We start from the raw sequence: 243,793 nt of genomic DNA on the forward strand, positions 1-243,793 counted from the left end.
ACACTCCCCTTCTGTCTTAGAATCTGTATTAAGTTGCTACTGGGTCTATATTCCAAAGAGATAATTTTAAAAAATGGGGAAAGGACCCCATACTTGTTAAAAAATATTTGTAGCTGCTTTTTGTGGTGGCCAAGAATTGGAAATGGAGGGGATGCCCATCAATTTGGGAATGGCTAAACAAATTGTAGTACATGCTGGGGATGGTATACTATTGTGCTATAAGAAATGATAAGCAGGATAATTGCATAAAAACCTGGAGAAATCTGCAGGAACTGATGCAGAGCAACATAAACAACTGGGAGACCATTGTACACAATAACAGCAATAATGTACAATGATTATCTGTGAAAATGTGGGCTTCTCTCAGCAATGCACCTATCTGGAACAATCCTGAAAGATTTGTGGTGGGAAATGCTATCCACCTCCAGAGAAAGAATTGTTGGAATCATCTTTCACATCCGTCTATCTATGATGCTATTTTGAGGTTTTGATTATGTATGAGTTTGCCCATACAACACTGACCAATATGGAAGTAGTGTGTTTTGCAAGATAATACAAAATGAAAAGAAGAATCTGTATTAAGTAGCACTTCCAAAGCTACAGAGTTTTAAACAATTGGGGTTAAGTGACTTGCCTAGGGTTACACAGCTAGTAAGTGCCCAAGACCACATTTCAACCTAGAATCTCTATCCATAGAAACAACTAGCTTCCTCTCAACAAATATCTTTTAAGCACTTACTATGTGTCAGCATCAAGTATACAAAGATCAAGCAAAAACAGCGCCTGTTGCTCTTTTAAAAAGGAAGCGAACATATATGCATAAGGGAGATACTTTTTCTATATTGCCAACTATCTGAATTTATCATTGAATTGACTTAAATGACCAGTTTGTCTGGCATGGTATAGTGTAGACACAGCCTCAGGCTCTGCTGACTCACATAGTGCTGGCAAGGCACTAGAAAAAGATTCGGGATCATTTCTGAACTCTTTAGAGTACTTAGTCATACCTGTGATCCTGGAAACAGACCAATGAGCAGTTGGTTCACTGAACTTTTCATTTTTCAGCTGGTTATTTTGATTTTGCATAGATAGGATCCAAATGAAATCACCTTCCACGTCTAAATGTAGAAGTAGAGCCAGTTCTTGACCATCCATGACTGCCTGGTCCTCTTTGTAGTTCTTTATTCCCAAGTTGCTACATGGCAGCTTACAGGTCACTTGTTGCTGTCTCAGAGGATTCTGATGCCATCCTGCTCCTGTTCAGTCTTTTCCCCTTCCCAGTCCCTGGCCTTATGCACCTGGAGCTGAAGTTGAGGGGAAGCAAGAGTAAGGATGGCTAGCATTTCCCTGTGGCAGGTGTCCTGATGGAAGGGTTCAGGAAGGTATGTGCTTGAAAAGAGTGAGGTGCTAAGTGAGGGCCCTCTGCTCAGCAATCTGGGACATTCCTACACATTCACCCTTTTGTGCTAAGAATGGACACTCAATTAATATTAGTGGAATACATAAATAGCCTTGGTGTAAGAACCCATTCTACTATGAATAATGGGAAGAACTGATAAGAATATCTGAATCTTGTTTCTATGGCTCAGACTTGGGTCAATTTTCTGATGAATTATGGGGAAATGAAAATCCAAGCCTCCATTTTCCTAATCGCCAGCACCTACTGCCAAAGAGGAAACAAAAAATATAACCCAAAGGAAAATGATCCTTTCCCTAATCTTTGCATTCTGATGCTTATCTAATCTCTATTCCTTTATTCCAGCTTCTGCTTTTTTTCCTTTCTGTCTGTGAACCTTAAAAATTCCCAGACCCTACTTCATAAGATTGGATTAAGACCATTCCCCATTTGGGCAGTGAACTCTACTTAGATCAGAAATGTGAAGACCTCTACTCCACCCTACTTAAGCCTGCTATAGGGGAGAAAACTCCTTGCTGAACAATGAAAAGTACTTAAACCCATACTTAAACCATGCCTATTTTTAGAACTAATACAAAGGGGTGCTAAGTACCTATAAAGGTCAGGCAACTTGTGAACTTACAAGGAGCAAAGAGGTGGAAACTTACTCAGAGCTTTCCTGGTGTAAATTACTCAAAAGATTAGTCTACTCAGGTGTGAACTAAGAATGGTCTGTCCTTTGAAAAACGTCTACTGTGATTGGTAGATATAAGGACTTAGGGAAGGTGACATAGGAGAAAATGCCCTTTAAAAGGAGACGAAAAGCTCTCTCTAAAAACAGGCAGCTGGGAAAGGCTGCCTTGAAGGGTCTCTCTCGAGACTCCCTTGGGGACATTTCAGAGAGAGGATTGAGCTGGTGAAGTCAGCTGAGATGGAGCTGACTTGGTGTCACTAGAATCCTTGCTTGGACAGATCTTGTGGTGAGTGATTAAGGACTGACTGATCTTTTCTCTCAGGGCTTAAGCCTGGGTTGGCCAGGGCTGCCTGGGCTGGCCTATTCTTTTCTCATTTATTTCCTTTTTTTCTCTCTCTCTCTCTCTTTCTTTGATTCCTCATTGTATTATTAATTAAATTCTCTATAAAACCCAGTTGACTTGGGTATATTCATAATTGGTAATATTTCCCTGGTGACCACCTTATATTTGATTTTAAAACAAGACACTGTAGTGAAAACATATTTTCTGCAGTCACAATTTACTCACCCACTCTTATATCTATCACAATTTATATCTTCCACTATTTTACTCACTACAGTTTACAACCTCAACTATTTTAACTATTACAGTTTATGGCTCCCACTCTTTTAATTGCCACATGTCCTAGTTAGGTCTTTTTAAATTCTGTTTATCTCATGATCTAGTGCTTACATTGAAAACTCTAGCAGAATTCTGTATTGTGAGATTACCCACATAGGGCCACACAATGACCCTTCAATCTTTTAATAACTTTGGTTTGGTGACAAGGTTTCAGAGGGCCTCTAATTTATTCAAAATAACATTATGGGGGCTGCCAGGTGGCTCAGTGAATAGAGCATCAGGCCTAGAGTTGGAAGTATCTGTGTTAAAGCCCCCAAGGAAAGCCAGGCCTGGGACCAGAGTTCCACAGGTAAGGAATGGGAAAAATAATAAGAGGAAATACAAAGGCAGAAGTAAGAAGGGCCTCACCTGAAGATAAGAATGAGGAAAAAGATAAAAATCACAGTCATAGTGTAGGGTCAGAAGGGGCCCATGCTGATGACAGTGGGTTCAAGTTTATTGCAAACCAGAAGATCTTTTAAAGGTAAAAACCACAGGAATTACACACAATCACTGATGAGAAAGGTCCATGGGAAAGTTTAGCAAGAAGGTAGATAGTGCAGCTGGTAGAATAATGGTTGGGGCAAGATAATGGTTCCAGGAATCATCTAGAGTTCATGGAACAGTCAAATCTTATTATGGGAAACTAAAAGAAAGTGGAGGCAAGAGCACTCAAGAGTTCTCAGACAGACCATGAGAATTCGACCTCTGAGGAGGGCTCTCAGATCTTTATCTAAGATAGACCCAAAGTTATCAACCTCTGTCACATCTGGGTTCAAATCTAGCCCCAGACACTTTCTAGCTGTGTGACCCTGAGTAAGTTGCTTAATTAACCCCATTTACCTAGTCCTTGCCCGTCTGTCTTTGAGTTGTTACTAGGACAAAAATATATTTTGAAATCTTCAAATAAAAATTAATTTGGGTTCACTTTATTTTACATTTTGATTGCTATCTTTTGTTATTATACCACCTTAACTGCCAATATATATCTGCTAATGAGAACTAGCCAATGAAGCCAGTTTTTATGAGCAGGTAGGTATAGAATGCTCAAAGGGATAAAGCATTCCTAGGTAACTGGTTCTGGTCCACTAACCAGGTGAAGAGAAGCTTCTTGGATTGCCCATGGAGCCAGCCTCTAGGTAAGACACTAGTCAACTAGAATCTCTCCCCTTTTTGGTCTAATTCCTTCTGGCCTTGCATTGTTCTGGTGAGAGATAATGCTAAGGGGGCAGCAAGGTGGCTTGGTGGATTAAAAGTTAACCTTAAAAATGGGAAATCTCTTAGAGAGGAGGATTTGGGTTCAAATCTGGCCTCAGATACTTCCTAGCTTGGTGACCCTGGGCAAGTCACTCAAACTCCTTTATCTATCCCTTATTCCTCCTCTGCCTTGGAACCAATACACAGTATTTATTCTAAGATGGAAAGTAACAGTTCCAAAAATGAATTAATGTTAAGAGAGGAGAGACCCTGACCTCTCTCCAACAGAGGCTAACATGTGACCTAGGAATATTTTTACACCTTTGTGTTGATTGTCCTTGCTCCTATGTGAGGGAGCTTAAAGGTTTCAAAAGGTCAGAAGGTCTGGAAATGGAATCTGAGCTGGAATTTATAGCTAGACAGTATAGTTCTGAGGCATAGAGGAGCAAGGAATGACTTTTGGGACTTAGTCCAGCAGTAGCTTTGATGAGGACTTCCTGCATTGATGCTACATTTGGATATGAATTTGGTAGGATCAATGTTGTACAGAAACTTTAGTAAGCCTGAGCCCACTCTTCTCAAAAACCCAGAGGGCATAGGGGAGATTGTGTTCCACAATGTTGGGAGTAGAATGTTATTACTTCTATTCTTGCTCTATCTTCAAAGAAAATTTCCTCTTTTAAAGCTAATAGATGTTAATTGGCTAAATGAAACCAGGGTATTAGCCAATCAGTCAATAAACATTTTAAAAGACTTACTATGTGCAAGATGCTAAAGACAGGGGATACATAAAGAGGCAAAAGACAATTCCTGCTCTCAAGGAGTTTACAATCTAATAGGATTAATTACTGGCAGCAAACAGCAGAGCTGGAGGAAAACTATATCAGAATGGGGACTTTAGCTGATGCTACTACCCCTGGTTCCTGATCCCTAGATCCTAGGGGGCAAGGTGTCACCAGTTTCACTCTATGAGTCCAAGGGCAAAGTCAACCACTACACCTCCATCTTCTCCCTTCCTCAGAAAGCTATCCCTTATAACAAAGATTTTTTTTTTAAAAGAGATAAAAAGTTTAGTAAAACTAACCACACCAACTGTGTCTGACAGTAATATTGTGCACAAAGTCCTCCACTTTGCAAAGAATAGAATGAAATGCATTTTCTTACCATGTTTAGGGTTTAGTGCACTTTAAATAAGAACAAATAAATCAACAAGTTGACTGTAGATTATTAACTCATAAGAATCAGTTCTTCAAGCAGGTACAGCTCCCTATCTAGTTTCAGTTCAAGTGACCACATAGGGTGACTCAGGGATTTGTTCTATGTGTCTTCTAATTTGCTACAGAACTAAATAACTGACAACTCGATGAAGATAGCAGGTGGGGCTGCTTTGAGCTAGGCCACAGAGTTGGAAGGTGGAAGGGCAGTAGCCCTAGTGTCTGTGAACACATGACCACCCTGTTTTTGTAGCTATTCTTTCCCTCATCTTAAGCAAATCAATAGTCCAGAATGGAAGTATCTGAGTTTATTTTTTAAATTCAAAAAATCCCAAGGTCCCATCTGCTCCCAGAACTAAATGGTGGCAGTGGTAGTCCCTGTCAGGACAATAATCACTGAAAGCAGTGGGAATGGCTACAGAGAAAGATAGTTAACCAAAGACAACTTCAGGGTATATCAACCCTTAGGGTGAAGAAAAGTACTGATTAAACTCTAGAATGGTATAGACTATAGACTCTTGAAAGAAAAGGTGACAAACTCTAGAAAGGCATAGCTTATAGGTTCCAGAATGGCATTGGCCATAGACTCTAAAAAGAAAAGGCAACAGACTCCAGAAAGGCATAGATTCTAGAATGGCATAGACTGTTGAAGGTCAGCAGAGTTACACCTAAGGGGAACACATGACTTCACAAAGGGAAAAATAGTCTTCCAGTGCCCCACATATATACCTTGCATGTGTATCCTCTTTACATTATTTATTGGCATTTACTTGTGGGTTTCTTTGGTAGTAGGGCAACTATACTCTGACAAAAGGCTATGTTGGAAATACCTCCCTCCCTCAATTCCACTTGTATTTTTAACATATGGTGACCTCAAATAAACATAAATCAGGGAACTGTGTCTTTGTTTATTTGTTATAGGCAGGCAACTATGGCATTCAAATGACATCCTACATGTCTAAACTTATGTAAATTCGTTTTACATAAACTTACATAAATGTGAGTACTTCTGCATTAGACTTAACAGAACTTAGATGAATATCTTGGGTGGTGGTGGTGGTAATAGTAGTAGTAGTAGTAGTAGTAGTAGTAGTAGTAGTAGTAGTAGTAGTAGTAGTAGTAGTAGCCATTCTCTGAAGACCTGAACCTGCAAATGCCCCTTCTGGTGGCCCCAGAAGGTGTGATATATATATATATATATATATATGCAATATATCAGTTTTACTTTTGGAAGCAGCAGGGTGATCAAAACTATCTAGTCCTGGCTAAGAAATAGAAAGGTTGATCAGTGGAACAGAACAGACATATAACAAAAGTAATGAAAGACTATAGTAACCTTGTGCTTGACAAAAAAGGAAAGATCTAATCTTTTGGGGTAAAAATTCATTATTTGGTAAAAATTGTTGGGATAGCTGGAAAGCAATTAGGCCAAAACTAGGTATAAGCCAATATCTTTCATCATTTATCAAGATAAGATCAAAATGGATATAGGACTTAGAAATAAAAGGAGATATCCTAAGCAAATTAGAACATGGAACATATTAGATATCAGAACTATGAAATGGAGAATTTATGAAGAGAGAGTGTTTTAAGATATAAAATGGACATTTTTGATTATTAAAAAAGTTTATACAAATAAAGCTAATGTATCCAAGATTAGAAGGAAAGCAAAAAATTGGGGGGGGGGAGATTTTATAGACTGTTTCCCCGATAGATGTCTCCTATCTCAAATGTATAGAGAATTTTTTTATATCTATAAGAATAATAGCCATTCCCCAAATGACAAACAGCCAAAAGATATGAACTGTTATATACATCAAAGCTGTATATAGCCATATGAAAAAATATTCTAAATCATTAGTGATGAGAGAAATGCAAATCAAAACAACTCGGAGATATCATCTCATACCTTATCAGATTGGCTAAAATGATAAAAGGGCCAAAGGACAAATATTGAAGGGGATGTGGAAAAATGGGGACACTAATACACCCCTGGTGGTACTGTGACCTGATCCAACTATTTTGGAGAGCGATTTGGAATTATGCCCAAAGAGTTATGAAATGACCTGTTTCCCCAGATGATCAAGGAAAAAGGGAAAGAACATATATGTTCTAAAATATTTATACCAGTTCTTTGTGGTAACTTAGAACTGGACATTGAGAAGATGCCCATACATTGGTAGCTGAACAAGTCATGGTATATGATTGTGAAAGAATACGATTGCTCAGTAAGAAATACCTACATTCATATAGACATATATATGTCAAATGATACTTTCTTTACAATGGGGATCAGAGGGAGGGACATATTTGGGAACTTTATTATAACAAACAAAAAAAAATTTTTAAGGAAGTAATGTGGTGAAAATGGAAATGGCTTCTTAATCAAATAGACCTACAGAGGTTGCATAATACAGTAGAAAGAACAAGCACTCTGGAATCTAAGGACCTGAGTTCAAATCCCCTTCAGAAGCTTAATACCTGAGCTACCTTGGGCAAGTAAATTCCCTCCATTCTCATCTTCCAGAAAGATTGAGAATTAATTATTGCCATAGTGCTTAGTACATATTAAGCACTTTGAATGCTTATCTATTCCTTCATTCATTCACATAGTGTTTTGAAGATTATTAATCCCTTCTCTGTGAGCAGTGGGGTTTCAAAGTTCCCTAGGACTGGCAGTCCTATTTAGCTTCTCCTTCCCTCTCAAGCATACTTAGTACCCAGAGCAGAAGTCATCTTGCAGGATATGCATGAACTAAGCCTTGAGTTTGGGTTCTAACAAGGTTTTGAGTATGAAAGGCAGTGATTTACATAGCTGTTCTATACACAAATACATACTCTAAGGCACCTGCACTGGATGGCTGTAGGGATTGGTGTGACATTTCCCTAAAGGCAAACATTATTGCTAAGAGATAAGAAGGATGCCATTTAAAACAAACCAGACCTGATGGACCATTGACTGGTGTGGAGGCTGAGAGTGAACAAGAGTGGAAACTAGACAGACAGTCAGACAGACAGATAGACACACAGGGATAGACAGAGAGAGAGACAGACACAGAGAGACAGAAACAAAGAGAGACAGAGACAGAAAGATGAGAGAGAGAGAGAGAGAGAGAGAGAGAGAGAGAGAGAGAGAGAGAGAGAGAGAGAGAGAGACAGAGAGAGACAGAGACAGAGACAGAGACAGAGACAGAGACAGAGAGAAAGACAGAGACAGACAGAGACAGAGTGTAAAAGAATCACACCATTGCTTCCTCTGGTCACCATAGAGATAATTAACAAGACAGTAATTAGGAGTATCCACAGGATCAGACTGAGGTAAAGAATGTTCTTGTTCCTTGACAACCAGTTTTCATCACTTCAAAGAAAAGGGAGTATGTGGGGGAAGCTTTTGGATCCTTCACCACCAAAGTCAATGCACTGTGAGATGCTAATTATTGGAAGCTCTCTCAGTGCTTGAGGCCCAGTCAACTTGAGCCAATATTTATTTTCTAGTCAAAAATCCTTTCTGTGTGATTTTTTTTCTGTGCCATTGCTAAGTGTAGCCAGACATTTAAATATGTCCAGAGATATTTTTTTCTAGCAGCTTTAAAAACACACTCACATTTCCTTTTTAGCTGTCTTGGAAGGGACCCCAGTCTGCTTGGTTTGATAAAATTGGGGAAATCCTTTTTTACAGTTTGTTCTCATTTATCATCGGAGGATCCTTTAGCAAGACAGATGAGACCGAATGAATAAATTGCAACAGCTGGGGATGTGTACAGCTGCATCACCTCTCCTTTAACAGGGTGCTTCAGTGCTGGGTCCCATACAGATGGTACAGTCCTGTTGGTGATGGCATCTGTCTGGACCATGTTGGGTGAACATGGCACAGACAGTAGGAGAAGGGGACATGGACATGTATTTACCAAGTGCCAGGGTGTTCTTTCTAAAGGAAATCAGAGAAAGGGACCAGTTTTAAGGAAGCAATTTCTATTCTTTTAGTAATTATAATCCTTGATAATTCATCAAATTAACTCCCATTTACCAGCTTCAGTGTGCAAACCCAAGCTAGTAGTGAGGAGCTGATGTCTGGGAGTGTGGCCAAAGGGTCAGGCCATGAAACCCACAGCCAGGCTGTGGATGATGTACTGGCTCTGTTTCTCTCTGCCTCACTCTAACTGAGTGATCTGGTGCCCTCAGCCTTCTGGGCCTTATTATCCTTCTCCCTTACCCTTGGCTATAGTAACTACATAAAGAGATACCTCTCTTCCCTTAAATTTATTTTTAAGTTTTATTGATGCATTTGAGTCATTTACGAAAAATACATCCACCCTACAAACACTGAATCTTTCTTTGTAAGAAAGAAAAGATAATCAAGCAAAAATACTTGATACAATAGTTACTTCTGACAATGTACATTCTGCCCTAACAATTCCCTGACTCACTGCAGAGAGGAGAGAGGGATGTTTTCATCAGCATCCTCAAAATATGTGCCAAAACGGTCTTAATAGAGTAAATGCTACATCGATATAATTGGTAACAATAAAAAGTAATTTCAGTTTTGAGCCTCCTTTGTGTGTGTGTGATGGAATGAGGGAAGGTTATTTTCCTTTCATTATGATGCCGATATCTAGAAATGGTGACAATCTCACCTGGTTTCCTTGACTTCTTGAGTCAACTTGAGCCAGGCAGGTCTTCTTCAAAGAAGACTTTTAAAGACAGCATTATTATATTAAAAAGCAGTCATCATCAAAACAATCTGGTACCAGCTAAGAGAAAGAGTGGTGGAACAGTGGAATTGATTTGCTATACAGCATACATTAGTATATGGCAATTGTAATCTATTGTTTGACAAATGCATAGATCCAAGGTTTTGGAAAAAGAATTCATTATTTGACAAAAATTGCTGAAAAAACTGGAAAGCTGTTTGGCAGAAACTAGGTTCAGACCAATATCTCATACCATATACCAAGATAATATCAAAATGGGTACATGATTAAGACATCAAGGGTGATAACATCAGCAAATTAGGGGAGAATGGATTGACTTCCCTGAATAAGGGAAGAATTTATGATAAAATAGGATATAGAGAACATTATAGGCTAGGCACTCTCTCCACTGTACCATCTACCTGCTTATAAGGTTTCTATAGTCATATGGAAAAAAGCTCTAAATCTCTATTGATCAGAGCAATGTAAGTTAAAACAACTCTTAGGTACCACTTCATAGCAAAAAAATTGACTAACATGATAGAAAAGGAAAATGAAAAATATTGAAGAAGATGTGGAAAAATTGAGATACTAATGCACTGTTGGTGGAGTTGTAAACATATATAACCATTCTGGAGAGCAATTTGAAGCTATGCCCAAAGGACTGTAAAATTGTACATATCTTTTGACCCAGCAATACCACTATTGGGTTTGTATCCCAAAGAGATCAAAGGAAAAAGAAAAGGATCTATATATACAAAAATATTTATAGCAGCTCTTTTTGTGGTGGCAAAGAATTGGAAATAAAAGGGATGCCCATCACTTGGGGAATGACTAAACAATTTGTGGTATATGCTTATGTTGGAATACAATTGTGCTATAAGAAATGACAAACAGAATGTCTTTAGAAAAATCTGAAGAGATATATATGAACTGATTCAAAGTGAAGTAATCAGAGTCAGGAGAACATTGTACACACTAACACCAACATTGTAAGGATGAACAATTGTGAATTATAGCTATTCTTAGCAATACAATGATCCATGACCACTCCAAAGGACTTATAATGAAAAATGTTATCTGCTTCCATAGAAAGAATTGATGGAGTCTGAATACAAATCAAAGCATACTTTTAAATACCTTTTTTCTTGTTTTATTAAATTTTTGTCTGTTTTCTTTGTAACATGGCTAATATGAAAATAAGTTTTTCATGACTGCTCATAGATAATCTCTAGAAAATTGCTTGCCTTCTCAATGAGGGGAAAAGGGATAGAGAGAGGAAGAGAATTAGGAATTCACAATTTTTAAAATGAATGTTAAAGTTGGTTTTTTTGTATGTGTAATTGGAGGGGGGGAAACAGTTCCATGCCAGGTGGGCTCTTGAGTAAAGGTGTATCTCTGCTAAGCATTCCCTACATCTCTGAGAGAGGTCACTGATACTAGAACCCCTCTTTGGTCAAAAAACCCTGATCTATGAAGCTGATGCAAGGGCAGAACTCAAAGTCAAGGAAGGGATGTTGAACCTTTTAAAAATTTTAAAATTTTAAAAACAAATTTCCACATGAGTTTTCTGAAGTTACATAATCCATATTGTCTCCCTTCCTTCTTCCATCCCTTCTCCTGGAGCTGACAAGCAGTTCAGTCTGGGTTATACATGTATCATCACACAGAACATATTTCCACATTATTCATTTTTGAAAGCAAATAAACTTAAAAAAGCAAAACCCCCAAACATGTACCCAAATACAAGTACAAGTGATAAATCATATGTTTTCTTCTCTATTCCTACTCCCACAGTTTTCCCTCTGAATGTGGGTAGCATTCTTTCTCTTAAGTCTCTCAGAATTGTCCTGGATCATTCTATTGCTGTTAGTAGCAAAGTCAATCAAATTTGATTGTTCCACAATATTGTGTTACTGTGCACTGTTGAATCTATTCTGAGAGATGTCTCTTGATTTGCTTGCTGCCCCCAGAATGGGATACGCCTCTGTAAACACAATGGGGACCATTCTGTCCTTAGTACTCATGCTTACTGTGCCCGGTATCTAGACTAGCCACTGTGAAGATGCAATGACATCTACCATGCTTTTCACTTTCTCCACTCTCCCCAATTCCCTCCATCTCTAAAAAAAAGAAAGGAAATTATTTCTGTCTGTATACTTCCTTAGCCCTCGCCAAAGTTGTCAGATGAAGTCTACCTTTGGGGACTCCTTGATATCCTGCCCACCTCATGCAATCAGTCAATCAGTCCATTAACAAGTGACAATTAGCACTTACTATATACTTAGCCTAGACAGCTAAGTGGCACAATGGATAGAATGCCAGGTCTGGAGTCAGGAAGTCTCATCTTCCTCAGTTCAAATCGAGCCTCAGACACTGGCTCTGTGACCCTGGGCAAGTCACTTAAGTCTGTTTGCCTCAGTTTCCTTATTTATAAAATGAGCTGGAGAAGGAAATGCCAAATCACCCCAGGCTTTGCTAAGTGTGAACCTTAAAAAATTCTCAGATCCTACTTCATAAGGTTAGGATTGTGAACCTTAAAAATTCCCCATTGGGACCATTCCCCATTGGGACCATTCTCCATTTGGGCAGTGAAAGTAACTTAGATCAGGAATGTGAGAACTCTACTTAGATCAGGAATGTGAGAACTCTACTTCACCATACTTAAGCATGCCTTAGGGGAAGATAAAGTTGTAAACTCTTTGCTGAACAATGAAAAGTACTTAAACCCATACTTATAGTGGGACAAAAGTTCTTAAGCTATGCCTATTTTAGGACTAATACAAAGGGGTGCTAAGTACCTAGAAAGGTCAGGCAACTTGTGAATTTACAAGGAACAAAGAGGTGAGAAACTTACTCAGAGCTTTCCTGGTGTAAATTACTCAAAAGATTAGTCTACTCAGGTGTGAACTAAGAATGGTCTGTCCTTTGAAAAACGTCTACTGTGATTGGTAGATATAAGGACTTAGGGGAGGTGACATAGGAGAAAATGCCCTTTAAATAGGAGCTCAGATTCATTCAGAGAGGCATTCAGATTGAGGATTGAGCTGGTGGTGGCAGCTGAGATGATGCTGGCCTGGTGTCACTAGAATCCTTGCTTGGACAGATCTTGTGGTGAGTGAATAAGGACTGTCTGATCTTTCTCTTAAGGGCTTAGGCCTGGGTTGGCCAGGGCTGCCCTGGGCTGGCCTATCCTTTTCTCATTATTCCCCCTTTTCTCTCTTTCTCTCCTTTTCTTTAATTCCTCATTTATATTAATTAAAATCTCTATAAAACCCAGCTGACTTGGGTATATTTCATAGTTGGAAATATTTCCCTGGAGACCACCTTATATATATTTGATTTTAAAACAAGACACTGTAGTGAAAACATATTTTCTGCGGTCACAATTTACTCATCCATATCTACTACAATTTATATCTTCCACTATTTTAATTATTACATAAGAAAATCCCTAATAGAGTCACAAAGAGGTGGACATAACTGAAACAGCTGAACAACAACATATGCTAAGCCCTGGAGATACTTGCCCTCAAGGAGCTTAAATTCTAATGGGGACAAAAGCAGATGCTTTAATAACTATATGTAAAATACTGTACATACAAAATAGATCGCACACATGGTTCCCCAGTGTCCTCATTCTCTATTCCTATCAAAGCCTGCTGATACGAAGAGCTCTGAGCCAGGGATTGTTTTTTCTCCTTTTTTTTTTTTCAAACCTTCACCTTCTGTCTTAGAATCAATAGTGTATATTAGTTCCAAGGCAAAATAGTGGGAAAGGCTAGGCAATGGGGGTTAAGTGACTTGCCCAGGATCATACACTAAGGAAGTGTCTGAGGTCAGATTTGAACCCATGGCTTCCTATCTCTAAGTTTGGCTCTCAATCCACTGAGTCACCTACTTGCCATAACATGTTCCTAACATGGGGGCCTGTGAACTTGTTATTTTTTTTAAATTTTGATAACTGTATTTCATTAAAATTGGTTTCCCTTATAATACTATTTATTTTATTTTATTCATTTAAAAACATTATTCTGGGGGGCAGCTGGGTGGCTCAGTGGATTGAGAACCAGGCCCAGAGATGGGAGATCCTGGGTTCAAATCTGAACTCAGATATTTTCTAGCTGTGTGACCCTGGGCAAGTCACTTAACCCCCATTACCCATCCCTTAACTCTCTTCTGCCTTGGATTGATTCCAAGATGGAAGTAAGGGTTAAAAAAATATTATTCTGAGAGTTTCTCCATTTCATTGGACTGTTGAACAGATCACTACACAGAGAAGGTTAAGAACCCCCTGCTCTAAATTTATTCATACTCAAATTTATATGACTAGTAAAGAATAATTTCTCTCCACGTGAATTCTGAGAGGCATCAATGCTTTAAAACAAAAAATAAATCTATAAAAGTGCAATTTCAGGTTCAAGGATTAAGCAGAAAAATTATTTAGGGAGTCACAGAGCAGCATCCTTAGCTAGTGAAAATCACATCATGGAGGTAGGTCAGCCTTGATGGAGTTAAATGTTCTGCAAAGGTTTTTATGTGGGTGGGGCAAGATTCACTCTCACCTCCCAAGTCTAGCACATGGAATAGAGAGGTCCTGAATGTATGCCCTTTCCCCCCCTAAGCATTGCTTTGGTTTCTTCCACAGAAAAATGCAATGATCAAGATATGCCAGACTCAGCTAATGGCTATACATTGCCAGAGATTCTCCAGGTTGCATGGCCCTCTATAGCCCAATGAGAGTTCTCTGACCTCTCCATGCTCTGGAACCTATGAAGCTCCAGTGCACCTTTACTCATTGTCTCCTTCCTGGTGGAAATGAGCCTAGAACCCGAGGGGAGTTTGGGGATGTCCTTTATCCCTCCTCATTCTATGGCTATTAGCACAATTACTACGGACCTTGGATTGTAGACCAGCTGTGGTGGCAGCAGCCATATCCTGGTCTAAGTTCCTAATGAGATCTAATATTTCTAATGAGATATGGTAGTTTAGAAAACGAATACTATGATTATTTTTTGAGGGTGACCTTTTAAAATTATATGTACAAATTCACATAGCATGAACAGGATGAATCTTTAGGTGACTCAAATAGTTGTCCAGAGTCCAGTAAAATGGTTACTACTGATGGTCAGGGAAATCATTAAAGCAAGGTCTGTAAATATAATTTGGTTCAACTTGATGAAGCTGATGTCTTTCGCATATTGTCGGAAGCACTGGTGGCATGTGTTCAGACTGTTGTTGCAGATCAGGCCATGCCAGTTAGAACATACATAGCATGACTAAGATCCCTGGCTGAATTTCTGAGGATGGCTCCAGTAGAGCTGCTGGTGACCTCTGGCACCAGAAAATTGCAAGGCAAAAGGCAAGAGCAAAAAAAGGCTAGGCAATGGGGGTTAAGGGACTTGTCTAGGATCACACAGCCAGGAAATATTTGAAATCGGATTTGAACCCGGGACCTCCCATCTCCAGACCTGTCTCTCTAGCCTCTAAGCCACCTAGTTACCCCAATGCCTTAGATTCCTTTACTAAAGAGTTTATTGCTCAGCTTTACTCTTCTCTGGTCAAGCCATATTGAGTATACCCTGTGCTTTTCTGGTGTTCAGGTACAACACTGATAAGCTGGAGAGTGAAATGAAATGAATTGAGGAAAGTACATTTTTCAACTTTTCTCTGGGGGCAACTTGGTTATTATCATGACTGAGTGCTCAGGTTCCCTTTTGTCCTTTTTATTTTCATTGATGCAAACTGAGCTATACATTGTTTTATATCTGGCCTTCTTGGTTCTTCTTAATTCACTCTGCATCAATACCTAGTTTCTCTGAATTCTCCACATTCATTGTTTCTCACAGAGCAATAATTACATGAATATAAGTTGCTTAGTCATTCTCCAGTCAATGGGTATCTATTTTATTTTATTTCCAGTGCTTTCCTACTACAAAATTCCCATGATGAATATTATTAAGACACCTGCCCCAGTCACAGCAATCTTGTATGATGAACAATTGTGAATGACTTAGTTATTCTTAGCACTACAGTGATCCAACACAGTCCCCAAGGACTCATGATGAAAAATGCCTTCCGCCTCCAGAGAAAGAATTGATGGAGTCTGAATACAGAGTGAAACATACTCTATTTCACCCTCTTCATTTTTTTTTGTTCAAATTCTCTCCCACAAAATGACTATTATGGGAAAATGTTTTACATTATTAAGCATGTGAAATCTATATCTGATTGCTTGCTGTCTTAGCATGGGGTGGGGGAAATGGAGGGAGAGTGGGAAGAATTTGACTAAAAAAATGAAGGTTAATAGAAATACAGGCTTCTTCTTTTGAGCTCAAAGGGACTGGGGCATGTAAAAGTTCCCATATGCAATTTGGAATTATGCCCAAAGGGTGCTAAAAGACTGTCTGCCCTTTGATCCAGCCATAGCGCTGCTGAGTTTATACCCCAAAGACATAATAAGGAAAAAGACTTGTACAAGAATATTCATAGCTGCTCTCTTTGTGGTGGCCAAAAATTGGAAAATGAGGGGATACCCATCAATTGGGGAATGGTTGAACAAATTGTGGTATCTGTTGGTGATGGAATACTATTGTGCTAAAAGGAATAATAAAGTGGAGGAGTTCCATGGAGACTGGAATGACCTCCAGGAATTGATGCAGAGTGAGAGGAGCAGAACCAGGAGAACATTGTACACAGAGACTGACACACTGTGGTACAATCAATTGTAATGGACTTCTCCATTAGGTGCAATGTAGTGATCCTGAACAACCCCAAGGGATGAGAAAGAACACTATCCACATTCAGAGGAAAACCTGTAGGAGCAGAAACACAGAAGAAAACCAACTGCTTGATTACATGGATTGAGGGGATATAGCTGGAGATGTAGACTCTGAATGATCATTGTAGTGCAAACATCAACAACATGGAAATAGGTTGTGATCAAGGACACATGCAATACCCAGTGGAATTGCCCATCAGTTATGGGAAGGGCAGGGGAAGGGGAGGGAGGAATAGAATATGATTTTTGTAACCAAGGGATAATATTTGAAATTGACCAAATAAAAAAAATTTTTTAAAGTTCCCATACATAAGTTAAACTACCACTCAACTGATCCCACCAAGGCTGATATGTGTAAAAAGTAAGGTGCCTCTTAGATGTAAAAGCCCAAACAAAGGAAAATTGGTCAGAAGTTGAGTTAAAAGTTTTCCAGAACTATCCATAGTAACATAGATCCTCCCCTATGTCAGGGCCTTGGTTCAGCTATGCCTCAAGGACTTATTTCTACAATGTCTAGAGATGACGTCTTCATTTATGTCATTAGCCCATCTCTGCCTGAAAACTCTCTCCTGTTTATGAAACTTGAGCTGAATTTGGAATACCATCTAATGTACCTCCACTGTGTCTGTGACCTATTCAAGGAGTCAGCCATGTCTTCTACCTTCTTTCAATATATTTGCAGATGCAAGCTTTTCTCAAAATCTTTTTCTATGATAGCATTTATCACACAAGGATTTCTTTTCAGCAGGTTTTCTTAATAAATAATATATACATTTATAATATATAAATATATAATAAATAAATAAAATAAAGGGGAATAAAATGATAGCAAAAAGAACAATGGATAGCTAGGTGTATAGAGTCACAGGTCTGAAGTCAGGGTTTAAATCTAGCCTCAGACACTTACTAGCTGTGTAACCCTGGACAAGTCACTTCACCCTGTTGGCCTTGGTTTCCCCATGTGTAAAATAAGCTGGAGAAGGAAATAGCAAACCACTCCAGTATCTTTGCCAGGAAAAGTCCAAATGGAGTCATGAAGAATAGAATACAACTGAAAAAATGACTGAACAACAACAATGAAGAAAATCATAGGGGAGAGAAATAATTTAAAGAATTTAAATCATGCCAAATATTCAGTGCTAATTGTAGGAATAGAAATTCACTTTAAACTCCTCTCTCTTTGGAAAGAGAGATAAAATTTGGAGGATTTGGGCAATTAATGGGCATTGATTCCTTCCCCTGTGCAGATAGGAGAGAAGGAAGGGTTCAGTTCAGTCTAGGGTTCAGTTGCCTAGTTAGGACAACCATGCTGCTAAGTTCTTGGCAATTTCTTAGCTCCTTTAATTCTAACATAGCAATGACTTCAACAGCAGCAGTAGCAACTGCATAGAGGGAGTGTGTGTGTGTGTGTGTGTGGGGGTTTATTGGGAGGTGGAGAGGTGTGGGGAGGCCTGTCTCAGGTTCAGAAGGAAAGAGGAAGGTAGCAATTGTCTACATTGCCTGTTCAACTTTTGTCTACACCTATGGCCCTAAGATAGATAACAAATTCCATAAGTTCGCTCTGTCTCTCTGTCTCTCTCTGATCTTTCTGTCTCTGTCTCTGCAGAGTCTTTCTGTCTCTCTGTCTCTGTCTGTCTCTCTTTTAAACCTTAGTATCCAAATATTCCAAGGCAGAAGAGAAGTAAAGGCTAGGCAATTGGGGTTAATTAATTAGGAAGTGTCTGAAGTCACATTTGAACCCAGGACCTCCCATCTCCAGACCAGTTTCTATTCACTGAACCATCTTAGCTGCCCCAAATTCCATACTCATATTCTGAACTAAACTCAATTTTACTCCTTACTCCTCTTTTAAAAAAAATCACACCTCCTACCACTGTTCCCAGAATTTCAAGTTCAAAATACCACTAAGGAAAGAAATAAACACTTAAGTGCCTGCTATGTATGGGGCATTTGAAAACTACTTTTGAACCCTGGGAGATGGGTACAACTATTATCCCTACTTTGCAGTTGAAGAGACTGAGGTTAAAGGGCTTATACTAGAAAGTAATATGAGGGGCTGGATCTGAACTCAGGTCTCCCTGATGTCTAAGCCTAGCATTCTATGTACTTCACTACCCCCTTCCTAATGGTCTCTGGGATAGTATATGCTATCTTGTCACTAGAGCAATGTAGGCACTATACATTTTTTGTCAGTCTTACCACCTTTCTTTCTGACTTTGACCTCCTTCCCGGAGAACAATCCCAGGCACCCTGCTCCAATTATGATTCTGGTCTTAATTGAGTTCCTAAATATTTGGTTTGAAACATTTGCTCTCTCCCGATGAGGTAATAACCTCTATTTTCACTATGCACAGGCTGGTGCTGGGGTGCAGAAGGCAGCAAGTCATGGTCTTTCAGAAGATGAGTAGTTTGGGAGCTGAACTCCTCGACCTTTCTGTTAGGAGGCAAGCACAGAGTGTGATGGCCACAGCCACAAAGTACCTCTAGTATTCTTTCTTGTGTTAGAGGAGGGGACAGAGAGCCCAGAATGTTCTCCATTATCATCCCCATTGTTATCATTGAATCAAAAGGATGAGCCCTTTCTCCCAAAGGATGTGGGGACAGGAAGAGTCGAATGTAGACTGAAGTGTGACTACCTATTTCCTCCCAAGTAACTATATCTACAATGTCCGAAAGGAAGTAGAAGAATAAAAGGGGAATGAATAAAGTGAGCCTAATTGGCAGGTACTTATTTTCCTCCAAATAAGCTGTCTGACTTTATCTGTAGGAAGCAATTGGAATCATGTGACAATGGGTGAGACAGTCACTGATGACAAATAATGTGGCATGTGTTTGCTAGTTACCATTTCCCTAAGGTCTTTCAAGGGTAGAAGTTTGGATATGGTCCTGGGTTCAAATGTGGTTTCAGACATTTCCTAGCTATTAGGCATGTAACCCCAATTATCTTTATCTTACCACTCTTCTGCCTTGGAACCAATACTTGGTATTGATTCCAAGGTGGAAGGTAAAGGTTTTGTTTTTGTTTCTTTTTTAAGTGTAGACATGTATGGTTATCCATAGTGGCCAAATTATACTATATTACCACTGCCCTATACCACATGTTTCACATAGGCAAAATGAGCTTAAAATGAAAATGGGGCAGCATTGGAGGGGGAGAGGCAACCAAAAAGGCAGGTTGGAGGGAACGTAGAGGCAACTGTGTGATTAGGGTTGAAGGCAAAAGTAAGGAGAGATAGTAACACTAAATTTCCTTGAGGGTTTTGGTGGTTAAGGAAGGGGGAGTGAGAAAAGAAATGTATTTTATCATTTATGTTAATTATATTATTACATGTGTGATACATATAATATTATATGTTATTATAGTTTGGTATGTATAATAAACTTCAGAATTTTTTTAGTACTAGCTATATAGTCTCTTATTCCATGCCTGAATAATAGGTAATGCCACAACATTTTTTCTACTAAGAGACCAGTATTATCTGGATCCATGAGCACCCTCTCTCCCAATATTCCTTGCATGGTCACATGGGGTCACTACTCTCCTTCACCCATATGTTTAGTTCAATCTGGTCTCCACAGAGCATAATCAATCAATCAACATATATTTATTAAGTGCCCCCTAAGAGCCTAATTAGTCCTGTGCTAAGCTCTAGAAGGAAAAGCACACAAAATAAGACCTACCCTCAAGGAGCTTATATCCTAATGGAGGAGACAACATATACAAATCAGTATAAACACAAGGTAGCCTTGGAGGGGAAGATACTAGCAACTGTGGTGACTGGGAAAGGCTTCTTGGAGGAGGTGATGCTTCAGATGAGTCTTAAAGGAACTGAGAGATTCTAAAAGCTGGAAGCCAGAAGGGAGAGCAGTTCAGGCATGGGAGACAGGCATAGGGATAGTGCTCAGGTGATGTGTGTGAGGAGCATCTAAGAGGGAAGGAGAGCTTAGTGGGGCTATGTGCTTAAAAGCTAAGAGAGGCCAGCTGGTGAACAGTGAAATTCCTAACAGAGTAGCTTATATTTGACCTTAGAGGTGAAAGGAACCACAATTGTTTATTGCCTAGGAGTAGAATAATGTGGTCAGACCTGTTCTTTAGAAAATTCCCTTTGCCAGCTGCATGGAATTCTTTCACCTCAGCCACAAAAAAAAGCTAAGCTATGGTAACAGTTTATATAATATGACAATAATAATATGATATAACATAGCATAACATAATATAACATAGCATAGCACAACAACATAACATAACAATATAACATAATGTAATGAAATGAAATAGAATACAGCATAATAGAATAGAAAAGAACATAATATAATATATGACATGATATGATATGATATGAAATGATATAATGTAATATAATATAATATAATAATACAATACAATATAATATAACATAACAATATAACACAATGTAATATGATATCATGACATGACATAATATAATATAACATAATATAATATAATATGATATGATATAATATAATATTATGTGATGTGATGTGATGTGATGTGATATGATATAATATAATATAATATAATATAATATAATATAATATAATATAATATAATATAATATAATATAATATAATATAATATAATATAATACAATATAATATAATGAATGGCTAGCATTTACAAAGTGGCTTTTATGTGCCAGGCACCATGCTGAGTGCTTCATAAATATTATGTCACTTATCACAACAACCCTTGGAAGTAGGTCCTTATTATTATCATTATTAAAGTATTCCCATTTCATATTGAGGAAACTGAGGCAAATAGAGGTTCAATAATTTGCCCAGGGTCACATAGCGAATGTCTGAGGCTCAATTTGAACTTAGATTTTCCTGACTCAGACCCAGTGCTCTATCCACTATGCTCCTAGTTACCTCACATCCTACTAAGAGGAAGTGTGAACCTTGAGAAGAAACCCTGGATCCTAGGTAAAACTCTGGATCTCCACCAGGAATAAAAGTCACAAAGGGTGGAGATTAGGGTGCCAAAAGACCTGGAATAATCAACTAGTGATATGTGTCAGAAGATGCCAGAAGTTCAATTCTTTTGAAACTGGAAACAGATATTAATGGGGGTAACTTGTAGGTAGGGACAACTCTGATCCTAGGCAGAGCTGTGAGCAGGCAATTTGTCTTCAGCCCCTACCTAGCTGCTGAATCGCCCTGATTCAGGTTCCCAGTATCCCCTTCCCTATCAAAACCTGTTCCCTAGAAAGGATTGGAGTCACTCCTCCTCCCTTATATTACTCTCTTTCCCAGTATCACCCTTCTTTTTCCCGCCTACCTTTCTGTAGGGTCATTTAATCACATCCTGCCAACTTCCCTCTCCCTTATATTACACCTCTCCCTCCCCACCACCACCTTTCTTATTCCTCTTCTACTTCTCTATTGGGTATGACAGGACTCTATACCAAAATAAATCTAGCTGTTATTCCCTCTCTGAGCCAATTCTGATGAGAGTAAAATTTAAATATTACCCATCACCACCTTCATCCTTTCCTCCACTAATACTTTTCCCCATGCCTCTTTATGTGATGTAATTTACCCCATTATATGGCTGTCTTCCCATTTCTCTCAGTGCAATCATCTTTTTCACCCCTTGATTTTTTGCATATTATCCCAAACAGCTTACTACCACACTCTCTGTCTATATATAATTCTTCTAACTACTATGATAATGATAAAAATTTTAGTAGCTACAAACATCATCTTTTGGGGGTAGAAATATAATAATTCAACCTTATTGAGCCTCTTAAACTTTTTCTCCTTATTTACCTTTTTGTGCTTCTCTTGAATTTTGCATTTGGACATCAAACTTTCTGGTTAGGTCTTATCATCTTCAGGAATGCTAGGAAAGCTTCCATTTTATTAAGTGACTATTTTCCCCCTGAAAGAATATAGTCAGTTTTGATGTGAACTCCACTCAGGAGCTTTTGCATTTCATTCCTATCCTTTGGGGCATAAACAGTGATCTGTCCCTGTGAAAGGAACTTTCAATGTCATTTGAACAGGTGGAAGCAGGGCCCTTCCTGGAGTCCCTGAAACTACTTAACACTGGTGACTGCCTATTATTCTTAGGAGGGATCACATGTTGTGGTTGTTTGACCTTCAATTTTGAAGAGGATTAATGACATCTGGGAGTGATATCTTGACTTGCAAGAGAATTGGATTTAAGTGAGGCAGAGTTGAGCAAAGTCATCAGCTTCACTCTCTTCTAAAATTACTGAAGTCCAGTGGCAAATCAGGATGGTGGCTGACAATGAATGATCCAGGATCAAGTGGAGGACCTTGGAGTCTTCAATGTCTGACCAAGCCCTAAGCACTCCACAGCACCTGCTTCAGCTGTCTTCATGACTTCGGAACAAGTTGTTCTCATCCATCCATTCTGGCAAGGGAAGTCTTCCCATGCCTGGGATAGACATCTTCCTAACTCGATGATGGGTTTGAGATCTGTTGGTTACCCTCATCTGGTTTAGCCCATTTGCCCAGATGGTTGGTAATGATGAAGGCATGGCTGCTATCCATGGTATATAGCTTCTTGGAACCACAGGTGAGAGATGAATGCCAGGAAGACACCAAAGGTAGATGAGCAGTCCTGAAAAGGGCTCACACCAGAAGTGTGAGTCCTCCTTGAACACCATACAGAGGTTGGCATGAATCTTAAGGTTTATTGAATCCAACCTTCACCTTTTATAATATATTTATAGTATTTTACATTTATTTATATATTTATAATTATATAATATATTGAAAATAAAATATATTTATTTTATTATATTTTTATAATGTATATACACATAGTCATTTAAAATATATATTTTTATAAATTTATAATGTAATTTAGACATTGTTTATAATATGAAATGTTTCTAATACATTTATTTCATTTATTAAAATTATATTTATATATTATATTTATTATACTATAACATAGTTTATATATAGAAACCGAGGCTCAGGGAGATTAAAGGTGCCCAGAGTCACACAGGCAGCCAGCATGAGAGATGGGGGTCTAAATCTAGGTCCTCGGATTCCCATCAGTGATTTCCACTGTTACACTCTTCCTCTTCCAACCCCAGGCTAGTGGCTCTCTTAAGGCTGTCTTAATCTTTCCTGTGTACCTCCTCCTAGGTTTTTGTACGTGTGACCCACCAATATAAGAAACTCCAAAAATATTGTCAGCATTCATACTAAAAAAAGAAAGTGAGAAGTGATACTGAAGGGAAAGTCGCCACCAATGACAACACAACAGAGCAGCAGCAGAAGGTGAGGAGCCAAATGGAGCTTTTGTTTATAAAGTGGTTGATGGACAAGGACTTTTCACCCAACCAGGGAATCCAGTTGCCTCCCCCCATGAGGGGCAGAAAAGATTTTACTTCCCAACATGCTACTTACCTGCTATGTAGGAGATGGCAGGTGTTTCCAACCTGTTTTGGAGACCAATTAGCCCCGGAGCTATAACTAGGACTTTTCCCTAAGGGGCCAGATTGAGAGGCCATGGACAGCCCTTGCCATCCTTCAGCTGTGCAGAGTTTAGCACCTAATTAGCAAGAATAATTAGTGCAAATATGAAGCTACCAGATGGCGGGCTGGAGTGAACTCACTGGCCCCAGTCCCCCAACCTGAGCTTTACCCCACCTGCCCTGGCTGTGACTCAAGGTACCTTCCCTAGGGGTAGAAATTCCCAGTTCTGGCTCTACTTACCGTCTGTATCTTCAAGAGACCTGCATCTCTGCAGTGATCCATTAAGGTGCGTGCCTTGCAGGCACCTTCCTGATGAAAGCTCTGTTGGCAGAGACTGTCCCAGACATGGTACACTTCCTAGTGGCGCCCTCCCTTCTCAGTGATTCTGCAGCCAGTTCTGTCACAGAGACAGCGATCACAGATTGAGGGATAGAAACATTTCCAGCAAACGCTTTTGCCAGCCCATAATATTGTCCCTGATTCTTCACATTGTGACCAAGATCATGGTACTCATAGTCTTGGAGTCAAGAACCAGGAGTCTGTGTACAGTATGGCTTGACTGTCAACTATATTTTCAATTCCACTGAAAATTCTCCCCCACCCCACTTACTCACAACCTGATGCCCTTTTAGGGCTGCCCCAATTTCTTCCAGGCTCTAAGCCTGTGAGCTCCTGCTAATTTGTTAATTGAGTTAAAAGTGTTACCAGGCTACTGGCAGACCTTCTCATTAATTTCCAGTGTGTCTCACAATGAAACATTGGTTTAAACAGAATTATTTTGGATATAACAATGGGAGATGATGAATTGCAGCCTGGATGTGAAATCAATGGCAGTAAATCACCCAGAGCGGGGAATGTCCCTTCTCCCTGAAAGCTATAGGATCCCAAATGTCGGAGCTGCAAGGGAAGACGCTGGTCATTGGGAAATAGCATCAGCTCTCCCTGAACTTTCGAAATGCACTGAGCCCTGCTGAGAAGCATGACTCAGTAACTCTCCATCTCTAGCCTGATCTCTGCCCAGCCAGTCTATGCTCCACCTCCAAAACTCCTGCTGGACAATTTCTATCTTGATGCCCCAGCAGACACCTTTTCTAAAAATTCAGTTATTTTATTTTCTCAATTACATGTAATAAGAATTTCTAACATAGGTTTTCCAAAATTATAAGATCCAATTATCTGTCTCTTCTTTCCCTCTCAGAGATGGTACATAATTTGATCTGGGTTATATACATATTATCATGCAAAACATACTTCTATATTGGTCATTGTTGTGTTCATATAAAATCAGACCCCCCAAATAAAATCATAAATACACTAATGTAAAAGATTGCATGCTTTATCTGCATTCTGACTCCAACAGTTCTCTCTGGAGGTGGATAGCATTCTTTGTCATAAGTCTTTCAGAACTGTCCTGGATTATTGTTGTGCTGAGAGTAGCTAAGTTTTCACAGATAATCATCACACAATATTGCTGTAATTGTCTACACTCTTCTCGCAGTGATGCTTACTTCACTTTGCATCAGTTCATGCAGATCTTTCCAGTTTGTTCTGACTTATCTTGCTTATCATTTCTTATATTATTCCATCACCATCATATACACAATTTGTTCATCCACTCCCCAACTCATGTACTTCTCCTCAATTTCCAATTCTTTGCCACCATAAAAGAGCTGCTATAAATATTTAGTACTTGTAGGTCCTTCCCTCTTTTTAATGATTTTTTTGGGATACAGACCCAGGGGCACCAGCACCTTTCTTTACTGGTTCTCAACAAGTCCAAAATTCAACTCTTCAATTTTCCCTTTAAATCCTCCCCTTCAACTGACTTCTTTATTTTTGTTCAGAAAACCGCCATCTTCTGATCCTTGACCCTTTTTAATGCCTCACCCCCAGGTATAATCAGTTGCTGAGTAGCATTGATTCCAACCCCATACCATTTCTTACATTTGATCTCTCCACTCACACATAAAGTCATAACCCTTCTTATTTCTCACCTGAGTTATTGTAATAGCTTCACAGGGAAGCTAGGAGAAGCAGTAGATAGAGTATAGGGCCTGGAGTTAGGAAGACCTGAATTCAAATTCAGCCTCCCATGTTTACTAGCTGTGTGACCCTAAGCAAGTCACTTAATCCTATTTGCCTCAGTTTCCTCATCCATAAAATGAACCAGAGAAGGAAATGGTAAATCACTACAGTATCTTTGCCTAAAAAACCCCAAATGGAATCACAAAGAGTCAGATTGAAATAACTAACAACAATAATAGCTTAAAAATTAGTCTCTGCTTCTTGTCTGTACCCTCTGTAGTTGATCCTCCATAGAATTACCAAAAGAATCTTCCTAAGGCCTGGGCCTGACTGTGTGCCTCTTGCATAATATAGAAATTCTTTAGACTGATACTTAAAGTCCTTTATAATCTGACTCTATTCTTTTTTCCAGACTTATTCTATATTATTCCCTTTTTACTTGTTTATAAGTAAATTTTAATATATTATTTATTTATATTTTATATTATTTGTTTGTTTTTATTTATATATATTATTTATTCATTCATACAGTCAAACTGGATTACTAACTATTCCCCACACTTAACATGACATCTTCTATATATGTGCATTTGCATCTGCCCCACCATGTCTTCCTGGAATGCATATTTTCACCCATGCCTCATCTTCAAGTCTTAACTCAGCTGCTGCTTCTTCCATAGAGCCTGCCTGGACCTCCCTGGGACAGTCTTCTCTTCTTCCTTGAGTTTTCTTAGACTGCCTTGCCTGTACCTCTCCTTTGTCCTCATCAGTTTCTACCTTGCATTATACTCATCTGTGCTCATTAATAACTCCATCTTCAACTCCCTTTAGGACATAAGACAATTGGTCAATAAAAATTTAAGTGCCTACTATGTGTCAGGCACTGTAGACCAAGTTAGAGGAAGAAAAGACAAAAACAGAGTAATCCCTGCCCTCAAGGAACTTGCAGTCTATCAGAGGAAATGACATATAAATGTAAATGGGAAATAAATGCAATAGAGCCCCATATTCATTCTAAGTCTTACTGCAGAAACTTACTGCAGAAACACACAGAAGTGGAAGCAGAGGAGACCTCTCTAGACTTCTAGCACTTCCAGGTGATTGCTGATAACTGAAACCACAGAAAGCAAAACTTCAGATAAAGGGTCCTTGTTGGACTAGGTAAAAGTTTGGCTAAGTGGCACTTGAACTTGGTTTTGAGGGAAGTAAGAATTTCTGAGAGGTAGAGGCCAGAGGACTATGATTTTAATCCTTGAACCCTCATTGTCTGCCCAGTATCCAGTTTCTATCTTATTTTCTCTTACTGGCAGCTTTTTGTTGATATAATTTATGTTGTGTTTTTTTGTTTTGTTTTGTTTTGTTTTTTAATTAGCTGCTCTCTAGCTTTCAGGATGGTTTTATAAATAGGGCACAGTCCAAGGCAGGAGGTGAAAAGCTTACACTTGATCTTGGTTTGTGGATAATGGCAAAGTCACTTTTCTCTCCCCCAGAGTGAGATTTCCCATGTTTCCTCATGGATTTGGCAGTGCTTATTTTTTTATTCAAAGATATTTTATTTTCCCAATTGTATGTAATAATAATTTTCAACACATGTTTTCCAAAATTATAAGAACCAAACTGTCTCCTCTTTCTCCTCCCCCCACTCAGTTGTGGTGAACAATTTGATGTATTATCCTGCAAAACACACTTGTCAGCAACCAGTTTCTAAATACATTTTTGTTCATTGGGCATTTGAACTTCCCTGAGTCACAGCTCACACATCAGTTTTAAGGACTTCCATGGTGAAGTAAGTGTTAGCGTCCTTTCTAAGGGCTGGGCTTCCCATGCTACAGAAAACCTACAGAGGTCTTGGGAGCTGTGTGAGCATGAATGGGACCAACCCTTGGCATATCCCAAGGAAGTAAGGATTTCCCCCGGGGCCCTGGGGCAGCATTTCCTCCGAGGATATCATGTGTAAATTCCTTTGAAATGAAAGATGTTGTAAAGCTGTGAATTACCACCATGGAGCTCATCCCAGTTTCCCTGATTTGATATAAATAACTCTCAAGTGGCAGGAGATGGGAGGAGAGCCAAACAGCCCACTGGGACTCAGGCCCAACCACTCAAAAGCAAGGCTGGCAGCAGCCTTGGAAATGGTGGTAGGTGAACCTTCACCACTAGTATTATATTAACCATGTGTAGGTCAAAGGAAGGATTGGACGAAGAAAAGTAAGCAAGAATAATGAGGGAAAGGTCACAGAATCAGAGACCAAGTGCTATCTATCCTGGGAGAAGAAAGCCTCATAGGCTTGTAGGCTTTAGAGCTAAAAGGTTCCTAGAGATTATCCAGTCTAGCCCTTTCATTTTGCAGAACCTAAGCTACAGAAACAAATGAAGTAAAGCTCAATAAACTACATAAGAAAATAGTCACCATGGATTTCATCCCAGTCTGATTCGGTTAAAGAAAATTCTCTTCAGTTAATAAATATCATTTTACCAAGCACCTTCATTGTGCTAGGGATATTACTGGGTTCAGTGGATTGTTTGTAGGGGCAACTTGGTAGTACAGTGGATAGACCTTTGCATCTGGAGTCACAGAAGACCTGAGTTCAAAACCTTACTATCTCTGTGACCCTAAGCATTTAACTCAGTTTCCCCATCTATAAAATTAATTCGAGAAGGAAAGGCAAAATCAATCCAGTACTTTTGCAAAAACAAAACAAAACAAAACAAACAAAAAAAAAAACAAATGGGGCCACAAGGGAAATTGTCATCAACTAATAAACTATTATTTATTAACTGAGCACCTTCAATGTACAGGTACGGTACTGGAGTCAGTGGGTACCAAGATGTTTGAAATGGGGAGCTCAGAGTTAAAAGCTTGTAATCAATTGGCATTATGGAAAGAGAGCTGTCACAGGACTTTGAGTTCAAGTATCTCCTTTGATATATATTGATTATGTGAACCTGAACAAATCATTTAATTTCTCAGTGCTCTAAAAGATTATCAGTTGTGGAAACATGTTGATTTGTGTAATGGATGGGAAAATGGAGTCAGCCTACCAGGTTTACTTTGAGATTAGAGTGAGAGAGGTGGGATGGAATCAGAAGATGAAGAGGGGGGATAGATTGATCCTCTCCTCTCTTCCCCTAGTGAAGACAGCACCAATTGTCTTTTAGAGGGACAGAATATGTCCCTTCAGAGACTGAGTTAAATATAAATTCAATGACTGAAGTTGACTATCCCTCCTTGAGGGAAAAGAGTAACTTTCCTCCTGTTCTCTTTCTAGATGTTATGAAGCAGGAAACCTAATCTAAAAGGAATAATTATTTTATTCTAAAGGGACACACAAGAAAGGGAGAGTATGGTTGCTGAGTAAGGGAAGAGGGAAATGGGAAGTGAGAGACCCTAGGAACTAACAACTGACCCCCTTCCCAAATCCCAAGGGTGCAGGCTGTCTGCCTGATCCTCCTTGGTCAGTGGTGATCTCTGCCCTGATTTCTATCTACTGTAATTGTATCATGAAGTTCACAGGACAACTTTAGGGGATAGAGAGAGAAGTCTTCTTTGGGTGGATGGCTTTATAATAAAGTCCCATCTACTCCTTTTATCTTCAACTAGATCAAGGGGTTTGGGTTCATTGAGAGATGGCCACTGCTCAGAAGGTCTTCTGCCTCAGAGGTTTCTCTTAGACCAACCACTCTAGAGGAGTTCCCAAAGAAAAGTGAGTTGATCTGGCAGTTTCTCCTCAGCCCTGCTCTGTTCTTTTTTTGGAATCTTCTGTCCTCCTTGCCCTTTCACCACTTGAGTTGCTCTTTTTGCATGCTGAATATATTTTCCTCTCTTACACTTGTCTTGGTAGAACCTCACTCAGAAGTTCCCTATACCAATGAAATAATAGGTTTAAACATTCCTTATTTCAATAATAAATTTGAAAATCTATCAAAGAACCTCTTAAAATATAGTGGTATATAATCCTGTGGTAAAACCATTCTGGAGAGCAATTTGGAACTATGCCCCAAAGGCTATAAAACTGTACATACCCTTTGATTCTACTATTAGGTCTGTATCCCAAAGAGATCATAAAAAAGGGGAAAGGACCTACTTGTACAAAAATATTTATAAGCAGTTCTTTTGTGGTAGCAAAGAATTGGAATTGAAGAGATGTTTATTGGTTGGGACTGTGGTATATGTGATGATGATGGAATACTATTGTGCTAAGAAACGATGAGCAAGATGACTTCAGGAAAATATGGAAAGACTACATGAACTGAAGTAGAGTGAAATAAACAGAACCAGGAGAATAAATTGTACAGAGTAACAGCAAAATAGTAGGATGATCAACTGAAAGACCTACCTACTCTCAGCAATACAATGATTCAGGACAATTCTGAAGGATTTATGACAAAGAATGCTATCTGCCTCCAGGAAAAGAACTGTTGAAGTCAGAATGCAGATCAAAGCATGCTATTTTTAAAATTAGCTTGTTTATGTTTTTATTTTGGGGGTTTTGTTTGTTATTAGTATTCTCTTACTTATAACCAATATGGAAGAATGTTTTGCATGATAATACATGTATAACCCAGATCAAATTGCTTGCCATCTCTGGGAGAGAAGGGAAGGGAGAGAGAGAGACAATTGGGATCCTATAATTTTGGAAAATGCATGTTGAAAATTGATATTACACATAATTGGGAAAATAAAATATATTTAAAAATAATAATCCTGTGGTAAAAAAAAATAATTAAAGCCCAATTTGTCAGTATTGTGAACTTTTATTTTTTTCAGTGGAAGGCACCACTGTGAAATTCAGAAATATCCCTGGTTCCCCAAATCTCAGTTCCCCAAACAGTAATGTCCTCTAACCCAAGCCGAGCCACTTCCTAAATGCATATTGTTTAATCATAAAACAAAAATCCTTTTGAGAGTGTGCCTCTGGATGGACTATGAATCCTTATTACATTTTGCAAAAATCAAAGGGAAGTTTTCATGATAACAAAGATGGACATAGATTCTCTCTCTCCTTTGTGTTAGCTAAGCCTCTCCCAGCCTTTTTCAGGGAACCTAATTGAAAATGGATTTAGTCCAGCAAGGTCATGAGCTGTATGTTTCCTGATTTAAGTCTTGGAAATGTTGGAAGTGATGCAGCTATATGGCACAGAGGATAGAGTGCCAGCATTCCTGAAGATGGGAGGTCCTGGGTTCAAATTTGACCTTAGACACTGTGTGACCCTAGGCAAATCCCTAAATCCCAACTGCCTAGCCCTCACCACTCTTCTGCTTTGGAACTGATTCTTAGTGTCAACTCTAAGAAGGTAAGAGTTTTAAAAAGGGATAGGAAGAGAGAAAACTCAGAATAGAAAGCATGACAATAATCCTCAAAACCTTTGGAGGTTACCAAGGATTAATTGATTAATCCCCCTCTTTGAGGGAGAGGGAAGAAACCAAGCAAATGAACCAAAACCCCCTATTTACTATGTCGTGTTGGGGAGGGGGCTGTGGGAAGGAGAGGACCCGGTTTGCTATATGTCAGAAGATGATTATTAAAAATGTTATGGGCATGTAATCTGGAAAAACAATTTAAAATTAAAAGCATGAATTCAATACTTTCAGTGCTAAGCGGAAGGAGGCGGGTAAAAGGGGAGTAAAAGGGAGCAAAAGATTGGGAATCGAAAGTAAGAGAAGACTGGGAAGAACAAACTTTGCACCCTGCCCCCTCTTCACTGGAGTGAGTGAGTCCAGCAAAAGCTTCCTTCTCCACCTAAATAAGCAAAGTCCTGCTCCTTCCTTGTTTCCGCCTTCCCCCAGCAACCACGGACTGGCTGCACACGCCAAAAGTGACAGAAGCGAAATTTGTGCCCCAGCCAGACGGGCAGGTGGACAGAGAAACATTGAGTGTGAAGACAAGACATGTGTTGTCCCACACTGCCAGGAGCCACGGAGAAAATAATGTCTGGAACAATGATGGGGAGTCAAAATAAGAAGAGGGAACCCGGATGGGGTGGCGGGGTGAAGGAGACTTTGGACGGGCAAGGGGGGTCTTAGGGAGGAAAGAAGTTCATGAGGCTCCTGGAGCTTCCTCTTGTCTCCGGAATAACGTTACCAACGCCTCTGTTTTCCTTTTATTGTCGGGCTTTAGCCTACCTTTCCTGGCTAACTGCTTTCTTACCTTAAGTCAGGAATCCTACACTCCAGGCTGAAATAATTCATTTATCAAGTGCCTCGTATGTGCAGGGGACTATACACAGTGATTTTGAGGATAATCCCCCCCCCCCCCAAGGTAAAACACGGTCCCTGCACTCAAAGAGTTTATAATCTAATGGGAGAGACAAAACAGGCTATTTACGGAACAAATAGGAATAAGAGGGAAGGCACTGGAATTAAGGAGAGTTGGGGGAGGCTTGCTGTGGGACTTTGAAGGAAGCCAGAGAGGTCAGGAGGTAGAGCAGAGGAGAGAGAACGTTCCAGCATGAGGGGGAGCCCTAGAAATTTTCCTTGAGTTGAGGGATGGAGTGGCTTGTTTGTGGAAGGACCAGGGCAGGTGCCACTGGCTCACGTGGCTGGGAGAAAGGTAAAAAGGGTCATAGACTAGGTAACGTCTGTGTGGACCTACTCTTATATTCCTATCAATTTATCATTCTTGATAATGAATAAGAAAATAATGATTCCCAAATCAAATAATCTAACAATCATTTAGATTTGAATTTAGAATGCACAATATGTTTACTAAAACAGATTTATTTTCCTAGTTATTTTTGTTTGGCATCTTAGAATATACTCAATGTTACTAAGCAGAGCAGTGAATGGAGAGCTGGCAGGTAGACCTGGGTTCAAATTTTGCCTTTGATAGGGACAGCCTGGCTATATGAACCTATGCAGGTTACTTTACATTTCAATGTGCCTGGCCACTCTGACTATATGCTTCAGAGCAGGAGCTAATATACTTTGGCAGAGGTGATTTCCTCATTGCCAGCTCCCTAGACCTAATGACATCTCGGGTTCCAACCAAATCTTTTTAAAATTAGAATTAGCATCCACTGAGCACAGAGTGATTCTCTGGGGCGATGGAGAGGAGGCTAGGAAAAAATGTAGGGGGAAGAGGAAGCCTGAAAGCATTCTGGACCACCAAGGAAACAGCAGCCATAGGTGATGAGATTTTGCTGTGACATTATTCACTAATGCATGGAATTAAGTCTTTGTTCTCTGACCAAAGGGGACCAGAAGTCATTAGTCTGTCTGTCTCATCAGACTAGCTTACTGAGATCTCAGTCCCTTGGAAAGGACCCTCTAGGACAGTTCACACTGAGCCTCTACTGTGTTGCTATTTTCAAACTCAGAACACCCCTTTGACCAGTTCTAGGCCAACAAAGGGTGTATTTTTGTTTGTTTGTTTGTTTGTTTGTTTTTTTAGCATCTTCTATTTTCTGCTTATACTGCAAAGAGGAAAGTTGCTTTTTCCTTTGGTGTATTAGAAAGAGCTCTGTTTTTGGTCTCAGAGGACCTGGGTTAAAAATCCAGGCTTAAAACCCCCTTATTACCTGTGTGACCTTAGGCAAGTCACTTGACCCCATCTCAGTTTCTAACCTATGAAATGAAGTTGAAATAGATGACCTCTAAGTTCTGTTTCAATTTTAATTCCTAAAATTGTTTAAAATTTAATATATCATTCTCTTTTAATTTTTTCCCATAGGAGAATGAAAAAGAAAGGCAACAGAAAAGATGGAATATCCTTTTCCAGGGAACATATTTTGGGTTGGCTGTCCCTAAAATTGATCTTCTTTGGCCCCTACCTATTCCACTCACAGGTAAGGTCTATGTTGCTGATATATATGCATCTATATCTACAGGCATATATATGCACACATATATGTCTGTATTACTGACTCATCATCCACTTACGGGATTAAGAGCTAAAAATTACTTTAGAAATCATCCATTTCAATCCTTTCCATTTTTTAATTGCTTTCCAGTTATCCTCACTTGGAGTTTTCTTGGTAAAGATCCTCGAATGGCTTGCCATTTCCTTCTCCAGCTTGTTTGACAGATGAGGAAATTGAAGCAAACAGGGTTAAGTGACTTGCCCAACGTCACACAGCTAGAAAGGGTCTGAAGCCAGATTTGAACTCAAGAAGAAGAGGGACAACATTCTATCTACTGCATTACAATTTTTTTTCATAGGATCATAAATCAAGAATTGAAATGGACCTTGGAGGCTATAGGTTCCAACCCTCTCATTTTGCAGATGAGGAAAATGAAACCCAGACAAGGAAAGGGACTTGTCCATGATCATACTGGTAGGAAGTAGAAGAATTAACATTAAAATCTAGAACAAGTCAATAAAAATTTATTAAATACCTGTTGTGTGCCAGGCATTGTGCTAAGTATTTGGGGGATACAAAGACAGGCACAATAACTGCCCTCTTCTATCTTCTATACCATTCTAATGACTAAGGTCCTCTGACTCCAAAGCCTTTTATTTTTTTTCCCACTGTCCCTTTTTTGTGGGTGAAGATATTTTCTTTTGTTTCAGAATTTTAAATAGTTATAAATGGTAAATTTTTGCAATAATCTATACCATTGATAAAACAATCCATTTATCTTTATACCATCATTCATGCACTATGCTGAATGTAAATCAATATTTTATTTATTATGTAGAAATAGTATTAAGTCAAGGTGATTTTTTTCTCAAGATTTGCCAGTAGTGGTTTTTAAAAAACTCTTATCTTCTTTCTTAGTATCAATTCTGTAACAGTCTAGCCCATAGGTATTATAAAGAGACAAGGTTTGTGAATGGGCGCATGGCCATTCTGCGCATGCCAATGAACTCTGTTCCCAGCATGGCTGAACTTAGGGCTTGAAACCTTGCTTCCCTTTGTTTCACTCACCTGAGGATAAAGACTCCACCTTCACCTTGTCGTAATTTGCAATTATCCAATAGCAATATACTATGTAACTCATCTATATGTATTGAGGCATTATGTAACTTATCAATATGTATTGAGTTCATTTGCGTATCAAAGAGAATAAATTGGGAAGCCTTGGCCAGCTCCTCCTTCTTGGACGAGCTACAGGTTTGCTATCTCTACCTTTCTCTCTTCTCTCTATCTTCACCTGAGGCCTGGCTTTTGGCCAAGTCTCCCTCTCTTTCTTTTCCAATGCTAATACCTCGCATTCTCTAATTCTATTAGTCTCTAGTCATTCTCCCAGCTGAGCTATATCATCCTCTGACCAGTGCAGTGTTAAATTGGGATCTCTGGATAGAAATAGCCTTTCAGTAATGTCCACTGATCGGAGCGTGGCTGTGGCTCCCAAATAATAATAATAATAATTGATTACTGACTCATTATTCACATCTCAAAATCTTAGTTCCTTCACACCCTTTGCGGGATCAAAAACTTCTATCCTATTTCTATCTTCCTACCATAAAGCTTCTTGCTGGCGGGAGGCTTTAAATTCTAAGAAAGAAGAGTGGCAAGGACTAGGCAAATGAGGTTAAGTGACTTATCCAGGGTCACACAGTCAGGATGTCATATCTGTACTCAGGTCTTCCCAACACTGAGCTTGGTGCTCTATCCACTGTCCTATCTAGCTTCCCTGCCAGTGGTGTTTGCTGATATATCAAACCATTTATTGTTATAATGAATTTTCTTTTTCATGTCAGCTGTCTTGATTTGTAGGGGAGTGACTAGAAAAGAACATGGGAGCACTCAATGGGGAGTGAGAAGGTAGGGTAGTGGGGATAGTCTTGACTTTTACTGCTACTCACTGTGTGACCTTGGGCTAGTCTCTGAGCCTCAGCATGTGCATTTTAAAACACAGATAAAACTATCCCTGCCTCATTTGCCTCATGTGTTATTGGGGCAAATCAGGTGAGATGATGTATATAAAAGCATTTGAGAAATCAGTCAATTGACAAGCATTGAGTAAGTGCCTAGGTTGTGCCAGGCAGCCAAGCACTGGGAAAATAAAAATAAAAATGAAGAGTTCTTGCCTTCAGAGAGCTTACATTATAAAAAGGAAATACAAACTTTTCTTGGCTACTTTGAAAAATTATTAAACAACTTTGGGCCACAGATCCTCCTGTATAAAATGAGGGCATTGAACTAGATCAATGATGGCAAACCTTTTAAAGACCAAGAGCCCAAATTGCAACCCTCACACCACGTCTGAGCCCCCTGCCTCATCCCAGACAGGGGAGGGATGAAGCACTCCCATTGGGCTGCTGGACAGAAGGGAGGGTGATGAGAGAAATACCCTTAGGCATGTGTGGAAGGAAGGGAGCAGCCCCTTCCAGCACACTCCAGCATGTGTACCATAGGTTTGCCAGCACAGGACTAGATGATGTCTGAAGTTCCTTCCAGCTCTGAATTCGTGACCATATGAATCATTGCTTCTTGGTTTCCCAAGTCCAATGACAACTTAACACATCAGAGACCATGTCAAGGTCCAAAATCCAGGAACATATGGCAGGCAGGTACTGAGTTACAGGAGGGGAGGCTGCCAAAGTTCCAGTCATTCATCATCCTCATATCCCAGGTCAGCAGCCTAGGAGCAGGGTCCAGATGCCCCAATTATTCCCAGGTGCAGTCCACAGCCCCAACCCTGAAAGTCAATGGTACCTAGGAAGTGGCCATAAAGGATCCAGCAGTCATTTCCTCTTCCTCTGTACTACACTGCAGAGAAATGGGCTGAGCCAACTCCCTTCTCAAGTATTTGGACCACCTGGATTAACTACCTCCTCAATAGTCTACAGAAGTTGTGGGTTCTCCAAGGTCAGTGGGCTCTCCCTAGGAAGGATGTTCAGGAAACACTCTCCTCAACAGTCTTAGGATCTGTTTCCTCAGGGATAGTCCTCTAGTACTGACCACTACTGGGAGAGCTCCTGGAGTTTGCTGGATGACAGTTAGCTTAGGTCCCTGAGTATTGTTGATTCTTGGATATTTTTCAGTCAAACTCTCAGGGTCAGCAACATCTCTATAGCCAAGACCTGGAGTCTGAAAATGCCATTCTTCCAGGAGAAGCTCTAATGATTGATGCTTTAAAGGTGCTCCCTCTGGGATGTGAGAGAAGAGACTGCCAGGGATGGGCAGAAGACCATATAAATATATCATTTTATTATTATTATCATGGCATTATTCTTTGGCAAAATCCCACATATTCTGACTTTGGGCTAATACATTTATTCTCTACATTATTTCTGCGAAGGATGGAAGGGCACATCTTATACTTCCATTTTGTAGATAGAGAAACTGAGTGCAAATGACTGACTCATTCATATTGAAATTAGCACTTTCAGTGCAATGTGTTAGTCGGTTGCTGAGATGTAGCAAACAAGCCCAAGAGTCTTGGGCTCTAGTTCCAGCTTTGCAATCAGTTAATAAGAAAATATTGGGCAAGTCATTCCTTTTCTCTGGGCTTGTTTCCTTGTCTGTTAAACATGGGGTTGAACTCTTGTAGAGGATCTCAAAGGTTCCTTCTAATTTCAAAGATCTAAAATAAATGATATTATATTTTTTCTAGCTTATAAGAAATTATTGAACAAAATTTGACAATTGTAATTTTTAGTTTCTCTGTTAATGAAACAGATTTCCTGTAAGTTTAAGAGTATGATAATAATTATTTGGATTTTCTCCTAGTAAGGCAAACCTCATTTAATTGGGCTTTGCTTTATAGGTGTTATGTTTTTTTAGAAAATCTTTTTTTACTTTGAGTAAGTCCATCGGTGCCATTTTTCCAGCATAATGTGCTCACACTGTGTCTGAGTCACATTTTGATAATCCTTGCAATATTTCCATTTTTGCATTATTGTTATATCTGTTATAGTGATCTGCTATCAATGACCTTTGATGTGACCATGGAAATTGTTTTGGGGTTCCACAAATCCTGCCCATGTAAGAGAATGAACTTAATAAATATGCATGCTCTGACTGTCCCACCAACCTGTCATTCCTCCATCTCTCTCCCTTTCCTTAGAAGCCCCTATTCTCAGAGACACAACAACATTGAAATTAAGCCAATTAATAATCCTATGATGGCCTCTACAAATTCAAGTGAAAGGAAAAATCAGGCAAACTGTGTTGGTATCTTATTTTTTAAAATTGCTACAGCTACTCCAACCTTCAGCAACCACCAGCCTGATCAGACAGCAGTCATCAACATCAAAACAAGACCCTGCACTAGCAAAAAGATTATGATTTATCAAAGGAACAGGTGATAGTTAACATTTTAGCAATAAATTAATTAAGATGTATACATCATTTTTTTTAAACCTTACCTTTTATCTTATAATTGATAATAAATATTGATTCCAAGGCAGAAGAGAAGGGTTAGGCAGTTGGGGTTAAGTGACTTGTCCAGGGTCACATAGTTAAGAAGTGTCTGAGACCAGATTTAAACCCAGGTGCTTTCAACTGCCGGCCTGGAGTTCTGACCATTATGTTACCTAGCTGTCCCCTCTATCTATATCTCTCTATATATTAAGGCATAATACTATTGCACACTTAATAAACTACAGAAAAGTGTAAACACAACTTTTAAATGCCTTAGGAAACAAACAAAATTCATGTGACTCCCTTTATTGTGATAATGATACTTAAATTATTTCAGCTTTCTGGAACTGAACCCACAGTATTTCTGAGGCAGTCCTGTACAGCTAGTGGTAATTGTTTTTTGCCCTCCATTTTCAAAGAGAGCCATTGACATCAGGAAGGTGATATCTTGACTTGTTATTCCAATGGCTATAACTATTAATAGAAATATGACAGACAAATGGTAGAAACCAACAGGATGCTCCATAGGCAAATGGTTCACAAGTGAGACAAGGAACTTAAGATCTAACCTCCCAATTTCCAGACCAAATACCATTCTAGTACTCAATAATTTCCTACCTAGCTCTGAGCCTCTACTTCTCAATCTACATTATATAATAAGAAAAGATTACTAAGACGAAGGACATGGTTCGAATCCTGTTTTGGCAGAGGGAGTTTCCTCTCCTGGGAGTTTCCTATATCAGTGCAATCCCAGGTGCAGTCCCTGTCCCTGACCTAAGACAAGAGAAACATAGTCAGCGTATTTATGCATTTTCATAATACCCATTCTGTTCCCCCACAGGAAATTGGCCCAAAAAAGGAACAGAAATAATATACAATAGGATTCTTCAGGGATAGTGAGTCATACAACTGGTCTCATTTCCTATTAATGTAAATTGAGGGAATTCCACTGAGTTCCTACTTAGACATCCCAAGGGGTGCCTTTCCCACCTTCAGGTCAGACCCTCAGCTCAAACAGGTTCCTGCCTAAAGAGGAAATAGCTATCATTTCATATTTAGAGTCTGACTGAATCTCCATTCTCTTTCTATTGGATTCTGCTAAGAATTGTTCCCTTTAGCTATAGCCTTCTCACTCCTGCTGCTCCCCATCTCCCACATTTGCAGACATGTATTTGTAGACATCCTCTTGTTTAATAATATTGTATTTTCCCTAATTATATTTAAACTAGTTTTAATATTCATTTAACAAAATTTTAAGATCCAAATTCTTTCCCTCCCTCTCCTCTTTGTTTCCTGAGACAGAAAACAATTGGATATAGATTATACATGTGCAATTATGTAAAACATATATTTACATATTAGTCATTTTTGTGAAAGAAAACTTGAACAATGGAAAAGAAAGAAAGAAAGCAAAAAATAGTATTTTTAAACCAGCACTCAGAATCCATCAGTTCTTTCTTTGGAGGCAGATGAAATTTTTCATCATGAGTCCTTTGGAATTGTCTTGGGTCATTGTATTGCTAAGAATAGATGAGTCAGCCACAGTTGATTATTGTATGATATTGCTGTTACTGGTTCTGCTCACTTTACTATACATCAGTTCATGTAAGTCTTTTCAGGTTTTTCTGAAATCATCCTACTCATCAAGAATTATTCTTGTTTAGTCTGAAAGCACCCATCCACCTCAGACCAGGATGCTTTTAATGCCTAAAACCAACATATGAGGAAACTGGACACAGGCACAGGACAAAATGGAAAATTTTTTATGTCAGTTTTTGGTCCTCTAGGACATGGTCCTGTTCTTTTTCTTATTTAATTAGACAAATATTTAATCCTGTGCATGTGCTGAAATTGCAACAGATAACTCTCTCTCTCTCTCTCTCTCTCTCTCTCTCTCTCTCTCTCTCTCTCTCTTTCTCTCTCTCTCTCTCTCTCTCTCTCTCTCTCTCTTTCTCTCTCTCTCTCTCTCTCTCTCTCTCTCTCTCCCCCTTTGCCTTCCTCACTCCCTTCCCCCCTCACACACACAGACATAGGCATGAAATGGAAATGTAGCACTTTAAAAAAATGCAGGGTGTCTTTTATGCAGATTAAACAACAACATTACTTACTTTTTCCTCTTATCTTGAAGGCCTACCTTCTGGATCACATAGCGCCTTCACAGTTTCCCTTTTCATTCTGGTCCAAGACCTTATTAGTCTCCTTCTGAATGGTAGGAAAACAGATATGTCATCCAAAGAGCCACCTGTCTGCTTTCCTGTTTGTTCTGAGAAGCATCAGCATCTCTCTCCAGTTTTGTGGTTTCCTTTACCTATTGTCCTGTGTGCTCAATTCTTTTACACATCCCTGTGACAAACCTGAATGGACCTGTTCCCAAAACTTTTAGAAACTTTCATTTAGTTGGAAATATTATTATTATTGTAGAAGCCCTTTGCTAGCAGAATTGCATCTTCAGAAAAAATAAAGCCAGGAAATATAATATTTTTTAAAAAACACAACAAAAACAATAACAGAAACATACTATCTAGTAGGATGGAAAAACAAAAATACCAATTTGCTAAAAAAGAAGTCCCCACTTACCCTTTACAGAGATGTATTTACATTTTTGGTCCTAAATAGTTTCATAGGATAAAATCTCACATTCTAAATCTATATATGTCTTACCTCAGTTGCATGACTAATAGATATTATGGTTTGTTTTGTCTTTTTGTTAAGCCCACAGAGATAATTATTCACTAAAATTTAAAGAGTTATCAAGGCTTAATTAGAGTCTGCGGCTGCTGTTTTTCTCTACACACCCCTTCCCAGATGCAGTTGACACCATCATGCAGTACACTGCATGATTATGAGTCTGCTTTGGGTAGTTAAGGGATAGTTTATGGAGAAGAAATCAACAAGCCACCATCTTTTTTTTTCCTCCACTGGGTTATGCATATATTATCACTCAAATCCTATTTCCATATTATTCATTTTTGTAAAAGAGTAATCTTTTCAAACCAAAACCCTAAGTTCTATATCTATATAAATAAGTGATAAATCATATGTTTTCTTCTGTATTTCTATTCCAACAATTCTTTATCCAGATGTGGATAGCACTCTTTTTCATAAGTCCCTCAGCATTGTCCTGGATCATTGCATTGCTTTTAGTAGCAGTCAACCACATATAATCATTCCACAATGTTTCAGTTACTGTGTATAATGTTCTCCTGGTTCTACTTATTTCATTTCACATCAGTTCATGTAGGTCTTTCCAGTTTTTATAGAAATTAATCAGTTCATCATTCCTTATAGCACAATGCCACCATCATTTTTACTCACATCTCCAAACTTCTTACTCAAATATTCCTGAATATTTTCTGCAACATTCCAACTCTTGCCTTTGTCTTTGCATCAGCCATCCCCCCACTGCCTGGGATGCTCTATTTCCTTCCTTCTGCTTCCTAAAATGTCTATCACCCTTCAAGATTCAGCACAAGTGCCATCTCCTATAAGAGGTCCTTCCTGATTCTACCAATTATTAATATATCCTGCATCCTCATTCCACTGGGAAAGTCTTCACATGCTTAGAGTAGACACCCTATCAGTTACCCTCAACCTAGTTTAGCCTGTCAGCTTCTTGGAGCCACAGGTGAGAGTTGGATGAAAGGTAGATATCAAAAATGGATGAGCAGTCGTGAAAAGGGCTCAGCAAGCCCTCAGACCAGAGGTGCTAGTGCTCCCTGCACAATCTGTACAACCCATGCATCTTGTTTTGTCTCTCATCAGGCTAGGTAGTTTAACTCACACTCTGGTCTACTATAGACTCCCAGATCTAGATCAATCAATCTTTGGAACTTAACTGCTCTCAGCAAAGTTACCAGTGATGTCTTTGTCAAGTCATATGGCCTTTTCTCACTTCTACTTTTTGATTTTTCTCTAGCCTTTTGTTAGCTCTTCACTAAGCTTTCCTTCCTCCTGATTCACTTCTTTTCTATTGCTCCTTTTCAGGCTCCTTTGTTGCTTCATCATTCATGTCATGACTGCTAACTGTGACTCCGTAATGGGTTCTCTTCTCTTTTTACTCCTTTATCTCTTAATAATTTTGTTGTTCCCATGGCTTTAATGCTCAACTATACAGATGCTTTCCAGATATGTATTTCTAGACTTAATCTCTCTCCTGAGCTTCACTCCCACGATCATTAACTGCCTTCTTGACACCCCAAATTAAATGCTTTGTCAGAACTTCAAATTTTGCATGTCCAAATCTGGCCTCAGACACTTCCCAACTGTTTGATCCTGGGCAAATAACTTCAACCCCATTGTCTGCCCCTTACCACTAATCTGCCTTGGAACCAATACACGGTATTGATTCTAAGATGGAAAGTAAGGGTTTAAAAAAATCTTTATATGCCCAATACAGAGCTCATAATCTTTCCTCCAAAATTATCTCTTCTTCCAAACTTATCTATCCTAAAAGGCATACAAGTTTACAACCTCCATCATCCTCAGTAACTTACCTCATATATACAAACCATTGTCAGATGTGATCATTTCTACCTTCATAACATTTCCCATATACCCTTTTTTCTGCTAGCAAATTCATAATCTTAGCTTGAGCCCTTGCCACCTCTCATTTTGACTACCATAATAGCCTTCATCTGGCCATAAGTCTCTTCCCACTCTAATCCATTCTCCACTCAGCTGCCAAGGTGATTTTCCTAAAGCATGGGTCTGATGTGTTCCTCTCACCTTATCCCCTCCCCAAGAGGAATGAGCTTTAGTGGCTCCCTTTTATCTCCAGGATCAAATATAAATTCCTTTATTTGGCTTTCAAGGTTCTTCATAACCTGGTCCATTTCTCTCTTTCACATACTCTATGTTCTAGCTACTGTGGAAGAGGCATGAAGAAAGAGAGAACTTCATGCTTGCAAAACAAAGTGAGGGACCTCATCTTTCAATCAAGGTGAACATTCCAAAACAGAACATTCCCAGAAAAGTTAGTTGGAGCCTGGCCAGGAGATGAACGGGGTGACCTGGGGGGCTTCTGACAGAGTGGTGGAAATGAAACTGGGATTTCTAGCTTTAAACTATTTCACTTGGTTTTGGAGAGAGACTTCTGTTCCAGGCTGAAGGACGCTTGGGGGTCTTCTGGAGTTAGGCTGAGAAGAAATTAACTTTTGTTGGTGGCTTTGTGTAATTGGAAGAAGAAAGAAGATTTAACAGTTGTTCTCCATCTCCCTGACTGTCCATGAGTCACAGCTGTGATAGGATTGACATTTCCCATAATCCTCCTAATCCTCACAATAGATTGGGGAAACCCTCATCCCTCTCACCTCATCTTACCTCAGTTCTCCACCCTGGTGTTCCCAATAAACCCCCTTACTTGAGAAAAGAAGAGTAAAGAATATTTCTCTGAAATTTCATAGTTCCCCTGAGTTACTTAGAAGGTGGCTGACTAAGACCAGGGGAGGGGAAAGGGAGGCAGAAGGGTGTGGGTGGAAACTGAGAGGTGAAGGGAGGAGGAGGGTAGGAAATATCTTGATCTATTAGCCATCAATAGTGATCAATAGGCAATCCAAGAGTATCCCCTCTCTATCTCTAGAAGTACCATCTATCTCCATTATAACTAGGTACCCTCACGTTTCCCTAGCATCTCTCTAGTCTCAAGCCAGAATAGAAATATTCTCCACAGATTATCTTTTCTATTACACTGCACCGACTTTGTTATAGTTCCTCAGACATGACACTCCATCTCCCATCTTTATTCCTTTGCAAGGTTGTATCCCATTACCAGAATTCTTTGCCCCCCCTTCCCTCCACACTTTGGTTTCCCTAGATTCCTTAAAGACTTAGCTCAAATTCTACCTTCTGTAGGAGTCAAGACAGAAGAGGGGAGAAAGGAAGAGCCAAGGGGGAGAAATTACCTCTCTCCCCATAGCATAACCATGTGTCATGGGAAGAGCCTTCAAGATACCCCATATAATCCCATCAAGTTAATAGGCTGATTCATCAGTTCCCTAATATCTTTATTTTATTAATTTCTTAAGGGCAGAGTGCAAGTGTAGACCCACCAAAAAGAACAATTGGACTTTTGCTCTGTTGCCTATGCCAACTTTTGGGGGGTTTATAGATTATAAAATGTTAGAACTAAGGAGTTTTTTAACCTCACCTGACCAACCTTTATAGATAAGGAAATGAAATCATAGAAAGGCAAAGTTGCCCAGAGTCATAAAGCTAATTGGTGGAAGAACTGGGACCAGGACCCAGATTTCCTGACTTCCAGACAATGTTCTTCCCATTTTGCCATAATGGTTTGGGAGGAAGGGGGAGAAGAAGGGCAGAGATCAGTAATATGACCTGCAGGAATAACAAAATGGCATAGCATCATGGGAATTTTGCCAGTCCATCTTGGGGAGGTTGTATGATTGATTCCAGGCAGGGCCCATATGCCTGAAATTATTATACTGCTGTATAGTATTCAGGGGAAAGTAATACCTAGAAGGATGCTGAGCATGGGTAATTTAGAAATATTGAAGAACTCTAGTGAAAATAGAATATACATTGTGTACACATTTATCATATAACTAATTTTTGGGAAGTTAGATAATGTAGTAGATAAAGCACCAGGTCTGAAGTCAGGAAGACATGAGTTCAAATGTGGTCTTAGACATTTACTAGCTGGATGATCTTGGGCAAGTCACTTAACCCTGTGTGCCTCAGTTCCTTATCTATAAAATGAGCTGGAGGAGGAAATGGCAAACCACTCCATTATCTCTTCCAAGAAAATCTCCAAATGGGGTCATGAAGAGCTGGATACAACTAAAAAACAACAACAACAATAAAAAAGATCACTGCAAGTATAAATCCCTGACTACACCAAGCACACTTCTAGCCAGAATGGCTGGTATAGCTACTTACTTACTGATCTGTTCCCACTGCAGTCATTTTGAAAAATGCACCAGCAAAGAGACATCTATTCCTGCCAGGAAGATAACAGAGATTCCACAAGATAATGGAAAGAATCAAGGATGCCAATTTTAGACAATGACTCCATTTGTTTTTTGCTTTTGCTTTTATTAATTTCTTCCATGCTTGTCTAACACTGAACATTCTTGGTTGGAGAAATACAAATAGATAGTAAGGGATGGGTCTGTCCTAACTGCATTGGGAAAGCATCAATGGCAAAGGGCACAAAAGCTCCCTTTTTGTCACCCTAAAGAGGGAACAGTAGCATTTTGCAACTGAAATAATTATTAATGATGGCATGATTTTAATGGAGAAAGTCTTTTACTTCATGGTGTAAAGGGTTATTGACCAGCTGATTAAAGGAATTTTATGGAAACATATGGCTCCATTGGCTAATACTTCTTAATTCTAATTACACTTGTGCATTAAAAAAAGAATAATAATATGACAAACATTTTCTTCTCTCAGGAGTACCACAGATTACATTCAGGAGTCCTCAAAAATAAAATATTCATTTTTTCTAAATTATCTAAAGTATATAATGTAAGTATTAAATTAGGGGGTTGTTTGGGGGAATTTTCTGAACAATTGGATGAAGTTACAGTGAGGGGAGCCTTTGTTTGACTCTTCAATTATCAATCCCCATAGAGAGTTTAGAAATGTCTATTGGGGCTTGGGATTCATTCACTTTTCACTGGGTATAAGTGAATGAATCACAGTGATAGGAATAGAATTGGTTGACTCAGGATGTTGCAGGTCAGAGTCATCCCTTTGTGCTGGGCATATAAAGGATGATGACAGACCTGCAGAACTTCCTTTACTCTTGTGAAAGAGAACCCTTTTTCCTTGAAAGATTCTAAGAAAGTTGAGCACAGACCAAAGCGCACCAGAGAAAAGAATGGGTGTGTGTTCTGGGATGCAGATGTGGGGGAAAGCCAATGCAAGTACAGAGTTTCTCCTCTCAGATCTACTAGCTACTCAGGTAAAAATACATTTCACTTGTATTTTATGATAGAAACACCATATACCAATATAGTTCCCACATGATTAGGCTAATTTTTCCCCCTAAAAGGTAAAATCATCCCCAAGACTTAATTGAAGAACAGCTAGTTAGCACAGCGGATTGACAACCATGTTTGGGGTCAGGAGTTCCTGAGTTCAATTTTGACCTCAGATACTTCCTGGCTGTGTAACCCTGAGCAAGTCATTTAACCCCAATTGCCTAGCCCTCGTCTGCTTTTAGAATCAATATTAGTATCTATTCTAAAATAGAAGGTAAGAGTCTAAAAAAATAATTGAGCTGAGGGTTTGACACTTAAATGATTGAGTTAGCTTCCTGGTTTCCAAAGTCCAAAACCCAGTTCCAGGGGAGTCTGAGGTTTGTCAGCTTGACCCATGCTTGACCCATCAGGACATGTCACCATAGCACATGCTTACTTCACTTTGCATCAGTTCATATAAGTCTTTCCAGGTTTTTTCTGTCCATCATTTCTTATAGCACAATAGTTTTCCATTACAACCACATACCACAGCTTGTTTAGCCATTCCCCAATTGATGGACAGCTCCCCCCTCAGTTTCCCATTCTTTGCCACTATAAAAAGAGCTGCTAAAAATATTTTTGGGCCAGTAGGTCCGTTTCCTCTATCTCTAATCTTTTTGGGACATAAACTCAGAAGTGATATTGCTTGGTCAAAGAGAATGTACAGTTTTATGACCCTTTGAGAATGGTTCCATATGGCTCTCCAGAATGGTTATATCAGTTCACAGTTCCACCAACAAGGCATTAGTGTTCCCACACTGCCTTTAATTTTTATCATTTTCCTTTTTTGCTCATATTAGCCAATCTGATAGGTATGAAGTAGTATCTCAGAGTTTTTTTAATGAGCATTTCTCTAATAGTGATTTGGAGCATTTTTTCATATGACTATAGATAATTTTAATTTATTCATCTAAGAACTTCCTGTTCATAACCTTTGACCATTTATCAATTGGGAGTTGCTTTGTATTCTTGTAAATTTGACTCATTTCTCTACATATTTGAGATATATGTCAGAGACTTTGCTACAAAAATTTCCCTCTGATTTGTTGTTTCCCTTCCAAACTTGTTTCATTTGTTTGGTTTGTGCAGAAACTTCTTTATTTAATGTAATCAAAATTATCCATTTCTTTTTTTTTTTTTTTGGTAATATACTCTGTCTTATTGGTCTTAAATTTTTCCCTTATCCACAAGTCTGGCAGGTAAACTTTTCCATATTTCTCTAAATTGTTTATGGCATTCCCCCCCTTATTTCTAGATCAAGAATCCATTTTGACTTTATCCTAGTATATGGTATAAGATGTTGATCTATGCTTATTTCTGCCATGTTGCTTACCAGTTTTCCCAGAAGGTTTTTTTTTGTCAAATACTGAGTTCTTCCCCCCAATATTTTGGGTATTTGGGTTCATCAAACACTATATTACTATTATTATTAATATTAACCACTTTAACATTAATATGATTAATTATTATTAATGATTAAAATTAACTAAGCATTAACTATGTATTGATTTCCTAACCTATTCCATTGATCCATTACCCAATTTCTTAGCCAGCACCAAATTGTTTTGATGGTGCTTAATAGTATAGTTTGAGATCTGGTACAACTAGGCCTACTTCCTTCATATCTTTTCATTAAATTCCTTAATATTCTTGACCTTTTCTTTGTTTAGATCATGATTGCTACCCTTGCTTTTTTTAACTTTGGCTGATGTATATGCCCCCTTAATTTTACTTGGTGTGTGCCCTCCCCCTGCTTTAAATGTGTTTTTTGGAGACAAAATATTATGGTATTTTCGTTTTTAATATATCCCATTCACATTCACAGTTATGATTACTAATTGTGTTTTTCCTTTCATACTATTTTCCCCATTTATACTTTTCTCTTCTTTCAGTCTTGTCCTATTCACAAATATTTTGCTTCTAACCACTACCTGTCCCATTTCACCTCTGTTTTCTCTATCCATTCCTCTTTTATTCCCCTTTCTCTCCTACTTCTCTATAAAGTAAGGTAGGTTTCTGTAGCTGGCAGAGTACAGGTGTTAGTCCCTCTTTGAACAAATTCCATTGAAAGTATTCAAGCATTGTCCCCCATCTTCTTCTCTACTTTATTGACTTTGAGGTGCTGTTTCATGTGAAATAATTTACCCTTTCTTTATTTTTCTCTTCTTCCCATATGTCCCTCTTTCCCCTCCCTTGATTTTTTTGGGAAGATATCAACCCATCTTAATCCACTTAATCTTTTCCTTTTTTCTTTGTATACTCTATACTATCCTAATAAAGTTCTTACATATCATAAGTACTTTAAGTGTCTTAAATATCTTAATTATTACCTTCCCAGGTATGAATATACTCAATTTAATCTTATTGGAACCCTTAAATTTTCACTTTTCTGTTTACCTTTTTATGTTTCTCTTAAATGTCAAATTCGCTAATCGAATTTTTTTCCAGCTTTTTTTTTTTTTTAAATCAGGGATACCTGGAAATCCTCTATTTCAGTAAATATCACTCCCCCACCCCCTCTATGGAGGGTTATACTCAGTTTCACTGCATATATGATTCTTGGATTCTTGGTCTTTTGCCTTTCAGAATAACATATTCTATACTTTCTAGTCCTTTAATGTAGAAGCTACTAAATCTTGTGTGATCCTGATTGTGGCTCCAAGATATTTGAATTGTTTCCTTATGACTGCTTGCTGTAAGCATTATAATTTTGCTATATTAGTCCTGGGATATTTTTATATTAGAATCTCTTTCAGGAGATATTCAGCAAATTATTTTGATTTCTATCCCCCCCCCTCTTATTTGAGGATAAGGGCATTTTTCTCTGATTTCTTTTAATATAGTATCTAATCACTTTTTTTTAATCAAAGTTTTCTTATATTCTGAAGATTCTTAGATTGTCTCTCTTAAATATATTTTCCAGATCTCTTGTTTTTCATTAGATATTTCAGATTTTTTTCTATCTTTTCATTCTTTGATTTTGTCTTATTGTTTCCTAAATCAGTAAAAAAAAATTTTGGAAGTTCCATGGGTATGGCACTAAATAGATAGATGAGTTTGGGTAAGATAGTCATTTTTATTATATTGGCTCGTCCTACCCATGAGCAGTTAATGTTCTTCCAATTGCTCAAGTCTAGTTTTAGTTGTGTGGAGAGTGTTTTGTAGTTGTGTTCATATAGTTCCTCTGTTTGTCTTGGGAGATAGATTCCTAAGTATTTTATTTTGTCTAAGGTAATTTTGAATGGGATTTCTCTTTCTAGTTCTTGCTTCTGAGCTGTGTTGGAATTAAATAGAAATGCTGATGACTTATGTGGGTTTATTCTGTATCCTGCAACTTTGTTATAGTTGTTGATTATTTCGATTAGCTTTTTGGTTGAATCTCTAGAATTCTTTAAGTAGACCATCATATCATCTGCAAAGAGCAATAATTTGGTCTCCTCCTTGCCTATTTTAATACCTTCAATTTCTTTTTCTTCTCTAATTGCTACTGCTAGTGTTTCTAATACAATATCAAATAATAAAGGTGATAGTTGGCATCCTTGTTTTACTCCTGATCTTAATGGGAATGGATTTAGTTTATCCCCATTGCAGATGATATTAGCTGATGGTTTTAGATATATACTGTTTATTATTTTTAGGAATGACCCTTCTATTCCTATGCTTTCTAGTGTTTTTAATAGGAATGGGTGTTGTATTTTATCAAAGGCTTTTTCTGCATCTATTGAAATAATCATGTGATTTTTGTTGGTTTGCTTGTTGATGTGGTCAATGATGTGGATGGTTTTCCTAATATTGAACCAGCCCTATATCCCTGGTATGAATCCTACTTGATCATGGTGAATGATTCTTCTGATCACTTGCTGGAGTCTTTTTGCTATTATCCTATTTAAGATTTTTGCATCTATATTTATTAGAGAGATTGGTCTATAATTTTCTTTCTCTGTTTTTGGCCTGCCTGGTTTTGGAATTAGTACCATGTTTGTTTTATAAAAGGAGTTTGGTAGAACTCCCTCTTTGCTTATTATGTCAAATAGTTTGTATAGTATTGGAGTTAGCTGTTTTTTGAATGTTTGATAGAATTCACTGGTGAATCCATCAGGCCCTGGGGATTTTTTCTTAGGAAGTTCTTTGATGGCCTGTTGTATTTCTTTTTCTGATATGGGATTATTTAAGAAAACTATTTCTTCTTCTGTTAGTCTAGGCAATTTATATTTTTGTAAATATTCATTCATATCACCTAGGTTGGTATATTTATTGCCATATAGTTGGGCAAAGTAGTTTTTAATGATTGCCTTAATTTCCTCTTCATTGGAGGTGATGTCCCCCTTTTCATCCTTGATGCTGTTAATTTGCCTTTCTTCTTTCCTTTTTTAATTACATTGACCAGTACTTTGTCTATTTTGTTTGTTTTTTCAAAGTACCAGCTTCTAGTCTTGTTTATTAGCTCAATAGTTCTATCACTTTTGATTTTATTAATTTCTCCCTTAATTTTTAGGATCTCTAGTTTGGTTTTCTTCTGGGGGTTTTTAATTTGTTTGTTCTCAAGTTTTTTGATTTGCATTTCCAATTCCTTGATCTCTATCCTCCCTAATTTGTTAATATATGCACTCAGAGATATGAATTTTCCTCTAAGTACTGCCTTGGCTGCATCCCATAAGGTTTGAAAGGATGACTCGCCGTTGTCATTTTCCTCAATGAAATTATTAATTGTTTCTATGATTTCTTCTCTAACTAAGCGATTTTGGAGTATCATATTATTTAATTTCCAATTAATTTTTGATTTGGCTCTCCATGTACCCTTACCGATCAATATTTTTATTGCCTTGTGATCTGAAAAGGCTGCATTTATTGTTTCTGTTTTTCTGCATTTGAGTGCCATGTTTCTGTAACCTAGTGTATGATCTATTTTTGTGAATGTGCCATGTGGTGCTGAAAAGAAGGCATATTCCTTTTTGTCCCTATTTATTTTTCTCCATATGTCTATTAACTCTAATTTTTCTAAGATTTCATTCACCTCTTTTACCTCTTTCTTGTTTATTTTTAGGTTTGATTTATCTAAATTTGATAGTGGTTGGTTCAAGTCTCCCACTAATATGGTTTTACTGTCTATTTCCTCCTTCAATTCTCCTAGTTTCTCTATTAAAAATTTGGATGCTATACCATTTGGTGCATACATGTTGATTAGTGATATTTCCTCATTGTCTATACTCCCTCTTAACAGAATATATTTACCTTCCCTATCCCTTTTGATCAGGTCTATTTGTGCTTTGGCTTTGTCAGATATCATGATTGCAACTCCTGCCTTCTTTCTATCAGTTGAGGCCCAAAAGGTCTTACTCCAACCTTTAATTCTAACCTTGTGAGTATCTACCCGCCTCATATGTGTTTCTTGAAGACAACAGATGGTAGGGTTTGGAGTTCTAATCCAATCTGCTATTTGTCTTTGTTTTATGGGTGAGTTCATCCCATTCACATTCAAAGTTATGATTGTCACTTGTGGATTCGCTGGCATTTTGATATCTTCCCCTAGTTCTGACCTTTCTTTTTTAGCTATATCCTTTTGAACCAGTGGATTTACTTTCGGTCAGTCCCCCTAGTCCCCTCCTTTGATATGCTTCCCTTTCTAGCCCCCCCTTTTTATGCTCCCTTCATCTCCCCCCTTCTCCTTCCCTCCCTTTTTATACTCCCTCCCCTCTCCCCCTCCTTGATTTTCCTTTCTTTCTTGCCCTGTTGGATAAGATAGAATTCAGGATCCCACTGGATCTAGATGTTCTTCCCTTTCAGATTTGATTTCACTGAGAGTAAGGTTTAAGTAATTCCACTTCACGCTCTCTTCCTCTCCTTCTCATATGAGAGTTCTTCCCCACCCCTTCCCATGTGTATCTTTATATGGGAAAGATTATTCCATTAAGACCCCCCCCAATTTCTTGAAGTAAATCTTAGTATTATCAATGGTTCCCCCCTCCCTTTTCCTTTCTTTTCCCCCACTTTCACCAAATCTTCTTAATGCCCCAATCTTTCCCTATGCATGTTTCTTCTAACTACTCTTATGATGCATACAATTTTTGAGAGTTACACAAAACATTTTCCCCACATATTAATATATATAATTTGATGTAAATGTAGTCCTTATAGAAGAGAGTTTGACTTAAAGAAAAAGATAAGGTTTATCTCCTTTTCCCTTTCTTTCATATTTACCTTTTCATGTTTCTCTTGCTTTCTGTGCTTGGATATCAAATTTTCCACTAAGTTCTGGTCTTTTCTTAGCAAATGCTTGGAAATCTTCTATTTTGTTGAATGCCCATACATCCCCTGGAAGTATATAGTCAGTTTTGCTGGGTAGTTGATTCTTGGTTGGAGACCCAGCTCTCTTGCCTTTCTAAATATTGTGTTCCATGCTTTGCGGTCTCTTAGTGTGTTAGCCTCTAAGTCATGTGTGATCCTTATGGAAGCCCCCTATATCTGAAGCTCCTCTTCTTGGCTTCTTGTAGGATTTTCTCCTTTTCTTGGAAGCTCTTGAACTTGGCAATTACATTCCTGGGGGTTGTCTTTTGGGGATTCAGTATAGAGGGTATTCTATGAACCCTTTCTATTTCTATTTTGCCCCCTTGCTCCAGAATGTGTGGGCAATTTTCTTCAATAATCTCCTGTACAATAACATCAAGGTTATTGTTTATCTCTGGTTTTTCTGGGAGACCGATAATTCGGAGGTTATCTCTTCTTCCTCTGTTTTCCAAGTCTGTGACCTTTTCAGTGAGATATTTTATGTTTTCTTCTAATTCATTAATTTTTTGGCTTTGTTTTATTGATTCTTGCTGTTTTATGATCTCACTTTCTTCGAGTTGCTTAATTCTAGTCATTAGGGACCTGTTTTGCTTTTCAGCTTCGTCTGCCCTTCTATTGGATGCTTCCTGCTCTTTCTCCAATTGTGCAGTCTTATCTATCAGACTGCTGATCTCTTTCTCCCATTTTTCTTTCCAGAAGGTTTCCATCTTTTGGATAAGCTCCAGTTTGAGATCTTCCAGAGCTTGTTGATAGTTTCCTTTTTGGGAGGCGTGTTCTGACTTTTTTTGGATTTCATCCTCATTCTCTTCTTTTCCTTGGGCACTCCCACCATAAAAGTTTTCAATAGTCACCTTTTTCCCTTTCTTCCTGGAGGCTTGGATTTGGGCCATATGAGCCATCCCTTTGGTGGTTTTATTCCACTTTCTTTTTTGGTCTGGGGTCTGGGTGATGTGGGCAGGTTTTCTGTGAATTTAGGTTGCCTCAGACTAGTTCTTCCCAGCCTCCGAGGTTTCTTAGAGAGCTGGGGCCCTGATCACAGCCACACTGCCCAGGTGTTCAGCTCCACTCAGATAATCAGCATATGGTCCGCCCCTGGTGTTTAGCTCCACCCAGATACTCAGTGCAACCACCCCGAGTACAGCTCTGCGGCCCCAGTGCTCAGTGCAGGATTCTCCCGTGAAACCACTCTGAGATGTTGTTTCCTGGCAGCCCCCAGATCCCAAGGACCCTGGAGTGCCCCCCCCAGACAGACGTTTCCCACTCACTCGCTGTTCCAGTGAGCGCTCAGGTAGCTCACTCTGGTTTGGTGGGGGAGGTGTGTGTGTGGGGAAGGGCAGCTCATTTCACGTTTCTGTGCAAGCTTTTCCTCCTTCTTATTATAGTGTGGAAGTGTTCAAACCCCACGTACCTTCGCCTCTTTGGGGTACTGGGGAGTCCTTCTGTTCCTCCAAAGGTGATTTTTATGCTCCTTTGATGTAGTCTATTTCATTCGGTGCTGGGGAGAGGAAGCGTGTGGCATCTAGGTTGCGGCCATGTTTACCTGGAAGTCCCTTTCTCATTTTTCTTTGAGACTTTACATGTTTCTTTTTTTTTTTTGACATTTTTGTCCTCTTTAGAGTTTATATTTTGAACTTCCCTGTTATTTAAGTCACTTCCTAAGGTTAGATTTTTCCTTTGTCTTTTGCTCATTCTTCTAGTTACTTTTTTTCTTCCTTATTACCTTGTCTATCAGTTGAAGTTCTACTTTACTCCTGGGGTGGAGGGAGTACTATTCCAAACTTGCAGTGTAGCCTTCTTTGGTGCTTGGGGTCAGCCTACCTTCCTTTGAGTTAATCAGAGTGTACTTCCATGGGTTAGACTAGCTGACTTCTTATGGGGAAACTTGCATTAGTTTTTTTCCAGCTGGATCCTGTTCCCCTTAACTTTTGGTTTCCCTGTTGTCTTCCCTGTTGAGCTATTCCCCACTTCTTGACTCAGACCATGTGGAAAAATATAGAGCTGACTGGTCTGGCCCCATTCTGCCCTTTTGTTACCTCTGATCCCATGGTTTCAGGTAATGAAAATTTGGAGTGGGGAATAGTTCTAGGAGCTGCCCAACAACCTGAGGCTACAAAATGGCAGTAGGGATGGTGCTGCCAAGTGGCCTGAGGTAATGAAGCAGCAGCAGGTCTGGGGCAGCAGTACTGAATAGCCTGAGGCAATGAGATGACAGTGTGGAGGAGCAGCTGCCCTGATCCTTTATAATTCCAATAATATTCTCTTGGTTCTATTCATTTTGCTTTTCATAATTTCATGTAGGTCTCTCTATGTGTTTTTGAAAATGATCTGCTCCTCACTTCTTATGGTTTAGTAGTATTCCCTCACAATCATATATGCCACACCTTGTTTAGCCATTCTCCAATGGATGGGCATCCCTTTAATTTCCAGGTCTTTGCCTCCACAAAGAGAGCTGCTATAATTGAGATGAGTCTAGAAGGAAACAATGGATTCCATGAGGCAGAGGTAAGATTCAACTTAGCAACATCTGAAGTCTCTCAATGGAGTTTCTCCGTTGATTTAAAAAAAGTGTCTTGATCGTGGCAGTATTGGGCATCCATAACTTGGAAATAAACTCTAGGAGATAGAAAATGGCATAACTAAGGTCCTATAATTGGGACTAGAACATAGATTTCTTGACTCTGACTCTTGACCAGTTTTTAGAGCTGGAACCAAGCAATCGAACAATCAATTAACAAGGATATAAACACCTACTGTGTGCCATGCATTGTGTTAGATGCTGGAAATACAAAGAAAAGAAAGATCACCTATCTGTACCCTCAAAAACTTTAAAGCTGGGAATATAATAGTTTCACAAACAAGTACAGGATATGTCTAAAATAAATTCATGAGGGGAGAGGAATTCTAAAACCTGGAAGAATCAGAAAAGGCCTCTTAAAAGAGGTGACTTATAAGCTGAAGGGATCCTCCAAGATCCAGGAGGGTGGAAGTAAGGAAGAAAAACATTCTGGGTATAGGAGGTAGCCTGTGTAAAGTCACAGGAGCAAGTGAGAGAATGCCATGCATGGGGAAATGCAAGTCAGACAATTTGCCAGGGGCATGGAGTGAATGGACAAAGAATAATGTGGAATCATCTGGAAATATAGTCTGGAACCAAATTATCAAGGACTCTAAATACCAAATAGGAGCTATATTTTATTTTCAAGGCTCTGATGAGCTGCTAGTGCCTTTTGAGCAACTCTGGAGGTGACCTCATAACTCATATAGTCCAACCCATCCATTCCTTAGATGGGGAAACTGAGGTCCCAAAAGGTAAAATCACCTTATTGTGGTTACATAGGTAATATTACATGATTTATGTAGGGAGCACAATGGATAGGGCATTGGGTCTGGAGTTAGGAACACCTGAGTTCAAATCCAGCCTCAGGCATTTACTAGTTATATGTGATCCTGGACAAGTCACTTAATCTATTTGCCTCAGTTTCCTCATCTGTAAAATAGAGAATATAATAGCCCATATTTCCCAGGGTGGTTGTGAGGATCAAATGTGATAATTGTAAAGTGCTTAGCACAGAGCCTGACATATAGTAAATGATATTTAAATGTGAGGTGCTGGTGCTGCTGCTACTTGGTACATCCCCTTCAGCCAGGTGTGGGCATAAGAGCTCCTCTGCAAACTGTAAGAACCATTCACCTCTGGCAGCAATCGAAGGTGCTGACTGATCCAGGGGACAGGCATCATTTTTGGATCTTTCCAAGATTGTCTCTGGCTACTGGGCATCCAGATCCTTGCATTTTCTCCTTTTGCACATAATGGTGTGCAGGATGCTAGCCAGGTTGGGTGTAGAGGTTGAGGGAAAAGTCCTGTTTTCTCTATCCTCCCGCCCCAGCCATGATCTCCCATTCTCTTCCCCTCAGGGAGTTAAATCATTAGTCCTTGGAAGTTCATGGAAAGGAATCACATATGGACATTCTCTTCTCAACATCACTGACTCTTCCCAGTCATTCTCTCCTCCTACAAAAAAGGAACCCTTCTGTGTAACAAGTAGAGTTAAGCAAAAAAAAAAATACCTAGAAAAAAAAATATATATATAAATTTTAAACCTCCTATCTTAGAGTCAATATTGTGTATTGGTTCCAAGGCAGAAGAGAAGTAAGGGTTAGACAATGGGGGTTAAGTGACTTGCCTAGGGTCACACAGCTACAAAGTATCTAAGGCCACATATGAACCCAGTTTTGGCTCCAACTCTGGATCTCTATCCACTGAGCCACCTAGCTATGCATGCCCCTCAATATATTTCTGATTGATTGTATTCCTTTCTGTCACTTTTTCTTAGCCCTCTCCCTCTCATCTCTCTGCACCATTCATTTTCCCTACAAGATCTCTTCAGTCCTACATAGGTTCAATCAGTCAGAATACATACCTGCCTTACAATAGCATGTAGGCAATAAAAATAAATAAATAATTTTTATAATAAAAAAATTAATTCAAAAATTAATTTGTTCTTCTCAAGGTAGACAAATCCTATACTCTCCATTAGGAATAAAAGTCTGTTTAGGGTTACAAAATAAGACCTCAAGGCCCTTTCATTATTGCTACAGACCCAGTGAGTTGGGAGACCTCTTATCACAAGGAAGAAAACCATTAGGATACCCTACCTGCTTATCTCTTCAGACCTTTAGGAGCCACTCTTGAGGACATGACTCTCCCTCCCTAACCTTTCCCCTCCCTAGTGGAAGCTTGGGATGACCTCATGCTATGTATCTTGCTGTTTTCTGATTGGATAGACTTTCGCTCCTAGATTGTATGTTTGGCCCCCCAGATAATGGGGTATCAGACAGAGGGGGTGGGGGTCTTGTGTCGGGAATTGATATAATGTTTGTATCTGGACTCAGGCATTGGCATTGCCATTAGGGCAATCGCCCCTTTCTCATGAGAAAGAATAAAGACTGTTTCTTATACTATCCACTTTCTGACTCCAGGTTTGTCATTGTATTTCAGCGGGTGGTCATTTTATTTTATCCCACTTGTAAAATGGAGATTTGAACCCCAGACTTCAGTCCCCAGAAGTCCTTGGTACTTCCCAGAATTCCCTATTATCTCACCTGAGATCCCCACCTGGGTGAGATCACAATTTGTATTTAAACTGACTGTAACACCTACTTGGCTCTCTTCTTCCATTTCTAAGCACACAGTCTCTCTCTCTTCCTCAACTTGAAACATTGCGACATTTAGTAATTAGGCTGTGAATGGGCTAACCAGCCCTAGGCACGTGACTTATTAATTTGTATCCTTGATTTCTAATAATCTTTAATAAACCTCATAAAATATAATATTTTATCAGTAGAGACTAAATTTAACTTTTACACACTCAAGGATGTGGAGATCCCAGGTTACAAATTTGATTCATAGTAGACAGGTGGTCTCATTACTTAAAGAGTTCTAAAGAGGATCTTAAATATATATTTATTTTTCCCTCCCAGGCTGGCTTACCCTTTTGGTGGGAACGGGGGGTTCCAGAGTGTAATTCTCTAGTCTCAAAAAACCTGAGTTCAAATCCCACCTCAGCTGTTTATTGCCTGTGTGACTGGGCAAGTCGCTTGAGATCTCTAAGAGCTCAGATGGTGCAGTTTTATTAGATGTCCTCTGAGATATCTTTTAGCTCCATAGAGAAGATTCTAAGTGGACAGTGCATGTTTAAAAATTCTCTCTTGCCTGTCCTTAAGCCCACCACTCAAGCTCAAGTCAAGGCTGGTTTTCCCCTACCCATATGAACTCTCAACTCCCACCACCTTTTGATTGAGTTTCTCTTCTTCCCTTCTTCTCCAAGTCTTTCTGATTTGTTGTCATTTAGTCATTCATTCAACAAACATTTCCAGGGCTCTTCTGCTCTTCCTCCCTCTCTCCCTCCCTCCCTCCCTCCCTCCCTCCCTTCCTTCCTTCCTTCCTTCCTTCCTTCCTTTCTTTCTTCCTTCCTTCCTTCCTTCCTTCCTTCCTTCCTTCCCTCCCTCCCTCCCTCCCTCCCTCCCTCCCTCCCTCCTTTCTTTCTTTCTTTCTTTCTTTCTTTCTTTCTTTCTTTCTTTCTTTCTTTCTTTCTTTCTTTCTTTCTTTCTTTCTTTCTTTCTTTCTTTCTTTCTTTCTTTCTTTCTTTCTTTCTTTCTTTCTTTCTTTCTTTCTTTCTTTCTTTTCTCCATCCCTTCTTTCTCTCCCTCTCTTTCTTTCTCTCGCTCCTTACCTTCTGTCTTAGTATCAGTTCTAAGAAAGAAGAGTGGTAAGGGCTAGACAATTGGGATTAAGAGACCTGCCCCAGGTCACATAGCTAGGAAGCATATAAGGCCATATTTGAACCCTGGTCATTTCAACTCCAGGCCTGAAGCTGTATCCACTGTGCTACCTAGCTGCCCCTACACTGTGTACTTAAAAATTAAGAGAGGCTGGGCAGGTCCATAAGAGATAATAGAAAGTACTAGGTCAGGAAAAAAGGAGGGAGAGGCCCCTTTGGGGTCAAGGAAAGGCTTCATGGAGCCAGCACAATTGAAGCTTGGCTAGGAAAGTCTGGTGTAAATAGAACTGGGAGGGGTAGGCTGGGGATAGAAAGGAGAGCTTTCTAAGAGAAAGAAATATTGCAATTAGGTCTTAGTGTCCCTGCTGGAAAACCCACATATATATTTTAATGTTATTATTTACAGAAATAAGATCAAATCAGTCCTTCAATATCAAACATTTGGCCTGTGATGGTGTCAGTCCCCTTCAGGGCAGCTGCCTATTCTTTTTCATCAAATACCTGTTTGGCCAAGTATTCAGCAGGGTGTTCCGTGCACTGAGCGTTCTCCTCAGCCTGACCATATCCTGATTTTATCTGCTGATGAGATTCTCACAAGACTTCCTCTGCCTGAGCACAATGGCAGGACATGGTCAGGTCATTGGCTGGTTCAAACTTTGGGGTTTTTCCTATATTAAGCACATGAGTCCCGGCACTCCTGAATAATGACTCCATTTCTAATGGATTTCTCCATTCAGTTGTTTACAACATGCTTTTGACCCAACTTATCCGTAGACTAAGGGAAGTCACCCTGAGCTCATTGATGCAGCTTTGTGAAATAATTAATGAGTGAAGTAGTAGAAACAGGCTTCAACTGAAGCAAAAAGTCAGGTAGCAAAGAGTAGAAGCCACATTCTCTATAATTTTCCAGTATTCTCTTCTGTGTTTCAGGTAGTGACTTTTCTTGTACCTACACTTTTATTTTAATTTTTAAAAATTATTGATGTTTTTTGGTTTTTAAGGTTTTTATATCATGCTCCCTGGAATATTTCCCTTGTTAAAAATAAGTACAAACAAAACTGACCATCACAGCAACTGTGTCTATGTCTGCCACATTAGGCATCCACAGTCATCTTACTTTTGGATCCAATAGTGGTCATTAGCACTCATTATGAATCCTTACGATGTTTTTACTTACGTTATTATTGCCAATCAGCAATTAAACTTTAAAAATGTTTAACTTCATTTAAAAAAAACTTATCTTTAATTTTAGTACCAATTCTAAGACAGAAGGGTGGTAAGGGCTGGATAATTGGAGTTAAGTGACTTGCCCAGATCACATATCTAGGAACTGTATGATGTCAGATTGGAACCCAGGTTCTCTCAATTCCAGGTCTGGTTCTCTATCCACTAAGTCACCTTGCTGCCCCCAACAGACTTTTACCAAAAGCTTAGTATGAACCAGGGTAGCTAGGTGGCACAGTGGATAGAGTGCCAGCCTAGAGTCAGAAAGACTCTCCTTTGTGAGTTTAAAACTGGCCCCAGAAACTTACTGGTTATATGACCATGAGAAAGTCACTTAACCTTGTTTGCCTCAGTTTTATCATATGTAAAATGATCTGGAAAAGGAAATGATAAACTACTCTAATATCTTTGCCAAGAAAACCCCAAACAGGGTCTTGGAGAGTCAGATGTTTTTTAATAACATTATTTTTTTTATTTGGTCAATTTCAAACATTATTCCTTGGATACAAAAATCATTTTCTATTCCTCCCTCCCCTTCTGCCACCCCTCCCATAGCTAATGCACAATTCCACTGGGTATTACATGTGTCCTTGATCCGAACCCATTTCCATGTTGTTGGTATTTGCACTAGGATGTTCATTTAGAGTCTACATCCCCAACCATATCCCCTCGACCCCTGTAGTCAAGCAGTTGTTTTTCTTCTGTGTTTCTACTCCCACAGTTTTTCCTCTACATGTGGATAGTGTTCTTTCTCATAGATCCCTCCGAGTTGTTCAGGATCACTGCATTGCCACTAATGGAGAAGTCCATTACATTCGATTGTACCACAGTGTATCAGTCTCTGTGTATAATGTTCTCCTGGTTCTGGTCCTTTTGCTCTGCATCACTTCCTGGAGGTTGTTCCAGTTCCCATGGAATTCCTCCACTTTATTATTCCTTTTAGCACAATAGTATTCCATCACAAACAAATACCACAATTTGTTCAGCTATTCCCCAATTGAAGGGCATTCCCTCATTTTCTAATTTTTGGCCACCACAAAGAGCGCAGCTATGAATATTCTTGTACAAGGCTTTTTCCTTATTATCTCTTTGGGGTACAAACCCAGCAGTGCTATGGCTGGATCAAAGGACAGACAGTCTTTTAGTGCCCTTTGGGCATAGTTCCAAATTGCCCTCCAGAATGGTTGGATAAATTCACAACTCCACCAGCAATGAATTAATGTTCTGACTTTGCCACATGGAGAGTCAGATATGACTGAAACAAGTGAACAAAAACAACAGCAATGCATCAGTACCTGTACTGAGCACTGAGAATATAAGGAAATTGAGGGGGGGGGGTTCCTGGTCCTCAAAGTACTCACATTCAAATGGTGGAGGTAACATACAAACAACAAGGTGTGTGCTAGAAGGAATTTATAGAAAATAATGTCATGGGGAAAATACCAAGATTTAGGGGGGCCAGGATAGGCTTCTTGCAGAAAGCAGGCTTTTCGAGGAAATCAGGAGGGGAAAAGGGAGGAAGGAGAATATTCCAGGCTAGGAGAACAACCAATGAAAAAGTATGGCAAGAGCACCTAGGTGGTTCAGTGGATTGAGAGCCAGACCTAGAGATGGAAGGTCCTGGCTTCATGTCTGGCTTCGGACACTTCCTAACTGTGTGACCCTGGACAAGTCACTTATAACACCCCCCTTCCCCATTCCATTGCCTATCCCTTACTACTCTTCTGCCTTGGAACCACTACAGAATAATAAGAACCACTATAGAAGGTAAGGGTTTAACAAAAGTATGGCATTAGGAGATGGAATAGCTTATTCAAGGAACATCGAACAGGATAGTTTCCCTGGGTCACAGAGTATATGGAAGGCAAAAAGTGTGAGGAGACTGGAAATGTAGGAAGAGAATTTCCTATTTGATCCCAGAGGTAATAGGGAGTCACTGAAGTTTAAAGAATAATGGGATAACACAGTCAGTCCTATGCTTTAGGAAGATAATTTTAGTAGCTAAACAGAGGATGACTTTAGGATACCAGAATGGTACACGGGAACACCCATGCAGTGTTCAAAGAGGATGAGCACCTCTGATGTGAGCCCACAAGTCCAAGAGAAGGGGTTATGTACAAGAGCTGTTATGAAGGCAGAATGAAAGGAACTTGGCAACAGATTAGATAAGGAAAATGAGGAATTAAGACTGACACCTACATTGGGACCTTGGATGACTAGAAAAATGGTGAAGGGGAAGTTTGGACATGAGGAGGGTTTGAGGGGAAAGATGAGTTCAGTTTTTGAGCAGATATTTTAAGATATCTCTAGGGCATCCAGGTTCAGGACAGATATGAGAATCATTTTCCTACATGAGTCCATGGAAGTTGATGAGTTCACCAAGTGAAACAATATAGAAGGAAAAGGAAAGAGGACCTTGAGGTACTCCTATAGTTCATGGACTTGACCTAGATGAAGATTCAGCAAAGAAGACTGAGAAGACATCAGAAATCAGTGTCACAAAAACCTAGAGAGAAGACAACATCAAGGAAAAGAGAGTGATTAACAATGTCAAAGGCTTCAGAGAGGTCAAGACACAATACTTTAGAAAGGGCCATTGAACTGAGTAATTAAAAGATCATTGGCAACTTTTCAGAGGACCTGCTTCAGTGGAGTGATGACCCTTATGGTAGTTCCATTGATTTTGTTGTTTTCTTTGTTCAGCCTTTTTTACTCTGTAACAGTTCATACAAATCATCCCATGTTTCTCTGAATTCCTCACAACCCTCATTTCTAATAGCTCATAGTATTCCATAACATTCCTGGTACCCCAATTTGCTTCCTCACTTCCCAGTCACTTAGCATCCACTTTGTTTCCAGTTCTGTGTGCCCCAAAGTGTTGTGGTGAATATGGTAATTTGCACAGACCTTTCCTTTTGCCTTTACTTTCCTTAGGGGATGACTAGTTTAGTCACTTTTTGTGCAGAATTCCAAACTGTTTTTCAGAGCTGTCACAACAATCCACAGCTCTGCCAAGAGCACATTAGCATACCTTTCTTCCCACAGCCCTTCCTGTACGAACTATCTACATAATTAATCATCTATGCCAACTTCATGTGTGGGAAATTGTTTTATTTTTAATTTCTCTGATTGATGTTTTATGACATTTCCCCATAAAATCCCTGATAGTTTGCATTAAAAAAAAAGGTTCAAAACCCTTGTCTGCTCAGATTAGAAAATGGGTCTTCTTATGTATTTTTGTCAGTTTCCAATGCCCCTTCGAAATCAGACATTTACCAGATTTGCATAATGCACCTGTCCCAACCCCCACCTTCATCTTGATTTTCTTGCTCAAATAGAAATTCCCAAAGTCAAGAGATCCTTGTCTTGCTTAGCGTCCTGGTACACCTTTCGATTAGCCCCATCTAGTGGACATGGCGTTTCAACTCAGGAACTGAGGAGCTGAAATGATGTCTAGCCAAGAACACTTTTTCCCCCTTCTTTTTTGTTTCCTGAACATTCATTGACACCAGCTGTGTCAACATGGGGCCTAGGAATGCCCAAACCCCAGACATATCATGGGCTGTGGCTTGAATAGGGTCTAGCTCCTTGGGATCCATTCACACCCTGCCAACAGGAGAAGAGCTCTGTGTGTGATGATGGGAAGCAGAGTATGTGGGCTGTAATCAGGCTCCTCACTCCTCAGAGTTGGACTAGATCATTTTTAAGGACCCTTTCAGTTCTAACACCCTAGGAAATATTCCTTTACTCCTAGGAGGGCAAATCTATTGACTTCTCAGAAAGCCACGCCTTATAAGTGTTATAGTAGCTGTAGTAGATTTACACTGATCCCCAAACCCAATTAGCAGAAAACAGAAAGCATTTGTAGGAGCCTGTCTGGGTTACAGATTGAAGTTAGCTCTCTCTAAGCATCAAGCCTAATAGTTTAATTTTCCTACATTTTTATTTAGCCTAAAGGTGGAAACAAGTCTATTTTTCTCCATACAGAAAGACTTTGAGACTGCACAAATTCACCAGACTTCACATTTCCCTGTATGAATCCCCATAAACTTAAAAGGCTAAAGATGGAGAATATGATTTCTACAAAATTAAATTGTAGGCCAGATTGCTTATCATGTCATGCTTCTCTGTTTTCTCTTAAAAGGAAAAGTAGCACGGCAATCTACTCTTTAGTGGTGCAGGAGTCATCTGAAAAGAATGATGTGGTTGCAAAGGAACTCACTGACCAGCTTAGATTTTACACATTTATATGCATGTGTACACACGATGGTAGCAAAGCAGGTAGCAAAGGAGGACAGATATGGAATAATGGCATAGGACAACAAGAATTGTGTTAGAAATGCTGTAGGTCAGAATGAGCTAAAGCTGGTCATGAATGCTAAGAAGAGCAAGAAGTATTTTTAGCTATTCTGGAAGTGAGAGCAGTGGGATAATGATACTAGATGATGGAGAGAAGGCTTCTATTTTCTCAACAAAGAAAATGATCTTTGAATTGAGGATAGATTAAAATTATAAACAAAGAGTTGAAACTCAATAAAGGTGAGGTGATAGTGGGCATCCCGCTGCCCACAATAAGTTCAGATCACCAGACCTGGATGAATTATATCCTAGGGCATTGAAAGACCTGGAAAAATTGATTGCTAAGCTACTGTCAGTGAGCTCAGAAAAATTATAGAGAATGGAAAAGGATGTTTCAGGCAGGTCTAGATACTGGCAAATGTCCAAGTTTTTCAAAAAGCAGATAGGATGACATTTTCAAACATTAGGTCAGTGAATTTGAATTTGATTACTGGTGAAATTCTAGATTGCTTTATTAGAACAATTAGAAGAATATTTTGGGAGTACTTATAAAGGAAAAGGGGACTCATTAAGAGCCAAGACAGTCTCATCAAGAGTAAGATATTTCAATTTCTATAAGGTTACTAGAAGGATAAATCAGAAGTATGAAATAAACACAGTATACCTATATTTCAGCAAAGAATTTAACCAAGTCTCTCATGTCATGAGTATGGCCAAGCTGGAAAGATGTAGACTAGATGCAGAGTTAAATAAATGTGGAAATGACTCATTGACATAAGAATATCCTTGAGGGCCAGGACTATATTTTTGCCTTCCTCATATCCCTAGAATTTATCACAGTGCCTCGGAACATAGTAATCTCTAAATAAATGTTTAAGTAAAAGGACCCAATGACTAGACTAGTGACATTAAATTGACAGAATTCTAGTAGACTTAGCAAGTGATTTACAGAGACACCAAGACTAATACTGTTTATAACAGGAAAAGATGGCATGCTTATCTAATTGACAAATGACACAAGCTCAGTGGAAGAGCTCACACATTAGTTGGGTCCATAATTAGAATTCCAAATCATTTCAATATGGGCCAAATCAATCAGATGAAATCTGAATAAATGCCATTCCCTATAATGGATTTCAAAAAATCAACTTTACAAGTTCAGGAAGGGGAGGTATAACTAGGGAGTAGTACATGTGAAGAAGATATCAGGCTTTTAGATGACTCCAGTCTAAATAAGGATCAATATTATATAAGAGTAGCCCAATAGTCAAACAGAATCCAAAGCAGAATTAACAGTGACAGCAATCAGAACAAGAAGGGCAACAGTCAGACTTCCAGTCAAGATGGCAGCTTACAGAAAGCTAAAGTTCAGATCTCCGGAAACCCTTCCCTACCGAACTCAAACTATATGCTCCTAGGGCACTGAAATTCAAAACAAACAACAGCATAGACCCCGGGAATCCTCCTCCTGGACCTGGATCAAAAGGTAACGCCCCCCCCCCAAAGCCAGAACCTGAGAACACTCAGACCTAAGGGGTAGGCAGAAGGAAGATCCCAGGACCCATCACCCCCCCAACCCAGCAGAGGGAACTTCAGAGCCTCAGGGTTGGCTATTCTGAAGGCTGCTTCCTGAAAACAACTTGACTCAGACAAGGGGGAACCCAACACAGACAGCAGGGAAACAGAGAGAGATGGGGGGAGCTTGTCACCCCCTGGCTGAATCCTTCCATCCGAGTCTCACGGAAGGTCCCTGCCTCAGGGCATACTCAGTTCAATCCAGGGAAAGCTAATCCTATCAGGAGCCCTCAGAGCTCCGGGAAGCTGTGGCCCCTCCCCCCTCAGAGTGCTGGCTCTTCTGGCCAGCTAAGGCACAAAAACAAACACCCTGCGGAAAGGGCCAAGCCAGGCTCAGAATGTGGAAGTAAGACAAAGGAGAAGCATCGGGAGGGAATTGAGGAGGGCAGTAACATGGAAACACCAGCAATTCCTGGCTTCCCCGGGAAGACAGAACAACAACTGCATAGAATAGACAATCTGCCTAGGGCTAAAACCTCTGAACACCAGACAGAAATAAGAAAAGCTAGTCCTCCCCACTCAGATAGAGATGGCAAACTCCACAGAAGCACAAAAGCCTCAAAATTCCAAGAAAAACAAGAAGAAGGGGGCGAATTTGGACACATTTTATGGAGCAAAAATACAAAATACAGAGGAGATAGAAGAGGAAACACAAGCAAATGCTCCGAAACCTTCCAAAGGAAAAGGAAACTCTCCACAAACCCATGAAGAATTTGAATTGGAAAGGATCAAAAAGATGGAAGACTTCTGGGAGGAAAAGTGGGAAATAATGCAAAAGAAATTCACGCATCTACAAAACCAGTTTGACCAAAGTGAAAAGGAAAACCAGGCTCTAAAGGTCAGAATTAGGCAACTCAAAGACAAAGAGCAAGAATTAATAAAGCAAAGCCAAAAGACCAAGAAATTAGAAGAGAACATAAAATATCTCACTGACAAGGTCATAGACTTGGAAAATAGTGGGAGAAGAGACAATTTAAGAATAATTGGACTACCAGAAAAGCCAGAAATAAACAGCAAACTCGACATCCTAATACAAGATATAATCAAAGAAAATTGCCCAGAGATCCTATAACAAGAGGCAATACAAGCACTGAAAGAGTTCACAGAACACCCTCTACACTAAATCCCCAAAAGACAACTCCCAGGAGTGTAATTGCCAAATTCCAAAGCTTTCAAGCGAAAGAAAAAACCTTACAAGAAGCCAGAAAAAGACAATTTAGATATAAAGGAATGACAATCAGGTTCACACAAGATCTTGCAAGTTCCACTCTGAATGACCGTAAGGCATGGAACATGATTTTCAGAAAGTCAAGAGAGCTGGGCCTTCAACCAAGAATCAGCTATCCAGCAAAACTGACTATATACTTCCAAGGGAAAGTATGGGCATTAAACAAAATAGAAGATTTCTAAGTTTTTGCAAAAAAAGTTCAGAGCTCTGTGGAAAGTTCGATATCGAAAAACAAAGAGCATGGAATACCTGAAAAGGTAAATATGAAGGAAAAGGAAAAGGAGAAAAATGTTATCTTTTTCTTTTACTCAAACTCTCTTCTATAAGGACTACATTTATATCAATCTATGTATACTAACATGTGGGGAAAATGTAATGTGTAAATAGGGGGAAAAGAAAGACCAAATAGAATAATCTTTCTCACACAAAGATTCACACGGGAAGGAGAGGGAAAGAAAACTCCTATAAGAAGGAGAGGAAGAGAGTTTTTACTTAAACCTTACTCTCAGGGAAATCAACTCTGAGAGGGAAGAACATCCAGATCCATTGGAATCTTGAATTCTATCTTACCCAACAAGGGAAGGGAGAAGAGAAAACCAAGGGGGGAGAGAGGGGAGGGAACACAAAAAAAGGAGGGAAGAAGAGGGGGTAGGGAGAGGGAACAAAAAGGGAGGGACTAGAAAGGGAAACATATCAAGGGAGGAGAAAAGGGGGACTGATTTAAAGTAAATCACTGGACTAAAAGGTAGAGCTGAAGAAGAAAGGTTAGAATTAGGGAAGGATATCAAAATGCCAGGGAGTCCACAAATGACAGTCATAACTTTGAATGTGAATGGGATGAACTCACCCATAAAACGTAGATGAATAGCAGAATGGATTAGAATCCAAAACCCTACCATATGTTGTCCTCAAGAAACACACATGAGATGGGTAGACACGCACAAGGTCAGAATTAAAGGATGGAGTAAGACCTTTTGGGCCTCAACTGACAGAAAGAAGGCAGGAGTGGCAATCATGATATCTGAAAAAGCCAAAGCAAAAATAGACCTGATCAAAAGGGATAGGGAAGGTAATTATATTTTGTTAAAAGGAACTTTAGATAATGAGGAAATATCACTAATCAACATGTATGCACCAAATAATATATCACCCAAATTTCTAATGGAGAAACTAGGAGAATTGAAGGAAGAAATAGACAGTAAAACAATATTAGTGGGAGACTTAAACCAACCATTATCAAATTTAGATAAATCAAATAAAAACATAAATAAGAAAGAGGTAAAAGAAGTGAATGAAATCTGAGAAAAATTAGAATTAATTTGATTATGGAGACATATGGAGAAAAATAAATAGGGATAAAAAGGAATACACCTTCTTCTAAGCACCACATGGCACATTCACAAAGATTGACCATTCATTAGGTCACAGAAACATGGCACACAAATGCAGAAAAGCAGAAATAATAAATGCAGCCTTTTCAGATCACAAGGCAATAAAAATAATGATCAGTAATGGTACATGGAAAACCAAATCAAGAACTAATTGGAAATTAAACAATATGATACTCCAAAATTGTTTAGTTAGAGAAGAAATCATAGAAACAATTAATAATTTCATCGAGGAAAATGACAATGGCGAAACATCCTTTCAAACCTTTTGGGATGCAGCCAAAGCGGTAATCAGAGGTAAATTCATATCCCTGAGTGGATATATTAACAAACTAGGGAGAGCAGAGATCAATCAATTGGAAATGCAAATAGAAAAACCTGAAAGCGATCAAATTAAAAACCCCCAGCAGAAAACCAAACTAGAAATCCTAAAAATTAAGGGAGAAATTAATAAAATCGAAAGTGATAGAACTATTGATTTAATAAATAAGACAAGAAGCTGGTACTTTGAAAAAACAAACAAAATAGACAAAGTACTGGTCAATCTAATTAAAAAAAGGAAGGAAGAAAAGCAAATTAACAGCATCAAAGGGGGACATCATCTCCGATGAAGAGGAAATTAAGGCAATCATTAAAAATTACTTTGCCCAATTATATGGCAATAAATACACCAATTGAGGTGATATGGATGAATATATACAAAAATACAAACTGCCTAGACTAACAGAAGAAGAAATAGAATTCTTAAATAACCCCATATCAGAAAATGAAATCCAACAAGCCATCAAAGAACTTCCTAAGAAAAAATCCCCAGGGCCTGATGGATTCACCAGTGAATTCTATCAAACATTCAGAGAACAGTTAATCCCAATACTATACAAACTATTTGACATAATAAGCAAAGAGGGAGTTCTACCAAACTCCTTTTATGACACAAACATGGTACTGATTCCAAAACCAGGCAGGTCAAAAACAGAGAAAGAAAACTATAAACCAATCTCCCTAATGAATATAGATGCAAAAATCTTAAATAGGATACTAGCAAAAAGACTCCAGCAAGTGATCAGAAGGGTCATCCACCATGATCAATTAGGATTTATACCAGGGATATAGGGCTGGTTCAATATTAGGAAAACCATCCACATAATCGAACATATCAACAAGCAAACCAACAAAAACCACATTATTATCTCACTAGATGCAGAAAAAGCCTTTGATAAAATACAACACCCATTCCTATTAAAAACACTAGAAAGCATAGGAATAGAAGGGTCGTTCCTAAAAATAATAAATAGTATATATCTAAAACCATCAGCTAATATCATCTGCAATGGGGATAAACTAGATGCATTCCCAATAAGATCAGGAGTGAAACAAGGACACCCATTATCACCTCTACTATTTGACATTGTACTACAAACACTAGCAGTAGCAATGAGAAGAAAAAGAAATTGAAGGCATTAAAATAGGCAAGGAGGAGACCAAGTTATCACTCTTTGCAGATGACATGATGGTCTACTTAAAGAATCCTAGAGATTCAACCAAAAAGCTAATTGAAATAATCAACAACTTTAGCAAATTTGCAGGATACAAAATAAACCCACATAAGTCATCAGCATTTCTATATAATTCCAACACAGCTCAGAAGCAAGAACTAGAAAGAGAAATCCCATTCAAAATCACCTTAGACAAAATAAAATACCTAGGAATCTATCTCCCGAAACAGACACAGGAACTATATGAACACAACTACAAAACACTCTCCACACAACTAAAACTAGACTTGAGCAATTGGAAGAACATTAACTGCTCATGGGTAGGACGAGCCAATATAATAAAAATGACCATCCTACCCAAACTCATCTATCTATTTAGTGCCATACCCATAGAATTCCCAAAATTTTTCTTTACTGACTTAGAAAAAACCATAACAAAGTTCATTTGGAATAACAAAAGATCAAGGATATCCAGGGAAATAATGAAAAAAAAAACACAAATGATAGGGGCCTTGCAGTCCCAGACCTTACACTATATTACAAAGCAGCATTCATCAAAACAATTTGGTACTAGCTAAGAGACAGAAAGGAGGATCAGTGGAATAGACTGGGGACAAGTGACCTCAGCAAGACAGTATACGATAAACCCAAAGATCCCAGCTTTTGGGACAAAAATCCACTATTCGATAAAAACTGCTGGGAAAATTGGAAGACAGTGTGGGAGAGATTAGGAATTGATCAACACCTCACACCCTACACCAAGATAAATTCAAAATGGGTGAATGACTTAAACATAAAGAAGGAAACCATAAGTAAATTGGGTAAACACGGAATAGTATACATGTCAGACCTTTGGGATGGGAAAGACTTTAAAACCAAGCAAGACAGAAAGAATCACAAAATGTAAAATAAATAACTTTGACTACATCAAATTAAAAAGCTTTTGTACAAACAAAACCAATGTAACTAAAATCAGAAGGGAAACAACAAATTGGGAAAAAATCTTCATAGAAACCTCTGACAAAGGTTTAATTACTCAAATTTATAAAGAGCTAAATCAATTATACAAAAAACCAAGCCATTCTCCAATAGATAAATGGGCAAGGGACATGGATAGGCAGTTTTCAGATAAAGAAATCAAAACTATTAATAAGCACATGAAGAAGTGTTCTAAATCCCTTATAATCAGAGAGATGCAAATCAAAACAACTCTGAGATGCAAATCAAAACAACACACCTAGCAGATTGGCTAATATGATAGCAAAGGAAAGTAATGAATGCTGGAGGGGATGTGGCAAAGTAGGGACATTAATCATTGCTGGTGGAGTTGTGAACTGATCCAACCATTCTGGAGGGCAATTTGGAACTATGCCCAAAGGGTGACAAAAGAATGTCTACCCTTTGATCCAGCCATAGCACTGCTGGGTCTGTACCCCAAAGAGATAATGGAGAAAAAGACTTGTACAAGAATATTCATAGCTGCATTCTTTGTGGTGGCCAAAAATTGGAAAATGAGGGGATGCCCATCAATTGGGGAATGGCTGAACAAATTGTGGTATATGTTGGTGATGGAATACTATTATGCAAAAAGGAATAATAAAGTGGAGGAATTCCATGGAGACTGGAACGACCTCCAGGAAGTGATGCAGAGCGAGAGGAGCAGAACCAGGAGAACATTGTACACAGAGACTAATACACTGTGGTATAATCGAACGTAATGGACTTCTCCATTAGTGGCGGTGTAATGTCCCTGAACAATCTGCAGGGATCTAGGAGAAAAACCACTATTCATAAGCAGAGGATAAACTGTGGGAATAGAAACACCGAGGAAAAACAACTGCCTGACTACAGCGGTTGAGGGGAAATGACAGAGGAGAGACTCTAAACGAACATTCTAATGCAAATATTAACAACATGGCAATGGGTTCAAATCAGGAACACATGTGATACCCAGTGGAAACACACGTTGACTATGGGGGGGGGGGAGGAAAAGAAAATGATCTTTGTCTTTAATGAATAATGCTTGGAAATGATCAAATAAAATATTATAAAATTAAAAAAAAAGAAAGTAATATACAGTATTGATTCCAAGATGGAAGGCAAGGGTTTAAAAAAATAAAAGATTTTAAAATTCATTAAAAGTTGCTGCCCTTTTAACATCAAAAAAAAAAGAAGAAGAAGAAGAAGAAGGACAACAGTCCTATTGTATGCTGTTGTGGTATGACCACAACTAGGGTATTCTGCTTAATTCAATCCCTCATTTTAGGAAAGGTATTGAAAAGTGTCCTGAGGAGAGCAAATAAGATAGGGAAGAGCTGAGAACAAGGGCATGTGAAGCAAGCAAGACCACTGAGTTTAGAGAGGAAAAGACCCTAAAAAGAATTGTCTTCAAATATTTGAGGGGCTATCATATGGAAGAAGAAACATTATTCTTCCATGTGACTTCAGAGACCAAGAACTAGGAGCAATGGTGGAAATTAAAGTGAAGCATATTCAAGCTTGACTTGGGTAAAAATTTCCCAGTATTAGGGCTATCCAAAAATGGAATGGAGAGGCTCCAGAGTGAATAAATTTCCCTGTGCAGGAAGACTTCAAGCAGAAGTTTGAAAAAGGAATTACCATTCAGGCATGGGCTGAATTAGATGGTTTCTGTGATCCCTTAGATCTCTGACATCTTGAGAAATAGGAGTACCATTCCCTTGAACTTAATTAGACTAGGTCTAAGCTCATAGACTTCACTGAGACCCTTTCTGCCTAGTTTCCAATTGTTACTGCTTTTACCTTCCAAAGATGATCTTGTATTAAATTGTTTATTTTTCACTTTAATTCTATTTAACAAATATTTCCTAAATATCTATCATGGGCCAGGACTCGTGCAGGGGAAACAGTCTCCAACCTCTTGGAGTGTACATTCTATTGGGAAGGAGCAACAGATACACAGATAAATAGATATACTTTGCAATGCCTATGCTAGAGTATAAATTCCTGGAAGGCAGGCACCATTTGTTTTTTCATTTTTACTTTCATATTCTGGATGCCTATTTTACTGTCTTATATGCCATAGTCATTTAGTATAATCTGGTTGAGTTTAATCGTTCAATTGAAGGAATTTTAGAGATCATCTAGTCCAACCCCCTAATTTTACACATGAACACGGGATCAAGCTGACCTAAATTGGGGGGTGGAGCCAAGATGGTGGAGTAGAAGCAGGGAAAGCTTGAGCTACCATGAGAATCCTCCCCAACCAACCTTAAAATAATACTTCAGAATGAATAGTGGAGTGACAGAACCAACAAGTGAATGGAGTGAAGCAACTTTCATACAGAGGACAACTTGAAAGGTAGGCAGAAAGGATCTGGTATATTTATCTCCCATAAAGAGGCATGAAAAATTACTACCTTTGAGAGGAAAATGAGGGTGGTGATGGGCAATGCTTAAACTTTACTCTCGTTATAACTGGCTCAGAGAAAGAATAACAACCATAGACTCATCTGGGTATAGAATCCTATCTTACCGTATAGAGAACTAGGAGGGGAATAAGACGAGTGAGGTAGCTAATAGAAGAGTAAGGGAAGTAGGGGGATGGTGATTAAAAGCAAAACATGTGTGAGGAGGGAGAGAATGAAAGTAGAGATCAAGAGCAGGATCAAAAGAGAGAAATAAAATGGAAGGGAATACATAGCTTATAATCCTAACTGTGTATATGAATGGGATGAACTTACCCATAAAATGGGAGTGAATCAAAAACCAGAATCCTACAAAATGTTTTCTATAAGAAACACATTTTAGTCAGGTAGTCAGTCACACACAGAGTTTCGAAAGGTAAGGGGGTAGAACAGAATTTATTTTGTATCATCTGTAGTAAAAGAAGCAGCAATCATATCTCAGACAGAGTTAAAGCAAAAAATAGATCTAATTAAAAGAGATAAGAAAGGAAATTACATCTTGATAAAAGTATTATAAACAATGAAGTAATATCAGAACTAAACATATCTGCACCAAATGGTATAGCCTCAAAATTTTTAAAGAAATTTTAAACGAGCTTCAGAAGGAAATAGACAACAAAATTATTCTAGTGGGGGATCTCAATTTCCCCCTTTCAACTCTAGATAAATTAAACCAAAAAATAAACAAGAAAGAAGTAAAGGAAGTGAATGAAATTTTAGAAAAGTTAGAACTAATAGGTCTTCTAGCAAAAAAATTGAATGGGAATAGAAATTAATATATCTTCTTTTCAGCAGTACATTGAACTAACAAAAATTGACCACAAATTAGGGCTAAAAACTTTACAACTAAATTTTGAGAAGATTAATAATAAATGCAGACCATAACACAATAAAATATCAATAAGGGTTCATGGAAAGACAAATTAAAAAATTAATTGGAAACTAAATAACCTGATGCTAAAAAGGAGATTGAATCAAAAAACAAATTAGAGAAACAATTAATAATTTCATTAAAGAGAATGATGATGAGATGACAAATTATCAAAATGTATGGGATACTGCCAAAACAGTATTTTGGGGGAAATTTATATCTCTAAATGCTTACATCAATAAAAGAGAAAAAGCTAATCAATGAATCTGGTATGCAATTAAAATAACTAGAAAAAGAAGAAATTAAAAATCCCCAATTAAAGACTATTAGAAATTATAAAAATTAAAGGAAAATTAGTAAAATTGAAAGTAAGAGAATCATTTAACTAATAAATAAGACTAGGAATTGGTTCTATTAAAAACAAATTAAATAACATAAAATATCGATTGATTTAAAAAAGGAAAGAAGAAAATCAAATAACCAGTCTTAAAAATAAAAGGATGAACTCACCACCAATTAAGAGAAAATTAAAGCAATCATTAGGAGCTACTTTGCCTAATTATATGCCAATAAATTTGACAACCTAAGCAAAATGGATGAATATTTACAAAAAATATAAATTGCCAAGATTTTTAAAAAGAGGAAATAAAATACTTAAATTACCCTGTCTTATAAAAAAAATTGCATCAATGAACTCTCTAAGGAAAAGTCCCCAGGGCCAAATGGATTCACAATTGAATTCCATCAAACATTTAAAGAACAATTAATCCCAATGCTATATAAAGTTTTGGAAAAATAGGCAGAGAAGGAATTCTACCAAATTCTTCTTATGACACAAATATGGTACTGTTACCTAAGCCAAGAAGGGTAAAGACAGAGAATAAAAATTATAGGCCAATTTCATTAATGAATATAAATTCAATTTTTAAAAATAAAATACTAGCAAGGAGACTTATAGCAATATATCACAAGGATCATTCACTATGACCAAGTAGAATTTATATCAGGAATGCAAGGTTGGTTTAATATTAGGAAAACCATCAGCATAATTGACCATCTCAACAATCAAACTAACAGAAATCACATGATTATCTCAATAGATGCAAAAAAAAGCCTTTGACAAAATATTACACCCATTTCTATTGAAAATACTAGAAAGCATAGGAATAAATGGGCCATTCCTTAAAATGATACGTAGTATATACCTAAAACCATCATCAAGTATCATCTGTAATGGAGATAACTTAGAAGCCTTCCCATTAAGATCTGAGGTGAAGCAAAGATGTCCATTATCATCACTATTATTTAATATTGTCCTAGAAATGCTATTTTAGCAATAAGAAAAATAACTTGAGGGAATTAAAGTAGGCAATGAGGAAATTAAACTATCACTCTTTACAGATATGATAATATACTTAAGAGAGTCCTAGAAAACTCACTAAAAAACTAGTTGAAAAAATTAACAACTTTAGCAAAGTTTCAGGATACAAAATAAACCCACATAAATAATCAGCATTTCTATATATTTCCAACAAAGTTCAGCAGTAAGAGACAGAGAAATTCCATTTAAAAGCATTCTAGATGATATAAAATACTTGGGAATCTACTTGCAAAGACAAACACAGGAATTATATCAGTACAATTACAAAACACTTTTCGCACAAATAAAGTCAGATCTAAACAAATGGAAAAATATGAATTGTTCTTGAGTAGTCTGAACTAGTATAATAATTTCTATGTGAATTAATTTACTTATTCAGTGCCCTACCAATCAAACTACCAAATAAATATTTTATAGAACTAGGAAAAATGACAAAATTCAACTTGAAAAACAAAAGATCAAGAATATCAAGAAAATTAATGAAAAAAAATATGAAGGAAGATGGCCTAACAGTACCAGATCTCAAACTGTACTATAAAGCTGTATTCATCAAAACAGTTACTACTGGCTAAGAAATAGAATGGTAGATCAATGGACTAGATTAGAAACATAATATACAGGGGTAAATTACCTTAGCAACCTAAAGACCCCAGTTTTGGGGATAAGAACTCACTATTTAACAAAAACTGCTGGGAAAATTGGGAAACAGTATGGAAGAAACTAGGTATAGACCCGTATCTCACAGTCTATACCAAGGGCAGAGGAAAGGAGGGAGAAGAGAAGCAGAGAGGAAAATGGATGACTGGTAGGTATGTGATACTCAATTGTAGATGGATTTAAGGTAGAAGGGGAGCTCATCATGATTGTGGACCTGAATTCTGACTCTGTGTGTGTGTGTGTGTGTGTGTGTGTGTGTGTGTGTGTGTGTGTGTGTGTGTGAAGGAGCTGGGATTCTGCAATATGACTTTCACTTGTGGACTCACAGAGAGAACACCTCATTGTGTTTTAGAACTTCAACAACTACTTCTGATTGAGGCAGAAGACCAATATTTGTTGGGCAAAATGTTTGAAGACCTGAAATTAGATGGGAAAGCTTTTTGAATAAAGAACTAATAACCATAATAATCATACTTGTAGGTATTTGTGTAGGACTTTAAGGTTTTCAAAGCCTTTTATATCATCTCTTTGGGTCTTTGCAACAACCCTGTAAGATTGGCAGTGCAAATATTGCTTATCCCCATTGACAATGAGACATCTGAGGCTTGGAGAGACTCACTAACTTGCCCAAAATGACATAGAGTCCAAGAAGGTGATAATAAAGAAATTGCTAGGAAGGGTGATTGATTGTGTTGAAATGTTTCCTTAAGGCATTAATAAAATTGCCCCTTGATCAAATTGCCTTCTGATCAGAGAAGGCAGAGTCCTTTATGTATTCTACCCAACAAACTTTGGCAAAAATTAATAAAACTATTTTATTAATCTCCTTATCCAGGCATTTAAGGCCCTCTACCATCTGGCTCCAACCTACCTTTCCTGTCTTTTCCCCTAATACTTCCTTTGCAGCACTTTATGTTCCAGTCAAATGGGGCAATTCACTTTTCCCCAGTCATACCCTGTCCCTCCTGCCTTTGTGTGTTGACTCAGACCATCTTCCACATGTGGAATACACTCCCTCCTCAGACCTCATCTCAAGTTCTGGTTGGGACATTCTTTTCTTCAGAAAGGCCTTGATCAGGTACCACTCCTTCCAGGAAACCATCTCTGACCTCTCTCCTCCTCTTCAACTTTTATTAGAGCAGTCTGAGTGTCCCCTTTGCCCTTATTCAAGCCTTACACAAGTCAGCCAAGAGACCAAAGGACAATAGAGTCAGAAGGGATCCTGGATTTTTTATACCACATCAGAATAAATGAGACATCTGTAGCATTCACATTTAATCAGAGGAAGTTCATAGAGTTTATATAGGAATGTCATCCTAGTGCTTTTCTGTTGGTAGCCCAATAGAAGTTACAAAAGCTTATTTTTGATCATTATTGAGAAGCAGCCATGGTCCTGTGTGGAGACAGGTGGTTTCAGAGTTAGGAAGACTTGCTTAAAGTCTGACATATAACATATGGCCCTAAGCAAGTCACAACCCTTCTCAGTGCTCCAGGCAAATGGAAGGCTATAACTTGCAGAGCAGGCACCAGTCTGCATGAGAAGAGGGAGAGTTCCTCAGCCAGAGTTCCCCAAACTGATGAAATCATAGATTCAGTCAAAATTTTACTAATTCTTAATCAGATATATCTTCTTTGAACCCCAAACATTTTTATTCTATAACTCAAAGTTTGAAACTCTGGCACTCAGACCAGGCAGAATCCTGCTTCAGTGGTCTGGGTGCCCAGGAGGATGTCATTAGGCAATGTTGGCTCCTAAGTCAATTGAGAAAAGCAAGTCACAGTTGGTCCTCTCCAGCTACAGGCTGGAGTCTGACCCAGAACTGTACCCATCTGGAAAATACAATTCTGGGAAAACTCTTAGGAGAACATGAAACCTATCTTGGAGAAGAAGAATTCCATTATTCTAATAAGTATAATAAAAAAAAAAGCTTTTGGTGTTAAGAACAATATTCTAACTCCCATCCCAATGAAAGTTAAGCTAGTTTTTCCTTTAAGATGTATTGATAAGTAAAGGAAAATGATAAATGTTGGAGGGGATGTGGCAAAATTGGAACACTAATGCATTGCTGGTGGACTTGTGAATTGATCCAACCATTCTGGAAGGCAATTTGGAATTATGCCCAAAGGGTGCTAAACGACTGTCTCCCCTTTGACCCAGCAATACCACTACCAAGTTTGTAACCCAAAGGGATTTTTTTTAATGGGAAATGTTCTTTTTGTATAAAAAGATTTATAGCTGCACTTTTTGTGGTGGCAAAAATATTGGAAAACAATGAGATGTCCCTTAATTGAGGAATGGTTGAACAAATTGTGGTATATGATGCTGATGGAATACTATTGTGCTATAAGAAATGATGAACTGCTTGATTTCTATAAGAACTGGAAAGACCTCCCTGAAGTGACGTGGAGCGAAATGAACAGAACCAGGAGAACATTATACTCAGTAATTAAAATATTGTGGGACAATCAAATGTGCTTGACTCTGTTACTGAAAACAATGCAATGATCTAGAATAACGCTGAGGGATTTATGAGAAAGAATGCTATCCACATCTAGGGAAAGAATGGTGGGAGTAATGAAACGCAGGAGAAAACATATGATTTATCACTTGTTTATTTGGGTAGGTGATTTGGGGTTTTGGTTTAAAAAGATTACTCTATTAAAAATGAGTACTATGGAAATAGGATTTCAGAGATAATATATGTATAAGCCAGTGAAATTGCTTGTCAATTCTGTTTCAGTAAGTGGGGGAAGAGGGGAGGGAGACAATAAAAATCCTGTAACCATGGGAAAAAATTTTTTTAATGTATTGAGATCGATGTGGTCAGCTCAGAGCATTAAAGGTTGAATTGTTGACATTCCTTCCTAGTTCCCTGAGTCTAAACCAGCCTAGAGAAGCTTCAGGCACTCAGTGATGCTTGGCTGGTTATGGGTCATGATGGGCAACTCAAGCAAGGTAGCTTCAAGCAGCTGAATTAACTGAAGATGTTTTCAATATGTCATCTTGTTGAATATCCTTCTCCCACTACAGCAACTCTTTGTTAACTGTTGAATGGTCCATACATGTCTCATTTTGTTCCAGTACTGAACATAAACTACCAGGGGACTAACCTAAGTCAGGCCCAGCCCAGAATACTCAGATGTATATAATACTTTATGGTTTATAATGCATTTCTCTTATAAAACCTCTGTGAGGAAGGGGTTTTTATATGATTATAAGTATACAGTTTGGGGTTTAGAGAAAGGAAACTAATTCAAGAGCTTGGAATGAAGTGAAGTACAAGCTGATTAGAGAGAAATTCTGCAAAATTAATTACTTCTCAGATAGCCAACCCACTAGACTTTTTAGAAACCAGAGACAGATTCAATAAGGAAATAAATCAGGAACAATGAGAGATGGAGGTTAATGTGTATGTTCTCCTGGTTCTACGAGTTTCTGGGGATTTTGACCCTAGAGGGAACTTCCCTTTCATTCAGAAGTCATACCATGGAGGAGTGACCCCCAGACTTCTCTTGCAGAGTCATCCAGGAATGAGGTAGAGGAGGGAGAGGAGAGAAGACTGGATACTTCCCTTATTACAGAAAACAAGATTAGAAAGTAGATCTGAGATCTCATGGCATATCAGAGTATGCAAGGAAGATAGGGAAAGATGCAAGCAAATGGGCCAGTAGACCAGAGTTGATAAAACTACCAGAATCTAGTGCATGGTTTACAAATGGAAACCAAATTCTATAATGCTTATTTATGTTTCTGTTACTTGAAATTATATTTAAAGTGTATGGCTGTTTTAAATAATGATTTATGTCCCAGACTAAAGTGTATGGTTGCAAATTTATGGAGATCAAGTTAAAACAAATGCTCAGGTTGAAGGAGGGTACGAGCTAATTTGAGAGAATTTCATTACCTTCGAGATAACCATACTCACTAGATTTCTTAGACCCCAGAGATATACTTAATGAGGAAGTGATCCAGGAGCACTGAGAGGTAGAAGTTGGTGTGTAAATTCGAGTAACTGCAAATACTGCATAGAACACCCAACACATTTCTATGATAAATAACATCCAGATAGCTAGAGAACCTGAGGCTCAAAGTGGCACAAAATCACACCACCAGTAAATGGCAGAGCCAAAATATCTTATAATTCTAGATCACTTGCTCTTACCACTAAAAGACATTTGTGGTTGCATGGCAGGGCATCATGAGGTGTGGGGGCTCAAGGCTATTTCATAAAAAAAAGTCCTCGTACACCAGTCTTGATATCAGTCATAGTTTCTAAGTATGGCAAGTCACTGCTCTTCTCAGAATGAAAAAAATCTTAGAGATGGAAGGAATTTTAGAGGTTATTGAGTCCAATCTCTACCTGGACAGGAATGCCTTCTTCAGCATCCCTTACAAGTGGTCATTGGCCACTGCTTGAAGACCTCAAGTGAGGGAGAATCCCAATGGATGGGCTGCCCATTCCATATTTGGATGACAAGTCAAAATGTTTTTCTTCCACTTCCATGTATTACTCCTAGTTTTGCCCTCTGGGTCAAGCAGAACAATTCTAATCCCTCTTCCACATGATGGACCCTCAGATACCTGAATCAAGCACAATTCTGGAGGGACTTACAAAGAAAGCTTTCCACCTCTAGAAAAAGAACCACTGGAGTCAGAATGCAGATGAAAGCATATATTTTTTCACTTGTTTGTTTGGGTTTTTGTGTTGGGGTTTTGGTTTTATTTTATTATTCACTTGCAAAAATGAACATTATGGAAATATGTTTTGTATGATAATACATGTATAACCCATTAAAGTGCTTGTCAATTCCAAGAATGGGGAGGGAAGGGAAGGAAGGTGACAATTTGGATGATATATCTTCAGAAAATTTATGTGGAAATTTATTATATGTAATTGGTAAAAAATGATAATAATAATAATAAAAATCTTTAAAAAGAAAGAAAGACAAAACAAATACCTTAATCAAGCTTTCACATATCCCCTAAGCATTCTTCAGTCTAAATATTCCTAGTTCCTTCAAAGTAGGCATGGTCATCAACAACTTCCCCATCCTCATTGTCTTCTTGACATGTCATTTTTGGAACTGAATATAATGTTTTAGATATGATCTTACCAGCATAGAGCACAAAGTATCACTTCACTCATTGTGTATAACATTCCTCTCTTAATGAAGCCTGGTATAGTATTAACTTTTTTTGTCTGCCATGTTGTTGACTGATATTATTTGCTATTTTCTAAAACTCCCAAATATTTTTCACCCACCCATTGTCTAATTACTTCCATCTCCCTGGTTTTCTATCTCTTTACTCCTATCCTCTATTACTGAGCTTTGTGTGCACAAAATGCAAAATGTCCAGGCAATCCAACAGACCACTAGGGATGCCTACTTCAACTATTTGTTGAACCCAGATGCTTAATTCCAGTCAAGGTCAGGGATGTTATTTTGGGTAATCAATAAGAAGGCAAAGGAGCACAGAATGAGGAACTATCTTGAGAGTATTTATTTTACTTTTCTTGTTCTAAGTCTATTAAGATATTACCAGCAGTGGATATTAGATTACATAACTCACAATGCTAATATTCCCATTGTAGACTTCAACTCCTTGGAAATGTCCTGTTAGGGAGATAGATTTAAGTGAGATCAAAGTTTTTCACATTACCCATTGTGCTTACACTATGAATCAGAGAATTTTCAGATAGATGGGGAATATGAGGCTAGAGATGTGAGATGGCATGTCCCAAATCACCCAGCAATTAGTGGTAGGGTTCAGTTGGTTAGTTGTTGTCCTTTTTTGCTGGAAGAAGACCAAAATGACATCACTGGTGATGGGTTTTGGCTTACGTATAAACTGGATTTAAGTGAGGTAGCATTATACAAAATTGTTGGCCTTACTCTCTCTTCAAGTCAGCCAAGTCCAGTTGGCAGAACAAAAGTCAAGACGACTGGCCATGACTCAGAATACAGTGGATTAACTTGGCATCTTTGGAGTCAGACCAAACTCTAAGCACTCCATGATGTCTGCTTTAGCCACCTTCATGGCTGTTGGAACAAATTGTTCTCATCTTCCCTTTCCACTGGGAGGAATCTTTGCATGCAAAGTGGTAGGGTTCAGGTACAGCTAGATCTCCCGATTCCTAGGTCAAAGCTTCATCTGTCACACTGCTTGGGGCTTCTTTGTGCTGACTCCTACTATATATGAGAATAAGTCATTACATAGGTATCCATATCATCTAAGACTCAGAAAAAATCAGAGCAGACGGCTCCATTTCCTAGCTCTCTCTGAGCATTTCATGCTAATGACACCTTCAAGGTTCCTGGGGTTCACTTGCAGCAATTCTTTGCTTGGCAGCATTTTTCCCTTGCCCTGGGTTCTGGCCAGCTAAGTCTGCTCTGAATTTGATATATTGAGGAACATCCCCATTTCTTCCTTTTGGCAGAATTCTACACATGATAAATTGCAAGAGGGGAAAAAAAGAATCTATTTAAACTGCAGAGATCATAAAACTTTCTCTTCCTCTGCCTACAAAGTGCTTGGCTTGTATGTTCCCAGTGCACAGGAAAAGAAATGACTTCTTGGGGTGAGATGGAGGGGTTTCTTTTTCACTAAATCTTAAGGCCTCTTTATCAATAACAGAGTTCACCAACAACTTGATTTCAGTGATATTCAGGCATGTTTCCCATTAAAAATTAAATGTCTTCCTGAAGCCAGCATTGACCAGTCTGCATGATGTTAGGAAAGTCATTCTGAGCCTTTCTGAGCTTCAGCTATTTCACTGTAAGATGAGGAAGTTGAGCCATGAAATCTTATCTGTCTCTAAGATTCCATGATTGCACAATCCCTGAAAATTTCCATGTCCACGAATCAACTCAAAATTCCACTGTTCAGTGACTTTGCTTCTTAAAAATCTATATCAATATTCCAAGAGTTCCAGGATCTCACTGATGTGGACATTCCCTTCCTTGGTACAGATTATTGCTCGGAAATGCCTTCTCATCCTGTGATTCTATTCCTCCAAAGATCTTCCACAAAAGAGATATTTTTAAATATTCTATGCCAAAAATATATTTGAAAAGTCAAGATTCTATTTATATGGTTGCATTTCTAGCATATAGAGATCAAATTTTCTTATAGTAGTAGGGATATTATGAGTAGGATAAATTCCCAAATTATTGATATCTGCTAGATGATGGTCACCCTTTGCCCTCTATCAGTAAAATAACAACATCCCAATCATGAGGAATAAAATGTATCCTATTCTAAATCCAAAACTTGATTAACGTTATTCTTGTCCCAAAATGCTTAATATTCCCCATAACTAATAATGCATTTTGGGACTCTACAAAAAAAAAGCAATTAAGAGACCCATAAATAAATATTGCCATTTGTTGTTGAGTCATTCAGTTGTGTCCAACTATTTATGACCCTTGGAACCATAGCACAGTGATGCCATCCATGGTTTTTCTTGGTGGGGGGCAAAGAATGGTTTGCTATTTCCTTCTCTAGTTGAGAGTAGCACCTAACTGTGGGTCTTCCCATTAGGGGACCATAAATATTTAAGTCGTCTTTAAATCTTTGGAAGGTGAAGTCATCTGTATTGAAGCAGGCCAAGAGAAATAGCTATGAATTTTTATTATAGAGTAGCCACAGAACGATGAATATTCACCAGTTTCCATAAGGGACAGAGTTATCTATTATGGATTATTGAATCATGAGGATTAACGAGTGAACCTAACAACAACAACAAGAAAACGTAATCCTTAATTAAAAAATGTTTGTATCCCTCATAGTCTCCAAGCATATGGAAAAATAGAATCATAGAATGATTGAGCCTGGAGGACCCTTTTGAGATCATTTAGTCTCATTCTCTCTGTCTTCCGGATCTATCTGCTCTGATGCATTTCTAACAAAGTGGTCATCCAACTCCTTCTAGAATATTCTTAGTCCCAGGAAAGACAAGTCTATCAGACAGTTCTCACTGTTAGGAAGTTTCTGTTACATCTCAATAACACTGGTTGATGAATGAGTGAAAAACAAAACCCCTCCACTAGAAAACCATTCTTTGATTATTTGGAGCACTAAGTAGTGGTTTTGATGCTTTAGCATCCTTACCTCCTAATGCAATTGGTAATTGATGGAGCCATGCTTATTCAAGACTGATAAATTTAGGACCCTAGTAAAAATGAGATCAAAACCAACATTCCTCTCCACTTACCATTCTATTGATAGATGTTGAATAAAAGACCTACAGGTGCAGAAATAGCTCTTTCAGAGTCAAGAGCCCCACTGAAGTGTCCTGCAGGATAGATTACATTAAATCCTGATAGAAATGTCTAGGATATCACCAAGGTTTGAGGTCTCCAACTTAGGTCCAGCTACTGCCTGAGTTCCCTGGTGAACAGAGAACACACAGAAGAAGATGGGAGGGCATGTGGCTTGGGGTATTTCTGCAGGTGGAAGGCTATGTATTTTAAAGAATATTTTACAATGTTTTGCTTGGGGACCTGATGAATTTACATTAGAACAAAGGGTTTGCTGATTTCAAAAAACAAATTTTCTTTACTCCAGGATGTACCCGTATAAATATAGAGGCCCTTAAAAGCCTTATGGAAGTCAAATCTTTCATCTTAACTTTTGCTACCTAAAAGGGCTTTAAATTCACCTGAATTATTTACTAATTTCTTTCTTAAACTTTTACCTTCTATCTTCAAATTATTCTGAGTTTTGGTTCCAAGTCAGGAGAATGGTAAGGGCTAGGCAATTAGGATTAAGTGATTTATCCAAGGTCACCCAGCTAGGAAGCCAAACCCAATGTTCCTTATGAATATGCCTAATATTGTAGCCAATCATCTTTACCTATGGCAGATAACTGACTTCATTCAGGAAGCTAATCAAGTGCTTTATGCATCTGAGTTGGTGGTAAGAAAGATGGCTGATGGAGTAATGAAGAGATTTTCCAACCAGCCTAGGTGACATAATATGGCCACCTCAGGGAGAACATTAAAGATAACATGTTCCAAGTGAATTAAACTACCATTACCTCTACTCCAATCCATGGAGACCCACAAGGCCCCTGGGCCCAAGAGGTCTCGGAATAGTGGCATTCCTCAGACCACTGGCCTGGCTTCTAGCCAGTTTCCATATTTATGATCCAAAGCATCAATACTTTTTGAAACTGGAACAGGCAATTGCTTCTTTAGATGCATAGACTTTGCCTCTTAAAACTTAAAACCAGAAAAGTCTCATCAACATGGATTTAGTAAGAATTTAATTCATATATTTTAAATTAATATGTTCTAGGCACTGCTAAGCTCTGGAGATATAAATATAAACAAAAAAAGAAGAAGACAATCTCTGCCCTCAAGGACCCAATATTCTTGTAGGAAAAGACAACATATAAAAGAGCTGAAAGGTAAATCTAATAGTCTTGGAGATGTCCCTGTGGGTTTCCCTCCTTTCCCCAAAATAACTTCCTTTGGAAGCTCTTCATTTGCTAATTCATTCAGCAAGCTGGACTTGAGGCTTATTATGTATACTGCATTGTGTGGGCAACTGAAGGGAATAAAAAGATAAATAGGAAATAGATTCTACTCTCAAGGAGCTTATAATCTAGGAAGGAATAACAGGCATGCTTCCAAGTAACTGTAGTACAAGTCAGGATGTGTTGGGTTATGATAAAGGTAGAAAAAAGCCATCATGGGAACTCAGAGAAGGGAGCAATAGTTTAGAGTTCCAGGACTCAAGGTAGGCTTCACAGAGACGACATTTGAGTTAGGTCTTGAAAGATTTTGATAGGTGTGGATAGTTAAGGGGAACATTCTATATTCAGAGACAAGAATGAGTAAAGGCATGGAGGTGGGAAGTCATAGAATACATTAAGAGGATGTTGAGTGGTCCCATGTGATTAAAGGATAGAGTAAATATAGTTGAGAGATGGGAGATAGTGTTAGAAGAATCAAGAGGGTTCAGATTATGGAAGGCCTTGAATGCTAGGTTAATGCGTTTAAGACTTTATTCAGTAGGCAATGGGGAACCACTGAAGGGCTTCCCACCTTTAAAAAAAAAACAATGGAGTGATACACTGTAGAATATTAATTCAACAGGAGTGTAAAGAATAGATGGAAGAAAGGAGACTGGATATAGGAAAATAAAATAAAAGATTGTTTCAGGAGTCTGGGTGAAAGAGAGTGAAGGACTGAAGAATTTGGACAAGGATGGTTGCAAGAGATATTTTGGAGTTTGAAAAGATAGAAATTGGTGAGTAACTTGGAGAAGGGGTCAAGGCAAGAGAATAATCAAAGATACAGTGTCTCCAAGGTTTTAAGCCTATGTATTAAGAATGGAAAGAAGGAAATTAGGAGGGGGATGTTTGTGTGCATTGTCATAGGAGAAAAAATGATTAGCTCACTTTTGGACATCTTCAATTTGAGGTATCAGAGGGATACACAGAGGACAAGATCCAACAAATAAATTTGAAATTTGGGACTAGATTTTGGGAGAGAGGGTCAGGAATAGGGAAAAAGTTTTGTTTACATAAAGATGAGAGCAGAAACTGTAAAAGCAGAAAAGATAGACAGCAGTCAAATAGGGGACACAGCACGGTTGCTTTTGGTAAAAGCATATTTTAAGAATTATTATTTTATTAAATTTAAATGTTTTGATACTTTTTGTTTTAATATCACTTTATATCCTTCCATCTCCTCCTTTTAGGGAATATAATCCCTTATAATAAAGAATAAAAAAGAGGAAAAGAAAAAATAATTCAGCAAGACCAACCAAAACATTGACCAAATCCAACATTAAATGTAGCGGTTCTATTAGGGAATATAATCCCTTATAATAAAGAATAAAAAAGAGGAAAAGAAAAAATAATTCAGCAAGACCAACCAAAACACTGACCAAATCCAACATTAAATGTAGCGGTTCTAAACCTATGATTCCCCCATCTCTGAAACAAAGAAAAGAAGATTGAACTTATATTTTAAAAATAGAATATGCTATTCTCTGCAGCATAAAGTTATTTATTTTGTAGCAGTTTTAGAGCTTATGCTAAAGATGAGGTTCAGAGCTTCAGGTGGACAGTAACAAGAGACACAATTTAAAATATTTTTTGTGTAGCAAACACAAATATCTCAACTTCTCTCTGGAAAGAATAGGAAGAGACAAAAGAGGGGGAGGGAGAGAGAAAGAGACAGAGAGACATAGAGAGACCCAGACAGAGAGAGACAGAGACTTTCCTTTGGTCTGGCAGGAAAGAGAAGAAGAAAGAAGAAAAACTGGGGGGTTAGGTGAAGAAGCTTGGGAGAAACTTTTTAATTTCCCCAAAATGCACCCCATACTTTCTCATGCCTTGCCCCCAGTATGCAGTGAATAATTTCTTATTTGTAAGCACTAAAAAAAGAGAAAGGGAAGACAGAGAGATTGAAGAGAAAGGAGAGAAGAGAAGAGGATGATCGAGGGTCCAAAGTCCTGGAAGAGGCAGGAGATGGGATCAAGAACAAAAATGGGAGAGTTGGCCTTGGCAAAGAGTGGGGCATGATTAAATGCACCAAAGGCATTTACTAGAGAAGAAATATTGTATGAGAAACATGGGAAGTAAATATAGTACAGTGAGACACTTATAAAGGCCATTCTATTCCATAAATTCTGCTATATTGCAGGTCAAACCTATTCCTCGGTTGCCTGAACATATCCAGTGGGTGCTATCCTATTCACTTGACACCAGCATCGTAATTAATTTTTCATAACTACTTGATGGAGAACAGTTTCCTTCTCTGTTCCATGTTTTATAAGTAAGTGGGTCAGGCTAGAACAGATTCACATTTTTATGCCGTGAATTACTGTAAAGGGAGCAGCATGGAGTAATGGGAAGACAGCTGAATCTGGGTCCCAAATACAGATCCTCTCTACTTTTGTGACCTCAGACAAGTCATTTAATTACTTTAGACCTCACTTTCTTTGTCTGTGAAATGAAGAGCTTGTGTTAGATGAACCCTAATTTCTCTTCTAGTTTCTAATCCCATAATTTCCACAATAGACCCAGAATTATGAATATCTAGAATCAAAGGACTTGCCCAGAATTGCAGAACTAATTGAATATAGAGGGCAGGATTTGAACTCCTTCTCCAGGCTGTACTTCTGCTTTGTGAATATCACTACCATGACTCAGCTTCCTTCTGTTAAATGAAGTAACCGACCATCTGGTTGCCCTGACTGCAGCTGACCATTAGCTAATTTTGCTCAGTCTAAAAACACAAATTGCCTGAGGTCAGAATGATTCCACTCTCCCACCTTGCCAGCCTCTGACTATTGCCACTCCCCAATCCATGGACTTTTGGTTGTTACATAAAACAACTTATGTAACCCCTTCTTGAGGACATGCCTCCCAAATGTGTTTAAACCTGGATCACCTTGTCCCTCATGGGTAGTCCAGTGCTCTGGGGCTGTGAAGGACCTCAGATTAGAATGTTCTTGTCCCAATTAAAGACCCTAATTTAGTAGCTTTTTTTGTTTTCAGGTTGATACTTCTTTGGAACTTGCCTCAGAGCCCAGGGCTTTCTCCCTCTGGCATTCTTCTGCCATGATGGTCCCCTTTTCTCATTGGGGAGTTCTTTCTGAGGCTTCCCTTTTAGGGACAGAACAGACTTTACTTCACTCCCTTCCCAGCTGTCCTGATTGTCTGGATTTCCCCATTCCTTTTTCAACTCCCTTTATGTGTTATTTTACTCTACTAGAATATAAGCTCCTTGAGGGAAAGGCTATCTTTTTGCTTGTATTTATATTGCCAGCCTTTAGTACAGTGCCTCCTGTATAGTATGCTTGTTGCTTGCCTGCCCAACTACTCATGAGCTAGATAAGCACATGGAGAGTTTCTAGAGCACCCTGCAACCTTATATTCAAGGAACTGGAACAGATATGTCTTCTAGGAGCAGATAATAATGTACACATCAGGTGGGAAGAGAATCATCTCACCTCTTATGGAGGAGACATCTTGGAAAAAATAAAACTATATCTCTTTCAGGGCACACTGCAATACCACCCAAAAGGTGGTGGCTATAGAGATTGGACAGGGCAAAATTTCACTCTTTAAAAAGCTTGGGGGACCTTCCACATGCAATTCCCATCACTCCCTGGCAGTGAGTGGCAAAGATCACAACAAATTAGAAAGCTCTCATGAGCTCCTTTAAGCACAAGACTCATCCTCAGAGTGCTAACATTATTCTCTACTAGTAAGAGATCACAGCAATTTGAATACACAGCAGAACCCTGAATAGGAGCCAACTCTTTATTTTGGGTTCAGTTCCTGATGCCACAGCTTAGAAAACAATGAGATGGAAACCACCCCAGGGAGGATGACCAGAAGGGTGAAGGGTCCACATATCTTGTCATCTGTGGAGAAGTTTAAGGAAGCCAATGGAAGATTTAGGAGGGTAGACTGATGGATGGGAGAGAAATATGACAGCTATCTGGAGGTATTTTAAGGATCATCAGGTGGAAGGTTAGACTTGTTTTGCTTTGGCTCATGGGATGGAACAAGTAGAAACTAGTAGAAACTACAAAGAGGCAGACTGAGACGAGGTATGGGGAAAGTACCTAACAATTAGAGTTGTTCTAAGGTGGGTGAATATTTCACAAGGTGATGAGTCTCCCATCACTGGAGGTCTTCACTGGAGGTCTTCAAATGGAGGCCAGATGACCACTTGCTGGGGATCTTCGGGATTAATCTTTTGCTTAGGCTTGGGCTAGATGACTTCTGATGCCCTTCCTCTTTTTTGGAATCTGTGATTCTATGATCTCTTGACTTGATCATGACTAATGAATGAATAAACATTCATGAGACATTTATTACGTGCCAAGTACTGTGCTAAGCACCAGGAAACAAATGCAAACAAGCCAGACAGACCCTGACTGTGTTGTGCCAGTAAATATTTAACAATTGGCTCTCCGAAAGTATTATTAACTTTTCTCCATTTTGCATTATCAGCATTTTGTCCTTCATTTCCCTAAGTCTAAGCAATCATCAGTACAATAAAGTAGTCCCTGATTTGTAATATTGGATAATTTCTGAGATGTACACTGAAAACTTAAAAACTGGTTGCTATAGTATACCACTGGTTCCTGCCCTCGAGGAGCTTATATCGTAAAGGGGGGAGACAGAGGATAATCAGGAACTAGAAAGAGAGTGTATGTGTGTACAGTTTGGAAGTGGGTGGGAAATGCATAGTGGCCAGGATGGCCAGCCAAGAAAAAGTAAATCATCTCTCAGAATCCAGGGTATGGGAAGGGGCACAGTATGGGCTGGGAGGTGCATAAGGAACATAACCAGAGGTTAGGTTGCATGGTCTGGAAATGACCAAGATGTGTTTTTTTTTTTTTTTTTTGGACACATTTGTCAGGGCTGCTAAGGTGGGGCAGTGGAGTCTGGAAGACAAAAGTTCAAATCTGGCCTCTGGGCAAGTCATTTAAACTCTGTGTGTTTCAGTTTCTTCAGCTGTAAAATGGGAATAATAATAGCATCTAGGATAGGATTGGTGTGAGAATTAAATGAGATAATCATTGTAAAGCACTTAGAACAGTCTTGGCAAAATGAAGGCAAATTCAAGTTGTCTGTGAGCCTCTTCCCCACCCTCTCCTCTCCCATTACCTGAGAGAGTGGAGAGAGGAAGTGCTTTCTTTGGGTGGCTAGACAGAGGGGCAGGGCATGCCAAAAATGTCCTCAGGTGCTGGGCAGAGGGAGAACAGAGCAGCTCCCCCATGCTGGGGCTGGCATGTATGCCAATACTTCACCAAAGCTGACTTAGAACATAGTAGGCACTATGTAAACTTGTGCTATTATTATTTTATGTGGTTCAATGATGATTTGGGACTGGAATATCATGAAGTATAAAGGGCATCTCCTAAAGACAAAATGCAAACCATGGACTCCTGGATGGCCATAGACTGACCCTAGGAGTGTGTGATTAACCAATCAGAGGGTGGGAATATGGGTAGTCTTCTAAACTCCTTGGAATAGCTAATCATGGGACTTGTCTCCATTACAGGCACACTGACCCTTGTCCTCTCCACTCCTTTAATTTTTTGTTCAGGCTCACAATTTCTTCCCCTCTCAGCAAACTCTTCAAGGGAGTTATAACCTTACCACTATCAGGCACCATGTAAGTGCCACTGGGAAAATTCCACATACCAGCCCAACCTGCCCAGACCTATTCCCCTCCCCCCAAAATACCTCTTGGCTTGGCAGAAGCTGCCCAAGCTGGGAGGGTGAACTCTGCATTCCTGGGCTGTGACTAATGAGGAAGAGCCTCATCCCCTCACTTTCCATTCCGAGTAGAACAGTGATTTACACAGAATGAAAGGAAATAGATGTGTTGTACCTTGCAGATGTCAAGACATTCTCTACATGGCTGGGTAGATATTGGAGGTCCTAGGTTCAAATCTGGGCTCAGATACCTCCCAGCAGTGTGACCCTGGGCAAGTCACTTAACCCCCATTACCTAGCCCTTACCTCTCTTCTGCCTTGGAACCAATACACAGTAATGATTCTAAGATGGAAGGTAAGGGTTTTTGTTTTTTTAAAGGCATCATTTTCCCCAATCCCACCCCCACCACTCATTTTCCCTCCTCAAACCCACTCATTTCCCAAACTTTCCTATTACTATTGAGGGTATCATAATCCTTCTAGCTACCCACATCTAGAATCTCGATGTTATCTCTGACTCCTCACTACACACATCCCATCAGTCATCAAGTCTTATCATTTCCGGGCCCTCCTCCCACTCTCACCACCCCCTACCCTAGTTAGGACTCTGATACCTCTCACCTGGACCTTATTAATACCTCTGGAGGTAATTGGCCTGACTCCAGAGCCTCTCCACTTCAATTTATCCTCCAATCATCTGCCAAAGTAATTATCTTAAAGAGCAGGTATTCATTTCCCTATATAATAAACTCTAGCAGTTTCTTATTAACTTTAGGACAAAATATGATTTTATCTTTATCTATCTTGATATAAAACATAAAAGGTGATTTTATTTTTATCTCTATATTTTATCTATATTTATTTTAAATATTTTATCTTAAACATCATATCTAATTTGCATGTATTTACTTAATTTATGCCCAGGGTGTATGGGGTGCTCAGGGAGAAGTAGTATCTCTGGTATGGAGGGCTTGTCGTGCCCTCCTAGGGCAGCTCTCCAGCCTCTGACCCTCACCTGACACCCAGCTCTCACTTGTGACTCCCAGTAGCTGCTAGCATGCGGCAGCAGCCACACGCCGGCTAAACCTTGTGAGGGTAGCCATCGGGTTGTAGACCCCTGATGAACCAGGGCTTTGCTCACCCAGCATGTGAAGACTGCTTTGGCTGAACAGACAGAGGAAACCAACAAGAAGGTTCAACGGCTGAGAGGGCGATGCAGCAAAGCACTGTGGAGTGCTTAGGGCGTGTTGGAGCACAAAGGACAACACGGCCATCCAATGCAGCTGAGGAAGTCTCCAGGTGTAATGACTTTTTGTGCCACTGGACCCAGGCTTCCAACGCTGAGAGAATGGGACTGCCTCTGTGCATCGACTTTTCCACTTAAATCTCCTTCACACACAAGTGACTTTGTGCACACTCATCTATACACCATAGATGAAAACGCACAAAGACAATCATCATCCTCAGTTACCGAGAGACTACTACTACTACTACTACTACTACTACTACTACTACTACTACTACTTAATTTATTATTAAATACATTTATTTAATGGGAACATTTGACTATTTTAAGTATCTTTATTTTAAATATCTTTTTTGTTTTATAATGTACATTATTAGTAATACTGTAATGCAAGTATATTATCATAAATAAGTAAATATTCAATACCAGGGATACATGCTCAAATAAAATTTTCTACTGATGGAGGCATGCAATGAACAAAGTTTGGGAACCTACTACTGTAGTTTGGGAACTACTACAATTTATATATTGACAGATTGGGTACCACTAACTCTCTAGTCCCTTAAACAAATTCATTTCACCTTTCTCCATTCTTTCTAAGATAACGAAATACATTGTGGCATGCATTTTGGTCATGCTGTTAAAATGTAACTTCTTTACATTATATTTAACTACATTATATTTAACTGATGCTGCAGAGTTTTTACACTTTCCCCCATTTGTATTGATTTATACATTTTTATTAATTTATACAAGTTAATACAATACCTTGGAAAGGGCAGAATAATCATTACCATTTGTCTTCAAAAATGCCTCTGCTATAATTCACCTGTGTAGAATCAGACAAGGAGGCCCTGAGGGGTAGCTGTAGACCTCCATTAATTCACTGAGTTCATCACTTTGTAAAGCAGAAAGAGCCTGGCTTTGAGGTATAGCCTAAGAGGAAGATGAGGGTTGGAGGAAGAAGGAGGATAACTATCAGCTCAGGTCCCTGGACCCCCCCTCTCCCCAGCAAACTCCAGTGGCTCCCTATTACTCCAGGAACAAATGCAGGATGCTCTATTTGTCATTCAAAGCCTTCAAAACATAGTCCCTCCTACCTTTCCAGTCTTATTAAATCTTATTCCCTGACATGCACTCTTTGGTCCAGTGACACTGGCCTCCAGGCTGTGCCATGCACCAGACACTCCATCTCTATGCTCTGGGAATCCTCTCTGGCTGTCTTCCATCCCTTCTCCACTCCAACTACTGATTTCCTTAGCTTCCTTTAAGTTCCATCTAAAATTCCATCTTCTTCAGGAAGTCTTCCCCAACCTCTCTTAATTCCAGTGCTTTCTCTCCTTTAATCATTTCCTATTTATCCTGTGCATTGCTTGCTTTGTACAGGACAGGGATGGCAGCCCTTCAATAAAGGGCTATTTAGAGAAACTTGGTACATAGTTACTGTCTCTATGACCCTGGGCAAGTTATTTAACCTCCTTGGAACTCAGTTTTTTTACCTGAAAAATTAGAGAATTGGACTATTGGATCTCAGAGGTTTCTTCTAGCTAAAGAGCAATTCCCCTTCGACTGACATCTACATATACTTTCAAGTTTGCAAAGCATTTCCCATTCATTGTCTGATTTACACCTCATCCATGCCTTGGGAATTAAGTCCTCCAGGCATTATGGTCCTCATTGCACATGGCCATTCAGCCTATAAGCTTCAGAGGCTGGATTCAAAGTTAGGTCTTCTGGATTCCAGGTTGAATATTCACTCCACCATGCAGAGTTCTTGGCTCCTAAACTACCAATTCTTTGTTCATGAATGTAAAGGTTTTGCATTTTATTTTGATGAATTAACAAAGGTTAATTGTGTGTCATCACAGGCATTAGAGGGCTAGCTGTCAGGAAGCAGCATGGTACAGTATTGAGAACACTGGCACTGAATCAGAGGACCTGAGTTCAAAACCCACCACACCACTAACACTCATTTGTTAACCTTGAACCTCACAACTTTTCTATGTTTTATTTCCTCATATATAAAAATGAAGGGTTGGAAAGGTTGAACAAATTGTGGTACATGTGGGTGATGGAATACTATTGTGCTATAAGAAATGATAAGCAAGATGATTTCAGAAAAAGCTGGAAAGAACTGCATGAACCAATGCAGAGCAAAATAAGCAGAACTGGGAGAACATTGTACACAGTAACATCGATAATGCACGATGATTATCTGTGAAACCTTGGCTACTCTGAGCAATGCACTGATCTGGGACAATCCTGAAAGACTTAATGCTATCTACCTCTAGGGAAAGAACTGTTGGAGTCGTCTTTTCACATCAGTGTATCTTTGGTGTTATTTGGGGGTTTTGCTTCTGTATAACTTTGCTTTTACAACAATGACTAATATGAAAGTGTGTTTTGCATGACAAAAATATTTTAAATGAAGGCTTGCACTAAACAGCCTCTAAGGCCTGTTCTTGCCCATATCTATAACGCTGAGCCTGATTACTGGCACACTTGGGCTGTGTGATCATAGATAAGTCAATTAACATCCAAGGACCTTAGGTAACTCTTCAGGACTGTGACAGTGCAGGTGCTTTTCTGCATTGAGAAAAGGAGTTTTCCTTTCACCAGGAAGGTTCCCTGCATCAGCGAGATCACAGGTCTCAAAACTAGTGATAGGACTTTTTTTTTTTTTTGCTGGATGGTTTGTTGGCCTTCATGAGCAGGGTAATTTCCTAACCTGGGAGTTCAGCCTACCAATGATTTCATTAGCTGGAACCAAAAGGATACAAGTATAGATTCATTCCTTTATTTTTTTAATCTTTATTTTCCATGCTAGTAACAACTTTAAGACTGAAGGGCAAGGGCTAGGCAAGTAAAATTAAGTGGTTTGCCCAGACCCCACAACTAGGAAGTGTCTAAGGCCAGATTGGAACCTCCCAACTCCAAGCCTGGCACTCTATCCACTGTCCAACCTAGTTGCTTCCCATTCTTTTATTTAAACAAACAAAAAACCCACAAAAATATATTTAAAGAACTATGCTAGGTGAAGTAACATTCATTTAGGACTGTGAGGGTAATTACTATGGTCCCTTGCAGCTCAAAGAAACTGTGACATCATGACTATGACGTTTATCATGGTCTGCTCTTTCTCTGGGCACTTTGACACTCAATAGAAACCCAACAAAGGGTCACCCAAAAAGGGAAGAAAATGTAGAATGGCAGAGAGAGTCGTTAAAATGGAGATCCACATGGCACCAGAGAAATCATCAAGGGACCAGATTCTAGCTCAGTTCTCTCATTTTACAGAGGGGAGAAACGAGAAGTTAAAGTTGACTAGTCAGGTCAAGGCAGGATGAGGAAAATGGGGACTTGCAGCCATATGTATGGATGAATGCGTGTGTGTGTGTGTGTGTGTGTGTGTGTGTGTGTGTGTGTGTGTGTGTATAAAGGGATGAATGAGTTGGCATGAACGAGAAGAAAATGGAAGCAATTGTCACAGGAGGAAACTCTTTTCTGAGTCAAGATTCTTGCTCTTTTTGGAATGTGAACAAAATGGTCCACAAAACTGTTAAATTGATTCACTTCTGCCCTATTCTGAATACTTCACAAATTCAGTAAGTGGTAATTCTTTTCTTTCACTTAGCATTCCCTTTAACATGGCATTTAAATGAGCACATTTCCGCAAATCCACAGTATTTCTAAGTAATACATTTAATGGGCTTCTATTATTTGTAGATACAGTGTTGTAGCTAGGCTAGAGCAACTGGAGTTTTATAACAGAGCACCAATGCCAGAGGCCATTGTAGTTGACCTCTTCCACTCACAATCCCTATTCTTGTTGGTTCTGTTCGTCTTATAACACATGAGTAGCTATGCAGACACTTCTGCTCATTCACTTGGCCCTGGGGTCTCCATCTTCAGGTCCTATCTGATCTCCAGGCACACTTTTCCCATGTGTCACCTGCCACCTCTCTTCCCCATTCTTCCAAAGGCTGGAAGGGGAGCAATGGTGGAGTGTGTTCACTGGACCTTTGGATGTGGGGCCGGACTCTCTGGAGAAGACACCATCTTTCTTAGCAAGTGACTAAACTGGACTCATTCCTTTTACTGGGTCATACCATGCTTTTCACAAGGGGTGCCTGGCATCAGCGGTGCTGTGAAAGCATGTTGGTTGAAGTAAACCATAAAGCCTTCTTGTTTCCCTGTCTTGCTCTTTGCCCCACAACTAAATTTGCCCCAGACACCAGATTTCCTAGATGAAGATCTTCTTTTTTAAAAAAATAATAAATTAAGAATATTTTTCCTTGGTTACATGATTCATTTTCTCTCCCTCTCCTTTTCCCTCCCTGCTCCCGGAGCTGACAAGCAATTCTACTGGATTATACATGTAAAAACAGATCATCTTAAGGCACTTTGCTGGATTAGTACTACATTAAAGGTGATGTGTATGCCTGGGTGGAAGGAATGGTAGACTTGGAGGCAGAAGAAACTGGAGCTCAGCCCTAGCTCTGACATTTACTTCTTGTATGAACTTGGTCAAGTTATTTAACCTTCGTTTTTATACCTGTAAAATGCAAATGACTGCTGTATCATCTTCCGGAGCTGTTGAGGTGAGATAATGTATGTAAAATATTTTGTAAAATTTAAACATTTTATCAGTTCTGACTATATCAATTATGTCTTTCTGAACTGAGACCTTAGTTACAGGCTTCAATGGCATAAACTCAGGTAAAAGGGGGGTTTGAAGTGAAAAATTCATACTCTAAATTCAGGAATGAAATTCAGAAATAATACTAATGTGCAAGTAGGACAGCTAAGTGGCACAGGAGATAGAGTGCTGGATTTGGAGTCAGGAAGACTCATCTTCTTGAGTTCAAATCTGGCCTCAGACACTTACTGGCTGTCTTACCCTGAGGAAGTCACTTAACCCTGTTTGTCTCAGTTTCCTTATCTGTCAAATGAAAAAGAAATGGTGAACCTCTCCCGTATCTTTGCCAAGAAAATCCTAAAATGGTCTCAAAGAGTTGAATGTGACTACAACGACTAGACAATAAATATAACAACAACATTTATATCCAGATAATTTAATGATGAAGCCATAGGAAACTCCCTTTGCAATGCAGACTGCAACCTAACTATAACTTTAATTAAGTACCAGTGAATTGTGTGAGGCCAAGGGAGGCTTCAGTAAATTACCCGAAGTCACAATACTCATATATGGCAGAAGCAGGATTTAAATCCAGGTCTTTTAGACTTCAAATACAGCTCTCTAGCCAATATAACATGTGGCTTCTATTTTAGTCTTTAAAAATTCAAATGAATGCTATAGAGGTTCACTGATTTAATGATTTTCACTCCTATGTTGGCCAAAATCTACTTTCTAGAACTGAAAATATATTTTTTAATACTCTCTATCTTAGAATCAATACTGTGTATTGGTTTCAAGGCAGAAAAGTGATAAGAGCTAGGCAATGGGATTTAAATGACTTGCCCAGGATTGCAAAGCAAGGAAGTCTCTGAGTCCAGATTTGAATCCAAGACCACTTATCTTTGGCCTGACTCTCAATCCACTGAGCCACTTAGCTTCCCCATGAACTATCTTTTTTCTACTGGTATCTATTGACACCAGTAAGGAAAATTGTAGAATTGGGGGAGGGGACCCAAACCTCACCTTATTCTTATTTAGAAAAGGAGATAGAGAAAAACAAGTCTATTGATGACTAACTTGCCTAAAGGAGGTCAATTTATTCTTCTTTGGGGCCTCCCTTACCAGAAGAGTTAAAGAGGAGCCACTATGGGATGGGAATGAAGGGACAAGACAGATCAAGGGATCCCTGAATCAGGTGCACCTTGACCAGTGGGCCCCATTCCTTTGCTTACTTAGCTCCTCAAGAGTTAATGAACTGGCCTGCAATAGGTAGAGGAGCAGGGAATTACTTGAAAATTAAAGCGATTTCCTTGTTCTGTTTCTAATCACTATGGAATGTCTGGTGGATCAACACTTCTCAATATTCATGGCCCTAAGGAAATCCCCAACTGAGAAAAAGGGCAATGTTCGCTTTTCATGTATGCTTCTGGTTTCAATTCTGTGATCCCATGTGAAAGAGGTTGGGTCTGCACTCACAGAATCACCTTGAAGAAAAGACTCAGTTCCCCTTTTAAGTACATGGTCAGTCCATTTTGGCAGGACAAAAGACTCCCCATAGACTGTCGCTATTGAACGCATTTTTTTCCTACTTAACCTGGCAGAAATTTCCCTTTGCAGAACGATTGGGGAAAATGACATTATTTGTGATGAACCACCAAATGAGGAATATCTAAAGAAAATTATTAATTGATGCCAGAAAATGTCCTTTTTTATGTCTTTTGGTTTCTTATCAAATTTATTTCCAAACATCCTTTTTCTGCACATTCTGTCCTGTGAGCCATACCATTTTTTAAACTTTTTTTTCCTTTAGTAATATTTTGGTTTTTTTCACCAATTCCCATTCTCTACCCTAATTTTTCCTAATTTCCCAATTATCTTCTAATCAAGTTTAAATAAGGGGGGAAATTCAGGGAAACCAACCAATACATTGAACTAATATAACCAGATATGTAACATTCCATTCCTTACTTACCCATGTCTTCAAAAAAGGGAGTGAAGGCCACTGTCCTAATTAATGGTGTAAGAGAGAAGTCCATGGACCTGGTAGGCCTTTGTGGAACATAATTTGAGAACTGCTGCCTTCATGGGATCCTTTCATGATTTGCTCCTTCTAGTTTTTAGGAACAAGTCATAGATTCCTTTGCTGACTGTGGCTTGTTTTCCCTGGGACAATGATTACTGTGTGCACCAGATGGCATTCTTTTGGAAAATGAATAAAATATCTTATTTGTGCTGCTAATGTATTTGTATGGATTGTTCTTCCTTTTTAATAAAAGAGAAAAAATCAGGGAACATTAGTTCCAAGACACAATTAGATGTATACATGATCATAAAATATGAACTAGATCATTTTAATTACATGATATTGAAGAGTTTTACACTAGTAAAATCAATACAACTGAACTAAAGAGGGAAATAGTCATCTGGAGAAAAATTATTTTGCACCAAAGATGTGAGGAAGACCTAATATACAAGATACATAGAGAATTTAAACAAGTAAGAACCAAAAGCCATTTCCCAATGGAGAAATGGTCAGAAAAATGTAATCTAGCTTCCCAAAAGGATTAGAAACTATTAATAGTCACATGAATTACTATTAATAAAATTACTACTAATAAATTAGCAAATAAATCTGAATTACTACCAATAAGACATACAAATGAAAACAACTTTGAAATTTCATCTGACAAACAGGCAAAGAAGCAACTTGGTCCAGTTTTGGAGAGGTTGTAGAAATATGGGCACAATCCTGGTGGAGCCATGAATTGATCCAAACATTCTGGAAAGCAATTTGGTATTAGAATTAAATTGGAATTAGAAAGTGATTAAGATGTCCAAACTCTTAGACCCAGGACCCTACTGCTGGACACACACTGGAGAGGTTAAGGGCAGAAAGCAAAAGTCCCAATATACACAAAAAATATATAGTAGCAATTTTTCTAATGAATAACTAGAAAGTAGATGCTCACCTGTTAGGGGATAGTTAAACAATTTGTGGCTCTCGGACAATAAATATAAAGAATATGGGGAGGCATGGACAGATTTATATGAAATGATGCAAAACAAAGTAAGCAGAACCAGGAAAATGGTTTACAAAATGATCACAGCAGGGAAGAGCACAACTAAAAGCAAAATTGAATGCTACATAATTATGATGACTGAATGTAATCCTAATGATGGAACAACCCGGAAGAAGAAATATATATTCACCACCCTCCTTTCTTTGCAGAAGTGGCAGACTATGGATATGGTAGAGTGTATGTATTGTCAAACTTGATGGGAGTTTTAGTTGGTTTTGCTGAATTGAATTTTTTCCTCTTTCTTTTTATTTGTTAATAAGGAATGGTTCTTTGGTGGGGGAATAGAGATGGATATATTAGGTAATGAAGATGATGTACAAATAAGAAATGTCAGCACAAATAATGAGAAAAAGGAGTAGGCATTTATTCTAGTCCCTAAGAAGTTTTAGGGCCAGGTCTAATGAGGAATCTGTTACATCTATGCCTGGTGGCACAAAGGAGAGAGTTCTGGATTTGGAAGTAGGCAAATCTGTTTTGAATCCTGCTTCTAATACCTACTAATTATGTGACTTAGGGCAAATTCTTTTACCCACGTCTCAATTTCCTTTATTCTAAAATGAGGCTTGCCTTGAAATATCTGTAGAAACTGATGCAGAGCGAAATAAGCAGAACCAGAAAAACATTGTACACAGTAACAAAAATATTGTAGGATGATTAACTGTGAAAACTTGGCTGTTCTCAGCAATTCAATGATCTGGGACAATTCTGAAAGGCTATCAAAGGGAAATGCTATCCACATGATATCCACCAGAGAAAGAACTGGTGGAGTTGGATGGATGTGGATCAAAGCAGTGCATTTACAGTTTTATTTGGGTGTTTTAGTTGTGTATGCATGTGCTCTTACAACAATGACCAATATGGAAGTGTGTTTTGAATGACAATAAAAATAAAATTAAAAAAATAAGACAAAAAGACAAAAGTAGAAACACTTTAAAAACAAATAAAAGGAAATAAAATGGGGCCTGTCTCATAAGACAATTGTAAGGAACAAAAAAAAAAAAAGTTTAAACTCTGCTGAATTCTTGGTGGAAGTGGTCAACAAAAATTTTTTTGAAAAAAAAAATCTTCCCAAACTATACCTGGGATTTTAGTTTCACAGGACAGGACCCATACAAGCAAATCCTACCTTCTTTCAGATTGTTGTGGTTGATGTTGTTCAGGTGTTTCCATCATGTCTGACTCTTTGGGACCCTATTTTCTTGGCAAAGATACTAGAATGGCTTGCCATTTCCATCTCTAGTTCATTTTACAGATGAGAAACTGAGGCAAACAGGGTTCACTGATTTACCCAGTGACTTAATGGCAACTAATTATCTGAGGCTGGATTTGAACTCAGGTCTTCCTGATTCCAGGTCTGGCACTCTAACCATTATACTCTCAACTGCCACTGATATGTAACCAGCCTACTTACTAAGGATGATTTTTTCCTACCCTTAGGGGTTAATTTTTCACATAAACTTCATCAGCTTATAGAAAGTATCAGGTTTTGGGGTTTTTTCTCTCTCTCAGGGGTGTAAAAAACCGGTTAGATAGGCCAAACCACAACCCAAATCTAATTCCTTTTTGCAGTGCAAGGAACCTGGGAATAGGCTCGTTTTGCCACTAGAACAGGCTAAGGCTAAGGAGGTCTTCTCTGAAACTTTTGCTTAGGGGAACCATGATTTCTAAACAGACTACTGCTGTTATGAGAGGAGAACGTACAGGTAAGCTATAACTCCCTACCAGAAATAAAGGGGTCAATCTCTTTGGGAAAAATTCAAAGGAGTGTCAGCTGCTCTTATCCACAGGAAATGGAGCAGCTTTAAAAAAGCAAGTTCTACAACTCTCATTTCAATCAGTTCCATTCAGCAAATCTTTCTTAAGCACTGAACTGTGTTCAGAGAACAGTCTCTCCCCCATAGAGTTTTTGGTTTATTAAGAGGTTAGACAGAGCTGGATCCTAGGTTCTACTCCAGAAGTGGGAATTTCCATCAAGGTAGAAGATTTAAAGGATCTCTGCCAAGGGATTGTATTCTTTTCTTTAAAATTAATCCTTTCCCCATTAACAAGCATTTATTTTTTCTCTCATCTCCTCTATCCATTAAAAAAACTCTAAACCCTTGTAAAAATATGTAAAGTTAAATAAAATAGATTCCCATTCTGTTTATGACTCCAAAATGTAAGTCTTATCCTTTGTTTCTGTTCATCACCTCTCATTCTCTGGAATCATGGTTGGTCATGATATTGATCAGACTCTTAAGTCTTTCAAAGCTTCTAGCCTTTACAGTTGTTATTGTATAAATTGCTCTGGTTCTTCTTGCTTCACTCTTCATCAGTTCATAAAAGTCTTCCTAGGCTTACAAAGGCAGGCTTAAGGTTCGAAGGCTGGGAAGAGGGTGGAGATATGGCATCAGAGAAGAGGTCTTTTTCCTAACCCAGGTAGGGCTAAGGGTAGAAATTTAAAAAGAGGAATGGGGGAAGAAGTGCTCAGTGCCCCATTGGGTCTGTGCCTTCTTGTACCAGAATGTAACCTTCTTCTGAGGCTATTTCCTCTGAATTCCCACTTCAATTAGGGGGCAAGTCCTGGAGGCCAGCTAATTACTTCTACCTTCAAGATTCTAAGAGTAACCCTGAGAGGTTGGAGAAGGTTTTTAGTCCAATTGTTCACAAGCCCCAACTTCTTCTGTATTCCATTGATTACTAATGAATTAACCATAGTTAATTAGCTTTTGCAAGCAAGTATTTATTAAGGTAGTAATAAGAACAATTAGCATAAAATGTCCTTTAAACGAAGGCATATTATCCTACAAGTACATACAGAGTCCAGGGAAAGCAAGCCCAATCTTAGAGAGCTAATGTGGTCAAGGGGCAATTCATGTCTCCTGATTAATTGGAAGTCCTTTTACCCACTGTGTCCTTGTGGTGTCCCCAAAGTATGGTTCTCTACATGGCCCCAAGGGTCTGTGACTTCAAAGAGACCATAGCTTAATTTCTTTCTAGTCCAGGAAGGTATGCTCCCTGCAAATGACTTTTCCAGGTCTATTTCGTTTGCCCTCTCTCAGCTCCCAACTGAAAGCATTGTTTGCTACTGGTGTAGTCTCTTAGATGGAATTATCACTGAGGGGGAAAGGGTAAGAATGTGACTGTGTGACAATCCCTCTGGATTTACACTCCTTCCCCTTGCCTTCCTCTGGTTATATAGGCCCAGGAGTATGTTTACTTCTTTCAACCAATCCCAATTCATTTTCTCTGTGTCTTCATTTGGTTTAGATAAAATGGTCTAAAAGCTCTTCAGTCTTCCCAAATTAATTAAGAATAAAGAATTTATTAAGAACTTGTTCACACTTAGTTTACATCTTTCACTGATTTACCTACAAAGGTGATGGGACATACAACATCTTATTAATTAATACTAATTAGTGTTGAGGAATATATAGAATGCACCTCTTACAATAGGATCATAGATTTTAAGCTGGAAGAAAACATTTTGTTGTTCAGTCATGTTCAGCTCTGCCACCCCACAGACTTTTGTCCATAGGGTTTTCTTGGCAAAGATACTGGAGTGGTCGGCCATTTCTTTCTCCAATGTGTCCCCATTTTACAGATGAGGGACTGAGGCAAATAAGGGATAAGTGACTTGCCCAGAGTCACACAGCTAGTAAGTGTTTCAGGCCATATTTAAATTCATATCTTCTTGTCTCCAGGCCCAGTGCTCTATCCATTCTACTACCTAACTGCCCCCAAAAGAGAACAAAGAGATTCATTAATCTAACCCTTTCATTTTGTAGATAAGAAAATCAAGGTGCAGAGTTAGTGACTTGTCCAAAGTTGCAGAGCTTGTATTCAGTTACAGGATCTCATTGTTCTATGCTGCCCAACTTTCAAAACACCGGAACCTTTCCACCCCTCCAAGTTTTGTCCTCCCTGGCTTCTCAGACTTTTTTGAGATCTAGAGCTTGGAATCTGCACAGTGGAAAGTATGGCAGGATCCCTGGGAAGGTGAGGAGTCACTTTAGAAATCCTGGGTCCCTGTATAGGGTGAATGACAGAAGTTCCACATTCAGGGATCAGAAGAATGTTAATTGCTAGAAGAATGATGAATAATGAAGATATTCACTTAAAAGCCTACTTACCTAGAAAATAACTTCCTTTTATATATATAGTGCAGAACATTATAATCCTATGAACTAATCCCCAAGGGTGGCAGAAACTCACATTTTCTAAAAATAAACAGAAACTATTCTATCATTAGCAGCTACTTCAAAAAAAAAAAGCCGACCCCTTTCTTTCCTCAACAGTCAAGGTAATTTTTTTGAGCATCATCTGGGTTCCCAGTAAGCCTTTTGGAAAACGCTATGTATACAAGAGCTGTAGAGGTGGGAAGACAGAGGAAAGAGGGATTTCGTTATTTCCTGTCCCCTTTAAACAATCATCACAGATGCTGTTTCCTAGCTACCTTTCTCCTATGTCTGTACAGGGGACAGATGCGATCAATTGTTGCAGCCCATAACTTACTATAGAGCTGACTGAGAATAATGGTGGCCATCTGTCCCAGTTAGAGAAGATAACCTATCCCAGGGCAGGCTGCTCATTGTCTATATAATCCAAGGCTGCCTGAACATAAACCAGAGATTAACTGCCTGGACTGAACATGTTTGGTGAGCCTGAAGGGTCTATCAAGGCTTATTGTGAACGCTGTTTTATTTATAATGAATATACCAGTACTAGTACAGAAATTATTATGCATGTACATTCTGATATATGATATATGGTATAAATTTGTGGTGCATCTTTAAGAAAGGAGCAGATATTATGACTCTTCGTGATGTGTGGGATGCAGAACTGAGCCTTTTCTAGAAGTTAAATTAATGTGAAACACAACCATGTAATCAGAGCAGAATCCCATTCTGTTGATAGTATTCAAGTGTTGGACAAATGCCCACAATAAAGGCGAATTCTGTCCTGAGCATCATTTTATTGCATGGAGTTGTCACATTTTGCGAAAGTGTCTGACTTGCTCTGTCTCTGAACCTTTGTAGTGAACAATGTCCTGACACGCTGCTATTGTATTTGTTAAATGGCCTCAGCAATGAGATAGTTTATCCTAGACTAGGGGTTCTTAACAATTTTTGTGCTGTGGATCTCTTTGGCAATTAGGTGATGCCTGCAGACTCCTTCTCAAAACAATGTTTCTGAGGGCATATAATAAGTAGGATTACCAAGGAAATGAAAAGCTAATGAAAACAACCATGTAATTTCCCCCCCCCCCCAGTACGAATCCACAGCCCCCTTAGGAGTCTATTGACCTCAAGTTAAAAACAACTGTCCTAGGTCAACTCTACTCGAGTTTTATTGTTTTTTTGCTGACAACAGAATCCCTCCAAATGGAATCACAATGGATGGATCACAAATGACCATCACTGAAAAGGTTTAGGGAGCTTAATTATTTCCAAGTGTAAAGTGTACAACTCAATTGTGCAGTATGAAATTAGAATTGCCTGTCAGACTCCTTGTACTTTTTACAAATACCTTGGTGGAGCTATATTTGGGCACCTTTTCCACTGTTAGAGCTCACAACCTTCATCCTTCTGTGAGATTCTCATCCTGTGGGTTTGAAGAGCTTCTTCCATTCATCTCCCACAGAGAAGCCACCTAATCAGATAATGCATTTCTCTGCTATGTTTAGCACTTCTTATATTAAAAGATACTATATAACCTGTGACTAAGAACTGAAGTTCTGGATTTACCTAATAAAGGTCCAGACCATAGGAATATTTCCAATGGGAAAGTGGTACCCTTTGGCTCATGTCTGCAGCCAGGGTTCCCCTTGGGAACATGAGAATCCAAATTTAGGTCTTTATTAAAAAGGAAAAGGAGGAGCATCTTCAGTCCCTACATAAACATTCAAGCTAAGACACTGAATACAAACAAGCTTTATTTAACCCAAATACCCACAAAGATTCATCCATGAACCTATAAAGAGTCAGTATAATTTTCTTTCCTTCTTCTAGTGGACCCCTCCCTCCTTGGAACCTATACAGCTTTCCAGGCTCATTGTACTGCCCAGGAACTAAGACTTTCCCCTTTTCCATATGTTCCTCCAAACCCATATGAGGAAGGACCAACAGGTAATGATTGGTGCTTAGGGAGAGATGGGAGGAAAACATTCCCATAAGGTTGACTGCATTGTATCCCACTGTTAGCTTTTTGTTTGTACTTCTCAAATTTGCCTCTCTTTCTTTTTTGAAAAACCCTTACCTTCTGTCTTAGAATCAGTGCTGTAAATTGGTTCCAAGTCCAAGACAACAAAATCCAAGGCAGAAGAGTGGTAAGGACTAGGCAATGAGGGTTAAGTTTTGCCCAGGGTCACACAGTTAAGAAGTGTCTGCAGTCAGATTTGAACTCAGGACATCCCATCTCTCTGCCTCTCTTTCTTGATAAGCCTAGAAGTAACCATTCCAATTATTTTGTTTTGCCCCTGAATTAATGCCTCCTTATTTAATTTTTTAAAAGTAAAGTAACCAGATTTATGGCCAATGACACAAAAATTTCATATACATTTATATAGGGATCCTACTCTTAACTTGTGAAATATAAAACAATGAGCACTTTTGTAATTTTGTATTTATGTTTTATTCATATTCAATACCCAAGGAATAAACACCTGAAACATATATGTGCATATGTATCTGTGTGTATGTGTATTTGTGTGTGTGTGTGTGTGTATGTGTGTATATGTAGGTCAAGACTTGAAAACTCATTGGTAATCATCAAAGAAGATGCGCAACTTCTGAAAATTATAACCTTAAAGAGTTTTTTGGAACACTAAGAAGTTAAGTGTCTTGCCAAGACCAAAAAAGGCAATATATATAACAAAGAATATATATAACAAAGAAGATTTGAACTAGAGTCTTCTTGAGTCTGAGACCAGATGATTCAAGACATCGACATCTCTTCTGCCATGCTATTCTCATAAAATAAATACTCAAATGGATCTGTGATCTCCTCAGTTTGAGAGTTGTTTCCACCAGTGGAGATTATAACCCATCTATACCTGTCTTTCCTATGTGATTCTTGCCTATGCCCTACTTATCACTGGGAGACCATCCAGTGAGCTTTCATTTGTATGCCTACCACTTAATCTAGTGCTTGGCACAAAAAGTAAGTGCTTAATGAATGTTAGCTAGCTAGCCCCTATCTTCCATCTTGTTTATCTGTCTTTCTAGCTATCCATCACCTACCATCTAATTATCTATCCATCTATCTATTTCTCACCTTCTCTCTCTGACCCCAGAGCTAGAGCTCATCAATAATTATTTACTAAGTACCTACTTTTGCACTGAACTATCTCTGAAAGAGATATAGAAGATGAAATCTCTGCCTTTAAGGAGCTTACACTCTAGTAGGTCTGGTTGCTCTGAGGCCTCATTGGTGGAGGCTGGAGACAACTTGTTGGGGAGGTTGTAGACAGTATTCTTGATGGTCTGAGATACTTTCCAACTTGGTTATTCCATGATTGAATTGGTCTCCATATGGAAATAAGAAACTAGAAGCTGAGTAAGAAAACAACCACTGTTCAATTCTGTGCCAATTCTGAAGCCTGGCAGATGTGACTGCTTGGGTTGTCATGCCTTAAAGATTAGTTGGGGGGGGGAGGTGGAGTGGGCAGGTAGGGGCCTTAGTGAATAGAGCACCTGGCCTAGAGAAAGGAAGTCCTGGGTTCAAATTTGGCTTCATACACTTCCTAGCTGTGTGATCTTGGGCAAATTACTTAACCCCAATTGCCTAGCCTTTAGCACTCTTCTGCCTTGGAACTGACAGGCTTTTTTTTTTTTATTGATTGATTCTAAATTGATTCTAAATCAAAACATGAGAGTTAAAAAAAAAAAAGATTAGTTGCCATGATTTACCTTCACTCTGTGATAGTCTTCCTCTTCAACATACTGCATATCAGCCATTTATGTTAGCTTTCTCCTTCTTTCCTCTTTCACTCTTTACCATTATCATTCACCTCTCTTCTGGATTAGGTAACCCTAATACAATTCAGTAATTCTCCAAAGACTGCCTCCAGGCAAAAAAAGGGGCATGAGATGCTCTGATGAACCATGGGTAGACTTTTGTTGCTGGTGAGAATTCAGTCACTGGATCGCACACTGAACAAAAATTACATCTTCTGCAAGTCATTTCTGAATAGCCACAAACTACAAAATCTTATGCTGCTATTTGTCACTGGAAGAAAGAAAAATATTTCCAATTTTCCTTCCATAATGCATTGATAGTAGAAATCTCAAAATACCAATTGTTTTCATTTTACAGAACAAAATCCTGTTAAACAGTGGATCCAACCCCCAGGGTACAAGACCAAGGAAAACATTTGCTTTCTAGGTCCATGGGGCCGTGCAAACTTGGATTGCATGTATTTGTCATGTTTGGCTACATCATTCATTGGTGGCTAGAGCAAGGCATTATTGGGGATTTTCATTCTAAGAAATATTACTTGTGGCTTTTAAGGTTGAGTTGTGCTTTCATTGTGTTGATGTTGTTTTTTGTGTTTGTCTCGCGTTTGTGTTGTTTTTCCCCATACACAAAATCAAAACTAAGCACAAATGCAACAGATGGCAAAGTGGGAAAGAGAATTTAGAAACAAGGATATGATAGTGGCTTTTGTGCTTATAACTTCCTCCTCCTCCCCATTAGACCCTCTAACAACAAGGATAGCAGGTGCTTTAAAAAAATTTGCCAAATTGAGTTAAAGCTGAGATTTTAAGCCCATTTCGCAGTAAGTTCTCTGTCCTAGCCCACAGGAATCAATCTGGAGAGGTATGTTGAGCCTATTCACCTAGAAAATGGGAGCCCCTTTCACTGATAAAACTCATGAGCTGACAAAAAAAAGTCTGGGAATAAACACAGAAGAGAAAGATGAAAAGGGCAGAATGATCTGGCAAGCTGAAGGAGATGGCAGCAGGAAACAGAAATGGAGATGAGATTTAATACAGATAAGCCTAAGGTAACAGCACCCCAAAGAAACAATAACAGGCACTGAGGAGATATAAAAGCAGAGCCAATTTAGAAAGTCCTCCAGGAAAAGGCAAAGTCAGAGCTGATGGAGCCAAATTTGAAGGGAGCTCCCCCACCCAGGGCTGCTATGGGCTGAGCCATCCAGACACTATATATCAAGGAGACAGCAATGCTGTGGAATTTTAACTTGGTTCTCATCAGGCAACTCTGGGAATGAAGGTTTGGCAGGAAATGTTCATTCATAGTAATAAGATGACCAAAGCTAGAAAGAATATAAAAATAATAACTATTGAAATAACCCAGAGTCTAGGAAATATCAAAATGAAATCCTTGGGCCACATTCTCATCTCCTAAGCATCATCCCAGACATATAGGAGCAATTGTCATGACCTCTGGGTAGTTAGTTGCCACCAGGATCTAAGTAAGCCAGGTTTTAACTTAGCAAGCTACGACCACTTCTCTGCTTCTTTAGAGGTCCACTCGAGTTAATATAATTCAATTCTCTCATTTTATAGATTAGGAATTGAGATCTGAATGGTTAAGCAGTTGGCCAAGCTCACCCAGGGAGTAAGTGGAAGAGATGGAATCCATTCTGGAAAATAGCATCTATCCTTGACTCAGTTCCAGCCTTTCCCCTGGTATAGTGTAAAAAAAAGTCTGGATTTAAAATTTGGCTTTGAAACCCATCTCTCCCTCTGACTATCTATCTGTACAACCTTAGGCAAGCCTCTTGACTCCTGTAGGGCTCAATTTCCTCATCTATAAAAAGTGACGGATGGACTATTTGACTCCCCAAACTCTTTGGCTCTAAATCTACCACCTTAAGGTCCTATTTCATGATTAAAATTCCTATTCTCTTAATGGGTAAAGTATAAATCTGGTTAAAGGGATCACATTATGTTGTGAATATCCCAGCGAACACTACCATTAAAAAAGAGGAGCTTATTTACTCAAAGGATTCCCTCATTGGTAGAAAATATAAGGGAGATGATTTGGGGGAACAGCCACAATATTGAGGAAAGAGGACTGGTTTTGGAGATAGAAGGCAAGAGTTAGGCTGCCCACTCTGGCAATGACCAGCCCTAAGCCAAGGGAGTGAGATGGTGCAGTGGATGGAGCATTGGGCCAATAGTCAGGAAGACTTAAATTTCAATCTAGCCTCAGACACTTACTAGCTATGTGACCATGAGCAAGTCATTTAACTTCTGTCTGCCTCATTTTCCTCAGCTATAGAATGGGTATAATAATAATTTCTACCTCCCAGGATTGTTGTGAGGATCAATTGAGATAATATTTGTAATGTCTTATTCCTTTCTCTCCTCTTCCTCCATTTAACCTCACTTAACTTTTCTTTCCTCACTTGTAAAATGTGAATAAAAATACCCATATGTGTATTAAGATAATCCATAAAGTGCCTTATAATATACAATACTATTAAGCAAAGGATCCTACTTGCCTGGGGCCACCCACCTTGAGCCTGTACACACTAGAACTGGGGTTGGCAACTCCATCAATCAAATAGTCCGTGGGGCTTTGGATAATTCTCTCAAGCTTTTGGAAAGGTTGACAACAATATTTTTGTTTTCCAGAAGGTCTTTCTTCTTCCCTTCCCTTGCTTTATCTGTGTATGTGAGTCCATTTGTTTAGTCTTCAAACTTCTGTCCTTTGAGCTGTCACAAATACCAGCCAGTATTCCTAAGAAACTGTTATTAATTTGACAATATAATTGGATAATTAATAAACATGACTGGTTGACAGCCAAAAGAGGCTCCCTTCATAAAAAGCAAGTGCTGTTATTGGACTTAATCCTACTATGAGGTAAAACAATGGCTACCCTATCTAAGCAAACTCACTTTCCCCCTTTCCTCCTAATGAAATATATAGTCCCGCTCTCTTCCCTGCCCCCTTTTTCATCTTGGAAGTCAGTTGGATTTGATTCCATGGTAAATTAACCCAGAGAGAATAGGCTTTCTTTGTCCTGGAGTTCATCAAAAGGAAAGTGCGATTTTCCTCTATGGGATAGATCCTCCAGATGTTGACTATTTACTTGCTGAGTGAGAAAGTCATTCCAGGTAAACCCAAGAATCTTTGGTGTGCTGGTAGGTTGTACTTACAGGTAGGTACGGATGATCTTTGCAGCCATTTGTCTCTAAGCATGGAGAGCAGTGGCATTTATATGTCCAGGCCATGGATAACTCAACTAAAATCTTCAAACACATTAACTGGGTCTACATTCCCTGTTGGAATGCAGTTCTTCAGATACTCTGATTTAGTTTTCATTGCCCCTTCATGTAGTAGAAGGGAAGATTGAAGACTCAAAGAAATTCTAGTTTCCAGTAGCCTTATTAAAGATCAAATTTTGAAAGAGAGTGTCATACAGAAGTGATTTTTGACACTCTCCAGTTGCCATTTTTATCAATCTAAAATAGCTTTGATGACTGCTGTCATTCTAGCAACACTATTCTCCTGGGCTCAGTGCCCATGTCCACAGCCTCAGGGAACAATGCTGTTACTGTGGAGAAAGTTCATGTGGCAGCAGGAAGCATTTTTTTAAGCCTGTACTTGCTGGCCCATTGGAAACCAAAACTCCCCCACTCTACCTTGGCCTCAGGAATCTTTTTCTAAGAGAGATGGGTTTTTGTAAGTTTCAGAGTATAAAATAGCTGAAGGAGGCTTGGAATGAAAACTCCTTCAGAGAAGGCAAGTGGGCTGGAGGCAGGGCTCAACTCATCAACGGATAGACATTTGTAAGCCAGTTATTTGAAATTCAGAACCCTTTTCCACAGGTATAATGATGTTATTAGTAGAAGCCTGGGTCCGAGACTGTCCACAAAAGCATATTAACCTATAATATGGTGGAAGCAGAGTTCCACCATATTGTAGAATTTTAGAATTTAGAATATGATTTCTAAGGGGAAATGTATTGAGTTCCCATGAAAGAAGCCAAGAATATATCTTCCTTGATCTGCTTCTATGTGGGCCAGGGATTTGGAAGAAGTCTGTGGAGGGAAATGGAGGAAAAATGGGAGAAAAGAAGAAAAGCACCCAGGAACACTGTTATTATCTTTTACATCCACAGAAGGGAAAATATTTCTCTGTACCTTTCTATATATAGATGAGAAAGCATCTGTCTAGATCAGTCCCTGCTTAGGTGTTCTGACTTGGGGGGAACAAACAGCAGCTGCTCTCATGGTGGGCATGAGCCAGACTTGGACTCTCATCCTGCCCATTTGTGTATATAGGCTATTGGTAACTCAGACTCCCCTATTGCTTATGTGTGCCTATGGATTCTTTATATGTCATGTTCAAAAATTCTGGACCGTCTATAATTAGGGAAATTAAAGGCAGTTGGCAGAACATGCCAAAAGAAAGAGAAGGGAAAAAAGAAATTTGAACTTGTGAAGAACACAAGACCAAATCAGAACTAAATCAGTGACTGAAAAACTGCATTCCAACAAGAAATTTAGATCCAGGTAATGTGTTGGAAGACTTTAGTTGAGTTATCCGTGACCTGGACATATAAATGCCACTGTTTTCCAAGTCAGGTTCTATCTGAAAGTTCAGTCTGGAGGGTTTTCTTACAGCCATGATATCAAATAGGTTTACCCAGGAGGACAAAATTATATGACTTCACAAAACAGAACCATTACATTATAGCTGTTTTTAATGAGACATCATCAGGTTCTAAAGATCTGCCTAGTAGAAAGCTTATGTTTATGTACATTTTAACTTTTACCTTCTGTCTTGAAAACAGTCCTAAGTATCTGTTCCAAGGCAAAGGAAGAATAGAAGCTAGGCAATGGGGATTAAGTGACTTGACTAGGGTCACACAGCTAGGAAATGTCTGAAGTCAGATTTGAACCCAGGTCCTCTCATTCCTCTATGCTACCCTAGCTGCCCCCATGTAGTCTTATATAAAGAGTAAGTTTATATAAACATATATGTTTGACATATTTGACTTATGGAAATGGTTTCAGTGTGGCTCATTATTATGTGAGGATCCAGCCTTCTGGCTTTCATGGATTGGAAATAACGACTAATGGAGCCATCCCTCCAGTTTCTATAGGGATAGAAGTTTCTCAGATTTTGCTGTGAAAATGTCTCTTGCTTCTTTTTCCCTTAGAAAATGGTACATCGGGGAGAAGTGGAATTCAAGTTAAAGTGGGAATGATAACAATAATTCACATTTTTAAAGCAATATATAACTTGGCTTGAGATGTACTTTTCTCATAACTCTGGTAGGTGGTACAAACAGCATTCCCACTTTACAGATGGAGATTTATATCAGTCACACAACTAACAACTGAAGTGGGAACTTCAGCTTATGCCTTCTGACACCAAGCCCCTGGAAGCCTAGGGAAAGAAACCAGGGAGAATTAGAGTCAGAGTCTGATTAAAACTATCGATAGTGCTTACTTTATACCCATTCCAGGGTAGTCTATTCTATATGGTTTTATTAAGCACCTACTATATCCAGCATGCTGGGGATGCAAATATCAGTCATCTGGTGTAGTCTGTTCCATTACACCAGATCCTGGGGATCTGTGAATGTGCCACACGTTTAAGCTAATTTTCAAGAAGAATAAGACACTATGCAAGGGGGTACAAGGATATGAGCACTGGCCGTGAAATGAGAAGGTCTGGGCTCAAACCCTGGCTCTGACACCACTGGGTGACCTTGGCCAAGTCATTTAAATCCTATGAACTTGAGTTTCCTCATCTGTAAAATGAGGACATCAACACTTAACCTGCTTCATTCAGTAAATATCTGGTAACCCTAAGCATGTGGCATAGTAGGTGATTTCTCTTCCTCTTGCTTCCCATATCAGGAGGGTAGAACATGATGCTCAGAGACAGGAGAGATGGGTTTTAATGTGACCTAGTTTCTGCTCCCATGAAGAAAGGGGAAGGGATACAAACAATCATATATTGTTGGGTGCTGGGATTTAATACACTAGAAAGGTATGAAACAAAGTACTTTTCAAGGTCTGAGTAAAATCTTTGCTGACCTTTTAGTCAGGGGAGGCTTCTAGCATTTGAGTTGGCCTTTAAGGCAGTTAGGCAGTATAGTAGAGTGCTCAGTCTCAAACACTTAACTAGGTGACCCTGGACAAGTCATTTAACACTGTTTGCCTCAATTTATTCAACTATAAAATGGGATGCAGAAGGAAATGGTTAAACTCATCCAGTAGCCTTGCCAAGAAAACCCCAAGTAGGAGGTGTGAAGAGTTGGACATGACTGAAAAAAAAGTTGAACAACAAAAAATTAAAAGAAGAGAAGATAGAACATTCTAGACACAGGCAAGAAAGTGAGTGAAGGCAAAGAGGTAGAAAAGCACAGGATACATTTGGAGAACTGAGAGTCCTCCAGTTTAGTGAACAAGTATGGAACAGAATAATAAAAAGATGGAAATGCAGGATGGTGCCAGGTGGTGGAGGCTTTGAATGCCAAGCAGTGGAGTTAGAATTTTACTCCAGGGGCAAAAGGAAATCAATGAAATTTTTTTTTAGTCAAACGGGTGGTATGACCAGATCTATGCACATGAGAGAAAATTCTGGCAAAGATGGATTAGAGGCAGAGAGAGAATGGCAATAGAAATTTAAAAACCAATGAGAAAGGAGAACTTTAGAGGTATGCTCTGTGAGAGGAGGGATTATTTCATTTTCTAGTATGCAATCATTAAAAAATACTTATTTGATTTATTCCAAGTACAATATTCAATTCAGAATGAATAAAAGTAGGGCACTGGGGATTGAGGCATATTTGGGGAACAGTTGAATAGTTCAGATAGAGTAGAGTGAAAAGAAGATTGTGAGGGCACAGTTGGGTGACTCAGTGAATTGAGAGCCAGGCCTAGAGATGGGAGATGCTAGGTTCAAATCTGGTCTCAAACATTTCCCAGCTGTGTGACTCTGGACAAGTCACTTAACCCCCATTGCCTAGCCCTTACTGCTCTTCTGCTTTGGAACCAATACACAATATTGATTCTAAGATGAAAGGGAAGGGAGAAGGAGGAGGACAAGGATGAGGAGAAAAAAGAAGATTGTGAGATATGGCTGGAAAGAGGGAGTAAGGCCAAATTAAAAGAACTTTGAATGCTAAGGAGTTTGGGCTTTACTCGGGAGATAATCAGGAATCCTTAAAGATTTCTGATCAGTACCAAGGAATAACTGTATCTTAGAAGAAAATAAGCTCTCACAAATCCTAAGATGAAAAGACTGAATTTTGACCTGGTGGCAGATTCTGTGTGTTATTTAAGGTCCAAGTTCATTAAATTTAAAGAAGCAATCCCTAGATGGTTCAGTTATCTGGCAATGAATATTATTGGCTGTAGCATCTCATGTAATTGTCGACTAAGGTGTGGGGCGATGAGGTGAATGCCCTCACCAATAAAATCAAGGTCTTTAGATTGATTTCTTGAAGAATGTGACACATACATATTTCCTGAATCTTTGTACACTCAGGTCCCTAGGATATTAGTGGAAAGGGATGAATACCAAAGTTGCAATTTAAGCTTTGGGCTGTGATAGAGACTAATGCATTGCAAATTTTAATTCTGCCTTCCCTGGCACTTTCAGTTACTCCCTAAGTTTCAGTTACCCATGTTGTAAAATCATGCTGCCTACATCGAGCCCAGACTAATTATCATTACTTTGCAGCTCGATAAAGCTTTATGTTTGCAAACTACTTCAATGCTGTTTTTATTGATTATTCCTCTCAGCAGTCTGAGAAAGAGGTTTCAAAAGGCTGATTCACCAAGAAAATGAAGTAAACTCTATTGCCCTGTTTTCTTGCCCCTGTGATTGTACAAAGCCCGAAGAGAAAAATAGTTGCTGCAGAGTCTCATTTCCTTCAAGTATTTTGGCCCTTCCCTCTCTGCTTGGGGTCTCCAATAGAAGCACTTTTCTTGGTTTCTCTGCCATCAAAATAGAATGCACATGCAAATTAAAGTGAATTTGCTCAATGATTTATTGGTACTTGTGTGATTTTTTTCCTTCCCCTCCCCACTTCCACCAGAATTTAGGACAGCATTCCATGATTATCTCCATTCTAAGTATAGAATTTCTTGCCACATTAATCAGAGGGGGTATGGTGTAGAGAATGGAGAGCCTGCTGCAGAGACCAGAAGACTTAGATTCTAGTCCACTTCTGATACACATTAACTTTGTGACACTGGGTAAGTCCTTTAATCTATCAATATTCTAGGAACTTCTTTTAGACCCTAACTTGCAGAGAAGGTGCTAGAGGTGCTAGCCTATGTTGGAGGAGGGAGTCTCTTCATTTGAGAACTTCCTGTATCAATAAAATCTCAGACTTAGGTCCTATCCTATCATCATAATTTCTCACAGAGCGAAAATATCTCAAAATAGTCATATTTCTTCTTTGAGGTCGAATGAACTTGTTGAAGGCTATTACTCTCTCCTAACATTGTAAATGCCAACAAACTAATTTGTTGAATTAGTCAGCTGGTAAATACTAAATCTCTAATGCAGTCATGCAAAAAAAGACAAACCCTTTCTTCCCTCTGCCCAAATATAATACAATTCCATTAGTCTTGTAGATTTTATATAAACACAAGCAATTTTTGATTATCTATCCAAATGGAAAGAATCGACTAATATAGATTATATGATCCTAGACTTCAGAAGGACTTTACAAGGCATTGCCTTTGATACCATGCCCTGTGGATTAAGCCCAACAAGTAGTCCTTTAACTTCTTGGAACACAAGGAATCTAAGGATCATTTGTATTTCAAAACATTATTTGTACTTGGCTTTAGAACAAAATGTGTTTACATAAATAATTTCACTTAAGTTCTAGGAATTCACAATGTTTACCACATTGGTCAGTGTTACTGCAACACCCTAACTCATGAGACCTGGAAATTGTTTCCCCTCCAAGATCCTTCTTAGTTCTTAAGAATTCCTAAGATTCAGGGTAGCTTAGTGTCTCAGTGGGTTGAAAGCCAAGTCCAGAGATGTCCAAGGTTCAAATCTGGCCTCAGATACTTCCTAGATGTGTGATCCTGGGCAAGTCACTTGACCCCCATTGCCTAGCCCTCACCACTCTTCTGCCTTGGAACCAATACACAGTATTAATTCTAAGATGGAAGGTAAGGTTTAAAAAAAAAAGAATTCCTAAGATCCCACTGTCTATTGGTCCCCTATACCCCCCACCCGCATCAGCTTCCTGCACCTTCCTAAGCTAGATCAAATAGTCTCAGCTTCTGATCACAGACTGCACAATGGCCTCTCCCATTGGATGCTAGGGAGTAGATGCACATTTTATAATGATTTTTATTAAATGTTTTATTGTGGGGGCATTATTATTGAACTCATTGTGTAAAAGTCCAAGGGAGGAGGAGTGGAGTTGCCTACTCAGAGTCTGAATTCTGGCTAGATCATACTTTTCCTTTGGGTTAAGAAAGAAAACAAAATCTTGCATTTCCTAGTATCAGAGTCGAGTGTGGAGAAGAAACTTCTTCCTTTCCAGAATTTGAGAAGATGAACTTTGAGGACTTCTCTGTTAAGGTCAAGAAAGAGTTAGTTAAGTAGTAGAGGCGATCACGTCACCACAGCAGCATTTTCTATCCAGTTTCTCTGGTCAGAGGACCATGGGTGAACCACTGAGGATAATGGAGACAGGACTATGTGGTGAAGAAGAAAATGCTTTATGTGAAAATATATAAAAAATGCAAATAACTTTATAAAGATTCACATTTCATCAAGCTATAAAAAAGCAACAAATTGGGGTCAAATGTCATTTTAATATTAAGTTTACCTTAACAATCTTTCACTGATTCCTATTGTCATTTGGAATACATCAGTGGTATACAGCGGAGTCAAGTATAGACTTACCTCTCTCAAATGATTGATTCCTTATTTCTTTTTAGCAACAAAATGAAGAACAAATGGGAGTCAAGAAGGAAAATCCTATCTTTTTTTTCCCTCCTCTAGTCCATTAAGGATCTCAAAGTGATTTCCTAACATCTCTCTCACATCCTCATGATAATTCTGTGTAGGAACATTTCAGAAGTATCATTATTCTCATATGGGGGGGATTTGTGGGAAAGGGGTGCAGACTTATGGTTTCAATTACATAAGGAATTCCCAGTGGGAAAATTCCCTCTACCAATACAGATTAGCACATGCTTTGCGAAGGGGGCTGAGAAATTAAGGGACTTTCCCAGAATGCCACAGCCAGTAATGTTCCAGAAACACAGCTTGATCATAGGACTTTTTGACTCCAAGGGGACTAACTTTCTGTACATTCTGCCACACATGCCTCTATCTTGCCTTTAAAGTTAGAAAAAGGAGGCATAGGATTACAGTTCACACTAATTTGATGAAATAACATAAAAAAAACAAAAACAAAAACAAAAAAAACCTGAGATGATTTAGCACAGAACTCTAGGATTATATTATCCCAGAGTATTAGTGTATAGGGAAGTGTAAGGGATGATTCAGCCTATGTTCATCATTACATGGCTCTTGTGTGTTTTTCTAAAAACAAGACATTCAGGAGTCATAATTCATGGTGACTTGGATTTTTTCTTGCCATTTAACTGCTAAAAAAACAAATAAAAGAAACAACAAAATCTCCACCTAAAAGTGTCAAACAATGTTCAACAATCCAATTATATTTTAGGATGTCTCTGTGTTAGTTTTGTCTGGAGATATGAAAGCTTGGCTTAGAGTGAGGAAGAGCAAAAAATTTCAGAGGAAGAAATTTTCCCTCTTATTCTCCTGCTTTAAAAAAATGGGAAAAAGTAAAAAGCCCATATGGGGAATTTTTTGTTCTCAATTTTCCCAGTGTTTTCCTAAAGTTTCTTTTTTCACATTTCTGTCCCCAGAGAATTTACCACAGACAAGATACACAAGATCATAAATCTTGATCAGATTTAGAGATCTAAGATTATAATGGACCTCATAAAGCCTCTAGTCCAACTACATTTTACAGATGAGGAAACTGAGGCCATGGAGGTTAAGTTATTTGCCCAGGGTCACATAGGTAGGAAGTATCAGAGGTGGGATTTGAACATAGGCCCTCTGATTTTGCAGAAAATTATTTTTCCACTCAACCACTTTGTCTTATATGAGTTACCCCTCAAAATAAAAACTATTTCCAAGAGGCAGCTGGGTAGCACAGTAGATTGAGAGCCAGGCCTAGAGATAGGAAGTCCTTGGTCTAAAACTGGCCTCAGACACTTCCTAGCTATGTGACCCTAGGCAAGTCACTTAACTCCCTTTGCCTAGAACTTACTGTTCTTCTATCTTGGAACCAATAAAAAATATTGATTCCAAGACAGAAGGTAAGAATTTTTATTAAATTGTTTCTAAAACATGAGAATCCCCTTTCTATGAAAAGTAGAAAATAAGAGCAGAAAGAAGGCACCACTTAGAATTATTGAGAAAAAGTCACTAAACAGTAAAAACATGGAGAACAGCTGAAACAGAAAGCGTACAAATGCATACCCAGAAGAAGGCATTTGGTCACAAAGAGAAACAATAGGAGAAATGGTGGGTAAAACAATAAAAGGGAAATACAGGCAGATGAAGATGGAGATGGCTGTGGATGAAGAAGTGGCATGTGCCCATATCATTAACCATTATGAAAACTGTAAATTCAATTGTCATTGCTACAGTTATCAGAAATACAAAAATAACTTTAAAAATTAACCATGTCTATGATCAGGAAGGTAAAAAGAGTGCCATATATTTTAAAATAAAAGAGGATAGATCAAAAGGACACAAAAGATGATACAGATTAGGGATGAGCCAAATGGCAAATTATCAAATTATAGGAGAATTTCTGGATGATAACCCATAAATCTATTCGTCATAAGGGGATCAACCCTCACTTATTTCCCTTTCTCAAGATTCCAAATTTTGACCTTCCTTGTGAATTAGTATCTGTTCAGTGCACAGTAGTTTCCAAAGGTGAAAACCTGTCCTTTTGTAGATTTGAATTTGACATTCTCAGGTAATGTTTATTCCATTCTATGTGTGGGAATATGCCTGACTGAGGATAACATAGGGAGAATGATTAGAATCACTGAACCTTGGAGCTGAATGAGACTTTAGTCCAAACCACTCACTCCATCAAAGAAGAAAATGAGACCCAGAAAAGTGAAATTCCTGTCTGAAGTCATAAGGATAGCTCAAAGCAGATACAAGCCTAGACCCCAAGTCTCCTGACTGAGGCTGGTGTTTTTTGAAGTTCTGACACCCTTTGGGAAGGGACAGGGGCAGTGTTAAGTTCCCATCACTGCCAAGCTTTCTGGGAACAAGATTTGTGATTTCCTTCCTCCTGTACAGGTTGAGAGGCTGGGATCCGGCTGTTCTCTCTCTCAGGGCCATGTTGGGTTTCCTCTTGAATCCCTGGCCCTGGTCTTCGTGTATGATCTCTTAAGCACTTTTGTGCTTTATCCTCAGAAAAGATCCCCAGAGAACTCTCAGCACATTTCTCTTTGAAATGGAGATCATTCCCTGCAAAAGTGTCACAGCGGTTCAGGTTCTCCTCTTGCACCGGGCTGCCAACGGTTTCGCCTGCAGTTCCTGGGATGGTAGGGCCCTCCTGGGAGTTTTGACTAACGTAGACTACAATGATATCTCCCTTGAAATTCATTACTTGCCCACTTGAAATAAATGTAGAGTTACTATTTCCAGTCACATTTCCTAGGACGGAGAGGAAGGAAAAAAAAAACATGCATGGGTATGATTAATATTTTCTCAGTGAGAATCCTGTCTTGTGAGAGGAATATTTCCAAGCTGAATCCTGTGGTGGTGGCTTGCCATTCCTCTGGCAGGCTGCAGAAGCAATTTCATGATGGATGCTTCCTATCAAGCCCCTTAATTAACGCCCAATATTTCCTATCTAAGAACTGAATTTGTCATCTTAATGGGACTGGCTAGAGGGAGGTGGCAAAGAAATATGTCTCTCTACCAATGAGGTCCTGAAAGCCAGAGGCAAACTTGGAGAATATAAGTTCTTGCGTGTAACCACCTCTGGGAATGGAAAATGCTCTAAGTGAATAAATCCACAAGGAACTAGAGAGGGTCCCTGCATGCTTACTATTTTTGACCCAAGAGAAAAAGGCCAAATGATCAATACAGGTACAGGGGCATAGAGAAGATTCAGAAGTCATGAAAGAAGAAAGGATGATCATCATTGATTAGCTGTGCTCTGATCCTTTAATAAGTAATCCCTGGTAAAAGAATTATTCCACTCTACAAACATTTACTAATTACTCACTATGTTTCAGACATTGTGCAAAGTGATGGGATAAAGACAAAAACAGAAGTCTTTGTCCTCACTAAGTTTATATTCAGTTGTTATACAACCCTACTGCCAAGGGAATACAAGCTCCTTGAGAGCACAAACTTTTTTTTTGTCTTTATATCTCCCTATACCTAGCATCAGGCATTGCACATAGTAGGCATTCAATAAGAGTCTGTGAGGTTGGATTGAGAAAAATTTTAAAAATAGAAGAGAGAGGGAAATGAAATAACAACGGTTTATAGAACTGAGGGAAAGAGTGATTCTTCCTTTTATTTTTTCTTAAATCCTTACCTTTTGTCCTAGAATCAATTCTAAGTACTGAGTTCAAAGGCAGAAGAGTGATAAGGGCTAGGCAATTGGAGTTAAGTGACTTGCCTAGGATAACACAACTGTGATGAATCTGAGGCCATATTTGAAACCAGGATCCCTCATCTCCAGGCCTGACTCTCTATAGTGGTTATTTCTTTTCCCATACATCCTATATATTCAGACCTTTCTATGACCCTGAGTATGATCACATCATATCACATTCCAGGAAAATATCATGGGCTGAGATGACAGAATCAAGAAACAGGGATTGTAAAGAGTTCAGACGCACAAGGGCTAGAAGAACGGCTCAGAAAAATGAATGAATTTCACAGAAGTTACAGAAGATTCCAGGGGAAAGGGATCAGTTCAGAAAACATGTATAAATTATATTCTAAAATGCTTTACTTTTAGCACATTTGAATTGAACCAAGTGATTATCTGCAAAGGAATTGGAAAGACTGGATTGGGTCACCCCTAAAGTCCCTTCCTATGCTAAGATTCACTGACATGGATTTCAGTACAGGTGTATCTTCAATAATACAGAAAATTGAAAGGTAAATGATACTTGTATGACTCTTGGATCTTGTGTCCATCTCCTTCTCTCCCTTCATATGACCACTATCCTCATTCAGATCCTAGTCCTCTTGCAGTCATCAATCCATCATCTGCATAGATACCAAATTGATATTCTTAAAGCAGGGTCTTACTAAGTTCTTCCCCTGCTCAAAAAGCTTCAGCGATTCATTAGATATGTGCACACATACATATGTTGTGTCCTACAATAGAATCTTTGTATGTGGCAACCTGGTCACATGATAGCTGGTATACAATAGGCACTTATATTAATGCTTGTGGGTTGATTAATTATATTATGGTTTCTGGGATGAAACACAAATTCTTCCTCTTAGTATTTAATGCCCTTCATACTCTGGTTCCAACCCAGCTTGCTGGTCCCATTTCATATTCCTTTCCCTCAAACAGTTCCCATTCCAAACATCCTGTATGTCCTACTAGCTATTCCCTAAGCGCAACATGTCATTCCTGTGCCTTTAAGTCTCTGCCTCATGCATGGCACACTCTCCCTTCATGCTGCTGCCTCTTACAATCCAGAACGTCATTTAAATTTCAGCTCCAGCGCCACCTCATACACTAAGCCTTCTGTGATCTGTCAGGCACCAGCACTTCCAATCTGAAATTATGTTGCATTTATTTAACTGCATGGATACTGTTTTTACCCAGCAGAATCACAGTTCTTTGAGGGTAGAGATTGTTTTGGCTTTATCCTTTTAACCTCCAACATAGTAGCCAGCATATTTTTGTGTTATTTTCTTCATGACCCCATTTGGGGTCATTCTTGGCAAAGACGAGGAAAGTGAGGCAAATAGGCTTAAGCAATTTGCTAGTCACACAGCTAGCTAAGTTGAGTGTCTGAGGCCAGATTTGAACTTAGGAATAAGAGTCTTTCTGATTCCAGGCCTGGAGTTCTATCCACTGTGCCACCTAACTGTCCAGTTAGTATATAGTAAATGCTTGTCAAATTGAACTACCATTACCTTGTAGTACAAGGTCTAGAAACAGAACATTATCTGCAGTCTCCTGTTTTAAGGCAAAGATGATACCATTCCTAGTCATATTATTGCATTAAAGAATTAGCACTATGCCTGAACTGTAATAAATGAGCCATTTTAGTTCAGGAAAGACGATGACAAAAAAAATTGTCAGTAGATATTGAAAAGAATTTTTTTATGTATTCAATAACATCTAGATACTGAATGCATCAACAAAATTTATAGCATATCATTTTTTCATCCAAAGGATAACAGCGATCTTTAATTTTTGTCAGACAAGTTGGCTGTTATAAATGGGAGTTAGATAGCAGAATGAAGGATATGAACATGAATGAGGCTCTTTGCAGAAGAAGCCCTGAAGCAAAGCTATTGAAAAGAGAAGGAGATAAGATCTGATATGGCAGGGAGGGGGAACAGAAAGACCAGGGGAGACTTTTTTACCAATCTGGCTACCTCTGCATGCCATCATTTAGCCTCCTTTTTGCCACGCAGGTGGGGAGGAGTAACAGCTTCACCCAATCCTATGGCTAATCAACTTTCACTGGTCAATGTACTTGAGGCTAAAACTGCCACTCCCGGGCTCATAAAGCTGACAAAAGAGATGAGGAGGCAAGGAGAAAGGAGAGAGCAATGCAGTTATCTATTTTTTTTTTCCCATGAAAACTAGCTCATGCAACCTAAAGCAGAGAAGCTAAGAAACAGACTAGTAGTCAACAGTAGTTGATGACAAGAAAATAAGGCGAATAAGTTTAACATTTTTTGTTAGAGTCACATCATAAAACCTTTCTGATATCCAACCTCATTCCTTTCTATGTTCTGCTCATCTTTGTCAAAGATTTTTCACTGGAATGGATTGTTTAAAGGTCACCTAGTTCAAGGAAATAAGTAGTGGAGTGGGGATTTGAACCCCTAGATTTAAGTCTACCATATCATGATCTGGTGGTGTTACTCAGGCAACACACACACTTGTGCCTCCAAAAATATCTGGAGATGGGAGGTCCATGTTCGAATCTGAACTCAGACACTTCTTAGTTGTGTGAGCCTGGGCAAGTCACTTAACCTGCATTGCCTAGCCCTTATCACTCTTCTGTCTTGGAACAGATACTTAGTTTCAACTCTAAAACAGAAGGCAAGGGTTTAAAAAAAAAGAAACAAATGATCAAACAAGATCAACTCATTAAAAGGAAACAATACAATATTAGATAATCTGATTTCCACTAACATCTGTCTCTAATGCCTCAACGTGGCATTGAAGTGATTTTCTTTCTGGGTTATAGAGGAAGACAATAGCAAGGTTCTAGTCTCTGCAAGACCTCTTGAGCTGGAGAATCCAGTACATAGTATGATGCTGTGCATGTGACATATGAAGTCAAGATTTACTTCACTTTGGAAAGGCTTATCACCAGAAGATCAGCCACCAGGTGATAATCACAGCAGCTCACAAAGGCTATTTACTAAGTGTTAGAGGGGCTGCAATCTGGAGAGATGGAATGAGTACCCACCTCAACAGATTCATGGGACCTAGGAGTAAAGTCTACAATTGACACAGAAATTTCCTTTTGACTGACAGATTCAGAAGTGATTTATTGACCTCAAATAGACACCAGAGTCCTTGATAACTAACTACTCACTAGATGGCACTGTGTGAATTCTCCCAAAATTTAGTTTAAGGAAAACCACCAAAAGCAATTGTTGTTAATATTAACAATGACTGTGCTTTGGCATCCGATTTCATTAAAAAATTGTCAGGGCATATATTATTACATGTCCAATTTTCCTATACATTTTTTTGTTTTATTTTGTAAAATGAAGGTGATTCACAGTCCTTCAAAGAATTATAAATTCAGGATCATCCAATGTATCATCATCATCACATTACATCACAATTGTGAGAAAATTGAAGGAATTAGGGGGTTTTGGGTAGCAAGTGGTTAATTGTAGGAACCAAGTGAATTACACTGATCCATCTTGTGACTCAGTTCTGAAGTTAGCTCAGTTCACTTTCTGTTCAGTTATGGGTCAACTCCAAATTCTATCTTGTGAGAAAATTTTATTTAACTGGGAATTAGGAACAGTTCTGCCCAAGTCCCTCTGCCTTTCTAGTAACCAACTTTGTAAAGGGAGCGGCTACCTGCCCAGAGAACACTTGCCATCTTTGGCACCTGTGTGATAGGTTTGCCATCATTAGACTAGGCAATGGGGGTTAAATGACTTGTCCAGGATTTCATAGCTAGGAAGTATCTGAGTTGTTTTGAACCCAAGGCCTCCCTTCTCCAGGTCTGGCTCGCTATCCACTGAGCAATCCAGCTGTGCTAATTAATTGTTTTTAATGTATAAGAGTCTATTTTTCACTGTATATGGGGTCCAGCCCCAAACTGAAGAAGGGTCTCAGTCCCAATTTTTTAGGTTTAGGCATTGTTAGTAAATCAGTATGCTCAGATCATACTTTTGTGTCAGTCATTTCATCTCTTGCTCATTACACTGTTCCTCCACCAAACTCTTACTCTAATGTCCAATTTTGGCATGGAGATGATCGTGGATTCTTGATGGCTGGGCCAGAATATCAGCTCTGATAGATAATAGCAAGCTGAAAAGCTTTGCAATACAAGCCCAGGAGTCTATTCCCTTCTTTCCAAGGACCAGACTACCTAAGCTCAGAAAAGCTCATCACCAAATGGTAGGAGGTTAATGAATTTATTGGCCATAGAAAACTCTCAAAGACCATCTTCTTAGTTATAAAAGGGTTGCTCTCTGTCCTGGCAAAACATTTCTGAAAGTACTGTAATATGATGATTATCTAGTGCTGCCATATGAATCCTGTATTTAAAGAGTTAAATAAGGAGAAAATGAGAATTACTTTAACAGCAGGAGTTATTTAAAGAATTTTTTCCAAAAGAAGTGACTGTTGTAAGACAAAAATGTCTAAAAATAATTGCCAGAAAAACATTTTCTCTGGGTCCCCACTGGCTGGTCATGAGTCCAAATTTAGGCCACCTCACTGAGAGGCCTGAAATTAGCTTTTAGGAAATCCAATGAGATCAAATTCCATTATTGTTTTCCTCCCCTCCTAACTCTATCCCCTTTCATCACATTTTATAGAACATGAATTATAACAATTAAAGAAAGTAGTCATGCGAAAATGTTGTTTTGCACAGCCAGGAAAAAAAACTGGGTCTATTCATGTAGAAGTAATTGTGGAAAGAGCCGCACTGCTTCAAAAATCCATCTGGCCTGTCCTTTCTTCTCGTCAGGCAAAAATTAATTTCGCCAATGTGTCAGCTTCCTCATCCACACAATCTATCCATAGATGTTTTGTGCTGTCAAGCAGTAGGAGAACCAAAGCAGGCAGAATGTTGTAAAACTTTTAAAAATTAAAAATGTTATTGTTTTATTTGGTTGCCCCCCCCCTTTATTCTGTTAGTTTGATTTGGAAGTTCACTGCCGAGAGGTAATCATTCATTCAGCAATTATAAGCACCTTTTGGATGCAAGGCAAAAAGGTGTGGGGAATGTGAAAACAAAATGAAAAAAACAAACAAAAACTAGTTCTTGTCCTCAACATGCTTACTGGGTTAGGAGAGGGAAAAGCTCAATAAATAATAGATATAATCCTTTGCTAAAGAAAAGTGGATAAGCAGATAGTAAGACAATACTCATTCTTTTTTTAAATAAACCCTTATCTTCCATCTTAGAATCAATACAGTATACTGGTTCCAAGGGTTATACACTGGGGATTAAGTAACTTGTCTAGGGTCACCATGCTAGAAAGTGCCTGAGGCCAGATTTGAATCTAGAATTCCTATCTCTAGGCCTCACTCAAACTACTGAGCTGCCTAGCTGCCCCTATTTAATTAAATCTTTTTTTAACTTACTTTTGTCTTAAAATCAATACAGAGTATTGGTCCCAAGGCAGAAGGGCAGTAAGGGATAGGAGAAGGGTAAGGGGTGGAGGTGGGGGCAGGGTTGTAAGTGACTTGCCCAGGGTCACACAGCAAGGAAGTATCTAAGGTCAGATTTGAACTCATGACCTCCTGTCTTCAGGCCTGGCTCTCTATCCACTGAGACACCTGAGTGTCCTAAAAGCACTCATTCTTAATGAGTTTAAGTCACCAGGTCCAAATGAACTATACTTCCAAGTACTGAAAGAATTGGCAAGATACAGTTGTTGAGGTGCTACCACCAAAAAAATGCTGCTATGAAATATTGAGGGGAGCAGGTATGCAAGTCACTGACCCCTCATTGCATAACCCTTACTTGTCTTCTGCCTTGGAACCAAGACACAGTATTGATTCTAAGAAAGAAGGGTTGAAAAAATATTGGAGAGGGGAACATACCCCAAAGAGGTCAAAGACAAAAAAAAAGAGTCTCACACTAAAATATTCATTATACTTTTTGTGGGAGCAAAGGACTTCAAACAGTAGATGCCCAACAACCGGGAACAGTGCATCATGGTACAAAAATGTAATGACATAGTATTATGCCATAAGAAACAATGAACAAGAAGAATTCAGAGAAGCAGGAGAAACTTAGAAGAATGGTCACAGAGAGAAGTAAGCAGAAGCAAGAAAGCAACATAGACAATGACTAAAACAATATAAATGAAAAGAGCAACAGCTTCCATAAGTCATGACCAGAAGCTTGACCCTGGAGAAGAGCTGAGAACGAGCACCTCCCGACCCTCTGTCCAGAAGTGGGGCTGATTGTTATGAGTTAGAAAAGAGATGAGTGTGAGGAATAGAGTCAGGGGTATGTGCTCTGTCTGACTGGGTTGATGTGTTGTTTGGTTTTGCTGAACTGGTCTTTTGTCTCTTTCTTTTTAATATCTGTTTTCAGAGATGATTTGTTGGGTTATAGAGAGTATTTGAAAAGGGAGATAATGTAAAAATAAAAGCTACCAGTAAAAAGCTGAAATAAAGTTTGTTCAAGGAACTGCAAACAGACAGGTGTCACTGGATCCTAGATTGTAGGAAAGGGGATATGTGTAAGAAGGCAGTGAGGTGGCACAGTGGGTAGGTAGAGTGCCAAGCCTGAAATTGGGAATAATTTGCAAAGATCATAGATGATAGAAAAGGAACTACAGAAATGAAGAAAAGTAAATATTTGCATTTTCCAAATATGGTAGAGAGTAGGATCTTCAAACTCAAAGGGCTAACTTAGCTCTTTCCTGCCTTTCCATCTTTCTAACATGTTTGTTGTTGTTCAATCATGTCAATTGTGTCTGACTCTTTGTGACCCCATTTGGGGTTTTCTTTGCAGACACTATCCTGGCTCTTTCCTTCTCCAGTTCATTTTACAGGTGAGGAAACTGAGGCAAATAGGGTTAAATGACTTGCCCAGAGACACACAGCTAGTAAATATCTGAAGACACATTTGAACTCAAGATGAGTCTTCCTGATTCCAGGCTCAGCACTCTCTCCACTGTACCACCTAGCTGCCTTCTTATACATATTCCCCTTCCTACAGTCTAGGATCCAGTGACACTTGTCTGCTTGCAGATCCTTGAACAAAACATTTCATCTGCCTTCTCTATACCTTTGGACTGGGTGTCCTCTATATCTGGAGAATTCTGCTGCCTCATTGAAACCTCTTGGTTTCCCTGGCTTCCTCTGGGATTCAGCTCAAGTCTCACCATCTGAAGAAGTTTTTCCTAGTCCCTATAGCTATTAATGCTATCTCCTCTCAGAGTACCCTCCCCATCTATTCTACATCTATCTTGTTTGTACCTATGTTGTTTCCTCCATTCGATTTTGTGCTCAAAGTCAGGGATAGTTCCTACCTTTATCTGTATCTCCAGCATGTAGTGTAGTACCTGGCATTTATTAAATGTTTAATAAAAAATGCTAGTTGACTGAATGAATGAATGGCAATCACAACAAGCTAGAATAGCTTTATTAAGACTGGGTTAAAGTGACTCAATGAATTGAGAGCCAGGCCTAGAGATGGAGGGTCCTGGTTTGGTCTATGACAGTGTGATCCTGAGCCAGTCACTTAATCACCATTGTTTATCCCTTACTGCTCTTCTACCTTGGAACCAATACATAGTATTGATCCTAACCCTGAAGGTAAGGGTTAAAAAAAAAAAGAATGGGTCAAGGCATTTAGATGAATGAAGCACTTTAGCTAGAATTTTAGCAAAAAACAAAAAGACAAAAACAAAAACCTGGCATGGTCTCATGTTATTCTTGGAGAAAAGAAAGAATTTTAGGGTAGCCCCCAAATGAAATATTTAAAATTTTTAAATGTATAAACCATTCTTAGCTCAAAAGTCATTCAAAAAGAGATGACCCCTGGGCAAGAGGATAGTACATTTATATGGCTTTGAATTGGCTCAATGGTCAGACTAATGAGTTGTCCTTAATGGTAGAATACCAAGTTGGAAGGCTGATAAAAATCACGTCATCAGATGATGAGCTAAAGAAACCTGAGTTGTTTTGAGAAGACTTGATAATTCTCTTCATGTATTTGATGGGCTATCCCTTGGAGAGGGGCTTACACTCATTCTGCTCAGAGCTAAGGGCAGCGGCAGAACTTGCAGAGATTTAGGCTTATGTAAGGAAGAACTTCCTAAATAATTAGCATTGCCCAAAGTGGAACAGAATACACTGCCTGAGCAAGTATTCTGATTGTTCAGTCATTTCAGATTCTCCCATATGGGATTTTCAAAGATACTAAAGTGGATTGCCATTTCCTTTTCCAGTGGAGTAAGGCAAATGGAAATTAAATGGCTTGCTCAGGGTCACAGAGCTAGTAAACATCTGACACCAGATTTGAACTCATGAACATGAGTCTTCCTAACTCCAAGACCAGTACTCTATCCACAACACCACCTAGTTGCCCACTGAGGAAGTTTTTTGCTTCTCCATACGAGAGGTCTTTTTCAATTAAAAGCTGGATGGCCACTTGTTGGCAATGTTACAGACTGGGTTCTTGTTTAGATACAGGTTTGATTAGATGGCCACTATACTGTCTTCCTAGTCTAAGATTCTGTGATTTGGAGAAAGCTAATTTTGTTTTTAAACATATGATTTGAAAGCAAATTCAATGTTGCACTTACCAGCCATTTTTATTCCATGAATCTCAATCCATTATAACTTCATTGCAAATATCTCCTTGCCCATTTCACAGAATGAAATATTGATTTGCTTTAGGTAATGCTATTAGTCACTTGTAGAGTCAGGAATTAAATTCAGATCTCTTAGCTCCATTGATCTATTATTTAATGGAAGAAAGTTTTTGCTAATCTCTCCCAACAGAAAAAAATATTAGAATTTAGGAGAAAAAAAGGAACCTTGTTAAGCAACAAAGACAAGGGGTTTTCAGTGAGAGAAGTTCTCTAAAAAAATGTAAAAATGGTTTTTGGAAGCTACATTTTATAAAATAAATGAAAAAAAAACACAATTGCTATTTTCAGGAGAGTTTCTTTTTTATTTGTTTTAAGCCCTTAACTTCTGTCTTAGAATCAATACAATATATTAGTTCCAACGCAGAATTGTTATGGGTTAGGTAGCCTGCCCAGGGCCACACAGCTAAGAAGGATCTGAGGCGACATTTGAACCTGGGACCTCTTGTCTTCAGACCTGGCTCTCAATCCATTGAGTCACTCAGCTGCCTTGGGGATAGTTTCTAGAGAGGCAAAATGACATAGTGAAAAGAGAGAGCATTGGACTGGGAGTAAGGGAGACCTAGGTTCAAATATTGCCCCACACCTATACTTACTAACTCTGTGATTCTTGGTTAATTTCACAACTTCTCTGTTTCTGTTTGCTCATCTGTAACATGAGAGGATTGGACTTGATGACTTCTAAGTTCCTTTCCAGATCTTTATCTATGATTTAGTAAGATGTAATGAAGGCAAACATGACAACATACATAGAGACCATCATGCTGCCTTGGATATCAGATTCTCTGATACCAGTTAAACTGAAATTATGAATTATACTTCAGTAAAGCTATAAATTCACCATAAACTAGAAATGATTTTATATTTATTTATCTGTATGCTTGCATTACCAAAGAATGGAAACTTTTTGAGGACAGGGGACTAAAGTCAAAGCTTTAGGAAACTGATTAGTTTGGTTTTCCTTTGTTGAGATATCCTCACAATATTATTATTATTTAAAAACATTTCCTGCATCAAGGAGCTTCAAAATGAAATTAAAATTAAATAGAAATAAATAAATAAAAATTTAAAGTTCTATTTTTTATCCCGAATGAGCTTGAAATATAAACAAACAAATAAATAATGGATTAAGAAACAGGAAAGGAAATTCCAACCTGATAATGCTGAAGAAGACTTGTGAGAGTCCCTTGGACTGCCAGGAGATCAAATCAGTCAATACTTAAAGAAATTAATTCAGGCTGCTTATCAGAAGGGCAAATACTGCTTTGGCCACTTAAGGAGAAGACAGAACTCCTTGGAAAAGACCTTGATGTTGGGAAAGATTGAAGGCAAAAGGAGAAGGGGACAACAGGGAATGAGATGGATCAACAGTATCCCAGAAACAATGAACGTGATTTTGGACTGATTTCTAGAGATAGAATAGCCTGGAATGCTTTGGTCCATGGGATCACGAAGGGCAGGACATAACTGAATAACACTTGTTTTTCAATGAGGTGGCAAGATGAGTCCTGGAGTCTGTAAGGTCCAAATTCAAATTTGGCCTTGGGTGCTAATAGCCATGTGACTCTGGGCAAGTTCCATAACCTCTTTCTGACTCAATTCCCTCAACTTTAATGGGGATACCAATGGCCCCTATCTCCCTGGGATGTTGTGAAGATCAAATGAGATATTTGAAAAATATAGTGCCTTAGCACACAGTAGGAGCATAATAAATGTTTGTTTCCTTCCCTTAGTTTTTCTTTCCTTTTCCTCTTCTCTTTTCCCCCTTCTACACCCAAAGCTTTCTACCATATCCAGTGCTTTCCTGAGAAACTATTTTATAAAACAGACCTCTGTAAAGGACAAACAATGTTGTAATTGTAATTTGTGTATCTGGCAAGAGTCAGCATCAAATAAACCATAGATTAAGCAACCAGAAGTAAAAAAATTAAAAATATAAGAGTATAATTAGTTAAAGAAGTAAAATAATCGAAATCCTATAAATTGGATATAGAATACTATGTGTATAAAATACATAAAGGGACCCTGGAAATGAAGAAAAAATTAAAAGGCACTTTTAATGTCTTAAAATTTTAATAATTAACTTAAACTAAAATTAAGGTAATTAATTTAGTAATATTTTAAAATTTTAAAGATTTTAAAAATAAACTTAAAATATGTATTATGAAATTAATGTCACATAAAATTATATAATAGACAATAAACATTTAATTAATTATAGTTTTTTTATATTTTTAGAATCTAAAAGGACTTTTATGGAATAATTTGAATGACCTGATTAAAAAAAATACCCTGAAAGCCTATGAAAATCTAAGCTATGACCTTTTTCATCTTCTCCAAATTTCCCTACTGAAAGTTCAGACATTAAAAATCATTTTATTAAGCATTCAGAGATGCTCAGTGTAGACCCTCACCATTAATCGTTAATCATCAAACACTCATAAGGCATCTATTATATGCCAAGTACAGTGGTGGGCTTTGGGGGTACAAATATAAAGGTAAGATAATCTTTGACTTCATGGAACTTACACTTTATAGAGGGAATACAGCATGGAAACAGATAGGTAAATATAAGATATATATAGTGGAAATCACTAAAAATGGACTGAAGAGGAGGAGCTAGATGACTCTGTGGATAGAGAGCTAGGCTAGGGAGATGGGAGGTTCTGGGTTCAAATTTGAACCTCAAATACTTCCTAGCTTTGTGACTCTGGACAAGTCACTTAACCTCAGTTTCCTACCCCTTACAGGGCTTCTACTTTGGAACCAGTACTTGGTATCAATTCTAAAGTAGAAGGTAAGGGTTTGTTTTTTTTTAATGGATTGAAGGCATGAGAGAAGGCATGAGAGGAAGGGGTGTTGTTAACTTGACATCCATCCCACTGAAGAGCATTTAAAAAATAACAGGTGATCCCCAATTTCCCTTTTTTCTCCTTTTATACCCTGTGCTTAAAAACCAAAAAATTCAAAAAATCTTTCAAACTTACTTATACTCCCATTGCAGTGAAAGCAGGCCCTCAGGAAATAGCATATGCTAGCTGATCCTTCTTTGTCAGCCCCACTCCCAAAAGTATCTTAAGGAGACCTCAGAGCCCATAACAATTCATTTAAATGTCATAAAAACAAATACTAGTCAATTAGCACCAACTTTAAAAGAAATTCCAAGCTATCAGGCTTATTACATTATACTATAATAAAGTAGAGCTGAAAAGAATCTTAAATCCAATCTGCCCCCCCCCCCTCAGTGTATGGATGAAGAAACTCAGACGTAGGGGAATTAAGAGACTTGCCCAGTCTACCAGAGATAGTAAATGACAGAGCTGGGATTGGGCTGCATCATTTAATTCCAAATCCATTACATGTTCCCCTGTACCGCACTGCCTCTAAGATGTGGGGAGAGGTGAACTGACTTCTGGCTGAATAATAGAATGAATAATAAATAATAAAGATAAAGTCAGAGAGAATTGAAGTATGGGATTTCATTAGGAAGAAGCCCAAGATAATATAATTTATGCAAATATGGCTATATTGTCACAAGTAGACCAAACTATAACTTCAGGGGTATAGGAAAGACTACCAACAGAATTTCACCTTGAAAGATACATGTCACACTTGTTAAAATGTTAACAAGCCTGCCATCTTATGCTGTTAGCAGTTGTTTAGATGAAAGTATGAAAGAAGGCTCTGAGGAGAGCTTTTGAGTGAAGAGAGAACAAAGGACCAGGAGAGTACCAGGTGCCTGAGGGCACTAGTAGGGATGCCACAGACTGGGGAGATTGGGAGTAGTGAACTCTGCTGCTGGCACAATTTTGCTGAAGGCTACCAGGAACACAAAAATGTACATACACACACACACATATGCACACATATGCACAGAAATGACAATAAGAGCAGGGGGAAGCCATCCATGAGAAAGATGCTAAAGAACTAACAGGTACCATTTTATAGAGGCCAATAAAAATTTAATTTACCTTACTTCATCGCCCTTCTTCCCTAAAGCTTTGTGAACTTAAAAAAAGAAAAATGTATAGTCCTTTTCTGTAAAAAAGTGAGTAGGGTTTAAAGTGACTTACCAGATGCAAGAGGCGAGTCACCAGAAACACCACCTGACCCAGAACTGCCTCTCTTTGTGCTAGGGAACTTCACTTCAGTCCCATCGAAGGACAAGTCTTCACCCTCAGCATCATTTGCAAGGATATTCTGACTTTCTGGAGCAAGGTCTAAGCCACAGGTACACTGTGGGAAAGTTCCATTCTCAAAGGCTTCTGTGATGTGGTCAGCTTTCTTCTCAGAAGTTTCAGTGTACTTCCTGAGAGGCTCCCTGCACCCCCCATAGCCATTTGTTAAGTCAGGGTTGGCTGCCCAATGATTCCTGTCACTGTTCTCCACCTCCTTTGCAAGGAGGCTGTCATGGCAGTGGAAAAATTTCTGCAAATATGATTCAGAGGAAATAGGGATGGAGTCAGTCCTGCATGAGGATTTAGTGCAATAGGAGCCCTCAGAGTCCATCGTACTTTCAGTACCAGTAAAACAATGACTTAAGCTGTCATTCTCCCCAACCTCTAAGGGCTCTGGAAAAGGTGAAGCTGGTTTGCTTCCAGGCCGACTCAATAGCAACAAACAATCAGAACCATGGAGAGCTCGGTCCACATATTCATCTTCTGTGGGAATCTGCCTAAAGTTATCTTCCTCAGTCTCAATGACCAAGGACAACATGGCAGTTTCTTCTACTTTACATCGACCTGCTTCCCCACACATAATATGTCCCTGAGGATAACATGAATCTTCAGATATCGTCTTTTCTTCTCGGGTCAGTAAAAAAACATCTTCATAAGCCTGGCTAGCACTAGATGTTGTCACGTGTACATTGATAAAATTATCTCCAGAGGAGTCCTGCCAATTTAATCCCAGAAGGTAAAAAAATAATATTATCCAAAGTTCTTAGAACACTAATGTCTTTTAAGCAAACATTGGAAATAACATTAACTGTAATTTTGGTCATCATAAATATACACATACACACACAGAAGACTCCTATGAGTGCATGGTATTGTTTTTTTTTCTTACCTACCATAGTAATTTATTTTATAAATTTATCTAATATATTATACAAAACATAGACTTCCTGACACCATGGAGTTTATGATCTAAATGGCACAAAGCAGAGAATTGACAAAGTACAAACAGCCTATAGCCGAAGTAGATAGGTAGTAAAGAGTGAATAGATTTTTTTTTTTACATGATGGACTTTAGGTCATTCTCTACTGAGTAATACTAAACTCTTCAGGATTTGAGGTCCACTGATATTGGGAGATACTCCCTTAAACAGTGGAATTCACATTTTGATCAAGCTTTAACCGATTAAAACTACACTAAGACTTTGAGAAAAACTTGTATTAGTGCAAAAATACCTATGTGTACCAAATCAAACAATTCAAATGTTTCCCCATAAAGATAAAAAAAATGAGTCATGGCTATAATGCCACCAGAAATATGCTCTCTTCTTCCTATATGAGGGGTAGAGTTGTAGAGTAGATAGTGTTGGGCTTTGAGTCAGAATCATCCCTCTAATGCCTATTAGCCATGTGAAAATGGGTAAGTCATGAAGTCTCTGAGCTACAGATTCCACCTTTATAAAAGAAATATTATTGTAATTTTGGAAAACATGTGTTTTGTTGAAAATTGTTATTACATATGATTGGGAAAATAAAATATCCTTGAATAAAAAATTCAAGAAAAAATAAAATTACTCTTATAATAGTGCCTACAGGGCTTATCTAACCTATTTGACCTCAGGCTCAAGTAAGATATTGCTAAGTGCTGGGGATAAAAATAAAGGACAAGTACAGTCCATGATCTTATCCCCAAGAAGCTTACATTCTAACAGAGGGAGACAACATCCATAAGGAAGATGTAAAGGGGGGAAGGGAGAATAGAAGGTTACAAACATGATGGAGAATCTAGAGTGATGTAGCTGGGTAGGAAATGATGAAAAGGCTGGTTTGGGTGCTTTCTTTAAATAGAAGCTCTAGGAGGAGCTCCTGATCCTCCTATCACAGGGTGAAGCCCCACAGGAAGAGGATAGTGATGAGCTTAGAGCTCAGGGTGATACAACCTTCAGCCACTATTATACAGACATTATTATTATATGAAATGTAACAGTGAACTAAGGGGTTTAACATAGCACTATTCAACCAAGCTCTTTTCCTTCCAGTTCAAAATAAAAAAATTTAAATAAATTTTTAACTTAACACTTTTTTTTTCACTTAACTTCACTTAACAAAGTGAAGACAAAAATAACTTAAAGCCAAAAATCTTTAGAAAAGAAACTTGTTATGTTATAAGGCTATACCAAAAGTCCAGAAATAAATAATAACTCAGATGATAAAATTCATGTGTGTACACTAAAACCAATGTGGATTTATATAAAGTTGTATGACTTATGGAGCACTTTTTTTTTCACAGTGATTCATGTAGTGTGTAATAGTATTCTTAATTTACAAGGGAGGAAACTGAGCTTTAGGGGGGTTAAGTCAATTGTCCATGGTCATAAATCTAGGAAGGGCTAGAGCCAAGAGCTGAATGTAGGTCTTTTGGCTTCCAATTCGTTCTTCTTCCTTCTACTAGTACTGGCCTTACAAAAAAATAAAAGTTGTTATTTTGCTAAAAATATTCATCATGTTTAATTAAGAATAGGAAACATTTCATTGTGAGAAAGAGCCATCTGTTCATAATGATGATGATTTTATAATTTCAGATGCAATTGAAATCCTTTTTCCATAATTCTTTTGGTATACAGCAAATTATAGAGCTCAAAAAAAGCTTTGATTCTTGGGAAAGTATGTGTGTGTGTATGTGTGTGTGTGTGTGTTAATGTTTATGTCACAGATAAAAAGCACAGATGGTTAGAACTCAAGACAAACAGTCTTTAGAGAAATTTGATGCTATATCTGCAGTACCAAGTATGTTTCTTATTTATAGATATTTCAGAAATATTAAACATGAATTTTGAAAGCTGAGACAGAAATTTTGTATTCGAAAAGATATGGTTACTACATTTAAGTAGCAATGTTCTTTAATATTTTGTACCCCTCTCTAACCCCCTAAAGTTAACTCAATGACAAGACTTCATTATAGAAGCATTCTTCTAATAAAGTCACAAATTTAAGCAAATGAATGGGGTAGAATCTGGCCCATGGAGTGATATGGAAATGTTCTTAATTTAACAGGTTCTAGAAAGCTCTTTCTTAGTGAAAATAAAAATTTAGCCATTCATGTTCCCTCTCACTCAAAAAACAGAAAAGAAGAGTTACTTCAATGGAAGAATATGGAAGAAAATGTCATTCTTTGTTCTCTTTAGTAGAACATTTAAAGAGAATATTCTAGTAATAATAATCATTATAATTAAATGACACTTAGCACATTAAAGTTTATCAACTGCATTATATATGTAACCACATTTAAGCCTCATAATAAAACCAGTGAGATATGTATTAAAGGCATTATTATTGCCATTTCGGAGAGGAGGAATATACAAACACACTTGGGTTTTACCTTATTTCGTCTCAGGATGCTGCACATGTCATTGACCCAGAGCCACATACTGGCTGGAATAATAAACAAAAGGAAAAATACTGTTATTACATCAGGATTGCCAAAAAAAAAATGGAGAAAAAGAGAAGGTCCAGAAAAAAGTCTTTAGGGATGTCACAGTTAGGGATAGGACATGGATGGTGAGCCAGTAAAGGAGACTGAGGCAGATTATTGAGATAAGTAGGAGATGAGAGAGCAAGATATACACACACACACACATGAGAGAGAGAGAGAGAGAGAGAGAGAGAGAGAGAGAGAGAGAGAGAGAGAGAGAGATCAAGCAAGTATACACAAGATGACTCAAAAATACTAAAGCTTTAAACTGAACTAAGACCTTTGGGACACCTTAAATATGTAGATACCAAATAGATAAAAGGTAATAGGGAATCCTAGGGGAAGAAGAATACCACTGGAATTTATTGAGTAGAGAAGCAACATAGTCAGGTCCATAGTTTGTGAAACTTCTTTTGGCAGCCGTGTGGAGGATGGATTGGAAGGGAGAAAGAATTGAGGCAAAGTCAGCAATTAAGAGGTTAGTACAATAGTCCAGGAAGGGGTAATGAGCACCTTAGCACTGGGAAGAGAAGAGAGATGTGAATGGATATGAGAGGTATTATTGAGGTAGAAATGACAAGCTCTGACAAATGAATGTGAAATAACTTGAAAATGAAGGGGTGAAAATAACAGAGAAATTGAGACCTAAAATGACTGGAAAGATGGTGATTCTCTTGACAGAAACATGAAAGTTTGGAAGATAGTTGGATATGAGAGGAAAGATAATGAACTGTATTTTAGACATTTTAATAAGTTCAATATGCCTACATGACATCGTTTGAAATTCTAACAGGCAGTTGAAAATGTAGAACTGAAGGGTCAGAAGAGACTAGGGCTGGAATTCTGGAATCTGGAGAATAAGATTTGCAAAAAAACTAATAGTTAAGCTGTATGAGGTGATGAAGTCACCAAGTAAGAAAGTAAAGTTAGTGCAGATAAAAAAATAAGTATGTTTTTGTAAGAAGAAAAAGATTTAAATCAACTGTCAAAGGATGTACTATATTTTAATGCCTGAAAAGAGTAGGAAAAAAACTTAAATTTAATAAAAACTGCTAAAGTATGTGTATAAAGAAACATGGTTGTCATATGGGATTTGAGCAACAGGAAATTGATTTTTTTAAAAATATGAAGCATTAAATCACCTTGTGAAAATTGTAAGGTAGATGCCTCATTTCTATGTGAACAATTGATACTTTAAGAAGGGGCAGAAAAGGAACTTGTGTTTATTAAAATGAGTAAATGTGAGGATGAAGTAGCATAATTTGTAGTACACAAAATCAGATGTTGAGAATACAGTGCTGCAGGGCATTGCGATGCCTCTGCTTCTCTTCATTCAACTATTTTAGGTTTTAAGAGGGCAAAAAATTAAAATGCATAATTATTTGAAGACCGAGGTAGGTTTAAATAAAACTTGCAATTTCACACTGGAAATTTGGCTACTTGTTGCCAATGAATGCCAACAGGTTCTGATTTAAGTCATTAAAATATATAGGATTTAGAGGTCTGGGACTTGGACCAAAGATGAAACTGAAGGGAAAAGTGCCTGACAAGTGGAGACTGAAGGAACAGCAAGGGATGAAAAGCAACTCTATTGGAACTGTGTGTGAAGAGGAAACTGGAGTAGTCAGTGCACTGAAAGCATCATGATTCCCAATTATTTAGAGAAGCACAATGTCAATGGACAGGAGTTTCAATTCCAGATATTGTTCTTTAGTGCCCTCTAGAGCTTAAGATAAGTAAAGCCTCTCTGAAGCACCTGTTGCCCTCTTCTGTCCTTAGTTTGTGCAGAAAAAACTGAAAGGGGAAAGATGCTATGAAATTTTTGTTGTTGTATAGAAAGAGATGTTGAGACATAACTGGAGGATGTAGAGTACTAACTAGAGAAGGGCTGGTGAGACTGGTTTTCCTTGCCCAAAGAGTCAACCTCAGTCTTTTGTTATAAGCTGTTTACTGGAATTTGCCTGAACAACAAGCATCTAGATATGTGAATAGCTAGATAGACTGAAGTACCCAGCTTTAGCCAGACTAATGGTCTATACAGTTCTATGGCTTAAAGGAAACTAATCATTATCCAAATTAATACCATAAGACTATTCAAATGCCCTTTTAAGGTTATTGAAAGCACTTGTAAACCCTATGTCAATTAGAAAATAGAAAAGAAAAAGATTTGCCAAGGCTCAAGCAGTGAGGATAAGCAGTTAATGGAAAAGTGGTTTTGTGTGGCACAAATGATCCTAAAGGACTTAAGCCCAGAGTTGTGAGTCTGTGGATTTTACTCTCTTATTTATTTCCCGACTAGGTTCTTATATATGCCATTTTTCCATATATACTGAAAACATTTTTGGGAGTATGCTTATGCACAGAATATGATGTGTTTTATTATTCACACATTTGCTTTAATATATGAATACTTGTGAAAGTATTATTTCATTGGTCTCATTGCTAAGTAAGCAATTAAGACTACTATATAAAATCATTAATTTGGCTGATTTATATAAATGGAAACACATCAGTGGGGGCTTGAGAGATGATGTGATGAGTATATTTCCCCCTATACTCTTAGAACCTGATAAAATTTGAGTGTAACAATGGTAGTGTTCCTTCTCTGGGAATCTAGAAGTGTACTGTAAGGGCATGTTGGAGTAAGATAACCAGCTCAGCCCAGAAATTAAATTGTTGTTTACACACCATTGTGGAAAGAATAAGGCTCCACAGTGTGTGTGTAAATACATAATGGATGCGATCATTATAGTGCAAAGGGAAAAGAAAGGATGCAAAACAGTACCATGGGGTATTTTTGTTATTTTTGAGTTGTTTCAGCCATGTTTGACTCTTTTAGGAGCCCATTTAGGGTTTTCTTGGCAAAGATATTATAGTGTTTTGCCATTTCCTTCTCCATTTCATTTTATAGATAAGGAAACTGAGGTAAACAGGGTTAAGTGACTTGCCCAGTGTCACACAGCTAAGTAAGTGTCTGAGGTTGCATTGGAACTCAGGTCCTCTTGACTGCAGGTCTGGTGCTCCATCCACTGAGCATACAGATGATGATTCCATAAAGGAGACTGAGAAGGGAAGAATAGGCAAGGTGGAGAATCATGAAAACCCAGAAAGGAAAAAAACAGTGAGGAAGAGACATTGGCCGATAGTGTCAAATGCTGCAGAAGACTGACTAGTTTTCAGATTATCAGATTTGGTCACTAAGAAACCACTGATAACTTTGGAAAAGAAGTTTCAGTTATGTGATGAAATTGGAAGACAAACTACAAAAGGCCAAGAAGTGAGTGAGAAGAGAGGAGAGTTAGGCAGCAAATATAAACAGCTTTTTTCTATGAGTTTGTCTGGGAGAGAGAGAGAAAAGATATAATATGATTGTTTGAAGGATGATAAGAATTAGTGAGAATTTTTGTAAGGCTGGAGGAGACAGGAATGTTTACAGCCAGCAGGAAAGGGACCAATAAACAGGGAGAAGTTAAAGATGTGAAGATTAAAGACAGACAGACAAACAGACAGATAGATAGTAGATAGATAGGTAGATAAGTAGGTAGGTAGATAAAAAAATAGAGATAGATATAGATATAAGGACTATTCTTCTAAGACTAAAAATGTTTTTTTTAATCCAAAAGACTATAAAGCAGCAATCACCAAAACAATATGGTACTAGCAATCACCAAAACAATATGGTACTAAAAAATAGAATGGTAGATCAATGGAGTACATTAGATACACAATATAAAGGGGGTAAATGATCTTAGCAACCTAGTGTTTGATAAACCCAAACATCCCAGCTTTTGGAATAAGAACTTGCTATTTAATGAAAACTACTGGGAAAATTGGAAAATAGTATGGTAGAAGCTAGGTATAGACCAGTATCTCACACCCTTTACCAAGATAAGTTTAAAATGTATATATGATTTAATTATAAAGAGTGATACCATAACCAAATTAGGAGAACACAGAATAGTTTACCTGGAAGATCTTTGGAGAAGGGAAGAATTTATGGCCAAACAAGAGATGGAGAATATTATAAGATATAAAATGAATAATTTTAATTATATTAAATTAAACAGCTTTTGGGCAAACAAAACTAATGCAACCAAGATTAGAAGGGAAACAACAAACTGTGAAGAATTTATAACAAATATCTCTGATAAGGCCTAATTTCTCAAATTTATAGAGAACTGATTCAAATTTATAAGAATACGAGTCCTCCAATTGAGAAATGGTCAAAGGATATGAACAAGCAATTTTCAGATGGAGAAATCAAGGTTATCAACAATCATGAAAAAATGTTCTACATCACTCCTGATTAGAGAAATGCAAATTAAAACAACAATGAGGTACCATCACACACCTATAAGATTGGCCAATATGGCAGGAAAGGAAAGTAATAAATGTTGGAGGGGAAAAGACAAAATTGGCACACTAATGCATTGTTGATGGAGTTATGAATTGATCCAACCATTCTGGAAAGCAATTTGAAATGATGCCCAAAGGACCATAAAACTGTACATACCCTTTGATCTGGTAATGCCACTACTGGGCCTGTATCCCAAAGAGATAATAAAAAAGGGGGAAAGGACTTACTTTTACAAAAATATTTATATTAGTTCTTTTTGTAGTGGCAAAAACTTGGAAATTAACAAGATATCTATCAATTGGGGAATGGCTAGACAAATCATGGCACATGTTGGTGATAGAATACTATTTTGCTCTAAGAAAATGACAAGCAAGATGATTTCAGAAAAAGCCAGATAGACATGCAGGAACTGATGCAGAGCAAAATAAAGAGAACTAGAAGAACATTGTGCACAATAATAGCAATATTGGATGATGATTATCTGTGAAAATTCAACTGCTCTGAGCAATGCACTGATCTGGGACAATCATGAAAGACTTATGATGGGAAATGGTTTCCACCTCTGGAGAAAGAACTGCTGGAGTCATCTTTCACAGCAGTGTATCTTTGGTCTTATTTTGGGGTTTTGGTTATGTATGGCTTTGCTCTTACAAGAATGACCAATATGGAAGTGTGTTTTGCATGATAATAGAAATAAAATTTAAAAAAATAATAATCCAAGAGACCACTGAACATATTTCTGTTGCTGTCACCAGATTACTTCCCAAAAGTCTTAAAATTCCAGTATCTATTAAATAGTGAGAGCCAACGAAGAACATTTTGGTTCCTTCCTCAGAAAAACATTTCTTAATTTCTTGGGTTTTTTAAATCAAAATGTGATCCACTCACAAAAATGGCCAATGGTGAATATAGATATAACAATTCATTCAATGAATATTTGTCGAGTCTCTAATAAGTGCAAGGTACTAACTATGCTGGGTGCAATTATAAAGCTACATAAGACAGACATCAAGGAGTTTACAATGTTGCTGAAGAGATAAGATATGGTTACAAAACAGGACTGTGCCTCTAGCACCAGGAATAGCACCTTGAATATGCAATATTCTAAGTAAAAGTATTCCTTAATTAAGTGCAATAGTCCCCAGGCAATAAATATAATGAAAGTGGCAGAGCTAGCATATAATTAGTACCATGTAAAGTGATGAAGCCATAAGCACCACAGCAGAAGAGAGTAAGAGACCACATTTAGTCAACAGATGCAAACACAGGTAGCTCTCTAAACATTTTTAGCCCTTATTTTCTGTCATAGAATCAATACTGTGTATTGGTTCTAAGTCAGAAGACCAGTAAGCGCTAGGCAATTGGGGCTAAGTGACTTGCTTAGGGTCACACAACTAGGTAGCGTCTGAGGGCAGATATGAAACCAGAACCTCCTTTCTCTAGGCCTGGCTTTCAATCCACTGAGCCAGCTAGCTGACCCTAATACATTAGCTTTTCAAATAAAAGTAAGGGAGCTTTTTGAGAATAGCATTACTATGGAAAAAAGAGAGGGGAGAAGGAGAAAGAGGGCAAAAGAGGAAGAGAAAGGAGAAGTATGGGTGAAAGAGAAAAGAGGGGAAAGAAAAGAAAAGAGGAAGAGACAGAAAATAAGAGGGAAAGAATGAGAAATAAAAAGTGAGCAAAGAATTGAAAGAGTGGAAGAGAAAGAGAGGGAGGGAGGAGAAGAGATAAAAGGAGAAGTAAAGAACAAGAGAGAGAAGACAGAGAGAGAGAGAAGGAAAGAAGAAAATAGAGAGAGAATGCAAATAAATAGATGCTAAAAAGAAAAAAAAGATTTTTAATGAGGCAAGTAACTAAAAGTGGCCTTTAATAAAATTCTTGAGAATTTAAGGTGGTGATAAGGAGGAGTGGAAAGGACAATGTGGGAATAACTGCTCATTTCTTTTGGACTCACATTTTTTTTCCATCATTAACATGTGATAATAAAATAGCCACAAATAAAAAATGAAAACCTTGGGATGTTTTGGATTGCTTGTTTGTGTATGTGTCTGTATATAGATTATATATACAAATATGTAATATATATATAAGCACATCTGTTTATTTCAGATATTGTCTGGAGTTTGTGTTTAGCAAATGTTCATTGAACAAATAAATGAGATGCAGAGCCTCCTCCTATATGAACATGGGCTGCTCTCTAAACCCTCCAATCTCTCTGAAGACCAGAAGACTTTCATATGTTTGGAAATCTATGTGTTCAACAAATGACATGCTCTTTGCACTTAAAGAAACATCAGTCAAATATAACTGGCCGCTTGGGTTGGTTTAAACAAAATATTTCAACATGAGAGTGTTCAGCATAGTGCCTGACACAGAGTTGGTGCTTAACAAAGGTTTACTGACTTGACTTCAAAAAGTAAGAAAACAAATATCCAGAAATACACATTTTTTCAGGAGATGACATCTAAACAACTGCCAGAGACACACTACCTGTCAGTGCTTTCCCTTCCTTCCTATAGTAGATGCCAAAGATGATGACTGTAATGACTGCCAAACATGCCAGGAGGAGTGGAAAGATTATACTTTGTAAGTATTTTGGTGATCCTGTAAGGAGAGAAGAAAATGTGCATTAGTGTAATACTTAGTTCTATTTTATCAGTTTCAAAAAAAAATCCTCTTAACAATGTCCCTAAATCATATAATTAAATATTTCTAGAATAACAACCTTTATTAAAGACCTTATCATTTTAGCAGTGTGGTACAAAATAAAACCTCTCCATACTTTAGCAAGTGATTTAATTAGTTGGGACAAAAAAAAATTCATTATCACATAATGGTCTGTGAATGTTTCCAAATTTAGCTAGGCTGGAAGTTGGGTGACAGGGCTGGGACCAATGATACCACCAAAAAGGAATCCAGAGAACTTTGCCAGGAGATTATAAAGTCCTGAGCAAGAAACTGAAAACCTTTGAGGGTAAAGGAGATAGTATCATAACTTCTTACAAGATATGATACAGGCTTCAGAAGAAAAAGGCATATTTGGGGAATAAATGGGTCTTCAAAAATTTTAATTTCTTCAACTCTTTTTTATTTTTAAAATTTAAATTCTTTCTAGTTTGTTTAATATTAAAATTAGTTGGTCCTTAAATTTTTGGTGGAATTCACTTATAAATCCATCTGGTCCTGATGCTTTTTTCTTATGAAGTTCATTCATGGCTTGTATGATTTCTTTTTCTAACTTGCTTTGATAATGTAGGTAGTTTATTTTTTGTATTATTCTACCTTTCTTTAATTGTTAAATTTGTTTTCATGTAATTGAGCAAAATAACTCATAATGGTTTACTTTAACTCCATCTTCATTGGTGGTATATTCACCCTTTTCCTCTTTAATACACATGATTTGGTTTTCCTCTGCCAACTCCTAGATTTAGTTATTAATTCAGTGGTTTTCTTACATTCAGTTTTGTTGATCTCACCTTTAATCTTTAGGATTTCTAATTTGGGAATTTTAAATCTGTTCTCTAGAAAGTTTTTTTTTAATTGCATTCCCAATTCATTCATCTTTTCTCTCCCCATTTTATTAAAGTACGCATTTAGAGGGGGCAGCTAGGTAGCTCAGTGGATTGAGAGACAGGCCTAGAGACAAGAGGTCCTAGGTTCAAATCTGGCCTCAGACACTTCCAGTTGTGTGACCCTGGGCAAGTCATTTAACCCCCATTGCCTAGCCCTTACCACTCTTTTGCCTTGGAGCCAATACACAGCATTGACTCCAAGACATAAGGTAAGGTTGTTGTTGTTTTTTTAAAGCATTTAGAGACATAGAATTTTGTATAATTACTGCATTTTCAGTTTCCCATAGGTTTTGGCATATTTGTTGTTTTAATAATTTGTTCTTTAACTTACTCATTCTTTAAGATTAAGTTATTTAGACTCCAATTAATTTTTGCTTTTTTGTTTCCATGGTCCCTTATTAGATACAATTTTTTTTTGTTTGTTTGTTTCCATGGTCCTTTATTAGATACAATTTTTATTACATTATTGTCTGAGAAGGCTGCATTTAATATTTCTGCTTTTCTACATTTAGCAATAATATTTTTTGTGGCCTAATATGTGGTCAATTTTTGTGAAGGTAACATGCACCACTGAGAAGATATATTCTTTTCTGTTCCCATTCAATTCTCTCCAAATACATTGTTGGTAGAGTTGTGAACTAATCCAACCATTATGGATGGCAATTTGGAACTATGCCCAAGGGGATATAAAACTGCATATTCTTGATCCAGTAATACCAATACTGGATCTGTAACCCAAAGAGATAATAAAAAGGGTGAAAGGACCTACTTGTACAAAAATATTTATAACAGTTCTTTTTGTGGTGGCAAAGAATTGGAAATTGAGGGGTTGTCTATCAATTGGGAAGTGGTTAAACAAATTGGGGTACATGTTGGTAATGGAATACTATTGTGTTATAAGAAATGATAAGCAAGATAATTTCAGAAAAAGCTGGAAAGCTCTGTGGGAAATGATGAAGAGTGAAATAAGCAGAACTGGGAGAACATTGTACATAATAACAGCAATATTAGATGATTATTATCTGTGAAAACTTAGCTACTCTCACCAGTGCAGTGATCTGGGACAATCCAGAAAGACAGGAAATGCTATCTACCTCTAGAGAAAAAAACTATTGGAATCATCTTTCACATCAATGTATCTTTAGTTTTTCTTTGGGGTTTTGGTTATGTAGGAGTGTGTTCTTATAACAATGACCAATATGGAAGTGTGTTTTTCATGAAAATCAAAGAATTAATTAATTTTTTAAAAAACTAAAAAAATTAAAAAGAAATTGGTAGATGAATAAATTTTTTAAATGGTGATTAAATAAACAAATAAAATTGATGGATACTATAGCATTTGGTGCATTTAGCTTTAAATTTTATAATGCTTATTTATGATACCTTTTGACATAATATAGTTCTCATGTTTATTTCTTTTGATTATATCTATTTTAGCTTTAACTTTGTCAAAGGTCATGAGTGCTACCCCTGCTTTCTTTGTATCAGCCGAGACATAGTATATTCTGCTCCAGCCCTTTATTTTTACTCTAGATGTATCTATTTTAAAATGTTTCTTGTAAAAAACAAATCATCTGGTTTTGATTTTGGTTCCATTCTGCTATCTTTCTTTTTTTATGGTTGAATTTATCCCATTCATATTCAAATTCATAATTACTAGTGGTGTGTTTCCCTCCATTCTGTTTTTCCTCACTGTTTGATCTTCTATTTCTTTCTTTTTTTGCTGTATCCCTCTTAAGATTTAGCCTTTCCCTAGTCCCTTCCTTATCCCCTCATCTTATCCTCTATGTCTTGATATGTACTCCCTTCTCAATAGCCTTCCCTTTTCTTAATCCCTTGCCGTCTTTTTCTCTTAATCTATTCTTAGTCCCTTAAGAGGATTTCCTTTCCTTAGTCCCTCCTTCATCCTATCCCAGTTCCTCCCTTTTCTCCTTGCTCTACCTCCTGTTTTTTATCCTTCTTATTGTGTATGTTGTTCTTTCTTTATTCCAGATCTAATGAGAGCAGAGTTCTAGCTCTTCTCCTCCCCTTCTCCTCCCCCTTTCCATGTCAGTTCCTCTACTCATTCCTCCTCCATGAGATAGTCATTCTACCTTACATCATCCATATGTGGCTCATTCCATTGCATTCACCTTGACCTCAAGTTTTCCATATATACATACCCCTTCACAATGTCCAGGCAATAATACCATTAACAGGAGTCCTAAATAAAAATTTCCCATATAAGAATCAAAATATGATTAGTCTTTCTTCATTACCTTTACATGTAGACCAAATTTTCTTGATTTCCCCCCAGGAATAGTTGAGACACCTTTAGTTCACTAAATATTCATTTTTTGCCTCATAATTATATTCAGTTTTGCTAGATATATAATTCTTGGTTGTTCTTTTGTTCTACAAAATGCTGTATTCTGTGTTCTGCATTCTTTTAATGTTACAGTTGCTAAGTCTTATGTTATACTGACTAGAGCTCCACAGTAATAAAAATTTTTTTTCTTTGTTGCTTGTGGTATTTTTCCCCCTTAACCTTGGAGCTATGAAACTTAGCAAAAATATTCCTATACATTTTCATTTTGGGGGCTCTTAGAAGTGGTAATCAGTGGAATTTTCCATTTCTATTTTATTCTCTGATTCTAGACTTTCTGGGCCATTTTCCTTCATGATTTCTTGGAGTATGGTGTGTAAACTCTTTTTTTGATTGAAGCTTTCCAAGAGTCCAACTATTACTATATTGTCTCTTTTCAATCCATTTGTAAAATTTTAGCAGAAAAGTCAATAGACAATTATTGCCTTTTCGTTGGGCTTTTAGGATTCCTACAGTTTTGGAGTATGTTATCTGAGGTTTAAATATTTGAGGAGGTATTGTATTTTCCAGGGCCTATTTAGTTATTCCAATTTTTATAGCCCAGGGTCTAATGTATTGCCGGGGTCTCTTGTTCCAGCCTCAATCTGTGATTGATCTCAGGTGCTCCAATGAGAAGTGGAGGGCAGTTCAACCCTTGCAGTTGCAAACAGACACACCACTTTCCAAGGTGGCAACAACTCAGGAGAGTATCACAGCTGACAGGACTCTAGTCCCTCAGCAATCACTTCCTCCTCACTCTTCCTCTCCCATCTTGGCAGCCCAGGACAGAGCAGGTGTCCAATCAGGATATTCTGGTCCTCCAACATCCCTCACCTGTCTCAGCCAGGCTTGATGTCCTGCCCTCATGGTCCATAGTATTTTAATTTAAAATCCAAGAATTTTGATTTTTTTGCTTGAGATTGTATTTTTACATAAAAACCAAGATTTTGATTTTGTTCGAGAAAATATCTTCAAGAAAGAAGCTTGAAACTCCTAAATCCAGAGAATGAATTGTTGCAGAAAGATACCGGAAAACCTACACTTCATCAAGAAGATCAAGAATGAACTTTGGATATGATTGATTGAACTGAACTTTGATTGAACATTTATTGTAAATGTACACATTTATGCCAAAAGGGACTGCCCCTGATTTGGCTTTCTGTCAATGAGCCCAGCAAAACATTGGTTTTGCTTTCTTTTCTTTTCTATTTCCTCCCTCACTATTCTAATTTCTCCTTTAAAAATTGAATATTGTGTATATCTATAGTTAGAAGTGCATTTAGAACTACAAAATGATTATGTTAAATGATCAATGGGGAGACTAGTCTCCTAATGATCATCAGGGGGGATTGTAAACCTTAAAATTTCCCAGACCCTACTTTATAAGATAGGATTAAGACCATTCCCCATTTGGGCAGTGAACTCTACTTAAAGCAGGAATGTGAGAATTCTACTTTACCTACTTGGGTCTGCCCTAGGGGAAGATAAAGTTGTAAACTCTTTTCTGAACAATGAAAAGTACTTAAACCCATACTTTTCTTAAGCTAAGTACCTATAAAGGTCAAGCAACTTGTGAATTTACAAGGAACAAAGAACTGGAAAACTTACTCAGAGCTTTCCTGGTGTGAATTACTCAAAAATCCACACCTTCTTAGGTGTGGCCTAAGAATGGGCTGTCCTTTAGAAACATCTACAGTGATTGGTAGATGTAAGGACTTAGGGGAGGTGACAGAGGAAATTTTGCCCTTAAAAATAAGAGCTTGGATCTCATTCAGGACTCTCAATTTCTGACTCTCATTCTGAAGGAGAGTTCCTTGAGGAGCTCCTCTGAGAGGCTCTGTCCCTCTGGGGTAGGAGCTCTGGAGACTCTTGAGAGAGGCCCTTTGAAACAATCTCTGGCTGGAAGACTCTTTGAGGAAGGACACTGGCCTGGTGTTACTAGAATCCTTGTTTAGTCAGACCTTGTGGTGAGTGTTAAAAAACTGACTGATTTCTCTTTTAAGACTCAGGTCTAGGCCATATTGGCTTGAGGCGCTTCATACTTATTCCTTTCTTACTCTCTCTCTCTCTCTTTCTTTGATTACTCATTGTATTGTTAATTAAAATATCTATAAAACCCAATTGACTTGGGTATTTGAATAATTGGGAATATTTCCCTGGCGACCACCTTATATTTGATTTTAAAACCCAAGACACTGTAGTGAAACATATTTCTGCAGTCAAATTTACTCACCCTCTCTTATATCTATCACAATTCATATCTTCCACTATTTTAATCACTACAGTTTAAGACCTCAACCATTTTAAATCTCACAGTTTATAGCTCCCACTCTTTTATCTACAACAATTTAAGCACCTCAACTAATTTAAATCTTACAACAGTATCCACTCCCTTAGTCACCAGCTATGAGCTAGAAGAGGTCCTTGTACAGATGCTTCTGCAGTCAAGGTAGCCTCTGCTGTTGCATCAGCTGTGGTCACTGACACAGCTGTTCCAAGATGGATGTGGATTCCAGAGGTGTCCTCCTGGATTTCTGCAGCTCAGCAAACAAGGAGAGGTTGATAATCCTGTCCTTAGGGGCAGTATTGCTGATTCCAAGCTGTTTGCTCTATGGACTGATTTTGTGAATTGATTTTTGACTGTTTGTGAGAGGTGTTAGGAGGGCAAGGAAGTTTCATAGCTTATTCCATCATCTTCTCCCAATGAATCTCCCAAATCCTTACTTTCTGTCTTACTAACAACTCTAAAACAAAAGGACAAAAACTGGCAGTTAGGGTTAAGTGATTTGCTCATGGTCACATCGCTAGGAAATGTTTGAGGTCAAATTTGAACCAAGGTTCTCCCAAATTCCTGGTCTGGTATTCCATCCACTGAGCCATCAGGCTGCTCCAGTGAATGGGTCCTTAAGAAGATGGTATTTGCCAGATCCCTATTGACAATGGGCAAATTACCTAACTTCACAAGGCCGCAGGCAACTCTCTTATGTTGCAAAGAAGGTTTCAATGTTCCTTAGTAGAGGAAATTCCTCTCCAAGAGATCTATACATTGATTAAATAGGGTCACAGGTCTGGTTCCCACACTACCTCACCACAAGACAATATCTGAAAACAGGGTTTGAATTTCTTTTAGTCATTTCTTACGGGTATCCAACTCTTCATGACCCCATCTGGGATTTTCTTGGCAAAGCCAATGAGGTAGTTTGCCATTTCCTTCTACTGCTCATTTTACAGACAAGGAACTGAGGCAAACAGGGTTAAGTGACTTGCCTGGAGTAACACAGCTAGCAGTGTCTGAGATCAGATTTGAAGGCAGGAAGATGAGTCAATCTTCCTTGACTGCAAATTAGGCACTCTATCCACTGCATCACCTACTTACCCTTTGGATTTCTAGATGTTTAAAATAGTTTAAAATACAGGAGTAGGTTTAATAAAGAATGTAGTTCCCTAGAATCTTACAAAATAGAACTTTAAGGCTTTAAAGTTTAAAAGGCTTTAAAACAAATATAATAAAATGATGAAGAAAACTGTTTACTGATATCCTCCAAGTCAGTTGCTATAGAAACTAGCAGCAGTGAGACAGGAAGAACATCAGTGGAATCCCAGGAATTCACAGGGGACAAAATCCAAAAAGAGCACCAGAGATGATACTCATAGCATCAAATGTCTTTGCTCAATTAATAATAGCTAGGTGGATTTGGAAGTGGTTGAATGATTAAGTCCAAAGAATAGTCATTAATCAGCTAAGTGGATAGAATGATGAGCTTGGAGTGAAAAAGGTTCATTGTCCTAAGTTTAAATCTGACTTCAGACATTTATTATCTGTGTGATCCTGGGCAAGTCACTGAACCTTTTTTGCCTCAGGTTCCTCACCTGCCAAATGAGCTGAAGAAGGAAATGGCAAACCACTCCAGTATCTTTGCCAAGAAAATCCAGTGTAGGGTATTAAGAGTTAAATATGACTGATACAACTAAACAACAATAACATTCAATGTGATTTTGGAAGGGTATCTCTTATTAGGAAAAAAAGATAAAGAAAGGGGAAGGATGTAAGTACCAATGTACATTAATATGTATTTCATTAAGGAAATGCAAGAACCAAAGTATAGAAGCATGATAGAGTGCATTTGGATGAAAAAAATCAGTGGAGGCAGAAACAGAAGCAATATTGTCATCAGAATATCCTACAGGCCACTTGGACAGAAGGAGAAAATAGTTAAGTACAAGAAGCAGAACACAAGACTGTTGTCTTGTGATAAGCATAACAGTTGTAATGTGGTGAGATTTCAGTCATTCAGACCTCTGACAAGGTACTCTCTCTGGCCCCTAAAAAAAAGAAACCAGCTAATAATGTCTTGTATTTCCTAAAAGACAGTTTTATTCCTCAAAAAAGGTGGGAACCAATGAGAGGTCTATCTCTTCTGGATTCAATGCTTACTAACAAAGAGAAGCAAGTTGCTGAGTGTGGAAATGATAGGAACTTCAGGAAGAAATGATCACTCTGTCTTAAAATTTTGAGAGAAGAGAGAAAAGTTGGGCATGGAGTTTGACATACATCCCAAATTTTAAAGAGATCAGATTTTAAAGCATTAAGAGAAAGGATGGGCAAGATTCACAGAGGAAGTTGGCTCAGAAATGACAAGTTCTTAAGAAGGAAATTCTGAATGCACAAACTGAAACTACTTCGATGAAAAAGAAAAGGGAGAGAACTGCCTGAAGAGTCTAATTTAAATTACATTTTATACAGGATTTTCTAGATGAGTTGAATGCTGTAAATACAGCATACCTAGATTTTAGCAAAGCATTTGATAAAACATCTCATGCCATTCTTGTAGACAGATGTGGGCTAGTTGACAGTGGAACTGGGTGACTTGTAACTGGTTTGTGTGATTTGTAATAGTCTAATGTCACCTTGAAAAGGATTCCCTAAAGGAGTGCCTAAAGCATCTGTGTGTGGTCCTGATAATATTTTTTAAATCAATTACTTTAATAAATGATTAGGAATAAAAGATGAGTATAATTATCAGACTGAAGTGACCCAAGAATGGGAAAGATAGCCAATATGTTTGGGACAGCACTAGGATTTTATAGGATCTTGACTAGCCAGAATCATTTGCTGGATCCAATAAGATGAAACAAAGAGATAAGTGTATCTTCCTCCGTTTGGATTCAAACAACCAAAGTTATATGGCCTGAACTGGGGAGGCATGCCTAACCAATAGTTCATATGAAAAAATCAGTCTGCAAGTTGAATGAGTCATCAATCTAACATGTTAGTCAAAAAAATCCAATATTATCTCAAAATGAATAACAGAAGCATAAATGTTTAGGATAAATGAGGAGCCTGGCATATAGTGGACACTTCACAAGGGCCTGTTGACAAATTGTTGACCATCACTCCTGCCCCCACTTTACTCTAGTCAGACTACATCTGAGATATTCAGTTTGGGGTACCACCTTTTAGAAAAGACATTGACAAACTGAAATATATCCAGGAGGACAGTTAGATTATTGAGGGATGATTGAATCCTAGATTTAGCTAGAAGGGACCTTAAAAATAAATTGAGTCCAATTTTTTCATTTTACAGATGAGAAAACTAAAGCCTCAATAGAGGCAGAAACAGAAGCAACATAATCATCAGAATATTCTACAGACTGGCACAATAAATGTAATGGACTTCTCTACTAGCAGCAATGCAATGATCCAGGACAATTCTGAGGGACTTATGAGAAAGAACTTTATCCATGTCTGGAGAAAGAACTTGGGAATAGAAACACAGAAGAAAAACACCTCCTTGATCATAGGGGTTGATAGGGATATAATTGGGGATATAGACTCTAAGCAATCACCCTAATGCAAATATTAATAATATGGAAATAGCTCTTGATCAATGACACATGCAATTGTGGAATTGCTTTTTGGCTATGGGGGATGGGGGAAGGAGGGGAGGGAAAGAATATGAATCATATAAGCATGGAAAAATATTCTAACTTAATTAAATAAAATGTTTTTATTTAAAAAAAAGAATATCCTACAGATCAGTTGGACAGAAGGAGGAAATAGGTAAGTACAAGAAACAGATCACAAGTCTAAGTACAGAAGCATAATATGGCATGTAGTTAAATGAGTTGTTCAAAAGACACATGCCTATTTAGTGTCTGAGGCTAAATTTGAACTCAGATCTTCCAAACTCCAAAGTCCCCAATCAAATCACTGTTACTTCATTGCCTGATTAGACCATAGAAGATTGGAGATGTGTCAAAGGACTATGTGTATGAAAAGAGTAAAATTTAAGTTAAGGAAGAAAAAATGTAAGGAAAAGTATTCAAAGGGCTGTCATTTATTGGAAGGATAAAACTTCTGTTGAGCCTGAGAACTGAATTAAGAAGAGAATCACTGATACAGACTTAGGTTTGATAGAAAGAAAATATTTCTAATAATCATTTCATCCAAAAAGTAGAATACTCTGCCTCTAGGAAAGGAGTATCCTCCTGCATGGTAGATGTTCAAGGAAAGGCTAGATGACTCCTGATTAGGATTTTAAAGAGAAGGCCTTCTCAGGTAGGGTTTAGATTCACTTGCCTTTCAGGTTTCTTCCCATGCTGAAATTCTGTGATTCCATGAAAATTAAAAGCCTTTTGAGCTTTATAGGCTCTGCTAGAGTATGTGTCCCACTGAAATAGCAGCAGGCTTACCTCCACACCAAGATAAGGCTTTAGAACAGACCGCACTTGAACAGTCTAAAGAAAACCTCCATAATTTCTACTACCTTCTTCAAGCCTTTTATTCCTTAAGAATTACAAAATAAAGGATAGTTAATGTCATAATGAAAAATAGTATTGGACTTGGGGTCAGAAAGATGTCAATTCAAATCTAATTTCAAATGCTTAGTAGCTATGTAGCCCTACACTAGACTCAATCTTTCTCAGCCTTATTTTCCCCATCTATAAGATGGAGATGTTAACAGCATTTACTTTACAGGGTTGTTGAAAGGATAAAATGAGATGACATATTTAAGTGCTTTACAAGCCTTAAAGCACTACATTAAGTGCTTTTTTGTTGTTACTCTTATTCAGTCATTTCAATCATGTCTGACTCTTCATGACCCGTTTTGAGGTTCTCTTGGCGTAGATACCAGAGTGGTTTGCCATTTTCCTGTCCAGTTCATTTTAGAAACAAGGAAATTGAGGCAAACAGGGTTAAGTGACTTGCCCAGGGACACACAGCTAGTAAGTGTCTGAGGTCAAATATGAACCTAAGATATCCCATCTCTGGGTCTGACTCTTAATCCACTGAGTCACCATGATATTAAAGTTATCTGTACCTATTTACATACCTAGATCTTTTTCTTTTCCTGTCTAATAATTACAACATTATCTCTTAGGCACCAACCTAGAAAATTCTGAGATGATACATTCCAAATGACTCATACCTTATAACTACTGATGGAAACTTAATTACTGTGCATGTTGTTTAAACAGAAAATGAAAAGTAAACAGTTCTACTCAAGACATAGCACCTTATTTAGTAGGAATATGAAATAGTTTATTGTGTTGGAGCATGTCTTCTAACCACCATGTAATTCTATAAATCATATACCATGTCCTAGGTTTTCAGATGGCAAAGGAGCACAGTCCACATCAGATTTATCAGTCCCAGGAGCTTTTTCTACCATTCCAAGATTGGTGCAGCTACAAAACAAAAAAATTAAAGAGATATGTAAATTAACGCTTTGACATTATGCTCTCAAATGAGAAAAGAACAAATACAATGATATTATTAAGCGGCTGAGGCCAATCAATGTTCCCTAGGAAATATATGAAAATATAGTCATTTATAGCTCAATTTCATATTTTTAGCAAAGGAAATACTGACTATCCCTTCCTGAATCAAGGTGCATCAGTGACAAATCCCAATGTTTATGAAGAGATGGTAAATTGAAAACTGAGGAAGCTTTTACAAAAATGGTTAAGTGGAATAGGAAAAAAAAGTTAAATGGAAATGAGTACCCAGGGAACACAAATAATCATGATATAATTAGTATTGACTCCTCATGAAATCTCCTTCTGAAAAAAAGTATAAAGATCACAAATAAAAATGAGATTTGTAACTACTTAAAAGACTTATTTAGATTTTATATCAATTTATTTAAAATAGATAAAATTAAAATATTTTCAAAATATATTTGCAAAATGCAAATTCATTTATCATTCATATTTTTCTTCCACAAAATCTTCTCCAAATGTTGACCCTAGATTCCCCAAAGCTCTGCCGGTAAAGCTCAAGTTCAGGCTGGTCCCCTCTTCTTGGAAAAGCTTCAAGAACAGTCATGACAGCAGCCTCCAGCTGCTATCTGGGGATCATTCTGGCTAAATGCTGCGGGGTTCATCAGTACTCTGTCTTGTAGGTGATGGCCAACCTTCTATATTGGTTTTTAAACTCTTATTTTTTCAAACTTCCTATTACTTCTAAGTGGCACATGATAAACTTAAGACAAGGAAAGAAGGGAAAATAATACATCAAGGAAAAACTGAGAAATAGTTTAAAGGGAAATAGATAAATTAAGTAAGGACAAATATAGACATGAGTTCAATAAGAAGAAGGAATGAAGCTGTGAAGATGAAATTCTAAGAAATTTTCCCTGTTGACTCATGATGAAAAATGCTATCCCTCTCCAGAGAAAGAATTGATGAAATCTGAATGCAAATTGAAGCATACTGCTTTTCACTTTTTTTCAAAGCTTTTTTTTGGGTCTGTGTTTTTCTTTCACAACATGACTAATGTGGAAATATGTTTTACGTGATTGCACATGTATAACCTATATCAAATTTCTTACTGTCTCAGGGAAAGGGGAGGGAAAAGAGGAGAGAGAACTTAGAACTCAACTTTTTTAAAAGTGTAAAAATCATTTTTACATGCAACTGAAAAAATAATAAAATGTTATTTTTTAAAAAGTAATGTTCCCTATTAGGGTAAAGGTAAAGTGATAGAAAGTTCCTGTTTTAAAGTAAAAAAAAAAAGTGGTTCACGTGATTCTTTTCCAATTAGTTGAGCGAATTAACCCTTTGTCTTGATATCATATGATTACAGCCTGAATATGATACATGTCAATAATAGGGAAGATCTGAGTTTAAATTCACCTTCAGACCCTGACTAGCTGTTTGATCCTGGGCAAGTTACTTAATGCATGTTTCAGGCTCTTCAACCATAAAATGGGGATAATAATAGCCCCCTTGGGAAGATCAAATGAAAAAATATTTATACAACACTTAGAACTAGGTGTATATAAAAGGCACTTAACAAGACCTTCCCTCTCTTCCTCCCTCTTCTCCCTCCATTCTTCCTTCCTCCCTTCCATTTTTCCTTCTTTCTCTCCCTTCTTCCTTCCCTCACACCTTCCCTTCCTTCCTTCCATTCTTCTTTCCCTCCTTCCTTTCTTCCTTCCTTTGTTTCTTCTTTCTCTCGTTCCTTTCTTCCTTCACTTCCTTCCTCCCCTCCCTCTCTCCCTTCTTCCATTTCTTCCTCCCTCCTGCCCTTCTTCCTTTTCTTCCTTCTTTCCTTTCATCAAGTTATTTAATTCAGTAGCACTCTCTTTTAACTCTTTAACTCTTGCCATCTCTTTTCTCTTTTCATTTCTATTTCATTTCATTCAATTGCTATGATGTGTGTAATTTCACTGTGAAGTTCACTTACTTGGTCCAGGATTTACACTTGTTGTAAGAATTAGCATTGGAGAAGTATCCCATTAGACATGGCTTACATCCTGGATCCTTGTTTGGCTGTACTGCAGCATAAAAAACAACACAATGAAAACTTTTCAGGTGACACATCCAAGTGCTTCAGTGGGTGCTGTTCCCCCCTGCCTTCTCCCCCTCCCTCCAGCCAGGTGTGTCTAATTCTCTCCACCTGAGGGCTTAGCACTGTTGCCACCTTGGTTCTGGCTCTGGGCAGGAACAATAAGACAAAATCCACCACTCATGCTTCAGAACACCTTTGGCTTGATACCAAACTCTCTTCTGACTGCTGTTGCTCCATGCCCGACAGATTTCCTTGTACAGTCTTGCTTTCTTTGGTTCAATGATCCTTCTCTGCCCTAGCTTTCTATGAGGGCCCCTGATCTCCCAACTACAATGTCCCAAACTGCTATATAGCAGTTGAAAACAGGAAAAGACATATACAAAAATATCCATAGCTGCACTCTTTGTGGTGGCCAAAAATTGGAAACTGAGGGGATGCCCTTCGATTGGGGAATGGCTGAACAAATTGTGGTATCTGTTCGTGATGGAATACTATTGTGCTCAAAGGAATAATTAACTGGAGGAATTCCATGTGAACTGGAATGACCTCCAGGAATTGATGTAGAGTAAGAGGAGCAGAATCAGGAGAACACTGTACACAGAGACTGACACACTGTGGTAAAATCAAATGTAAGGGGCTTCTCTACTAGCAGCAATGCAATGATCCAGGACAATTCTGAGGGTCTTATGAGAAGGAACACTCCACATCCAGAGAAAGAATTGTGGGAGTATAAACACAGAAGAAAAACAACTGCTTGATCATGTGGTTTGATGGGGACATGATTGGGGATGTAGGCTCTAAATGATCACCCTAATGCAAATATCAATAATATGGAAATAGGGTTTGACCAATGACAAATGTAAAACCCAGTGGAATTATGCATTGGCTACAGGAGGGGGTTGGGGAGAGGAGAGGAAAAGAAAATGATTTTTGTAATCCTGGAAAAATACTCTAAATTAATCAAGTAAATAAGTATTTTTTTTAAATAGAATACAATTCAGGGAAAATATATTTTAAAAAAGAAGTTGAAAACAATGACTTTGGAGTAGGGGATAACTGGGTATCCCAGTGGAGAGAGAGCCAGGCCCAGAGACAGGAGGTTTTGTGTTCAAATGTAACCTCAGACACTCCTTATTTGTGTGAGCCTGGCCAAGCAACTTAACTCCAATTGCCTACTTATCAATTCTAAGTAATTATAGTATCAATTTTAAGATAGAAAGTATAGGTTTAAATGAAAAAAAAAACCAATGGATTGAGAATCAGAAGACATGGCTTTGAATCCTGGTTCTGCTATTTATCTCCTATTTTCCTCTGCTACTTAATTCCATATAGTGTAACAGTTAAATTTTAGGGAAACTGAGGCAGGTAGAAATTAGTTTCTCTCTGCAAGGAGTATTATTTTTATGAGGTTTATTAAAGGTCAAGGGTTAAAGAAAATACAAGCAAGAGAAGTACATGCTAGGTGGGCCATGAGGCCCACCCAAATTTCACTCACATCATGAGACGAGTCTGTTTGCCATCGGAGCCAGGAAGAGAAGAGCCTGCCATGGACGGAGACCCTCTAAATAATGATTTTGCTGGCCCAGGTGAGAACCCAGTGAGATTACAAAGCACTCTGGGCAAGTGAAGCAAGGATTTCTGGGGATTGAAGTCCTGGATTCAAGTCTATTTTTACATTTCTCCATTTGATGGTTATTGGGGAAAGGTTTTCCCAAAAAGGATCATGAAAACATAATCAACTTGAAGATTACAATAATTTGAGGATGAGGAGAAGAACAGTATAGCAACTTCCTGTAGCCTTGGCTGCAAATGGGTAAGTGAAATTTGCTGCATTCTGTCCTACAGACTTGTGGGATTAGAAATTACTTAACTAGACCCTAATACAGGAGCCTGTGAGAAAATTTATTCTTGCTTTCTCAAAATTTTGTATATTTAGATTTTTGATATTTTGATACTAATTTTGAATTCTTCTTTAATATAAATATATGTATGTATATATATATACATATATATATATAAAGGGTTTCTATTTTTCCCTTAATTTTTTTCCTTTTTCCTTTTCTTTTTTTTCTCTTTCTTTTGTTTTCATTTTTGTTTTTTGTTTTCCTTTTGAATTAACTCACACACCCCCACATCCTCAGCTGGACTTGGTGTTTCTTTTTTTTCCTTTTTGTAACACTTTCTTCAGGGGGGATTGTATTTCATAAAATCCAAGATTTAAATTTTGTTCGAGATAGATCTTCAGAGAAGATCTAACTAACTGAATCAAGAGAATGAACTGTTTGCAGAAAGAAATCTAAACCTTTTCACTACAGGAAGATCCAGAATGAACCTTGGGATGCAGTTGATTGAACATTTTTTTGAATGTACACTCTTATGCCAAAGGGGACTGCCCCCTAATTGGCTTTTGTCAATGTGCCCAGCAAAACATTGGTTTGCTGTCTTTCTTTTTCCTCTATTTCCCCTAATCTACAACTATTATAGTTTTCCTCTTAGTGGGTAAATTTTGTATACACTTGCAGTTAGAATTTTTTGGGGTGCAGTACGCTTATGTTTAGTGATCAATTGGGGAGACTAGTCCCCCAATCATTATCAGGGGGTATTGTGAATTTTAAAATCTCCATCTTGCTTGGTCTAGCACCCAAAATGGTGCACACCCACACTACACGGGTATGTGCTAGTCAATGACAAATCAGAAATAACTAACTGCCCACCTGGGCTGTCCTAAGCCAAGCTTGAGCCACCATTGGCACTTGTGAGGCACAGGAAGTGAGATAGGGAACAGCCTCTGGAATTCACTCACTTCCTGTGGACAGAGCTAGACACCAGTTCGTGCTAGGAACTGGAGGAGAGAGGAGGCCCGCAGACAGCTTTCCTTCAGATCGGTCACATGAGTCAAAGACTGATTTTCCTTTCTACCTTGGCCTTGGGGCCTAATCTCCCTCTGGCTCGGCCAGAAGGTTGAGTTAACCTTTTTCCTTTTCCTCCTCTCTCCTTTACTCCCTGTCCTGTTTCCTTACTCCCAATGTGATTAAACCACCATAAACTCCATTCTGACTTGAGTATTTCATTTTAGGAATTTCAGAAGTAAATTCCTTGGCGACCATAAATTAATATTATAACAATCTTTAAAAGTGATTTTTCACCACAACAATAGTATATGCGTAATATTGGGTAAGGGGCAGCTATGTAGATATAGTGGATAGATCCCTGGACCTGGAGTCAAGAAGACCTGAGTTCAAATCCATTCTCTGACACTTACTAGCTGTGGGACTCTGGGCAAGTCACTTAACCCTGTTTGCTCATCTATAAATTGAAATGGAAAAGGAAATGGCAAACCACTCCAGGATCTTTGCCAAATGGGGTCACAAAGAGTCAGTCAGACATTATTGAAATAATTGAACAACAATAAATATTGAGCAAATTGCTCAATCTATTTGGGTCTATTTCCTTGTTTGCAATAGGAGGTTAGATCAAATGATCTCCATGTAAAATTGTAGGTGTGTGTAGTAACTGAAAATAATATCAAGTGTGATATTGATGTCATTTCAATGAACTAATTTTTCAATTCTAAAAGGTATGTTATGCATAATTGAAATATTGCCTGCCTTATCAGCAGGTTCAGGTGGGAGGGAGGGAGAGAATTTGAAACTTAAAGCTTAAAAAGAAAGATAAAAATAAATAATTTTTAAAGACATGTTAAGGGTTAAAAGGAATCTCAGAGCTCACTTATCCAAACTCTTTTCTTTTTAGATAAGCAAACTGAGCCCCAGAGAAGGGGTAACAATTTGATTAAGGCCACACAACCCTGACTGTTAGTAACTATATAGTAACAGCTATAACAGTAACAGAAGCAGGATAAGAAGCTAAGCAACCTCCTAATTCTCAATACTCTGCTCATTCCCCTGCCACACATCTACCTTATGACACTGTCCAATGTAGAGGCTTGTCCTGAATGGCTTATTGAAAAAGAAGTGCTTTCCCCCCTTAAAACTAAGAGACTAGAGTATGGGGAATTAATCTGCTATGGGATGGAATATCAACCAAAAGTAAATTAAACAAACTCTTGTGTCTTTTATTGGAATCAATCTAAAAAATGAAAATTTGTATCACTACCTTTTCAAAAGCCCTTTTTATAATTTTCCCAGAAATGTGCTATTAGGTTAAGAAACTAAATCTAGTATCTCTTAGGGTAAAGAAAGAGATAGATTTAAGAAGCTTTACGAAAGGACAAAATAGGAATTCAAAAGAGAAATTATGATTTCTTTAGGCCAGCTGGGGTTCTTTTAGAACCAAATGTGCCTCTACTACAAGGAGGCTGTTGACCTGGGCAACAAATTTATAGCAATTTTATTTGTAATAGGAAAATACTGAAAATAATCCATGATTGGCTAGAGAATGACTGGATGATTATACTATGCTATATGTATACAACAAAATATTATTGTACCATAAGAAAATATAAATAAAAAGAACACAAATAAATCTGGGAAAAGGTAAAGTAATAGAATGAGAGCAGAAGCAATAGAACCATAAGGATCTGAATAAAACCATGTAAAATAAAAGGAATAATGATGATGATGGTGATGATAACACAGCAACAAAATATGAAAGAAAAAGATCAGGAGGGGAAAATCTATCAGGCTATTGTCATTATTTTAGGAAAGTTAATACACACATTTAAAAACAAATGCTAAATAATTGGAGTCTACAGTTTTCTGTAAATCAATTTTTTATTTGCTTCTATAAATTAGTCATTTTTGTTGAATGACCAAGTTAAGAGTAGATGGTTGTAACATTTATGCTCCATTTCTCCCAACAGTATAAAAGTAAAATTGCATAAATCATCCACAAAAACCTTCATATAATACTTCTTCAGTAGTTCAAGGATCTTGAATTTTGTTCATGGGTACTAACTCCAGCAAAGCAGAGCCCAGACTCTCTAGCTTTGGTAGATAGTTTTGGAGAATTATTATGGCCAAAAAATTCATCTCATTGGGACCAAACCTGTGCTAAACCTATATGACTTAGACTGGTCCTCAGATGATGCACAATCCATCACAAAGCCCATTTCTGAAGCATTCATTGATGTAGTCTGGGATCTCTCAAGATCATCATTACAGCATGATTAAAAGCAGTGCCAGAGAAGCAGTTAGGTAGCTCAGGAGATGAAGAGTCTGAAGACAGAAGGTCTTGGGTTCATACATGGCATCAGACACTTCCTGTGACCCTGGGCAGGTTATTTAATCCCAGTTATCTAGTCCTTACCACTCTTATGCCTTTGAACCAATAATTAGTTTTTATTCTAAGATGGATGGTAAGGGCTTAAAAAATAAAATAAAAAGCAGTGCCAGGATTCTAATCCAGGTTCTTTGACTTCTAATTCATTATTAAAGTCAGATATTAGCAAAGGTAACCTTTTAATACCTTAAAATATTAAGGCTTTTTTAAAACATGAATGGTGTCATGACCCTTTATAATAATCAAATAACTAGATGCTAGGCTTCCTGCCATATGGCTTTGACCCCTGTGGCTTCTCACTGATTTGAAAATCGAATCTATATAGAAGCTAGGGCCTGGGATGGAACCGACCTTGATTATGATGAGAGGGCAAATAAATAAACCAGCTTCAACTCTCTATAACCACTAAGACTCTGGATGCCAGGGTGCTTGCCATTTGGCTTCCTGCCACCACCCCTTAATCCCAGACTTGGCCCAGGACCAAAGACTCCCACTCCCAACCTTCTGTATTTTGCTCATGGCATGATAATCAAATCAGCTCTGAGCTGAGGCCTGGGCACAGATACCATTGCTAATGGGAAGGGTGTGACAATTGATCTATTGTCCTATAACCCCCCTCTGCTCTGAAGTCTTGTGATTCAGAGCTGAAAGATGCCTACACAAAAATTTGGTTCCCTTGCTACTATCTCATACCTTATTCCCCATCTATAGCAATCATACCCTACCCCCCCCCAACCATCTCTCTCCCCAACTATCTCTATGGAAACCCACTCAATTGATATGAAATTATCATTTACCTTAAGCACCTTGCTCTTACAGTGATGGAAGCAGGATCTTTCTCAGCCCTAGAAGACACTGTAACTCTGGTTACCCTCTCCATTAAGTAGAGATTCTGAAGGTATTTATTGTATCTTCTTTCAGGGCTTCTGATACAATGGGGCCAGCATCCCCATTGCTCCTAGAGGAAGTCACACAACTGTGCTAATGAGGTCCACTCCGAATTTGTCATCTACTCTCAGCTGGGTCCTTTGAATGCCAGTTCTTTGGCTTTCTTTGATTTACTATCTATCAAATTCCCCATGGCATCTGTTCTAAACCCTTTCTTCTCCTTTCGAAATTACTGACAATAGCCTTTTGACAAAGAATCTTTCTGAAGAAACTGAGGCCATCCATTGAGAGTTCCATCTTCTTCCTAATTCTAAATTTTCAATATTCTTTGACCCATTTTCTCTCATCTTAGATAGAAATACAGGCTTTCTTCTTGCCAGCAACATTCCTTCTGCTTGTACCCTTTATCGCATCTTTCCTGTCTCATCTAGGGAGATTGTCTCTGATCATTTTCTTTAATTTATGATCTCTACTTCACCCCTAGTTACTCCCCTGTTGTCTACAAACATACTCGTATATGCTCTCTCCTTAAAATTCCTTCACTTAACTATCTCCTCACTATCTGATACCTAGCCTTCCTTTCACAGTCATATTCCTAGAAAAGGCAATTAATATTTGTTGCTCTATTTCCTTACTTCTTACTTCTTTGCAAATTGGCCTCCCTCACCATCATTCCTCCCTCACCATCATTCAACTGAAACTACTTACTGCAAGCTCATCAGTGACCTCTTCTTTTTTAAAAACGTTACTTTCCATCTTCGAATCAATATTGTGTATTGGTTCCAAGGCAGAAGAGTAGTAAGGGCTAGGAAATGGGGGTCAATTGACTTGCCCAGGGTCATACAGTTGGGAAGTATCTGAGGTCAAATTTGAATTCAGGACCCTCTATCCCCAGGCCTGGCTCTTTATCCACCGAGTCACCTAGATGCCCCTACCAATGACCTCTTAATTGCTAATTCTAAAGGTCTCTTCTCAGGCATCATCCTTCCTGATCCCTTTGTAGGTTATGACCTTGTTGACCTCTCTCCTCTCCTCCTTGATGCTTCTTCTCTCTCCTGCTTCTTCTCCTGGCTATCTGATTACTTCAATCTCTGCAGGACCATCACTTGTCTTTTATTTTTTATATGGTGGTCTGTTGGGACTCCATTCTGGGTCCTGTTCCCCTTTTACTTCTACCTCATTGGGCTCAACTCTGCTGTTAACTCCCCAATCTACATATCCTGCCCTCAGCTCTCTCCTGACCTCCAATACCTAGGAATTGTTTGCCCAAAGAAGAAAAAACTCAGGGAATGGGGTAAGGGGAAAGGAGGAGGGGCAAGATAGTTGTTTTCAGATATCTGAAGGATTTCCATGTTGTGGAGAGATTGGATCTTTGCCTAGTCTTGGTGGTTAGACCTGGCGCCAATGGGTAGTAGCTTAAAAAGGCAAATTTAGATGAATACGAACAAAAAATCTCTTCGATAATGAGAATTGTTCAAAAGTAGAATGAACTGCCCAAGTAGGCAGTGAGTTTCAAGTCAATCAGAAGTTCTCAAACAAAGGCAAGATAACCACTTTTGAGAGATGTCATAAGAGGGATTCATATTTTGGGTAGGGGGTAGATGAAATGACACCTGAGGTACTGTTTAATTCTAAGATTCTCTAACTCTGAACCAAGTCTTATCTGCTATATTGTAGTAGATACCTATTTCTCATTGCTACCTATTTCACATTGCCTATGGTAACTTCTACTGAACTCTTCTAACTCTTGAATTCTTCTACTTCTATTTAATTATTCTATTGAATTATATGAAGTTCTATTGATTTCTGGCCCGTGTATATTACCTAACTGGTATGTATCCTTCTGCTGATCCAAATTCCTAGTCTTGTAAAATGTCTAGCACAATGCTTGACACATAAAACTCCTATTCCCTCCATCCCTTTTGTCCGTCCCCACCACCACTCAAATATTAGCACAATAACACATTTTTCTCCTAAATAGTTACACATCACTTTTTTAAAAAATCACCCTAGAGAACAGTATTATATTGTAGAAAGGGTCCTAGATTTGGAGTCAACTCTGAGTTCAAATCCTGGCTCTACTATTTACTGTCTGTGGGATCTCAGACAAGTCTCTTCACTTCATCCTCAGTAGAGCTTGCCAAAGTTGAAAGATCTATAGACATAGAGTGAGGTGATGGGTTCATACTAATTTTATGGATAAGGGCAAATCACAACATCTCAAAACTTCAGGTTCTTTATCTATAACATGGGGTCCACAATCTTTGTATGATCTACCTCACAGAGTTGTCATTTGCATATTCCAGAGCACTAAGATTTTTAGGACATCATTTTCTACTATTTCTCAGAAGCAGGAATGCTCAAATGAAAATTTCTAGGATTACAAGTTAATGAAAAGGTTTTTTGCAAGCAACACCTGTTACATGTGAGCTCTATGTAATTTTGCTAGAAGAAAAATCACAGGCTAGCATAATTCCAATAATAATATGTGATAATGCAACCAGGCAATCATCTGGTGCTAAAATCATAAAAAGAGCCACTAGTTTCATGAATGAAGCATTAAAATAAGAAATTAATTATTAGCATTTTTTGGCCTCTATTTCTAACTGGGTCTCAGATTATTTTAGATAGGCACTCCTGATTTCTCTGTTTATTTTCTCAGTTATATCTACAATATAATTTTAACTTTTAAATGTGCTATTTGCCAAAAAACAGAGGGGTATCATAGAATCTACAAGAAGGAAGAGTCTTTAGGGACTGCCTACTCCAATCCATCCTATCCCTGAATAGAAATCCCCTCCGTAGAATATATGGTCATCCATCTCTGTTTAAAGAGCTGTACCAAGGGGAACTCTTTCAGTCCCAAGGTAGCCTATTTCACTTTTTATAGTTCTAAAAGGTAGGAGGTCAGAAGTTCTGTATACTAAATGAGACCAAAAGAGATCATGTACATAAAATACTTTTGCCAACCTGAAATGCTAGCTAGAGTTATGCCAAATTTCTAAATGTGTCCCTTTACAACTTCCTGCCACATTTCTCTTTCTGCTCTGTGGGATCAATAGAATCAGGGTAATCTCTCATGAAATATTTAAAGAAGGCTTCCCTGGTAGAGCCTCAATTGACAATTGCAGTCCTACAAGTGGTTCTCTTTTGTCCCATATCACCCACACGAAAAATCAAAAGTAGTGGTCACTCATGTGGGAGTCATTTCTGAATCAGCCATCTGTGTACAGTCAGATCATCAACTACTTAGAGCAAAGATAAGTACTGATGCCAAATTAAAATCACAGATCTTGGGCAAAAAGACTTCTGAAGCCATTTATTCCAAATCCTCCAAAGTTACAAAAGAAATTCAAGCCTTGAAAGGTAAATTAATTTGTCTAAGAACACTCAGCATGGCCATCAGGATTTGAATCCAGTCCTCTGACTGCTAAGAAGACATCATATAAAATCACAAAAGTTATTCCTTGATCCATTTAAACAGGCTATTCACTAAAAAATGGGAACTTGGTAAAGACAATCTCTTACAATACATTGATAAGTTAAACATTTGGATTTCAACTCTAACTCTAATTTGGGTAAATGGAAACAGCTGAGAATAGCAACTGGCCCAGACCAAGAAATCTGTTATGAATGCAAGTTTTGTTCTTTTTTTTAGGCCCTTACCTTCTGTCTTAGTATCAATGCTAAGAAAAAAGAACAGCAAGGACTAGACAATTGTGGGTAAATGGCTTGCTCAGGATTGCACAGTGAGGAAGTATCTCAGGCCAGATTTGAACCCAGGTCCTTGCAACTCCAGACCTGCTACCCTATCCACTGTGCTGCCTAGCTGCTTCTGCAATGCAATTTTGAAAGCAGAAAAGAATCATTTTTTTTAAATATCTGAGAGGGGAAAGGATACCTATAGAAAAGAAAAAAATCATAAATGGTATGAATATCTCCAAAAAATGACTGAGAAAGCACTATCAGCCACCATGGTGCCAAGAACAAAATACCTGAGTTTGAAATCAAAGGATTTAAGTTCAAATCTTGTTTTTATCATTGGTTGGTCAGCTATCTGACCTTTGATAAGAAGTGGGGCATCTCTGGGCTTCAGGTAGAACAGATAAAGTCTAAGAACTTTTCTTTTCCAAATCTATAATACAATAAATCTGTTTCACATGAGACTTACTTTCTTTCTTCTATAAAGTATTTATGAGAAGGGTCCATGCATCTATCAGTGAAAATATGAGGCTCATGAATATTGGGATGAGCAAGTTTTCACAGACTATTATCTACAACAAAATGCATCTCCTCAGTAAGATGACTGAAAAATGTAGAGAATACAAGCTACCACTTTTATTGTTTGTAAATTAAAAAAAAAAGATTTAGTAACTGAATCAAACATGCTTTTAAAGCAATGACTCTTAACCTGAAGGTCATAGAAGCCTCACGGTCCATGGATAGATTTCAGGGGAAGCAAGAATTTGAATGGGAAAAAAAATTATCTTTATTTTCACTAATGTCTAAATGAAATGGATCATTTTCTTCAATTATTTAAAAAATGTTTTTCTAAGAAGGGGCCCATAGGTTGCTAAAGAATTCTATGAAACAAAAAGTTTAAAACATCAGTTTTAAAGATTCCCCTCCAACAGTGGGTCTCTGGTATGATTTACTATTGTGTGAAACTTCTTTATAGTTGAAACTAGAGAAAATTTTGTTCCATGGTGCTCTGATCTCAACACCAAACAACCCAAATCTAGAAACATGCTCACTGAACATATTTTCTATTGTCAAGTAGAATATTCTGCAAAGAAAAGATGTTTTCTGGAGATGGAGAGGTTCTCCACATGGTTCTGTTTTGGGATGGTATTAATGAATAATTTCATTAAGCCCCATAATGCAACAGGACTTCCTCAACAAATGAGTATCCACAAGAAATTAGCCTAGCAACACATGCAAGAAAAAAAAAGTCAATTAAGAACGTATATTATCTAGATCATGATATGTGATTGGTAATGCAATTAAGTTATTTCATATATCACATATTTCATATATCATATTCATATATATATGCATATATATCATGGGCAGGCACTGAAAACAGTCATAAATTGTACCAGGTATGTGCTAGAGTCAGCTCAAACCAACCCATGAGACTCAGGTACTTACTGTTGTTCAATTTTTATTGTGAGCATTTAGACTTGGGGAATCAAGAAACCTATAATCAAGGATTTATTATTGTTTTGCTGATTATTTAGACTTTTAAAAGTGTTAATGGTGCTTCCCTAGGAGATGCTCATTAAACATCTACCAGCAGACCCTTCAACTGTACCTAGGCAGAATAGGAAATTGGTGGTCTGGTTTCAATTGTGTCCAATTCTTCTAGAACCACTTTGGAGTTTTCTGGCAAAGATACTGGAATGATTTGTCATTTTCTTCTCTAATTCATTTTATAGATGAAGAAAAACCAAGGCAAACAGGGTTACATGACTTGTCCAGGATCACACTGCTAGTAAGTGTCCGAGGTCAGATTTTATTTTGAGACTCCCTGACTCCAAGCCCAGGGTCCTATCCACCAAGCCATCTAGCTGTCCATGAATAGGAAATAAGAGAGGAAAAAGAGGGTTGAATGACAGTTGAGAAAATGTAGAATGGTTTCAATGAAAAGCAGGCTGCTCCCCGACAGGAAAAAATAAAAAACAAACCACTTCGTCTCTTTCATACTAATAGATTCCCAGTGATGCAATGTGACTACAAATCATTGAGCATCAAAATATTAGAAAAAATTACAACTGCAGATGGCCCAGGGGAAAAGGAGAAATGCAAAGTGGTTATAAATGTACCAAGAAAGAACTAGCATGAAAGATACCTGCAGGGAAGAAAAATGGCAGAAATAGCAATGGTCCATAAGCTTTGAGACTAGAGATCCCACTGCCAGGCACACAGCTTAATAAGCCAAAGACAAAAAATGTTCCCATATGCTCCGCAATAAACATAGCAGCACATTTTGTGGGAGTGAATATTTGGAAATAAAGCAAAGGAGGTTCCAATCAATTGGGGAATGGTTAAATAAATGATGGCACATGAAAGCAATGAAAGATCATTTATTACTGTGCCATGAGAAATTATGGCAATATAGAATCCCATAGAAATGCTACATAGAATCGAGAAGCATGGGAAGATGCTTTGGCTTCTATAATCATAAATTTATAGCTGTGAGGAATCTCAAAGACCAATCACCTTATTAAAGATGGGGAAACTGAAGCCTACTGGCCCTTATCCAGGTTGTAAGCATATGAACTAATGCAAAGTAAACAGAAAAACAATAAACACAACTCTAATGATTTAAATTGAAAGAAGAAAAAGACTGAACAGTAATTATTGTGACCCTAAGAAAGAGATGGGAAAATGCACCTCCCTTTATTTTTTGCAGAAGTGGGAGATTATGGATCAATTAATAAGCTCTTGGTGGCATGATCCCTGCCTACGAGGAATTTACAATCCAAGCAAGGAGACAATATGTATATAATTTAGGCATATACAACATAAAAAATAGCTCAGGATAACTTTGGATGGAAGGCAGTAACACCCTGGGGGGACTCAGGAAAGGTTTTATAAAGAAGATGGTCCTTGAGGTAAGCCTCAAAGAAAGAAAATTAGGAATTCGAAGGAAGAGAGAAAGAATGCTAGGTATGAGATACTGATAGGGATCTTGTGGAGTTCAAAGAGATAATGGATATAAAGCAATTTGTAAACCTTAAAGTGATAAGCAATGCTGCCACCATCATCACCATCATCATCATCATCATCATCATCATCATCATCATCATCATCATCACTAGCATCCAATCACCTGGCCTCAGTCTGGGAATGACTTCATTGCCTGAACCTTCTACTGAACTCATGCTATGCTCAAGCAGTGTTTTTAGGATAATACAAGGATTTGCTAGTAAATGTTTAATAACAAGGCTGGGATGAGGTAGAGGGTGGAATATGTACATACTCTTTTTAAAAATTTTATCTGCATTAACATTTTCTTAAGTCTAAATAATAAAAAAAAAAATCCCAATAAATCAAGTCCTAATTTGTAGCCCAATTTCTGACTTTCAAAGACACTGAAGAAAATTTAATGAATAGCTCTTGGAAGTGGAGAGAGCTGGAACCAGCACACCCATGGGAATTAGCAATGCAAAAGCATAAACATGGAAAATAAAGTGCCATGTATGAGGCAAAGTAAGAAGGCCAATTTGACTGGCTCTTGGTATGTGTAGGGAAATATTGTATAATGAGTCTGGCAAGGGAGAACAAGGCCAGATTGTGAAGCCTAAATACTAGAGGAATTTATATTTGATTCTAGAGATAATAGGGAGTCATTGAAGTTTATTGAGCAGGGAAGTAACATAGACTTGTAGTTTAGAAAAACAAATATAGAACATCGAATACAATGTTAATGTATTGGTTAATTTTGCTAAATTCCTTTTTTCTTTTCTATTCTAAAGGATATTTGATGAATACAGAAGAGGATATACTCAGAAATAAAGATGGTACAAAAATAAAAGATATCAATTTTAAAATTTTTAACAAAAAACATCAGAAAGATATGAATGGTTGAAATAGGTGATAGGCCTTTCATGTAGTAACAGTAAAGGCTAGCAGAACAGTATTGGAAGGACTAATACCTACAACATAATAATGATGATGATGATGATGATGAGTAGTAGTAATAGTAGTAGGCACCTTGCTAAGCTCTTTACAATTATTATCTCATTTGAGTCTTACAACAACTGAATGAGTGAGGGGCTCTTATTACCCTCATTTTACAGATAAAGTAACTGAGGCTGAGAGCTTGAATGACTTACCCAGGGTTATCTCTCTAACAAATGACTGAGGCAGAATTGGAATTCAGGTTTTCCTGATTCCAAGTCCAGCATTGTCTCTCCTCCCAAACCTAGATGTCTCTAAAAAAGCTTCAGAAGACCTATAGTGCTTAGGATCATCCTCCTGGGGAGGAAATAGACAACAATTGCAAAAGATGAGCATGTGTGAATGACTTGTTCTCTGCCCATTGGAGAAAATACTCCCATGGTGAGATCACAGGTCTCTGAAGTCCAGAAGAGCTTACTAGTGTGAAGACTGAATTTACCTCTCCCCTGATTGTAACAATGAAGGTACTTAGCTCTTCCTTGATTGTGAAGATTGAATTGTAATTCTCTATTTGTTGATTTAATCCCCAGAAATGTAAGCACAGTACTTGAAGTTGAGTGGGAAGATCTGCCCATGTTAGATCTGATCACCAAGGGTCTAAATCTCCCACTTAATCATGATGTGGGAGGTCTGTGACCCATGTGTGCAATAGTGGGTAACAAATTAGAATCAACTAATTACCTTCTGGGCAGTCCTAGAGCAGAGCATCTGCTGTGATTGGAAGATGTGAAATTTAGGTAAGGTGACACAAGAGAAAAAGATCTTTAAAAAGAGGACCACGGAAGGGATTCAGGATGGAAGAACTCTGACTTGGAGTAAAGACTAGAGGACAGACACTTGAGGAGAGACTGGAAGAAGAACTCAACCCTGGAAGAACTCGTGCAGGAGACCTCAGACTGCTTTCCTTTTAGAAGGTCACCATTGGTGAGTAAAAGGCTGACTTATTGACCCTGCCTATGGGAAAGGCCCATAGTCTTGAGACTCTTTTCCCCTGGCTGGGGCTTAGAATTTCTAACTGGTATCATTAGAAGCCAGAGCATGCATTCTCTCACTCTTTCTCTTTTCCTCTCTCCCCTTCTCTCTCTCCCCCTCTCCCTCCAACCCCCCCCCCCCTCTCTCTCTCTCTCTCTCTCTCTCTCTCTCTCTCTCTCTCTCTCTCTCTCTCTCTCTCTCTCTCTCTCTCTCTCTCTCTCTCTCTCTCTCTCTCTCTCTCTCTCTCTCTCTCTCTCTCTCTCTCTCTCTCTCTCTCTCTCTCTCTCTCTCTCTCTCTCTCTCTCTCTCTCTCTCTCTCTCTCTCTCTCTCTCTCTCTCTCTCTCTCTCTCTCTCTCTCTCTTCCTTAATATCTTCCCTCTATTGTAAATAAACTACCATAAATTCCATTTACTTTAGTAATTCATTTTGGGATTTAGAAATTAAATCCCTGGCAACCACCTATAAAAATACTCAGAGTACAACCACAATTAAATTTAACACTAGGATATTTTCAGGTAACACAGTTAAGTAATGAGTACCTGAGCTAGTACTAGAACCCATGTTCCTTTACATCCTGTGGTACCTGATACAGTGCCTTCAACTTCAAAAGTACACAACTGAAGTTTGCTAAATTTAACTGAATTAATGTAGAACCAGATTTAGAGAAGTAAGGGAAAACATTCAAGGAGTTTTGAGAAAAGATATTTTCCAAGGCTTAATTAGCATGTCTGTTTGTGAGCCTCTTATTATATTTTGCAGGCCAGATCTGTGCTTCATTCTTTCTATAGAGCCAGAGGTGCTGCAGGGAAGATTCCTATAGCTGTGGAGTAAAGGACTTATGGATAATGGACTTATGAATATTCAACAGATCAGCAAATATTTATTCAATATTGACCTATGCTTGGTATATGTGCTGCTGAAGCAAGCATGCAACTTTGTGCTTAGGACCCAAAATATGAAGACAAAAACCAGTGTCTGCCCTCAAGGAGCTTACAACCTAGTAGAGTAAGTCTGCTTTCTTTTATACAGCCTGCAAATTGTTACTAATTATTTTTTTACATTTTAAAATACAATAAAACAATTTAAAGTATAAAAATCATTCCTAACTAGAAGCTGTACATAAGCAGGTGGCAGCAAGATTTGGCCCATGAGCCATAGTTTGCCAGTCCTTGTACTAAAGGAAAACAACATATGCACAGATGAGTAAATGCTAAATGCATTCCTATTTGTATTTGGAGAGGAGAACAATAGGAAAAAGGAGGATCAGGAGGAGAGACTTGAACTGAGCCTTGATAAAAGATTCCCAGACCATCTGCTTAAATGGATCTTGTCTCACTTGACTAGACTTGGAGAGTGGAGGATATTCTCTGAGGTCTGTCCATTGCTCCAATCTATTCCACTACTACCCCAAGGAATATACTTGGTGGTCTCCAACTCCTACCGGCCACCTCTAGGTATCATTACCACTATGACTCAAGTTTACCCCCGTTTCCTTTTACAAATCTCTAAGTTTCTTTAAGATGTAATAACAAGAACAGACAATTCCATAAAATAAAATGATCTTACAAGGATTTTCAGCTTCAAAGCCTGGGTCACATTTTCCATTGCGTTGACAGCTCTCAGAGTCTCCATTCCAGTGGTACCCAGGGATACAGGCACATTGCCGTGGGAAGGTTTGATTGCCAGGGTGAACTACTGTCAGACCTTTTCCTGAGAGGGAGAAAAAGATTTAAAGACAAGATTCCAATATTTTCAGACTCAATTATTTGCAGAGGGGAGAGGAGACAGGAGGATTCTTGCTATATCTTTACTGTTACTGCAAATCCCAAACTCAAAACCATCAAAACAAAGCAGGATGCCCTAGCCCCTAGTAGAAGATGGTATGCATGAAGAGTTCAAGATATTTGTATTTAAGATATTCAAAGTCTCTTGATCTTGTCACACTTTTGATGTTGAGTAGAGAAGTCTCCAGAAAGGTTTTCCCAAACTTTCAAAGCTTAATTTTTTTTTTAATTTTAGTATCTGCACTGCCAAAGTGAGCACTTAAGTTTTTTAAACAACATTACCACTACTACTACCACCACTACTACCACTATTACTACTACCACCAACACCACCATCTTTACTACTACTACTTACTCTATTACCTCTTTTTATTTACTTTACTGCTATCTCTTATTTATATAAAACTTTAAGATTTCCAGGTGCTTTTCTTACAAATGAAAAATAAGAAAGGGTAAACATTATAGTCCAATTTTACAGATGAAGATACTAAACTCAGAGATATTGAGTGACTAGCTCAGGGACATACAGATAGTAGGTAACAGTACTGAAATTCAAACTTAGTTTTCTTTAGTCCATGAATATTGGAACACCAGTGCACTTTCCACTACAGTACATCACAATATAATTCAATACAACAATCATTTATTAAGTGCTTACTATGAACAGAGTTTATCATTTTAGGCAAATGAAGAGGCAATAGGTTTAGACAACGTGATCTTTGCACATCATGGGCTACGACACATATATAAATAACTAGAACAGAGAATAGAACATAGTAAGCACATAAAGAAGGAACAAAGTACTGAGTGAGCTCCAAGTAGGACAAAGTCTTTCATAATAGGAAACTTTTATAGAAGTAGTGACATTTGAATTGTACTTTTGAGAGATGGATTCAACAAGTGAAGGGATCACAAGGGAAGGCATTTGAGAAATAGAGAATTCTGTGAGTTGGGGGTTAAAGGGAGGGTGCAGTGAGGAGTCTAGTTTGGCTTGGAAAAAAAGAAGACAGAGAAGGGAACAAATGAAATAAGAGTAGAGAAGAGGGTAGGGCAACAGATAATGCCAGGCAAAGTAGCTTGAACTTGACCTGGTAGGTGTAAAGAATTTTGAGCAGAAGAGTGACAGAATATACATTAGGAAGACGATTGACCTGGCAGTGGTATAAAGCATAGATGGTAGCAGTGAGAAAAGAGAGAAGGGGGCAAATGTAAGAGATATATTGGCAGTAGAATCTGTGGGACCTAGCACCTCATGGAAATAAGAAGTAAAGGAGAAGAAAGGGTTCAAGATAATGCCAAGGTTTTGAACAAAGGAGACTGGATATGAATAGTAGTGCCCCTCACAGAAATAGCAAAGAAGGGAAGAGGGGCTAGAATTTAGGGTAAGGCAATATGCTTGGTTTGTGCCAAGTCTTTTTTAATTACTCTTGGGACATTCAAGTAGACAATTTATTGTGGCAAGTTGGAGGGGTGGACTGATTATGGGAGACAAGTCAAATTTGGCTATCAATTGTATAGCCTTCCTAGTTGATGCCTTAGGAGCAAACAAGATTTCAATGAGGGATAGAGATAAGGGGAAAGGAGTAGAGGGAAAAGGGAGAGAATCAGAGACACAGGCACAGACACAGACATAGACACAGATACAGAAAGAGATAGAAGAGTTCCGGAGAGTATGACAGAGACAGAGACTGATCTATATAGAGAGAAGCATAGAGTCAAGAGCATAACCTCATAATTTTATGATATTCCCATCTTGATGGGTTGGAAAAAGGACAAAGATATTTCCCAAAGGAGACAGTGAACAAGTAGTTAAAGAGGTAGGAGGAGAACAAGGAGAGGTGTTTTGGAAGAAAGGGACCACCAGGTCAAATTAACAAAAAACACTTGACACTAAGGTGATTCATTCTTTGGTCATGACCACCTATAAGACAAAGAAAATTATAAAATGTGTCTCAGTCTTTGTACCCCCCTCTTATTCCTGCAATAATGATGACAGAATGACAGAAAAAGAATAGAAGGTACACAAAGTTATAAGACCATCTATAAAAAATAACATAGGAGGCAGCTGGGCAGCTTAGTGGATTGAGAGCCAGGTCTAGAGACAGGGGAGGTCTTGGGTTCCAATATGGCCTCAGACACTTCCTCACTATGTGACCCTAGGCAAGTGACTTAATCCCCATTGCCTAGTTCTTACCACTCTTCTACCTTCAATCCAATACACAGTATTGATTCTAAGAGAGAAGTTAAGGGTTTAAAAACATTTGAAAAAATAACTTAATTATTGGTACTACATGCAATGTACACATTTTAGAACCTAAAGACCTAAAGAATCTTGGCTCTGATACTTAAATGTGTATTCCTGGACAAATTTGTGGCACTGTGTCAAAAGACTGAGTGAAAAGCCTTATAACTACTTGGATAGATCTCCATCAAAGATCTAGGGGAGAAGATAGACAAGAATCACATGACCTGTCACAGTGGACATGGTATCTACTTCAATGAGATCACAAGTCAGCTGATGATGAAGCGTGGCTATGAGGGAGAGAAGCAAGAGGGATGGGATAATCAATGGATGGAGTAGAAGAGTCAGTCCTATTTTTTTTTTTTTGGTTTCTACAAATGGAGAAATGAGCCAGTTTATGGGTGTATGGAAAGAAATCAGTGTAGAAGATATAAAAGATGCATGAAAAATAGCATAGTAATGGAAGGGGTGGGAGATAATGGAATCAAAGACACAGGAGGAGGGATTAGGAGATATAATTTTTCTTCTCTGACTTCTGGGGGGATAAAAAGAATGGATTATAATGCTGGGAACTTTTGATGTATAAAGGAGAAGAGGTGTATAAGTTTGATGTATAAAGGATAAGTTTCCATCAGAGACTAAGTGGAGGCTGCTGGAAGAATTAGGGCTGAGAATGGCATTTAGGTATTTGAGAAGACAGTCACTAACAGAAATAAAATATGGAGTCAGTCAGGGTAGTGTAAAAGGATTGGCAAGATGTGGCAAAGGCTTTGCTAAGGTTTCACTTGTTCAAACTAGTTAGAGAATATGATGTTACACTTACATTTTGATTAATGGCAGATGGGCAGATCCTGGCTGACCAGTTTTGGCTAAATTTCAGTATAAACCCCTAGAAGGCAGGGATTGTTTTATTTTTGCATTTGTATCATTATCCTCGCTCTCTTGCATGTAGTAATCACTTAATATTTATTTCTTGAATTGAAATTAATAAATATATTTAATATTCAAATAAGATGGAAAAAATACATCAGACCTTTGGTATCATACAACTACCTCAGGCACTAATCATCACCTGGCTATGTAGATATAAAATGTGGCAGCATTAGAGAAATGAAAGCTGGAAGGGATCGGAGAGATCATCTGGATTAGACAGATGAGGAAACAGGCTCAAGTGATTTGTCCCAAAGATTAAATATTACGTTAAGGGAATCTCCCAAGGGTGGTAAGAAAGAGAGCAAAGACAGGATCCCAATCCTCTGCCTCCTAAGTCATCCACGTGGAGTTAAAGCTTCACTGACACTAGGACATATACCTGAGTTACAGTTTTTGCATCAATTCTTGATATCCACTTTCCATTGGATTTTTTTCATCAAATCGTAGTATAAAATGCTTTTTAAAAATCTGTGAAATTTTAGTTTTTACTTTATATTCTGAATAAATAGAAGTTCACAATAAAAAGAAGTTCACTTCATGGGGGTGGGGCTTTGGTATTTATATAAAGGCATAAGACAATTCAGTGATTCAATTCAATAAATATTGATTAAGCTCTTACCGTGCACAAGGCCACAGGGAGAGAAAAGCCAAAAATGAAATAACTCCCACCTTGGCAAAGTTGAGTTTGGAGACAAATGACCACAAACAAAATTAATCCTTGAGAGAAGGCTGAAGGCAGTGTGGCACAGTGGGAAAAACAACAGATTTTGAATCTGAGAACTTGACTTCAAATCTTTGCTCCAATTCTATCTATTTGCTCATGAACAAGGCACTTAATCTCTCCTGGACAGTTTGCTTATCTGTAAGGGGGCTGGGTTTGAGGACCAGAGTCAGCTAGGTGGAGCCACAGTGCCCAGAACTCTGGACCTGGAGTCAGAAAGACCTTAACTCAAATCTGTCCTCAGACACTTACCAGCTGTGTGACCTTGGGTAAGTCACTTAGCCTCTGTTTCTCTGTTTCCTCATCTGTAAAATAGGGATAATAATAGCACCTTTCTTAGAGTTGTGGAACCAAACGAGCACCTAGTAGAAGCTATGTAAATTGCTTACTCCCTTCCCATCTCCTCTAAGGTCCACTCCATCTCTGCCTGGGAGCATCTCTCCTACCCAGAAGGGTCCTGCCTGCCTTACATTCCCCACTGAAAGCCAAATTACTCTTGTGCCTCAAGTTCCTAAAGTGTTCATTGTAGCTGCAAAGAGAAGCCTGCCCCACAATATCACACTCTTAAAGTTACATTTGCTGTGGCTGGGGAATCCCTGCTTCTATTCATGGCCCTAATTCAGATTAGATCTGTGGGGAAATTCCCAGTTTTTTCTCTGTTCCCACATTATAGAATCTAGTTCGGCCCTGCTGCTTCCTACTGGCATCAAAGCAAATTCACGACATATGTTGTAAGGGGCCTGAATTCTTCTCCAGAGGGGAAGCCAATAAAACACTCACAGAGTTTTGGGATGGAACACTTTTCAATCTACACTTATAGACAAGAAGAAAGCCAGCCTCTTCTGAAGTATAATGGTATTCTAAAAAAGTCTAGTGTAGGCTTCAGCTTCAATAGCTTCAAATCATACCAAGACTTTGGGACAACCTATATATATATATTCTCATTGATACTTTCTTCTCTCTAGCTGAAGTATTAAAGATGGCTTTCCCAGTTTTCACCAGCTTTTTAGAATAAGGAAAAAAAGGAGAGTGGAATGGAGAGAGAAAAGAAAGGAAGAAATGAGAAAGGGAAGGAGGAAGGGAAGGAAGGAAGGAAGGAAGGAAGGAAGGAAGGAAGGAAGGAAGGAAGGAAGGAAGGAAGGAAGGGAGGGAGGGAGGGAGGGAGGGAGGGAGGGAGGGAGGGAGGGAGGGAGGGAGGGAGGAAGGAAGGGAGGGAGGAAGGAAGGGAGGGAGGAAGGAAGGAAGGGAGGAAGGAAGGAAGGAAGGAAGGAAGGAAGGAAGGAAGGAAGGAAGGAAGGAAGGAAGGAAGGAAGGAAGGGAGGGAGGGAGGGAGGGAGGGAGGGAGGGAGGGAGGGAGGGAGGGAGGGAGGGAGGAAGGAAGGAAGGGAGGAAGGGAGGAAGGGAGGAAGGGAGGAAGGAAGGAAGGGAGGAAGGAAGGAAGGAAGGAAGGAAGGAAGGAAGGAAGGAAGGAAGGAAGGAAGGAAGGAAGGAAGGAAGGAAGGAAGGAAGGAAGGAAGGAAGGAAGGAAGGAAGGAAGGAAGGAAGGAAGGAAGGAAGGGAGGGAGGAAGGGAAAGGAAGGAAGGAAGGAAGGAAGGAAGGAAGGAAGGAAGGAAGGAAGGAAGGAAGGAAGGAAGGAAGGAAGGAAGGAAGGAAGGAAGGAAGGAAGGAAGGAAGGAAGGAAGGAAGGAAGGGAGGAAGGAAGGAAGGAAGGGAGGGAGGAAGGGAAAGGAAGGAAGGAAGGAAGGAAGGACAGGGGAAAGAAAGATACCCACCCAGAGTCAGAGAAATGGAGTGTCTTGTTTGTGGAACATCCAAGAGGCCAATATTATTGGATGGAAGAGTATGTGTTAGGAAGTAAGATTGTAAAAAGACTGGAAAGGTTGGAGGTGGCTAGGTTACAAAGGCCTTTGAATACCTAACACAAATTTTGTATTTGTTCCTGAAAGCAATAGGAAGCCACTGGAGTTTATTGGCATATTGAATTTAAGATGTCTACTGGAGGGGGCAGCTAGGTGACTCAGTGGTTTGAGAGCCAGATTTAGAGACGAGAGGTCCTAGGTTCAAGTCTGGCCTCAGACACTTCCTATCTGGGTGACCCTTGGCAAATTATTTAAACTCCATTGCCTATGCCTTACCACTCTTCTGCCTTGGAACCAATACACAATATTGATTCTAAGACAGAAAGTTAAGGGTTTTTAAAAAAAAAAGGACATCTATTGGAAATGCAGTTTGAGATGTCCGAAAGGGAATTGGAGAGGTAAAATTGAAGGTAAGCAGAGAGATTGCACAGGAAAGGTAGATTTGAAAATCATTAGCATAGAGATGGAAATTAAATTCATGGGAGCTGATGATCAACAAATGAAATAGTATAAAGGGAGAAGAGAAGAGGACCCAGGGCAAGACACTAAGCAACACATGTGGTTTAAGGGTGTAATCTGGAGGATCCAGCAGAGGCAAAATAGGAATGGTCAGATTGGTGAGAGGAAAACCAGGAGAGAATGAAGTCCTGAAACCAAGGAGAAAGAAAACAATAAGGAAAAGGGACCAATCAACAGTGTCAGAGGCTGGAGAAAACTCAAGGAGAATGAGGACTGAAAAAAAAAAGCCACTGGATTTGGTAACTAAGAGGTCATTAGTAAATTTAAAGAGGGCTGTTTTGGTGGAGTGATAGGGTCAGACCCAGATCATAAGGGGTCAAGAAGAGAGTTAGAGGAGAGAAAATGGAAGCACCTATTGGGGATGAACTTTTTGAGTTTAGCTACAAAGAACTGAAGAGAAAAAGGATGCTAGCAAGTATGGAAGAATCAAGAGAAGGTGGAGACATGGGCATGTTTGTAGGCTGTAAGAGATGAGATGGGAGAGAGGGGAAGATTGAAAATAAGTGAAAGAGAGGAGGTAACAGAAGGGGCTCTCTTGAAGGAGATGGGACAGAATGGGATCACTTGAGCAGACAGAGGGGTTAGCCTTGGTAAGGAGAAAGGGCACTTCATTGTGTGAGAGTAGTGAAAGAGAAGATAGTGGAAAAAGGCTTCTGTGGGATAGGAAATGAGGAAAAGGAGAGAAGAGGGAGTTCAAAGCAAATAGTCTCAATAATTTTCTGTAAAACATGAGGCAAAAGTTTCAGTTTAGTAGGTCGGGGATGAAGAAGCCAGGGATAAAAAAGTTTGGAAGAGCCTCTGGAGAATGGGATAGTAAGTTAATAAGAGAAGTATAGCAAAATTGCCTAGCAACAGTGAGAGCCCAAGTGAGGGTATATAACATAAATTTCTAGTGGACACAGTCACTTAACTTCTATGGCTCCAGTTCCCTCATCTGCATAGTGAGGAAGGTGGATTACATGACCTATAAGATCCTCTCCAACTTAAAAAAAATTCATGATCTTTGATTTGATCCAGTTTATAATTGGACAAGAATGATCTCTTCAACACACTGGTTACATCTGATCATTACCTGAAGACCTTCAGAGGAGCCTAGCTCTGATTATAAGGAAGGGATTTTTTTTTTCTTACATCAAATGCTTAAGTTTGCTCACTTGAAAGTTTTACCCATTGCTTTTAGTTCTTTCCTTTAGGGCTAAGTAGAACAATTCATATCTTTCCATACTAGGATCATCAAATACTTAGAAAACGATTGTGTCTGTCCTGTCTTCTCTAGGTTAAATTATTCTATTTTCTTCAAAGAATCCTCACAAGGTTAACCCTGTTTCACCTTGGTGGCTCTTTACTGGACACTCTCCAGTTAATCAATATCCTTTCTAGAATGTGGATGCAGAACCAAAGACATATTCCAGTTATCGTCTTACCAGGACAGAGGACAGAGGTCTGAGGGTATTTTTGTTTACCTATTTATTACTAGATATTCTGTTTCCGTTAATGTGGTCTAAATTTTGTCCCAGTGTTTTTTGTGGCCATGTCACAGAATTGACTTCTTGGCTCTTGAAGATCTTGCAGACTGATACCAGTGTCAATCCTCAAATCAGGGCTACTGCATTATACTCTTCAATTCCTGACTGTCAACATTGTCCCATTCAGTTTTCTCCCCCAACATAATCACAGTTTTATTTGATTCAGTCCAGACATATACTTCCAAGCTTCTCCTCTTCAATGTCCCACCAGTACTTTAAACATGGCTTGCTCAAAAATTAGCTTATGTTCCTTCCTAAATTTGCCTCTCAGGAGCAATTAGGTAGATCAGTGTATAGAGTGCTGGAGTCAGGAAAATCTGAGTTCAAATATGGCCTCAGACACTTTAGCTGTGTGACTCTAGAAAGTCATTTAAGTTTTGTTTCTTTCAGTTTCCTCATCTATAAAATGGGGATTATAATAGTATCTGATTCTCATGGATATTGTGAATTTCAAATGAGATACCATTTTTAAAGATGCCAGCCTGGAATATAGCAAGCACTTAAAAAATGTTTATCTTCTTCATTCCTTATCCTCTTGACTCCATTATCTAGATCTGTTGCATTACCATACTCAATACATTGGTATTATCTTTGACTTTCATCTAACACTGCTAATTCAACTCTGCTCACATCCATACTTCCCCATCTGTGGAAATAGGAAAGTATTATGGGTACTACCACCCTAGTTTAAGCCCTGAATAACATCAGACTGATTTTTAACAATATCATAGTAATAGGTCTTCCTATCTCTAATTTCCAATCAATCCTCTTACCATTGTCAAAATATTTTCTATCATTTATAGATCTGGTCATGTTACCTCTCTGCTCCAAATCTTTAGTGGCTCCACTTCCTTTTAAATACAGTTCAAACTCTTTTCCCTGATATTCAAGGTCCTCTACAAAATCTGGCACCACCCTACTTTCTAGCTTATTCTCATATTCTCCTCCCAAACTGGACTATTCTCTGCCCTCAACTATGCCCTCTTATTTCCCACTTTTTTGCCTTTGCTCAAGCTGTACCCAGTATTTAGAATGCCCTCCCTCCTACTAACCTTTACCTATCTTTTAAAGCCCAAGGCAAATGCTATATCCCTCTCTGTCCAATTCCTCTGATCTTCTTTAAGAATTTTGCATAGATTTTTTTCAGCTTTTCTTTAATGCACATTTCATGTGTAATTGTGTCATGATACCCTAGTAGGCTGTAAATTCCATGGGAACAGGGATTGTGTGTTATATAAACTTTGTATTTCCCTCAAGGCATGACATAGCCATGTGTATTTAGTAAGTGCTATTATTTTATTCACTCAGCAAGCAAACGTTTACTAAATTCCTAAATGCTTTGATGGGTACTCAGGATACAAAGACAAAATGAAACATTCCCTGTCTCTTAGGATTTTGTTGAAATGAACTAGTGGTGAATTGTCTTGATATTTGTAAGCTTGAAAACTGTAAAGCACTATATAAATGGTAGCTATGATTATGATTTACTTAAATTAATTTTGGTGAACTGAATGAATCTTTATTTTCCAGAAGACAGCAGTGAGTCAGGGTCATTACTAGACAGTGAGGAATAAAAAAAACTTTGTCAGATGCTTTCACATGAGGTGGAGTTTTCCATGTTCATATTTTCTCAGCCAAAATCTATAAGCTCTTTCTAATCCTTAAGAGAGGTGCTTTTTGTAACATTAAAAAAAGTCCTTCTATGCCTTTCCTATACAGGGTTTTTAGTATAAATAAGTGGTGTACTTGGTCAAAGGCTTTTCTGCATCTCTTGAGGTAGTCATATGTCCTGGGATATTTGGATTTTTAATGATCTCTAATCCTTTAAAAGAATCTGAGAGACAGGTAAAGCTATAACCTTGCTTTTAGAATCAATATGTCAGTATAATCTAAGCACTTTCCAGAGCTAAATTTTCCCATCACAAGAAGCAAGTACAATATAAGTTTTAGCTCATGTCTCCAAATGAGAGTCAATAATAGTCACAATTCATTAACGCTTAAAAATAGCAATATATCTATAACAATTGGAAGAGGTTAATCTGATAGATTCTAGGAATAAAGTATGTCCCAAAAAGATCATTCTGGGGACAAAAGTGGAATGTCGAGTGGATTGCTCTACTTCGGAAGATGTGCAAATTGACTTACCACTATCACAAACTTTATGCAGCAAACACTTATCTTCTTCATTCCAGGTATGTAAGTATTCATCTGGGCCACAAGGCAAACATATGCTTTCAGAGGTGGAAGTGCATTTTGCTGACATATACTTTCCTTAAAAAGAAAAAAAAAAAAGATCTAAAACCCAAGATCATCAACAAAGCCCCAAGGAAAGGTTTTTCTTCAAGCCTGATAAAGACTTCTGAGCTGGAACAACAGAACAGGAGAACTAAGAAATACGTGACAAGAGACTATAACTACTGGCTCTATCACCCTGACTGTGTAATGGGTGAAGCTGCAGTCATATGTCACTGAACATGTGATTGTTATCTCAGTCCAGCTGCCTGGTTCTGATCTCAATCATTCTCAAGTTCTTTCAGGTTAAGGAGAAAGTCTTTTGCACTTGCACCTGGTGATAATAACATCTGCTACACAGAAAATTGTGGTAAAGTTTTAGATGTCCATCCAAGAGAGTATTATTAGTGAAATACCTAAAAGATAATGTTATACAGTGGAATCACCTTTAACACTCAAACCCCAAGGACAAAATTATTTCTAATTCTGCTCTGGTGCATTTGAGGTGGACCATCACTTCAATCTCCCATAGCAGCCATTTAAAAAATCTTATTGACAATACCAAGTTTCAATGATTTTTATTTAACCTTTTTTGGTGGGGAGGGAGGTCCAGATCTGTTATCTGTGGAGGGACTTGCCAGTGTGAAAACTCCTTCTATCAGTGCAGATCACGTACTCTTATTTATAACATCAAGACTTTGAGAGATGTCTTAGACACAAAGATCATGAGAGAAATGCTGACATGTGTCAGAGGAAGGACTTGAATTCAAGTCTTAATGAGTTCTTTCTAGTATTTTATTCAGCCCACTATAACAGGCTGTATTTCATGTCATCTTTAGAAGATAAAATGCACTTCACAGTGGTTGAGTAAGGAACATTTGAACAATACAAATGAGTGTTAGGGAGGAGAGGAGCAGACATAGATCTAGGAACTCCTACAGGGTATGAAAATTCATAGTCATTTTTCTAACAACATGACTTTGAAAAGCAATAACTTGATACAGCTTCTGGCTCTCAGCAGTGATACGGAAAGAAGGTAGAGAGTGTACACAGAGGCATTCCAGGTGGTTGACAATTCCAGTGTGAATATTTCCAAAGAGGAAAATATCAAGGTGATAGCAGTATTTAGCAGCAGCTCTATTCCCATCTGTTATTATTCTATAGTTTGAACATTTGAACTGTGAAATTCTTAGGGGAAAATAAGGAGCTTTATAAACCTGCTTGCCTCCTTGAGGAAATTTCTTTGTTAATAACTGGGTTCCAGCAAAGATTAAGTATAGGAATTTTTAAAATTGCTTTTGCTTTTATGTCTGGGGAGCTATAAATAAATTTTTAAAAATTCTTTTTGCTTTTCTGTGGTTTATTAAAGAGGGTAATTACAGATATTGCAACTTCAGGTAGTATGTTTTACCGAAGACAAAGGAGATTTTAGAATAGCACAGAAATGATATAGTGATTCTTAGATTAAAAAGCAGTTATTTGGGGGGGAAATGAAAGAACAAATGAATAATATACCTGGATCACATTTGGTGCAGCACCTTCCAAGGTGCTCATAGTGCTTCTCACTGTTGCACCGAGAAGGGATTTGGAGAGTTAACTAAAAAGAGAATAGAGAACTAATATTAGATAAAAGATTATACAGAAGCTTATTTCAGATTGAAAACTAAAAATGAGCCTTTGGTTAAATATGAATGACTCAATAACTCATAAAATTCATGAAATAACTCAAATTCTACTTCCTATTTTAAGTAACATATTTTTTAAATCTTGTTTAAATAATACTTTATTTCCCCCATTACATGTAAAAGCAATTTTAACACCTTTTTACTTTTGAGTTCCAAATTTTCTTGATCCTTCTTCCCTTAACTCCCTTCTTTTACTCCTCCATTTGAGACAATCTGATAATAATGTATAATCATGCAAAACATTTTTCCGCATTAGTAATTTTGTGGAAGAGATCTCAAATGAAAAAAAAGAAAGAAAATTAAATATATTCTGTTTCAATCTGTATTCAGATTCCATAAGTTCTTTCTTGGAGGGAAGGTGGCATTTTTCATCATGAATTTCTGGGATTGTCTTAGATTACTGCATTTACGGAGAATAACTAGATCATTCACAGTTGTTTGTTAAATAATTGCTGTCACTGTGTGCAATGTTCTTCTGGGTCTGCTCACTTCATTTTGCATCAGTTTATATAAATCTTTCCAGATTTCTCTTAAAGTATTAGATAGTATTCCATAACTATTATATACCACAACTTGTTCAGCCATTCTGCAAGTGATGGGCAACACCTCAATTTCCAATTCTTAGCTAAAAAAGCTGTAATAAATATTTTTGTATGAGTCATTCTTTTCCCTTTCTTTGATCTCTTTGGGATACAGACCTAGTACTGAATCAAAGGGTATGCACAGTTATGGAGAGTGACATTTAAATAATGTAGTAATTTACAGGATTGGCTATCATCTCCTTAAGAATTTATCAAGTTTAACTGCTGTGGCCCTCTAAATCAGCTTAAGCTTTTAAAAACAATACACAAGACAACAATGCCCTAGAAATGCCTAGCTCTCCCATTAACAATCTCAGCAAAGATCTAAGAGAGTATCAAATGGAACAAGAATCAGGAAGACTACAGCCAAACAGTCCTGAACACTTCCATCTAGTCTTGGGCTGTACAAGATAACCAGAGCCTATTGTGGGTGAGTTGTTTTTCAATCATGTCTGACTATTCTTGAACCTATTTGGGGTTTTCTTAGCATACATACTGGAGTGGTTTGCTATTTCCTTCTCCAGCTCATTTTACAGATAAGAAAACTGAAGCAAGCAGGGCTAAAAGACTTGCCCAAGGTCACACAGCAATAAGTATCTGAATCTGGATTTGAACTCAGATTTTCCTGGCTCCAGGTTTGGAATTCTTTCTACTGTGCCACCAAGGTGCCCTTTTTGAATATAGTGGGAACTTAATATATGTTTATTGAATTGAACGGTTGATTTCTATCATACCTTAAACTCAATCTCACTAGTTTATAGTCACCATAAAACCAATATTTGGTGTACTCTAGTGATAAGACCAGTGAAACAAATGGTTGAGGTAGGAAGGAAAGAATTTGATGATTACATTGGGGCAAAAATATCTTTGACAATATGTCCTAAATAGCATGGATCACTTCAGGGTTAGTGTGGCTATTAGGGGTCAGAAGCCTAAAGTTCTTAGCTTGACTTTGCTATCACCTAATTATGTCATTCTAGTCAAGATGTAATCCCTACAGAAAACTAGAGGTATTTTAAGCATATAGTAGACAAATTGCAGATAGCATCTTTTTAGTTACTGGGGTCTTTCAGTAATTCAGTGTCCTCAGATAAAAATTGTAGGGGGCTTGTCTAAATGATTACCCAGATCTCTTCCAGATTCTACAACCAACATTATCTAAACTGGATAGGGTAATTGGCAAAATAAGGGCCAGTGTAATAAAACAAATAAAATGAAAAAATGTTATCAAATGACCAACTCGTCAATTTTCTTTATAAAAACCACCAACTTTGTCCATGTAATATTCTGGATTTACATGGGCCAAATTAAGTTTTGATAACAAAACATATTTCTTTGACTCATTTTTCCTCCACAGAAAGATCTGAGAAATCTCTGATTATAGCTTGACTCTATGGCCCATGACTAGTTCTTCCCAAACATAGGAAAAACAGGTTCTCAGTCAGTTCCCACATAGATATATAGTGTGCTCCAAAGATGTAAAACAATAAGCATGAGGGAAAGCTAGAATTAGATTAAAATGTAATTGGAGAATATTTAATAAAATAAATAAAAATACAATGGGATATAGATAATGTTAACATGTGGTTTTCTAAGTCAAAATGGGGCCCCTAGGAATACTTACTATGGAACAGAGCCCTCATCCATTTGACAGGACAGTTTTAATTTCACCCCACAGATAATACATAAAACACATCAAGAATTCACAGTATCCTATAAACAATCAATATAGTGCTTCCTCTACATTGATTACCACCTTCTCCTAGGACCCTATACATTCCTCCGGGGTCATGTTGGCATTCTGTAATTCAGCATCAATCAATTAATCCATAAGATTTATTAAGTATCTATTATATGCCAGACATAGACTATAAAAGAAGATTCCAACATACTACTATCAATATTAGCATCAGAAAGGATATATTTGCACTTTTAATCCAGGTCTATGGACACTGGTAATATTTGCCAGAGTTATTTAATATATTGCAGGTAGATCTATTTGTAAAAATTCACTTAATGTCTTTCTACATTTGTAAATATATGCATTGGCTCATATATTTGAGATCTTTGCTTCTTTCTCTATTTCTCCTTTTTTCTTTATTTTCATTCTAAGGTGTATTTCTTCTGTCTATAGATTGCCATCTTCTCTCATTCTAACTCAGAGATGGGAAACTGTTGTGTGGAGACAGTAGAAGGAATGTGGAGACAGTAGAAATGGGAAAGAAATGATAAATGTGGTCAAAGCCAATACAAATTTTGTGACTGCTCTGCTCCTATCACTATTGGAAAATTATTAAAATGCTGATATCCCCCCCAAACAAAAGCAAACTAATAGCAATATTTTAGATGTTAAAGGTCATTAACTGTCCATAACTCATAAGAAATTCAGAACTCTTTACTGTTCTATGCTACATACACATGAAGGTACTTTCTGGGAGAATTCAGTAAAAGGGCTGCCCCAAAGCATCTGTAAAATGCTATAACATACTTGACTGTATCTTGGTGACAACAAATCACAATGCTTATAAAACATCACCTGACTTAAACATGTTGATCATAAACTTCCCATGCTATGCCTATGATTCATCCACTATTGTTTACAGGCTCACACAAGCAGCCAGAAATGGGTGAAAATGCAGAAGAACTAATGCTTTTAAAAATAACTAATACCTTAGTCTTTTTTAACAGCTGCCTAGAGAAGATGATTCTTACTATTGATATTTCAATGGTACCTGTATATGGAAGACCAGATGTTTCTAATTGAGATCATATGTACTGGGAAAGGTATAGTAGCCTTAGCAGACAGAAAGATTTGAAGAAGACCTTCCAGGCAGCAGCAGCAGTTTTGCTGTTGGTCAACTCTCCTTCATAAAATGGAACAAGCCACATTTCCACCCTGAAGGTACTGTAAAAACAAAAACACACTTTGTCCTTCAGTCAAGATACTCCTTTTATGGTTTCCTGTCAAATGGTGATCAAATCTTTCAAAAAAGAAAATGCTTAGTTTATAGGGTCACATATAAAACTATGCATGATTTGACTTAGTTCTTCTCCTCAATACAATGATTCTGGACAATTCTAAGGAACTCAAGATGAAAAATGCTATCCATATCCAGAGAAAGAACTATTAGAGTAAACAGAAGCAGATCAAAGCTTTAATTTTCTTATTTTTTCATGTTTTCTTTTTTTGGTCTGTGTTTTCTTTCACATGACTAATATGGAAATCTGTTTTGTGTGATTGCACATGTATAACTTATATCAAATTGCTTACTGTCTCAAGGAGAGGGAAAAGGAGGTAGGGAGGAAGAGAATTTGGAACTCAAAATTTTTTTAAAAACACATTTAAAATTGTTTTTACATACAATTAGGAAAAATAAAATATTTTTAAAAGAACTACATTTCTTGTGAGTTACATGAAATATTGCATGAACAAATAAAATTTATTAAGTGCTCACTATGTGCAAAGCATTATGCCAAATGCTGGCGACACATATTAGGGAAGAAAAAAAAAAGACAGAACCTGCTCCCATGAAGCTCACATTTGAATGAGGGAGGCAATATTTATGGAAGGTTTCAGCTGCAAGTTAGATGGAAAGATTCCATGATCCAGAGGGTGTGTTGGCAAAGCTGATGGTAATGCTTCTTTAGCAGCATTTCCACTGATAAAATCATATGTTTCTGATGTTGAAACATGTGACAGAGGGCTAGAAGCACTGCTGATCTAGACCAGTTTTTAGTATTTGGGAGAACTCTAGACATCTTTAAAATAGTCTTTTTAGTGTACTTTACCATTTTCAAGCATAGGGCATCCCACTCTTGGTACCCTCCAAAGCTCTCTAAGGTTTCTCTCTTCCCCTCCAGCTTCTGGGAATTTCATTTCCCACTCTCCTCCTGATGAATGTTTAACCTTATTTTATCAGGGCTATTATGCTCTCTGAACTTACAAATGACACCAGAAAGGCACTGATTGAGTGAAATAATCCTTGTAGATGTGCTAAGAAACTACCCTGTTAACCTTTCTCAAAATAACTCCCTGTTCAAACCCAGGGAAAATGCAGCTATTTCCAGCACATGGCAGACAGGAGATACTTTTAGCACATCAGGTAGATGTCTACCAACATTTCAATTCAACAAATATTTATTAAGCCTTTTTGTTGTGTGTTGATTATGTGCTAGATATTAGCAGGTTGGGAGTCTAAATCCCCATGCTGCAGATACATAAATATTCATTTGGCCCACTAAGTACACATTTACTTTCAGAGAGAGCTGTCAATCAGTCTTCTGCACTCTTGGGGCAGGTGCCAGGACTTGGGATACAGGGAAACCCTGAGGTTTTCGTTACTAAGGGGAAGAAAGTGTCCCTAACCCTTTCTAAGTTTCTAAGCTGCTGAAGAAATGGAAACTTCTGGGAACAAAAAGGAGGCAAGGCTGGGGGCAGGGGCTAGGGCCACCAAGGAAAGAAAGGGCCAAACTATAGGATATAAAGAAGTTTCTAGACTTCTGAAGAAAAAGGAAGTAGGATAAAGATGGCCTCAGTATAAAGTAAAGGCTGCCACCATGGATGCAAGGCTGAGGCACACTCCAAGACAGTTCACCAATGCCCTCTAAATTCCCTACTCTGTGACAAATTGTTGGTTTGCTGAAATTACTATCACCAATCCAGACTATTACAACACATTGCCTTTTTAAAAGTAGAAATGTTGAATATAATTTATTCAAATATATGTCTGTACCTTTAATCTATCAATTCGAGCTAAGTGGAAATACAATCGGCTTCTTTTAGTTTCTTCCTTGTAAAATGTGATTCTCAATGCTGCGTTATCATAGGACTGGCATGAGATTAAACTTAAAAGTGGGTCCTGTCTTCTGTGTGAATTTAACATAAATTTGTACCCCTCTTTCTGCACCACCTCTTGGATAGGAAGCAGCAAGATGGGAGATGAGTGGTGAGCTTAGATTAGCTTTAGATTAGCTAGACTTGGCCATTGATTGCCCTTTCTCTATCCAACTTGCTTTCATTATCTAATAAATAATTATAAACTAATCTGTAGTCTCTAGAGAATTTTAATCCTAATCTTTTGTGACCTGGACTGTAGTTTAACCTACAGGAAACATAAGATATAAAACTGGGGTGGTGGCAATTTATAGAAGACCTCGAATATGAAGCATTTTTTAATTATTGAAGATAGGTTCTTTTGTAGTTAAGAGCTGAATTTGATTGTACATAATTTGATCCATTTGATCCATGGATCAAGTATCAATCATTCTAACAATTACCCTTTTTATAGGGAATAGGGACTATGACAGGGACTAGACTTGTGATCTCACTAGCAAAGGGCACTTCTAGATAAGGAAACTCCGTCTCCCAGTGCAAGTCTGTACTTTCCCTGAAATATTTTGTCACAGAGTTGAAAGTTATGACTTTCCCAGAGTCACATTGTCAGTAAAGGATCAAAGGCAGAAAATTAAATTCAAGTCCTTCCAAGGCTTACTCTGCTTCTCTGTCATATTATAAAAGGGTTCTATTATAGTTTGCTAAATTCCAAGGCAGAAAAGCAGTAAAGGCTAGGAAATTGGGATTTAAATGGCTTACGCAGGGTCACATAGCTGGGCAGTGTCTAAGATCAAATTTGAACCTGGGACCTCCTGTCTCCAGGTCTGGTTCTCTATCCACTGAGACACCTCAATGACCCTCTTTAAAGTTGTTAAATACTATCACATTAAAGATAGTCCATTTGGCCCATAAAAATTATACTGGTCAGCCTATATTTACTAAGATTTCCCATTATGCCCTTCCTACTATGATTTAAAGATTATAAAATTCTTTGCCTACAATCACATGCTTGTAGAAATTACATTCAACATTTGTTAGTGAAGACAGTGAAGTAGATACTGAAGACAGTATCTACTGTACTGAGAATCAAATGCCCTGGGTCCAAATTCTATTTCAGACACTGACTGGAAAAAAGTATATGAATATGTCACTTAATCTTTTATTCACAATTTCCTCTCTCATTAAACAGTTATAACAATATTTATTAAATAGATATAACAATATACAAGTATAACAATTAATACTTGTATTGTGAAGATTACACAGGCTTTTGAGAAAAATAATTTACAAATCTTTAAGTGCTACAAAATGTGAATTATTATTATCATGGAGATTTTCCTGAGATACCAAATAGAAAAGAGAGATGGAGTTTATTGATTGCTTGAGTTTTCTTAGGTCTTCCCTTCTTGACATTTGTTCCTGGGTATATAAACAAGTGTTTGTTTTCAAGGTTAGTTTAAATTATTCCAGAACAAATATGATGACATGTGTGAAAAGCTTTTTCTTGACAGTAAATAACTGACATTTGTGCTAAAATAATGGTCCTCTGTGCTGGGTTGTACCATAGAATTGTTAAAAGCAATGTGCAAATGTTTTCCCAGTGATGCTCTCAGGTTATAAAATATGGAACTCCATAACCTCCAAGGAACTAAAGTGGTGGTGTCTCTATTTGGCAACAGAGGGATGTTGGCATTCTATTACTGATACAAGTAGGTTAATGCATATTTCTGATGATGACAACCTCTACTCAAGACATGACAGGAGATATCAACTAGAAATGCATGATCAGGAAGAAAGATGGGCTGCTCATGTGGCATGAGTAAGAAATAACAAATGGATAGCAGACTTCAATTACATGGAACAGATAATCTATGGAAAAGCTCATCAGCCAAAAATGAGACCAAATGAGATGGCACATATAGGTTGCAATAGTACCAGTGAAAAACATATCCATAAGATCAGAGATCCATGGAAGTACTGAAGATGTACTCCATCAATGGGAATTCTATCCTTCAGTCTTTTAATTTTCATTTATTTTTATTTTTTTAAACCTTTACTTTCCATCTTAGAATCAATACCATGTATTGGTTCTAAGGCAGAAAAGCAATAAGGGCTAGGCAATGGGGATTAAGTGACTTACCTAGGGTAGGAAGTATCTGATCCAGATTTGAACCAAAGACCTCCCATCTTCAGCCCTAGCTCTCAATCCACTGAGACATCTAGCTTCCCCTATCCTACAATCTTAGGTTTAAGCCCTAACTGAAAATTCATTTGGAACTAATTATGGAAAGCAGAGATGACACTATTCATAATCTTTCACTATTCTCTTCCATAATGGTTTGCAAATAATCAAATTGATGTCACTGTTGGCCGCTGTGCCTCTTCTCAGCAAAGAAATGAAGCACTAGCTGGCTCTGGTGGCTTCTGGACTCTCTTGGATTCCTTGGGGTGATTGCCTTATATCAGTTAAACTTCACAAGAGAAGTAGGAATAGCAGAGGGAATAGCCATAGGATTATAGATTTAGAACTGGAAGTTCTAAATTCAGCCTAGTCTAGTTCTAATTCAGCCATTTTACAATTGATGAAACAGGTTCAAAAAAACTTGTCCAAGGCCACATGGATAGATATGAGATGAGCGGAGATTTGAACCTAAGTCTTGACTCCAAATCCAGCCTCTTAGACAATGTATTTTATCTCTTTTCTATATTTTTTTCCTCCAAACAGAATTCCTTATTTAAGTAGATTGAGTTGTAGCTATTCTAACTATATGTAGTTTCTTACCTCATCTTCATCCTTTTTTCTAACTAGGTGCTGATTTTGATCTTCCCTTCCACTAGTCAATGGTCTAAATATACAAAAACATCTGATTCATAAATGACTACCATATTAGTAACCTGCCATTTTCTGCTTATTCAGTCATAGATTAAGTTTCATTTTCAATGATGTTATTCAGTGCTTGCCATGTGCATCACCTCCTGACTCTTTTCTTAAAGTCCATGATATATGGATATGAGACTTATGAGTAATCTTTTGACATTTGGTTTCTTTCATTTCTTATTCTCAAACCATATTTTTAAACATAGTTATTACTGTCTTCCTGTACATGCTCTTAAAAAATTATTTATCTATTTGTTACATTTAAATACCCAGTTGACTCCTTTTTCCTTCCCCACATCCATTAGAGAAGACATCATTTGACAAAAAGATGTATTGTACATATAAAACTGTATCTTGCTTGTTTCTACTTGTCAGTTCTTTCTTTGGAAATAAGTAATTCTTCAAGAAATATTTCTGTTGATATAAATAATATTCTTTTAGTTCTGCTCATTTCAATTTCCATATTTACATGCAAGTCTTTCCAATGAAGTCAACATGATTTGTAAGTAATACAACAAGATGGAGGACCAGAAACTTTTTCTAATCCCTACAACCTTTTTCATTATCTCTACAGTCAGAGACACTAAGAACCCTAAAAAGGAAACATACTAACATAGAAAGCTCTTCTTGAATCCCTAATTCCATCACTTTATCACTGTGTTCTAGCAGGGATACCCAAGCCAACCCAAAGGTTTGCAATAAAACTCAGCTTTACTCTCTCCCCATTATCCTACCATCATCTCCATTGTGAAACAATGGAGAACCAAAAGGCAAAAGCTTTCACTAGCTGAGACTATGAGCATGGAAAGGCTCTGTGCTCTAATTGTACTAAGTCAAAGAACAGAAGATCAGAGAGGATTAGGAAAGAACACCACAAGTCTAAAGCAAAGGGGACTAGCATCCATTTGAGAGCAGTTCTATACCTCCCAGAACTCATTTAAGGCAGAGAATTGAGACAACTGAAACTGAATTGTCCAAACCAGAAGGAGGCTGAGACAGCTTTGAGACCCAACCTCTAGAGGAAACTACTGTCAAAGGGGAAGGATATTTCTGAATGATCTAAAAAATTAGACAAAACTCTGAAAGCACAATTTATGGTCCACACAAAATAGCAGAATAGAAAAACTTGAATCTCTAGTGTCAATCCTTACCCCCCCCCAAAAAAAAAACAAAAGAGAATGAATTAGAAATGCAAACACACAGAAATGAAAGACTATCTGAAAAAGAAGAGAAGCCAAAAGCCATGAAATCACAAAGTATCAAGATACAGGCTCACATATTGAGAAAAACTAAGAGCACTGGCTAGACACAAGCACGTGTGTAAGAAGGAATTTTGAATCCATTTTTAAGATACAGCAAAGTGGGGAAAGGAATGGAACAAGCATTTATGAAGGTCCAACTAGGCACTAGTCATTAAACTTAAGTGTTTTGTAAATATTATCTCATTTTAACTTTACAACAACCCTCAAAAGTAAGTTATGTTATCGTCATTTTACAGTTGAGGAAACTGAGGCAAACAGAAGTGAAGTGACTAGACCAGGGTCACATGGCTAGTAAATGTCTGAGGTTGTATTTTAATTCAAATCTTTATGACTCTAGACCCAGCACTCCATCTAGTGCACCATCTCACTACCTAAGAATCCAAAAAATAGATGTCAGGGATTATTACCCTCTGGTGGTAACCAAAAAGCAATTTCTCATTCCTTTGCTGACTTTCGCTTTCCCTAAAAAATCTTTACAAGAAGGGTCTCTGTACTTATGGAGATGTTCACAGAGTTTCTACAGTAGATCACATCTTCACAGTGAGTCTCATGCATAACTGAAAGGCACAGGGAACAGAACCCTCCATATTTGTCTTTTACAAAGCTTTCAACTGGATAGAGTCAAATTGCAACACACAGGGCTCTCCTTCACTAATGCATATGTTAAGACTGTGTAAGAGAGATGTGCCTAGAGAGATGAAGTTTCCTCAGTAATCCTCAGACTATAAATATCAAATAGGATATAAGAAAAGGAAATATGGTCACTAAAAGTGGTTGCACCATCATGGATAATGTGCCATAAAATATGATTAAATGATCCTTTTCTTAATATGGTAAATCACATTTCTCTAAAATGAAGAGCCAGTATTATATGTAATAAAGAGATGTTATTGGCCTTTTCCATTAGATCTGGGTTAAATCAAGGATGTCCATCATCCCCACTGTTGTTTAACACAGTATTGGAAACTTTAGCAATAATACAAAGGAAAAAAATTGAGGGAAGGCAAGGAGGAAACAAAATGATCCCCCCCCTTTTTTTTTGCAAATGATGTGATTATTTAATTAGAGATCCCTAGAGTTTCAACTAAGCAATTAATTAAAACAATAATTTATGCAAAACAGCCTTCTATAAATCAAGAACTTTTCTGTTTATACAAAGGGTACCCTGTAGAGGCCAGAGGAAGTTAAGTGGTCAAGTAGAAAGACTACTGCACTTGGATCCAGAAAAACTTGAGCTCAAAAGTGTCTTGCCTCGATATTGGCAAGTCAAACTTCCTATGTCTCAGTTTCCTCATTTGGAAAATGAGAATGCTGGTTGGATTTGATGGCCTCTAATACGGTTCCTTCCATCTTTCAACCTATGTTCCTCACATCTTGGTGGGACATTTATCTAATTTGTAAAAGGAGGGAGTTGGAAAGGGTGACTTCCAAGGTCTTTTCTATCACTGAAGTCTTTGAAAGATTGATGCTATGAAATGTTAAAAGACCTTAAAGACGGCTCCTAGGGATTTGGCAGATTCTCTCGAGAGGATGTGGACAAGAATCATATATATTATAAAAGCATGAATGGGCAGTGATCTGCACTGATGGAGAGAATGGTCACCTCAATGAGGACAAAAGTCCAAAGAATTTTTGAAGCCTGAGCTGTGGAAATGGAAAATCACACACAAGTACTTTAAGAGGACTATCCTATCCCTTTACATTAGGCAGAGCAAAATCTGCTTTTAGTACTTTGCTTTTTATCTAATAGCAATAAAAGTTGCAAGTTATTATGGGTGCTAAAATGACTGTCTTACTCACTGGAAAACACCTGCAGGCTCCTAACAAAGGACAAAGAAGGTTGTTTCCTTCTGTCAAATCAGAAAATAAAAGGTAATCTAGAAGAACAAACAAGGGAGTTTCCAAAGATTTTATAAAATAGGATTAATGGTGATAATTGTGTTGCAAATTATTCAGGTGAGGATGATATCACATTTCTATGTCCTATAGTTAAAACTGAAAGGTATAGTTCTATTTAGATATAAATTACTAAATATGAAAACACCACCACATTTAACAGGTTTGTTGAGTTGGAGATGAATCCTCTTAAGATATATTGCTATGATTGGAACCGATCATAAGAACTAGACTTTTAGAAGCCTCAGTAAGCCAAGTTTTGCCTACACCAAGGTTTGGAGAGGAAAAATGGAGACCTGCGAACCATCCCTTCTAGCATTCCTAACCTGCCTCAAGAAGTCATCAAGAGTCAGCAGCGATGTGGCACTATGATATAAAGCAATAGCTGGAGACAGGAGGAGCTGAGCTCAAATCTGGCCTCTGACACTTCCTAACTGTATGACCCTGAGCAATTTATTTAACCCTGCTTGCCCAGCCTTTGCCTTTTTTGTCTCATAGTTGTTATTAAAACAGAAAGTAAAGGTTTTTTTAAAAAGTCACCATATAAGGACTAATTTGCATTTACTTGATTCAGAGGCAACATAATAACAATAAAGAGGACATGAGATTTGAAGTCAAAGAACCTGGTCTCTATTTAAAGCTCTAACTGTTTGTGTGACACTGGGCAAGTCAGTCTTTTTTGGAGTCTCAGTTTCCTCATCTGGAAAAGTGAAGGGATTATAAATCATGACCTCTACCATGCCTTCCAGCTCTAAATCTAAAAACTTTCAATGTCAAATGAGCATATCAGCTGTGACTATGGTGCCCTCCCCTCCACAGCTCAAGAAACTTTTAAGGAACTAACAGTATAAATTGAGCCAGGGATACAAATTCCTATGGCTTGAAGATACCTGGGAGCAGAAGGGAGAACTTTAAAATATAATTGGGGAAAAAATACATTTCTAGGTAGGAGTTAGAACTTCTCTTTAGGCAGAATGCTAACTGAAGTGCTCTCATATTTGGCATGACATGAGACTAAAACACAAAAGTTTTCAATCTGGCCCAGAGTGAAATCTTTTCATGAAGATTCATCTCTGATTTTTATAGGAAAGGAAAATAGGTCTCAAGAGAAATTCATCTTCTACATTACATATTTATTCCATGGAAAAGGAGTTAGATGAACTTGAATTCTAGGAGGTATGGGGAACATGGTCTCTGCCAGATAAAGTAACTTCTGAGACTAAGGAAGCAAAATTATGGGATTTGTACTTTATTTGCCTATTTTCAACAAAGAGATAAACAAAGATAACATTATTTTAAAAGGGTCCTCCACCATAGTAGAGATTTAGTAAAAATACACATATTTTTGATGAGGTAAATCTCAAAGAAATGTATTTCCCATTGGAATAAACCTGGCCTTTAGCAACTCCTTGTAATCCCAAGTCTTGAATACTTCTCCATTTCCTTTTCTACTAAAGAAAGTCACTGATAAGCTATGTCCTCTAAATGAGCCTAAAAAGATATGAAAACACAATTTGTACCCTAAAACTGAAGATGCAACTAGTCCAAATAGTCTTCCCTAGTGTCCTAATAAAGTTACTTTTCTTACTTTTTGATCCTTTATCTTAAAGATTGGAAGATTTTGATCAAGTATACATGTAAAACCCAGTGGAATTGCATGTTGGCTATGGGAGGGGGTGGGGGAGAGGAGGGAAAGAATATGATTCTTGTAACCAAAGAAAAATATTCCAAATTGACTAATTAAATAATTTTTTTTTAAAAAGGAAGAAAAAAAAGATTGGAAGTGACTAAAGAGGAACTAAGAATGGGATCTGGATAATGGCAGCCAACAGTTCAGAATCATTGGGATGGGGAAGGAATGATGGGGTAGAATCATTGAGGAATGAGCTCCCTACAGGTTACCAATGTCTTTTTGAAGTTCATTCAGGGTATATGTGTGTAGCTAGAAGGAGAAGGCAAGGAAATTAAGCTCATGGAAGAGGAATGGAACTGCTGTGGTACTGTAGGTGGTTGGCACCTAACGGAAAGGCTGCCTTGAGACCAGGAAGCCCTCCCAGGCAGGTTCAGGCAAACTGTCTGCTGTGCAATTTAGGCAGCCAGAGGGAATAATAAAAGAATTAAATAAAAATAAAGAATAAAATAACTTAAATACTACCTTAATGTATATAAAATACATCCCTCTACCTCCACCATAACACCTAAAGAAAAGTATTATCATTCCTATTTTATGAATGAGAAGACTGAGGTTTAAAGAAAATGGAGACCCAGAGACATTCAGTTAATAAGCAACAGAGCTGACAATTCAGTCTTTCTGGCCCTGGAAGTCTTACTCTTTTCACTATACAACACTCCCACTATACAATATTCCCACAGAATCCTCTTTCACCATTCCCACCTTGCTAATATTCAAGCCTGGGCAACTTCCACAATCCATTTTCTCAAATTTTCTGTGGTTGAACATTTCTAAAGAATCTCCTGAAACAGTACCAGCCTCATCCATTCATTTTAAATAGGTGCTATCTAGTATCAATTAAACCCTTAGAGACTATGGTCATTGTATTTAGTTCTTTATTGACAACCACTGAAATCTTTAATTTACCTTAAGATATACTGTTTGTACATAGCTCCTTATATGTTGTCTCCTTACTTAGACCCAAATCTAGCCATGCTCCTTCCACCACCAGTAGATAACTTTACCACCTACTTCACCAAAGTTATTAGGAATAACTTGTCCATCTCATGGTGCCACACTTCAGAAGAGAAATGGACATATCAAAGAAAATCCATAGGAAGATAAGACTAGGATGGTGAGGGTACTCAGAACCAGGACACAAGAAAACCAGTTGAAGAAAGCAGAGAAAATAGTACCTAATAAGGAACATTTTTGGTACCTTTAGATATTTAGAGGGTGTCATGTGAAAGGGGAATTAGATTTGTTTTACTTGGCCCTAAAGGGCAGAATTTGGAACTAATAGGTGGAACTTCCAGGGAGACCAAATTTGGCTCATCCTAACTAAAAACATCCCAACAATAGAATCCCAAAAATACAATGGACTTCCTCAGGGTGACTGATTTCAATAATGACTACTTGTGGTGGATGCTGAGGTAGATCAGACTCACACTTTAGGTAGCAATTTAACTAATAAGAATTATAGCTAGCATTCATAGAGCACTTTGATGTTTTCAAAGCACTTTATTTTTTTAATTTTCTAGTTTTTATTTTAAAAATATTTTTCCATGGTTACATGATTCATGATCCCTCCCTCCCCCCTTTCATTCCCACTCCCAGAACCGACAAGCAATTCCACTGAGTTATACATGTGTTATCACTTGATACCTATTTCTATACTATTCATTTTTATAAGAGTAATCTTTTAAAACCAAAACTCCAAATTATATACCCATACAAACAAGTGATAAATCATGTGTTTTTCTCCTGTTTCTACTCCCAGTTCTTTCTCTAGATGCAGATAGCATTCTTTCTCACATGTCCTGGATCATCGCATTGCTATAGTAGCAAATTCAATTACATTTGATTGTTCCACAATGTTTCACTTTGTGTGTACAATGTTCTCCTTGTGCCCATTTCATTCTGCATCAACTCATGGAAGTCTTTCCAGGTCATATAGAAAGCAAGTTGTTCATCATTCCTTTCAGCACAATAGTATTCCATCATCATCATCATATTCCACAATTTGTTTAACCATTCCCCAATCGAGGGACAACCCCTCATTTTCCTATTTTTTGCCACCACAAAGAGTGCAGCTATGAATATTTTTGTACAACCCTTCTTTATTATCAATTTGGAGTACAAACCTAGTAGTGATATGCAAAGCTCTTTATATGAGTTATATGTTTACATAAGTTATCTCTTTTGGTCAAGATGACCTCTAAGATTTCTTCCAGATTCACAACATTATTATTTTAGGCTCCAGACTATCTCAAGTGAGCTCCTTTAATAACCCTTCTTATACATCTCAAAATTCCTGAATCTTTATTTCTTCTTTTTTTCTTCCTATTTTGAAAGAAGAACTGGACAGCTTTCTATTTCCCTTCCCATACCAGTTCAACACTCAGTTTCTTTCCTGGTCACAGTCTCTTGAAGGCTGTGAAGGCATACCCCAAGCCTAGGCTAATTCTTCACTAGCCTCCTCTTGAATGTGGCTGTGATTTCCCAATTATAATCCTGCTTCTTTTTCAGACATGACCTCCATTTTATAGTCCTTTTACAATGTGTAGTGCCTGATTATAGCCTATTCATGCTACAATCCCAAACATCCACCTTATACATGCATATAGGAATTTTCCTGGTTTGCCCCCAACCAGGAAAAGATCAATCAGCCCCCTGTCCATAGACTCTGCTCAGTCATAGCCTTTTTAGCCTATGGCTGATTGTGGGACACCAGAATCAAATACTGTGGGAGATCATATTGTTCCATCTGGTCCCATGAATGGATAAAGAACCCAACTCTCCTCCATGTCAAGAGATGGCTTTGGGGGGCTGCCGAGGAGATGTAAGAGGTTGGGAGAAGTGACTTGTGTTAAAAAGACATCAACAAAATATGTTTTCTATGTTTTGCTCTCTTTAAAGGAAGAGGCTTGGTCCCTAGAATTTGGTCATAAAGTTACAAATAATTTTGAGAAGGACTTATAAGAAATTAGGATGCAAGCCTGGAATAACAGGTCAACAATGAAACCTTCATAGATTATCTAAGGTAACAGATTTCTAGTTTTTTAACTTGGCAGCCTTGAACAATATACTCCAGTCATCTGACAGATCTACGCTAACACCCCTTTAATACCAATCTCATCCATTGGACCACAATGCCTTACTGCAGGATTTACTGCAGCCAGATTAGTAACCTAGCCCCTCCTATCTTTCTATTCTTCTTTCTCCTTAGTACTCAATACACACTCTTCAATGCAGTGGCATTGATTTCTTGACTGTTCCACAAAGACACTGTCTCTCTGCTCTGAGCATTCTTTCTGGCTGTTCCCCATTCCTGGAATGTTATCCTTCCTCAGGTACAACTACTGACCTCCCTGGTTTCAAGTTCCCAAAAAATCCCACTTTCCGCAACTCTTTTTAATTCCAGTGCCTTCCTTCTATTATTTCCAATTTATCCCAAATAGGGTTTTCTTTGTATATATTTGCATGGTTTTCCTCCATTAGACTATCTCGTGCCTCTTTTTTGTATCTTTATGCTTAGCTAAACCTGGCACAAAGTAGGCCCTTCAGAAGTGTTTATTGATTGATTGACTGATGGTAAGGGTAACCATCACTGATGAAAAGTCACCTCAGTCTAAGCTATGTAGGTTCTTTTCTGATACCTCTTTAAACTTGATATCAAGGAAGAAGGTAATATTCTCAAATAACTGCCAAGTTCTGTTGAGTTTGTTCTTGTCATCTGATTTGCATTTATTCCCAACTTTCCTTCCCATAATACCTGACACTCTAAACCAAGCTTTCAGTGGCTCCCACTTGGACAATTCTAATAGCCTTCCAAGTAGGTCTGCTATCCGCTAATCTCTCCCATCAACAATCAATCCTCCAGTGGAATTGTGCGTCGGCTATGGGAGAGGGAAAGGTGGTGGGAGGGGGGGCGGGGAGGAAAAGAAAATTATCTTTGTTTCCAGTGAATAATGTTTGGAAATGACCAAATAAAATAATGTTTAAAATAAAAAAAAAATCAATCCTTCACTACATTACCAAAGAAATTTTTCCAAAGCATAGTTCCAATCATGTTACTTACCACAGAAAACTCTGATGGCTCCCTGATGTTTGGAGTATTCAAGGAACTTCATGATCTGGTTCAAACCTATTTAAGTTCAAACTTAACTATCACTGCTCTCTTAAACTTACCCTATCCCTCAACTAAATTAGATTATCTTCTATCATCTAAAATTACCTGCATGTTACTTGAAGGCTACCACATGCTCTTTCTCCTACCACTGTCTTTTATACTCAGAATAGCCTCTCCCCACCCCATTTCCACCTATTGAAATCCTATTTGTGTTTCAAAGACTAGGTAAAATGCAGTCTCTTCCATAAAGCCTTAGAAGGTAACTCTCCCTGGATGTGATCTCTCTCCTTTAAACTTCTACAGCACTTGTACTCGTTGCAGACCAATTCAAGTAACAGTCAAACTCTGATATCACTCCCACCTGAGCCTTTCTTCTGCTGGTCTATTCTGATCACTCTTTTCCAATGAAAAAAAATACAGGGAAATGAGAAATATGTCCATTACAGTAGATATGTAGAATTTGATCAGGTTCTTTGCTATTGCTCTCCCCAAATGATACCTTGGTGTGGGAGGTCACAAGGTCAGAGAACCTAAAGGGCCCAGGGGTACCCATGCTTAGGCAGGTCAAGATGGCTCCCTTATTCTCTCTAGTACTTTTCCTCTTAGGCTTTTTTCAAATCAGAGTTCAAGCACCAGCCTCCTAGTCATTCCTCTGCTTTTAGTTTTGTATTACAATTCTTCTTCCTAAAAATAAAAAAACACCCTAAAAACAGATTTTAAATAATTTTTACAAATATAATTTATTTGTAAAAATTTAATTTACATATTTCAAAATTAAGTTGATGACAGTGCAAACATCGGCTAAAATGATTTGTTCCCTATTTTGTTCTTTTTGGATACTTCACAGTTCACAATATCCAATAAAATGAGGTTCTACTGCTATTCCATGTTAAACCATGTGGCAGCAATGCTGGGTCAATTATTAGTCTGTCATGCCAAATTCCCTTCCTTCAATCACCTTGAGGACAAGTCTATCTCTCAAGAATATTCCTTGCTTTCACCATATTATGTGGCTAGGATCTCCTGGTCACATTTACTCAATCACCAGAGAACTACCTTGCTAATCCTACATTTTCTAACAGCTAAGAAAAGCCTCTTCCCTGCTTGCCTGCATCCCCATTCCCTAAAAGCATTCTCTCTCTCTCTCTCTCTCTCTCTCTCTCTCTCTCTCTCTCTCTCTCTCTCTCTGCCTCTCTCTCTCTCTCTGTCTGTCTCTCTCTCTGCTGTTTCTTTTTTTTTAACTAGTTGATATTTATTTATTAAAAGATATTTTATCTTACCAATTACATGTAATAACAAATTTCTACATGCTTATTCGGAAGATATAAGATCCAAATTGTCTCCTTTTCTCCTGTCCCTCTTCCCTCTCAGAAATGGAAAGCAATTTGATCTGGGTTATACATATATGATCATGCAAAACATATTTCCATACTGTCATTTTTGTAAGAGAATACCCATAAAACCAAAAACCTAAACTCAAACCATAAATAAACTAATGTAAAAGATAGTATGCTTTGATCTGCATTCTGACTTCAATAGTTCTTTCTCTGGAGGTAGATAACATTCTTTGTCATAAGATAGAATTTATAGTCTTCCTTATATTATACTTACACACATGTCTTACTTCTACCACTAGATTTTAAACTCCCTTAGGGTAGGAACAATTTCTTAGAATATGCAGACAAAAAGGTTACCCTCCAGAAAGATAAAAATTGATCTACAGGAGTAGCAACTACTTTCTGGACCCTCAACTCACTATGATATTTTTTACATGCATATGTATATACACAAATACTCACTAGTTATGTAATACTGAATCTCAACTCCGTCCCACACACATTTGCAAGAAAGCAAAGTGATCATCTAGTGCCAAAGGTCATTTAACTGTATGTAAAGCACAAAAGACATAATTTATATATTTTGCTAGATGATGCTTTCTATAGTGAGGGAAGGGGAGGGAGGGAATGAAAAAAATCTTCTAAATTAAAAGGGTAAATAGGACATCAATGAATATGAAATTAAACCATAATTAGGAGTTGTTTTGTCCATTTTGATTGTTTTAATAGTTTGTAATCTCATATCAAGATTTTAATTCAATACTTTTAGGAATGCTTGGAAATCTTCTGTTTTGTTAAATGTCCATGCTTTCTCTTAAAAGTATGTAGTCAGTTTTGATGCGTAGGTGATACTTGGTTGTAGACCCAATTCTCTTGCCTTCCTGAATCCTTGCAGTCCTTTAGAGTGGAGTCTGCCAGATCCTGTGTAATCCTGACTGGGGCTCCTTGATATCTGAATTGTCTTTCTGACTACTTGCAATATTTTCTCCTTGGCTTGACTTTCATGGCTTCCAGCAGGTTAATTCTGGTCTCCAGTTTGTTCCTGAATCTGGCTATTACATTCCTGTGGGTTGTCTTTTGGGGATTTAATGTAGGGGCTGATCTATGGACTCTTTCAATGTCTATTTGCCCTCTTGTTCAAGAACATCAGGGCAGTTTTCTTGGATAATTTCTTGTAATATGATGTCAAGGATTTTTTTTCCAGGCTTTCAGGTAGACCAATAATTCTTAAATTGTCTCTCCTAGATCTGTTTTGTAGGTCAGTTGTCTTTTCAATGTCAATTCAATTTCATGTTTCCTTCTATTTTTGTCATTCTTTTGATTTTACTTTACTAACTCTTGCTATCTCATGAGACCATTTGCTTCTACTTGCCCAACTCTAGTCTTTAAAGACTGTGTTTCAGCTATGATCTTTTGATTTTACTTTTCAGTTTGGTCTATCCTGCTTTTCTTGGTTTCCAACAGGTCGATTCTGGTCTCCAATATGCTTATTACTTAATTTGATTTCTGTGCCTCTTTTTTCAAGTGGGTGATTTTGTCTTTTAAGCTGTTATTTTCTTTTTGTATTACTTTCATTTTCCCCCCACTTTTCTTCCCATTTTTCTTCTATCTTTTGTACTTGATTCTTGAACTCCTTTTTGAGTTCCTCAAGAGCTTGTGACTAGTTTCCATTTTGTTGTTTGAAAGTCTGGATGTGTTTGCTTCTTTGTCACTCTGCTATTGCTTCTGCATTTTGCTCTTTTTCTCCATAGAAATTATCCAGGGTCAAGAGCTTTTTCTGTTGCTGCTTATTTCTTTTGTTACTTGTGGATTAGGATTCCTGCATGTTGGTGGATATTGCTTTCCTAGCTTCTGTCTCACAGGTCATTGCCTTGGTAATATCTTCCAGGAAGATCTTTGTGTAGTGTACTGTAAAACATTTTGTCCTAGGGTTATTTTTCCAGTCCCTGATGCCTCTGCTGTGGCCAGTCTTGTGTCTGCCCAGTCTTCATGTTCTGCTGCCCAGGCTCTGTGCTCTTCAGTCTTGGGTCCCAAGTCTCACTGCCAAGGTCTTGCATTGACCTAAGGGGTAAGTCTGTGGTCAGCTGGTCCCTGAGAATTTAGAGATCGCCAGACCCTCTCTCTGACTCAGGTGCAGTAGGTGGTGTGGAGGAGGAGTGATCAGTTGGCTCTTTGATAAGTATAGTTTTGCCCCCGTATAGAGTGGAAAACATGACTACCTTTAAGGCTGTATCCCATGGGAGAGCCCCTTTACTCATCTTATTTTGATTTCTGTTCCTCTGAGATGCTTTGTATTAGTTGGTTAGAAGGAGATTCAGAAAGTTCCTGCTTCTCCATGGCCATCTTAGTTCCACCCCTAATTCAATACTTTTGCAATATGATATGGTATTCATAGGTTTTCAAAGGAGATCTGGTAAATGACATTAGCCTGATTTGCTAATATATATATGTGTATATACATGTATACACACACATATAAATATCTATGTGTTAAAATGAGATTATGAAAGAACTAAAAAAAAATTAAAAATCCTGTTACACAGGATAGTCATTTGGCCTTTCTGGAAAAAATAGACTATATTTGCCTTGTACATATTTATTTTGTCTTTCCTTATTAAGGTCAGAGCCTTTTTTGTTATTTTTCTTTGCATCATCTCTAGTACCTGAGAAGAAGTAAATGGAGATCTAGTCTCAGAGCCAGGAGTTCAAGTACTACCTCTGACATATACTGTCCATGCAACTTTGGGCAGATCACTTGACCTCTGTTACCTAGGCAACCATATGTATAAATTGGTAAAACAAATTGGTCAGTGGTGTTTTATCATTCAGGAGTTCCATATCCAAATAAAATCATGGGCTCAGTGTATATCCCTATCCCCAGGGCCTAGCATATAGAAGGTAAGTATTGGACTTGATAGTCCATAGGGCAGTGAGGGACAACCTTTTGAGCTTGGTGAAAGAGAGCATTTTCGGGTGGTGTGTCACTTCAAGAAAAAAACATAATTTCACAATATTTATAGATTAAATAACAAAAATGTATGATTGTAACATATAACTGTATTTAATAAACCAAAAACTAATTATTTAACTTACCTACTTAGTGACTTCTTTGTTCATCTCTCAATCAGTTTCTTTTGTTGGTCTTGATTATTATTTATCTTGTGTGGGGTGCTATAAACTAAGATAAGTGAGGGGGAGGGGGAATTCTTTAACTAATCTGCCTATTAGTGTCTTTTTTATTGCTGAATTTCATTGGCTAAATCTTCAATTGAAGGTTGGTATTTTGTACACTTAAAGCCCAAACAAGTGCTATTAACTTCATCTGTCAATCTGTTTCTTTTGTTGGTTTTGATATTATTTAATGCTGAGAATAAGGTCTCACAAAAGTATGTAGAGGGAAAAATTATGAGTAAAGCCATTGCTATATTTTTCAGGGTGCTAAAAGTGTCTGGTAATCAGTTCCAGGCACTTTTCCATTGTACATGGCCCAGAGCCCCGCCCAGTCTTTCACTGGACCGGTCCCGCCCCTCCCTGCCCCAGCCAGTTGGCCCAGGGGCACATGCCACCCACTGTTCACTCCTTGCCCCTACAGCAGACAAGTAGAGCAGCCCTTCCCACCCACCCACCCCCACCAAGTTGGGGCATGGCCACAGCCAGGGCTGTGGGTGCCCAGCTCCCCAGGTGGGCCCCAAGGATAGATATTGTATGTATTGTATGGAGTGATTTATGGGAGAAAAAGTCACACATGATGAGAGCTTATGGATGGGTAGTAAGCTGCATCACTAGAGAGATGATCACATTGAAGAAATCACAGATCGGCTGTAGGATTTTAAGTACTCTTTGGGTGGGAGGTGGTTCTCTCAAATGGCTTTCATTTTGACTTCTCAGCATTAGCCCTGGAGAAAAGACTAGGGAGATGGAAGATGACAGCTGCCAAGTACTTGAAGCCTGCCACATGAAAAAGTGATTAAATTCCTACTGTTTAGTGCCCAAGGAAAATTGAAGAGGGCTTGATATAAACTCTTTAAGGAGAATAGGCTTCCATGGGAGGTGGTTCCTTCTCACTGGACATCTTCAAGCAAATTAGAATGACCTATTAAATTGTGGAAGAAATTCTTCTCCTTATGTAGGATGAAGTTGGTATCTTCTGAGGGTCCATCTAGATATAATTTAGATTTGTTTTTCTTCATGCAGGTATTTCCTCTGACCTGTGGAAAGTCCTCAATAATATGGAAGTAAGGAGATGGGTTATTAGCTCAGTTCTTCTACTGTGTGTATGTGTGTATATATGTACATATGCATTTATGTGTATGATGAGCACTGGACAAGTCATTTAACATTCCTGAGCTTCAGTTTCCTCAGGTATAAAATGAAGAGGTTAAATGAGATATTCTTTATGGTCCCTTCCACCTCTAACATTCAATGATTATTTAACCCAAATCAACAAACGTTCCTCTTTATCAGTACTGTTTCCAGTATATTTCACTTTAAGCCAGCTGGGTAAATGAAAACTGAGGCACACAAAGCAGGTCAATAATGATTCAAATCAAAGAAACCAAGCAAACCAAAATAAAAATTATTTAGAGGCAACCTTTGAGGCACATTATCTATTAAATAAAGAAAGGAAACTCTCCATAATGATCTTATTAGATTGAAAGAAATGCCAAAAAACACTTTCATTAAAATTGCTATAGATCATTTTCAAGGCTCTATCCAACTTGCTACCAACAGATTTGGGATATTTTCATCTATAATTCTTGCACTGATATCCTTTGATGTGCAGTAATTAAAATGATCACTTGATAATAGTGGTTAACATAATTTCTTTAGAGAGTGATTAATTCTTACTATTTTAAAGGAAAATTGCATGTATATTTTTCTAAAGTTGGCTTACTCTGCAAATAGTAAGTACTGGCTAGACACTCCCTCATTTTGTACATGATTGAAATGTTTGCCTTTAACTCATAAAATATAATTTCAAAAAGGCATATTTTCATTTCGGTTAGTGTATGATAAAAAAATCTGATTCTTGTAGATTTTTTTTTATCATTACCATCAAGGAGTATTGATAACACTAATATATTTTATGCTTGATGCTACAGTTAACAAATTGAATAGTCACAGTCGTTGTCCTTGAAAAAATTATACTTTAATAAGTAAATATTACAGATGAAAGTATAATATATAAAAGGCCACAGGACAATGTAACAGCCATCTGAAGAATAAACAAATTGGAATCACAGAAATAGATTTAGATCAGTCATAGAATTTGTGCCCAGAGGTGACTGAATTATGTTTGACTTGTTTCCCTTCAGTCCAAGAAGCTTCACAGAAGGGTTGAGACTTAAGAGGCCTTTGAAGGAGGTAGAAGAGTGTTGGCAAAATAGGGCAAGGACATTCCATGCATAGCAAATGTGTCAATGTGCTGGGCCACTAATGAGATGACCTAACAAAGAGAAGGAGGAAGGTAGGTTGGGCCTCCTGACAGGAGAATGGAGAACAGTTCAAATAAGCTAAGGTAGACTGTGGCAGAGTCCCAGAAACTGGTGTTAATGGAACTAGAGTATCTCAGGACAGCATGGAAGAACAAGGTTTTTCAGCAAGCAGTGTGCAGATTAGAGCACAAAGTACCATACAAGAAGCAGAGAGTATTTTGCTGGGGAAATGTAGAAGAAAGAGTAGGATTTAGATACATTATGAAAAAAAGAATAACAGTATTATACTAACAACTATATTCCTCCCCAAATATATGGGGAGGAAAGAATGATAAAGAGCTGAATAAGATTCCTGACTTAACTCACTCTTCTCTTCAGTATCTGTTCATATCTTCCTCCCATCAGATGGTTACTGCCTTGAAATCAGGGGCTCTTGGTACGCAGTTTGGAGTCAGGAAAATCTGAATTCAAATATTATCTTTGACACTAACAGTATAACTGTGGACAAATCACCTAACCTCTCAGCCTCAGGCTTCTCATCTATAGCTTTTTGGATAATAAATGTTATTATATCTAACTCACAGGGTCAGGCTTAAATGAGATAATATCTACAAATCATCTGGAAAACTTTAAAGTACTTTTCAAAGGATGGTTACTATTCCCATCTCTACACAGATGACCCCCACAGATAACCCATCAATGCTACTACATAAGTACTCCTTAGTTCTACATTAAATACTTATTAGATATTCTAAACCATGTGCCAGATTAAAACTCAAAAAGTCCAAACTAAAATGAAAAATGAAAAAATGTCCAAAACAGAACTTTTTGAATTCTATTCTTCCAGTCTGCCAGATTCATAGACAGTATGTTATACTCAACTCCCAATCTCCCACCCCATATATACAGTAAGTAGCCAAATCTTGAATTTCTAAATCAATGTCCTATGAATTCATTCCTTTCTCTCTATTCAAACAGCCACCATCTAAGTTAAGGGCCTCATCAACTATCAGGGAGCCTAATGCAATGGCTTCCTAATTAGTCAATTCTCTCCCTCTTCCAGTTCATCCTCCAAGGAAGTATGAAAGTGATTTTCCTTATGTGAAGATCTAACGACATCATTTTCATGTCCAATAATTCTAAATGCTCCCTATTGCCTTTAGGATAAAATATAAACTCTTCTGTTTAGTTTTAAAATCCTTTCATAATTTTGCTCCAGTTATCTTTCCAGCATCACAGGATATTACTTCCCTTCCCACTCTACAGTTCAGCCAAAATGGCTCTATCTCTGTTTCTCACACACCACATTCCATCTCCCATCTCCACTCTCTTGAACTGGCTGCCTTCCATGCCTGGATCACTATGTCATTTCCCTTTTATACAATCCCTCACCTTCCTCCAACATATAGTTTGTATATCATATTGATGCCTTTCAAGACAATACAGTCATCTGCATCCATTAAGCTTTTAATAAATATTTGTTCAACTGGTAGAACTATGGACTTACATTGTTTGTGATCCCTGAATATTTTATGATACATATGCAAATTTATTATAACTATGTTTATGCATGATGAGAAACAATTACTTATCTATTGTAATAAATATATAGATTGATTTTTATGATAAATATATAACTTTATAACCTAGAGATCAGACAAGACCAACATTTAATTCTACAAAAACATAAATCATGAATATGTATGTAGAGGTGAGTATCCCCAGGCATAAGGATCAGCTGCTCAGTGAAACTGAGATTAATTTTCTGAATTGCTGATGCTGAATAAATTTTTAGAACATATATTTTCACTACTCTGCTGGGATTTTATGTATTTGCCATAAGATTGTTCAAAGCAGCTATTGTTTAACTGAAAAACTTGATACAGCTGTTCAAACTCCAATATACATCTTAAAATTTTATGGTAATGGTAATAAAATTTAAAAAAATCCAACATCCCTTCCTGGATTGTTTGCAATTTTTGCCTTTGTAAGATTTTAAAAAATCTGGTTTACAAAAATAAATTGAAAGGGTATTTTTTCATTAAATTGAATACATTAGCATATTTTTTTTTCCTGTACTGCTTCTAAATGTGCTTATTTCTGACAGGAGGACATCAAAAGTCTGTTGATTTTTGCTTAACCCTCTTACATCAGGTCAAACAATGCATTTATTATTTCTACTCTTTGAAAAGAAAACATAACCCCCAAAGGCAAATGAAGAAATAACTCTACACTTTACAGGCTTTAATGGAAAGTTTCTTTGTTTCTCAGTAACACAAACAGTGAAGAAAGTTTGCAGCTGTGGGGTAGATGATATGAAGGAATAAGGATGGTTTGTTTTGCAAACATACTAATTAGTATGACTTTTACTTATCCCCAAATCATCAAACATTATTTGCTATTTATGTTCAACAGGCTTTTGTGAATGCTATCATTGTTTTTAGGATCTGGGGGGGGGGAAGATATTTTCTCCACTTTTAGATTATTTAAAATTTCATCCTTTAATTCTTCTAAGTTTAAAACAAATTTTCCTTTTTTGTGGTGATCTTGAACTTCTCCCTCCTCAGTTTCAAAGGCACTGGTGCTTTGCCACATTCCCATCCTTTCTTCTCCACCTTACTTCTCTTTCCCATTCTTAACTGACAATCTTTCCAGAGACCTGCACAAGTCTGAAAAGCAATGAGTATGGCCGCAAATACTAGGGACCTCCAAGAGGCAGCCTAGTTGTTGTTGGGTAGGCAATGATAGGAACAACCTGCACACTAACCCTCCACCAACTGGCTTAGAGCTTAGAGATAGTGGCAGAAGCATTAGGCTTGGAGTTTGAAAAATATGGGTTCAAATCTAGAATGGTAGTAATTAAGGTGGTGCTGAGCAAGTAATTTTGCCTCAATGAGCCTTAGTTTCCTTATCTGTAAAATGGAAAAAAATGGACTTGTAGTGGTAGCAAAGTGTTTTGTAAACCTTTAAGTGCTATATAAATGTGAGATACTAATATCTAATGTAACTATATATATAGTAAGACAACAGCCTAACAGAATTTAAAAAGAACTAAGAAAAGGTCTGAACCACTAGAGAAGAAAGAGAATAGAACCAGAGGAACAATTTCTACAAATACAGTAACATAAAGAAAAACAACCTTAAAAGAGCTTAGCAATCCAGGCATGCAATGAGAAATGATGACTTCAGAAAACTAACAATGAAGCATTCTTCCCACCTCTTGGAAGATATATGATAGATTGGAAGAGCAGAATGAGACATACATTTTCAGACTTGGCCAATTCATAGATTTATTTTGTTTAACTATGCTTATTTGTTACAAGGGAATGCTTTTCTTTCAGAGCAGAGGAGTTGGAGTGGGTAGTTAGTGGTAGAGATACAAAAAAAAAAAGAAAGGAAAGGTTGTCAATGAAACATTTCAAAAATACACAGAAGAAAGTTCAAAAAGGGACACAGATAAGCAGAGAAGCTTTGTTTCATTATATGATTTTAAAAACAGAACATAATAATAGGTCATAGATTCATATGTAATTCTCTTTTGTTTATTCCTTATTTACTGAAATGTCCATGTGTTGTGAATAAGAAAAAAGAAAAAAATGTTTAAATGTATAATGGTTTGCTCTGAGACACAGCCAAACTACTGATATCTTGGTGCTAATTCTACTTCCTGTGAGTTATGCAGTGTCTTTTGCCCAAAGTAGTTAGGTCACTTTAGGAAAGCTGTATAAAAGTGCTGTTTCGGGGTATCTAGGTGACTATAGATAGAGAGCCCAGTCTGGAGACGAGATGACCTGGGTTCAATCAGGCCTCAGATACTTCCTAGATGTGTGACTCTGGGCAAGTAACTTAGCCTCCATTTCTTAGCCCTTATAGCTCTTCTGCCTTGGAACCAATACTTGTTGTGGATTCTAAGACAGAAGGTAAGGAGTATTTTTTTAAGTGATGTCTTATAGTAACTCATAAAGACTTCAGGTGGGACCTCAGGTCACTAGACTGAAAACAAAAAGGACCAAGCCGTTAGATATTCAACCCTATACAAAGCCAAGTTCTTGAGTCCTGGGTGGGATATTTTCTGGGTGTGTACCACTTCCTGAGATAAAACTTTCAAGTGGGTATCAAATGAAAATTCAGTCTTGTCTCTAGGGACCTGAGGACCAAACATCCTGCCATCCCAAGTCCTTGGTGTCAGTGAATCATCAAACATTTATTAAACTCTTATTATGTGTCATTACTGTGTTCAATGCTAGAGATATAGAGACAAAACATGGTCTCTACCCTCAAGGAGCTCCCCCTCTATAGGGGAGACAACTATGATTCATACAAATCTCATCTTATATTATCATCTACCTTCTGGATATTTCTGCCTCAATGTCTCAGAGGTATCTCAATATATTCAAAATAGAACACCTTATCGCTAAACATCTCCACTTCCACTCCCACCAACCTGTTTGTTCATGAAGCATCCCTATTTCTGTTGGGAGGATCATTCAGTCATTCTTGACTCTTCTCCTTTAAATACCTTAGTCAATGAATAACTAAGTTTTTATCAGTTCAGCCTCCACAACACTATAATTTATTCTTTTCATCATGACTCATGCAATAGCCACACAAGTTTAGACCCTCCATCATCTTTTGCCAGTAATACAATAGCAACATCCTTCTTGATCATCTTTCTTCCAGTCTCTACACTGTGGCCAAAATAGCTCTCTTACCCTAGATCTTCAGGAAGATCCTACTAGGATAAAATACAAATGCCTGGCCCATGACTCCTACCTATTTCTTCAGCTATATTTCATACCACTTTCTCTTAAGCACTTTGTTTCATCTAGACGGAACTACTAGTCTTTCCCTGGATTCAACATTCAAGTCCTCCCCTTGTACAAGTCATGTCTAATACCTAGAATGCCTTCCCTTCTTGACTCTTCCTCTCAGATTTCTCATCTTCCTTCAAAGTTCAAAGCTATTGACATCTGCTTTGGAACATCTTCCTGGCTTTATTTCCTATGTTGTTAGAGCCCTTTCCTCTCCTAAAAGCTATCTTCTACTTGCCTGTTTTTGCATTCATTAAATCTCTAATGGGGAACTTAAGAATTTTGTCAAAGCAAAGGATTTATTTATTTATAGAGATTTTTTACCTAGCATGGTGCCTTACAAATTACTGTTGTTTAGTCATTTCAGTCATGTCAGACCCTTCACAATCCCATTTGGGGTTTTCTTGGCAGAGATACTGGAGTGTTTTGCCATATCCTCCACCTCATTTGTCAAGTGAGGAAACCAAGGCAAACAGGGTTAAATCACTTACTGAGGGTCACACAGCTAGTAAGTGTATTAAGCTGTATTTGTATTCAGGTTTTCCTCACTCCACACCTGATGTTCTATCCACTGTACCACCTTACTGCCCTGACTTACAAATAGTTCAGGAGGATCTCATTTTATGCTAACTCAACACACATGAATTCAGCTATATGGTACTGACATGAAAAAAACAAAGGCATAAAAAAAATAAGATTAAACATTTTAATTATGTGCTAAATCATTACCATTTTCCAGGTAGTGTAAAGGCTTGCTAGAGTTCACCCAATCACACCCATTTTCACTCTGAGAAACATTAGTGTGAGTTGCTATATTGTTTTGTGCCAAACATTAGCTCTGACATCACTTTGTCCAGAGATCCCCTTTGTAACAAGCCATGTCCACATCAGAGCAATGCTTCTCTTTGTTTTGTTAGAGCTATTTATTAATAATGGTCCCAAAGTACAGGAGGAGTGATGCTGGCAGTTCTGATAAGCCTAAGAAAAGTCATAAAGAGTGGAGGCATGTTTGTATAAGTAATATTTATTAAATAATGGTGTTTACTCTTATGTACAATTTTCAAGTTAGGTGAAAGGTCTTGGAATATACTGGTCATGTTAAATGAGATCCTAATGTAAGTGCTATAATGTGGAGTGCAAGTCCAATAGGCTGGCCATATACATTTGCCTAAAATACTATTTTATAGAGAATTATGTATGGGGTGCTCAGGGAGGAGTAGTATCTCTGGTATGGAGGGCTTGTTGTGCCCTCCTAGGGCAGCTCTCCAGCCTCTGACCCCCACCTGACACCCAGCTCTCACTTGTGGCTCCTAGTAGCTGCTAGCATGCGGCAGCCGCCACACCCTGGGCAACAGCTTCAACAGGCCGGCTAAACCTTGTGAGGGTAGCCATCGGGTCATCGTCGACCCCTGGTGAACTAAGACTTTGCTCACCCAGCATGTGAAGACTGCTTCAGCCGAAAAGACAGAAGAAACCAATAAGAAGGTTCAACGGCTGAGAGGGCGAGGCAGCAAAGCACTGCGGAGTGCTTAGGGCGTGTTGGAGCACAAAAGACAACACGGCCATCCAATGCAGCTGAGGAAGTCTCCAGGTGTAACGACTTTTCGTGCCACTGGACCCAGGCTTCCAACGCCGAGAGAGTGGGACTGTCTCTGTGCAGACTCTTCCACTTAAATCTCCTTCATGCACAAGTGTCTTTGTGCACACTCATCTACATCACAGATGAAAGCACACAAAGACAATTGTCATCCTCAGTTACCGAGAGACTACTATTCTTACTAATGTAAGTGCTTAATAAATGCTGGCTTAATTGAATTGAATGCTGTTTCACAGAGTTCTACATGTCCTCAACCATTTTACATTTTGAATCATTTCCACATACATTACTATTTATAAAATGCAGAGTCTTGAATCCTTATATAATCGTCAGGGCAATGGGCCACCTTCTGTTTTGTCATTTTAGTTTGGATCCAAATCACCTTCCCTGACTCATATAATCCTAATCCAAAACAACCCTATAGTCAGATTAATCTTGTGAAAACATCATTTTCAACCATGTCAACCACTGCTTAGCCATTTGGAGAGGTCCCTCATTGCCTACCAATTCAGACCTATACTCATTACTCAGATATTCAAAAACCTCACTTTATTTCACTAGATCTCTCCATTTGCCACATGTATCAATCAGACCATCAGATCAGGACAGTCTTCACAGTATTCCTGAATGTGGTCATTTCTCATCCCTCTCTGTGTTTTGGCTGATGTTCTTCATGTAATGCTCCCAATTACCTAGGGTTAATTTAGCCTTCTAAGTACTGCATCTGGCATATGATTACATTAAGTTTTGCAATGTCTCTTAATGGTTTCATGCATATAAGTCTTCTCTCCCCAACTAGATCTTCTTTGTAGACAAATAGTATGACTGTTTTGATTGTTTTCTTCCATAGTACCAAGCACAAAGTCAGACATTCAGTAGAAATTCACCAATCACTAGCTAAATTGAATTTAAAATGGACAGAATGTCTTAATGAATATATTTGTTTTGACATCTTTGCAAAAACTGATCATATATTAGGATATGGTCAGCAATAAATGCAGAAAGACAGATATAGTAAATGTATCCTTTATAGACCATAATAGAATAAAACTTGTAATAAATGGAGGAAACATGAACAAAAGATGCAGGCTAAAAGAGAAACAAAATAATGACATCTTAAATATGAGCATGTAAAAAAATCAATATAAGACAGCAAATAAAATCATGGTGTATGCTAAAGTGATTCTTATAAGAAAATTCATGGCTCTGAACACATATTAGAAGTAATAAATTAGGCATACAATTTTAAAAATTAGAAAACTAAGGAATTAATTATTTTGAAATAAACTCAAAAATAGAAATTTGAGAATCAAGGAATTGGACATGATTGAAGTGACTGAACAACAATCTTAAAGCATATATTACAATAAAGCTTAAATGAATAAATTATCTGAATGTGAGCATCTTAAAATTTTTTAAATAGGAGGAAATTAAAGGTAATATATAGCTAGTATAAAAATTTATAACCAGATATGGGATGGAAAGAGGTAGCTAGGTGGCACAGTGAATAAAATGCCTAACCTGGAGTCAGGAAGACTCATCTTCCTGAGTTCAAATGTGACCCAAAAACTTACAAGCTGAGTGACATTCAGCAAGTCACTTAACCCTGTTGGCCTCAATTTCCTCATCAAATGAGCTAGAAAAGGAAATGGCAAATTACTCTGGTGTCTTTGCCAAGAAAACTCCAAAAGGGGTCACAAAGAGTCAGACACAACTGAAATGACTAAATAACAACATGGGATAGAAGAGGTTATATAAAATAAAATTATTCTGCCAAACAAAATCTGTACTATTAGAATTAAAAGAAAGATGGCATAGAAAAAAGTCTGCATTAAAAATCTCTGATAAAAATCTGACACTCCAAATATATAGGGAATTGATAAATTCCATAAGATTAGGAACCATTCCCTGTAGACAAATGGTCAAAGGATAGGAGCAGTTTCCAAAATAAGAAATGCAAGCTATCCAAACTCATTTGAAAAACTCATTGAAATCACTAATAATTGCAGAAAATAACTCTGAGATATTCTCCCACACTTGTCAAACAGCCAAAGATAGGGAGGAAATGAAGAGAGTCAGTGTTGAAAGGGGTATATTGTTTTTGCAGGTAGACATGTCCATTGGTCCAACAATTCCATAAAGCAATTTGGAATTAGGCAAGAAAAATTGCCAAACTCTTCCTACCCTTTGTTCTATACCTACTACTATTGAGGTAACCTTACTCCAAAGTAAGGTTAATTTTATCAAGAAAGATTCATATGTATAAGAATATTTTTAATAGCATTACTGTTACTGAAGATACAAATACAATAAATGAAAGACTCCCTACTTGAAAAAAGCTTAAATTCTAAATGAAGGAAACAATTTAAATGTTGACACCAGCAAGGAGTTCCTCTAGTGAGAATCTCATAGTCACTCGCTGGTCATCTTTTCCCATGAGACTGCTCTCTTGAATTTCATCATTGTATCCAGAAACTCATCCTCCTCCAAGACTGAATCAACTCTGAAACCTCCTCAGTACTGTCTGTCCCTGGGGTCTAATCCTTTAATTGGAGAAGATGGAGCATAGACATCAGAGAAGCACTTAAGCAGGTGAAAGCAATAATAATAATAATAATATATCAAGTATTCATAAAAGGTAAATGAAGAAATAATAAATGCATCACAATCCACATATAAACCTGTATCATGCTAATAGTTGCAATGTCCATATATTCCCAGTTATTAATTAAAAAGTTCTTCATTTCTTCCCATGAAAATCAATAAAGCTCTCTTTCTTACATTCACTCCAATATGCTAGGACTTGTCATATTAAATTATCAACTGCTTTCTCAGAATGTTGAGTCAGACTTAATTTTAACAACTGTTTCTCTTAGTACCTTGAGCAGAGAGCTATGTATACACCAGACAAGTGAATTACAAGGCAGACAATTCTCTAATTGCTTTTCTCATAAACACACTTCTGTCCCAGACAAGTGAGCCATCAAGGGTCATTCCCTCAAGGGGTCACTATCTTAAGCAAGTATATTTGAAAAAATACAAAGATAATAAAAACAAAATAGGTAAATATTAGATATTATGAGAGGTAGGAAGCTAGCAATTAAGGGCTTCATGGTACTTGAACTACATCTTGAAAGAAGAGCTGGATTCTGTGAGCTATAAGTCAAGAAAAGGTACATTTCAGGTGTGGGAGACAGCCAGTATAAAGGCACAGAGATGGGAAATGAATGGAGAGTGATGTGAACTGTCAGTCACAATCATACTATTAAATGACTTTTCTTACCTGGGATAATGAGGGAAATGCAGTTGAGAAGAGTTTTCGAATGTTTGTTGGAAAGTTTTTATTCAAAACAATATCAATAAAAATAGAGAAAAATGGAGATGCTAGAAGATGGTGAATGTTGAACAGAAATAAGACTAAGATTGAGTAAAGTAGAAAACAATCTAGAATGCAACACAAGGAGTATGTGACAATGGACAGTTTTTACCACTAATTTTTTATTTAAAAAAACCTTTATTTTCTTAATTTTTTTTTACAAATTACATATAATAACAAATTTCCACATAAGTTTTCCAAAGTCATATGATCCAGTTTGTCTCCCCTCCCAGAGCTGGCAGGCAATTTCATCTGGGTTATACATGTATAACTATGCAAACCATATTTCTATATTATTCATTTTTATAAGAGAATAGTCTTATAAAACCAAAACCCCAAAACATATACCCAATAAACAAGTCAAAAAAATGTATGCTTTCTTCTACATTCTGACTCCCACAGTGCTTTCTCTGGAGGTGGACAGCATTCTTTGTCATAAGTCCCTCAGAATTGTCCTGGATCATTGTATCACTGAGAGTAGCTAAATCTATCACAGTTGATCATTCCACAATATTGCTGTTACTGTGTACAATAAAAATCCCTTACTTTCTGTCCTCTAAGACAGAAGGGTAAGGGCTAGCCACTTGGGATCAAGTGACCTCTCCAGGGTCACACAGCTAGAAAGTATCTGAAGCCAAATTTGAATTTGTATCCTCCTAACTCCAGGCAAGGCACTCTATCCACTGAACCACCTAGCTGCCCCTATCATTATTTTTCATAAGTTCATTTTAATTCTTCAATGTCCTGTACATAGCTTATAGATTGTTTTGTTTTTAAATGATTTTAAGTTGTCTATTTTCCATTAAAGATGAAGGCTCCAGATATTTAGGAACATACTAGGTGAATGATTTTCAGACTTTGAATTGTCTTGAAACCTTGCAAATGGAAATAGGTAGTGATTATAGGAAGATATAGTCTTGTAAAATGACTCGAGGGCTCTCAGAATCTCCCAAAATACTCCAAGGGGCTTAGAGACACATGATATAGGTAAACTAGTATCACTATACCCACCCACATCTAACCCAATAATCCACAGAGGGACCCTTTAGCATCCTACAGAAATCTAGTGATGGACAAGTCAAGGTAGGTCAACAGCAAAGAAGGAAAGGCAGAGCTCAGCATAGAAACTGCCCCATTGAAGTCCAAGGGGCTGTTCTAGGATTCCATGTTTGAGTTTTGAATTGGCAAAGGCTGTCCAAGACCCAGAATTCCCAGAGACTTGTGGCTGGAAGAGAAGGACTTTGAAAGCCATTCAGGGTGGTCCAGCAGAGCAATCCTCTCCCCAATCCTGGCAACATCAGGGTTGATCCTGATCTTTTCCCAAAGACCAGTTGACTGTCTGAACATGTTTCAAGGACAGGATTTTAGGGCATCATAAGATCATCCAGACACAGCTTTCTTGGAAATAAAGTCTATGGCAGGACCTGAATCAGAACTCAGCAACTGGCAAGGCAAAGAGAGCAACCTCAGAATATTAGCAGGGATGAGCACCTGACTCAAGCTTAAGGAGAAAGATACTGGGCAAAATCCAGCCTAAACCACAAATGAGAGGTGTCTATAGTAGAAGCCCAGCACAGGAGTTGCTCCTGGGCCCAGAAATACCAGAACTGTCAGAACCTAGCAAAGAGAACTCTTAGAGTTAAGTGACAAGGAGACTCCAGAAAAAGCCCGCTGAATCAGTACTGAAGTCCCTTAAAAGTGGAGCCTGGTCTGGACCACAATAATCAGAATGTAATAAGCCATGTGTACACTATTTATTATGGAGTTTGACCAAAACATATCTTATAACCTCCTTCCTCTCTCTTCCCAACTCTGTGAGGAAACCTAAGAAAACTCCAGGTAGCATGAGGAAATATCTTGATTTGAGAGATATCCAAGAGCTAAACCCCAAAAGAGGATAGGGATTCCATAAGTCTCTGTGGGGAAAAAATGGAATTTTAAAGTGAGTCCTTAGATTTGACAATGGAATCAGGAACTAGATGCCCTGAAAATCAGAATGGTCTGAACAGAAAAGGACTTAATGATATAAATAAAATATCAAAATGAAACAAAAAAATTTAGAACAAATAAGCAATAAGCTAAATTTAGAACAAATAAGCAATCTAAGAAATATACCAGACACAACTAACTTAGAAAACAAGTCAAGAAAAGATAAAAATGATCACACTATCTAAAAATTATGATCAGGAAATAAAGGAGTCTAGATACCATATTTTAGGAAATAATAAATGGAAATTGCCCAGAACACTTTGAATCAGAAAGCAAAGTAAAAATAGAAAGAATCCACCAGAAAACCTTGCAAAAGCCCTGGATTACTGCTGCTCCCCACTTCACTGAGTCCTTCATCTGGGTTATTCCCTACAGACAATGCTAAGATGCGTTGGTTTCAGATGGATGCTACCATAATTGCACTATGCCTCCACCAATAGGGGTAGAGCAAGAAGTAGCATGGCTTAGATGTTAGAACCTCAAGAAGACCCTTGTTCAATCAAGTCCTGCTTGTGATACATATTGGCTATGTGATAAGTAACTTGGTCTTTTAGTGCCCACACTAAGTAAATGGAAAGAAGATGCCAATTCAGCCGTGTAGAGGAAGGTCGTCACCAGGAATTCCCTACACTGATGAAATCACAGGTCTGGTAAAAATAAAAAAAAAAAAAAAGAAGGGCCCTCTGCTATGGTCTCAATCTGAGCTAGCCTGTAAGAAGAGTCTTACCTCCTCCTTGGACTAAGTTCTTTAGTGCATGACTGTGGTTAAGTGATACCATCATTCTCTCCTCCACTAGTTTCCTCTACAACTTGAAGACTTCCCTCCTGCCCTATGACATTTTAATATGCAAAAGAAATCTTAAAAAGGTATACAGACAGAAACTGTTCTCTCTTATTTGTAGCCTAAAGTCTGCTCAAAGTCAAATAATGGCTTACGTGTATATGCCACTTACAAAGCACTTTTAATACAACAACCCTAGAAGATATGTGATCTTTTAAAAAATGACCTGACTAAACTAGTCTTGAGCAGATGAGCATATTATCTATGTGAAGGAAATGTATCTAAACCTCTGCTCATGTTCTTTGCCCATAAATCACCAGCCTTTCCCCAATTTCCCACTTTCATAAATTATATAGTCACCCTTCTTTTGGTGAAGACTTCAGATGGGTTGTGAACACCCTGAATGCAAGAAATACATTACTTTAAAATGATTAGGAAGTAGGTATTGTTCATCTTTGTGGAGCCGTTATATAAAACCCAAAGCACTAAAAGGATGCTCCTATCTGATTGTGCTCATACAATTCTACCATGTAACCATATTACTTAAACAGAACTATGATCTTATAGATGTGGTTATTCCTTCAAATAGTATAGAATGTAATCCATCAATATTTTGTCATCCTGGGCAACATGTACCCATGTCTTCCTCCAGAACAGCTCACCCAATCTCCTGAGGGCCTTTCCTTCAGCCTCTTGACAAGCTTGAAGTAACTGTTTCAAGTGAAAAATGAAACCAAGTATTGAACTACATTTCTTGACATTGGAACTTGATTTCTATTACTTTTCTCTTGGGTCTCTGTACTGCCTTAGAGGTGAACTAATCAGAAGAGTATGCCATGAAAGGTGCATGGCCAGGAGCAGTTCGGTGGCTAGGTGGCTAGAGAGCCAGTCCTAGAAATGGGAGGTCCTGGGTTCAAATATGATCTCAGACACTTCTGAGCTTTGTGACCCTGAGCAAGTCACTTAACCTCAATTGTTTAGATCTTATTACTCTTTTGTCTTGCAATGGATACCTAGTATCCATTCTAAGACAGAAGGAAAGGATTAAAAAAATAATTTTTTAAAAAAGTAAATGGCAGTGAGTGATAATAATTATAATAACCTAACTGTGAAATGTAGTAGAATCTCTTTATAAAGCTAGTGCTAGGAGGTAGGACTTAATTCTACTACAGTCTAATAATGGTACATCAGGTTTTTATTCAATTTATAGAATTATTAAATACATACTAGGTACAAGAAACTATGCAAGACAGCAGGAATGAAAAGATTAAAAATGATGTCTCTGCACTCAAGAAATGTGTGATACAGTATGGGATGGGTTCAATTTGGGCTCTGCCAGAAATGACATTAAGTAAGTCACTTACCTCTCAGTTTCTCAAATGTAAAGCAAAGGGTTGAATTAACACACCTCAAATATCTAAGTCTATATACAATTGACTACTATACAAGTTACAATTTAAGAAGTACAAAGAATAGATTAACCAAATATATTAGAAATTCAACAGAAAGTTCATGTATATAAGAGGGTCAAGTAGCAGCAGAAAGCACAAAAGCCTTGGGGGGTGGGGTGGAGTGTAACGCCTGTCCTTGACATAGGAGGGAAGAATTTAAAATTTTATTTTTTTGTTTTATAACAAAGATTTATAAGAAGAGGGGAAAAGGCAGTTTAGAAAAACCAATTAACACAACACATCTGACTACAATATTCCATGTCCATAGTTCCCTATCTCTGCAAAGAAAAGAAGGAGGTCTATTTTTTCAACTCTTCTCTGTGGAGAAAGATTATTATAATTATGTAGAATTGAGAGGGTTTTTTCTATTACATTATAATAACCATTATGTATGATATTAACTCTGTTTCTTCACTTTGTATCCATACTGACAAACCTTCCCTTACTTCTCTGAATTCTTTAGATTCATTTTTTCTTCTATCAGTCATATTCCATTACATTCATATACCACCAAATAAGTTATCCCTTAATTGATGGGCATATAGTGTTTACTTCTAGTTCTCTGCAATCACAAAAATTGCTGCCAGGAATATTTTAGTATACCTGGTACCTTTCTGTCTTTAACTTTGCTGGCAACTAGGTGCCTGGCCTTGAGTAAGAAAAAGCAGAATCTAAATCTGGAGTCATGAGTAAGTTATTTAACGAACCTGCTTGCCTCAGGTTTCTCATCTGTAAAGTGGAGCACCTCCCTTCTAGGATTGTGGTAAAGATCAATATAAAGTCCTTAGCATAGCTCTTGGCACAGAGCATGTACTATATAAATGTTAATTATTATTGTTATTATTACTATACAACTAGCCATAGGCTCTCTGGCTCACAGTACAGCCCCTTAAGTCTCTTAGGCGGAATTTTAACAGGCAGTACAGAGTTTGCTGAAAGCATAGATCATGTGCATGAATGGATGGTGGCAGAAGAGAGAGGGCAAAAGGAAGGGATAGCCGAGTAGCTCAGGGGATCAAGAATCAAGCCTAGAGATGGGAGGTCCTAAGTTTAAATCTGGCCTCAGACACCTGCTAGCTGTGTGACTCTGGTCAAGTCACTTCACCTCCATTGCAAAAAGGATCCAATTGGGCACCAGCTAGTAGTCAAGATTGTCTATACAGAATAAGAAAAAGGAGGTACTGTGAAATAAAAATGGAGAGGTGGTTTGGAACCACCAAATGGAAGACTTTAAGTTATAGTCTAATGATTTTATATTTTATTTTATTGCATGCATTTAGGTATTGAGGGAATACAACTTAGCTCATAGCACACTCAATTGGTCTTTTAACAAGCTGGGTAATAACAGGATCCTACAGTACTGTGGGAGGGGAAGGGAGATGGAGAATGTAAAACAGTCAGAGCCTTTTTTTGCTTCAGGAAGTGGCATGGATGATTCAGGATGTCACACTATTCTTCCCTTTTGAGTCAGGACTGAACTGGTGCATTGACATGTTGAAGAGCTATGTGCTCTGTCTTTCAGATGAATCAGTTGTTCTTAAAGATGCATAGTATCTTTTTTTTTTTCATTGTAAGTAAATAGAAATTCTTAGAGCCCACAAAATAGGAATGCTAACAACGAATCAATGAAGTCCTAGCCTACAAGAATTATAAGATTGAAGCAGACAAGAAATGCACACTAACACTTTCCCAAGTGCATTTTAAATTCATTTATCTTGGGGTAGCTAGGTGGCTCAGTGGATAGAGAAGCAGGCAGAAGGTACTGTTTTCAATTCTGCCTTCAGACACTTCCTAGCTATGTGACCCTGGGCAAGTCATTTAATCCCAATTGCCTACCCCTTATTATTCTTCTGCCTTGGAACTGATACTTAGTAAAAGTAAGGATTTTTTTTAAAAGAGTTTATTTCCATTTTGCCACTTTTAACGAAAAGGATATGTGTATCTATCCATTTCTTTCACAATTATATTCTGCAGTAGGAAGCAAATTAGAAAGAATGGTTCCTGTTCTGGGACACAAAGATAAAATGAGACATGGAGAATTTGACTTTCCATTCAGAGAAGTATTAAAGTGATGGAAAATAAGACCTGAGAAGAAAAGGTTAAGGAAACTGGGATGATTAAGTCCAGAAAGGGGGAAATTGTGGGGCAGTTAACAATCTTCAATCATATGAAACAGACTTTAGATGGTTAGAAAGAACTGCAAAGGCTATCTAAGCCAGGCCCTTTCATTATATAAATGAGGAAATTGACACTCAGAGAGGTTAAGTGACTTACCCATAGTCATACAGATAGTGTCAGAGATTAGATTTTATTCCAGCTCCACTGTAGGAACAATGGCCAAATAACTATGATGTGTAAGACACTGTGGTAGGCACTAAAGGAAATATAAATAAGACTGGGGTCCTTGTCCTCAACTTATGAACTAGAGGGCTGATATGTTATATATCGAAATAGTCAACTACAAATGAGACAAGCACAATACAAAGTCCTCTAAAAGGTCAGAGAAGGGAAGCCTGGAGAGCAGCATCCAGCAAGAAATTGCTAACAATGGATTGGATCACAGAGGGAGAAACACTCTCCCCTACAGATGTTTTAAAAATCAAATCATTCCACTTAAATGTGATTTTACCATCATTGTAGCAAAAGCAGGGAGTCAACAGAAGGTAGGGAAATGGATGAGTTATAACCTACTGAATTAATCAATCAGTGAAGCTCCTTTTGCTTGTCAAATTCTGGACTACATCCTGGGGATACAAATACAGTGAACAAAACATTCTCTGCTTTCAAGGAGCTTAACAATATGATATTTTTCTAATGCATAACTTAATACCCTTTATCACTTCCACTATATAATTTCCATTTCTTTAGGGAAATATTTTTTGAATGAGTGAATGATAAAACCTTTATTAAGTGCTTACAGTGTGCCAGCAATATTTTTTTTGAACCCTTACCTTCCATCTTAGAATCAATACTGTGTACTGATTCATAGGCAGAATAGATATAAGGACGAGGCAATGAGGGTTAAGTGACTTGCCTAACACAGCTAAGAAGTGTCTGAGGCCAAATTTGAAGCCAGGACCTCTCATCCCTGGGCTCAATTCACTGAGCCACCTAGGTGCCACTCCCTCACCCTTGTAATGTTCTCTGCTAACTCTATCAGAAAAGGAAACAAGTACAGAAATCAAAGCCTTAGAAAATACTTTTTGAAGGACATTATATCATGTAAATACTAGATTTCCCTTTACATTTGTGGGACCTCTTATTACCCAGAGGATTTAGGGGTGCAAATAGTGGTTTATGCAACATTATATGCCCTCTTTTCCCTCTTGCCAGGTTTTGCCATCTCATTCACCAAAACTACAGTTTTCCTTCCTCATTTTTAATGGAAAGTCTTCAAATTTTTGGTAATTTGGGGAAGTAGCTCTTGTCCATTTTACATTTAGAACAGGAAATGCAATGTTATTATTACTCTGACACATAGAACAGAGAGCCTTAACTAGCTTCTTTGCCATTTGGAAGTCAGTCTGCTGTCTTAAATGTCTATGGCACTGAGGGACATAGGATCCTAGATGCAGAATTTTAAGAGATCTTAGAGGACATTCAGCCCAACATCTCATTTTCCTGAGTAAGAGCAAAACAAAATAAACATTTATTGAAGTTAGGTTTCCATCATACAAACTATGACCTTTTGGATATGCCTTTAGGCAGAAGACACATGGACTAGTAGAATAATATTCATGCCCCATCTGCCACTGACCTCACTCAGAAACTGAGTCTTGAGATTTGTCTCTAGATCTCAAGATCTTGCTAATACCAGAAAGTCTAAGATATAATGATAGCAAAACACTTATATAATACAATAAGATTTGAAAAGAACTTTAAATACACTTTGTCAAAAAATCATTGCTTTACAGGACCATAGAGGGTACAACCTCCCCTATTTTACATATATGGAAACCAAGATCCAGTGGTTTTAGTGTCTAAGGAGGCATGGCTAATAAATGGCCAAGGCAAAATTTGAAGGCATATGTTCTTGTCTTTAAAACACCAGTGTTTTACCCACTACCCCATGTTGCCTCACAACAACTTAGTAAGGTAGGATCTATTATTATACTAATTTTATGGACTTTGCCAGAGTCACAAATCTAGTATCCAAAGTGTACCTAGCAACTAGGTGTCAAAGGATATTAAAATGAACAAAAAGTATTCTATATAGATCTCACATGATAATTTGTCAAAATAAATATGGAATGTCCATCAGTTGGAGAATGGATGAATAGGTTGTGCTCATCATGGAATACTACAATGCTAATAAGAAATGACAAACAAGATGATAAAAAAAAATCTGGGAAGACAGATAGAAAGTGATGCAAAGTGAAGTGAGCAGAATCAGGAGAACGTTGTACACAGTAACAACAATAATGTATGATGATCAACTGTAAATGACTTGATTATTATCAACAAGGCAAGAATCTAAGACAGCTCCAAGAGATTCATGACAAAAAAAAAAGATAACCACCATTACAGAATGAATAAGCAGAGTCCAAATGGAAATCAAAATATGCCATTCTTTATTTCCTCCATGAATTTTTTTCTTGTGAAAGCACTATGTGTCTTCTTTCACAAGATGAACTTGGAAATATGTATTATAGGATAATATATGTACAACCTATATCATATATAACCTGCCTTCTTGGAGAGAGGAGAGGGGTGGGAAGGAGAGAGAACATGGATTGCAAAATATCAGAAAATGAATATTGAAAAATTATATTGACATGTAATCTGGAAAAAAAGTAAAAATTTATTATAATTTAAATAAATAAAGGTGGATATGTTTATGCCATGCATCATGCTTGGGGCTGAAAATACAAAGGTTTTGTCTGCATTTATTAACATGAAGTTATTGGCTTTGAGCTGGAAGATAGCTCTCTGGATTTCAGGCATGTACCACTAATTTCACAGCCTCATCTTTGTTTACCTCAATTTGAGACCAGGAACTCCTCTTCTGCATCTAAACTAGCTCTCTAGAGTAAAGGTGATACCAAGAAAAAAATGATCTTTTGATAGTTTAAGTCCCTCCCTATGGCTTTTTCTTTATTGGGAGATGAATCTTATTAAAGTTAACACAACACTATTTGTACCAAGATCTAAATTCTCTTAAGGATCTTGAGAGCTTTTCTCCAGAAGGTCTAATGAGTCATCAAGTTTCCACCACTTTCTACTAGGTCAGTCAAGTCGGTCAACAAGTACTTATTAATGATTACTAAGAATTAGGCTCTGTGCTACCTGAGGTGCAAAGAAAGGCAAAAAGACACTTCCTGCCCACAAAGAGCTCACATTCTAAAGAGAAAGACACCATTCAGTAAGCTATACATACAGAAGAAATATGCAATGAAAACAGAAAGTAATTTCAGAAGGCAGATATTAGTTGGGGATGGGAGGGATGGCAGACAAGGTAGGAAAGAGGAAAGATAAGAGGGAGATAGGGTAGGAATGGACCCAAGAAGAATTCCTGTAAATGTTCTAAGACTTACTTCCCAAAGCACGAGACTTAGGCTCAAGAATTATTAAGTTCTTGAGGGATCTGAGTTGTTAACCCCAACTTGGAAGTACAATGAAGGATGGCAGATAGAAAAACAATAACTTATTTAAAAAGTAAATGAAGTCACAGAATTTCCCACTCTTTCTTAGAATGTTATCCTTCCTTCCTTCCTTCCTTCCTTCCTTCCTTCCTTCCTTCCTTCCTTCCTTCCTTCCTTCGTTCTTCCTTTCTTTCTCTCACCTTCCATCTTAGAATCAATACTGTGAATTGGTTCCAAAGCAGAAGAGTAGTAAGGGCAGGGCAATAATGGGAGTTTTAAAGTTATTTTAGAACTTGTGTTTGTTTAAAGAAAAAATGTTTTGTTGGCTAAAATGGAGGCAAACAAATATCAAACTTTGGAATCAACAAGAAAGTTATATTCTTCCTGTAGGATAAAGATATTTCTTTAAATCAACTGTGTAGGATGTCATTCTGAACAAAGTATACACATACAACATTCACACCCAAATGATATTCTAAAACTTGGAAAACTAGAGCTCTGTTCCAAAAATATATTTCATATTATCAAATCAAGTACAATTCATTTTTTCCGAAGGATATTTTAGGTATTACCATAACCTCAGAATGAATGATGAAAATTATTCCTCTCCTCTTTCTTCCTTCTTATCCCTGGAGTTTAGAATATTATCACAACTGAGAGTGAAAGTAAAAGATAATCCTTCATTTTAGCCTTTGAAAATAAGTAATCAGTACCATTAAAAAAAAATTCTTACCATCTTATTGGTTCCAAGGCAGAAAAGGGCTAAGCAAGTGAGATTAAGAGACTTGTCCAGGGTCACACAGATAGAAAGTGCTTCATATCACATTTGAATCCAAGACCTCCCATCTCCAAGGCTGGCTCTCTATCCACTGAGCCACTAAGCTGACCCAATTCATATCATTTTAAAGTTACTTACTGGCCCAATATGACATATTGCTCATTGATAAAAATGGCTTTTACTCTCAATGTTTGGGGAGCTATTGTGTTATATGTCATGTGAATAAATAAAACTGGATTGGGGATGAAACTACCAATAAGCCTTTCCCAAGTATACCTGCCAGAACCAACAATGATGAGGTATCTGATAGCAGTAGGCATTATTAGCCTTAAACATATAGTACTTATGAAATATTTGCAAAAATACAATACTTAAATAAATGGACAAAGCATTTATTGTTACAATATAGCTCTCACTATTTATCAAGCAATGTTCTGAGTAATGAGGGGAAAATATAAAAGTAGGATAGTCCCTGTTGTCAAGGACCTCAAATTCGAATAAGGGTGACAAACACAAATACAAGGTCTTAGCTCCAAATCAGATAGAAAAGTTCCATGGTATTCAAAATGCTAAAGAAAGTAGATGTTAATGGCTCTTCTTAAATATAATTTCCAAAGATAAAATTCTATGTTGCTGATGTTGGACCATTTGACAGTGCAAAGAACTTTGGTGACTAGAACTTTCTTTGCTGAGTTGTCAGTAGTTGTGACTGACTGTGGTGCCTGCAGGAGCAGTTATTAGGTTGCTTCCCAAGATGATGAGTAATGGCACTGGGCTGGAAGCACTGCCATTCCCAAGTTCTAGGTTGAGGTTCTTGAGCTATCTCTATTAGATCTGAGGGGGAATTGTGGTCAAATGGTGGTAGTGTGACTTGCCTGGCACATATTGTTCAATACCTCTTCTTCAGGATGCCTTTGCTGCTTCAGCAAGGCTAGCTTGTCTCCCCTGTATGTGGCAGTTGGTAGGGATGACTGGCCCTTTCTCCACAAGTTACTTCCTCAGAAAATGGCTGTGAGGACAAGGCTGGGAGGTGCTGCTACTCCCAGGGCTCCTGTGACAGGACTGTTGGTCATATTTTCCATTTTCATTCATATTCTTCCTTGAATGTATCCTGAATTTTTTTCTGGTACAGACTTTTTTTTTAGGCCATGGACTTCTACTGATTATCATGACTTCCCTGAACCCAGAATAACCAAAATCACAAAGCTATCAAGGGAATATATGTTAGAGTCTAAGGAACCAAACTTTGGTAAGATCTCACTCATATGCTTCCATCCATCCCTGGTACTTCTTTCCCACCAAAAATCCTAAGTCTGTTAACTTTCTGACTTGAGCAGGAGAGAGACTGCCCCAAGAGAGCACCTAGCATCTTTTTTAAATGGCTTTCTATTTCAAGATGGAAGCAATCTTCCCCCAAACAAAGCTGCAGCCTTACATTCTTACTAATTAAATTTTATACTTGAGAGGTGTTTAAATAGCAACTGAAATGAGAAAGAATGGTCTCAATGATCACCAATAGAACCAATAAAGATAAGTTGTTATCAGACAGTCATAAACTGTGTCTGCTGATTAGGGGATATACTGCCTTCTCAGCATTAGAGCAGACTCTAAGTAACATCTTTCTGGAACAAAGAGGACAACAGATGCCAGCTACTTGACTATCTTAATATTCAGAAAGAGTGAGGGGAAATTTGCCTAATGATGTCTATACCCACACATATTGTTTTCAGGAAACAAATTAGAAGTTTTGACATGGAGCAGATAGAGTAGAAAGGGATATACTTCTCTATAAAAATGCAATCCAAATATCCATCCATCATACATACATATGTATGCACATATATACATACATATATATATATTAAAATCCTGATGACCAATTACCTGTAAATCTCACAAGCACCTTGAAAACTTTGTTTAAACCTACTTTTCTTATCCCTGAACTTTGAGTTGGAAAGGAAGAGGTAAATTTTAACTATGATTCCATATATACATATTAAAAAGAGCTCTAAATTGTAACCAGCAGAAAATGTACAAAGATATTGTAATGGTGAAACTTTGCAACAAGCTGAATTATTAGTGTAAATGTTCTGGAAGGAGAAAAATTATGTGGCTGAATAAAGTGATTCTGTGTACTTCCTCTATGATTTACGGTCATGAAAGAGGGACTGCAGTTTTAGAATCATGAGGAAAGTGAGGCAGGAATGAAGTTGAGGTTTAAACTTTAAACTATACTTCCCTTTGGTATCACTAATAGCCCAGGAGCAGGTAGATCTCTCAAGAAGAGGCATTATTTGTGGAACCTAAGTGAACAAATACCGGGAAAGGGCAGAAATGACATTATTCTTCTAGTATTAAACTTACCATCTTAGAAGCAGAAGGTTGCCTGGTATGGAGGATAGGGAGGAGTACAGAAAAAAAAGACTGGGGTTCAAATCTGGCCACTGACATATATACTCCTCAGCAAGTCACTTATCTTCTCTGTCTTTCCCCATCTCTCCAAAATAAATGCACTGTAAGTTGCAAAACAGTTGCTGACCTGGTATTCTCTATACTGATAAAAGTCACACCCAAGTCCAAAAATGTTAAAGAAGCATTTTCTGTTTTCTTTTTTTCCATAATCTAAGAACAGGAAAATAAAGGACAGTGAAGGGGCACATGGGGAGATGGAATTTAATAGTGACACAGCAGCTAAAGTTCACCTAACACCTAACATAACAATGTGATGAGCAGAGCAGCTACAACTCCAGGACTTCCCTTTTCCTGGTCTCATGAAACATGCCTTTATTGACCTTCAAAGGTACATCTTTATTGTTTTATTTTACTGATAAGAGAAGCTCAGATGGATAAGGAAATCTGAGCCCAGCTATTCATTTATCAACACAAAGGTTATTTTTAATGAACTGGTTTTAACTTTTTTTTTTGAGGGATGGGATGGCATGGTATGTTGAGGGAAGCATCTTAATTAAGCATTCTTAGTAAAAAAAGAAAGGGGGGGACTACAATTCCCATGGATTGCTGGGAATCTACAAGGACTGAGGTTCTCTGTATTAACATTCACTATTTCCTATAAGCAAAAGTCTTATACTCAGGGTATGACTGGGTGACAGTCAGATCAACTTAGGAGAGGGCCCCAGTCCCAAAGAACTTCCTCCTCCATTCTCTCCACAGTTTGGGGATTTTTTCCTCTGAGGACTCCTGAGGTTCTCCCATGACTCCTTCTATGACATCAGGAGTTTGCAGAAATACAAAGACTACATCTCACTTTGTTTCTAATTGGCCTCTTCTCTTTGGTCTACCACCTCAATAAAATCTGGGCTACCTTTACTTACTGGGATACTATAAAAAGCTCAAAGTCATAACTGTTTGCTATGTTTTCATGTACTGATTTTTTTTTTACTATCTGTCAAGTTATAAAAAAGAGATTTTTTTTAGGGGGGACGGTAAAAGACTCCTTTGTCCTACTACATGTAGATGAATAGCTCTCACATAAAAACTTCTAGAGTGCATAATACATTTACTGCTGCATATGTGTTTTTATATTACTTTATATTATGGGGGACAGCTGGTGCTCAAGTGGATAGAGCACTGGACCTAAAGTCAGGAAGATGAGTTCAAACCTAGCCTCAGAATCTTACAAGCTGTGAGATCCTAGCAAATCACTCAAATTCTATCTACCTCAATTTCTTCAAACCTAAAATGTGACAATAACAGCACCTATCTACCAGAATTGTTGAGAATATTAAAAGCTGCTCTCTCTCTGTCTCTCTGTCTCTCTGTCTCTCTGTCTCTCTCCCTCCCTCCCTCCCCCTTCTTGGGATAATAAGCATGACTTTCAGCATTAATTAAAACTTTTTTATTTATCAGCTAATTGTCCTTATCCTGTCTGGAAATGAATTCGCATGTAAATGTCATGTAGTTATATAAACACAATCATGAGGGAGTTGTTTTTATTATGTTTTTTTAGACCCTCCCTTCCTAAAGCTGAGGCTTTGGAGCATATTTCAGATAACTAGGAAATAACAATAATAGTAATAATGATGAAATGTAATTAAACACTTTGTTTTCTGAAAAAAGGTACTTGTTTGAAGCTTCCTCTTTTGCCATAATGCACAAGAAATTCCCCAGCTGTGCTGTCGTAAGTCAAACAAATATGATCTCTAGGAAACCTTGCACCTGTAGCAGCAACCAGAGCTGCACGCATTGGAAATTTCAATGGACTACAAATTACACTGCCAGGATCTGGAAGGAATGGAGTGGTCCTGAGGGAGAAGCAGTTGTCATCAACAGTGTACTGAACACTGCATTCTAATCTGCTTTTCATGTCTATCTGGGGGGCTGGGATTAGTCAGTACAGCAAGCATACAAACCCTCCCCCCCAAAATTATCTTTTGTTAATTGGCAAGTGTAGTAATTTTTTCCCCCTGCTGCCAGAAGCATCCTGTCCAGTTGTAGATAAGGACAATTAAAATGGTCTAAAGGAAATTTGTGAAAAGTAACCTATGCTGAGAACTGCTAAGAGAGCTCATACTGAACATTTGTACCTTGGGAAAAATAGATTGTTTTTCTGGTGATTTCTCACTAGAATCTGAAGATTATTCATTTTAATTTTTTTTTACAGTTTAATTTTATTCAATAAATATTCACTGAATACCTATTAGATGCCTGACATTACACCTGGCAGTATGGATACTGATAGAAAAATGAAACATTCTCTGCATTAATGTTCATCATGGCTTGTAGAAATGGGACTCCCCCCCCCCCCCAAGAAAAAGCATGTGGTTATATAACTAGTTGGCCATGGCAGGGTTTTTCTAAGATTGTGTTTTCATTAGTCCAGGAAAATTTCAGCTCAAATAAAAGCCCTTGCCTAAACTGATGAACATATTAAGCAACACCTGAAATGTCTAAATTTTTTTTTAAAAATATTTACTAAGAAAAAAAATATTTACTAAGTTTTTATATCTAATTCATTTACCACTATCCCAAATGACTTTCCAATCAAAATTGATATTAAACAAAATGAGTTTTTAGGACACTTCCAACTTCATCGTGTAGTTAGTTCTCAATGAAAATTTCTTTATCCTAGGCTAGGTTCTGCTTTCCACCCAGCATCCTTCAAAGCCAAGTCAAGATAGCTCAATAAGCATTTATCGAGTACCTACTATGTAGCAAGCACTGTGTTAAGTGCTGGAGATACAAAGAAGGATACATGCAGTCCCTGCTCTCAAGGAGCTCACAATCTAATATGAGAGAAAACATGCAACCAATTATGGAGAAGCAAGAAACACAAGTTAAATTGGCAATAGTCTCATAGGGAAGAGCTAAGATTAAAGAGGACTTCTTATAGAAGGGAGGCTTCAGCTGAGATCTGAAAGAAGCCAAGGAAGCCAGGAGGTAGAGATATGAAAAATTCCAAACATGGACACCAGCCAGTGAAAATGTAGAGTTGGGGATGGTGTTATCATGTATAAGGAATAGCAAAGGGATCACAGAGTATAAAGAGAGGATATGGTTTAATAAGACTGGAAAGGGAGGAAGGTACCAGGTAGGCTCTTCATGATTTTTGTCTATTGTTGCATGCTATGAAAAGTAATGTTAATATTAGCCTAAGGCAGACAATGAAGAAAGTAGATCCAGTGAAGAAAAAAAGCATACATTCAAATTCACCACAAAAAAAGTATGTAAAGTCAAACAAACATAAGTGATTTCTGGATTTTTAAAATTATGTTAGACTTTATGCCCAGATTTTCTCCAGGAACGTGAATAATCACTTGACTATGCTAATATTGAAGGATTTGGTAATGAATGGTCCAAAATGACTAGAACTCAAAAGACCCAAAATACAAAATTGAGGGAGTAATCTCATGAGTGTGGACCTTGGTCTTCCCAACTATAAAATGAGAAAATATATGCTAACATCTTCTAACTCCAAATCTATGATCCTAAGTGTCATAGTGTCAAAAAGCTAAATAGATAATCAAGTTATAGCATTCCTATCAGGGTTTAGCCAGGAAATCTCCCAGAAAGGAGTTACAGAACCTAGAAAAATCTCTGGATCCAATGAACCTGAGCAGACTGAATTGTTTCTATATTTTGGTCAGGGGAAGGATGGGTGCCCTGCAAATTGAATCTATGGAACATATACCACTGGGATCCTCCAAAACCAACTTGTCCAGGCAAGCAATTTGGTGCCCAAAAAAGTAACTTCAAGTCAAAAGATAGAATCAGAATCAGAAAATTATAGTATTTGAGATAGAAGGCACCCTAAAAGTCTTCCAGTTCTGCTATTTTAACAGAAAGGAAACAGATCTGTGGTGAGGAGATACCTTCTCCAAGGTCATAGAGTAGAAGAGCTTGGCCCTGAAATCAGACCGTTCTGACTCTAAGAGTTCTTTGGATCCTACTCAAGTTTGAATTCTGGCTCTATCATTTATTGGCTGTGTTAGGTATTAGTATACTTCATAGAGCCTAATTTAAAATAGAGACAATATGTAACATTACCTTACCAGGTAATTATAAGGATTTCTGTGTGCATGTGTGTTTATGCACACAGTCACATATACACATTAGATACATATATACCAATTTGTGTGTATACACATATATGCATGTGTACATAAACAAATTTACATATATATATTCCTCTGAAAACATTAAATTGCTCATGAATTTCAGTTTAAAATTATTATTTATTCAGATAAGGGATGTTTCAGAACTAGTACAAAGCCCCCAGGGTTGTTGTTATTGGAAGGTGGCCCCAGGAAGAGATCTTAGACTAGAGCAAACCTGATCTAAAACAAAAAAGCTTTGCCAAAATTATACTGGCTTCAGGGAAGTGCTGCACTTAACCTCTGTTAGCCTCAGGTCATCACCCTGCCACTCAGTTGTCACAGAAACCTAACATCTTTTTCTGGCACAGTTACCTGAGATTCTCAATATTCGTTTCCCTTGCTGTGGAAATGGAATACTAACTCATTCCAAAAGAGGGGTAGCACAATGTGATAAACAGTGCTGCCACAGAGTCAGAAATACTTGTCTTTAAAAAACTAACTTTGATGAGATTAACCATGTCACAGACAAGAAATAACAACGATAATAGCTAACATTTATGTAGCATTGACTATGTGCCAGACGGTGAGCTAGGTGCTTTACACATATTTCATTTGAACCTTAAACCCCTGCTAGGATATGGGTGCTACTATCATTCCCATTTTGTAGATGAGGAAACTGAGGCGGCAAACAAGTTACATGACTTACCCATGAGGCCAAGTTTGAACTCAAGTTTTCCCAGGTTCTATTTGCTTCTCCACCTAGGTCACTTAGTTCATTTCAACAAGCATTTATTATGAGTTTATTAAGTGCCTTATATGTGCCAGGCACTGTTAAGTATCTATAATGGGGAAAATTATCATGCTAGAAATTGGAGATACAAAGCCAAAAATTACACAGTGCTTTCCAACTTTTCTGAGACCTTTTCCCATCCACAAAATGGGTTTAATAAAACCTATGATATAAACCTCACAGGGTCGTTGGGAGACTCAAATGAGAAAATGTATATAATTTGCAAACTTTAAGGAGCAATATTAAATGTCACTTTTTGTAATGTTAAACATTTATAATAACATTTTTTAGTCCCTTGGAACAAGGTGTTCTTTACCCTACTAGACTCACTGTGTCTGTATATGTGTGTGTATAAAGGTTCAAAGAGATACACAAAAGAAATATACCTGATATCTGCAGAACACTTTGATGTTTCTAAAGTGCTTTGGCAGTACATTTTAACCTGATGACATGCCTGTGTTTGAAGGCAGGGAAGGTATTGTTATTCTCATTCTACTGAGAGCCAAAGAGATTGGATGACTTGATCAAATTCACAAAGTGAGTAAAAGCTACAAATAGATATACATTTATATCATATATACATACATATGCATATATATGGAACTAAGTAGTCTTTTCCTGACAACTCTTCATTTTCTCCACTATTAGAGATCAAAAATGGAATTTAGAAACTTATGTTGACCTTTTCTCCTACTTTTCTCCTTTACTAGCTGCAATGGCATAAATTACTATTTTAATTTTCCCTCCTTTTTCTTCCCTTCCCAAAGGTTTTTTGGACAAGATAATAACCAATGAAATACACATGCATGCCTACATATGTATACATACATAAGAGCACACAAAGATGGATAAGAAAGAAGTACTAGGGCATGTACAACCCAGATTTAATTGCTTGTCAACTCCAGGAGAGGGGAGAGAAGAAGGGAGGGAGACAACATGAATCATTTAATTTTGGAAAACTTATGTGTACATTTCTTACTAAAATAGTATAGTGGTAGTCTCTCAGTTACGGAGAATGACAATTGTCTTTGTGCATTATCATCTATTGATGTACCCTCATGTGGCTTTGAAGTCCAAAGGCATTTCTTATTAAAATAATATTTTTTTAAAAACCTAGTATTAGGAATCCACAACCTGGATCTGAATGTTTTACTCAAATGAGTTAACATGAGATGTGAAGGCTTTAAAGTACTATTTATTATTGTTATTGATCACATTTTTTTTTCTAAGTTTTGCTCCCTAGCTAGACATTCTTCCCTGGTAGCAAAGTTTTTCCCTAGCAGGGATGGTGACAAGAACTGGGCAAGAATCAGGAAACCAATACTCCAAAGCCCACACTACTAGCTCAATTCATCCTAGTTGGAACCCTTGGTTTCTCTCTGTTCAGAGTTTCCTACTTTTGGCTTGCTCACTATCACACTATTCTGTCCTTCCTTCTTTGGGAGTTGTGGAAGGCTTACTCCATAAGAAGTATCCTGTACCTTGCTTGGTACTAGTGTTTCTGGAGTTCCCCTTTTCAGCTTCCCTCCACCCCAGATACCCCTCCCCCTTTTCCAATGAAAACCTCAAGGAGATGAAGAAAAGGAGATCATCATTTTTCAATTGTATAAGGAAAGGAGGATTGGGGTTCCGATTAGAGCAATGAAATTAGAAATACTAACTTTGAAATTAAGGAGCTGGACATCGTTGCTTGCTTTCTTTTAAAAGCAAAATAAAAACTACTTCCCACTCCCACAAAACTGCCAATATCCTCCACCCAGCATGGTACAAAACTGACCCTGCATCCTAGGAACTCAAGTTTTGGCAGGTTCTCCCAAACAGGCACCGCTTTACCTACAAGCCCATTCCGGGATCTGTATCTTTTGTCGGAGGGCTAATAAGCTAATTGCCAAAATGTTCGTTAACCGAAGCCCGGATGCCTGATGAGTTTTTCTTTGGCCAGAGATGGCAACTCACGAAATCAAGGCGTGGAGCGGTAGTGATATCTGCATGCACTAAGGAAATGCACTCCCCATGAACTCACAACTCTTTAAAAGTATTTAAGCGGGAATTAAAAAACAAAACAAAACAAAAGAAAAGAAAAAAAATTGCTCGTTCCCAGATGCCTAGGCGGGATGAGGCTGGCTTTGTTTCACAGTCGGTGGTGGCAGGAGCCCATTCTCCCTCCCAGGGTTATCTACCTCTCCCAGCGGTCCTCACCGCCAGACTTAAGGTTTTCGTCCTGAGGAGGTGAGACAGCAGCATGTATGTAAAATGTGTTAGTTCATGTATGAGCGTGTGGGTGGGTGTCCAGAAGCGTCTAACAGTACTAAGTGTTGACAACATAACCTCAGTTATGATGAGGGTCTGAAGCCACCTGGCCAAGGTCCTCCTCCACCCTAATCCCAACCCCAGTTCCAGAGTCCACGTCCAGGTCCTTACCTGTAGCGGGGAGAATAGGACGCACAGCCCGAGAATCTGGAGGTGGTGGAGGGGCCGCCACCGGCAGGACCCGGCCATGGCGCGTCCCCGCGCCTTTACCCTCTAGCGTCTTCCCGGTAGCACTGACTTGTCTCGTTGCCACCCTCACCCACGTTCGCCGCGGCTCTTTCTCTAGGTCCTCTTTCCCTCCCTCCCTGGGCCCTCCCCTCCCCACCTCCCCAGCTGCCCGCTGCCGAACAGTACAATCTCCTTCAACCGGCCACAGCCACCTGTCCCCGGGGCTGGAGCTGAGGCGGTGCGACCCGTCCACACCCCCTTTCTGCAGTGCCCACCCCTAGCCCTCCCACGCTCGCTCCTCCCATCCACGGATCACTTCGCTGCAACACTCCGCCCCTAATCCCGCCCCCCACCCCCACCCCCGCCACTTTCTGGAAAGGTAAAGATTCGGTATAGGTGTAGGTATGGGCGAGTGGGTGGGTGAGTGGGTGTGAGAAGTAAGGTAGGACTTGATGCTGAGGGGAGTTGGCTTTGCTTTCAGGAAAGTGAGGAAGTTGAGTCCGATTAAAAAGAAAAAAGAGAAAGGGCATTAAAAGGTTAGGTGGGGGGAAAAGGGAGGGTTCTAGATTAAATAAAAAATGGGAAGTACAGGTTTTGCTTTACTCAAACCTTCTCTTTGTCTGTTTTCTGTCCCAAATAGCTCAAATCCTATTTTCAGTCAGTTAACTCCTAGACTGGTTCCTTAGCGCTGTGAGCCTGAGCCCACAGGTTTCACATATCCAGTGAAAACCCCCTTTAAAAAAGCACACACACTTTAAAAATAAACCAAACCAAAACATTTCGTGGGTCCTACAATCATAGAAATGGCAGTCCTACTCCATAACTCTTTGCTGCGGTGGAAAGATTGTTGGAATGATGGGGTCAGGATTCAAAACTTTAATACCTCTGTGACCTCAAGCAAGGCATTCTGTCAAGGGGATAAAGCTGGGAGTCCTGTTAGGCTTGATCAATTCTATTCCTTTACCCCCTTGAGGAAATTCTCCCTGTCCGAATTTGAGTGATTCATCTGCATATGAAATGATCAGGAAACTAAACTGAGAAACTAAACATGAATTTTCCCAGGGGTGTGGATTCCTTAGGTACCCTAACTCTGCCCACTCTGCAAAAGAAAGACTAGAACCTGGAGGAATGGAGGAATAGACTGGTGTGTCAGTTGGTTGGAGACTCAGCTCTTAGGCGCCTTTGGTGGGCAAGGAGAGGGGTATTTCTCTTTCTTCTGCCTCTTGGCATAGGCAAAATCATCTTTCAGCAGAAGTATATGGTCATAAGAGACGTGTTTGCTGGAAGCCTCACTTTCCACATAGAAGTGCAGGGAGGGAGGGAGAGAAAGAGGGGGAGAGGGAAAGGGAGAGGGAGGGAGGGAGACAGACAGACATGGCAGCGTCAGAGACACAGTGAGAGAGGCTTTCCTGCATTCCTAGGGTAAGGAAAGATGGTCCTGACTTCAGGCTAAACTAAAATCCCTGGCTTGGCCAATGGGAGAAAAATAGAATTCTAATACATATATAGACCAGATTCCTCCTGAGATGGCTGCTTCACTCTCTTCTCCTTCTGGGCTGGCTCACTCACCCTAATCTGCCAGAGTTGGAAAATGACCACAGCCATGTGACTAAAGGTTCACTCTCAGTCTCCTGGAGGTTGGCCTGGTGTGGAGGTGATACACTTCTAGAAATCATTACTTTCACTCCTGAATTCCCACCAATATGCTTCCCATTTACACAAAATAGCCATAATACTGCTTTTATTCTTAAACATGAAACATATACCATATGAGAAAGCAAAGAGTAATCATAACATTTACTTAATAGAAACCAAAAGCAAGAATAATTATGGCTTTGATTCAACATAAGATAAAAGCAGGAATAACCAAAAACATAACAGTTCACCCATAAAGCTGGGTGAACAGTTCACCCATAAATGCACACAAGTGTCCATGGGAAAAAGTGGGTGCACACTTCCAGAAACCTAGCAGGGAATCATGAGAGTGGGGAAACTCAAGTATTCAGAGCAATTTACAACTTTGTAGAGCAAGCCTTGATGCCCTTAGTTGTTACAGAGAATATTTGCACCATGTGCCATCAATTGAGCAAGACGATGTCTCTGCTATTTCCTTTCAGTTCCTTACAGCCTTTCTGCTGGACAAAGCTGTTTCTTTATTATTCTCATGTCTCTCTTTTTAGCCCACAGCCACCATTGGCAGGCCACTGAGAGAGTGTTAAGATATTTCAGTGACAAGCTGTTCTCTAAAAATCATAGAACTGGTTTTCTGGGCAAGCTCCCCATATCTACTATGGAGCTCTGAGGAATTTCTTCCTCTCAAAGTTGTAAATAATCATAGGACTATACAACCTTTCTCTAGTCAGCTCATGTCGACATGACAGGGGAAGTCCTATCTGGTGGAGATACTTCCGATCACTTCAACATCTCCAATGGTGTGAAACAAGGCTGTGTCCTCACTCCGGTACTATTCAACCTATTCTTCACCCAAGTATTACGACATGCTGTGATGGATCTAGACCTGGGTGTCTACATCAAATACCAACTGGATGGCTCACTATTCGACCTTCGCCGCCTGACTGCAAAAACAAAGACAACAGAGAGACTCATCCTGGAAGCTCTCTTCACAGAT

At 38.1% G+C, this 243,793-nt stretch overlaps 1 protein-coding gene and 1 long non-coding RNA gene across 2 annotated transcripts; one reads left to right on the forward strand and one right to left on the reverse strand.

The window, feature by feature from the left end:
- Positions 1 to 116,731: 116,731 nt before the first annotated feature.
- LOC107651729 (uncharacterized) lies at positions 116,732 to 154,848 on the forward strand. The gene is made up of 3 exons (XR_001628635.2): positions 116,732 to 116,843; positions 145,468 to 145,534; positions 154,450 to 154,848. It is a non-coding gene; the product is annotated as an uncharacterized LOC107651729 (long non-coding RNA).
- Positions 118,414 to 241,404, reverse strand: TNFRSF11A (TNF receptor superfamily member 11a). Its single transcript, XM_007486859.3, has 10 exons — positions 241,108 to 241,404; positions 186,781 to 186,862; positions 185,179 to 185,304; positions 175,015 to 175,158; positions 158,556 to 158,646; positions 156,462 to 156,553; positions 145,439 to 145,552; positions 138,499 to 138,551; positions 135,018 to 135,837; positions 118,414 to 121,344 (listed from the first exon to the last, which is right to left on the reverse strand). The coding sequence occupies exons 1-10, from the start codon at positions 241,183 to 241,185 to the stop codon at positions 120,932 to 120,934; spliced, it is 2,013 nt and encodes a 670-aa protein (XP_007486921.2). The 5' UTR covers positions 241,186 to 241,404; the 3' UTR covers positions 118,414 to 120,931.
- Between the last annotated feature and the right edge of the window lie 2,389 nt (positions 241,405 to 243,793).

Source organism: Monodelphis domestica, chromosome 3, assembly GCF_027887165.1.
Source record: "Monodelphis domestica isolate mMonDom1 chromosome 3, mMonDom1.pri, whole genome shotgun sequence".
Taxonomy (NCBI): domain Eukaryota; kingdom Metazoa; phylum Chordata; class Mammalia; order Didelphimorphia; family Didelphidae; genus Monodelphis; species Monodelphis domestica.

Coding starts and splice junctions, on each gene's coding strand:
- TNFRSF11A (XM_007486859.3), bottom strand. CDS start 241,185: ATGGCCGGGTCCTGCCGGTGGCGGCCCCTCCACCACCTCCAGATTCTC. Junction 186,863..241,107: donor TCCTATTCTCCCCGCTACAG/GTAAGGACCTGG, acceptor TTCTCTTTTTAG/TTAACTCTCCAAATCCCTTC. Junction 121,345..135,017: donor TGACTCGCCTCTTGCATCTG/GTAAGTCACTTT, acceptor TCTCCGTCCTAG/GAAATGTGACTGGAAATAGT.